A 267,562-nucleotide genomic window follows, 5' to 3' on the forward strand; every position below is an offset into this window, starting at 1 on the left:
TGAGGCAAAGTAATTATTCAACATGTCCGCCATTTCCTTATTATCATTGATAATATCACCACTTTCAGTTTTTAAGGGCCCAACGTTACTCCTGACTACCCTCTTTTTCCTAATATAATTGTAAAAAAAGTGTTGATTTTGATTTCCCTTGCAAGTTTCCTTTCATGCTCCCTTTCTGTAGCTCTTACTATCTGTTTTGTGACCCTTTGCTGTTCTTTGTATCTTTCCCATTCGCCAGGATCTGTGCTATTTTTTGCATTTTTGTATGCCTTTTTCTTTTAGTTTTATGCTGTTCCTTACCTCTTTAATCATCCATGGCTTTTTTTTTGGCAAGTAGATCTCTTGCCCCTCAGGGGTATAACCTGCTTCTGTATCACCGTAAATTATTTTTTGAACATCTCCCACTGATCTTCTGTCGTTTTACACATTAACAGATTTGCCCAGTTTACTGTGGACAATCTTTGTCTCATCCTGCTGAAGTCGGCCTTACCCAAATCTAGAATCGTAGGGAGAAATTTTTCGGGGGCTCAGCAGACACATTTGATGGTGGGTCGGGTTGGAAAATTTTGTTTTTTGACAGCAGGTAGGAAAACCGCTGTCAACCCGCTGCCACGCTAGTTTCCCAGATGTCGGGTCTGTCATCGCTGAACAGACCCGACACCAAGCAGCGGGGGAGGCAATTTTGATGATTAAGAACTTGTTAACAGGCACTTAAAAACCATTTTAAGCTCACCTTTAAATGTTCTGAGTTCGCCCATAGGTTCTCCGCTACTCGGGGATCACGTCAGGTAAGCAGGTCGGGAGTTGTGTCACCAAGGTATCATTTCTTTACTTGACAGCTGCAAATGTGCTATAGAAGTTTCCATCTCACAGCTGTTCACTTTCCCAGGTCAGACGCTGTTGCTTTCTGTATTTGGAAAACAGATTGAGCTTTATGCAGGTTGCAAGAGTTTGGAGCAAACTCTCTATCCAGCATCACCTCATTGGAACAACCTCTCTCACCATTGACAGGTCACTTCTGTCATCTCAACTTCACCTGCCATCTATTACGTCAGCATCTGTGCCCTTGAGACTATCTCATCTTGGTCCGCACGAGCCCACCATGATCATCCCCAACACCAGAAGCACCAGGCACACCAGCAGCACCAACAACAATACTAGCCTTCTCCGCAATCAACTGATGCTGCACAGGACACAGGGCATCAGCACCCGGCCACATTGCTGCCCGGGATGCCAGGGATGGCCTCACCATAGCCAGTTTTAATTCACTTGACACTGTACACCCATATGGCTGCCACATGATGTGCCAGGTTGGCACCACCCCACACCAACACCATAAAGCATCCCTACAATGCCCAAGCCATTCCTTTCTCAATCATCACTATTGCGGGGGGTACCGTCATGTTTCACCATTCACTGCAACTCACTAAGCCACTTCCAAAGGTGCACACAAATCTGTCCAAGAATGCAAAGTGCTGAAAATAAAGATTTCAATGTTTGACAGCACATTAACAGAAATTTCACATGAACATTGGCTAAAACACACAAGTGCCTACCCTTGTGTGTTGTTAGTTGGTATGATTGGACTAGGATGAGGGTGAATGTGAGGGGTGGCTAGTGAGATGGGGAAGTGATAATGTAGATAGAGAGGGATGGGTGGAGGTGCAAGGTAAGTTGGTGTGAGTAAGGATGTGCAGGAGTAGGGTAGGGAAGGCAGAGTGATGGGGATGTGATAAGTGCTACAGCAGGATGAGGTTGAGTGTGGCTTGGCAATAACGTTTCGTCATCTACTGAGATCATTGAAAGGTTTGCGCCACTGCAGCCTGATCCTCCTAATGACATCTTCTCTTATCATTGAAGTGATTTCATCCTTAATTACTAATTGTTAGCTCTTCCCCAATTTATTAATATCCTAAGGGAGGTGAATAACTACAGGTAAAACCTTTAATAAAAACAATCTCTGATATTTTTCAGTGCCTAGTGAAAATAATTTATTAATTCCAACATGGTTGAACCCATGGTGTTCTTTAGAGTATTTGATCATCTGTTTATACTTAGCTTTGTAAACACATTCTTAACCAGATTCAGTTCCTTTTAAAAGGGGGTAATTGACAAAACACTGGCTGCTTTTTGATGGTAGTCTTCCATATAACCATTACTCTGAGGGAAATTCTTTCTTGAGGTTTGCCAGTTTGGTATTTGGCTTCTCTAATTCTTCAATCATACTTTAAGTTAAATAGCCTGTTTATATCTGTGTTGAATTCTCTGCTACAAAAAGCTGTTGAAGCAGAGTCCATGAATTCTTTCCAAATGGAATAAGATAGTTACTTTAAAAAGTAGGAATATAGAAGGGTTTGGGGAGCAGGCAGGAGAGTGAGATCACACTAGATGGCTCAAATGGAGATTAACATTGGCAGTCTTGATTGGCCAAATGGCCTGCGTCTGTGCAGTAATGTTCTATGATTAAACAATGGCCCTGAATTTGCTGTCGGTGGCGAAGTTAAGGAGTATGCTGCTGACGTCCGAATGAAATCCACGCTTACCTCCTGCAAACCCCCCTTCGTGAAGTTGCTTTCAGACGCTGCAGAGTTGTGTGCAGTATAGTGGCCCACAGATCCCAGGGACGCACCGTTGTGCATATGTGACATTATCTCAGGTGTCCCCCAAGGATCTATCCTTGACCCCCTCCTATTTCTCATTTATATGCTGCCTCTTGGTGACATCATCTGAAAACACAGTGTCAGTTTCCACATGTATGCTGACGACACCCAGCTCTACCTCACCACCACTTCTTTCGACCCCTCCACAGTCTCTAAATTGTCATACTGATTGTCTGACATGGATGAGCAGAAATTTTCTTCAATCAAACATTGGCAAGACCGAAGCCACTGTTTTCGGTCCCCACCACAAACTCTGTTCCCTAGCCACCGACTCCATCCCTCTCCCTAACATCTGTCTGAGGCTGAACAACACTGTTCGCAACCTTGGTGTCATATTTGACTCTGAAATGAGCTACCGACTACATATCCGCGGCATAACTAAGACCACCTATTTCCATCTCTGTAACAATGCCCATCTCTGCTCTTGCCTCAGCTCATCCACTGCTGAAACCCTCATACATGCCTTTGTTACCTCTAGACTTGACTATTCCAACACACTCCAGGCTGGCCTCCCACGTTCTACTCTACGTAAACTTGAGATCATCCAAAACTCGGCTGCCCGTGTCCTAACTCGCATCAAGTCCCGTTCACCCATCACCCCTGTGCTCGCTGACCTACATTGGCTTCCGGTTAAGCAACGCCTTGATTTCAAAATTCTCATCCTTGTTTTCAAATCCCTCCATGGCCTCGCCCCTCCCTATCTCTGTAATCACCTCCAACCCCACAACCCCCCGAGATATCTGCGCTCCTCTAATTCTGCCCTCTTGAGCATCCCTGATTATAATCGCTCAGCCATTGGTGGCCGTGCCTTCTGTTGCCTGGGCCCGAAGCTCTGGAATTTCCTGCCTAAACCTCTCCGCCTCGCTCCCTCTCTTTCCTTCTTTAAGACGCTCCTTAAAACCTACCTCTTTGACCAAGCTTTTGGTCACCTGCCCTAATTTCTCCTTATGTGGCTCGGTGTCAAATTTTTTGGCTGGAATTTTGCCTGCCTCGGTGGGTCCGGTGCGGATGATGTCCATGGGGTGTTGTGACCCTGCTGCTGGCTCCATCCCACTGTTGAAAGTGAACTTACCTTAATGGGGCCTATTAAGCCCGCCCAGCGCATTGCCCAGCCCAATTAGATGAAACGGGTCTGGTGATGTCATTCATGACGCATTTTCAGCCTGGATATTTAAAGGGGCCATGGCCACATTAGATTTGAAGTTTAATCTAACATAGTGCTGTCAGTGAACTACAGCATTGGAGTGCGGCATACGCTGACAATGACTGCGCAGAGGCAGAGGGCTGCACCCAGGTTCTCCAATGACTCTCTCCATATGCTTATGGAGGGAGTCAGAGCACGCAGCAAGGTCCTCTTTCCTTCCAATGGGTGGAAGATTGCAGATTGCAGAGGAGGTCACAAGCAGGGATGTGGTCAGGAGGACCTGGGTGCAGTACCGTAAACATTTCAATGATCTCATTAGATCAGGAAACGTTAGTACAAAGCCACACTCAACCTCATCCTGCTGTGCCTCTCATCACATCCCCATCACTCTGCCTTCCCTACCCTACTCCTGCACATTCTTACTCACACCAACTTACCTTGCACCTCAACCCATCCCACTCTCTCTATCTACATTATCACTTCCCCATCTCACTAGCCAGGCCTCACACTCACCCTCATCATAGTGCTATCATACCAACTAACAACACACAAGGGTAGCTACTTGGGTGTCTTATCCAATGTTTATGTAAAGTTTCTGTTAATGTGGTGTCAAACTTAAAATTATTTATTTTCAACACTTTCCAGTCTTGGACAGATTTGTGTGCCCCTTTGGAAGTGGCTTAGTGAGTTGCAGTGAATGGCGAGACATAACGGTACCCCCCGCAATGGTGATGAGTGTGAAAGGAATGGCTTGGACATTATAGAGATGCTTTATGGTGTTGGTTTGGGGTGGTGCCAGCCTGGCGCATCATGTGGCAGCCATATGGGTGTACAGCATCAAGTAAAGTAAATCTGGACATGGTGATACCATCGCTGGCCTCCCAGGCAGCAATGTGGCCGGGTGCTGATGCCCTGTGTCCTGTGCAGCTTCATGTGATTGCGGAAAAGGTTGGTGTTGTTGTTGGTACTGTTGGTGTTGGGGCTCATCGTGGTCTGATTCTGAGGACCAAGGTGAGACAGTATAAACGGCGCCAATGTTGGTCGAATAGATGGCAGGTGAAGTAGAGATGACAGAAGCATTCTGTCAATGGTGAGAGAGTTCTTCCAATGAGGTGATACTGGATGGAGACTTTGCTGGAAACACTTGCAGCCTGCAGAATCTGTGCTGGAAATGGGCTGAGCAACAGCTTCTGCCTGAGGAAAGTGATCATCTGTCAGGTGGGAGCTATTACTGTACGTTTGATGCAGTCAAGTAATCAGCTGGAGCAATTGCCACAGAACTCCCGCCTCAGACGTGGTTCCCGAGCTGCATGAATTCCATGGCCATGCAGGGAAATTTAAAAAGTATGTAGAAAAAGGCTCTTAAGTGCCTGTAAACTACCTGATAATGATTTCAATTAGGTTGCCCACTGCTACCGGTCGGGTCGGCTCCGCGGTGACAGATGCACCTGGGGGAAAGGCGCGTGGGGGGTGGGCTGACAGCGGGTTCCCAACCCGCTGTCAAAAATAACAACTTTCCCACCCGACCTGCCACCGATTTCGCCCGCTACCACCCCAGAAAATTCTGGCCTTTGTCTTATAATACTCCTGTGAAGCGCCTTGGGACACTTTACTACGTTAAAGGCGCTATATAAATACAAGTTGTTGTTGTTGTTAGGATCACGTGGGGTGGTGCTCCTTTCACTTCCTGACTCATAGCCAATCATCAAACAGAAGTGATTGCTGTTGTAAATATCATTAAAAGCTAGTGCACAAGTACAAAAAGTAATCAAAAATCCTAATGGTCTCTAGAGGGTTGAAATAAAAGGGGAGGATGCTATGCTTCAGTTGTATAGAGCTTTGGTCTGACCCCATCTGGACTATTGAAATTTGCAAGACTGAGATAGATAGATTTTTGTTAGGTAAGGGTATCAAGACATATGGAGCAAAGGTGGATAAATGGAATTAAGGTACAGATCAGCCCTGGTCTAATTGAATGGCGGAACAGGCTTGAGAGGCTGAATGGTCTACTCCTGTTCCTATGTTCCTAACCTGGGGTTTTAAGTCTGCATCATTCTGGTATTCTTCTTCAAAACTTTTCCAATGCGCCAGCTTCACTTTGAAAGTAGAGTTCCCAAAACTACACATATATATGGCATTTCTATATTTATAAAGGGTAAAAATGAACATTTTCATCTTATCATCAAATGCTTTAGAGATGCATGCCCATTTCTTGATTTGTCTTGTGGCAGCTTTTCATTGACTGGATGCTGTCTGTGTGTGGTCAACAATCACACCCAAATTATTTCCAGTTCCATCAATGCAATGGGTATTAATGGTTGCACAGACATGTTTATGTTGACAGTGATGTGCCCCAGGGATCTAAGCTGCAACTTTTTAAATTTATATTCAGAATTTGTACATAGGCAGAAGAGGAATGATATTGAGCTTTGGTGATAATACCAAAATACGGGGCATAGCAAACTGTGAGGGAAAATACAGGCTGTTGGAGCACATAGATAAATAAGTTTGAAGAGTGGGCCAATAGATGACAGATGCAGTTCAATGTGAGGTAGCACATTTTGGGGGGGAAAGAGTGAAAGGAAATAGGCCCTAAACAGTGACATTCTTATCTGAGAGGAGGAACAGAGAGATCTATGAGTGCAGATACATAGATCTTTAAAGGTGGAAGTGCAGGTAGAATTGCCATTTAAAAAGGCAAAGGGAATTCTGGGTTTTTAATATATCGGCCATTGAATATAAAAGCAAGAATTTGTGCAACAAATTGGTTAGGCTACAGTTGGAGTATTGTATGCAATTCTGGACACCTCATTATAGGAAGGATATTAGAGCTGTGAAAAGGTAATAGTGTAAATTTACTAGAATTATACCATGGAGGTTATATTTATGAAGAATAGCTTGAAAATTGGCTTTTATCACTGAAGGTTAAGGGGAGGGGAAATCAAATAGCAGTTTGCAAAATTATGCAAGGTTTTGAATGTAAACAATTATAGATTGTTTTGAGTGGTTGGCGAATCAGTGACAAGGGGGCATGCACTCATGATTATCATTCAAAGAATGATAGTGGAATTTTACTGCAAGATTTTTTTTCACAGTGTTGTTAGAACCATGGGATATTTTACCACAAGTGACTTTTGAGGCAGTGACTATAACATCTTTCCAAAGGAAATTGATTATTTGAAAATGAAGAAGATAAAAGAATATGGGGAAAAGAAAGGGAAATAGATTTAGAGGAGATAGCTTCAGTTGAGGATCTAGCACGATCACAGATACAAAGCATCAAATTGTCTCCTTCTGTACTGTAGGCCAGGATTTTACTAACGTCGGCGGGTCCGTGGTGGGCGATATTGGTGGCGGGTCCCAACCCGGCTGCTGGCTCCATCCCACTGTGTAGAATGGCTTTCCGTTGATTGGGCTTGTTAAGTCCGCCCAGCGCATTTCCCCGCCAAATAGAGGAAATGGGTCTGGTGACATCATTTGATGACGCGTCATCAGCCGGCTTCCTTAAAGGGACCATGCCCAAATTTATTTTGACATTTGTGCTGTCAGTGCTCTACAGCATTAAGGTGCTGCAAACACTGACAATGACTGCACAAAGGCACAAGGCTGCACCCAGGCTCTCTCATGACTCCCTCCATATGCTTATGGAGGGAATCACAGCACACAGGGAGGTTCTCTTCCCTTCCCATGGGCAGAAGAGACCTCCCCAGGAGATCAACACAGCCTGGTTGCACATTGCAGAGGCGGGCACAAGTAGGGATGTGGTCAGGAGGACCTGGGTGTAGTGCTGCAAAGTTTCAATGATCTCAGTAGATCACGAAATAATAGTACAACTTCATCCTGCTGTACCTTTCATCACATCCCCATCATTCTGCCTTCCCTACCCTACACCAGCACAGCCTTCTCACACCAACTTACCTTATACCTCCACCCATCCCTCTCTATCTATATTATCACATCCCCATTTCACTAGCCAGGCCTCACCCTCACCCTCATCCTAGTCCAATCATACCAAATAACAACACACAAGGGTAGCCACTAGGGAGTTTTATGCAATGTTCAGGAACATTTTCTGTTAATGTGATGTCAAACATTGAAATCTTTATTTTCAGCAATTTGCGTTCTTGGACAGATTTGTGTGCACCTTTGGAAGTGGCTTAGTGAGTTGCAGTGAATGGTGAGACATAACGGTATCCCCCGCAATGGTGATGAGTGTGAAAGGAATGGCTTGGGCATTGCAGGGATGCTTTGTGGTGTTGGTGTGGGGTGGTGCCAACCTGGCGCATCAGGTGGCAGCCAGGGCGTACAGCGTCAAGTGAAGTAAATCGGCCATGGTGAGGCCATCCCTGGCCTCCTGGGCATCAATGTGGTTGGGTGCTGATGTCCTCTGTCCTGTGCAGCATCAGTTGATTGGGGGGAAGGTTGATGTTGTTGTTGTTGGTGCTGCTGATGTACCTGGTGCTGCTGGTGTTGGGGCTGATCGTGGTGGGATTGTGAGGCCCAAGGTGAGACAGTGTAAAGGACACCCATGCTGATGGAATATTTGGCAGTTGAAGTAGAGATGACAGAAGTGATCTGTCAATGGTGAGAGACATAATGAGGTCAGACTGGATGGCGACTTGTGTAAAGAGTTGCAGCATACTGAATCTGTTGTGGAAATGCAGTGAGGAAAAACTTGTGGCTGAGGGAAGATATCTCTGTAAGGTGGGAGCTTTTACTGTACATCTGAAGTTGTCAACTCAACAGCTGATTCACTGGCCGCTGAACTCCCGCCTCAGCTTGACAGACGTGGTCCACAACCAGCGTGGACCCTGTGGGCGAGCTGTCAAATGCAGAAGGTGAGCTGAAATTCATTCTTAAGTGACTGTAAACAAGCCACTAATTATGTGAATTGAGAACTCCGCTGTGAACCCGCCGCTGCGTGTCGGGTCTGCTCAACACTGATAGACATCGGGGAAAGGCGCGTTGTGGTGGGTTCACAGCGGGGTCCCGACCCGCTGGGGAAAAAAAACATTTTCCCACCCAACCCACCACCGATCGCACCCGCTGACCCCCCTGGAAAATCTCGGCCGTAATTTCTCTGATTCTAACCTGCCGAGGTTCGTAAAATACCGGCCTATGTTTTCTATACTATAAGTGTAGATTACTTTATATTTTTTGCATTAAATTCCATGTGCTACTCTTTCAGTATCCATCATCCAGATCCTTTTGAATGCTAACAATTTCCCTTGTATCATAACTATCTCCTTGTAGCTGTAATATGATTTTTAGGCAGATTCCATTGGCACTACTATAACAAAATCAAAGTAGCAAATAGGAAATGATCAAAAATGTTTGGGCATTTTCTTGGTTAAATGATGCTTCCATTGAAAAACCTGTCTGTTGAATAAAATGGTTATGGTTAACGGCCTGTGAACAGGTCCTTTGTGTATCATAGAGAGACCTAGAGAGCAGAGAAAATATAAATATCTTCTTGTATGTGCATCAGCATTAGGTCAAAGGTACATCAGAGATCAATGCTAAATTTGTGGTCTGTAATTAAATGGTTGCAATGCATCTAAGGAATATTTAGCTGTTATGGTTTGGAAATGCTCCTGCTTTGCTGAAACGAGGACCTCTGTTTATTGTAAAACATACACAATTTATAAAATGCCTTGCTTTGTCACAGCACTGTTTGTTTGCTGGGGAGGTTTTCCTATAATATCAAGACCTCAAAAATGATTTGTAGTTGGATCCCATTGGCAAAACTAAACACAATACAAAATTAGTAAATTATAAATCATCAAACAATATTTTGACATTTTATTAGTTAGATGATGCTTCAGTTAAAAAACAAGTCTATCGAAAAAAATGTGGTTGTAGTTAAGTGCCATTCCATCTTGTAACCCTTTTAATCACTGTTCTGGATACCCTCAGAACTCCTGACAAATGGTAGAATCAAGACTGATGCATTATAAAACCCGCAAACCATGAATGATTAAAATTTGAATTGTAAGGATTATTTTATTCCTATTATTTATTCATCTATTTACCTATTGTCTAACAGACAATAGAATACTAAAAAATCAATGGTAATAAGATATTAGATAACTTCTTTTTCAACCAATTTTTTACTAATATATTTTTTCTTTTTGCATTTTTTCTTTTCATTATTTCTACGTACATTTTTCTTTCTGTTGGTACTTTTAAATGATTTATTTAGCTTTTTGTGATTTATATATATATTGCATGTTGTGTCTGTATTTATTTATTTAACACACACATACAAAGAATAAAAGAGTCATAAAGCATACATTTTAAATAGAATACCAGAGAAATTGAGGTGAAAATACGAGATGAAATGCTAAAAGTAACGGTCGTGGTAACAGAACATCCTGTGTAAGAAATCTTGGGCCAGAATTTGCTGCCAACATAACGGCAAGGCTAATGGTGCTCGCTGTTATTTATGGGTACAGCAACTTCACGCAAGGAGCAGATGTGTGGTTAAATGTGAATATCCAAAAGTTGCTGCCTGAGTTGTGCTGCTCTGCCGTTAGCTTTACAAAGATTGCATCTCACCCTTAGCCTCCCCTTATTTTTAAGGAACTTACTGTATTTGCCCATTAAATTCGCCACAGAAAGTTAAGTCATGTCATTACAAGCGCAAGTACCCTTTTAATGATATGCTAAGTGTTAATGACTGCCAATTAACCTCTCTGGCACTGAAAATTAACTATTACAAGTGTGGAGTCTCATTCCTTCAGGTTTTGAATTTTTTGGGGAGATTTTAAAAGTGGAATTTTTTACTTTTTCTTTCTGTCCCTCTTTCCTCTCTTAATCCAATCTTTCCCTCTCTTTATTTCTATTTCCGTACCTTATTTGACATTGAATTCTCGCCTTTAATTCACCCTCCTTCTCAGTCCTTCCACTGTTTATTTCCCAATCCTTAAATCGCATTGGTTAAGGAGATACCCTGTTGGTTTCCCTGTTCACTCAGGTACACTATTCTTAGTTCACACTTTCAGTAAATTTGTGGACAAAAGTTTTTTTAACAAAGGGTGTAGGGGCAAGTAGGTGCCATTAAATGCCCTGCTACAGCAAATTCTGGCCCAATATATACTTATTTGGCTAGAGAAGATTGGAAAATAGGTGATGTGACTTAAATCTTTAAAAAAAAGTTATAGCTACAACCCTGTTGTTAACAAGGTCTGTTAGGGGACATACATTTATCTTCCTATTTCACAAATTAATAAAAAGAGGATAACATTTTTTTTCATCTGGGGGTGGGGTGAAGCTTTGTGCTTTTCAAAGTGTGGGATGTCTGTAACGTAAAATATTTTTCTATGATTTGAAACCATTGATAGTCTGAGTGATGCCTAGCAAGGACTGGGAGGAAACCAAAGCTACCTGCAGTCTGCTTCAGCAATGTACTCTAATCCAAGGATGTCCAAACTATGGCTCACAAGCCTTTGCAATGTGGCTCTTCATTTCAATGCAACTCCATCCTAATTTTATTTATATCTCTTATTTGTTGGTTTATCCTATTTGAATTTCATGGGCCTGGAAGTTTGGAAAGGGTAATTTTTAGCACTGTAACTTTATTCGTGGATAAATCCTAAAGAAGAAGACTGAGCTTATATTTAAATTTGTTTTGGGGATGTGGGTAACACTGGCTAAGCTGTATTTATTGTCCATCTCTAGTTTCCCCAAAGGGATTAGGAGTCATCCATGTAGTGCTGGACTGGAGTTACATCTAGGTAGACCAGGCAGGGGCAGCACGTCCCTTCCCTGAATGACATTAGTGAACCATTTGAGTTTTTGCAGCAATTTTCACATTTATTTTATCTGTTGCCAGTTCACAAATCACCAATTTATTGAATTCAGTTTCACAGCTTGCTATGGCATGGTCACTATTCAGTAGGCAACATTTGCACTAAGGCTGTGACAAAGCTTTTTCAAGCAAATTTACAATTTCTTGTTCTCCCAAATCAACTGCTCCAATCCATTTCTAGCACTCTGAATTGCTTTCTGCCCATCTTGAGCACTATCCACTCGTTTACACCTAACCACCTCTTACAAGATTACCAATTTTATATAATCATGTTCACATTTGTAACCATCTCTGGTATTCCTGTAACCCTCACACTGAATGCTTGTCTGTCCTTAGTGTTTCACACTGAGCAATTAAAGATGTTAGACCAGGAAGAACCCAGGTTTGTGTTGACTTAATTTATCTCACCGAGGATGGCAATAGGGAGGCTATAATTAGTGTCTACCCATGGGTTAGGGAGAACAAAAAAACAGCCAGAATTGGCTACTTGCAAGCCAGTGGTCTTCACTGACAGTACAGCAGATTGGGCAGAATTAGAAGTGTTTGATGCTGTCATGGCTAAATAGCCTGCTAAGATTCACTCATGGTCATTTTTTAGTTTGTGCTACTGTCAGTCACCCATATTGGGTAGCAGAAGTACGCCGACTATAATTTTCCAACCATTATAACAAATGGCTGAGAAATCGTGGAATGGAGGGGTTGGTGGCACAGCACAATTTCCCAATATTTGCGACCCATAGGCAGGACTCCCTGTAATGTGGACCTGAAAATTGGCCCCACTGACTAGATTCATCCATGAAGACTGGAGATGTGGACAAAAAGCTCTGATGGGTGGCACGTCAGCAGAAGTCAGCACCTTCTGAAGTGAAGGGAGGAAAAAAGCAGAAACATATACAAGATTTTAATTTTATTGTACTGCATGAATAAACATGCTGAAAACTTTGAACATTATGTCAGATGCAACTCTGATACACATTGCCTCTCTCTTGTGGTTCTGGTTGTTTATGTTCCATGACAGTACTATAATTCTGTCCCTCATGCCTCAGTCTCCTCATTAGGACTAGTAGTAATGCATCATTAAATATCAACTGTTGCTTGTGAATTAGAAATAGAATTTTTTTTAAACTGGTAGTGACATTGCAAGAATTTTGCTTAAGTGCTTGTGAATGAGCATTTACTGCCAGTTAGTTGTTGTTTATAGTGTGTTGATTGCAAATATATAAATGTTTTTAACAATTATCCATAGCTCAGTGTGACATAAATGAAAAGTTAAATGTTCCTGCTATAAGATCTGAAGGTACGACATGCTGTGATAGGTACTGTGCAATGAGTTTATTTTTCCTCATAGAAAATTACAAATGTACTGTCTGCTTGAAGACTACATTACAAAGCCTGTTTATCCTTCCGTGACCGGCGGGTACCGCAGGGTACAGAGTGTCCAATTGACACAAGCAACAATATTATGATTTAGAATGATAGGTTTCTTTAGTTAATGACACTTTATGTCTAAATCATATTAGTGGTGCCTCCTTAAGAGAGGGGACTTGCGGAGCTGTCTTTCGGCTGGTGACACCCAGTGTCACCTTTATAGGTTTATTAAAAATAGGCAAACGCCTGTTTATGGCGTTGTTCTGCACTGAGTCGAGATCGATTGTTATGTGAGAGAGAATTAAAAAAAAATCAATATAACAGTAATAATGTTGGGGGGGGGGGGACCCCAGTGAGTTAACGACGCTGCTCCGCTAAACCCCTGCAGCGCCGGCAGCAACAGCTCACGCGCTCCGGGCCGCCGGTCGCGCGCCTTGACGCTAACGTGCCGTTGACGTCAGTACGCCGTCCGGAGCCACAGCAGCAGCAGCAACATTAGCGGCGGCCGCCGGAGCAGGGTGATGCTGACACGGGGGCTGGGGTGGCTTGTTTTAAAATAATATCTGAATGGATAAAGTTGCAGCTTCGGGCTGTTGTGGGAGACGTCTTTGGGGAGGAGGCGGGGGTGATTGGTGCCGGTGCGGGGGGAAGCTGCGTCAGTCTTTGCAGCGGGGCATCGTGTCGAGTCCCATCACCACAGTCTCTCCATAAATTTAGTCCGTTTTTTTTTGGTGTGTGTGTGTCCAGCTCCCCTCCCCTCAGCGACCCCTCCTCCGGCCACATTTAAATGGAGCCGAAGGATGATATGAGCGGGAAGCCGGGGGTGTCGGAGATAACGGCCACAGTGAGTGACAGCGCCGGAGCGGCGAGCGTGGACGGGTCTGGGGGAGGCGGCGGCGTGTCTGCGGTGGGCGCTGGGAATGGCCCCGAGTGCGGTGATGGTGGAGAGGAGGAGGAGGAGGAGAAGAAGGATGGATCTGCAGCTCCCAGCAGCAGCAGCAACATGGACTCTGCTGCAGTGATGATGAAGAAGAGGCAGCGAGCTGCCCCCGGCGCGCTGAATCCGCTCGCCCGGGATCAGCCGCTCGTCACTCAGAGGTTTGTCCGGCGGATTGTGCCCCTCTTGGTGCCGCTGTCGGTGCCGCTCTCGGCGCCGGGTGACAGGCCGAGCCGGCTGCTGCAGAACGAGGCCGAGCCGGAGAAGCAGAGCGCCGAGGAGGCGAAAAGCGTGGTGTTGAGAGCCATGCAAGGGGAAGCCGCCGCCGCCGAAGGGTCCAGCACCGAGAGCCAAGCTGGCAAGAAAGGCAGCGCTACCGAGAGCGTCAGCGCCGACGAAGAGAAGGAAGGCAAAGCGGGCGAGAGCGCATCCAAAGAGCCGCCGGACAGCGCCAAAGACCTCTCCAAGTCCAAGAGTGAAGAGAACGAGGAGGAATCTGAGATCAAAGCGGTCGCCACTTCACCCGACGGTAGATTTCTCAAGTTTGATATTGAACTTGGCAGAGGCTCTTTCAAGACGGTCTACAAGGGTCTGGACACGGAGACATGGCTGGAGGTCGCCTGGTGTGAGCTTCAGGTAAGGTGCTTAACTGGTAGTCTGTGCGCTTGTAAAACAGGTTAAAACCTTCGCTCTCTGTGTTGTCGCTTATTGCAGTAAAATAAAACCCAATTCAGTTCATTTAGGGAGAGGTTCGGGATTGTTCGCAACTCCATGCACAGTATTTCTTGCTGTTCACTCGCTTGGTAATTGCATGGCACCTTACTACAGGACATTTCAAACTGCTGTGTAATCCAGAGCGGGTTGTACTATACATCGTAATCCGCTGAATATGCGAACAGATACTAAACGGACATTTTATATTCTAGTAACCATTGTTACTTGTATCATCTATCCTTCTGTCAATCTGGGCAATGCCATAAACATATCTCATCTGGTTTCAAAGATTGTCAAATATAGATGTGAATCATTATCGGCGGGTTTAAATGCAAGGAAGAGGGATAAACTCGCTGCCTATAACGTGTAGGGTTGAGGTTGGGCAGATCGTTTCTTCTGACCCAAGCAGTCAGCATAACACCCGTCAACCTGGGAAACTACGCATTGCCTGAGTTAATAGTATGCTTGCTTTCTTTGTACTGGTTTATGGAAAATACATACCGAAACAAGACCGACCGTCGCCCACTGACTTCATGTTAATAATTTTGTTCTCCCGTAAAACTTTTGCTGGAATTGATGGAGAAGTCTGAGAGTGAGGTGCTACCGTATTTGAAGTTTCTATATTGCCTCACTGGACAATTTAAATTGCCTTCAGTGCTTTGCTCTAAAGAACCGCATGTTATATCACAGTATTGAAATCATAGTTTAAAATTGGTCCAGTGTGTATGAATTAACATTCTATCTTTACTTTTGAAAGTCATTTCGGGTTGAGGTTACAGTTTTTTTGGTTTGATCGCCTTAAACGAAAAAGCGGAATGCACTACAGGCTGTCCAGTAGCGCTTAAATCGGACAGTAATTGGTTTTGTAAAATTGTCCATTCTCATTTCCTTAGGCTTAGAGAAAAATGACGTGATTAAAATTATGGGTGTTAAACATTTTCTTTGCAAAAAAACACTGTAGTAAAAACTTGGGTTTTCTTCCATTTTATTCCACGGTATTGGCCAAATTCTGAAAACATTACTGTACTTAAACATAATTAGATGGTGTGAGATGATTTCTGGAACATCGATTTACACATGATTCAATCCAGATTCTAATCAGCCATTACATAAAGTAATACACTCCAGTTTCTTAGGATTGCTATAAAATTTAAGCTTAAAGGAAATTCCATTTGAACTGTCCAAAAGATCAGTGTACTAGAGATCTCACTTTCAAGTGATTATAAAGAAATTTGCATTACTTGATTAGATTTTTTCCTGAAGTTATAATATTTACTTATCTCATGCAACAGAGGTACTGTCCAACATCAGGTAGTGATTATTGTGACATGTTCGCTCTGCCATGTGTCCATTTTAGAATTGAGAGCAATTATTTTTGACCTGTGGATAAAATGTCAAATCTTAAACGTCTTTTAATAGATCTCTTTACCACATAAAGAAGCTGTAATTGTCTCTGCAGAATTCCACTTTCACCATCCTAAGTATTACAGTACTTGCTTCTCTTTCATATGGGGTGAGCATCCTTACTCCAGCAATAGTAGGTACAAATGTAATCTCACTGCATGGTATGAACGATAGTTATGACACTGCTTTTATGTATATTTTGGCATGACATTGGGGCAAATTACTGTTGGTTTCTTGTGTAGGAAAAAAATTCAATTTTTCTGTAGGATATATTGGGTCTTCCTACAACCTCCTTTTGAGCAATATAGTTTTCCTTGGGTTTGAAATGGGGTTGAATGAGAACTGCAGTAGTACATTATTGGGTTCCGACCAGTCACAAGTGTTAGATATCGGCCTCGTTGGACAGATTCTCCCAGCTCTTGTGTGGGCTGCTGATTTATGAACTTTGTGGTGGTGGTTCTTGCAGAGCCCATATATCATGGGAAGGGTGGGGTGGGGGTTGCTGATTGGCCTGATATTGTACAGGCATCACAGAAACAGACATGTAGAACTGGTTCTTCTCCCACTTCCTCCTCAATGGATGCAGTGGCTTGTGGACAGTACTCATTTCCCAGATGAATTTTAGATTGTGAGGATGTTCCACACACTCAACCTTTCAAAGCTACCTCTGACTAACAGTTCAGAGCATGTAATGGGTGACTGACAAACACAAATAAATGTACAGCTATGTGTACTGTGTGCACCTTTTTAAGATGCCTAGGGTTATTGGACAGTTCAGTAGACTGTATGAAACCCTTAATTTGATGTCTTAGCACCTTGTTTAATTTAATTATGTGTGTGCTATCAGTTGCAATGCTCCTGTTGTTTGTTTAGTTCACAAAGGGGTCAGGCATCAATACAAACCCCCAGAAAATCTTCAACTGCAAATACATTTGACTGTATTGGTGCCAGGTCAGCAACACTTTAGTTTCTAAACATAAAGAATATTTAAGTTGGAGATTATAATGGTTACGGAATGCAAGAGGAAGCGCAATTGATATTGTACATGATCAGTCAATTTTTTTAAACTTGCTTTTCTGTGTATGTCCTTTTTAGTGTTGCAAAATTCCAGGAATTTTTAAAAGAGGAAACTTTCCATGGGAATTTATGGGAATTTTGAGTTTTTTTGCACACTGATGGTTTTTGCCTCTGACCCTTATATTATCTTTGTCATCAAAATAGACATCCTGTTCCATACAAATAAAAACAGGCTTTCAAAATTTTAGGTTATAATTTTGAATTTTATTGAACCCCCACAAAAAAGACCCATCTAAAATAAAATAAAATAAAATAGAGTGTCAGCTTATTTAGCCTGTAATTTGTCCTTATTTTGTCCCTTTGAGTCTTCTACTCAGCATTGCTCCTCCTGATTCTCTGACTCTGGCTCGGACATGTCCATTTCCTCCTCTGTGTCACTGTCTAGCTGTGTGGTGGACACCTGTATCTGGCTCAATAAGTTGTAGGTTTGCCCGGATAGCCACCAGTTTCTCCACTCTCTTGTTAGTCAGCCTGTTGCGCACCTTTGTATGCATATTCCCAAAAAGTGACCAGTTTCGTTCAGAGGCCGCTGATGAAGGTGGGATTTGGAGTATCACCGATGCAACGGGTGACAGGGCCTGAGATGCACAAAGTCCCTTCCATCAGGTATGTGCACTGATATGCTTGCATGATTCCCATATCTAGTCCCCATTCCAAAGACCTTGCTTGGTAGAGAACTTTGCCAGACTTCCCAGAACTTTGCCCACTTCCAGATTGAGGTGGCGTGAGGGTAGAAATTTCACTGTAAGCGCTGTTGATCTGTTCTCCAGAAAGTATTGGTCTCCCAGCATGTATGCTGCAGCATGAATCGACTTGACACAAATTCTTGACGTGTCTGTATGAATTGAACAATTGCCTTCTCTGCTTTGAGCAGCAGGGATGTGGGTAGGGCAATGCTGATTTGTTCTTTTTAATCAGCAAAAAGCTTGAGAACATCTGACAAGACAGCGTCATCTCCTTCAATCTGAGCAATTGCAGATGCTACTGGTGAGAGTAGTTTAAGGCTGCTAACCACTCTCTCCCAAAACACATCATCCAGCAGTATTTTCTTGATGGTGGTTTCCATATCCCCAGACTAGGATATTGCCATTTTTTGCAGTGACTCCTTACCCTCCAGAAGGCTATTGTACATTATGACAACGCCACCCCATCTAGTGTTGCTGGGCAGCTTCAGTGTGGTGTTCTTGTTCTTTGTCGTTTGCTTGGAGTTGTAGGTTGCTGCAACTACCTGTTTTCCCCTGACATACTTAACAACTTGCTTGGCTCTCTTGTACAGTGTTTCAATGGTTCTCAAACCCATGATGTCCTTGAGGAGCAGGTTGAGCCCATGAGCTGTGCACCCAATAGACGTAATATGAGGGTAGGCCTCCTCCACTTGAGCCCAAGCAGCCTTCATATTCGCAGCATTGTCAGTAACTACTGCAAAGACCTTTTGTGATCCAAGATCATTGATGACTGTTTTCAGCTCATCAGCAATGTATGTGCCTGTGTGTCTGTTTTCCTTCGTGTCTGTGCTCTTGAAGAACGCTGGGAGAGGAGTGGAGACGATGTCGTTTATGATGCCCTCCCCTCGTACATTTGACCACCCATCTGAGATAGCTGCAACACAGTCTGCCATCTCTATCATTTCTTTGAGCTTTCCTTGGACTCTGTTATACTCAGCCTCCAGCAAATAAGTAGACAAAGCATGTCTGGTGGGAGGACAGTATGCGGGGCGAATAACATTGAAAAATCTCTTCCAGTACACATTGGCTGTGAGCATGAGGGGTGAGCCTGTCGCATATACAGCTCGAGCAAGGCACTCGTCTGCATTCTTCTGGCTATGGTTATCCATTGTATCAAAGAACCTTCCAAGTGGGCCAGGAGTTGCTGATGATAAGGAGCCTGATGCTGAATATGAACCATCATCATCTTGAATGGAAGCAGAGGAACTCTGGGCTGACTGCTGTGAGCTTTGAGTGAAGTTGTTGCATTTGGATAAATGCTGCTGCATCTTTGTGGCATTCTTTACATATGGCTTTGTACAGTGTTTGCACATGTACACAGTCTTTCCATCTTTAATGCCTGGGGTAAAATGCTTCCACACATCCGACGGTAAATGTAGTATTGTTCTATGCAGAGAAATAAAGGGCATTAGTCTGTGTCGAACTGCGGTTGATCACAATTGCAATGGTGAGTAAATTTTTCCTGATGCTCCATGTGATGGAAGCATGACCTGTGCACGCACGATGCTACATCACCAATCGTTCATCCGCTCGTCCAACCAATCAGGACACATTTGTTCACAGTCACACACACAACTTGTAATTATTAAAACAAGCCAAGTAAGAAGATAAACATATATTGATTAAGAAATTCCGTAATAATTAAGATTCCATCTCTGTTAGTAATTTTAACAGAGAACCTGTGATAAATAAAGAAATACAAAAAAAACAATATTATGCTAGCATATGCTTTTTTGGGCAAAATTCCCAAGCTAAACTTCCCGTGGAAAATTTCCGGAAATTTACCAGAAACTTTCCACCCCTTCGCAACCCTCGTCCTTTTATTCTGAAACTTAATCGTAGCAACATGATTCCACCAGATTGGCAAACATTGGTTTAAGCTCGTTTTGAAAAGTTCTCACTTCAGTTGCATTATTACTGTATTCTAAAGCCATTGTTAATAGAATTATACAGCACCGAAAGAGACCATTTGGCCCATCATCATTCCATACTCTTTGAAAGAGCTATCCAAATAGTTTCACTTCCCTGCTCTTTCCCTATAGCCCTGCAAATTTTTCCTTTTCAATATTCCAGGAAAGGGCCTGCAGCACAGAGTCTAGCGGTGGCTGAACATTCATAACAGAGCTATCTATAGGAGGAGACAAAATGGTAAAAATGAGACATCAGTTTTGAACATAATAAGTACATGATCTGGAGTTGTAGTTTTGAATAATGGTAGGTACTGAGAAACTTGCAAATTACTAGCTTAGGTTTTGCATTGTCTATTTTTTAAAACCTTTCTGTTGAATAACTAATAATTCTAAACACTAGTGATTAGATTGGAAGATATTTTTGGCAGTGTTCTTGAAAACCAATTGAAATACACAAAGTAGCATAATTTGTAGTAACAAAATAATGCTGGCATTGTTCTGTGTTTGGCTAATAAAACCTTGCTTTAATGACTTGTCCTAGCAAACAGGTACTATTCCATCATGCCATCATGATGTTGAAGTGAAATACTATTTCATTAAGTGTTTTGAGTAGAAGAGAATTCACAGTTTTATATCAGGAGGAGCTTTTAACCAGCTAACTGATGCAAAAAAGCATTGGGTGATGGGGAAAACTGTTCAAATTAATTATAGTATATAAATGTTTCCACAATTTTGCTTGTCAACATGTCTGGTTATATTACACTTTTGCAGTCCAGATGCGCTCTTTCTTCATGACAATGTATTTACTTTGCATTTTGTTATGCCACTATTTCTGCATGGCTTATTTGGTAGGTTTTTTTTGCATCTGAAGTGCTTTGAGATGCTTTGTTACATTTAAAGGTTTTTTTTTAAAGTGCATATTTGTAAATAACTTTTGAACAATTGTTCCTGTTTACATTACATTATGGTTGAAGCCAACATTCTTGGTGCCAGCCACTGACTCATCTCTCCTAGGCCACTCGCTTGCATTGAACAAGACCATGTGAAACCTTGGTGTCTTTTTCAACTGTGAACTGAGCTCAAGACCCACATTCTATTGGCCACCAAGAATGCTTATCTTTATATCCTCAACATTTCATGCTTATGTTGGCTCTCTGTTGCTGAAACCCTTATGTGCTTTTGCAACCATCTGACTCTCTTATCTCAATGCTCTTATCCCTGGGCTTCCTTTGTCTACCCTCCATAAACTCCAACCGTTGCAAAATGCTGTGACTGTATGTTGTCCTTTTACTTACAAGCCCATCAGGCCCATTCTTGTGGATCTACACTGGCTCCCTACAACCCATTGCATTAAATTTAGAATTTGGATTTCTCCATGACTTCAGTCCATTCTACCCTGCAGCCTCCTCCAGACTTGTTTCTCCTTCTCACCCTTTGTTCTTTTGATTCCAGCTTCTTGCTTCCTTTACCTTACGAGTAGTAGCAGGTAATTTGCTGCACCCATAATATTTAGCTGAACACTCTCATTAAACCCTTCCACTTCACTACTTCTCTCCTCTTAAAACCTTTACAGAATCGGTCTTTTCTCCCATGTTTTCATTACCCTTCATAAACACTTTCCCCTGGTTCAGTATTCCATTCCTCTTCTAGTGCTTAGTACATTTTGTAGGATAAAGTACACATTCTTTATTTGATATTGTTGAGATTTGAATTAGTAGTGGAAAATGGAACATTCCCATGACTGGTGCAATGTAAAAGCTTTCTTCTAACCAAATTTATATTTGTTCCATAATTGAATTTTATCCTGTTTCTCCTTTCCCTATGTTTTGTAAATATTTTCCTTTCCGGTATCAACATTGTAGTTTATAATACAAAGGAAGCAACTATCCATCTGGGTGCCAGATAGATTGGGCGACTAATTTTGAAAGCTATTCATGTAGCTTCTTAACTGGTGATAAATAATTTTGTATTTGTCTCCACAAGTTGAGCTCTGGAATGAGGTTTTGTAGCCTTCATTTGTGGCTGAGGTAATTTGCTGCATCTATGATTATTACCTCGTTGACCGCTATCGGTAGATGCTAGTCATGTGACCGTGTATGATTGCTTGCCAGTCTTGGATATTTGCCCCTTCCAAATTGTGCTGCTGGGAATTGAGCAGAGTGTGCAAGAAAAAAAATCATCATTTTATCGAGACCAATAAACCATCTGTTGCTCTTTTTTCTGACCTCAAAAGTTAAGGTCCCATTTCCATTTAGTAAGCTCAATTACTCTTCAACAAAAAGGGCAGCACAGCCGAGTCCTTCCTTCACATCCACACTTGTGTAATTTCAGGCAAGCCTCACTGGAAAGCCTTCAGAAGCAAGAACCTTGGCTGATTGCTTTACTGCTTCTCCCCTCTTCTCCATTCCCCTCCCCTGACCCAGAGGTGCTGAGGCCACCTGTATTACTGCTTCTCTGTTCCCCTCCCCTGGACAGGAGTGCTGAGGCCACCTGTATTACTGCTTCTCTGTTCCCCTCCCCTGGACAGGAGTGCTGAGGCCACCTGTATTGCCCAGCTGCTGCTTTAGCTGAGATTGCTAACAAAGCACAGTCAGGAAATGAACCATGGACTTCCCGGAATGTATGCATATGCACCACACTGGGTGGTACATTTACCCATCAAGGGAGTTATTTTAAAAACTTGTAGGAGTGAAACTGTGGCAATAATACAATATGGGAGATTGTCTCAGCTTAGAAGAAAGCAAGGTGCCAAAACACAGCAGGCACTTTAAACAAATCGGCATTATTAATGCCCTAGCCCTGAACTCTCACCTTTCTCCAGTTTCTCTCCGATCTCCCCTCATGACCTCGCCGCGCTCATCTTGTCCATGAGACCCACGTCCTGCTCCCTCGACCCTATTCCCACCAAACTGCTGACCACCCAACTTCCTTTTCTGGCTCCCATGCTAGCTGACATTGTTAACGGTTCTCCTCAAGTAATGTCCCCCTCTCCCTCAAAAAACCAACCCTAGATCCCTCCATCCTTGCAAACTGCTACCCCATCTCCAGCCTCCCTTTCCTCTCCAGTCCTTGAACATGTTGTCGCCTTCCAAATCCGTGCCCATCTTTCCCACAATTTCATGTTTGAATCCCTCCAATCAGGTTTCCGCCCTTGCCACATTACCGAAACGGTTCTTATTAAAGTCACAAATGACATCCTTTGTGACTGTGACAAAGGTAAACTATCCCTCCTCGTCCTTCTTGACTTGTCTGCAGCCTTTGACACAGTTGACCACTCCATCCTTCTCCAACGCCCTAGCCCTGAACTCTCACCTTTCTCCAGTGTCTCTCCGATCTCCCCTCATGACCTCTCCCCGCTCATCTTGAGCTTCTCTTCCCGCTCTCGCATCGTTGCCTCTGGTGTCCCCCAAGGATCTATCCTTGGCCCCCTCCTATTTCTCATCTACATGTCGCCCCTTGGCGACATCCTCCGAAAACACAGCACCAGTTTCCACATGTATATTGACGACACCCAGCTCTACCTCACTTCCTTTTCTCTTGACCCCTCCACGGTCTCTAAATTGTCAGACTGCTTGTCCAACATCCAGTTCTGGATGAGCAAACGTTTTCTCCAAATAAATACTGGGAAAGACCGAAGCCATTGTTTTTGGTCCCTGCCACAAACTCCATTCCCTAACCACTGACTCCATCCCGCTCCCTAACATCTGTCTGAGGCTGAACCACACTGTTCACAACCTTGGTGTCATATTTGACTCTGAAGTGAGCTTCCGACGACATATCCATAGCATAACTAAGACCGCCTATTTCCACCTCTAACATTGCCCGTCTCCGCCCTTGCCTCAGCTCATCCGCTGCTGAAACTCTCATCCATGCCTTTGTTCCTTCTAGACTTGATCTCCAACGCACTCCTGGCTGGCCTCCCACGTTCTACGCTACGTAAACTTGAGGTGATCCAAAACTCTGCTGCCCGTGTCCTAACTCGCACCAAGTCCCGTTCGCCTGTCACCCCTGTGCTCGCTGACCTACATTGGCTTCCGGTTAAGCAGCGCTTCGATTTCAACATTCTCATACTTGTTTTCAAATCCCTCCATGGCCTCGCCCCATCCTATCTCTGTAATCTCCTACAGCCCCACCACAAACCCCCCCCCCCCCCCCCCGAGATATCTGCGCTCCTCTAATTCTGCCCTCTTGAGCATCCCTGATTATAATCGCTCAACCATTGGTGGCCGTGCCTTCCGTTGCCTAGGCCCTAAGCTCTGGAACTCCCTCCTGAAACCTCTCCGCCTCTCTACCTCGCTTTCCTCCTTTAAGACGCCCCCTAAAGCCTACCTCTTTGACCAAGTTTTTGGTCACCTGCCCTAATTTATTCTCATGTGGCTTGGTGTCAGTTTTTTTTGTCTTGCAATAGTCCTGTGCATTGCATAGGGACGTTTTACTTGTGTTAAAGGCACTATATAAATACAAGTTGTTATTGTTGGCAGTCATAGTAAGGGCAAGGCGATCATGATCAATGAGGATGGCATTCTGAAGAATGAGATTTATACTTATTGAGAAATCGAGATGAAGGCTTATCGTGTCCTACGCCACCAAAATTGAAATGAGTTTTGTTTTGAAAAATGGTAAATCAGGAAGTGCTGATGGGGATGAGGTGAATCCGTGAGTGGTAATTAGGTGATGTGAAACACTTAATCTTTTGGTCTTTCCTTCCTCCTATAACCTTTTAAAAGTCTAAAGGTTATAGGAGGAAGGAAAAACAGAGAGGTTAAGTGTTTCACAGTTTTGAAGTCAAAAAAGAACAAGTTAGAATTGGGAGACTGTATATGATCAGTTTTGATGGTGTCATCACAAAGACTCCAGCAGTTCAAGGAGAAGGCTCACCACCACTACTTCAGGGTCGCTAGGGATGGGCAATAAATGTGAATTTGACTGTCACCCACATCCAAAATATAAAAAATGTTAACAGTACAGGGATGTGGGAAAGAGGAAGAACACAGGTGTATATGGTGCTTGGGAGGGAAAAGTCTGTAAAGCCCTGACCATAGCCATATCCATAAAATGGAGCGATCAAAATGAATTAATTGTAGGCTAGAGGTGAACGGGTGAACCACCCGTCAGATGATGAGCTTACCCTGATTTAGATTATAGAGTAAATTATGGCCTGGATTTTCCGGGGCCTAGGACCGCTGCGTACGTGGTCGTAAGTGTCCTGCGGGTTCCGGGTTTCCGCTTGCAATGCACATGCGTGAAAGCCCAGAACTTGCGATCTGTCGAGTTTCAGTCAGCTTGACCGACCGTACGAATCTGCAGGAAATGGACATTCACTGGCGCAGAGTTGGGCTATTTGCCCAACTACTGCACAGCGAATGCCCACAAAACCCTTACGCCTGGTAAAAGCATGCCTTTTACCAACATAAGGGTCTAAATAAATATTACAATAACTTTTTTTTTTAATTTAACCATACAAAAACCTTTAATTAGTTTAGGTTATTTTGGCCCCTTGAAAAATGTTTAAATTTATTTTTCAAAAAATTAAATTTGTTTTAAATTTTATTTAAATTAATTTTGACCACGTGATGATTTATTTTTATTTCAGTATTGTGGTGGTGTGCTTTTTAGTGGATTCATTATGCTTATGGGGATTCCGTACGTAAATGGAATCCCCATAAGCATAATAGGCATCCCCCTTTGTGATTGGTTGGGCTGGCCCATGTGATCCCAGGGATGCTTGCGAACCGCCTGCACCCCGGGATACGTGGGCTTTTACGCAGGTGTATGCCTGCAGGCCCAGGAACACGAGTCTTCAAAGGTACAGAGGCACTAGGTAGGTGCAGAGATTACTTGCGGTTCGGAGCCATTCGGCCGTGGGAAGCCTCCGACCGCAATTTCCAGCCCATCATCTTGGTCTTTGGGCCTGTGAAACATGTAGAAGGTAGAAACTTAGCTGGATTTCTTTAACACATCTTACGCATACTCTTTAAAATATGTAAAGTATTCCATGAGCCAGTTTTGGGGATCAGACCTTGTGTTTTTCTAACCTACATGTGAAGCTTTTGTGGGAAAGCTGTTAAGGGTGTCGAGCTTAATGCGTACAGGAAACTTTGGTTTACCCGCAGGTTAACTGTCCGGAATGTTCGAGCCACCGGCAAAATTCAGGAGTCGGTTCAGTAAGTTTTTTTTTTCTTTTCGTTGCTTTTTTTTCACTACTCAGGCTCTGCAAGGTCTAGCTAAAGCTGTTGCTTAGCTACAGAGACGCTTGCAAGCTACGGCCGACTGTTTAGAAGCTGTTGCTAAGCAACAGGGTTTGTTGCTAGATACGGAGCTCAAAAGCTTCCATATGTTTTAACATTAGCGCTGGTTTGTCCGGCAGTTTTGATGGGACGGCAACAGCTCGGTCCCGTCGGTGCCGGATAGCACAAAGTTTCCTGTAATTGATTTTCTCTGTAAATCTAATGAGGAACTGAAACTACAAAATGATGCTTGGAACAAGAACATGGGAACTTATCTTGCTCCCAAGTGTCTACGTATCACATCTCATAAATTGTTGGACTGGCCAGTGATCCTTCTTTCAAAAAAAGGTTGAAGTTGTGAATGGAGACATTGAAGGGCGTGCTTGGCATGACGCTGAAAAATAGTGTATGGTTCTTTGGGAAAATTAGCAAAAAGATTATGACTAAATATAAAAAATACTTCTGGGAAATAAGTTCATGTTACTTGGATGGAAAAGTAATGGTCCCTTGAGCATTTAGCACTTGATGCAGTTTATTAAATAAGAGGGTAGAGCACCTGGTGTTCTGGGGTAATGCGCAAGATTCACAAACTGGAGTTTGTGAAGAAGTTTGTGTATTTATCCTATATGTTTAGTGACACTTTGAAGTGGTTTTCATTTCACACTGATAGTAAACTTGTGTAATGATCATCGTCCTTCCAGATTCTGAATTTAGGCTGCGCTTACACTAAAATTGCAGTGTCGGTGTGAAGTGAAACCGCTTTGCATTGACACTAAAGCTGTAATGTAAATTGAGACACCCTAAATTGCCTCAACCATTAGCTACAGGTTGACTGTTCTGTCCATGTTTAAAATAAGTACAAATTGTTCTTTTGGATTCAGTGGGCCAGATTTTCCGATTGGAGGCTTCCTGCGTGCCTATGAACTTACCTGCTGGCTCCGTAGGTCCCGACATCTCTATTCCTGGTCCGCGTGCGCAGAGGCCCAGGTATCCCAGGGGCGCCGGCGGTTCGCAAGTGTCCCTGGGATCACGTGGGCCATGGGGAACCAATCAAAGAAGGGAATCCCCTTCACACTTTTGACCAGTTTCTCCGCATAGACCTGTCAAAAGTATGAATGGGGATCACCCAAAAAACACACAACATTAAATACATTTTTTAAAATTACATTAAATTAAATATTTTAAACATTTAATTTTTTGAAAAAAATAATTTTTTTATGGGGCTAAAAATAAACTTACCTCTTTAAAAAGTATTTTAAATGAGTGGAATTTTTTTACTTTTTTAAACTCTTGCTGGTAAAAGCGCCTGCTTTTACCAGGCATAAGATTTTTAAAGGCTTTCAGCGGGCGGAGGTTGAGCAGAAAGCGGAACTCTCTGCCTGCGGAGGCCCTTCTCCCGGGCAGGCAGAGGACTCTTGACAGATCGGAAGTGCCGGGTTTCAGCGCATGTGCTTCGCATGCCTGAAACCGGCACTTGCGAGGCCCCGACGGGTGTGTATACACCTCATACACACCCGTGGGGTCAGAAAATACGGGCCAGTATCAAATGTTTCTTGTCCTGTCCAGCTACCTTTGTTGGGTTTCCTTTGTTAAACAGTTAATAGCTTTTTGGCAAATGTATGGTCTTCTACTAATATGACTTAAATGTTATAGGCCAAGACTTTACACGTTATCAAGTGAAATCAAGTCACGTACTGAGCAATAACTGAGAAGGATGTCATTGTGTCTAGTTTGTATATTATGTCTGGATTGGGAATTGCAGCAAATGAATGGAAGGCGATTTGGTATAATCCGGTGCTTAGTTCAGAATTAAGCTTGTGGTTTTCTGGAAGTAGTAACTCGGTCAGTTGGCCATATTATCACTTATAGTATTACCTTACAATAACCGTCATCTAACTTGAAATAATCTTCATTTTTTCAAATGTGTGTCACAATCATTTTTGTAAAGATAGCATATGGCTTCCCCTAAGAAAATGGCTTTCAAGATGAGGTAATGCAGTATTTATGTGAAAGTGATTCTATTCTAAAGCAGCATAAATTAAATTAGACTCTGAGCCAAGATGGAATAAATTTGAAGTTGTAGCAAGGAACAACTTTCAGTCTGTTTAACCACTAGTAGTGAGAGGTCAGAAATGAGTTACACCACATTCCTTGGGGTCGTGGGGTGCAGTGTGCAAAAATTCTAATTTAGGGGTTAGAGAGGGTCTTCTGGTTAATGGCTGACTTCTATGCTTTCAGATGTCAAGTTATATTTGCAAAATGTAATACTTAATCTGTGTTCTACAACTGTTTTGCGATCAGATGAATACTGAAGTCATCAGGAAGCAAACTATGGGATCGTAGAAATCAACACACAAAAAGGCCCTTTGGCGCATCGTACCTGTCCTGGTACTGGCTGCTTTTTTCACCTACCCTTTAATATCTATCTTCAAGTGTTTTAATTCCGTCTTAAACATTGTGATTGACTCATCTTCAGTAGTTATTTGTGATATTCAAGATCCTAATAACTCTGGTGGAGGGATTCCTTCTAAACGCCCCTCTTATACTGAGATGGGGGATTCCTTCTAATCTCCCCTCTTGTACTTGTGGTGCCAATCCTGAGTTTGTAGTCCCTTTGTTACTAATTTACAGAAATAATCTTTCATTATTTACCTTTGCAAAGTATTTCATTGGCCCAGATTTTGCGGTAATACTAACGATGAGGCTATCGGTGCTCACCATTATTATGGAGTAAATTGGACAGCATTTTCCGGTGTCCACGCATGTGCAGTAAAACGTGGAAAACAGGAAGTTTCTGTACGATTTATCCTGCTCCTTTCCCACTAGTTACCCACTAAACATGCTAGAAAAAGTTGGGGCTTGGCTTGTCCATTCAAGTGTATGTGAATTTTTAATGGCATGATAAGTCTTGATTACTGCCAAACAACCTCTCTGGCACTGAAAATTAACTTTGACAAGTCTGGCGTCTCATTCCTTCGATTTTAATTATTGTTGGAGATTTTATAACTTTTTTTTAAAAATTACTTTTTTCTGTTTCTCTTATCTCTCAATCCCATCTTTCTTTCCCTCTTATTTTGCTTTCTGTACATGATTTTACATTGAATTAAATATTATAACTTGCATTTCCTGGTTTAGATTCTGCGTGTCTGTGAGGACTCTTTAATCTGATTGGTTGAGGAGACACGCTGTTACATTCCTGTTCACACAGGCCCCAGATGTCCTGTAGAGGGCGCCGTGCGGTATCGGACTCCCGATGACAAAGTTGCCGCGCAAAAGCCCACAAAAAGTCTCTGGGCAGCCGTAATGAAAGGCGAGCGCTGTCACCGCTAACTGCACAATCCGGGCCTTCATTTTATACTGTTATTAAATCTCTCCCTTAACCTTTGTGATATGTATGGTACTTGCATCTTGTTAACTGAACACTAGATAATCCTGCTTTTAAAAAGTTATGCCAGCATCCTGGTGTCTCTGGTCGTCTTTTCAATGAAATTGTTGCCATTTAGGGCATACTTACAGTCTCAATTTTTTCCTGAAGTTTAGTATTGCAGTTTTTTATAAAACTTTGAACTGCATTCATCCTGTATCTGCTCATTCCCTGAACATATTTTCATAAGACTGACGAGAGGCAGCACACTGATCTACAGTAAACTGGATTATTCACACCACCTTTGTGCATTAATGATGTAAAATGAATCATCTTCCAATTCTTTGGTGTAATTTCCATTTCTAGAGGTTTATGTTAGTACCTCTGCTATTGCATCACTAATCTTCACTTGCATTCTGCAGTTTAGGGTATCCATGCAGTTTAATTTTCAACTTTAGGTTCTATTAACTGTTAATACCATATTAGTTGCATAATTACTTCATCAACTTCAATTGCTTATTTATTATAACATAAAACTATGGGTTGAGGTTCTTCCCTTTTTAATCACATTGAGGTTATAATTTGGATAAATCCATGTCTATTTATTTAGCATATTCCAAGCCGAACTGTGAGTCAGCAAGCATAGTTTACTCTTTCAGAGATGATGAAATAGATACCACTATCAAGATGAAAGGTATTGCAAAGGCAAATAGGGTATTAGGATATATAGCGTGGACAGTTCAGTATATAATTAAAAAACAAACTCTTGTGTCCTCCATTAAAGAGTCTAGTTAGGCCTCATCCGGAATACTGTGTTCGGTTTTGGTCCCATCACATGGAGGGTGATCTAGAGGCCCTGGAAAAGGTTCAAAGGAGGGCCACTAGAATGATCTCTAGTTTAAAAGCCCCTAGTTACCATAGGCTTAGGGAGCTAGGTCTTTTTATTCTAGAACAGCATGGGCTATGAGGAGATTTAATTGGTGTTTACACTGACTGAGGGACTGGACTGCGATTTGAATTAGATAAGTTAAGGAAACTGATGGGTGATGTAAGCATAATTACTAGGTTGGATGTCAGGAGCTTGTTGTTTATGCACAGGGTTCTCAACTTAGAACAACTTACTGGCTTATGTGGTGAGTGTTGATTCATAGCAACAGTTCAAAAAGGGGCTGGTTGTGTTTCTTGCTGTGGCTACTATTGGTACTAGGTGGGGTGTTTGATATATACCTCATGGGCATTGTGATCTCTTGGAACTTGTTTTGCCTTTGTGGGTCAGAGAGGAATTACACAGATTTTTCTTCCCCTCCTTAATTGCCTAAAGTTTGCTTCACTAGTTTCTTTTACCTTTCCCAGGAGATTCCATGACTGCTGGTGAGAGGTTACACTGGGAGTCATGATGCTTAGTCGCATCATGACTGTTTTGGACAAGCTTAATGAATTGGCCAGTTTTTTTTCCTGTCTGTCTTTTTGTATGTAGATGTCTCTGAATGTTTGCAGAGAGTGCACCATGTTAATAGTTATTCTAGAAGTGCAATAATTTGGATTATCCATGAATGTATCCAAGCAATTCAATAAATTGTCTTTCTGTCCTGCTAAATTTTGCAGGACTTTCAGTATCTCTGCTTTGCTTTCACCTTCAGTCTTTTCAGAAAAGTTAATTTGAATCTGTCAAAACAGATTAGTCTTGAGTCTTTCCATTGTTTCAGCCACCTGTTTGTGGGCCATCACTCCTCTATTGTAACATTTGCCACTCACTGGGGAGACTGCAGTGTTGCTGCTAGGCATCTGATTCAACTAGAATATCATGTAAACCACTATCTGCATATTTTCCCCAATTTACAATTCAAGGCCATGTGAAAGCCAAGATGAAGTAAAATGCCTTTCATTTTTTTGAGTTTGGCCACTCTACTTGCCATTTTTGCTAAATGGTTTCAACAAATGTGACTGAGTGTCTGGCCAAGTACCTCCATTATACCCTGTCTAGCTTTCATCACAGTATCTACAGTGAAAGACCCTGTTGTTGAGGTTGGAACCCTGGGGCAGGAACTTGGAGTTGTCAATTCTGGTGTGTTAGTCGCAATAGAAGCTGGAAACCTGCTCCAGGCAAATATACTTGCTTTTTTGGTTATCAACGTTGTCCTGACTTTGGACATATTACATCTTGCTTGGATGCGCCTCCAATATGTTGAGTGTGAGGAAAATTGTTGACAGAAGTTGTAACTAGTTGATTTCAGCTACAATATTCAGGCCAGGCCAGGCCAGCCATGACTGCTAAACTCAACAATTTTATGTATGCTTGCTGATCTCACCAAAGATCTATTACAAGATTCTGACTGGTGAAATCTGGTTTTAAAGGATACTGGCCATCTATCCCTTTCTGAAACAACACCAGGTTTATGGCATCAGTTTGTTTCCTTTTTTAAATTTCTTCCTCAATGCCATTATTGTCTGCAGCTCCTTGAACAATTCGCCAGGTTTAATTTTGATAAAATGACTACTTCCCATTTCTCTACTAAGTTTCAGCAATGATCAATTTTTCAAGCATAATATGTTTGGGAAATTTGGAGCATCAATGAGAAATGTTATGCACCCTCTTATGAAATTGCTATAATTTTATGGTGTATCATTTGGATAATCAGCATCATCCAGAAAATCAAATCTTGTTGCTTTTCCCATCCAACAGCAATCTTACAAATTTGTACAATGTGTCTGGTGCAATGTCATTAGTCCTGCCAGATATGTCACTGACTGACTTGAATGGCAACCTGTTACAATTTTTCATGTAATTTTGCAGGATTATAGGTGCATTTAACAGTTCTGACATAACAGATTAAAAACTTGATATTCTTGTCTATTCAATTTCTTTGGGAGTAGCTGTTCCAACTGCAACTTGGCCTAGTTGGTAGCATTCTTGCCTCTGAGGTAGAAGATTCGAGCCTCAATCGAAGAGTTTCACCTCGTAATCTAACACTCCAGTGCAGTACTGGGAAATGCTCTATCCCACAAGTCACTTAAAACTACACTTTCAAATTCCCAACTGGCTAGCCTTTAGCCCTCCATTTGCCACAATAATGCTACAGCTGATTTGCTCACTCCTTCGCCTCTACATTTGATGCCGATGGCTCCAGCAAAGCCTACACTATCTCCCATCTCACTATGTCCCCATTTTCACTCCTAGTCCAAGGGACACTTGGTTGAACATACCTTACAGAAACTGGCCAGATCCATCGCCAGACCGGGTCAGAGCACATCAAGCTCTACTTGGCCTCTTCTGTCAAAACCACCCATTCCTCAAGGATCATGGAGAGCAAAAATAATCCTTGGCTTCTTTATTCCACTACCAACCACTTCCTTTAAACCCACTCTCCTCTCCTACTCCCTCCCATCTCTAACAAGTGTGAGGAGCTCACGGGTTTCTTTGTCACGAAGAGGGAAACCATTCATTCAGTTGACGCTGTTGCTTCTCTCTCTTCCTGCCCCCCCTTCCCACCCCCGCACACCCTATCCCTGAACCCCTGTCTCTCTTTAGTTTCTCTTCCATGTCTCTCCATGCCCTCCCTGAGCTCATTTCAGCCATGTGACCCACCCCTGCTCCCTCAATCCCATTTCCACTAAACTGACCAACCAACTTCCTTTCCTGGCCCCATGCTAGCTGATATTTTAAATTGCTCTCTTAAAACTGTCACCATCACCCCTTCCCTAAGGGGAAAAAAAAGCCTCAACCCATCTATCCTTGCAATCTATCTTCTTCCTCCCTTCCTTTGAATTTTTGAATGTGCTGACTCCCAAATCCGTGTTTGTCACTCCAGCAACTCCCTCTTTAAATTCTTCCAATTGGATTTTAGCCTCTTCCCACAGCACTAAAATGGCCCCACCTGTCACAAAATGGCATTCTCTGACTGACTGGTACATCATCCCTTGTTCTCCTCCTTAACCTCTCTGCAGCTTTTTCACATGGTTTCTGACACAATCTTCATCCAATGCCTCTCCTGTGTCATCTCATCAGAGCATCTCCAGCCTGCTGCATTTCTTACGTATGCTACGAAATGTGGTATTACATTTTTTTTTAAATGTATGTGTTTTAGAGCAGGTTTCCAATGCTTTCTACACGAGTATCATCCATAGAAGCCACATGTACCAACTTGGAACAGTGATCTTCAAAAAGGGCACAAACACTCACACTTGCATTTATACACACACACACACATATATAAAGGTTTGTATGGACTGTTTTTTCTTGAGTTTTGAGAGATGATCTGAATAGAACGGAGTTAAACAGTTATTAAAGCACAGCCTTTAGGTACTATTGCAGAGACATTTGGTAATGAAAGAATTATGCAATTAGTTTATTTCTTAAGCTTTATATAATTCAGTCAGATTCAGTGGTAGCACACTGAGTAAGAAATTATTGGGTTCAAGTCCTACTCCAGGACTTGAGTACATACCAAGGCATACACGTCAGTGCAGTACTTAGTGAGTGCTGTGTTGTCAGATACTGAAGTGCCAGCCGGGATTATGTGCTCAACTCTCAACCTTCTGATTTGGGTGAGAGTGCTATTACTTAGCCATGTTTTAATACTTGACACAAAGATTGAGGAAGTAATAAAGACAGATAATCTAAGTTACAGGTTTTCAAACTGGGGTGGGCACCTGCAAGTCCAAGAGGGGTCCATGAGGTTATTAGATGTTTTGTCAGTGTGTGGCAGGGCATACAGCATGCCATGATGGTTTTGGAAATTCATGTGTTTTTGAGTATTTGTTGACTTATTGGCCCAGAAATTCGGGTCGGGGGCTTCCTGCGGGTGCAAGCCCCCGACCTGCACTTACCTTGCGCGCCGGCTGTTGAACTGTGGGCCCGCGTGGGATTCCGATCCTGGGCCTCCTCCAACTGCCGGCGCGCAGTGTTTGCAAATCCCAGGGGCGCAGTTAGTTCGATGCGTCCCCTAGGATTACGTGGGCCATGGAGAGCCAATGACAGCAGGGAATGCTTCATTCATAAGTTTGAATGTCAAACCTATAAATACTACAAGCCCCAAAACATCACTAAATCTTCAAATAAATAGAAAAAAAACCATCACATTTTTAAAAATAAACTATAAATTACATGAAATAACTATTTTAAACAATTTAAATTTTTGAAAAAATGAATTACATTTTCTAACGGGGCTAAAAAATAACCTTCCCATTAAAGTATTTAAAAATAATAAACCTGTGGAAAAAATGTTTTAATTTTAATTAATTCACCACTTACCTTGTTAAAAAGCAGGCCTTGCGACTGCTTTTTATATGTCTAACTTCTGGAGACTTACCCTCCCGGGAAAACCTGCAAAAAAACGTAAGTTTGATGCACACGCGCTGCCTCTCCTGCGCACGCGTTCGACTTCTGAACCCCTTTCAGGGGAACGGAAGTGCCGGTTTCCCGCGCATGCGCAGTGCATGCAGGAAACCGGCACTTCCATTGGGCTTACGGGTGAGTACCCCGTGCGTACTCACCCGTGGAGACCTGAATTTCTGGGCCATTATCATGTTATTTCTGTTGATCTATACAGACAAAAGTATACTGCAATTAAAGGACAGTTTTCATTTTAGGTAGCTGATAATTCATGAGCCCTTGGGCTTTGTCAATATTTACAGCCCCCATTCCTCCCCCCATATAAAAATTTGAAGATCACTGTTCTAAATTGGTACATGTGGCTTCTAAGGTCGTATTTGTGCAGAGCTAGAGAATATATTGAAAACCTACTCTAAAATACATTTTTTAACATGTAATAATATTGCCTCTCATAGCATATGGAACATTTTTTTGACAGCTATACTCGTGAGAGGCTACAAGCTGGTAGATGGCTTCTAATCGCGGCGCTCCGTAAAAAGCTGCAGAACATACCCTTGCAATCATTAGAATGTAATGCTTGCTGAGTTGTACGTTTATTTAAAAAAAAAAAAATAAATCTGTTTTAACTGACCATGTTGGGATGAAGGTACAGTAGAAGTCTTTTAATTGCGATGCCTGTGATGGCCCTCTTATTCTGTAGTTCCATTTTCCCTATTCAGTATCTGGGAAATGTCTAAGAACTAATGGTAAGTTATCTCATTTCATTAAGTGTGAAGAGGGTGAGAAGTTTACCCTAGAGCATTTTAGGAGTATGCTTATTGCATGACAATAAAAAGTGGTGTACAGACTCCCCTGAATCAAGCAGCATGATAAATGGTACACATTTGAGGCCTGTACCTTTTCAGTATAATAACATGATAACCAAATTAGTAACAATACTGTGGAGGAGGAATTCCTGGAGTGTATATGGGATGGTTTCCTGGACCAATATGTCGAAGATCCAACTAGAGATCAGGCCATCTTAGACTGTATTATGTAATGAGAGGATTAATTAGCAATGTTGTTGTGCGAGGCCCTTTGGGGAGGAGCGATCATAATATGATAGAATTCTTCATTAAGATGGAGAGTGAAGTAGTTGACTCGGAGACTAGGGTCCTGAATTTAAATAAAGGAGACTACGATGGTATGAGGCGCGAGTTGGGTAGGATGGATTTAACGGGGGAACGTTACTTAAAGGGTTGACGGTGGATAGGCAATGGCAAACGTTTAAAGATCGCATGGATGAACTACAGAATTTGTTCATCCCTGTTTGGCATAAAAATAAAACAAAAAAGGTGACTCGGCTGTGGCTAACAAGGGAAATTAGGGATAGCATAAGATGCAAGGAGAGGACATATAAATTGGCCAGAAAAAGCAGCAAACCTGAGGATTAGGAGCAGTTTACGATTCAGCAAAGGAGGACAAAGGGATTAAATAAGAGGGGGAAAATAGAATATAAGAGTAAGCTTTCAGGGAACATAAAAACTGACTGTAAAAGCTTCTATAGATATGTGAAGAGAAAAAGATTGGTGAAGTGAAGCGTAGGTCCTTTGCAGTCAGAATCAGGGGATTTTATAATGGGGAACAAAGAAATGGCAGACCAATTAAATACATACTTTGGTTCTGTCTTCACAAAGGAGGGGAACATAGGGTCTAATGAGAGGGAGGAACTGAATGAAACCAGTATTTGTAGGGAAATGGTGTTAGGGAAATTGATGGGATTGAAGGCCGATAAATCCCCAGGGCCTGATGATCTACATCCTAGGGTACTTCAGGAAGTGGCCCTAGAAATAGTAGATGCATTGCTGGTCATCTTCCAAAATTCTATAAACTCTGGAACAGTTCCCATGGATTGGAGGGTAGCTAATGTTACCCCACTATTCAAAAAAGGTGGTAGAGAGAAAACGGGGAATTGTAGAGCGGTAAGCCTGACATCGGTAGTGGGGAAAATGCTAGAGTCCATTATAAAAGATGTAATAGCAGAGCACTTGGAAAACAGTGACAGGATCGGACAAAGTCAACATGGATTTACAAAAGGTAAATCGTGCTTGACTAATCTACTGGACTCTTTTGAGGATGTAACTGGTAGAATAGATAAGGGAGAACCAGTGGATGTGGTGTATTTGGACTTTCAGAAGGCTTTCGATAAGGTCCCGCATAAGAGATTAGCGTGTAAAGTTAAAGCACAAGGGATTGGGGGCAAGGTACTGACTTGGATAGAGAACTGGTTGGCAGACAGGAAGCAAAGAGTTGGAATAAACGGGTCTTTTTCCGAGTGGCAGGCAGTGACGTGGGGTATCGCAGGGATCGGTGCTAGGACTCCAGCTATTCACAATATATATTAATGATCTAGACGAGGGAACTAGATGTAATATCTTCAAGTTTGGGTGGGCGTGTGTGCTGTGAGGAGGATGCCGAGAAACTCCAGTATGATTTGGACAGGTTGGGTGATTGGGCAGATGCAGTATAATGTGGATAAATGCGAGATTATCCACTTTGGTGGCAAAAACAGGAAGGCAGATTATTATCTGAATGGCAATAGATTGGGAGAAGGGGAAGTGCACTGAGACCTGGGTGTCCTTGTGCGCCAGTCGCTGAAGGTAAGTAGGCAGGTGCAGCAGGCGGTTAAGAAGGCAAATGGTATGTTGGCCTTTGTAGCGAGAGGGTTTGAGTACAGGAACAAGGATGTCTTGCTGCAGTTGTACAGGGCCTTGGTGAGACCACACCTTGAGTATTGTGTGCAGTTTTGGTCGCCTTATCTGAGGAAGGATGTTCTTGCCATGGAGGGAGTGCAGCGAAGATTCACCAGACTGATACCTGGGATGGCAGGAATGACGTATGAGGAGAGATTGGGTCGATTGAGCTTATACTCGCTGGAGTTTAGAAGAATGAGAGGGGATCTCATTGAAACTTAAAATTCTAACGGAACTAGACAAACTAGATGCAGGAAGGATGTTTCCGATGGCGGTGGAGTCCAGAACCAGGGGTCACAGTCTAAGGATAAGGGGTAAGCCATTTAGGACAGAGATGAGGAGGAATTTCTTCACCCAGAGAGTGGTGAACCTGTGGAAATCTCTACCACAGAAGGCAGTTGAGGCCAATTCATTAAATATATTCAAGAAGGAGTTAGATATATTTCTTAAGGCTAAAGGGATCAAGGGCTATGGGGAGAAGGCAGGGACAGGGTACTTTGGATGACCAGCCATGATCTCATTGAATGGCGGAGCAGGCTCGAGGGGCCGAATGGCCTACTCCTGCTCCTATCTTCTATGTTTCTATGAAATATTTTTACCTTGTTAGTCATATGGTACGTTGCTTCAGTAAAATGACTGACTCACTTACCATGTAACGCAGTCATATTTAGGCTGCCATGGGACTGCAGTAAGCATCAGAAACTGCTGCATATCTCAGACTGCAATGCCATGGGAAATTTATTAGAATATGTAGAGAACAAGTTTGTGTGAAAGAGTGAAATTTGGATTTGTGCATCAATGTTATTTGAGTTGCTACCCTTTTGTTGAATTCCATGTAAAATAATAGAATGGATTATCAGGAGTAGAAATTATTAGCTGTACAATAATTTAGTAGACAGCAGTTAACATACTGTTAAGTGGGGAAAATCCTGCTTGACCAACCTCTCGGATTTTTTTAGGGTTGTGTTAACCCAAATTGACTGTAGTAAACTCTGCGAAGTTGTGTGCTTAGACTTCCAGAAGGCATTTGATAAAGTTCCACACAAAGGGCTACTAATTATGCTCAAAGCTGTTCGGGTTCATGGCAAAACTTGGGTAAAGATGAAAAATAACTGCCTGAACTATAGAAAGCAATTGGTACTGGTTAAGGCAGTAACGTCATAACGGAAGGGCAGTACTTAATGGGGTGCCCCAGGACTCCGTGTTGTGACCACTGTTGTTTCTAATTTACATTCATGACTTGGATTCAGAAACTCTGCAAACTGGTCAAATTTGCAGATGATTCCAAACTCGAAGGGGCAGTTGAATCAAAGGAGGCAGCCCAGAAATTGTAGAATGAGCTAAACCAATACATGAACGGGCGGAACAATGGCAGATGAAATTTAAGGTGAGCAATGCAAGTATTCCATTCAAATTAGTAGAAGGTAAATTTAGGACTTGGAACCAGTTCTTCACACAATTGAGCAACATTTGGAATGGACTTCTGGGCAGAGTTGTGCAGGCAAAAACCTTGGAATCATTCAAGAAACACCCTGGGGTGGGGGGAATTGTAGAGTTCTGGGTGAATGAATTAGGATGGGCTGACTGGTCTTTCTTATCCATAAGGATCTTGTAACTAACTGGTAAGAGGGAAGAAGCTGAATAAAATATGATGTGTGCGTGTGTATCTCCCTCTCTTTCAAATAAACGAATTGCCTGTGGTATTGCACACGGGGAGTCAAGACTAAGTGTAGTCTTGATAAGAACCTAGTAATTGCTAGTCGAAAAAAGACCCAAGGTCCATCTAGTTTGCCTGGTAGTCGCCTGATGCAACAATAATAGAGTTGTTGACGAATCATGCCAATCTCTCAATTTGTCTTCATTTAAACTAGATATTTAAATTTCATGGATGAAATATCCATAACTGGAGTACTACAAGTAGTGTACATTGTATTATACTATGTAATTCATTCTCAATTAGTTGTATTTGTTATAAAGATTTAAAAAAATTGCCTTTTGGTCCTAATCTTTAGGAGCAATTATCAAAGCAGTTGTTCCTGACTGGTATTCATGCCATCTCGTTTGATTATTGTAGTCAGATGCTATTGAGCTGGGGAGATGGATTACAGCTTCTCCCCTTCATGTTTTTAATTTTGCATAAATTACCTGAATTCAGATGCTCGATGCAAATTGGTCCGACTCGCAGATGATACTATGAGGCGGGTGGGGATGGAAGGTTGCAGATGAGCCTGATGAAGCAGCCAAGGAACCATGGAAAAAATTGCAACTGAGCAGAACTATGCAGATGAGATCCACTACAAATAAGTGTTGCACTTAGGAAGGAAAAAAATAAGGACTTTATATAATCAGCACACTTTGTCATACTAGCCGGAGGATCGAGTGAAAATAATTTTGAGCATGATGAACTCTACGTTCACCATAAGGTTGCCAACCTGCCTGGAGTCCCCAGGAATTGAAGCTTAAGCTCCTGCTGCAAGCAACCTGGAAGGAAAATCATTGGGGCATTAAAAAATAATTTTTTTAAATTTTCTTTAAACACTTCATTTATTGGTTGTGAAAATATTGGCGATGGGCAAAAAGGCTGTTTAAGTAACGCCCATGAATCATCCAATCGGATAACAGTCTGTTCACTTTCCAATTGGCATGGGAAGGCAGTGAGCCACGCGAATGTATGTGTCGGGCAACCGATGGCGGGCGTGTGGGATGAGACGGTTGAAGTTCATGTAATGAAACCTCTGGGAATATATCCCACCAGTGTTAGCAATTCTAATTCGCTCTGGCCTGTCATTTCAGAGAATAAGTCAAAACAAATCAGTCGTTGAGCTATACTGCCTAACCGTAGAATAAAAATCTGGGGTTGTCAAGTTGAAGTTATGTAGCACTGTGGTTGGGCTACCTGAGTCAGGTGTTTAGCTCCAGTCACCAAGTTAGAGCACTATTTCAATTTGAGACATTACTGCAGGACAAGGGATATAAATACAATCAGGTGAAAACCAAGTTCAGGACTGATTTCAGAAAGCACTTCGCATAAAAAATGATGAATAATTGGGATGGTCTGCTGGAAATAAATCTCTGGAGCCATTGAAGAGGCAGTTGCATGCAGGCATGAGGGTGGTACTGTGGTTTCTATGGAACAATCAGGGATAGCTTCCCTCTTCTGTACTATGAGTTGAAGTAAATAGCAACGAATGTTACAAATGGCAAATCATTCAAAATCCTGGTAAGTAACAGATCTCTTTCTAAAACCTATGAAATGCAAAGCTTCAACATCCAGAACTTCACGTTTAGTATTTCCCCCCCAACATTTATGTTGCCTTTTCCTGTGGCTAATGGATTTTTTAATTAACTGTTTGAATTGTCTTGACATTAGTGGTTTTACTTGCAGTTTCTGTCGTGGAAGAGTTCCTGGTGGAAAGTGGGAGAAGTAAAATTCTGTATTTGGGATTTGAATTGTCCTACCCTGGGCTTTCATGGCCTTATTAGCTGTTAGCATTGATAAATTAATCCTTTTGGAATAGAAATTTAATGGTCAGACTTTGTCTATGCTAACCTTGGTGATACCATATACATAATTTATAACTTTGCACTTCCAGCCGGGAGCCTTACCTGCCAGCAAAGTATGGCAAAAATTTAGGCATGTGGTTTGAAAATCATGCGAGTCAGAATTTTAGATACATAATGCAGTCAGACAGGCTCCCTGTCGGCAGCACAAAGTTGGAAAATCGCCCTCTTCTATTCGTGCACGATCTGTCAAAAGGGGAAACCAATTTTTGAGAATTTGACTGAAAAGCAAACCAGTAGTTTTAAGTGGGGTATGTTTAAAATGTGTAGTTAAAATGGGATAGATTGCACTAATTGAGTAACCCAAAGAGCCTTCAACGACTGAAGTTATCTTTTCAGTTGAATATAAAGCTTCTCACACACGGTTATAGTCAGTTATATAATCATTGACCCGGATTTTGTGGTGAACGAACATCAGCTGTTCATTACACTTGCGCTTGCCCACAAAGTTTCTGGGGGAGTTTTGCACTGGAACTTGCTGGGATTAGAAATCCATTTCGGTGCAGCACCCATCTGTGTATCTCCTTAACCAATCAGATTGCAGAATTTTTACTGAGCAGCGCAAAGTCTAAACCAGGAAGTGTACATCAGAATATTTAATTCGATGCCAAATCATGTATAGAAACCAAAATAGAGGGAAAGAAAGATGGGATTAAGAGCGAGAGATAAGAGGCAGAAAGAAAAAGGAAATCTCCAAACATAATTAAAATGTGAAGGAATGCAACTGCACACTTGTAAAAGTAAATTTTCAGTGACAGGTTGTTTAGCAGTAATTAAGACTTAACATGCAGTTAAAAACTCATTTACATTTGAATGGACAAGCCCAAACTTTTTCTGGCGCGTCTAGTGGGTAAGTACCACAAATTCACGCCCTTGTATGCATTTCAATGCCAAGTATCTCGGTGAGGTACCAGTGTAGTGAAACTTGAGGAGCAGGACAAATCGGACAGCAACTTACGGATTTCCGCTGATGGCCTCGCCATTATTCATACTGCAAAATCCAGGCCCATATGTTTGAATTATTTATTTGACTGGCAAGGCTGGGTTCAGCCACTGCAACTGCTAAACATAAACCAGTTTTTAACAAAAGAGAAGTTCCAGTACTAGAGTTATTCACCTGTCCTGTCAAAAAGCTGGAATTTTGGTTAATTTTGAGCCTAAAACCCATTTCTGATTTTCATAAGAGTAAGAAAAGGAGAAATGACTGCTTTATGTACAGTGTTGTATAAACAAAACTGTTTCTTTACCCATAAACTTTTGGAGGTGAGCAAAAGAAGATTGGTACACTCCCAATGCCTATTCTGTGTGGTCCCTTATTGATAATGCAGCTTTGCTTTTGTCCCAGTAACTTTCTGAAGGCAATTTCACTTTTCTCCCCCCAGAATAACTGGTACTGAATGTAAATTTGAGCAAAAGATGAATCTTGGTGTTCACTTGAATGGTGGGGTCATTCTAATAAGCTGGGTGTGGGGGGGGGGGGGGTCATGATACGTGATACAATTTTTTCTCTCAACATTTCTGCATTTACAGGTTTCTTAGGAAATTTTTATACCAAGTTTATTTGGATTTTCCTTCCATTTCTAACATAAGAGTCTCCCTTGACTAGTTGTACCACCAGTTGGAGGTGCAAAACTTCAACTGCTGCTTGTCTCTTTGTAACCCAATCATGGTAGGTGTGATCTCCTACATGGCTGTCAGATAAAATCATCCAATAACCGTTGTCTCAAGGCCCGTTTTCTTTATTAGCTTCAGCATGCTAGCCACGTTGATATTATAGTTGTCCAAGTCCAGTTACTTATTGCTAAGTGCTTATTGAGATTATCAAGCGAGAGGCTTTGGCAGAGGTATACCTGCTGTGAGGCCAAGTACCCCTCCAGGGTACAGGTTGACCAGTTGATGTAGGCCAGAGCCGACCCTCCTCTCTTTCCTTCCCCCCCCCCCCCCCCAAACACCCCAAACAACCGCTTCCATTGTGTGTTGCAAATCTACATTACAGCTTGGTCCAGGATCTTGTACATCAACTGGAGGAAACCCTTCTATTGCAGGCTTAGGAGTTCGGAGCTATGAAGGAGAATTGTTTCGACTGTCTTGTACACTACAAGCTTAACTGGCATAAGGACCTTGTTGCTGTCATTGAAGAAAGATGAGAGCGACCTAGATTCTTATTGCCCTGGAAAGTACATCTTCTAACCAACTGAGACCAAATTATAAACACAGACATGTTTTGATGGTCTGCTGCAGTGGTTTTGTACCCTTTTTTGTGTGTAGGTGACCTATCATAGCTAAGCTGCTCTGGGGTAAAGAGATTTGTATACACAGAGTACATAGATCCTATTTGGTGGAATAGTTTGTTTAGTTTGCTTTCATTTGGCTTGAGGAGGAAGAGGTGTGGAGTGGAGAAGCATTTGTACATGAGTCACAAATTGACCCTCCATAATAGTTTGTTCCAATAGCGATGTTTATTGTAGATCATTCGCAATAACATACCTTGTTGGCTATTGGCAGTAACTGAGAACTGTTTAATTTTGAATGCTCCATACCATGAGCGCAAAAGCCAGCTTGATGGGATCTGGGGAAAATACCTGCTGTGCACAATATGAAAATATTGCCATGGCAATGTAAATAAGTAGTGTGTATGTGGCTTCCTACTTCCATGTGAAGTGCTCGGGTCTGCGTTATTGAGCCAGTTGATTTTTCTACAGCTCTGCGTGTTGGATCTCGTAATGGACAAGTTTGATACAAAATCTGCAGTCTCTCTTTATAGAAGTAAGGAATATAGAGGCAGATTTGAATATCAGATATTTGTTATCTAAATTGGACAATCTGGGATTTTGTTTTGTACAGGTTCTTTGGGACCTGCTGTCCAATTTCTGGAAAAGCATGCTAAAGGAAAAAAAGTTGTGGTCTTTGGTTGCTAATGTGACTATGACCTAATCAAATGCTACTTGGACAAATCAGGAGCAAATAAAGCAGGAATAAAGATTTGTGCACAAGGGACTAAGGAACAAATTAATATTTGTTATAGTCAGCAGAGGACAGCCTTAAACACATGACATCCAAACTGCACTGGCAGTCACACAACACCCTGATTTTGAGGTACATTGTTGTTCCTTTATCGTTGCTGGGTCAAAATCTTGGAATTTGCTACATACCATCATGGCGGGAGCAACGGCAGCTCAAGAAGGCACATCACCAGCTTCTCAGGGCAGCTAGGGATAGGCAATAAATGAAGTCTTGCCAGCATCACCCATATCCTGAGGGAAAAATACCCAGGAATTAGGGTTGCAAAATTCTGGGAATTTTTAAAAGAGGAAACTTTCCATGGGAATTTATGGGAATTTGGGGAATTTAGAGGTTTTTTTGCACACTGATGGTTTTTGTCTCTGACCCTTATATTATCTTTGTCGTCAAAATAGACATACTGTTCCATACAAATAAAAACAGGCTTTCAAAACTTTATTTAGGTTATAATTTTGAACTTTATTGAACCCCCACAAAAAAGACCCATCTAAAATAAAATAAAAAGAGCGTCAGCTTATTTAGCCTGTAATTTGTCCTTATTTTGTCCCTTTGAGTCTTCTCAGGAGTCTTCTGAGTCTTCTACTCCTCATTGCTCCTCCTGATTCTCTGACTCTGGCTCTGACGTGTCCATTTCCTCCTCTGTGTCAGTGTCTAGCTGTGTGGTGGACACTTCTGTATCTGGCTCAATAAGTTGTAGGTTCGCCCGGATAGCCACCAGTTTCTCCACTCTCTTGTTAGTCAGCCTGTTGCGCACCTTCGTATGCGTATTCCCAAAAAGTGACCAGTTTCGTTCAGAGGCCGCTGATGAAGGTGGGATTTGGAGTATCACCGATGCAATAGGTGACAGGGCCTCAGATGCACAAAGTCCCTTCCACCAGGTATGTGCACTGATATGCTTGCATGATTCCCATCCCCATTCCAAAGACCTTGCTTGGTAGGGAACTTTGCCAGACTTCCCAGAACTTTGCCCACATCCAGACTGAGATGGTGTGAGAGGGTAGAAATCACACTAAGTGCTGTTGATCTGTTCGCCAGAAAGTTTTGGTCTCCCAGCATGCTTTGGGTCCAGCATGTATGCTGCAGCATGAATCGGCTTGACACAAAATTCTTGACGCGTCTGTATGAATTGAACAATTGCCTTCTCCTCTGCTTTGAGCAGCAGGGATGTGGGTAGGGCAATGCTGATTTGTTCCTTTTAAATCAGTAAAAAGCCTGAGAACATCTGACAAGACAGCGTCATCTCCTTCAATCTGAGCAATTGCAGATGCTACTGGTGAGAGTAGTTTAAGGCTGCTAATCACTCTCTCCCAAAACACATCATCCAGCAGTATTTTCTTGATGGTGGTTTCCATATCCCCAGACTGGGATATTGCCATTTCTTGCAGCGACTCCTTACCCTCCAGAAGGCTGTTGTACATTATGACAACACCACCCCACCTAGTGTTGTTGGGCAGCTTCAGTGTGGTGTTCTTGTTCTTTGTCATTTGCTTGGAGTTGTAGGTTGCTGCAACTACCTGTTTTCCCCTGACATACTTAACAACTTGCTTGGCTCTCTTGTACAGTGTTTCCATGGTTCTCAAACCCATGATGTCCTTGAGGAGCAGGTTAAGCCCATGAGCTGCGCACCCAATAGACGTAATATGAGGGTAGGCCTCCTCCACTTGAGCCCAAGCAGCCTTCATATTCGCAGCATTGTCAGTAACTACTGCAAAGACCTTTTGTGATCCAAGATCGTTGGATAAATGCTGCTGCATCTTTGTGGCATTCTTTACATATGGCTTTCTACAGTGTTTGCACATGTACAGTCTTTCCATCTTTAATGCCTGGGGTAAAATGCTTCCACACATCTGACGGTAAACGTGGCATTGTTCTATGCAGAGAAATAAAGGGCATTCATCTCTGTGTCGAACTGCGGTCGATCAGCACGATTGCAACAGGGTGAGTACATTTTTGCTGATGCTCCATGTGATGGAAGCATGACCTGTACACACACGATGCTACATCACCAATAGTGTATTATTTTGTATATTTTAAATTGAAGGACAACAGAGTTCAACAAGTAACTGGTTTATTTGGTATAAAGTCTGATTTACTTACTGCATCATCACAACATCAGCAGAAAACAAAATGACTTCCCTCAGGACCCCTAACCTGGATCTTAAAAAAACTATAGCAGTCTTACAGATGCCTGCAGGCCAATCACAATTCGATATTCAAATATTACAAATAGAGGGAGCTAATCGCTCATCCACTCACCCAACCAATCAGGACACATTTGTTCACAGTCACACACAAAACTTGTAATTATTAAAACAAGCCAAGTAAGAAGATAAACCTATATTGATTAAGAAATTCCTTAATAATTAAGATTCCATCTCTGTTAGTAATTTTAAGAGAGGACCTGTGGGGGGGGAAAAAAAAAGAAAGAAATACAAAAAAAACAATATTATGCTAGCATGTGCTTTTTTGGGCAAAATTCCCAAGCTAAACTTCCCGTGGAAAATTTCCAGAAATTTACCGGAAACTTTCCACCCCTTTGCAACCCTACCAGGAATACACCTGCATCAGAATAAACCAGTGTTTCAATGGGTGAGCCAGCACACCTGCACCAAACCAATATTCGCCATACTGTTGAAAATACCACGATCTATTCATGAAGTTCAGTCCAAACACACACACATTGGGCCAGAAATTGGTGAACGGGGCTTGCCGCGCGTGCAAGCCCCGTATATGCACTTACCCCGCGCTACTGCCGATCAGCTCCAGGGACGCCTGGACTTGGTGTTTGAAAAAGAAGAATCCCGGGCAGCGTATGACGTCACGCCGCCCAGGAGTGCAGCCAGCGCGAAGCCAGGAGCGTGCAGTGCAAGTGAGACACGCCCCTTGAGGTCTCAGTTTCACTGGACACGCCCCCAATGTTTCTGTCAAGCTGCTAAGCATTTTTACATGCAAAGCAGCAGTTTAAATAGGTTTTTGGAAGTTTTTTGAAGATTTTGGTAACTTTTATAAACTTTTTAAAATGTTTACATTATTTTGAGTAATCTGAAGTAGTTTTAAAGAGAATTAAAGCAATTTAAAGACTTTTAAAAGCCCTAAAAGAATTTTTTTTAATTCCATTTATTTATTTAGCAATGTCGTCATCATACGTGTCTTCACACTGTTCCCTTTGGGGAACTGTATGAAGTGGTGGAAGGATTTATGGCCATGATTAACGCTCATTCTGTGACCGTAACCATCTTTGAACCAGCCATTAGGGCGGTTAGTCCTATGGCGGGAGGGTTTTACGGGCTCCCACAAGCTATACAAGGAGGGGGGGCCACCCACACCCACGGACGCAAATATCCCACTGGATGTCAACCCAGAATTTAGAGCCGGAGCTCCGACTCCACTTGCCTGGACTGTCTGGAGCGGGGTTCGAAACCCTACCCTGATCTGGCCCAGCGGCGGGGATCCTACCGCTATGACAAAGGCCCAATCCGATTAGCAACGTGAAATGGCAGCATAGGGCTCCAGTCACGGAGGGAAAAGGCGCAGGAAACGTATGGGTGTCACCTTTTGTGCGGAGTGGGCCTTTTGCGTAGCAGTAAGCATCCCCGCTGCTGGGCCAGAAGGAGTAGGGTTTTGAACCCCACTCCAGACAGCCCCGGCAAGTGGAGTCGGAGCTCCAACTTTAAATTCTGGGTGGACATCCAGCGGGATACTTGCGTCCGTGGGTGTTGGTGGGCCCCCCCCCTCAGATGGGTTGTGGGAGCCCGTAAAACCCTCCCGCCATAGGACTAACCACCCTAATGGCTGGTTCAAAGACGGTTACGGTCACGGAATGAGCGTTAATCACGGCCATAAATCCTTCCACCACTTCATACAGTTCCCCAAAGGGAACAGTGTGAGGATACGTACGATGATGACCTCTTGCGCAATGCACCTCCTTGGACCCTCAGTCGCAGATGCGAGGGGGCAAGTCGTGCAATTGTTAAATTTTTCATTTTATTGACATGTAAAATGTTGGCCCAGTAATTCCCTTCCAAATGCGCGAGTACGGTCGGGGTACTTACGCATCTGGCCGGATGAAATGCCGGTTTTCAGCATGCACAGTGCATGTGGGGAAAACCGGCATTTCCTGTCCTCTGAACGAAGGGGTTCAGAGGCAGAACGCGTGCGACTGCACAGGCAGCGCGTGCGCAGTATAATTCGCCGCTTTCATTAATGCTTTCAGTGAGGTCAAGTCATTACAACTTACACATGAAAAAAGCATGGGTACAGTTGCTCCAGAGGCTGCGGAGGAAGATATTTATTATCGTGGAGCTTCTGAAAGTATGTATGTCTGCATATATTCCTTTGCGTGTTATGTATATATTCCTTTACTTATGTGTATGAATGTATTATTTAATTATGACTTTCAGAGAAAGTAACTTATTGGAAAATCATAATTAAAAACATACATTCATACACATTAGTAAAGGAATATAAAACATACATACATATACGTAAAGGAATATATGTGGACATACATACATAACTCATTCTCACATTCCATTCACACAGCCACAATTGCTCCTTCTACCTACCGTTCTGAAAACCCTTTTTTAAAAAAAAATAAAAAAAAAATAAAAAAATTTTAACTTTAAAACTTACTTAAAATTTCTTAAAATAACTTCCCTCCCTTTCCCAAACAAAAATATTGCATTTCAGAAGCTCCACGATAAAATATATCTTCCTCCGCAGCCAATGAACAACTTTACACTTGCTTTTTTCAAGTGTAACTTCTAAGGACTTACCCTCACTGAATCCATCATTGAAATCCACAAAGTTCACTGCGCAAGCGCTGCCTGTGCAGTCGCACGCGCTGTGAATAGACCTCGGGTCTGGAAATGCCGGCGTTCCCCGCATGCGCTGTTCCTGCTGAACGCCGGCATTTCCAACGGCCAGATGCGTGAGTACCCCGACCGTACTCACGCTTCTGGCCGCGAATTTCTGGCCCAATGTTGCAACTAGCCATACTTGTCTTGACTTCAAAAGATGTACCCATAATGAATGGTTGGCACTGAATTCTCTGTGAACTGTGGGTTGCTTATATCTTAAAGTAGATAAATATGGTTCCTGTAATGCCCATGAAAGCAAGCTTTTTATAACCAGCCCTGTATACTCTTCAAATTCTACTCTGGAGTAGTCAAAACAACGTACAGTACAAGTGTTCCTCTATGGAAGTAAGGATTCTCAGCTCCCCAACTGTTGAGGATAGGTAATCTATCTCTACCTATACATGTATGCTCCCATTGTCCGTAGTTTTCGTTGGGGGCTTCTCCCTTTGAGACATCAACGATTTCTATCTGGAGAGGAGGACTTGAGCCAACAATATGGCATCCTTTTCATGAATGTGCTGATAATTACAAGACATTTCAGATCATGGCATTTTCCACAGTAAGTTGTTGCCATTGGAGGAGCAAATTGGGCTGCTCCATTGCAGTGTGCCTTGGACTTGTGATGGATCTGACTTTATGCTTGCTTCTTGGCAGACTGGCAAGGCTGTGTTTAGCTTCACTCTCTGGGGAGCTGCAGCTAGTTAATGAGCAAGCTGTTTGTGGAAATTGGAAAGAGAAACTGTTGGAATCTTTTAAAAGAAAATTAGAACATGCATGCTATGATAGATATATATGACTATGAAAGAAGGATCCATTTTAAGAGCCCCTCCCATAATCACGGCAAAGCTTGGCTCAGCAATAGCCAGAGTCCATGTAAGTTGGTGTCGGTGAACACAGAAGTGGTGGATAGGTCGAGAGAGGTGGTGGTGAGGCAGAGCTGGGTGTTGTCAGTGTACACGTAGAACCTAACGACATGTCTTGGCTGATGTTGCTGAGGGGCAGCATGCATATGAGAAATAGGTGGGGATGGATAGCTCCTTGGACTCCAGAGATGAGCAGAGAAGCCATTGCAAAAGATCCTCTGGCTACAACTGGATAAGTAAGAGTGTAATTAGGCAAGGGCAGTCCCACTCAGCTGGACAACGGAGGAGACGCAATGAAGGAGCATGGTGTGGTCAATCATGTCAAAAGCTGCAGACCGGTCAAGAAGGATGAGGAGGGATAGTGCACCAGTCTCGGAGGATGTTATTTGTGACTTTGACTCTGGCTGTTTCAATGCTGTGGCAGGGGCGGAAACCTGATTGGAGAGGTTGAAACTGAAGTTGTGGGAACGATGGGCACGGATTTAGGGAGGTGACAACTGTTCAAGGACTTTGGAGAGGAAAGGGAGGTAGATGAGTGGTAGTTTTTAAGAACATAGGAGTCAAGGGTAGATTTATTTTTTTTTGAAGGATGTGGTGATGACAGCAGATTTGAAAGGGTGGAGAACACTACCCAAGGCAGGGATCATTTACACTAACATGGGGGCCAGGAAAGCAAGTTGGGTGGTCAGCATTTTAGTGGGAGTAGGGTCAAGAGAGCAGGTGGTGTTGTCTCATGGACCAGTTGAGCTTGGAGAGGGCATGATGTGAGCAAAGCTAGAAAAAGATGCAAGTTGAGGGCTAGGATTGGAGGTGGTGATGGGAAACCGTAAGGGAAGCTTGGCTTGGTGGGCAATGGGAAGGGAGGGATGCAGCTGAATGGATGGTCTTAATCTTAGTGACAAAGAAATCCATGAGCTCTTGTAACTTGTTCCAGGAGCGAGGGGTTTAAGGAGATGGTTGGTAGTGGAGAAAAGAAGCTGGGGGTTATCTTTGCATTCCAGGACAATCCTGGAGTAGTGAGCAGTTTTGGCAGAGGAGAGCAGGACCTTGGATTTAGGAGAGTGAAGAAGGGGGACTGTACTGGGGGAACAACCATGGTGGGAGATCGTAAGCGCTTTACTGGGGACAAGGGTAATTCATTGCAAAGTGCTTTGAGACATCTTGAGAACATGGAAAGAGCTATCTAAATGCAAGTTTTTTTTTTGTTCCATTTATTCTGTTTTTATTCTTTACGTTCCTTTCTAAAACTCAACCCGTACATCCTAATTGAGATGAAGAACAAAAACTGATTAAATAAGACTAGTGTTGATGAAACATGTCCATAATGCCACAAAATACGTATGGTATATGTCACTCTGTGGTCACAAACAAGAAAATGTATTGCCTTTGTGTACCAAAGATAAATGGACTCTATATCCTCTAAGAAATATCTGTTAGGTTACATGTGGCATCAGATTTCCTCTGTATAAAAATTACATTAAAAAAAAAATTACAATGCCATAACTGCATATCAACATTTTGTGTTTCTTTTATGAACTTACCATATCCAGTTCAGGAAAGGTCCTCTGAATTGAATGAGTACGATATGATATACTGGAATTAGACAAAAATGCTTTGTCAAGTATCCCATTTTGAAGACTATTCTGAATATATTGATTGAATTTTATGAAGTTAACTTAAAGTTTGAAGTTTCAAAAAGATGTCAATTTTTCACATTTTACAATCTAGTAATGTCACTGAATCTGCTTGAAAAATGTCTAACCAAAAACACCCTATAATCTTGGATTAAAACTGTTTCTAAATGTTCCAAGAATTCTATAAGTAACCTTACAGTAGAAGGGTGATTTTTATTTGGAGGAACCATATCTAAACAACCATGGAAAACAAACCACTAAATATTGTTTAATAGGGTTGAAGACCTGGGCAGAAAAGTTGGACAATAGGTCGCGAGACCACATAAATCTTCAAATACGAGATAAAAGCTGATAGTAAGCTAATCATGAGCAATATAGAGAGTATGCTAATCATGAGCAATATAGAGAGTATATTAAGAAGCTAAAAGGAAATATGAAAGAAAGCTAGCAGATACGGGGGCAGCACGGTGGCATAGTGGTTAGCACTGTTGCCTCACAGCGCCAGGGACCCGGGTTCGAATCCGGCCTCGGGCGACTGTCTGTGTGGAGTTTGCACATTCTCCCCGTGTTTGCGTGGGTTTCCTCCGGGTGCTCCGGTTTCCTCCCACAGTCCAAAGATGTGTGAGTTAGGTTGATTGGCTATGATAAATTGACCCTTAGTGTTAGGGGGATTAAATACGTGGGGTTACGGGGATAGGGTGGGATATGTGTTGGTGTAGGGGTTACGGGGATCGGGTGGGATATGTGTCGGTGCAGGCTCGATGGGCCGAAATGGCCTCCATCTGCACTGTGGGGTTTCTGTGATTCTGTGATTTCTGTAATATAAAATAGCAAAATACTGTGGATGCTGGATATCTGAAATAACAAAAGTTCTGACAAAGGGTCCTTGACCCGAAACATTGACTCTTTCTCTCTCCTCGATGCTGTCTGACCGGCTGAGTGTTTCCAGCATTTTCTGTTATTTCAGGTAATATAAAAGCCCCTTTTAAGAATAATTTCAGGGCAGGACAGCGTTGGGGTGAAGGAGTGATCACTGTCTGGCAACGACATTAAATATTTGGATTTTTTAAAACAAATTATTGTGGAAGTGTAAAGTAAGGTGTACTCGAGGTTATGGAACAACTGTTAGGCTACAGAAATATAATTAGTTCTGAAAAAAATTAAACTCAAGGTGGCTAAGACTCCCTAGGCTGTTGAAAAAAGTAGGTAGCAGAGGCTCTGGCCATAATTTTCAATCTTCATTAAATATGCAAATTGTGCAATTTGATCGAGTAGCTGATGTAACAGTTGTTGAAGGGGAGGGAAGGATAAACTAGGTAACGATAGATCATTTAGACTAACGTCTGTTGGAAAGCGCTTGGGATCTATCGTTGTAGATAAAGTTATTAAGCACTTGGAAATGCACGGGTTAATGGACAGTCAGCACAGTTTTGCTAAAGGCAAGTTGTGTTTGACAAATTCAAGTTTTTTTTTGAAGAAGTGAAGTGAGTGGGTAGGAATGCAGTATAGATAGTGTATCTGGATTCTGAGGTGTTCAATAAGGTGTCTTGAACATTAGAAAAATTCAGGCATATGGTATAAGAGGAAATGTAGCAGTTGATTGGCTCTGGCTCCCTCTCTCACACTCTCTGACTTCCTCTGCGGTCTTGCGCTTTTTAAAGAAAGCAATGACCCAAAATTTGCAGTCAGAGGCTTCCTGCTGGCGGTTGCCTCCGACCTGCAAAAAATCTACGAATTTACCTGGTGGTCTGGGAGGTTTGTAGATCCTAGGCCTCTCCGGGTATCTGCAGGTAGAGGTCCACGTATCCCAGGGGTGCACGTGGTTCTCACGTGGACTGGTCCAACTAATGAAAGAAGGGGAATCCCCATTCATACTTATGGGGATTCTGTATGTACGGAACTCCCATATGTATGAATGGGGATCACTTAAAAAAAAAAAAAAAAAAAAAAAAAAATTAAAAAAATACACAAACGGTGAAATTAATTTTAAATACGTGATTTAAAAAATTTATTAAAATGCCATTTGATAAAATTAAATTTTTGTTAAAACAATTTTTTTCAATAAATATTTTAAACGGGGCTAAAAATAAACTGACTGGACAGGGTTTTTAATGTATAAATGAGAATTTTATTTTTCTATTTTAACTCGATGCTGGTAAAAGCAGGCCGTACGAATTTCAAGGGCATTCACTGGGCAAATAGCGCAACTCCGCCTGCGGGAGGCCCTTTTCACAGGGATGCGGATCATCTGTCAAGAGAATTCTTGACCGATCGCAAGTTCTGGGTTTTCGCACATGCGCTTCGCATGCCTAAACCCGGAACTTGCCCGGCACGTAGGCACCCATAGGGGTCGCAAATTACAGCGCTGTTAGGGAGGGAGTTCCAGGATTTTGACCCAGTGACAATGAAGGAATGGTGATATATTTCCAAGTTCGTATGGTGTGTGACTTGGGGAATTTGGAGGTGATTGTGTTCCCATGCACCTGCTACCCTTGTCCTTCTAGGTGGTAGAATTCGCGGGTTTGGGAGGTGTTGTCGAAGAAACCTTGGTAAGTTGCTGCAGTGCATCTTGTAGATGGTACACACTGCAGCCACGGTGCGCCGGTGGTGGAGGGAGTGAATGTTTAAGGTGGTGGATGGGGTACCAATCAAGCGGGCTGCTTTGTCCAATATGTAAACCATACCTGTATAAAGCTTTAGGAATCTGTGTTCCACTTTTTTTCATCTAATTTTGAAAACGGGCAAGCATATCATTTTGGAGGCTAAAGAGAAAAAATCTAGTTGGGGAGGACTAAATGCCTCCTGGGAATTGGGCACACTCCACATGCTCAGATCGCAGGATCTGCCTTCAGCTAATTGGAGTCACTGTTCTGTGCAAAAATATTAAGTCCACATCCAAGTTTTTGGGAGAGGCTGAGGTTTTCATGTAAAAACTTTAATAAAGGTACTTACAGACACAAGACAGTTTTATAGTTGAGTTTAATCACTCTATTGTGAAAAATGTTTTTAATGCCCTTTTATGGGAATTTTTGAGAATAAAGATTAATTGCATAGAATTATGAAACTTTCAATGTATGTCCCTTTAATCCACTAATGTTCCCTGAAGCTTGCAACTAAACTCGTGTTCCAATTTAATTTCCTTCAATGTCGCTGCTCAGTGATCACTTGTTAACTAGTTCTTCTATTTTGTGTATGCTTTTTCTTCCAGCTGTGTAAAAGTACTTAAACAGTGATAACTTTCTTTTTACATTGTTTTTTTGTCTACTCCTGTTTGTCTAAACAGGCTTCAAAATTAAGTATCTACAATGTACATTTTAGTTGGTGTACATTTTAGTTGGTGTTTAATAGCTCTGCTTTAATACGACATGTTCCCAGAATTCTTTTCAAAACTGCAAATAGCCTTGTGTTTCTGTTTTTGCTGTGCTTTGAACAAAGATTATTGCAACTAAAAGGTTGTGGTGAAGTGCCCCACTGAGTTGAATTGTTTGACACTGTAACTGAACACAAATGGAACTAATACTGCTTTTAACTTGGACAATTACTGTCACTAATCAGGCAATTACCGTTGTTGACGCCGACCTTAGAGTTGTGCTTTGCAGAGGAAAACCATAAATAATAAACCAGATAAAAGATAGTATAGCATCACATGACTTCAGAAATAGAACAAGGATGTAAGAGCTTTCATTAATGTTTTCAGGATTGGTAGTGTTGAATTTGTTAAATTTGCAATGAAGGCTTCGGTTGCATTTGTTAGAAAATGACGAAGTACAAATGATAGCACTTGGATCACTTTGTATTGATTTTCCTCTACAGAGTTTTAAAAATTCATTATCGGGATGTGGGCGTTGCTGGCAAGGCCAGCATTTATTGCCCATCCCTAATTGCCCTTGGGAAGGGGGTGATGAACTGCCTTCTCAAACCGCTGCAGTCCGTGTGGTGAAGGTGCTTCCACAGTGCTGTTAGGGAGGGAGTTCCAGGATTTTGACCCAGTGACGATGAAGGAATGGTGATATATTTCCAAGTCAGGATGGTGTGTGACTTGGGGAACTTGGAGGTGATTGTGTTCCCATGCACCTGCTACCCTTGTCCTTCTAGGCGGTAGAATTTGCGGGTTTGGGAGGTGTTGTCGAAGAAGCCTTGGTAAGTTGCTGCAGTGCATCTTGTAGATGGTACACACTGTAGCCACGGTGCGATGGTGGTGGTGGGAGTGAATGTTTAAGGTGGTGGGTGGGGTGTCAATCAAGCGGGCTGCTTTGTCCTGGATGGTATTGAGCTGCTTTTGTTGTTGGAGCTGCACTCATCCAGGCAAGTGGAAAGTATTCCATCGCTCTCCTGACTTGCGCCTTGTAGATGGTGGAAAGGCTTTGGGGAATCAAGAGATGAGACACTCGCCACAGAATACCGAGCCTCTGACCTGCTCTTGTAGCCACAGTATTTATGTGGCTGGTCCAGTTAAGTTTCTGGTCAATGGTAACCCCCCCCCCCCCCCCCCCTCCCCCCAGGATGTTGATGGTGGGATATTCGACGATGGTATTGTCCTGACATTGAATGCCAAGGGGAGGTGGTTAGACTCTCTTGTTGGGGATAGTCATTGCCTTGCACTTGTGTGGTGCGAATGTTACTTGCTACAGGCCTGAATGTTGTCTAGGTCTTGCTGCATGCGGGCATGGGCTGCTTCATTATCTGAGAAATTGCGAATGGAACAGAACACTCTGCAATCTTCAGCAAACATCCCCACTTCTGACATGATGGAGGGAAGGTCATTGATGAAGCAGCTGAAGATAGTTGGGCCTAGGACACTGCCCTGAGGAACTCCTGCAGCGATGTCCTGGGAATGCGATGATTGGCCTCCAACCACCACAATCATCTTCCTTTCTGCTAGGTATGACTTCAGCTAGTGGAGAGTTTTCCCCCTGATTTCCATTGACTTCATATTTATCAGGACTCCTCGATGCCACACTCCGTGAAATGCTGCCTTGATGTTAAGGGCAGTCACTCTCGCCTCGCCTTGGAATTCAGCTCTTTTGTCCACGTTTGGACCAAGGTTGTAATGAGGTTTGGAGCCGAGTGGTCTTAGCGGAACCCAGACTGAGCATCGGTAAGCAGGTTATTGGTGAGTAAGTGCCTCTTGATAGCAGTGTCAGTGACCCCCTTCCATCACTTTGCTGATGATTGAGAGTAGGCTGATGGGGTGGTAATTGGCTGAATTGGATTTGTCCTGCTTTTTGTGGACAGGACATATCTGGGCAATTTTCCACTTTGTTGGGTAGATGCCAGAGTTGTAGCTGTACTGGAATAACTTGGCTAGGGGTGCAGCTAGTTCTGGAGCACAAGGCTTCAGCATGACAGCCAGGATATTGTCAGGGCCCATAGCCTTTGCTGTATGCAGTGTGCTCAGCCGTTTCTTGATATCGCATGGAATGAATCGAATTGGCAGAAGACTGGATTCTGTGATGGTGGGGTCCTCGGGAGTAGACCGAGATGGATCATCCACTCCTAGTGAGCACGTGGAACTTGCTGCCACATGAAGTGGTTAAAAACAGATAGAATTGGCACGTTTAAGCGGAGCCTTGTGTGTATTATATACATAAGGGAGAAAGTAATACAGGCATGCAGGGTGGGGAGAGGTAATTAGAGTGGAAACAGGCTATAATGTATTCAGGGAAGGGGGGGAAAAGGAGGAAGTGGCAGTATTGATCAAAGACACTTGCAGCACTAGAAAGGGATGATGTCAAAGACAGAATCTAGTTGATTAGAATTAAGGAACAATAGGGGAGCTATCATGCTGCTGGGTGTATATTACAGGCCACTAAATAGTGGGAAGGAGATAGAGGAGCAAATTTGCAGGCAAATTGCAGAAAGATGCAAGAACTACAAAGTACAGGAAACTCTCTCTCTTTACTGGCACCTAAATAACCGGAAATCTCTCTTAACTGGCAAAATTCAGGAGTAGGTTCAGGTAAGTTTTACTTCATATTAGTGGCCGTGTAGCCGGGGTTCCTGGATCTGTGGCCGTGTAGCTGGGGTTCCTGGATCTGTGGCCGTGTAGCCGGGGTTCCTGGATCTGTGGCTGTGTAAGCGGGGTTCCTGCACCACAGGGACGCCTGGATCTGTGGTCGTGTAACCGGGGTTCCTGCACTTGTTGCCATGCAACAGGGATGCCTGGATCTGTGACCGTGTATGGGGCTCTCGTACCTTAGTAAGTATACCTCTCTGTAATCCGGACTTTTTGATCAACCGGCAGCACGCCGGTCCAGTTGGTGCCGGATAAAGAGTTTCCTCTTTGAAGTTGGGGAACTTCAATTATGCTAACATAGACTAGGAAAATAACAGTGCAAAGGGGGGAGGAATTCCTGAAATGTGTACAAGAGAATTTTCTTGATCAGTATGTTTCCAGGCGCAAAGAGAGGAAAGAAGCCATGCTGGATCTAGTTCTGGGGAATGAAGTGGGCCAAGTGGAGCATGTTCCAGTGGGGGAGCATTTGGGAAACCGTGATCATAATATCATTAGGTTTAGAATAGTTATGGAAAAGGACAAGGAAAAATCAAATGTGAAAATACTCAACTGGAGGAGGACTAACATCAGTGAGTTGAAACGGGATCTGGCCCAGGTGGATTGGAATCAAAGATTGGCAGGTAAAACAGTAAATGAGCAATGGGAGACCTTCAGAGAGGAGAGGGGGAAAGGAAGGGCATCCAGAGCTAAAGCCCCCAGATGACTAAAGATAGAGATGAAAAAGAAACAGGGAAAAGGAGGCTTGTGATAAATGTCAGGTTCATAATTCAGTAGAGAACCAAGCTGATTGCAAAAAGTACAGGGGAGAACTGGAAAAGGAAATGAGGGGCAAAGAGAGTGTATGAGAATAGATTAGCATGCAACATAAAAGGAACACAAACATGTAAATAGTAAAAGGGTAGTCAAAGGAAGGGTGAGGCTGATTAGGGACCAAAAAAGATCATCTTGTGGAGGCAGAGGGCATGGATGAGATATTAAATGAATACTTGCATCAGTCTTCACTAAAGAAGATGATGTTGCCAATGTCACAGTAAAGGAGGAGGTACAGGTAGACTACCTTTTATCCGAACTTCCGAAAACCGAAACCCTCTAAAAACTGAATGTTTTTTCGTTCAGCGTAAGTCGTGCGCACGACATGACCAGAGTGGCGCACGACTTACGCTGAGCAGAGGGTCAGCGTAAGTCGTGCGCACGACCCCGACCCCCCGCCGACCCCGACTCCCGCCGACCCACCCCCGACAAATTTCCCAGTCTTATAAAATACCTTCCGAAATCCAAAATTTTCCGAAAACCGAAACACGGCTGGTCCCGAGGTTTTCGGATAAAGGATAGTCTACCTGTAGTATAGAAATAGGAAAGGATAAAAATAGATAGAGGAGGTACTTAAAAGGTTGGCAGCACTCAAAGTAGAAAAGCCATCCCGGTCTGGATGGGATGCATCCTAGGTTGCTGAGGGAAGTAAGGGTGGAAATTGCAATATCCTAATCCTCCTTAGATATGGAAGTGGTGCCAGAGAACTGGAGGATTGCAAATGCTACACCCCTGCTCAAAAAAGGAGAGCAGGATAAACCCGGCAACTACAAGCCAGTCAGCCTAGTGTTGATACTGGAGAATCGTTTAGAGACAATAATCAGAGACAAAATGAATTGGCAGTTGGAAAAATGTTAATAAATGGAAGCCAGCACGGATTTGTTAAATCGTGTTTGACTAACCTGATTGATTTACGAAAGGGTTGATGAGGGTAGTGTAGTTGATGTTGTGTATAAGGACTATCAAAAAGCGTTTGATAAAGTACCATTGATGGCCTGGATTTTGCGGTCCGCGGCGATTTATACTTGGTTTCCTGCAGACTTTCTATAGGCTTTTGCTCTGAAAGTTGTGAAGATTAGAAATTATTTTCAGCATTGCACACTACAGGGGATCTGGGACCTCTGTGAACAGGGCAAGCAACTGTGTATCTCCTTAACCTTCTTTGATTGCACCTCCCAAACTTGCGACGTCTACCACCTAGAAAGACAAGGGCATCAGGTGCTTGGGAACACCACCACCTGCAAGTTTCCCTCCAAGTCACACACCATCCTGACTTGGAAATATATCATCGTCCTTCATTGTCGCTGGGTCAAAATCTTGGAACTCCCTATCTAATGGCACTGTGGGAGTACCTTCACCACACGGACTGCAGCGGTTCAAAGCGGTGGCTCACCACCACCTTCTCGAGGGCAATTGGGGATTAGCAGTAAGTGCTGGTCTTGCCAGCAACATCCCATGAATGAATTAAAGACTTGCATTTATTGTTGCGTCCGTGTATAATAAGACACAGACTGCGGAGAACGGTACAACAGGTGTTTACTCAACGTGGCTCACACTGCAACTGATCTGTACAGATAACTACTCAGTGCTATATACAGGTGTGGTCACTGCCGGTACTGCAGTATACATGAGCTGTAAAACATAGTTCCCCCCTTATAAAGGTATATACATTACAATTCCTCCCCTTTTTAGATTAACAGTACCATAACACTCATTTAACAATTAAATATCAAACTAATTACAATTAACACTTTTAACATGCAACATTAGCTGAAAATAGTCTATTTATATATTCAGTCTTTGGGGAGGCTTCCTGATCCTTTCTGGATAGCGCCTTTCCCGAGTGTCTTGCTCTTGGTGCGGAGGCGATTCTGGCCCCCTGTCGTCGGTTGGTTCATCAGCTTCCGATGCTACTGTTTCTGGGGTAGATGCGACCTGTATGTCGGGTTCATCACCGGGTACGTATGGGCGAGGCATGGGGTTGACTTGTTCCTGTAACTCTAGGATCTGGTCAGCATGGCGTCTCACGATGCTCTCCCCAACGTCCACTGTGTACATTAGTGGCCCCTGCCGTGTGCATATCGTTCCTGGCTGCCATTTTTCTGTTCGGTAGTCTGAGATCTCTGCGCTCCTCTAATTCTGGCCTCTTGAGCAGCCCTGATTTTAATCGCTCCATCATTGGTGGCTTTGCCTTCAGCTGCCCAGGTCCTAAGCTCTGGAATTCCCTCCCTAAACCTCTCTACCTCTCTTTCCTCCTTTAAGACATTCCTTCAAGCCTGCCTCTTTGACCAAGCTCTCTATCGTCTGCCCTAGTTTCTCTTATGTGGCTCGGTGTCAGATGTTGTATAATGTTTCTGTGAAGCGCCATGGGATATTTTACTACATTAAGGGCGCTATATAAATAAGTTGTTTCAGGAACAGAGAAACTGGGGTTGTAGCGCACAAGTCTTTGTAGGTGGCAGGACAAGTTGAGAAGACTGTTCAAAAAGGCATGCGGTCCTTATTTTATAAATATAGGCAGAGTACAAAAGCAAAGAATTTTGCTAAACAGTTATAAAACACTGGTTAGGCCCCAGCTGGAGTATTGTGGCCAATCCTGGGCACCACACTTCAAGACAGATGTCAAGACCTTAGTGAGGGTGCAGAGGAGATTTACTAGAATGGTTCCAGGGATGAAAGACTTTAGTTATGTGGAGAGACTAGAAAACCTGGGGTTGTTCTCCTTGGAGCAGGAAGGTTAAGGGAGATTTGATGGGTAGAGGTGAATTTTTTTGATAGAATAAATATGGAGAAACTATTTCCTGTGGTACAAAGGTCGGTAACCAGAGGACACAGATTTAAGGTGATTGGCAAAAGAACCAGAGGCGACCTGCGGGGAAAAAATTTACGTGGCGTGTTATGATCTGGAATGCACTGTCTGAAAGGAAGCAGATTCAATAATAAATTTCAAAAGGGAATTTGAAAAATACTTGAAGGAGAAAATAATTGCAGGGCTACGGGGAAAAGAGCAGGGGAGTGGGACTAAAGAGCCGGCAAAGGCATGAGGGGCTGAATGGCCTCCTTCTGTGCTGTATGATTCTATATGTGGGGTATGAAAACTTGCATAGACCAGTTGAGCTGAATGACCTGTTTCTGTGCTGTAGATTTTCTGTAATTCTATACAATAATCTGTGGCTGACTTAACTTCACCTTTTTAAAAATTGGCCTGAATAGGTTTATAGCTATATCTTTCTAAAGTAAGCTTCTTAAGAATGTCACTGACTTCCATGGTGATTAATATTTGGAAGCTATGATGGATACATTAATGAGCTTGTTGTGGATTCTCAGTGCAGCCTGATCTGGTTTCCATGGGAAGGGATATGTAGCAACTGCTTCTAAGGCTGGTAACAACCAAAAATAGTTGGGCTACAGTGAGACTGTATTTTTCACTTTGCATTATCTTTACCTTTATTTTTGAAAATTACAGTACAGTTGGAAGTTGAAATAGGTAAAGGGAATATCTAAGATACTAAAGTTTCTGCACACACTTTCTATCGACAAAACCTTATATTCTGTTGGCTTGTTTTCATCTTTTTCATTATAAATTCTTAAGTCCCCATTTATATGGAAACTAAATGTATCATGCTTCCAGTGGTGGTGCAGTAGCAGCTCAGGTTTTCGTCTCCCAGCTCCTTGGCCTGCACTGCAAAGATGCTGGTATGCTCCAACAAACGTTATTTCTCTGCTTCCCAAGTTGTCATACGTTTCACTATTTAACTACAAATAATATTAATATAGCACTTTGGTTTTAAAAGGACCAAATGTATGAATTTAAAATGGGGACTGAATTACATCTGCATGCCCTGGTCCAGTTATCCCCTGCCCTCTGTTTCACCTGAAGATTGCATTTGATGTTGTCTCTCTCTGAAGAATGCCATGGGAGATCAACTAGTTGCATTATAAAAGCTAAATTATTCTCGTAATGTTCCTTTTTCCACCTGCTTGAATAATACCATAATCTGTGGATAAATAGATTCAAACTAAACAAACTTCAAATGGAGCTGTATGATTTAAAATTAGGACTAACCATACTTATGATGAGGAATATTGAAAATGTAGTAGAGGTAAGGGAATTTGAAAGACTAAAATAGATTATGTAAAACGACTAGTACATAATCTGAAACAGCAAATTTAATAGAATTAAAGACATACAGGCAAATAAACAGGAAAAGCAGACAAAATATAAAGGAAAAAATAATTAAAATCTCACACCAGATTGGCAAATCTGTAAAGAGAACCAAGAAACTGAGGGAGGCCTGAGCACTGGATTCAATATCGCCCCTCTTTCATTACTGGTGTACTGCAGCTGCAACATGTATAGTCTACAGGATACACTGGAGGAACTCATCAGTCATTTCAGCAGCACCTCTCCTCAGTGTTAGAAGTCACCAAGAAAAGAACAGGAGCAGCAATGTTGTGAGAACATCCTTGCCTTTAAATTCCCCTCCACGTGTCTCATATTCTGACTTGATCATATATCGCCATGCCTTCATTGTTGCTGAATCAATATCCTGGAATTCACTACCTAACGCTCTTGCGGGCGCATCATTACCACAAGGACTGCGGTGGTTCAAGAAGGTAGCCCACCACCATCGCCTTACAGTAGCTAGGGATGGGCAGTAAATTTGGCCTTGCCAATGTCATTCACATCCAGAGAAGAAAAAATAGTATGGGTGTTTTTTAACATCTAAAAAGTAAAAGGATTGTTAGTGAGGGTAAGACCACTCAAATGAAGGAGGGAGTCCAATTGCCCTGTATACCCGGGTCCAGGTCATTAATGTATATCAAAAAGAGCAGTGGTCCTAATACCGACCCCTGGGGAACACCACTGTATACTTCCCACCAGTCTGGAAAAACAACTCGGCACCACTACTCTCTGCTTTCTGTCCTTTAGCCAATTTTGTATCCATGCTGCCACAGTCCCCATAATCCCATGGACTTTAATTTTGCTAACAAGTCTTCTTTGACCTCTGCAGCTACAGCTAATGATTACAAATATTCCTCTATATCCATAGACACATTTCACTCTTCTCCAAGTAACCAAAGTTAAGTAACAAAAGCTGTCTTGACGTAACAAAATGCTTCTAGATCCGTCTATCCTCCAGACTATAATTCTTCTCTACGTTTGCACTTTTGACAGTGGAGAGAAATCCACTGGATAATTTGGTGTTTAATAGAATAACAAAAGATTTTGTATTGCTTACTTTTCACTCCGTTCTAGTACATTGTGAGCTCATTCAACAGTAAAATATTTCCTTTCCCTGCCTGATGTGGTTTAAGACCCAGTGTGTATGGCGTACATGTAGTGTCCGCGTATCAATAACACACGGACTGCAGGAGAACGGTAATAACAGGTGTTTACTGAACAGAGGGTATGCTGGAACTGAAAGTACAGAAGCCTGCTACGGCTTTATATACAGGTGTGGTCACTGCCGGTACTACAGTATAAAAGGCAGTTCTCTCTTAAAGGTACATACACAACAATTCCTCCCCTTTTAGATAAACAGTACATAACATTCATTTAACAATTAAATAATAACTCATTACAATTACTATTTTCTTTGTACTATATACATCAGCTGAAAGTAATCATTTATAAATTCAGTCTTTGAGGAGGCTTCCTGATCCTGTCTGGATAGCGCCTTTCTCGAGTATCCTGTTGCGGCGGAGTCGATTCTGGCTCATTGTCATTGGTTGGTTCGTCAGCTTCCAATACCACTGATTCTGAGGTAGACGCATCACCAGGTGCGCATGCTCGTGGTATGGGTTTGACTTGTTCCTGTGACTCTAGAATCTGGTCAGCATGGCGTCTCGCGATGCTCTCTCCAACGTCCACTGTGTACATTAGTGGTCCCTGCCATGTGCATATCGTTCCTGGCTGCCATTTTTCTGTTCGGTAGTTGCGGGCCAAGACTGGTTGCCCTATCTTGAAGCTCCTGGTTGGCTTCTCATTGATGTGCTGGAATTGCTTATTCTCAACATCTCATCTTATGTTTGGTTTGAGCAAATCCAGGCGACATCTTAACCTTCGGTTAAAGAACATCATGGCTGGAGCTTGGTTGGTGACTGCATGTGTCGCATTCCGGTAAGCAAACAAGAAATTATCCACCTTGTGTTGCAGTGGTATGTTGTCGTTATACATCGCCTTTATTGCTTTTTTAAAGGTTTGTACAAACCTCTCAGCCAATCCATTTGTGGCTGGATGATATGGGGCGGATGTGTAATGCTTTACCCCATTATTCCTCAAAAACCTCCGGAAATCCTCGGACACAAACTGTGGTCCATTGTCGGAGCAAATCTGTTCTGGCAAGCCATTCCTGGCGAAGATGGTCCCTAGGACTGCAATAGTTTTCTCCGTGGTGGTGGAGGACATTTTGATGACCTCTGGCCATTTCGAATGTGCATCCACGCCGATTAAAAACATTGATTTTGCTGGTCCATTTATGGACTCAATGTGTACCTGTTGCCATGGAGATGAGGGCCACTCCCATGGGTGTAGCGGGGCCTGTGGTGGAGCGTTTTGGACTTTCTGGCATCCTGTGCATCTCTTGGTCATTTCCTCGATTTCTTTATCGATTCCTGGCCATCACACAAACGCCCTGGCTAGGCTCTTCATTTTTACCCCTCCCAGATGACCTTCATGAAGCTCATTGAGCACTCTATCTCTCAACTTGGGTGGAATTACCACTCAGGATCCACACATCAAGGTCCCCCGGCACACTGACAGCTGTTCTCTCCTTGGCGAGAATGCTGGCAACAGTGAGTCGCCATGTGCTGGCCATCCCTTCACCGTCAAATCATAGACCCGAGAGAGTGTCGGGTCATTTCCGGTTTCCTTCTCTATACTTGAGTTTGTAACAGGTAGACATTCGACTGGTCGAATGGAATATCTCAACAGGGTCCACTGCAGGTGCTTCCTCCACCGTAGGCAGTGGCAGGTGCGACAGCCCATCAGCGTTTCCATGCTGTTTCGTGCCCTTATACTCTGTCGTATTGATGTACCCCTAGAAAAAGTGACCATCTTTGCAGCCGTTGCGCCGTCATCACCGGAACGCCCTTTGGGTTAAAAATGGAGACAAGAGGCTGGTGATCAGTCAGTAAGGTGAATTTCTGCCCGTGCAGATAGTGATTGAACTTCTTCACCCCCCACACCAGGCTGAGGGCCTCCCTGTCAATCTGGGCGTAGTTACGCTCGGCTGAGGTTAATGAGCGTGACGCAAAGGCTATTCGCCTCTCTGAACCGTCAAGGAATTTGTGCGACAGCACCGCTCCAATGCCGTAGGGAGACGCATCACATGCCAACCGAATCGGTCGTGTTGGATTGTAGTGGGCCAATACTTCTTTTGACGTGATTAGGCATTTACATTTCTGAAAGGCACGCTTACACTCATCACTCCATTTCCATGCTACTCCAGTTTGCAGCAGGGCGTTCATGGGTGCAGAATTGTAGACAAATTTGGCAAGAACTTATGGTAGTAGTTCACCAACCCGAGGAACGACCTCAGTTGCGACACATTTTCCGGTGCTGGAGCCTTGACTACTGCCTCAATCTTGTCTGGGGACTTATGTAACCCCTCTTCATCAATCACGTGGCCACAATAGGAGATTTGTTTCCTGAAAAACTCGCATTTGGGGCGGTTGGCTCGTAGCCCATATTCTTGTAATCTAGTGAGCACCTGCTCCAGGTTGACAAGGTGTTCACTGTCATTTCCGCCCATAACCAGGATGTCGTCCAAATAACACTGGGTCCCCGGGATCCCTTGCAGGATTTGTTCCATCGCCCGCTGCCAAATAGCCGGAGCTGATGCTACCCCGAATACCAGTCGGTTGTACTGGTAAAGACCTTTGTGAGTGTTTATCGTGAGGTATTTTCTAGATGCTTCTTCTACCTCCATTTGTAGATACGCTTGGGCCAGATCAATCTTCGTGAAGCGTTTACCTCCAGATAGTGAGGCGAAAATATCTTCTATCCGCGGAAGTGGATATTGTACTGTGAAGGACTGGGTTCACAGTTACCTTGAAGTCCCCACAGATGTGAACCTTCTTCGGTTCCCCAGGCGTGCTGCTCAATGATTTCTTCATTACAGGAACGATGGGTGTGGCCCACTCGCTCCAGTCCACCTTGGACAGCACACCCGAACGCTCCAGACTCTCCAGCTCTGCTTCGACGGCTGGGCGGATCGCATACGGTACCGGTCTGAGCTTAAAAAATTTTGGGTTTGCGTTATCTTCAACTTTTATCGTTGCCGTTAGACCTTTTCGAGTCCCAAGCCCTTGCTGGAACACCTCTTTCGCGTCAGTTAGAATTTTTGACAGTCGTCCAGGTGTGACGTCGTCATCCTTTCTGTCGGTCACAGTTAGCGCCTGAATGGAATGCCAATCCAATTGTATTTTTCGGATCCATTCGCGTCCCAATAATGGTGGTCCTCCATCTTGTAGTATATATAGATACAGTTTCTGTGTTTCCTTGCCGTTGTATTTAACGGGCACCCTTATTTTTCCACTGGGGTAGACTTTTTGCCCCGTATATGTCTTCAAGACAATGGACGTGTCCTTCAAGGGTATGTGTGAGAATAGCCGCTCGTAGTCTCGTCGATTCATGACTATTAGGGCTGATCCTGTGTCCAATTCCATCTTTACTTGGGACCCTGCTATCATCAGGGTGACCCAAATGGTTCGGTGATCCTCCTTTGCGATCACGCTGTGTAACTTTAGACAACTTAGTCTCCTGCTCCCGGAGTCATTATCACTCTTCTGAACTACTGTCCGTCATCTTTTGTACTTTCTTGTACTTTTCCTTAGTTCTTGTAGTGTTGGTTTTCTTTCCCGACCTGCAGACTTGTGCTATGTGTCCCACTTTTCCACATTGCCTTCGTACTTTGTCCTTAAACCAGCAATCCTTCTGGTCATGGGTTGTTCTGCCGCAGCGATAGCACTTTTCTGCTCCATATGCCATTTCATTGGTGCTATATTCTTGCGGTTTCTGTTGTATTTCCGCAGCTCCCCGTGCTGCTACTTCGTAGGATACTGCAACGCTGAAAGCCTTTTCTAGCGTAAGGTCCTTTTCCGAAAGTAGTCGTTTCTGGGTTCCTTCACTCTGGAGCCCGCAGACAAACTTATCCCTTAAGGTATCTGCCAGTCCTGCTCCGAACTGGCAGTGTTTCGATAACTTGCGTAGTTCTGTAAGATAGTCAGCATTACTCTCGTCTTTGTGCTGGTTTCTTTTATGGAACTTGAATCTTTCTGCTATCAGCAGCAGTGTAGGGTTTAGATGTTCCTGTAAGATATTGACAATCTCTTCAAAGCTTTTCTCCATTGGTTTAGCTGGGGTAATTAAATTCCGCAATAGGCCGTACGTTCTCGCGCCCGTCAAATTCAATAATACCGACGCCGCCTTTTCATTGGCCACCTCCTTTGCCTTGCAGTACACTTCAATTCTTTCCACATACGTGGTCCAGTCTTCTATTTTGTTGTCGAAAGCAGTGATGCTGCCACTCTTCGGCATCTTGGGTGGTTTAAAATGGCGCCTCCCGCGCTTTTCCTTCTTCCCCCCTCCCCAATGGATTAAAATGGCGCCTCCCGCGCTTTTCCTTCTTCCCCCCTGCTGCCAATGCTGCTCCTAGCGTTCTAACTAGTAATGGCGGCGCCCCGCGGCTTTCTGCGCGTCTCTCTTTTGTTAATTAATTTTCTTAGTTTTATTTTTCTTCGCTGTCCACTGCGCGTCTCTTTTCCTTCCCCTTTTTTATTTTCTTTAACGCTGCCTGACTCTTGAGCACCGGCCACGCCCTGTGCGCTCCACCCTCTCTCTCTTTCTTCCCGACGACGCTGCTTGGCCCCCTTGCAGAGCCGCTCGATCGAGCTCTAGCTCGCCGCAGTCCGGGAAGGGTCAGCGCACTACCTGCTACCAGCCCGATTTGCTGGGACACCTTGACTGGAGAACCAAGCCCAGCTCTCCACAGCTTCCCCTGCGATTCTCTGAACTCCGATGGATCACTGGGCGGTTGCCCACGGTCGACGCCCGTTGCTCTGGCTTCGACCGCCAAGAAGCTTCTTTTCAGGAATGGATCCCCGTGAGGTGATGCAGTACTGCAGGTGAGTTTGAACCTGCTCGTCGCCACTGTAGTGTCCGCGTATCAATAACACACGGACTGCAGGAGAACGGTAATAACAGGTGTTTACTGAACAGAGGGTATGCTGGAACTGAAAGTACAGAAGCCTGCTACGGCTTTATATACAGGTGTGGTCATTGCCGGTACTACAGTATTAAAGAAGTTCTCTCTTAAAGATACATACACAACAGTACAGACTTGTGGAATTGGATGGTAATCATGTGGAGTTACAATTCAGATAAATGTAACCCTGTCCTTAAATGAGCAACAACATCTTGGATCTACCATATGTGTTCATTCCTGAAATTAAACCCTCCAAAACCACCATCATGAGCTCTCTTTCATTCTATTTAGTTTTGTGGATATCCCTCTGGATGGGTAATGAAGCAGTGAACTTAAGAGAATAGATTGTGATAAACATGGAACGCCTCAGTTTTGGATTTCCCAGCTCCTCAGCCTGTACTGAAAGAAACTTCTATGCTTCAACCCACTCTACTTTTCTGCTTCTCAAACTGTTGTATGTTTTCTATTTAACTACAAAATAATATAAAATCAAAGTATCAAATAAAGATAAGAACAGAATACATGACTTAAAATGGTGGCAGAATTTCATCCGTGCATCCTGGTCCAATTGTTCTGTCCTCCAACCCCACTTCAGCTGACGACTACACTTGGTCTTGACTCCGTGTGAAACTCCATCGGAGATCTATCAGTATATATTACAGAGATGGATACATTGACGAGGACAATGTAAAAAGACAGACATGTCGCTAAATGGTCATAGTAATAGGATTCGAGGTGTTAAGTTTGTGAGACCTTACTGTGCACAATTTGCTTCCTCCATTACATCAGTGACTACATTTCAAAAGTACTTCGGGACACTTTGGAACATCCTGAGGTCGTGAAAGACACTATATAAATGCAAGTTCTTTCTGTCCTGCCTGTCCCTGCCTCTGTCTGTTAAAGAACAATCACCAGGCAAATAACTCCTTGTTGGTTAGACATTCATCAATATTACTCACACCACCTAAAGATAAATACAAAATGTGTACATGTATACTGAAGAGATATCTTCCATGCCCTCATTAACTCTGTAGAAAGAAAAATTTGTAGGTCACTTGTAAACTTAAAATGAAGCCTCCAGGACCAAAAGTTCATTGTGATTCAGTAGGTTTAGTTACATCAGGAAAGCGTCATTGTCATAAGATCCCTCTTACAAACATCTACAGTTAATTGGTCTCTGTCAAAGAATGAGTACAAACAATGTGAATTTTGAAGAGCAGCACTTCTCGTACAATGTAATTAAGTAGGCTACTGATGCATCTATATTGGAAAGCATTCTTTTTGCTTGCAAATTTTCCAACAAAAAGTAGGCATTTTGTTTAGAAGCTGGAGGTCATATTGAAGAGCTTTGTGCTCTACTGTGGAACACATCTCTTTAGTGTATAAATAATGCAAGCAAATACTTCATTGGTAATGCAATACATTGTTTCAAAAAGCTCAGTTGGACAGTATTTTAGCATCTAGCTTTTTATTAACCTGAGGACTATCATGGCATTGCTGCATCAAAAACATATAATAGAAATTTAATGCTGTTCTAGTAGAATCCAACGCTCCAAATTATTTATCAACATGTTTGATTTTTTAAAGAATTTCAACTTAGTTGCATGGCAGGATACGAATTCCTCACTAAATTCCAGATCAAACTAGATTCAATAACTTTCTTTTATCCACTCTTTCTGTTACTGTCCACCAAACCTTTTTTTATGGGAAGAGGAAAACTTTCTGCCACTGAGTTATGTTTAAATTTTAATCCAACAAAATTTTAACTTTACATGAAGAGCACCATTTTAGAACCTCAGTGAGGAAGTATTCAGCAAATAACTTTAAATATTGAAAGTATCATATATCACAACATAAAAGATTTTCAACAAATGGCATTAATTTAGGGCATTAAAGATTTTCTGAAACAGCAAAAATATAAACTGAAAATAGCCTGTGGTTATAACAAATATGAAAGTAACATAACTACCTCAGGTTAAAAAAAATGCACATTAAATTAATAGCCTGTGAAATTAATCCCTTGCACATAGCAGCATTGTAGGAGCACGCCTTCATTAAAGATAGGCCCCAATTTACAACACTGAGTGTACTGGCATGTTTACAGTACTAACCATGTGAAACTGCTCATGCATTTTGAATTTTTAGGAACATTTTCTTTTATAGAACGGGCAGATTAAAGCAATAACAATGGCTTCTCATACAACAAACAGCACCAACTACAGCTACATCGAGATAGTGAATACAGTTCTTGAAATGTTAGCTTTCAAGTGGAAGAGTGTAATTGCAGAGTTTATAGAGGCAATTTCCATTATGAATGTGGACATAGGAATTTATAATGGTAGAAGTTGACAGGAAGTACTCATGTACAAGATTTTTAATATTGTAGATATATATTTCTGTTTCTCATACACATTTCCAGTTGGGATTTAGTAATGCGTTTGTGACTGACTATGGTAACACCTGCTTCTATAACTTTTAATAGGTAGCGCTAATGTCTACTATTCAATCCTAACGCCACTGTTAAGACTGTAGCGCAAGTTGTCCAGGTCCGCCCGCCTGCCATTTTGACAAACAGCTAAAAGATGTGCTGTTTCCTCTGACGAACCATGAACAAGGCCCTGGGAGATTAACCAGTATTGATGTTACAAGTATGAAAGACTGGCACAAGTGTGTTTTATGGCCTGTGGGCATAGGTAGTGCTTGATGGAACATTAAAATAAGATTAATAATATTTAATATTGGCTTTAAAACCTGGATGTCCGACTCTGCTCAGTCTCGCCTCCGATTCAGAAGATTGTGGGTTCAAGTCCCACTCCAGAGACTTAAGCACGTAATCTAGGCTGACAATTCAGTGCAGTCCTGAGGGAGTCAGGCCAACAAAATGTCAGTAGTCTTAACATCTTGGTCAACGATGAGATAATGGCCTGTAACTGTTAATTTTCTCTCAACAGCCTGCTTATTTTAATGCATGACAATAATTGGAAACTACATTGTCATCTTTGCCCAGGAGGGATCTGTGTAATAGTTTATCAGAGCTTTCCAGCTGTGAGTCGACCATTTTAGTTTTTAATAAAGCACTTGGTAACCATTTTAGAACTGCATTACCTCCACTTTTAAAAGACACAAGTACAAGATTCTCATGCCAATTGAATTGGAAATTCTATTTTGATGTACTTTGCTCAATGAAGGAAAAAATGTCTACTGGGCTTGACGAGGTGCAAAAATTTGAGACTCATTTTGTTTTGGGGGTGGTGGGAGGCGGTAGAATGCATAAGATAGAGGGAGGATCATCTGATGGGAAGGCATAATGTGTAGATATGCTGAAAGCTTTGTTTTCTCTTGAGCCACTGGACTTTCATGGCTTTGCATTACAGTCTCTTACTGGATGAGAATGCAATATATAAATATTTAATAAATATTTGAAAAATGAAATTTTTAAAGAATATGGGGGAGCAACCAGGAGAATGGGATTTAAGAAGATAACTTTGAGGATTGGTGCAGGTGTAATGTGCCTAATGGTCCTGTCCTTTTTATATATTTAAAAAAAAAAATTTTTAATTCTTCTTTGGGTGTAGGTGCCACTTGCACACTTAATTTCCATTCCTAATTGCCCCATGATGGTGCTGGTGGGCCATCTTGAAACACAAGATATTTTGATTCTGTTCTGTAAAGATTGTTTTCAACTATGTGGGTTACGAGGCCACTTCAGAAATGTTAAGAGTCAACCACATGTGGATTGGACTCATTTGTAGGCCGGACCAGGTAGGGATGGTAGATTCCCTTCCCTGAAGGTTGTGAGCCAGTTGGGTTTTTATAACTATCTAAATGGTTTTGTGCTGTATAATCATACAGTTCTCTAACAAAGCACCATTATACAGCAATGATGGATGAGGATGTTTGCAGCATTTTGGAAGACCACATAAAGTCTGGTTCACAGCCTGGGCAAAACATCTCAACATTTAAATTAATTGTTGGAGGTTAGGAGAGAAGTCAAAAAAACAATTAGGAAGGCAAAGAGGAACTATGAAATGAAATTATCAAGGAACATAAAACAAAATAGTAAAATATTTTACAGGTACATCAATAAAAAGGAAGGTTGGGATGGGAATAGGGCCATTAAGGGATAGACAGGATAATACTGTACCACGGGTAACGATAGCGAGATGGCAGAAATATTAAATAATTTTGCTTCAGTATTTACCAGGGAGATAGAACAGGTGGACATGACATTGGATGATGAGATTAGTAATGAGCTAAGTGCATTTAAAATAAAGAGGTGTTGTACCCGTGTGTTAATAGAGACACGGAAGGCAGGAGTTGGTTTCACAGGTGTTTACTGAACAAAGTCTGGAGGTGAACTAACTGATACAACACAATATACAGGCTTATATAGCCCGAGTGGCCATTACCGGCATTACAGTACACAGGCACATAGACTACAATTCCTCCCCTTTTAGCCAACCAGTACATAATATTTTAAGTAATCATTAATTACATGTTACAAGAACAATAATCTACACATTGCTGCAGTTAATCAATTATAAGTCAGTCTCTCTGGAGGCTTCATGACTCGGTCCGGATAACGCCTCGGTGGTGTAGTAGTTTCTGGTGGTGTAGTAGGTTCTTTTGGCAAGGCTGATTTGGCTTGAATGCCAGTGTCGGGTTCATCTGGTTCCAGTATCACCGGATCGGAGGTAGATACAATGGGTATCTCTACTTCATCATTAGGCGTATAGAGTTGTGGTGTAGGTTGTCCCTTTTCGGATGACTCTATGATCTGGTCAGCATGGCGCCTTATTATGCTTTCTCCAATGTCCACGATATACATCAGCGGTCCTAGTCGTGTGCAAATAGTTCCAGGCTGCCATTCCTCGGTACGGTAGTCCCGGGCCAAAACTTGTTGACCTATCTGGAAGGTTCTAGTTGGCCTTTCATTCATGCCTTGAAATTGCCGGTTCTCCACGTCCCTTCTGATGTTTGGCTTGATCAAATCCAGCTGGCATCTTAGGCTTCTATTGAAGAACATCATGGCGGGAGTTTGGTTTGTAACCACATGTGTTGCATTCCTGTACGCCAACAAGAAGTTATCTACCTTATGTTGTAGATTTATGTCTTCATTACCCATGGCCTTTATGGCCTTCTTGAAGGTCTGGACAAACCTTTCAGCTAATCCATTGGTGGCGGGATGGTATGGGGCGGATGTGTAGTGCTTAACCCCATTGTTTTTTAAGAACTTCCTGAATTCTTCGGACACAAATTGCGGTCCATTATCAGAACAGATCTGTTCAGGCAGCCCATTCCTGGCAAATTTGGTCCTTAATACTGTGATGGTTTTTTCCGTGGTGGTGGAGGACATCTTTATTACCTCCGGCCACTTGGAGTGTGCATCAATCGCGATTAAGAACATTGAGTCCACAAATGGACCAGCAAAGTCGATGTGTACCCTTTGCCAGGGAGATGAGGGCCACTCCCATGGATGTAGAGGGGCTTGTGGTGGAGCGTTTTGGACCTTCTGGCATCCTCGGCAGCTCTTGGTCATTTCTTCGATGTCTCCATCGATACCTGGCCACCATACAAACGCTCTGGCTAGGTTCTTCATTTTCACTCCACCCAGATGCCCCTCGTGAAGCTCCTTTAGCACTTTATCCTGGAGTTTGGGTGGAATCACCACTCTGGATCCACACATCAAGGTTCCTCGGCACACTGACAGCTGTTCTCTTCTTTGCGAGAATGCTGGCAACAGTGGTTCGCCATGTGCTGGCCATCCCTTCACTGTTAAATCGGAGACTCGTGAGAGAGTCGGGTCATTTCTCGTTTCCTTTTCAATGGCAGAATTTGTTACTGGTAGACATTCCACTATGGTAGAGTGAAACATCTCCACTGGGTCTACTGTAGGTGCCTCTTCTACCATTGGCAACGGTAGGCGCGATAAACGTCAGCATTCCCATGCTGTTTTGATCCTTTATATTCTATGTCATATTGGTGCCCCTAGAAAAAGGGACCACCTCTGTAGCCTTTGCGCTGTCATAATGGGAACACCCTTTTTAGGGTTGAATATGGAGACGAGGGGTTGATGGTCAGTCAAAAAGGTAAATTTTTGTCCGTGTAGGGAATGGTTGAATTTCTTCACTCCCCATACCAGGCTGAGTGCTTCCCTGTCGATCTGGGCATAGTTACGCTCAGCTGAGTTCAATAAGCGTGACGCAAAAGCTATCGGCCGCTCCGAGCCATCAGGGAATCTATGCGATAATACCGCTCCTACGCCGTAAGGGGATGCATCGCACGCCAGTCTGATTGGCAGTGATGGGTTGTAATGAGCCAAAACTTCCTTGGACGTGATTAAGTCTTTGCATTTATGGAAGGCAAGTTTACAGTCTTCGTTCCATTTCCAAATTACTCCTGTTTGTAGCAGTTCATTAAGCGGGTGCAGAACAGTTGACAAGTTCGGTAAAAATTTATGATAGTAATTTATCAATCCCAGGAACGACCTTAATTGAGACATTTTCAGGTGCTGGGGCTTTTATGACCGCTTCAGTTTTTTCAGGTGACTTATGCAACCCTTCCTTGTTAATTATGTGGCCATAATATGATATTTGTTTCTGGAAAAATTCGCACTTGGGGCGATTAGCTTGTAGGCCCCGTTCTCTCAGCCTAGTGAGCACCTGCTCCAAATTGGCAAGGTGCTCGTTGTCGTTTTCTCCTGTTACAAGGATGTCGTCCAGGTAGCATTGAGTCCCCGGAATCCCTTGGAGGACTTGCTCCATAGCTCTTTGCCAGATAGCTGGAGCTGATGCTACTCCAAAAACCAGTCGATTGTACTGGTACAGGCCTTTGTGTGTATTTATCGTGAGATACTTTTTAGAGGCCTCTTCAACCTCCATTTGTAAATATGCCTGTGCCAAGTCAATTTTGGTGAAACGTTTCCCTCCGGATAGTGAGGCGAAAATATCTTCTATCCTCTGAAGAGGATACTGTACCATGTGAAGGACCGGGTTTACAGTCGCCTTGAAGTCTCCACAGATGCGAATTTTTCTCTGTTCTTCAGATTTATCATTATTCAACGTTTTCTTCATGACCGGGACGATGGGTGTTGCCCACTCGCTCCAATCTATCTTGGATAATACGCCTGCCTTTTCCAAATTCTCCAGCTCTGCCTCAACTGCTGGACGAATTGCGTATGGCACCGGCCTTGCCTTAAAAAACTTGGGAATTGCCGCATCTTCCACTTTTATTGAGGCGGTGATGCCTTTCAAGGTTCCCAGTTTCTCTTGAAACACTTCCTTGGTGTTGGCCAAGATGTCTTTCAATCGTTCAGGTATGACATCATTATTTTTTTCCTTACTGGTCACCGTCAGTGCCTGAATGGAGTGCCAGTCTAAACGTATCTTCCTGATCCATTCACGTCCCAACAGCGGTGGACCACCATCTTGTAGAACGTATAAATACAACTTCTGTATTTCCTTGCCGTTGTATACAACAGGCACCCTTATTTTTCCTTTGGGGTATACTTTCTGCCCCGTATATGTTTTTAAGATAATGGATGTGTCTTTTAAAGGTATATGCGGAAATAGCCGCTCGTAATCCCGTCGATTTATGATGGTCAGAGCTGATCCTGTATTGAGCTCCATTTTAACTGGGGACCCCGCTATCGTGAGGGTAACCCAAATGGTCTGGTAATCTTCTTTGGCAATTACATTATGTAATTTGAGACAGCTTAGTCTCTTGTTTCCGGAGTCGCTATCGCTCTTCTGGTCTTCAGAGCTACTGTCCGTCATCATTTGTACCTTTTCTGTACTTTTCCTTATTGATTTTTTTTTTCCTGTCCGTGGATATTTTTTGTCCAGATCGGCATACACGTGCAATGTGTCCAATCTTTCCGCATTGCCTGCATGCTTTGTCCTTGAACCAGCAGTCCCTCTGGTCATGGGCGGATCTGCCGCAGCGATAACCTCTCTCGAAACCCTGTGTCATTTCATGGGTGCCGAAGTCCTGTGTCTTTTGCTGTATCTCTGCAGCTCCTCTTGTGGCTGCTTCGTATGATACAGCCATACTGAACGCCTTGTCCAGTGTCAAATCTTTCTCAGAAAGCAGCCTTTTCTGTGTTCCTTCACTTAGGAGACCGCAGACGAATTTGTCTCGAAGAGAATCTGCCAGTCCTGCCCCGAATTGGCAGCTTTCTTAATTCGGTGAGGTAATCAGCGTTACTTTCATTCTTGTGCTGATTCCTCTTGAAGAATTTGAATCATTCTGCTATCAGCAGCGGTGTTGGGTTTAAGTGCTCCTGTAGGGTATCAACAATCTGCTTTAAAATTCTTGTCCTTTGGTTTGGCTGGAGTGATTAAGTTTCGTAACAGCCTGTATGTCTTTGCGCCCATTAGATTTAGAAGTACTGACGCCTTTTTATCATTTTCTATTCCATTTGCTGTGCAATATACCTCCACTCTTTCCACATATGTGGTCCAATCCTCTATCGTTATCGAAAGCATCAATATTGCCAGCCTTAGGCATCCTGGGAAAAAAATGACGCTTCCCGCGCTTTCCTTTCTTCCCTGCAGAAAAAAAAATGGCAGTTCCCGCGCTTTCCCGCCGCTGCTGCTGCTGACGACGCTGTTTTCCGCGTTTTTTTTTTTAATTTACAGGTGGAGACTCGTTCCCGCCAGACTCGCTGGGACTTTCCCCCCTTCTGCTTGGTCCGAACGCCGACCTGCTTTGCAGCGCCGGCCGTCTCCCGAGTGCTCCCCCCCTCTGTCTCTGTTTGCCTCCGCCTTCGCTGCTCGGCCCCGCTGCAGAGCCAGCCGATGGAGCCCCAGCCCGCCGCCCAGGAAGGATTATTGCAGTACCTGCCACCAGCTCGGCTAGCTGGTGAAACCACAGTTTTTTTTTTCTTTCTTGCTTTTCTTCGACTTTGGACGTCTGAGGAATCGATGTCCTTGAGGTGCTGCCGAATTGCAGGTAAGTCCGTTTCCAATTCGTCGCCACTGTTGTATCCGTGTGTTAATAGAGACACGGAAGGCAGGAGTTGGTTTCACAGGTGTTTACTGAACAAAGTCTGGAGGTGAACTAACTGATACAACACAATATACAGGCTTATATAGCCCGAGTGGCCATTACCGGCATTACAGTACACGGGGCTCTTAAAGGCACATACACTACAAGAGGGGATATATATTAAATAAACTAATCAAACTCAGAGGATAAAACCCCTGGTCTGGGCATTTTAAAAGAATCTAGGGAAGAGATAGCAAAAGCATTACTACACATTTAATAATTCGTTAGAAAAAGGTGTAGTGTCCGAGGACTAGTGGCTAGCTAACGTAATACCTGTGTTTAAGAAGGGGGATAGAACATGTCCAGGGAATTATAGACCAGTCAGCTTAACATTGGTGGTAGGTATAATAATGGAATCCCTACTAAAGGAGAAAACAGAAGAACATTTAGAAACCAAAAACATAGTAATGAATAGTTAGCATAGATTTCAAAAGGTCTTGCTTGACCAACCTCATTGAATTTTTTGAATAGGTAACAGAGTAGACAATGGTAATGCCGTAGATGTAATTTATCTAAATTTTCAAAAGGCCTTCGATAAGGTACCCAATAATAGACTAATGAACAAGATCAGTGAATGTGGAGTCAGGGTCAAGTAGCAGAATGGATAACTAGCTGGCTTCAAGACAGAAAGCAGAGAGTAGGGGTAAAAGGTAGCTATTCATAGTGGCAGAAGGTGGGTAGTGGTGGTCTACAAGGATCAGTGCTAGGACCACTGCTGTTCACAATTTAAATTTGCGGATGACACCAAAATGGGGGGATAGTCGATACTGAAGAGGACTGCAACAAATTACAGGAGGACATTAATAAACTTGCAGAATAGGCATATAATTGGCAAATGAAGTTCAACACAGATAAATGTGTGCGGTATTACATTTTGGTAGGAAGAATAGGGAGGTCACTTATTACTTGGAGGGTGCGAGTCTAAGTGGAGAACAAATACACATCACTAAAAGTTGCAACACAGGTTAGCAAGGCCATAAAAAAAATAAGCAAACCAAGCACTAGGGTTTATTTCTAGAGGGATAGAATTGACAAGTAAGGAAGTTATGCTAAACCTGTATTGAACCTTGGTTAAACCACACTGGAGTACTGCGTACAGTTCTGGTTGCCATATTATAAAAAGGATATAGAGGCACTGGAGAGGGTGCAGAGAAGATTTACAAAGATGATACCAGAAATGCGAGGGTATACATATCTGGAAAGGATGAACAGGCTGGGTCTCTTTTCTCTTGAAAAAAGAAGGCTTGGGGTGACCTAATAGAGGTCTTTAAAATTATGTAAGGTTTTGATAGAGTGGAATAACAACAGAAAATGCTGGAAATACTCAGCAGGCCAGGCAGCATCCGTGGAGAGAGAAACAGAGTTAACGTTTCAGGTTTGGGACCCTTCATCAGAACTGGAAAAAGCTGGAGATGTAACATATTAAGCAGGTGCAGAGACAGGGGTGGGGGAGGGTAGGAGGGGAGGAAGGAATAGAAAGAATACCCTGTGCTTTTGTAAGAGGCAGGAAAGATAAAATGTTGCAAATGGAATGGCAAAAATCATACTGCATGAAAAATGGGGGCAGGGATAATTATCTGAAATTGTTGAACTCAATGTTGAGTCCGGCAGGCTGCAAAGTGCCCAATCGAAAGATGAGGTGCTGTTCCTCGAGCTTATATTGAGCTTCATTGGAACAATGCAATAGCCCGAGGACAGAGAGATCAGAGTGGGAGTGAAGCGGTGAATTAAAGTGACAGGCGACCGGAAGCTCAGGGTCACCCTTACGGACTGAACGGAGATGTTCCGCAAAGCGGTCACCCAATCACCGTTTGGTCTCCCCAATGTAGAGGAGACTGCATCGTGAGCAGCGAATACAGTATATTAAATTGCAAGAAGTACACGTAAATCGCTGTTTCACCTGGAAGGGGTGATTGGGGCCCTGGACAGTGGGAAGGGAGGAGGTAAAAGGGCATGTGTTTCATCTCCTGCGCTTGCACGGGAAGGTGCCAGGTGAAGGAGAAGGGCTGTTGGGGGTGATTGAGGAGTGGACCAGGGTGTCACGGAGTGAGCAGTCCCTTCGGAATGCTGAAAGGGGAGGTGAGGGGAAGATGTGTTTGGTGGTGGGATCACGTTGGAGGTGACGGAAATGGCGGAGGATGATCCGTTGAATGTGGAGGCTGGTGGGGTGAAAGGTGAGGACAAGGGGAACTCTATCGTGGTTCCGGGAGGGAGGGGCAGGGGTGAGGGCAGAAGTGCGGGAAATAGAACGGACATGGTCAAGGGCCGTGTCAACCACGGTAGAGGGGAATCCTCGGTTGAGGAAAAAGGAAGACACGTCGGAAGCACTAGTATGGAAGGTGGCATCGTCAGAACAGACGCGACGGAGAAACTGGGAGAATGGATTAGAGTCCTTGCAGGAAGCGGGGTGGGAGGAAGTGTAGTCCAAGTAGCTGTGGGAGTCGGTGGGCTTGTAGTGGATGTTTGTTGAAAGCCGATCGCCAGAAATGGAGACGGAGAAGTCAAGGAAGGGAAGAGTCGGAGATGGACCATGTGAAGGTGAGGGAAGGGTGGAAATTGGAAGTAAAGTGAATGAACTTATCTAGTTCAGGGCGAGAGCAGGAAACGGCACCAATACAGTCATCGATGTACCGGAAAAAGAGGTGAGGGAGGGGACCCGAGTAGGACTGGAACAAAGAATGTTCCACATATCCCATGAACAGGCAGGCATAGCTAGGGCCCATGCGGGTTCCCATAGCAACACCTTTAATTTGGAGGAAGTGAGTGGAGTCAAAGGAGAAGTTGTTCAATGTGAGAACAAGTTCAGCCAGGCGGAGGAGGGTGGTGGTGGATGGGGACTGGTTGGGCCTCTGTTCAAGGAAGAAACGGAGCGCCCGAAGGCCATCCTGGTGGGGGATGGAGGTGTAGAGGGATTGGACGTCCATGGTGAAAAGGAGACGGTTGGGGCCAGGAAACTGGAAACTGTTAAAGTGACGGAGGGCATCAGAAGAGTCGCGAATGTAGGTGGGAAGAGACTGGACAAGGAGAGAAAATAGAGTCGAGATAGGAAGAGATAAGTTCCGTGGGGCAAGAACAGGCTGAAACGATGGATCTACCAGGGCAGTCCTGTTTGTGGATCTTGGGAAGGAGGTAGAAGCGGGCTGTGCGGGGTTGGGGGACTATGAGGTTGGCGGCCATGGAGGGAAGATCTCCAGTGGATACATTTGTGGGGAAGAGTGGATACATTTGTGGGGAAGAGCAAAACTAGAGGCCATCAATATAAGATAGTCACCAAGAAATCCAATAGGGAATTCAGAAGAAACTTCTTTACCCAGAGAGTGGTGAGAATGTGGAACTCGCTACCACAGGGAGTGGTTGAAGTGAATAGTATAGATGCATTTAAGGGGAGGCTAGACAAGCATATGAGGGAGAAGGGAATAGAGGGTTATGCTGATAGATGTAGATGAGGAAAGACGGGAGGAGGCTCGTGTGGAACATAAACACTGGCATGGACTGGTTTCTGTGCTGTATATCCTATGTAATTAGCCATACTGATCTGCAGGGGCAGAAAGGAAAATGTAGAGAAGAAATTAGAGAATTGAAGCTGCCTCTAGGTGGCGAGAGGAAGGAAGACGTGGGGGATGGGGGAGGGAATGCTCATTTAAAGGAACTAAGCGCACACAACATTCTGCTCGTGCAAAGAGACTGTAAGGAAGTATCCCTGAAAATGCCCTACTGAAGCCTAGGAAAACAGTGTTAAGGTTAAGAACCATTGGTATCTGGTTTCAATTAGCCCCATGGCTAAGCACGTCCAGGATTGTTGAGATTGAATGGAGGACTGTATTCTTGCACTAAGACAAGTTTACGTGAATCACTTATAAGGCATTCTTATCTTGTCTGTCTCTGCTCTTATTTAAGACTGAAGAAATTAGTTTTTGCTACTGACGAGCAGATCTAACTTCCATCAAACAATTAGAATTTATTCATTATAAATTCTTGACATGTCTAAGAGCTCCTTGCAATAAAATCAATCACATGATCAATCAGCCATTTGAATATATGGGAAAAGGTTTAAAAAAAATATATAAAAAATGGTGTTTTTGACTCAAAACCAGAATGATGATTTTGAGTGAGAAATAATTTTATAGGCGTTAAGAGGCTTGGATAAATCTGAAGAGTTCAAAAGATTTAAAAAAAGCGAGTGACGCATAGCCTCTTAAGTTATGAATGTTACAGGAAGATTGCAATGTTTGAGGTCTAGCTAGATATAGGCAAATAGTGCATCAATTATAGGTAAGGGTTAAGTTTCTGAGCACAGAAGGCAAGTTAGCTCCCCCTGAAAGAACAGCCATTGAAAGAAGGAAGGCATAGCATGACTACAGACTGAGATTCACCACCCTGATGTCCAGTCTGAGGGCTAAATTATAAAACTGCAGGAAAGCATGAAGCACTAGTGTTTCTTTCTAATAGTAAATGCAAATTTAATGTTAAATATGTCTGATAATCTTCTAAACTAAGAGGTGTGTGTGTGTGTGTGTGTATTTTGGCGTTGTACCTTCAGATCTCTTGTGTTATCTGGCTGCACACCCACAATAAGGGCAGATTCTCAGAAAGGCAGTTTCCAGATTGTGGGTCACAGGCCTATTCAAGCCATTGAGGGTGCATTTACTACACAACTTTAACATTGATGCAGAGTGGTTTCCTGCTCTTGCTGACAAATGGAGTGTAAACCCATGCACACAACTCCTGCCTGATTAGTGGAATTTAAATTTCAGCCAGGAAATGTGAGCAAACCTAGCTGAAACCCGAACTGCAGCTACTGATCTCGGAGTGGCAGCTGCAGTGTGAATGCAAGCTGAGTGAGAATGAGAGATAAAATAGTTCTATTAAAACAGCAAAACTGTGTGTGTGCATGCGTTCGTGCAATCCATTTCACGGGCTTGGCATAATTGGTACATGTACTGCAAAATGATTTAGTTGTATTTTTTAAACAAATGAACTGCAGTCATGTTAAACCATTAATTGTACATGCCTCAATTTATGATTAGATGTTTAACCTGTTCTTCTGTTGTAACTTTCAATATAGGACAGAAAACTCGCAAAGGCAGAGCGCCAACGATTTCGAGAGGAAGCAGAAATGCTTAAAGGATTGCAGCATCCCAATATTGTTCGATTTTATGACTCTTGGGAAAGTACTCTGAAAGGGAAAAAATGCATTGTACTAGTTACTGAATTAATGACCTCAGGAACTTTGAAAACGTAAGTATTTCTTCTAAAATATTTTAATTTGTTTTGGTGGCAAGAAAGGAACTACAGTAATTGTAGTTGCTTTTTTAATAAATTTATATTATTGGGAAACAAGTGATCATCTTGCGTGAAGGGAATGAAGCTGATTAGACTTAAATGGTTATATGCATTATACCATGCTGATAAATGGAACAAAAATCTATTCCACATTAAAATATTGAGTTGTATTGTACCTGCAGGAGGTGCTGTAAACTTAGTTATGACTGTTTAATTACAATGGTGCAGCTCCTGATGTATCGTAATAGTCCCTCAAAACAAACCTCTAAAATCCCATCTACCAAAAAAGAAATCCCATTTATGGGCCCCCAAGATTATATTCAATTATACAAAACAAAAATGTAAAATATAAAAGTGATCAAAAAGTGTCTACCATTGCAAGGAATGAAAATTGAGATCAGAAAAGCAAATAATAACCAATAAACTGAGTTGGCTGATCTCACAGATAAGCTGACCAGCCTGGAGAAGATGAGAGCAACTTGAGCAAAAATCGTAAAACTGTGGAACGAATTACATATTACACAAACCCTCCCACCCAACAAGTCTTGACAACCCCACCCCCACAGAACTGAAACCTGCAACCTGTGCATCCAGAACAGAAATCCAGCAAATAAGCCCCCCCATCCCTTCATTCTGCAGAAATTCAGCTGAACCCCACACACTGAGGACAAATTTGGCCTTCCTCATCCCCTACTAAGGACAAAGCGGTCTTGTCATACCACACTGCCAGTGAGGACAGAGGGAAAACTTGGCCTCCTGTCTCATCCCCACCAAGGACAAAGGCGACCTTTCCCCACGAGGAAAAACTTTTCCTTGAGAGAATCCCCCCCCCCCCCCCCCCACCAAAGCACAAATTTATCCCTGGCCTTCGTAAGCTAAAACTTGCAGCAAACAGCGATTTGCATTTATGTAGTGCTTTTAACATAGAAAAATATCCCAATGCACTTCACACAGGCATAATTGTGGGTGTGGGGATGGGGGTGGTGCAGAGAAGGATTTTGAGCCAAAGGAGGAGTTATTAAGAGATGTGGCTAAAAGCTTGAAGAGAGGGATGGGTTTTAAGGGTCTTAAAGGCGAAGAGGAGAGGTGGTGAAGGTGTTTAGGGAGGGAATTCCAGAGCATGGGGGCCTAGGTGACTGAAAGCATGGCCGTCAATGGTGGGGCAATGCACAAGAGACCAGTGTCCGAGGAATGGAGAGTGTGGGGGTTGGTGGTCGGAGGTATGGGGGTTGTCGGGCTCGAGGAGGCTACAGCGATGGGAGGGGAAAGGCCATAAAGAGATTTAAACATGTGGATGAGAATTTTAAATGCAAGTCATCGAGGAACCTGGAGCCAGTGTATATTAACAAGGACCGGGATGATGGGTGAGCAGAACCTGGTGTGGGATATAATACAGGCAGCAGAGTTTTGGATGAGCTGAAGTTTATGGAGCAAGGAGGCTGGGAGCCTGGCCAAGAGAGCATTGGAACAGTTAGGTCTGGAGGCAACAAAGGCATGGATGAAAGTTTCAGCATCAGATTGACTGAGGTAACAGTTGAGGTGGGTGATGTTACTAAGGTGGAAATAGGTGGTCTTTGTCATGGACAGGATATGGGGCTGGAAGGTCAGCTCACGGTCGTGAGGTTGTAAACAGTCTGGTTCAGCCTGAGATGGTGGCTGGGGAGGGGGATGGAATTGGTGGCAAGGGTTTGAAGTTTGTGATCGGGATTGAAGACAATGGCATTGATCTTACCAATGTTTAACTGAAGGCAATCTCAAAAGACAGAATATTGGACAAGTAGTCTTGCAACATGAGCAGTAGAAGGGTCAAGAGAGATGGCAGAGAAGTAGAACTGGGTGTTGTCAGTGTTCATGTAGAAGCTGACCTCGTCTGCAAATGATGTTGCCAATGAGATGCAATACCACACGCGCAACCCTTGCTGAGAAACAACTTGTGCCTCTTCTAGTCCCTCACAGAAGCAATTCAGCACCGACCCTACTCTGAGCTGAAAACCAACCCTTTGTGATGCCCTCTCCCACTTTCTTTCTTTCCATCCACCTTCCCCCTTCTACTGAGAGGAAACTTGGCCCTGGCCCAGTGTCACTCAACTCTTTCCCCCATCCACATTTGCCCCTCTCCTCCAGCCCTGTCTCTCCATATCTTCCTGACCCCTTCCAGCAGCTGGTTCTCCCACTCTTTTTTTTCTAACTTGCTTGACCTGAATACTACATTTGGTCTTCATTCCCTGTATGCAATGCTATGCGAGATCCATTAGTAGTTCATTGAAAATAGAGGAATTGAAGAGGTTGATTTTTTTTTTTTGACTGGAGTTGATAATTGGGTTTGACTCTGGAAATCTAACGGCAAACTTTTTTAAAATTTAAAACTCCTGTGAGGGCCTTTTCCCTCCAAGTTTTCCAGAATGACCTAATTCAAGCAGTGGTGGAAATCACAATACAAAAAGAAAATACTGCAGATGCTGGAAATCTGAAATAAAAACTGAAAATGCTGGAGAAACTCAGCAGGTCAGGCAGCATCTGTGAAGAGAGGGAAATACAATGCCTGATTGTGCCATAATTTCTGCTTCTGAGTTGCAGGCTGTTTCCCTATCTTGCTCTTGCTGACCAACAAAAGAAGGAAAGGGAAAAAGTGATGGATACCTGCGAATCCTGCACCCAGGCAGGATAGAAGCAAAAATTGGTCAATATTATCTCTGCATTTGGACTGATTTAGGAAGGTTGAAAATTTTCATTTTTCAGAATGAATTCTATTGTTTTGAACATATGACAAAATTCTTACTGAAGGCAATATTATCATTAATTATTTAATTAACCAAATGTGATGCAAAAGGTGTTTGTACAAGAAGTGGCTTTGGTTGTTCTGAATTTTGCTTTGAATGCTCCAGTAATTGTGGGCAGTCATTTTGCTAAATTTTACATTTCATTAACAGGAGGTCATTCAAGTGTGACATTTTACTGTTCAAATTAAAAAAAAAAAAAGTCACTTCAACTGAAATGGAAAATAATGCCATCTGGAATGCAGTTTGTTTAAAATCTAAATAAAGGTCTGTGTGGGGAAAAATAGAGGCTGCACGTCGGGCCAATTGCATATGTTCGTTATGAATGGGCAGCTGCAACTGAAGAATGCGTGAGGGACGTACTATCCAGTGGGTCCTCAAACTCTGTTCTCAATGAAGTGTTACAATATATGTTAGATAAAGTAATCAATCAACCATACTGGTACTTGGAATGCAGGTGCTGAAACTTGTAATTTTCAGTGATTGCAGGGGAGCATTTGTTGGCATTTACTGTTGTATGGGTGAAAGGAAGTTGGTGATTAGATTTCAAATGGTGGACGCATTTTACTCTGCTCATATATGCAACAAAAATATTATAGCTTGTGGGCTTAACAATGAAGCCTTTGGTGTAAAATATTGGCCTGAATTTTGTGGTGGTAATGACGGCAAAACTGTCAGCCAGCTTGATGACATCACTATTGCTGGGCACTGGTGATTCGCTTGATTTGCCCCCAGATTCAAACTAAGGTCGGGAGAGCTGAAATTGACGCCACAGAGATCAGCTTTCTTCGAGGTCAGTGGCGAAGTGAATTCTGGGCCATTATTCCTGTTTTCTTGACCGTAAAATACTGACTTAAGCTAAAATCATACAACACAGAAGGAGGCCACTTGGCTCACTGTGCCAATGTATGTAGGTTTAAAAAAAAAATCAAAAACTCTTAAATAACTGAAATGTGGAATTGGTATTTTTTTTCCAGTTTCTCCCTCCTCCTCTTAAGGTATTGACTCATTTACTGGGGTACATGGGTGATGGTGATCCATCTCTGGTATCTCTTCCCTAACCCAAAACTGCTAAGGCTTGTTGTAGCACACCTACTGCTGCCCCAGGTGTGATCAGCTGACTTGATGGAAGCTCAGAATCAAACTGGTCTGTGGCTATTCAGTGACGAAGATGTTACCTTTTGAAGCATTGGGATGACTGGTTTATTAAATCTTTTTTTCTCTGTGACCTCTTGCACTTGGCTATGTATAGGATCGGTAATGATACAATGTGCAACATTTAATGAAGTGACACTATGCTGTATCAATTTGCATTTTGGCTTTATAAAGAACAGATTTACTGGTGAAATTCACTGGCAGGTTCCAATTATTTTAGGCACTGCAAAAAGTTTCACATGAAGTAAATGAATTTATCTCCTAGTTCTGTAGTTATATTTGATTTGACATGCTTAAGATTGGAATTGAGTATTTCTGAGGTATTCAGAATTGCTAATTTAATCTTGGTGTTGCTGTTGCTATAAACCTGTGTAAAGTACTTTTTATTTATTTGCAGATATTTAAAAAGATTTAAAGTGATGAAAACGAAAGTTATGCGAAGCTGGTGCCGGCAGATATTGAAAGGATTACATTTTCTACACACAAGAACACCACCAATTATTCACCGGGATTTAAAGTGTGATAATATTTTTATTACTGGACCTACTGGATCAGTGAAGATAGGAGATTTGGGGCTTGCAACTCTAAAGCGTGCCTCTTTTGCCAAAAGTGTTATAGGTAAATACCTGACATTCCTTCAGATTTATTGTTATCCTGCTGTTTGTCATTTTGGTTGGGGGGAGATAGTGGATCGAAGATTTTTGTGTCAGTTATGGAATCTGATCAAATTTACAGAATAAACTTTATACTTCATTACTTATAGTTAATGTTTAGTGGCACACCAGGCTGCAGGTGGAAAAGATGGCCCTGGGAGCACAGAACGGCTTGAATAATTGTACTTGAAATTACAGGTTTCCCATTGCTTAATATATGCTTTTGCAGCCCACTTAAGTAAGAGATGGTAACTACTCTCTAACTTTAACTTTTACGTAGAATGCATTGGTTCCAGAGGATGGCACCCTCTAGGACCATTCCACAGGCAAGAGAAGTGAAGTGAAAATTTGTTGCTATTAGTCTGCATGCACATTTTGGAAGGATACAGAATGATTCAATGTAGTTTGCAGTGAACATTGTGTTTCTGACAAAAATAGGAAACTCTTTTGCTGGTGAAGTCGTGCTGTATGCTGAGAGCTAACCATCTGACCACATCTCTCTCCTGTTGGAGGACACTCGCATGGACTAAGTCATCCTCATTGAGTCCACTGTTCTGCATGGCTTTAGACTCTACTGAGTGCAGGAGGAATTTTTTTGAAGCTTGACTATTTGTTTATATATAGAAACTACATAAGCAATGAACGTTCAGTGTTTAATGAGGTATTTTTTGTTTATTGAAGACTAAGTTGTCAAACTCACTAACCATGCACGCCTAGCGCGTATCTGGAAATCATGCACCTCCAGCCTATGATTTTCTGTGAGAACTTTTTATTGTCAGTTAAGATGTTAGAATGTTAAATTTGCTTTTAACTGTCTTCAGGTACTCCAGAGTTCATGGCCCCAGAAATGTATGAGGAACACTATGATGAATCTGTGGATGTATACGCTTTTGGAATGTGTATGTTAGAAATGGCTACCTCAGAATACCCATACTCGGAATGTCAGAATGCTGCCCAGATCTATCGGAAAGTTACAAGTGTAAGTGTTCATTATCCAAATTAATGGCCCTTCATGCCTTTTTCATGTAGCAAACTGATTTATGGCTAGTTTACAAGCTGGCTTAGTAATAGAAACAAACATGCCGTAATCACATGGTGAGCTTTTTGTTTTGTGCACTAAAATTTTATGCGCATCACAATTGCTTTCCAAATCCATTTGATTTATACTAAAAAGGGAATAGAACAATTCCAGGAATTCTTGTGTAAGCTTTTTTGCTCAGTCTTGTGTGTGCTGCCTTCATATATACAATTTCAGTATGATTATTTCAGATTGCATATTGTACTAATGGATTTGGCACCAAATTTTTGACAGTTCAATTTGTTATATCTTTGAAGCTCAAAGGACATAACTTTGCTTTAATGTGAGAACTTATTAAATGTACAGTGCTGCATATTCTTTTTACACCAATTAAATTTAATTCCCTCATCTGTGTCCCTACCCTTTTTACAATTTTTTGTATGTTTCAAGAAATACTTTCTAATGTATTAACAGACACTAGATGTTGCATACAACACAGCTGCACAGGAAAAGAACCAATGTAATGTAAACCATGACATGTTGGCGATCTTTCCAAAATATATACCATTTATTTCAACGCACATTTTGCGGAAGAAAAGCATTTACCTTGCCTCAATATAATTACTGAATAATATTCACTGGAAACTACTTTTGTAGCTATCCAAATTCGAGTCCCTCAAACTGAAGAAGTCAGAGTCCCGTGTGCTCGCTGCACTACACTTCGGGAAGCATTGATCTTGGAGTGGGTGCAGCACAGAGTCACCAGAACGATGCCAGAGCTTAAAGGATTAAATTATGAGGACAGGTTGCACAAACCTGGCTTGTATTCCCTTGAGTTTAGAAGGTTGAGGAGTGATCTAATTGTGGTGTTTAAAATGGTAAAGGGATTCAATAGCGTAGATACAGAGAAACTATTTTTGTCTGGTGGGGGAATCCAAAACACGGGGGCACAGTCTTGCAATGAGAGCTAGGCCATTTAGGAGTGAAACCAGGAAGCACTTTTCCCCACAAAGGATAGTGGAAATTGGAAACTCTCATCCCTCAAAAGACTTTGGATGCTAGGTCAAATGAAATATTTGACTCAGAGCAACAGAGTTTTGTTGGGCCAGGGATATGAATCAGAGGTGGGTAAATAAAGTTGAGGTATAGATCAGCCATGGTCTGATTTGAATGGCAGAACAGGCTCGAGGGGCTGAATAGCCTATTCCTGTTCCTAATAAGCAAACACATTTCTTGTCTGAGCAGAAGCCTAACTTTTTTCCTTTGAAAATTGGATACTGCAGGAGAAGTTGGTAGCTCCAGTAATAGTATGTTGGCCACTAATTTGAAGATTGAGGAGGCAAATAGAGAAGAAATTTAAAATTAAATTGGACAGCTCATGTTACAGAATCTGATTCTGTTTCTTTGGTTTACAATATTTGCTGCTTAAGCCTTTAGGGTGTGGTTGAATAAAGAATTTTTTTAAAATAGCAACTAGAAAAGATAGAATTTGATGACGTGTTGTCAGCTCCTGCTTCTTTGGTGTGAGCTTGATGGTAACCAAAAAATAGTGGTCTGTCATAATATAACTGGTGTAGTTCATCCTTGCAGTTTTCAAAGGGACAAAATATCCTTTTAGTTTAAGGTGAGTAACAAGGGTTTAGCTTGTGGTAAAGCTCTTCATTTTTTTCTTGAACTATGGCACAAAGGGTAAGAGATTTGAATGAATTTATTAGTGGTATATCTTGTAAAAAGAAAATACATACAGTGCAGATGACATTGCAGACTGTTGGAAAGTTTTCACTGTCCTACAGATGAGCATGCAGGTCAGAGATGATGACCAAGTTTTGTAAAGCTCACCAACCAGGATTACAATTAAAACTCTCTTGCTTCCCCCCCCCCCACCCACCACTTACTCAGATTTTTTTTTTATTTTTTTATAGCTCATCGTTATGAAAGCAGAATTCAGTTGATCGCAAAGGCTGCAATTCTGAAAAAATAAGTAAATGTTGATAAAATAGTGCTAAAAGTTGACGATTGCTACCAATTAAATATATTGCTGTCCAACATTTGGAAAGTAGCGTATCGGTTGAACAGTGCTTTTCTCACTAAATTCAATAATAACAAATACATTTTAAAAGCTATCCTTAGTGAGGAGTGACATGAGCTTCTGAAAACGTGTGTAATTTTTCACTGCTTCAGTAATGGAAGGCTTCTTCCTGATGATGAGACAATATCTTGAAGGACACAACTGCTGCCAAAGAAGTTGAAGTAGTTGCTCGTGCAGTCTCAGTGGGTTTTTGGTTGTTTGCTTTGCGACTCGGGCTCTGGGGGGGGAAAGCCGGGGAGGGAGCTGGCTCCCTGAAAAAATGCCGGGGAGGGAGCGGGCTCTGGGGGGGGGAGAAACTCTGTTTGGGGGGGGGTGGTGAGGAAAGCCAGGAGTGATTGGGCTCCTTGGAAAAAATGCTGGGGAGGGAGCAGGTTCGTGTATATAAAAAAAACAAAAAAAAAAACAAACGCCATGCTTCCAGTTCCAGATTAATGTGCAGTACGCTTCTGCGCAGCTTCCCGTCGTTGGTAGCAGTCACTCCGTATCTGGAATTAAGAGCTATTGTGATTTCACATGCAACTAGAATTCTCCATAATAAGCATTGGAATCTCGCCGAAAAATCTTTCTGGAGTGAACATTGAGAGCTATTCTGTAGTTGAAGGATAACCAATGGGGAGGTGAGGCATTCATCTGTGTCTGGCATACCCATTTTTGAATCTGATTTATGGCTATGAGCAAAGCCATTGGAAATCAGTGAAAATATGCCTTAATCCATAAATTTTACCAAAATCTGCAGAAAAGCTCGGATGCTGTCAGTGGGCTAGAACCAGCCTGACTTCCTGGTTCCAGAATATTGCACCCTGTCATGTACAGGAAACTCTTTTATCCGGCACCGATGGGACTGGCGTGGTGCCGGTTTATCAAAGTCCGGATTACAGAGAGGTATAGTTAAAAGTTATGAGAGCTCTGTACACAGCAACAAATCCAGGCTTCCCTGTTGCTTAGCAACATGTGCAGGAACCCCGGCCACAGACCCAGCGTCCCTGTTGCTTAGCAACATGTGCAGGAACCCCGATTGCACAGCCACAGATCGAGGAACGTCCACTAATATGAAGTAAAACTTACCTGAACCTACTCCTGAATTTTGCCAGTTAACTCAGATTTCTGGGTATTTGGGTGCCGGTAAATCGAGAGTTTCCTGTACTACACTTGGGTGCTGTTTATTTTTGTCCAAATTCTGCTATCAATTGGTAACTGAATCATGTTGGACTTTAGTACAGATGGCTTTTTTGGGTTCTTTTTTATGTTGTAGGCAGCCTGTTAATTTGAAATTCCCATGCTATCTCTAAGATCATCATTATCAGTATCACTTTGTATCCGCAGTCAAGTAGAGGAAATTCCCAGACTGTTTCCTCCGACTTGAAAAGGTTGTAAAATTGACCAACTGCATAAGATTATTTAAAATGGCTGAGCAATAAAGCGCATTTGTTTCGAAGCTCTGAAGTTTTTCCTTGTTACTAACTGAACTAATAAATTTTACATCGTAGGAGAATTGGAAGTTACTCACTCAAAGTACCAAAATGTTAAAGTAGATTTGGAAGAGGAAAACATTGAAGTCAGAAAAACCATTTTCTTACAGCTGTGTTTGCTTTCAGCTAAGTACTCTAAACTGCTCCAATACAAATTCTGCACTATTTTTGTTTGAATGTATCCTGCTGTTTGACTATTGACAAAAGAGTAATTTAAAACAGAAAATTAAAATGTTAAGTACTGGCAGTGTAGTTAGTCACTTTACAGTTCGGTGAATCTATTACTCAATGTACAATTTGTAGTGAAAACCTGAGGTTGGGGGGTGGTATTATCTAGCCAGCAATTGGAAAATCATGGAGATTTTGGAACAATTGAGATTGTATCGTGTCTAACCAAAAGATGTTGGAACTGCTACACTAATTATCGGTATGGACAGAGAAGCATTGAAAATACTTGATGGTCTTCACTTTGAAACAGATAAAGATGACCGATATAGAGATTGTTCTTCATTGGATGGAATAATTTTGTAATGGAGAGACTAAAGAAACCAGTGAATCCTATAGTCAACAATCGGGCCAAAATCCAGGCAATACAAGTTATATTTAGAAATTCTCCACATCTTAGTTGGAAAATTTAATCAGAGGTAGAATAGTTACTGTAATATACAGTAGAATGACTTACTGGGAAGAGACTTTTACAAGAACCATAACTGACATTGAAAGCTTGCACTGAACTATGTAAATCTTGAGGGGGTAAAATTCAGGAACGCCCACATGGGCGCACCCCCGGCGTAGCGTTATTTCTCCACGCACAAATGACGAGGTTCAAGTAGCCCCAGATATTCGGCCTTGGACCTCATCATAATGGAGACAGCGCTGCGGGAGGCGATAGGTGCTCAAGTTTGCTTAAGCTCGAACGGTGGAGAGATGGAGTCAGGATCGGGGCTTCAACTATGGATCAGAGCCAGCATAGGGGTCCAGGCAGAGAATCCGTACCTCTGGGTTGATCTCGGGGACCAGAGGGGAGTGATCAGGTTGCCTGAGCCAGGGCTCAAAGATCGAGGATCTTGGAACTGGGAACGGTGGCGATTGGGATGATAAGTAATGACCACTTTTTTTTAGGGCAAACCAATGTTGCAGCAGGGATCTGAAGCAGATGTTAGGCCCCTTCTCTTAACAACTACTTCAGGCAATGGTAAAGGATGTCTCTTGTTTGTAAGTGGGTGGCGCACTTTCAGTCGGAAGTGTACGCCGCTTCCTGCCCACTATTTTGGGGCCTTGGGAGACTGCATAGCACCTGAAAAACGGACGCTGCGTGGTCCAATTTAACCCCCAGCAAAGCAGCTGAAACAAAAAAAAGTACCCAGGAGGAAGTGAAAAAAGGAGAAAATGCCAAGCCCAAAATTGTTTGGAAAGCTCCTGAAATAGACAGTAAATTCTGCAGAATAGGTCATGTCAAAGAAAGAAGTCTATCCTGCTTGGGGTTGCAAGTGCAATATGTATAGCGAACTGAATCATTTCTCCGCCAAGTGGCCAAAGTCCAGGAAGTGGAACGAAGGCAAACGGTTATTATGTACTGTAGATAAAGTTGCTTATGACACGGAAGAAGGTTACATTCTGTCGCTTGAATTTGGACCTGAACGTGATTGGTATGCCAGCAAATTATATACATTCTGCTCATAAAAAGTAAATCCGATTTCAGCTAGACTGTGGTGCAGCATTCAATGTTCAACTTGAGAATGAAGACAAGACTATTTGATCCAAGTAGCAGAGCACTTCAGAATTTTGACACTTCACAGCTCATTCAAGAAGAAATGAAGCCATTGAGGAAAAGTCAGTATTTATAAATCCAAAGAACAACCAGAATTACAAACTAAGTTTAAAATAGTGCCAAGTACATGCAGACCTGTTTTAGGTGCTAGCACTATTCAAAGTACGCAACCTGTGACCATTGAGAGCATTACAATAATGAATTATTTATCAAAGCTCTCAAAATATGATGTATTGCCAAGTACCAGAATGTCTTCGAAGAAGGGTGTCTTGAGAATGATTACAAGATTCCCACCTGCACAGTTGTCAGCTGGAGAACTATTACTAGCTGTAAAGGAACTTGTGAAGAAGCACATTAAGCAAGAAGCTTGCTAATGGGAAAATTCTTGCACCATTCAGTGTCCCAACTGATCTCTTCATTGTGGTAATTAAAAGGAATGATGGGCCTGAACTCGTGAAAGCGAAACAACTCATCGTTGTGGATACAAAGCATAGGTTTTAGTATGTTGTTTTAGATGGTCAGATCTGCTGACTACCTTTTCAACGCTGTTTGGAAGATACAGATGGTTGTGCATACCTTTTGGAATCTCTGCAGCTCCTGAAGAATTTCAAAGGGTTCGTGAAGCACTTGAAAATCTGGATGGAGTTGCTATTGTGGTGAATAATGTTTTAAATATATGGTAGAGATAAACAAGATCATGAACTTAGGAGCCCTTTTGGCAGCAATGCCAACAAAAAGGCATCAAATTGAACAAGGAGCAAATCCACAACAACTTGTATTTATAAAGCACCTTTAGAAAGAAAGACTTGCATTTTTACGTAGTAAAACGTCCCGAGGCGCTTCACAGGAGTATTAAAAGACAAAAAAATTTGACACCAAGCCACATAAGGAGAAATTAAGGCAGGTGACCAAAAGCTTGGTCAAAGAGGTAGGTTTTAAGGAGTGTCTTAAAGGAGGAAAGAGGTAGTGAGGCAGAGGGGTTTAGGCAGGGAATTACAGAGCTTAGGGCCTAGGCAACAGAAGGTACGGCCACCAATGGTTGAGCAATTATAATCGGGGATGCTCGAGGGCAGAATTAGAGGAGCGCAGATATCTCTGGGTGGGGGGTTGTGGGGCTGAAGGAGATTAGAGATGGGAAGTTCAAAGAAGTGAAATATTTGGGCCATAGACACTGTGAAGGTGGACTAGATTCTACTGAAATTGAAGTAGTGTTTAAGATGTCTTCTCCCACTGACAAACAAAATTACCAGAGAATTTTTGAAATGATGAACTATCTGCATCAGTTTGCTCCAATGTTATCAGAGGCAACTGCTCTCCTTTCTGACTTGCTGAGGGAAGGAGTTTACTTTACATGGGATTGTTACCATGAGCAATGTCTGGTTGACGTCAAGTGATCCTAAAGTACTTTGACATACAGGGAGTGCTTTCACAGTGTAGCACATCTGAAAGAGGGCTTGGTGCGTGTCTTGTACAATGTCAGCCTGTGGCTTATGCCTCGTCTCAAACTGCAAGAGATGAATTACTAAAACAAATTCAACTTTTGTTTATGGTTTGGAGACATTTAGGGGGCAGGGAAATGCTTGAAACCACTTTTTTTTTTTTAAAGGAAGTGAGTGCACCCAAACAGCTCCAAGGAATGGTTTGATGTCTTCTGAGAGGCAAGGAGATGTTTCTTGTTAACATGCTAAGCATTGTGCATCTACTTCATGACCAGGAAGGTGGCGAATGAGGAATTTGTGTCAATTGATGCAGAAAAAAAGATCAAAGCCATCAATATTTATCCCTAATATGTAGATGGGATGAGCAAGATTCAACAAGCTTCTGGAAGAGAAAGATCTGAAATGGTTGACTGACTAAGCAAAGAATGTGGTTGATTGTCAAAGAATGGCCTTGCACAAGAGAAATGTGCCATTCCAAATTGCTGTGTGTCAACATTAGAGATCAACTCCATATACAGGATGAATTGATATTTGAGGAAAGTCAGTATTTGTACTGAGAATAGATGAAGTGTACAGTCCATTTCAACCACCTTGGAATCCAAGGCTACCATTGGAGAGTTACCATGCACCAAGTGAGATACGGTAGCACAGCAGCTCAAAGCCTATTTGGCAGATGAGATAATCCTTCCTACAGCAAGTTAACTTCTGAGAACAAGGCTAGTTAAATGACATAGAAGGGAGGTTCTTTCTCAGAAAAGCCACCAGGTTATAAAATAAAGGCACCAAACCGCTTGATAAGTTTTAGAGAACGAGAAGTTGTCTGTTTAGCCATAAGGAACGGGAACTTAATGCCAGTACAAGTGCAAGTAAACATTCAATCTTACAATTGAAAGACTGGAAAAGGAAGGATCTTTAGGAGAGATCATGCACACATGTAGGAAACGCAACCATCATTTGTGAAGAGACGGTGGCTGACAATCCAACTAAATGGTGAATCAGCACAGCAGGGCTTAAAGGCTTAAATTCTGAGGACAGTTTGGATAAACTTGGATTGTATTCCCTTGCATTTAGAAGGTTGAGGGGTGATCTAATCGAGGTCTTTAACATGATAAGGATTCTATAGGGTAGATACAGAGAAACTATTTTGTCTGGTGGGGGAATCCAGAACAAAGAGGCTCAATCTTAAAATTAGAGCTAGACCTTTTTAGGAGTGAAATCAGGAAGCACTTTACATGCGATGGGTAGTGGAAATCTGTAAGTCTCTCTCCCAAAAGGCTGTTGATAAGACAGTTGAAATTTTCTAGACTGAGATCCCAGGTAACTCTATCAAGGGATATGGATCAAAGGCAGGTAAATGTAATTCAGGTACACGTCACACATTATCTAATTCAATGGTGCATCAGGCTTCAGGGACTGTTCTTATGTTCCCATCAACACTATGATTAACAAGTTCCATGCTCTAACAACAAGGTATGGTAGAGTTGTGCAAAAACTATGACAATAATTATTTCAGTAACTTTGGAGAAACTGTTAATGCGTTTGAACTTTATAATTGATATAGATTTTGTCATTGTTATTTAAAAGTTTGTTTTAATTTTAAGTAGGGAGATGTATTGATCATGGTGTAACTTTGTGTCCAAAGTCAAGTAAAAGGAAGTTCCCTGACTCTTGTCATCTGATCTGGAATGTCTGTATGATTGTCAGTTGCATGTGGTTAGTTAAAATGGCTGAACAATAAAAAGTATGTTTTTAAGTTCTGAAGTCTTTTCTCATCTGTTGCTGACTGAAATTAATAACAAATGCTACAATAATATAACTTCCATTGTAATAATGATGGTTTCAGGGCTACAGAATTGCCTGAGTCGTTCAGTTGAGTATTTTCAAGACAGATCGATAGATTTTTGGATATTAAAGCAATCAAAGGATATGGAGATAGTGTGGGGAGGTAGAAGATCAGCCATGATCTTATTGAATAGTGGAGCAGGCTTGAAGGGCCAAATGGCCTACTCCTCCTATTTCTTATATAGTGCCAGTCAACCATTTGTATCCGGCATTTACCATCTTCTTACAACCTCCTTGGAGTGCAATGCAGCAACTGAGCAGCGAGCAAGTTTTGTAAACATAGGTCAGGGAGAGGCTTGCATAGGCTGCAGTCTGCACTGTGTAGATGAAAATAAAAATGGATTGGTGTCTTCTATACTGCACAGGAACTGAAGATGCCCAGAATTTTAGCCAGAATGAAAGTGAGTTTGATATCACAGCCATAAAATATGGTTTACATATTTAAATAAAAATTCTCAAAGACATGGGACATCCATGCCTGAAAATTGCTAATGGCCTTGATGAAGTTGTTACTGTCTCATATTGCATATCCCACTCTTTTTCTATAAAACAATTATCCAGAGCAGCACTAGACTGTGGTGAGGCACATGTAACACAGCCTTACTTTCTAGTTTCCTGTGCTAAAGCCATATGGAGCTACCAAAATTGGCGAGATAAGACTTGCAGCCACATCAGTGCTCATCCACCCACTAGATAGGGAAACCTTGTGCAGCATACTTCACAACTGCTAGTACAGGTAGTACTAACCCCTCTAGGAAGCTGAGCACCGGATGAAAAAGGCTCTGGCCAATTTCAGCAAAAGATCTGGAAAATTTCTCCCTCTACCATAAGGCAGTCAAGTAAGCTTCAGGAGACCATGGTGGCCCATCACTAGATGAGCTTAACTAATGCCAACCATCTCTCCCTCCTCAAATGCTGCAATGCTACAATTCTTAACTCGCTGTAGTACTCATACCTGGCACCGCCTTCATTAAGTTTTTTTTGTACTGTCAGGACAATTGGCTTGAGAGCAAAAACATCTGTAGTGCTGAATTTACATCTGAGTAAATCCCAGTTGCAGCTGCTTCTCAAGTTTTGATCTCGAGATCTAAAGTTTGTAATTTCATTATTTCATTAATAAACATCTAATCAGTTTCATTGATTCTTTCTGTAGGACACATGGAACAGCCCAAAGGCCTAAGTTGGAAAATCTCTTAATTTCACATTTTTAAAACTACCAATCTCAGCTTTATTTAAAGTTAGAACTGTTTGGTGTAACACTACTGTACATATTATTTCATGTACCCAAGATACAAATCAATTAGTTCAGTGAAGTATAACAAAACAGGAAAAGAACAAATCGGAGAGGTCTGTGATGGGGTGGAGAGCAGGAATGATTTCATGAAAAAGATTGAGGTGATAATGAGACAAGTAGTGAAACAAAAGATGGGTCTGGAGGAGGTCAAAATGGTTACAGCAGAAGAGAAGGAAAGCATACAAAATCTGGGAGAGGAGGCTCCCGGGCCCAGGAATGTGGTGGAAGAAAGGCAGGTAGACCCCAGGGGTGTGGACCACCCCGCCGGCTGTGTACTGATGGGGGAAGTCTCCACCTCAAGCACCAGCCCACACCACCTCCACTTCCAGTGGCTCTGGTGCAGCCATTCTCCATTACCAGTACTTGCTGTTTGAGGGAAAATGGGAGCGGTGGTTAAGGCCTAAAGTTATAAAACTCCATGTTATGGCCGGAACGCTGTAAAGTGTCTAGTAGAAAAATTAGGTGCTGTTCCTCGAGCTTGCATTGAGCTTCATTGGAACAGTGCAGGAGGCCAAGAACAGAGATCAGAGTGGATGGAGAATTAAAGTGGCAAGCTACTGGAAGCTTGGGGTCACACTTGCGGCCCAAACTGAGGTGTTCAGCATAGCAGTAACCTATTTTGTGAAGACCAGCAACATGGATTGAAGGGAAATTATGGCTCTTGTGTAACTGTATTTATAGTGCCAACACGGTTTCATAACAGTATGTAAAGCACACCGACAGGGGTGTTTACTTTTAATTTGTTTTGGAAAAGCACTACATTGTGTGTTTCCTCTAGGCTGTTAAAGCTAAATTAAGTTCACTCTACCAAGAGTTGTATTGTAAATTGGTAGCTGTAGGTGCAAATGTCTCGTGCAGTGACTTGGCAATAATGTCTCTCGTTTACTTTATCTCCCTCTCGTCCTCCCCTCCCGTTTCTGACCACCAGCTTTCAAAGAATTTTCTGTTTTTTTTAGCTTTTTTCTATCCATATGATTTCTCTTAATACTTCGAATAAACTCAATTGTGGTGAAATCCTAAGGTTTAGTTGCCCTTGAAGCATTTAGCTGGGGTTAGATGATTAATCTCATCAGTGACCTCTGGTTAACGCCATTCCTAAACGTTAAAATTTGCTTTGGATGCCATGGATCTTTTCTGCCAAATGATCCATAACACCTGTTCATGCTGTCTTCCAATGTAATGAATTTCAGAAATGTGGGACTTTCTACAAACTCTGAAAGGACTGGCCATGATGTTTTTTAAATTGGAACGCTATCCTGGTGGCAAGGTTACCCAATTTCCATTTCCTCCAGGCACACGGTTCTGCGTCTGACCGGAAGCACACTTAAAGTTCTAAGTCAAAAAAGGAAATGTGTGTTGGAAGGGAATACTTTCACCAACATTTCAGGAAACATGCACTAACTAAGCAATGTTCTGTCCTGACTTTTATGGCTGAAGAGATGGCATTGGGCTCTTCCTGTGGCACATCCATCCTCTGGTATTAGTCATAAGCGTGCCCGACAACTGGTCAAGTGTCACTTGACACTGGGTCACAGTAAGTCGCTGTAGAATTGTTTTTTGACTTCTGTGAAGGCTTTGGTGCAGCTTTAGGCAGTTGCCATGGAATCACCATTGACTTCCCCTCAATGGTAAGCCATTTAGGACTGAGATAAGGAATTTCTTCACCCAGAGAGTGGTGAACCTGTGGAATTCTCTACCACAGAAGACAGGTCAGGTGAGGCCAATTCATTAAATATATTCAAGAAGGAGTTAGATATATTTCTTAAGGCTAAGGGGATCAAGGGATATGTGGAGAAAGCAGGGACAAGGTACTGAATTTGGATGATCAGCCATGATCGCATTGAATGGCGGAGCAGGCTTGAGGGGCCGAATGGCCTACTCCTGCTCCTATTTTCTATGTTTCTATGTTTAATTGATATGAAGTAGGAGAAAGATGGTCCATTTGCTAGACCACCTTCTTCTAAATGAAAGTGAGGTTTCAACAGTTTTTTTAAAGAAAAAATTGAGACTCTGAAGGATACTTTTGTGTTGTCTTTTGTCTATAGAAAGTCTTTAATAATGCCATGCCTTGGTAGGTGTGTCTGCCAGCCAGACAGTCCCTGGATTTCAGCTCCCTCCTCCCATGTCAGCAATCACAACAATTGAGAAATTGTCGGGCAGTTCTGGTAGCTTTTTGCCCAGATAAAGTATACTGTGTATCAATAGTGATGGCAACCGTTAGCAGAGTTCCCAATACTTTTTCATGGTCAGACAAGATATGGGAAATCTACTAAAGCAGGCAAAGTTCCCAATCTCTTAAAAGTAAAACAGTTGGATGATTGTGAAAGAAATGGTTTGCATAAAGATTATTCTGACTACCACTTGTATCCTTTGAGAATCAAGGCAAGAGAAAATGGCTAACACTGCCTTAGGTAGCTTTGGTGCTGCAATTGTTCTGTGGATACCCTTGAGATTGGTACTAGAACAGTGGTCCAAGATATCAAATCGCACAGATGTGTATAGTTGAAGATGTTTGGTTTTCTTGTCGATCTCCAGAAATTACCCTTTGTTGGGTAAAGAGACTCAGCCTTGTGCTACTTCCTATCCAAGCAAAAAATTTCCCCGCTCGGCTTGTGCAGTGGTTATTTTTTGGACGGGGCCAATATACAGAGTATTCTTCTTTGGGTTTTCTGTAGGGCAACTACCTCAATCGGGTTTCATTGTTTTATAGCTTTGCTGTATTGATTTTATAACTCATGACACTAATATTTTGGCATTGCAATTCTCAAAGCTGTACTGAACATATAGGTCTTGTAAGTCCCATTTCCAGTTTCTGCACCAATTTGGTGTACTATGTTATGTTGAGGTTAAATGAGCAACAAAGAAACCTACTATAGGTTCCTTTTCTTTCTGACTTAATATTGGGTGGGTTAGGAAGTACATCAATGTAAATACGTTCAGTTGAATCATATTCCTGATATTCCATTTTTATCCATTTGTCTTTTAACCTTTGCCGTCCTAGTGAAGTTTTGCCTGTTTGTGCAATACACTGCAGTAGTATTTTGGGACCGTACAATGTGCAGATCCTAATTTTTCTGTGCGCACAAACTATTTGCTGGTACATCAGTTGCTTCAGTGACAGTCTGTGCATAATGATGCAGAGTCTGATGATTAAATCTATAACCACTTGTCCCAAGTTTTGATTTATGACCAAAACAAATGGCTTGGATCTGAGCCCACATGCTTGAGTATGCATTTGAAGCAGTCAATATGCTGTGTGCTGCAGGATATATATATATATATTGGGAATTATTATCTGCAATATTTAAGCACATGTTCTGCGAGGGGAAGGGCAACAGCCAGAAACCATGGTCCATGATGGAAGCGATGACATAAGTAGAAAGTGTTGAGGTCCTTCAGGCAGAGTTTCAGGAGCTAGGAAAAATATTTTTTTTAAAGAAGGACCTGAAAGGATTACTCCCAGTCCCACGTGTTAGTCAGTATACAAATAGGAAGATAGTGCAGGTAAATGCATGGCTGGAGAAGTGTTGCAGGAGGGAACATTTCAGATTCTTGGGGCATTGTGACCGGTTCTGGAGGAAGGTTCACCTGTACAAGATGGACAGATTGTACCAGAAAAGAGCAATGTTTACGCTGAGAGGCTAACTAGTACTGTTGGGGAGTGTTTAAACTAATTTGGCAGGGGGATGGGCACCAGAAAGGAGCAGTAATGACATTACAGGAAAGAGATATATATAAACAGTAAAATTAGAAATATCCTCAAAATTGCAGGGACCAAATTGAGTAAAATAGCAAAAGTGACAAAGGAGGTATTAAATTGTATGTACGTCAACGTCCATGGTGTAACTAAAGGTTGGTGAGCTGTAGGCACAAGTTGCCACATGGGATTATGACGTGATTGCATTAACAGAGACATGGCTCAAACAAGGCCAGGAATGGGTTCCTATTGTTCCTGGTTACCAAGTATTGAGGAATGATAGAGAAGGGAAAAGGAGAGGGTGTGGCAGTATTGATTAAGGATGATACCGCTCTAAATAGAAATGCTATACTAGATGGTTCTAGGACCAAATCTATACGGCTTGAGTTAAGGAACAGAGGGGGATGAGGAGATAGATGAGTAAATTTGTTGACAAATTTCAAAGGCATGTAACAAAAATATAGTAATAGGAAATTTTAATTACCTTAATGTAGACTGGGGAAAAACTTAGTGCTAAGGGGTAGGGAAGGAAAGGAATTTCTGATGTGTACAGGAGAACTTTCTCGATTTAATATGTCTCTAGTCCAACAAGGAAGGAAGCCGTGATGGATCTGGTTCTGGGAAATTTAAGTAGGGCAACTGGAGTGTTCCAGTCGGAGATCATCTAGCTAACAGTGACCACAATATAATTCGGTTTAGAGTAATTATGGAAAGACACCAGGAAATATTGAAGGTAAAAATGCTCAACTGGGGAAGAGCTAATTTCAGTGATTTAAGAAGGGACCTAGCGCAGTTAAATTGGAATAGGCAATTGCAGGGTAAAACAGTAATGGAGCAATCAAAGGCATTCAGGGAAGAGATAGTTCAGGTACAAACTAGACACATTACTTAGAAGGGAAAAGGTAGAGCATCCAAAGCTAATGCGCCCTGGATGACAAAGGAAATAAAAGTTAAAATAAAACAGAAAAAAGAGGCCTATCACAAATGTCATGAGCAAGATTCAGTTCATAACCAGGAATATTATGGAAAGTATAGGAGGGAATTGAAAAAGTTAATATGGGAGGCAAAGAGGGGTTACGAGAAAAGATTACAAAAGCAAAATACTGCGGATGCTGGAAAGCTGAAATAAAAACAGGAAATGCTGTAAATATTCAGCAGGTCAGGCAGCATCTGTGGAGAGAGAAACGGTTAACGTTTCAGGTCAATGACCTTTCGTCAGAAAAGATTAGCAGGCAACATTAAATTGAACACTCACATTTTATGTTTAGAAAATGTTGAGGTTATGTGGTGAAAACGTTGGGCCTATTAAGGACCCAAAGGGAAATCTTCATTTAGAGGCAGAGGACATGGCTAAAGTATTAAATGAGTACTTTGCAACTGTTTTCACAAAGGAAGCAGACGATGTGAATTATACACTAAAAGAGGGGAAGGAAGTTATGGACAGGATAGTAATAGATAGAGAAGATGTACTAAAATGATTAGCATTACTGAAAGTTGGTAAGTCACCTGGTCTGGATGGAATGTATCCTAGGCTGCTGAAAGAAGCAAAGGTAGAAATAGCAGAGGCATTGGTCACAATCTTTCAGCCCTCATTGGATGCAGTAGTAGTGCCGGATGACTGGAGGGTTGCTACTGTTATACAGTTTTTCAAGAAAGGGGAGAGGAATAAACCAGGAAACTGCAGGCCAGCCAGCTTAACATTGTTGGTGGGGAAGTTATTGGAAACCATTATCGGGGACAAAATAAACTTTCATTTGGAACGGCATAGGTTAATCAAAGGGAGCCAGCATGGATTTGTTAAAGGCAAATAGTGTCTGATTAACTTGATTGAATTCTTTGTTGTGGTAACAGAGAAGGTTGATCAAGGTAATGCAGTAGATGTATATATGGACTTTCAGAAGCCATTCGACACTGACAACAACTTGCATTTATATAGCACATTTAATGTAGCAAAAGTCCCAAGGTGCTTAACAAAAGTGATATCAATAAAAACATTTTTGACACTGAGCCACAGAAGGAGATATCAGGACAGATGACCAAAAGCTTGGTCAGAGGTAGGTTTTAAGGAGCATCTTAAAGGAGGGGAGAAAGGTAGAGAGGCGGAGCAGTCTAGATAGGGAATTCCAAAGTTTAGGGCCAAGGCAGCTGAAAGCACGGCCGCCAATGATGGAGTGATTAAAATTGGGGATGTGCAGCGTTGGAGGAGTGCAGAGATCTCAAAGGCTTGTAGGGCTGGAGGAGGTTACTGAGATAGGGAGGGGCGAGACCATGGAGGGATTTGAACATAAGGGTGAGAATTTTAAAATTGAGGCCTTGTTGGACCGGGAGCCAGTGTAGGTCAGCAAGCACAGGGGTGATGGGTGAACGAGACTTGGTGTGAGTTAAGATACAGGCAGCAGAGTTTTGGATGAGCACAAGTTTATGTAGGGTGGAAGATGGGAGGCCGGCCAGGAGTGCATTGGAATAGTCAAGTCTAGAGGTAGTAAAGGCATGGATGAAGATTTCAGCAGCAGATGAGCTGAGGCAGGGTCTGAGTCGGGCGATGTTAAAGGTGGAAGTAGGCTGTCTTGGTGATGGAGTGCATATGTGGCTGGAAGCTCACCTCTGGGTCAGACACAACACCAAGGTCTGGCTCAGCTTCAGACAGTTGCTAGGGTGCAAACGGTGGCCAGGGAATGGAGTTGTGGCAGGGATCAAAGACAATGGCTTCAATCTTCCCAATATTTAATTGGAGGAAATTTCTGCTCATCCAATATTGGATGTCGGGCAAGCAGTGTGACAAATCAGGCAGTGCCACACAGGAGGCGTGTTCAGAAGATGGAAGCCCAGTGAATTAAAGGGAAAGTGAAGGTATGGATACGGAATTGGCTCGACAAGACACATTTGATATTTTCCTTTGATAGCAATTGCTTTTCCAGGTAATTCGTTCTGTGAACTTTATCTGGCTCTTTTTGAGGAAGTGAGATAATTCAGTCGGGCGAAAAACTGATTATTTTAGGAGCTACTTTGTCTCAAAGTGGGTCCAGTGGGACCAAAGAATACTGCCTGAAGGTCATCAAAGTGGAATAAAAATAGAAAATGTTGTATTTTTATTTTGAGTAAAAATGATTTAAATAGTTTCTCCCTTTCTGCTTTCCTTGTACCCAACATGGCTGTACGAGAGCAGAAAGGTAACTTGTGCCGTAACTTCGGCCAGTGCCTCCCCCACAGGCCATTGTCACTCAGCACTATTTATGTATTTGACAATGTTAAATGATGGCTGTCGTTTTAAATTTATAAAATGCTTCGGGGTCTGCATTTTTATTGGGGGTAAATATCTTCATGTCAGCCAGTTGGAATGTGGGAAACATGCTGCTTATCAATGATATGAAAACAATTTGACAGATTAATGCTTGTATGGGGGAAATAATGCAAGTACTGTAAATGTATTTTTTGCTGATTTCATGGCATGAAGCCATCAACCTAATTTTTTTTAATCAAATACCAGCCTGGACACAATTAAAATCTATCCACTTGTGGGGTACAAACCCAGACATTTTCATTTGAATTATCTTGTCAGTCTGCATGAAGTCTTATTGTATGTCCTGGCTGGCTGTGGCTATTTTATAATGGCATCTGTCATAAGTTTTCCATTACATATTAAAAAGTGTTTACACATTTAAAAGTACATTTATAATTTAATTTATAATTGAGCAGCTCTTTGACTCAGTGAAAATGCCAAGCCTCCAAGGCTTTGGCAAGGCAGTTCTAAGTTGAATATCTCCAACCTTTCGATATGCTAAGTAGAATAGAGAAATAGTACTTCACGTGGAAATTCCTCCTCCTGTATGTTACTATTGAATCTGCTTCCACCATTCTTTCAGACATTGCATTCTAGATCATAACAACTTACAGGAAACTTTCGATTTACCGGCACCTAAATAACCGGAAATCTCGGTTAACCGGCAAAATTCAGGAGTAGGTTCAGGTAAGTTTTACTTCATATTGTACTTGCCTTCTTCGGTCTGTTGCTGTGCAAGGGTGTGGCTGCAGCTGTTGCTAAGCTACAGAGACGCTTGGAACTTGTGGCCATTGTTCTGAACCTGTTGCTAAGCAACAGGGTTTGTTGCTTTATACGGAGCTCTCATCTCTCCGTATCTTTTACTATAGCTTTCGGTTATCCGGAATTTTTGATGAACCGGCACCACGTCGGTCCTGTCGGTGCCGGATAAAAAAAAGTTTCCTGTACTATGTTTTAAAAAAAAAAAAAAAAAAAAGTTTCCTCTGGTTACTGGCCCTTCTGCCACTGGAAACTGGTTTTGGTAAACAAGGAGAAACTTTCATAATTGCGAACACTTCTATCAAATCTCCACTTAACCTTCTCTGCTCTAAGGAGAACACCCCTAGCTTCTCCAATCTCTCCACATAACTGAAGTCCCTCATCCCTGGTACCATTCTAGTAAATCTCCTCTGCACCCTCTCCAAGGCCTTGACATCCTTCCTAAAGTGTGGTGCCCAGAATTGGACACAATACTCCAGCTGAGGCCTAACCAGTGTTTTATACATGTTTAGCATAATTTGCATGCTTTTGTACTCTCTTCCTCTATATTAATAAAACCAAGGATCCTATATGCTTTATTAACAGCCTTCTCAACTTGTCCTGCCACCTTCAAAGATTTGTGTACATGCACCCCCAGGTGTCTCTGTTCCTGCACCCTCTTTAAAATTGAACCATTTAGTTCATATTGCCTCTCCTCTACCAAAATGTATCACTTCAAACTTCTTTGCGTTCAATTTCATCTGCCATGTGCCTCCATTTCACCAGTCTGTCTCTGTCTTCCTGAAGTCTGTTGCTATCCCCCTCATTGTTTACTACATTCGAGTTTTGTTTCATCTGCAAACTTTGAAATTATGCCTTGTATACCCACGTCCAAGTCATTAATGTATATCAAAATTCCCCTACATTCACCTTTTTTCTTTTGCCCCATTGTTGGTGGCAGAGCTTTCAGTCCCTCTGCCCTCCCTAAAGCCTTCTGCCACCCTACTTCTCTGTCCTTCATTAAAACCCTCTTTGACCTTGCCTTCAGTCACTTCTCTTAACCTCACTTCCATTTCTTGACATCCACTCCTCACTACTAGGGCCTTGGGACACCTTGTATGTTAAAAGTGGGCTTTAAATGTTGTTTCAGTTTCAGTTCTCTGCTAACACTGACATGATTCAAAGGTACGTCTATATAAGGTGCATGGGAATTTTACCTCCATCTGGGTGCAAAGCCAAGTTTATAATCTACATCTAATGCACAGGCTAAACAGTATAATACTTGTAGAGGTGATCTTGCGCACCTCGTGGCTTCAGTATGCCTGAGTTCCACAGCCGGAAACCACTTGAATTGATGCAAAAGTTGTAACATGATGGCACTAAATTGAATCCTCATCTTCACTCTCCTAGAAGGGGCATTTTTGTTTAGAACCCAGGTGAAAAAATGGTGGGAGTCACTTTCTAAAACTATTTAAGTATGTTTCTTGGTCAATAAGGAAGTACTTCAGGTCTTCATGAGCTTAATTTTGGTAGCCTCTATCTTGAAAATAGGTTATCAGTTGATGCAGGAGACGATATTGGCTTGAGATGGAAAGTAACTTTGCATTATCAAAGCTATAAATAAAAGCAAATTAAAGTTCATATCCATGCCAAAGGACTTGATTGCAAAATCGCATAACGTGCAAACAAGTGCCAAGTAGAATGCCAGTGCAATTATTGGACTTGAGCAGTCTGATGGTGAGCTCCCAAAGTATAAACTGTGGATATGCTCAAGGCAATGAAATAAAATGTAAACGAAAGTACTTCACTATACCAAATGTTACAAAGATAACAAGTTAAAAGAGGAAAACTAGCAAATATTTAACAATCAATGGTCAATTAATAAGCAAAGAGAAGAATCTTGCACTGTTTTGTGTGCTGATATAGCTATATACTGTATAGCAATATGTACTCAACAGCATTTACAGGCAGGTATATTGACTGCATAGTTGTGCAGATTTGTACAGTAATTTAACAAGTTTCAGGTCTAGGGGAGGCACTGATGGGAGCAACTCGGCCAGACAAAGATTATCCTGTCTTTAGTGTTTTTGAATTGGGTTATTTATCCTGTACACCTGGAGATCAATAGTGTTCTGACTGGCAAGAATCCATTCCTCCCTCTGTAGGGGTGTGTTGTTGAGTTTGTGAGATGGGGTCAGGGGACCTACAATAGGTGACCTATTGTACTTTTCTCCATAAAGTGAGCCAGACAGCTTGCAATACAGCCTCTTCCTGGATCTGAGAAAAGATCACTTGGTGTCGCTGACGTCCCAGAGGTGCTTAATTCACATGTTAGTGACGGGAGGATTAAAGTTTTGTTACAGTGAATGAAGTATGTTTTCATTCAAAATAATATAATATATATATGCTTTGAGTTTCTGCTGGAAAATTGATAGCTAACCAATAAGCATATTTTGCAGTTGTCACATTTTCTAGGGCACCAATGTGCGAGATATAGCACATGGTTTTTTATGTAGTAATTTGTGTTTTGGCTTTTTAAATTTATTTTTCCACGTTTAGTTTTTTTTTACTTATTCAACTTTTTGCCAACAAAATATTCATTTGAAGTTCCATCTCGTCTACGCGCATCTAAAAATGGAAAGTGTTATTGTAAAGAAGTATTCCCTTTGAAACAAGATCATTTTAGTGAATTACTAATTTTACTGTAGTAATACTAAAATAATGGAGTTCAATGCAATTTGAGGATACCAACAATTATGGAGAATCCACACTTAAGAAACTATACTCTACTGTTTGAAATTTCTGTTGATTTTGGTAGTTGATCTTGAATGCTTTGGATAATATTTCTCTGAGATTAAATAGTAAAAGTCACTAAGTTTGTGCAACTTTGTTCTAAATTTTCAGGGTGTAAAACCAGCAAGTTTTGGCAAGGTCACAGATCCAGAAATAAAAGAGATCATTGGAGAATGCATCTGCCAAAATAAAGAAGAAAGGTTTGTAACAAAATCATGAACAAGAGTATAATTGCAAAATACTTTGTCAGACCTGATAACTGATTACTATATATTAACAAGGCATTTGCAGTAAATGTTCTTTAGCCAGTTATCAGTGGGTCCTTGACTTAGTTTACAAAGTGTTTTTTTTGCCTTTAATATTTATTATTAAAGAACAATATACTGTATTCAACATGGAATGGTGCAATGCAACATTTATGTCCCGTATTAATCATGTGTATGAATACTCTGATTTAACAAATTTGGGAGTACTTTTTGGTTATTTGTGTTGAATTTAGTCAAGTAGTTCATCCACAAAGCATTAAACATACTTTTCCCCAATAAACTCAGTTGTTTTGCTTGTATAATAACATTTTTAACTGGTTTTATAGCTTCTGTAAAGTCAGAATTTTTTTTAAAGTTTAACTCTTGACAAGAATGTAAAGGTTTTAGCACATCTGAAATCTGAAGTACAGCTGCAAAGAGAATAAACATAAGGGGGTGGAGTTTCCACTCGTTTTTTCAGTGCAATTCGCATGAAATTGACATAACCCATGCAAAAGATGGTGGAATTTTAAGTGCAAATTATGTCCAGCGCAAATAGTTTCTGCGTTTTTTTTTTTCCCGCTAGTCTTTTTAAAGTCGCGCTAGAAGCCGGCCCCGTCCATAAAACTGGCCATGCCCCCAGCTTCAATTCTCTAATTTCTTCACTACATTTTCCTTTCTGCCCCTGCAGTAGATCAGTATGGCTAATTATATAGGATATACGGCACAGAAACAGGCCATTCGACCCAACCAGTTTATGCTCCACACGAGCCTCCTCCAGTCTTTCCACATCTAAATCTATCAGCATAACCCTTGATTTCCTTCTCCCTCAAATGCTTATCTAGCCTCCCCTTAAATGCCTCTATACTATTTGCTTCAGCCACTCCCTGCGGTAGCGAGTTCCACATTCTCACCACTCTTTGGGTAAAGAAGTTTCTTCTGAATTCCCTATTGGATTTCTTGGTGACTATCTTATATTGATGGCCTCTAGTTATGCTCTTCCCCGCAAGTGGAAACATTCTCTCTCTATCCACTCTCAACATTTGTCATAATTTTAAAGACCTCTATTAGGTCACCCCTCAGCTTTTTTTTCCCCAAGAGAAAAGAGACCCAGCCTGTTCATCCTTTCCTGATATGTATACCCACACCTTTCTGGTATCATCCTTGTAAATCTTCTCTCTATCCTTTTTATAATATAGCGACCAGAACTGTATGCAGTACTCTAAGTGTGGTCTAACCAAGGTTCGATACAGGTTTAGCATAACTTCCCTACTTTTCAATTCTATCCCTCTAGAAATAAACCCTAGTGTTTGGTTTGCTTTTTTTATGGCCTTGCTAACCTGTGTTGCAACTTTTAGTGATTTGTGTATTTGTACTTCTAGATCCCTTTGTTCCTTAACCCCACCTAGACTCGAACCCCACCTAGACTCGCACCCTCCAAGTGATGTGACCTCCCTATTCTTCCTACCAAAATGTAATACCTCACATTTATGTGTTGAATTTCATTTGCCAATTATATGCTCATTCTGCAAATTTATTAATGTCCCTCTGTCCCTCTGTAACTTGTTGCAGTCCTCCTCAGTATTGACTATCCCCTGCAATTTGGTGTCATCCGCAAATTTAGAAATTGTGTTTTTGATTCCTAAGTCTAAATCGTTAATGTAAATTGTGAACAGCAATGGTCCCAGCACTGATCCTTGTTGAACACCATTACCCACCTTCTGCCACTATGAATAGCTACCCTTTACTCCTACTTCTCTGCTTTCTGTCCTGAAGCCAGCCAGCAATCCATTCTACCACTTGTCCCCTGACTCTGCATTCTCTGACCTTGTTCATCAGTCTATTATGGGGTACCTTATTGAAGGCCTTTTGAAAATCCAGATAAATTACATCTACTGCATTACCCTTGTTGGATTGACACCAATGTTCCCTGTAAGCTGCGCGGCGCTCCAGGGAACACGTGCAGTCGGCTTTTCGAAGTAAAAACCATGCATGCGCAGTATTTTGAATGACCTGTGCAGAGCCAAAAAAAATTACAAGGAACATTCATTGACACGGTGATTAAAAACGCTGATTTTTTTGTGATGGAACCATTTTCAGCTGTATTAATCAAACTGCACCAAATTAACACACTTAAATATATCGAGGAATGTTTTTTTAAAGCAAAATTAAAAAAGAAATACGTTCCAAATCACTATCTGATTGCACTGGTTCATGGCAGATTTTGCATTTGGCGATATGCAAATGAGTTTGAGCAGAAACTCAGGTGGGGGGGAGCACTTCTCAAAACTGACGCAATTTGCGCCCCGATTGCCGATTGTGCTCAAAGCAGAAACTCTACCTCAAGCTGAATAATTGACTGTTGCATTGTTTTCCAGATATGCTATAAAGGATCTATTAAATCATGCATTCTTTGCGGAGGGCACTGGGGTAAGGGTTGAACTTGCTGAAGAAGATGATGGGAAAAAAAGTTCAATAGCAATGAGACTCTGGGTTGAAGATCCTAAGAAGCTGAAGGGCAAGCCCAAAGACAATGGGGCTATTGAGTTCAGTTTTGACTTGAATAAAGACAATCCTGATGATGTTGCACAAGAAATGGTAAGATTCATATACTAATATTAATGCAAGGTAAAGCTTGGTTAGAAATGGAAAAAATAACTTGAATTTATATAGTGCCTCGTCACATTCATGGAACATCCCAAAGCATTTTACAAGGACTGGATTACTTTTGAAATGCAATCACTATTGTTATGCAGGCAAATGCACCAGATCCCACAATTAGAAAATGAATGAATGGTTGATCTGTTTTTGGTGGTGGTTAAGGGAGGAATGTGGGTTAAGACACCAGAAGAACTCTTTACTATTCTTTGAATAGGCAGTTCTTGTCTCCTCCAGAAAAGGGAGTCTCCAACAATGCAGCACCCCCTTCAGCACTGCACTAAAATGTCAGCCTGGATTATGTACTCAAGTCCATAATGGGGCTTGAATTCGCAACCTTCTGACAGAGACAGGAGTATTACCAATAGAGCCAACCTGATACCTAATACACCCTGAGTAACAAAGGTATGTGGTTTAAAAAGCTCTATCCCGAATTAACAAGTTGTTTTTATAGTCTGCCAAGATGATGCATGGATTGCTTGCGTCTTCACTTTCTTATCCCTTTTGAATGTTCCAACCGTCCACACACACAGTTCCTGTGCTTAGCCAAGATGCTGATGGGGATGTTTCTCTGCAGGGCAAGAGAGTTTGCTCTCTCACTTCAAGCAGTTTTAATAGAGACGTTTGAGGAGGTTATCTGCTTGGATCTGTGGGCATCGATGGCCTACAGAGTGAAAAGGTGTGGTGAAGAAAAATGCCCTGTCAAGGGGGAGATCACCAACCTTAAACAATCAGTTTGTATCTGTTTAAAATTGAATTGTTCAACACTGCATTTGCTGGAAAAGAATCTGAAATCCAAGCTTCCTTTAAAGCACAGCAGTCCAGTTTGCTGGATCAAGGTCTGGTGCAAGTAAAAGCTTGATTTGGGAAAAGCTACATTCTCTAGCATGGAGAGCTAGGATTCCCAAAGCCCTGTCTATTAAACTAGCCACTTCTATATCTTTGGAGCTAGTGTACTATGGCTTAGCTATTTCAGTTAGATCTGGCTTAGCTATTTCAGTTAGCTCTAACAGTCAGTGGCAATCACATTGGAGCAGAAAGCAGCAAGTGTCTCCACAAAAAGGGTCACTAACAAACCCTGCTAGCTACACATCAGTACTCTCACTGTCAACTGTGTCAAAGCTAATGGAAATCATAGACAGTGAATGAGAAGCTCTTTAAATGTCTCATAGCATTGTTAGAGGATGGTTTTTATTTATAATTAGCTCTTGTATCTACTCCTCAAATCAATAAGGTTCTTGCACGTTGAGGTCGGTGTTCATAGTTTATTAAGTATAGATTACTAAGCATGCAGTACATGCAGTCATACTTAACCTACTCTTAGCAGATAGTACTTAAAACTAATGTTCCCTGTAATTATTTTTCGGTGCACGGCCCATTTAAATTTTGCACGTGTGGTTTTTACAATGCAAAAGCCGGTGCGCGGTCTGTGTGGGGCCTCAGACACTGTATCTGCGTAGTTGCACAGCTTCGAGGGAACATTGCTTACAGCCACACCAGGACATGGATAGGTGGAGACTTAAACGTGTCACAATTCTGAGCTCTGCAAACAGGTTGGCCAGGTCAAACCTTTTTCAAATCCAAGTTTTCTGAACAAACTGCCACCTTTTTATATATTTCTCTCACAACCCCCCCACCCCGGCCAGGTGACAAGCCACACGTTTCTGCACTACATTTTTATACAAAGTTAAAATACAACTCCGTATATGAAGTATTTAATTGAACTTGTCCTTATCAATAACTTCTGTTGATAAACGAGTTTCCTTACTTAATGAGCTGTTTTTCCATTGGGCAAACGAGATTGCTATCATTCCCTTACTTTGTTATTTCATCAATATATAATTGCTATGCCACCAAGTGAAACCTTTAATTCTAATTTTGTCTTTGATTCTATATCATATCCCATTCACAGCTCATTGATGCATTCGGACACTTTGTTCATCTTTATTTTTCAAATTAAGATCAAAACACAGCATACAGAGATCCTGCCAAATTATAACGGCAGGACCTCATTATAACTTTTTCTTCCACATCCTGCCCGGCAGCCAGCCAAAATGACAGGCTGGCTGGCTGCTGGGTGGTAAAACCTGCGGCAGGACCCCACGGCCCAGAGCCGTGGACCCTTGGGAGGGTGGTCCCCGGCAATCTGGAGAAGGGAGGGAACAAGAGATTGGGGCTTGGGGGTGGGAGGGGGCAGGGCAAGGAGGTCACCGATTGCGTGAGGTAGGGAACGAGAGTTGGGGTGGTCTGCGATAGGCAGAGGGGAGGCCGAAGGCTTCATTTGAGGGGGAGCACTGCTGCTCCTTCTGGCCCACTGTAAAAGGCACTTTCCTTCTTGAGCTGGCAGCTCCTGCCTCCTATTTGCTGCCAAGCCCTGGGAAACCCACGTGGCAGTTGTTAAATTGGGCTCCCAATTGCAACACAGGAGCCTAATTTCAATATGTTAATGAAGTACCCCGCCTCTCTAGGCAGCGGGCGCATACGCGATGGGCTGGGAATGCATTCCATGTTTTAAAATTTTTAAACAGTGCCCGTCGTGGAGGAGTGAGTAAAATAATTACAGTGTAGCTTTTTGTTATAATAACCTATCCTTTTAAGTGCTTGGTAGTAAACTGTGTCATAACAAGTGTCTGCTAGAAAAGAAACCACAGAGATTGACTTTATGCTGTGGATCGAAAAGTGCATATTTTCACATTTCTGTAATGGCGCCATTGAAGCTCTCAATTTAATGAGTAGCAGGAGCCACAGTTAGTGCACAATTGTGAAACAACCAGCTAATTTCCCTCCATTTCCACACTGCATCCTCAGATATCCGCAGTTTGTTTTGCTATTAGTAGAGGTCCTGCAATTTGATTATATTTGGTCACTTAAGCAAGCCAAATTGGTGTATTCAGTTGTGGCACAAGCAGTGCTAGACAAGTGTGCATTTATATTTTTTTAAAAAACTCTACAGAGTTTGCAAATCTCGAAGAGACATGATGCACCTGAAGTCAGGTTGCATTTGGACAAGTACAGGGAATCTATTCAGTTAGGTGCAGTTGGTTAGCACTGCACAAGCATGGGAGTGAGTCTTGATTGTTGGCAGGTGATTATAAACAGGAAGTGTCAGGAAGGAGTGGGGCACATTATTTGCTGGGTGCACACAATGTTCTCTTGAGGTCGTTGCCCTAATGGGTTGGTCAAGAGACTAGTTAAGAAACTAATGATGTGAGCACTTAAGGGAGCCCAGACACTGTGCTAGATGTGCCGTTCCAGATGCAGCCTGTGGAATATCTGATTTGGCAAGCAGATGTCCTACAGGTATTTTGCCCACATTTTTATTTGGGGGAGGGCGAGAGCGGATTTTACCACAGCTGATCTTGTTGCTCACTGGGCAGCAGACTGAAGTTAATGCAGCTGGTCATAGCTTGTGTGGCCTCCAGGCTTTCTGTGCAGAATAGCCGAAGGTGGGTGTAGGACTGGAACTTGTGCACCTGTTAGGCCACAGCTGTCCAGGCAAGCTGGATTTGTTGAGTATCTGCGGGGTAAGGCCTGCCTTCATTGCTACAGGTGGAGATAGTGATGGTTAACCTTCATGCTTCTTTTCAGTTCACGATTTTACCTTTACTGATATTTAACACTGCCTTTTCACATTGTCAAGCTCAATAACTCCTTTTAATCACTATCCTCAATATACTCAGCACTCCGTTCAAATTTTGAAAAGTATTTAAGGTGGGAATGAAAGATTGTTTAAATTTTTTAAGGATATTAATGGTAGCAGCAGGTCTTTAAGTTGCTTACTTTTCAATTTTAGCCCTATCAAATGTGGAATCGTAAACTCTTCAGTTTTATATCCATGGTACGTTTTTGAACATTGTTCTATTTTGTAGTACAGGTATTATTAAAATGAATGAGCGAGATAAGTTGAGTTTGAAAGTTGAGAGCATTGGCTAAACCTGAAATTTGCAGTAATCTTGAATTGTTTTATTAATATTGTCCATCAGACACTCATGTAATTGGGAGAACATTTTTGTATATTATAACATTGAATTCAATATTGACGTTTTGGTTGCAGATTGACTCTGGCCTCTTTCAAGAATGTGATTCCAAGATTGTTGCCAAGTCAATACGAGACAGAGTAGCCTTAATTAAGTGGCGACGGGAAAGGAGTCAGCAAGTAAATGAGACTAATGCACAAAGAGAAAAAGAGGACCTGGAAAAACAGAAAAATTGTTGTCATCAAGTTGTTGGCACTCCCCAGCCAGGCCAGCAAATCCCCTCGGAACTGGAAGAGTCTGAAGTTGACCAACACGTGCGTCCGAGTCTGCTCGTCAGTGTCACATCTATTATGTGTAAGTGTAGTTATTTGATTTTGACTTTCTTTGTGTTTGAGAATGCAAATATAATAGAATCAGTCTGGGATGAATTTAATTAAGATAACCATGTTTAATAAAAGCTGACTAGATTTGCTGTTATCTAGCATTTGAGATTTATATTTGGTCATCTCCACAGAAATTCTGAAATCAGAAAGTAGTGATGTGAATTAAGTATTTTTTTCTTCCCTCCCTCTACCCCCTTTTTTATAAATAAAATAAAAATAAAGCTGCTTTAGGGACCTTAACAAGAATAATCTTGGAGAGTATAATTTGCTTCAGTTCCAACAAAACCTGACTAAATGTTAGAGTCCCTCTAACTTGCTGAGAATGCCTGTCTTCACTCAGCCTGTCATAAAGTCCCCAGTGGTTTTCATTTTAAGATTGTGATCTTTTCCATACATGACAACGTTATCTCCTTCTCCCAGAAAAGGTGTTTACTAGATACATACATATAGGCAGGGTATCTTCAAATGAGACTGACATTTCATTCGGCCCATTTCGTCAAGTTCATTCATTAATAAGATGCCAACATTAGCATTACTGTTGCTGTTTCTCAAATCTCTGTCATTCAGAGATGGTTCTCAGGTTAGTGTGGATAATATTATTCAGGCAGCTAAAAAAGCTGTAGCAGTCCATTAGATATAGAACTGTGATCCGCTGCCAAGGTGTTCAGTTTGGGCTATGCTATCTAGCTCCTCTATTGACGAGAGACAAGCTTCACTGAGAATCATCATATTTATAACCTAGTTTTAAAAACTGCTTTGGAAAGCTTCAAACTTATAACATTGGTCTCAAGATGAGTGTACTGAATAAACTGCTCAAACACACATGTACAGGACTTCTGGCCATCAATCTTCAATTCCTCCTGCCACTCCTGCATCTTCCAGGTAGTACAAATAAGGCAGTACGACTACATTCTCTACTTTTATGACTCTTCACCAATACTTACAATATATAGCTCCAACATGACATTATACCTGATTATTGGTTTATTTATCCAAAGGCACTTTTTTATGTGCTTCACATCAAGTATGAATGTTTTCAACTGGTTTGAAGTCCATTCCGTATGATTGACCCAAATTCTGTTCCTCTAAACTCTCTCCTAATTCATCAAAATAAATGTATCATTGTGCCACACTGTTGTCGTCTTCTTAGGCAGTCCCTCGGAACCGAGGTTGACTTGCTTCCACATTAAAAATGAGTTCTCGGGTGACTGATGAGTCCAACGCGGGACCTACCGTCTCTGTCACAGGTGGGGCAGATGGTGGTTGAAGGGGCGGGTGGGTGGGGTGCTTGGTTTGACGTGCGCCCTTTGTGCTGCCTGCGCTTCGCTTCCGCTTGCTTCCGGCGAAGAGACTCTAGGTGTTTGTCGTCTTCCCGGATGCTTCTCCTCCACTTTGTGCGGTCTTGGGCCAGGGATTCCCAGCTGTCGGTGGGAATGTTACACTTTTTCAAGGAGGCTTTGAGGGTGTCCTTGAAGCATTTCCTTGGCTCACCTGGGGCTCTCTTGCCGTGCTGGAGCTCAGAGTAGAGCGTTGTTTTGGGAGTCTCTTATCGGGCAATGTGACCCGTCCATCGGAGCTGATCGAGCGTGGTCAAAGCTTCGATGCTGGGGATGTTGGCCTGAGCGAGAACACGGACGTTGGTGTGCCTGTCCTGCCAATGGATTTGCAGGATCTTGTGGAGGCAGCATTGGTGGTACCTCTCCAGTGCTTTGAGGTGCCTGCTGTACATGGTCCATGTCTCTGAGGCATACAGCAGGGCGGGTATCACTGCTGCTCTGTAGACCATGAGTTTAGTGCCGGGTTTGAGGTCCTGGTCTTCAAACACACTCTTCCTCAGGCAACCGAAGGCTGCACTGGCACACTGAAGGTGGTGTTGGACTTCATCATCGACGTCTGCCCTTGTTGACAGTAGGCTCCCAACGTACGGAAAGTGGTCCACGTTGTCTAAGGCCTTGTCATGGATTTTGATCATCGGGGGGCAGTACTGTGGCGAGGGCAGGTTGGTAGAGGACCTTTGTCTTACGGATGTTTACTGTAAGGCCCATGCTCTCGTACGCTTCAGTGAAGGTGTTGACGATGGTTTGGAGTTCGACCTCTGAGTGAGCGCAGATGCAAGCATCGTCTGCATACTGTAATTCGACGACAGAGGATGGGACGACCTTGGATCTGGACTGGAGGCGACGGAGGTTGAACAGTTTCCTGTTTGTTCTGTAAATTAGCTCCAATCCAGCGGGGAGCTTACTGAGGGTGAGATGGAGCATTGAAGCAAGGAAGATCGAGAAGAGTGTTGGTGTGATGAGACAGCCTTGCTTGACCCAGGTTTGTACGTGAATTGGGTCTGTGGTGAAACCGTTGGTCAGGATCATGGCTTGCATGTCGTCGTGAAGCAGGTGGAGGATGGTGACAAACTTTTGAGGGCAGCCAAATTTGAGGAGGACACTCCATAATCCCTCATGGTTGACAGTGTTGAAGGCCTTTGTGAGATCAAAGAAGGCCATATACAGCGGTTGGTGCTGTTCCCTGCATTTCTCTTGTAATTGACGTGCGGTGAAGATCATGTCCATTGTGCCCCTTGGTGGGCGGAATCCGCATTGCGACTCTGGGAGGAGCTCTTCGGCCACTGGGAGAAGGCGATTGAGGAGGATTCTTGCGATGATTTTCCCTGTGGCAGACAGCAGGGAAACTCCTCTGTAATTGCCATACTGTACTACTCCTTCCACTAAGTAACCAAGTGAACTATTGCACAACATACTAAACATTAAGGCAATCTGTTGAATTAAAAGCAAATAAGGGGGCAAAAGCTTAGAAAAAGAATTGTATAGAGAAAAAAGGAAGCCAAAAAGAGTGTGCGAAGGATTAGATATAATAAAAGTTAGCCATAAGAGAGAGCACAGTGGATTAGAGCTTGAAAAGGATGTGGTCAAGAACAGATGGAGCGAAAATTAACTGGAAAGAGGAACAGAGTATGGATTTGAAAAGAAAATTTAGACTTGTATATTAATATGGCCATATCCCTTCTTCCTCAAAGTCAATCTCATGCAGTCAGAATTTGCTGGTGTCCATAATTCCAGACCCACAGCAATGCGGTTGACTCTTAACTGCCCTCTGCAATGGCCTAGCAAGCCACTCGGTCGTATACAACTGCTACGACAAAGTCAGCACTGTGGGAGTACCTTCACCACGCGGACGGCAGCGGTTCAAGAAGACGGCTCACCACCACCTTCTCGAGGGCAATTAGGGGTGGGCAATAAATGCTGGCCTCGCCAGTGATGCCCACACCCTGTGAACGAATAAATAAAAAATTGGCCTTTGTTTTGATTTTGAGATGGTTATAATGAAATGTTAACCCACATTTGGAGCCAGTTCACCCTTCCAGAAATGGCTGCTCACAATTGCCAGCATTCCCTAAATACGGAATTGGTTTTGGTCACGCATGTAACTTGAGTCAGGGATTATTCAAAGAGCATGAACATAAATAATAATTAGAAAATGGCTTTGAAATGAATGAAAATGCTGTCTATACTTCTCAACGGAATGCGAACTTAGCTGATGGGGAGGCTCCTTCAAGAACTTGCTGGCAGACGCTGCGTAGTAGAGGTCAGCGTAGTGGCCCACCAATCCCAGGGGCGCAACGTGTGTGGAAGCGTACCTGGGTCATGTGGGCCGGTGCTGCAAACAGAAGAGGGGTCTCATTATAGTAGATGTTTATGCACATTAAATCCCGCAAGGCTCCAATAATGAGGGTTTTTTTCCCCCCTTTCCTCCAAAAACCCTCAATGTAGCAACTGCTTCCTCCAAACTTTTCATGGACAAAATCCTAAAATGCTTCCATTTCCGGCCTCTCATAGCTTTTTAAATTACTTGGATTTGTCCGAAGGTATCCCCTTATGCTGTGCAAACAGGCCCTGCACCTGTTTGCATCAAGCACAGATGGAACTTGACAGATCGCAAGGTGGGGATTTAGCTGCGGTTCATTTCAAAGGTGGTATGACGGCGTACTCAGTACATCGTAATACTAACCGCAAAATACAGGTCATTGTGTTGTGTCCTGCCCCATAGTATCCCCTTCCCCAATGATGCTACTTTTTTTTAAGTTGGTGCCACGATATCCAAGCCTATTATATTCTGATGGTCACAAAGCTAATTCGTGCTACTGTGATTAATAAGTGGGGCAATATATGAAAAGAAAAATGGGCAGCCGCAAGGTTGCAGCCCAATTGAAGAGCAGAGGACAGCTTAAATTCCAAAAATGGATTTTGAGTTGCATGTGAGCCCTAAGACTTAATTACATTCTTTGATTTTCTCCCTTGTTTGTTCAAGTATTAGTCTCACTCTTTATAAATAGTTCTGTTTATAATTTCTGAATATATTTCTTGCCAGCTGGTTGCAACTTTCAATAAAAATACAACCATCTAGATTAGTAATAATGGAAAAAGGTTGATAATACCTGCAGTAATTTTAAAAAGTGCTCTTTCTTAGAAATCAGCTATAGTTTTAAATTACCTCCTTCATCCCATGCATGTTCTTCTTGTGATCATATCACAAAAAGAGAAAGTGTGTCCAATAAAAGTAACATATTACTTTTTATTTAAACCAACACTTTACCACCAATTTTTGAGTGGTAACTTGCTGTCCGTACCAAGTTAGATCTGTCTCTTGCTCTTGTACGGTTATTTCTCCAACAAGAGAAAATCTAACCACCTCCCCATGGCATTCAATGAGATTAGCATCGCCAAACCCCCCACCATCAACATCCTGGGGGTCACCATTGACCAGAAACTTCACTGGACCAGCCACACACATACTTTGGCTACAAGAGCAGGTCAGATGCTGGGTATTCTGCAGCGAGTGACTCACCACCTGACTCCCCAAAGCCTTTCCACCATCTACAAGGCACAAGTCAGGAGTGTGATAGAATGCGCTTCACTTGCCTGGATGAGTGCAGCTCCAACAACACTCAAGCTCGACACCATCCAGGACAAAGCCGCGTCATTGGCACGTCATCCACCACCTTAAACATTCACTCCCTCCACCACCGGCGGACCGTGGCTGCAGTGTGTACCATCTACAAGATACACTGCAGCAACTCGCCAAGGCTTCTTCGACAGTACCTCCCAAACCCACTGTCATGAATCTTATCATGACTCATGAAGTAACACTGGGCTGGTGGTGCCGTCCAAGGAGTATAAATACTCGGGCGTGGGCCCAGCTTGCTCAGGATGTTTCTGTAACCAGGAACTAGTGATGTAACTAGAAATCTCATGGTTTTGAAACAGTTGATTAAAGCCTTGTTTTATACTCAAACCAAGCGCTCAGTTGTCTTTTTACATCACCCACAACCTCTGCTACCTAGAAGGACAAGACAGCAGGCGCATGGGAACACCATCTGCAAGTTCTCTGCCAAGTCGCACACATCCTGACTTGGCAATATAGCGCCGTTCCTTCATTGTTGCAGGGTCAAAATCCTGGAACTCCCTCCCTAACAGCACTGTGGGAGTACCTTCACCTCACAGACTGCAGCAGTTCAAGAAGGTGGCTCACCACCACCTTCTCAAGGGCAATTAGGGATGGGCAATAAGTACTGGCTTCTACCTCCTAGGGAACAGTGGTGCTTGTTGTGGACAGTTATCTTAATACTTAGTGGTGCAGGGTACTGTGTCATCTATCATTTGGATTATCAGAATTGACATGTCCAGTTTATATTGTGCTATTTGTGTTTTTACAAATACGTTGTAAAGACTTGTAAACAAATGTTGCTATTTATCAACTGTGTATTTTAAAGCTGACAGCACTTGTGACAGCGGGCAAGGATCAACACTTTACTCTGACTCCCAAGGCAGCCAACAGAGTGTAGTTTACTCATCTGTTCATGAGCCGATGCCCCTTGGAGTACAGCAGATCTGCAGTCCACCTCAGAGTGAGATTCAACCACCTTCCATTAGCTCACAGCAACTGTTGGCTCACTACCAGCACACATCTACGGTAAGTTTACCATTTTCACATGCTACTTCAATTTTTGTTTTTGTGAAAAGAAAATGTCTGCATTGCTTTAAAACCAAGTTCTTCATTTTTTCAGTTGAGGTGACCGCCTACTGAAAGTTGCATGTCTGGACCAATAGCTATCAACAAAAATAATATAATTGAATTTCATGCCAAAGCTGATTATGGTTGTATGAATTTATCTGACTCAGAATGGAGACACTAAGTATAACGAGCTGTTGTGCGCACATGTCATCAAAGTAACTAGGTTTAATGCCTCTAAATCGTAATGTTTAACATCTCTACAAAATAGTTAATTTCATTAACAAGTCCCTAATAATAGTATTATTCACTGGTAAGTTTCAAAATTCACGAAGGATATTGTGACTATTTCAGGATATAGTTCTACAGTGGTCTTGAGCTGGAATATCTGGAGGGAAAGTGGGAAGAAAAAACTTTTTTTTTGAACTTGCTAATTTTACTGTACTGTGGCTGGGCTGGTCATATTTGTTCTAAATATCTTAACTTCTCAGATTGGAATGCTGAAACCTATTGTCTTGACTTGTAACTTGTGGCTTACTGCTTTTTTGGAGTTTTGGGGTTCTCAGACAACATGTAGTTGGCATCATGTTTTAGCCTTGGAAAAGTTGAGATGAAGGCCACCCACCACATATTGAATCTTTTAAAGTTTTAAATGTGTTGTGAGAGGTGTTTTTTCCCCTATGTGTAGTTAAAGGTAATAATTTTATATCTGTACCTTTTTAACTGAAATTATCTGACGTTGCAAATAAGCAATTTGTTCCCTAGTAATTTATATAAAACTACAATTGTATTCCGTTTGATTAGTTTGAATTATGAAATTGCTTAGGTTGATTAGTTCTGGAAACTTTATGATGTACGATGGATCTCAGCAGAAAACGTGTAATTGAGTAGATCTATTTTTTCCATAGTTGATGAACATAGAAAAATAGAAACATAGAAGATAGGAGCAGGAGTAGGCCATTCAGCCCCTCGAACCTGCTCCGCCATTCAATGCGATCATGGCTGATCATCCAAACTCAGTACCCTGTCCCTGCTTTCTCCCCATACCCCTTGATCCCTTTAGCCTGAAGAAATATATCCAACTCCTTGAATATATTTAATGTATCGACATCTACTACCTTCTGTGGTAGAGAATTCCACAGGTTCACCACTCTCTGGGTGAAGAAATTCCTCCTCATTTCTGTCCTAAATGGCCTACCCCTTATCCTTAGACTGTGACCCCTGGTTCTGGACTCCCCGACCATCGGGAACATCCTTCCAGCATCTAGTCTGTCCAGTCCTGTCAGAATTTTATAAGTTTCAATGAGATCCCCTCTCATTCTTCTAAACTCCAGCAAGTACAAGCCCAATCGCTCCTCATACGTCATTCCTGCCATCCCAGGTATCAGCCTGGTGAATCTTCACTGAACTCCTTCCATGGCAAGAACATCCTTCCTCAGATAAGGTGACCAAAACTGCACACAATACTCAAGATGTGGTCTCACCAAGGCCCTGTATAACACTAGCAAGACATCCTTGTTCCTGTACTCGAACCCTCTCGCTACGAAGGCCAACATACCGCTTTCCTTCTTAACTGCCTGCTGCACCTGCAGCGACTGGTGCACAAGGACACCCAGGTCTCGTTGCACTTCCCCTTCTCCCAATCTATTGCCATTCAGATAATAATCTGCCTTCCTGTTTTTGCCACCAAAGTGGATAACCTCACATTTATCCACGTTATATTGCATCTACCATGCTTCTGCCCAATCACCCAACCTGTCCAAATCATCCTGTAGTTTCTCGGCATCCTCCTCACAGCACACACGCCCACCCAGCTTTGTGTCATCTGCAAACTTGGAGATATTACATCTAGTTCCCTTGTCTAGATCATTAATATATATTGTGAATAGCTGGGGTCCCCCACTAGTCACTGCCTGCCACTCGGAAAAAGACCCGTTTATTCCAACTCTTTGCTTTCTGTCTGCCAACCAGTTCTCTATCCAAGTCAATACCTTGCCCCCAATCCCAGGTGCCTTAACTTTACACGCTAATCTCTTATGCGGACCCTTATCGAAAGCCTTCTGAAAGTCCAAATACACCACATCCACTGGTTCTCCCTTATCTATTTTACCAATTACATCCTCAAAAAATTCCAGTAGATTAGTCAAGCACGATTTACCTTTTGTAAATCCATGTTGACTTTGTCCGATTCTGTCACTGTTTTCCAAGTGCTCTGCTATTACATCTTTTATAATGGACTCCAGCATTTTCCCCACCACCGATGTCAGGCTTACCGGTCTGTAATTCCCCATTTTCTCTCTACCACCTTTTTTGAATAGTGGGGTAACATTAGCTACCCTCCAATCCATGGGTACTGTTCCAGATTCCATCGAATGTTGGAAGATGATCAGCAATGCATCTACTATTTTTAGGGCCACTTCCTTAAGTACCCTAGGATGTAGATTATCAGGCCCTGGGATTTTATCGGCCTTCAATCCCATCAATTTCCCTAACACCATTTCCCTACAAATACTGATTTCTTTCAGTTCCTCCCTTTCATCAGACCCTATGTTCCCCGACATCTCTGGGAGGTTATTTGTGTCCTCCTTTGGGAAGACAGAATCAAAATATGTATTTAATTAATTTGTCTGCCATTTCTTTGTTCCCCATTATAAATTCCCCTGATTCTGACTGCAAGGGACCTACGCTTGACTTCACCAATCTTTTTCTCTTCACATATCTATAAAAGCTTTTACAGTCAGTTTTTATGTTCCCTGCAAGCTTACTCTCATATTCTATTTTCCCTTTCTTAATTAATCCCTTTGTCCTCCTTTGTTGAATCCTAAACTGCTCCCAATCCTCAGGTGTACTGCTTTTTCTGGCCAATTTATATGTCCTCTCCTTGGATCTTATGCTATCCCTAATTTGCCTTGTTAGCCACGGTTGAGTCACCTTTTTTGTTTTATTTTTATGCCAAACTGGGATGAACAAATTCTGTAGTTCATCCATGCGGCCTTTGAATGTTTGCCATTGCCTGTCCACCGTCAACCCTTTGAGTGACATTCCCCAATCCATCCTACCCAACTCGTGCCTCAGACCATCGTAGTTTTCCTTTTTTTAAAAATTTAGGACCCTAGTCTCTGAGTCGACTACTTCATCCTCCATCTTAATGAAGAATTTGATCATATTATGATCGCTCCGACCCAAGGGGCTTCGTACAACAAGATTGCTAATTAATCCTTTCTCGTTACATAATACCCAGTCTAAGATGGTCTGATATCTGGTTGGTTCTTCAAAATACTGGTCCAGGAAACCATCCCGTAAACACTCAAGGAATTCCTCCTCCACAGCATTGTTACTAATTTGGTTAGCCCAATCTATATGTAGATTAAAGTCACCCATGATGATTGCTGTGCCCTTATTGCAGGCTTCTCTAATATCCCTTTTAATGCCATCCCCAACCTCCGCATTACTATTTGGAGGTCTATATACCACTCCCACTAACGTTTTCTGCCCCTTGGTATTTCTCAGTTCTACCCATACAGATTCCACATCATCAGAGCTAATATCCTTCCTTACAATTGTGTTAATCCCTTCTTTAACCAGCAATGCTACCCCACCTCCCTTTCCTTTTTGCCTATCTTTCCTGAATATTGAATACCCCTGGATGTTGAGTTGTCAGCCTTGGCCACCCTGGAGCCATGTTTCCGTAATCCCAATCAAATCATATTCGTTTACCTCTATTTGCGCAGCTAATTCATCCACCTTATTACGAATGCTCCTCGCATTAAGGCACAAAGCCTTCAGGCTTGTTTTTTTAACGTTCTTAGACCTATTAGAATAATTATTTACTGTGGCCATGTTTGATTTAAACTGTTGATTTCTCTGACTGCCACTTTTGTTTTTCTCCTTCCTATCTTTTGCTTTTATCCTTGTTTCCCTTTCCTCTGTCACCCTGCTCAGGTTCCCAACCCCCTGCCATTTTAGTTTAAACCCTTCCCCAGAGCACCAGCAAACACTCCCCCTAGGACATCTGTCCCAGCCCTGCTCAGGTGCAAACCGTCCGGTTTGAACTGGTCCCACCTCCCGCAGAACCGGTTCCAATGTCCCAGGAATTTGGATCCCTTACCCTTGCACCATTCCTCTAGCCATGTATTCATCTGAAATATCCTTCTATTTCTACCCTGACTAGCACGTGGCACTGGTAGCAGTCCTGAGATTACTACCTTTTTGAGGTCCTATTTTTAAATTTACCTCCTAACTCCCTATATTCAGTTTTTAGGACCTCATCCCGCTTTTTACCTATATCGTTGGTACCTATATGCACCATGACAACTGGCTGTTTACCCTCCCCTTCCAAGATGTTCTGCAGCCGCTCTGAGACATCCTTGAACCTTGCACCAGGGAGGCAACACACCATCCTGGAGTCTCGTTTGCGGCCGCAGAAACGCCTATCTATTCCCCTTACAATAGAATCCCCTATTACTATAGCTCTACCCCTCTTTTTCCTCCCGTCCTGTGCAGCAGAACCACCCATGGTGCCAGGAAGTTGGCTGTTGCTGCCTTCGTCTGATAAGCCATCCCCCCCCAACAGTACTCAGTGGTGTATCTGTTTGAGAGGGGGATGTCCACAGGGGACCCCTGCCTGTGCCTAGTGCTCTGTCTGTTGGTCACCCATTCCCTTTCTGCCTCGCGAATGGTCCAGTATGTATCCAATCGCAGCTCCAGCGCTGCAATGCGGTCTGCCAGTAGCTGCAGCTGGATACACTTCCTGCACACACAGTTATCAGGGACACAGGAAGTGTCCCTGAGTTCCCACATAGCGCAAGAGGAGCATACCACGGCACCGGGCTGTCCTGCCATGACTTACCCTTTAATTAATTGCAATTAAATTAAATTAAATCAAATCAATCCCACCAATTACACTACAGTTAAATGGTATATTTAAGGGCCCTGGTTTATAAACAGTCCCCGCTACACCACAGAGACCCTAGAAACTATAAACCACAGAGTTTAAGTTTATAAAGAGAGAAATACTCACCAACCAATCACTTACCTGCTTTCTGGTGACATCATACTTTGATTACTTTTTACTTCTCTCCCTCTGAGATTGGAGATTAGTACGCTCTGAGGCCTACCTGGTCTCTGGGGGCCTTTTTTATATCGCCGCCGCCGAGATTCCTCCCGCTGCCGCTCTGAGGCCTACCTGGTCTCTGGCGCCTTTTTATATCACCGCCGCTGCCGAGATTCCTCCCGCGCCGCCGCTGACGCTCTGAACTTAAGGCATCATTATTACTGAAGTATTGTTTCTCTGTTAGGACCATGGAGCAGTGGGGTATGAATTTGTCTGCATTTCCCCAATGGTAGGTTCTTGCTGTCAGCTGTGGGGCCAAGAGGAACAGCCAAGTTAAGGTTCACTACTTCCCTATAACAGATTAGGTAAAATTGGGAGATGAGTCACGCCAGGCCATACTTGAGGCATCTTAGTGGCCAGCTCAAGAACAGCATTTGAAGAAGCCTGGGAACTGGCCTCCCAGGTGTTCTGTAAGCTGGAGAATGATACATGGCATAGGAAATCAAATCATTGGAACAAAAAGCAAGCTATTCTAGTTCACATTTCATTTTTTTCAGGCCTGCTGTTTTTACCATCTACAGTATAATGGATTTTAAAAAATCTTGCATTTTACATCAAATTTATTTCCAAATTCTCAAGTATTTTTAGTTAAAATATTGGGCTGTTTTTAATTATTGGAGTAGAAATCAAAGTAGGAACAGTTGCTGCGATGGTGAGCTGACCTCTGGTTTCTATGTTGTGGGATGGACTGCACGGATAAAGGAGGACTGAGTAAGGAGGTTATTAAAACAACAACAACTTGCATTTATATAGTATCTTTAAAGTAGTAAAACGTTCCAAGGCGCTTCACAGGAGTGTAATCAGTCAAAAATTGACAGAGCCAAGAAGGAAATATTAAGAGTAGTGACAAAGCTTGGTCAAAGAGGTAGGTTTTAAGGAGGATCTGAAAATGACGAGAGAGGCGGAGAAGTTTATGGAGGGAATTCTAGAGCTTGGGGTCTAGATGGCTCAAGGCATGGCTGCCAGTGGTGGGGCAAGGGGTGTGGGGGTCCGCAAGAGTCCAGAGTTGGAGGAATGCAGAGTTCTTGGGGTGTTGTAAGGCTGGAGGAGGTTACATAAGGCTGAGGCCATGGAGGGACTTGGAACGCAAGGATGAGAATTTTAAAATCAAGACGTTGGTGGACCGGGGTCCAGTCCAGGTTAGCAAGCACAGGGGTGATGGATGAGTAGGACTTGATGCAGGTTCGGATACGGGCAGCAGAGTTTTGGATGAACTCCAGTTTATTGAAGGTGGAAGATGGGAGGCCGACCAAAAAGCATTGGAGTAATCAACTCTGGAGGTAGCAAAAGCGTGGATGAGTGTTTGGGCAACAGATAAGCTGAGGGAGGGGTGGAGACGGGCAATGTTAGAGGCGGAAGTAGGTGGTCTTTGTGATGGAGTGGATGTAGCTCACCTTGGGGTCAACTAGGAAGCCAAAGGTGCAAACAGTCTTTTTGAGCTTGAGACAGTGGCAGGGAGGTGGTGATTTAACGGAGTTTGTGGCAAGGGCCAAAGGTGATGGCTTTAGTTGTCACAATGTTTAATTTTAGGTATTTACTGCTCATTCAAGACAGACAGACGGTGGAGGGGTCGGGAGAGGACAGACAGTGGAGGGGCCGGGAGAGGTGGTGATGAGGTTGAGCTGGTGTCGTCGGTGTACATGTGGTACCTGACGTGTTTTTGGATGATGTTGCTGAGGAGCAGCATGTAGATGAGAAATAAGGAGGCGAAGGATTGATCCTTGGGGGATTCCAGAGGTAATGGTGCGGGCGCAGGAAGAGAAGCCATTTGTAGGAGATTCTCTGGCTACGATTGGATAGGTAAGAGTGCAACCAGGCGAGAGCAATCCCACTCTACTGGACAAGAGAGAAGAGGCATTTGAGGAGGATGCTATGGTCCACTGTTCAAGGCTGCAGAGAAGTCAAATAAAATGAGGAGGGATAGTGCACCGCAGTCACAGAGGATGTCATATTAGAGTAAAGCAGGGAAACCGAGGGAACATCAAAACAAAAGATCAAATGAAAGATGATTTAAAAAGAAACAATTAGGATAGAGAAGTAGAATTAAAGATCACGAAAAGAATTGGGAAAAAATAAGGAAGTAGTAAAAGAGGGGGTCAATGAGGGACAACTAATGGCAGGTGGACATCTACATGCTGAGACTGGTTCAGATAACTTGTTCTATGTTTCCCTTCCAAAGTCAAATATAGTGTGCTCTAGCACTGAATTTGGTTCTTAAGACTCCCACACCATGCTCTGATCTTTAGAATTAAAAAAAATGCAACTTCCAAGAAACTCTTTGTTAATCATTGTCCATAGCTGTTATTTTTAGGTTTAACATTACCTCATGCGCAAATTGATTGATAGAAAGTTATATTCTTGCAAGTTTAATATTCAGCAGTGCTATTTGGGTTTACTTGTACATTCATTTGTTTCTCAAACAATCTTAGGGACATAGAGTGAAAAGGAAGCAAACTGTTTCCAAGAAAGTTAAGGCCTAAAATTTTAATTGTGCCCTGGGCAGAAATGTGGCAGATTGCTGATCGGAGTAGCAGATAATGAGAGGGGACCTGCTTCCACTAAGACTCCATCCTATTCAGCAAAGCCTGCAAAATTTGAGTGTGGTGAGGGGGGAGGGGGTAATGTGGGGTGGTGATGGAGACCCAAGGAGAGAAATAATGAACTTGATAACTTAGTCAGGAAGAAACTGGGCAGCACGGTGGCATAGTGGTTAGCACTGTTGCCTCACAGCGCCAGGGACCCGGGTTCGAATCCGGCCTCGGGCGACTGTCTGTGTGGAGTTTGCACATTCTCCCCGTGTTTGCGTGGGTTTCCTCCGGGTGCTCCGGTTTCCTCCCACAGTCCAAAGATGTGCGGGTTAGGTTGATTGGCTATGATAAAATTGACCCTTAGTGTTCGGGGGATTAAATACGTGAGGTTACGGGGATAGGGGTGGGATATGTGTTGGTGTAGGGGTTACGGGGATCGGGTGGGCTATGTGTCGGTGCAGGCTCGATGGGCCGAAATGGCCTCTATCTGCACTGTGGGGTTTCTGTGAAACTGCTATTGAGATTTCCCAACTACATGATGGATATAATGGGACAAAATCACAACGTGAAAAAGCTGAGCAACGGCTTCCAGCTGCACAGCGCAGCATATATGATCAAACTGTTTTATATTTTAAAAAAAAACACTATTTTGGTAGGTTTGAATGAGTCATGTCTAAAGCCTCTGCATATTCAGTACTGACCTAGTGGCCGAGTCTAGCCTCACCATTCTGCATCTTGTGTTTAAAATGTTCTTTTTACCATGAGAACTTGGCCTGTTCTGAATTACTGTATAAACTAAGTTGTCTCATTAGATGGGGTTGACTATGAGAAAAGCTTTGAAGATTGTATTCATGACCCTTGAACCTTTCCATGACTGAAACAAATAGTAATGTGCCAAGTGTTCCTTGTATCATCCTGTCAAGTTTTGTAATAAAAAAAACCCATTTTGGTCATTAAGAATCCACCGTAGGTCCTTGCTCCATGTACGCAACCACTGATTATCAATGACAATAATTCAAAAGGGACTAAGTGTCGAGCATGCTCGCAATGTGCAGGCTGTTAAAATTGCCGAACACCGACACTGCATGGAATCTAAAGTACTATAACTTCATGGCTATATTTCAAATCTACTGCTTTGTAGAATGTTTGTATTTTGCAAGGAATATTATTCCATTGTGTTGTCTTAGTATAATTTTGCACTTGCTTTGAATCTTTTAATGTACAGCACTTCAGTTATTTAAATATTCCTTTTCTTTTTGTAACGATCTTGAATCCTTTATGATTGCTGAAAACATTTTGTTCATTATTTTCATTAGTTTAAATATTAAAATTATTTAAATTTCAGAGCATTGGCAATAAGAAACTGTTAATACTTGTCAACATTTGATGCACAAATAATTTTTATAAACATAATTCATTATCATCTGAGCTTCGCAAGTGTCGGCTGTACTCTTTCAAATATTGGCAACAGTTTGACAGCATGTGCTACTTCCTTTGGTTCATTCCTGCTTTTACAGCATAATGCTCATAATTAAAATATTAAATGGATAAAATTCAACTTCAAGGGCACAGAACTTCAATGGAAAATCGGATGGGATGTATTATGGGCAACCAATCACCTTGCCTTTGAAATTAAATTTTACACTCTACGTTCTTAGAGCTTTTTGAAAATAAAGTAGAATGCTTTGAACAGGTAGTTGAATCTTTGCGTAAGGTAGAAATTAAAAACTTGAGTGATGACTGGTAGCAGATGAAAATAATCTGTCTTGAAAATGCCTAATAATGCAGCAGTGTAAAGTTTCAATTTCCCATACCAGCCTGAATTAGATAACCATGCATATGTATTTTTGTGCTGTAGTTTGGAGTCCACAGGACACTTCATCAACTGCTTTCACTCTGAACGAAAGCAGCCACATGGCAAATAGAATTAAAACACTGTAGAGCAATTTACAAAAACAAGGAAATGTCATTGATTTTGTTTCTCTTTTATAGCCCAACCCCATGATGCATGCCCCATCTGTTGCTTTGCCTCTACAACCTCATCAATTTGGGCCCCAGCAACATTACCAGCAACCAGCAGCATTTGCTACAATGCAGATAGGACAACCACAACAGGTGAGCACCACCCCACTTTCTTGTCAGTCAAATTGTTGTTACACTAAGGTTCCTTTTACAAATGAACTGCATTGTTGTGCTGTTTGTGAACCTTTCTAATTTTCTTACCTTACCTATATGTTCTGATTTCTCATAGTTGGACCCTTATTTCTGCACTGCAACATTCCATTTTCAGGTAGCTATTGCATTCTGATTGCACATTTTGTTCTCATTGGTTTGTTCTTCATGAGATGGCAAGATCTTAGTTTAAACTTAGTGGACACTATTTTCAGAATCACTTGCATTTTTGCCACTTTTTGTTCTGTTTCTCACACATCATCTTATGTAAGAATAATGCCTAACAATAACTAATTTCTCAGGGTGATTTATGTTGCCAGTAGATGAAAAAGGACAGATGACAATATAGCTTTGAAGTCTGTGTGCTGTCAGCAATTATTTTTGTGTTGAAGCCTGTGGTAAACCACTGTTATACCTGCCTGTGTGTGTGTGTTTGTATTCCACTGTGTACATGCCTCGGCTGACTCCTCCCACGAGTCCAGGTATAAAGGTGACTGCTCCACAGTCCCTCTGTATTCTGGACTGGTCGACCACTCGAGGCACATCTTCATTCTCTTGTTAATAAAAGCCTGTTAGTTACTCGCTTAACCTCAGTCTTTTGAGTAATTGAAAGCGCATCAATTTTATTAACAAGATTTTTTTATAATGGAGAAAATCCTCACACCAGCATGCCTGGACTTAGACCATCGGGAGGCGGACGCATCCACCAAGTTTGCTCACTGGCTTAAGTGCTTTGAAAGATTCCTGATCGCCTCCGCTGCAACGGTCAAATCGGATGAGGACAAACTGGATGTCCTGACCTCCAAAGTGAACCACCGAGCGTACTCGGTCATCCAGGACGCGACCTCGTACACGGCTGCTCTCGAGCTCCTCAAGGACCAGTACACGCGCCCAGTGAACGAGGTGTACGCCAGGCACCTCCTGGGGAGTCGTAAACAACAACCGGGGGAATCGACCGAGGAATACCTTCAGGCACTGTCTGTGCTTGGCCGGGCCTGTGGTTGTAAGGATGTAAAGGCCGCCGTGTACACAGAGGAACTTATCCGGGACGCTTTTGTAGCGGGCCACAGGTCCAATTACACCCGACAGCGACTGTTGGAGCAGAGTGACCTCGACCTCAACAAGGCCTCTGAACTCGCACTATCATTGGACACAGCCTACCGGGGCATGGATGCCTACTCCTCTGCACCGTGGACGCCGCGGGGAACGACAGCCTGGGACACGGTAGGACCGTCTCATAGCGCCGTGCCACCCCAGCCACATCCCAGCAACGGCCCAACTACTGCAGCAGTGTCCCAAGGCCAGAAATGCTACTTCTGTGGCCAGGCCAAACACACCAGAGCGCGCTGCCCGGCGAAAAATGCGATCTACTCGGGCAGCGTCTGCAGGGCCAAAGCCACCCCGAACCCCAGCAGCGCCGCGTGTGGGCCGTGCGGGCCGCCATCTTGGGCCTCCCCAGCCATGTGCGAACCACCGGAACAGCAGCCATTTTGGACGCCTCCAGCCACATGGGGATCATGGATGCCGCCATCTTGGACGCCAGCCGGGACGCAGCAGGCCCCCAACACCGCCTCATCTGATACCCGCAGCGACACACCGACCCCTACGCTGGCCTCCGTTACGCTGGACCAAGCGAGACCGCACCAACTGGCCTGGTCCACAATGGACATTAAGGTAAATGGTCACAAAACAACCTGCCTTTTTGACTCTGGGAGCACGGAGAGCTTCATCCACCCCAACACGGTGTGGCGTTGCTCTCTCCCAGTCCTGCCTGCGCACCAGCGGATTTCTATGGCCTCCGAGTCCCAGTCGGCGGACATTGGCGGCTACTGCGTGGTGACACTCTTAGTAGACGGGACTGTGTACGATAATTTTAAACTTATGGTGCTGCCCCACCTCTGCGCTGCCGTTCTACTGGGGTTAGATTTTCAGTGCCACCTTAAAAGTGTTACGATGGCGTACGGTGGACCCCTTCCCCCACTCACAGTCCGCAGCCAGCAGCTTCCAAATTGCCCGCCGCGCACCAGGTGCAACCTCTCCACACTCAGAGTCACCACCCCCCCACTGTTTGCTAACCTCACCCCGACTGTAAGCCCATCGCCACAAAGAGCAGGCAATACAGTGCCGGGGACAGGGTTTTCATTAAAACCGAAGTGGAGCGGCTCCTGAAGGAGGGGATTATTGAGGGCAGCACCAGCCCCTGGCGAGCCCAGGTTGTGGTCGTTAAGACCGGCGAGAAGCAGCGCCTGGTCATCGACTACAGCCAGACAATAAATTGCTACACCCTGCTGGACGCTTACCCACTCCCCCGCATAGCTGATATGGTCAACCAGATCGCGCAGTACCGCGTCTTCTCGACCATTGACCTGAAATCAGCGTACCACCAGCTCCCTATCCGCCCTGAGGACCGCCAGTATACTGCCTTTGAGGCAAACGGCCGCCTCTATCACTTCCTTAGGGTTCCCTTTGGCGTCACCAACGGGGTTTCCGTCTTCCAAAGGGAGATGGACCGGATGGTCGATCAAAATGCGTTGCAGGCCACTTTCCCATATCTGGACAATGTGACCATCTGCGGCCATGACTTGCAGGACCATGACGCAAACCTCGAAAAATTCCTCTGCACCGCCCAACTCCTGAACCTGACGTATAACAAGGAGAAGTGCATATTCCGCACAAGCCGCCTCGCCATCCTTGGCTGTGTTGTGGAACACGGAGTCATCGGTCCCGACCCCGACCGGATGCGTCCCCTTATGGAACTCCCACTGCCGCACTGCCTCAAGGCCCTGAAGAGGTGCCTAGGGTTTTTCTCCTATTATGCCCAGTGGGTCCCCTACTATGCGGACAAGGCCCGTCCGCTGATCAAGTCCACCTCTTTTCCCTTGACGGCAGAGGCCCGCTTAACCTTCCACCGTATCAAGGAAGACATTGCCAAAGCCACCATGCACGCAGTGGACGAATCCATCCTCTTCCAGGTGGAAAGCGATGCGTCCGACTTTGCCCTGGCCGCTACCCTTAATCAGGCGGGGAGACCTGTGGCCTTCTTTTCACGAACCCTCCAGGGCCCGGAGACCAGACACTCCGCTGTTGAGAAGGAGGCCCAGGCTATTGTGGAGGCTGTGCGTCATTGGAGGCGCTACCTGGCCGGAAAATGATTTACCCTGCTCACTGACCAGCGTTCAGTTGCTTTTATGTTTAACAACAAGCAGAGGGGCAAAATCAAAAACGACAAGATCTTGGAGGTGGAGAATCGAACTTTCCACCTACAATTACGAGATCTTGTACCGGCCCGGGAAGCTCAATGAACCCCCGGGTGCTCTATCGCGTGGCACCTGCGCCAGCGCGCAGATCGATAGACTGCGGGCCCTCCACAACGACCTCTGCCACCCGGGGGTCACCAGGTTCTTCCATTTTATCAAGGCCCGCAACCTGCCTTACTCCATTGAGGAGGTCAGGACCATGACCAGGAACTGCCAAGTCTGCGCTGAGTGCAAACCGCACTTTTATAGACCAGACAGGGCTCACTTGATAAAAGCCACTCGCCCCTTCGAGCGCCTGAGCGTTGATTTTAAAGGGCCTCTTCCCCTCCTCCGACTGCAATGTGTACTTCCTCAACATTATTGACGAGTACTCCTGTTTCCCGTTCGCCATCCCCTGCCCGGACATGACCAGTGGCACGGTCATTAAATGTCTGAACGACCTCTTCACCCTGTTCGGTTTCCCCAGCTATATCCATAGCGACCGGGGCTCATCGTTTATGAGCGAACTCCGTCAGTACCTACTCGCTAGGGGTATTGCCACAAGCAGGACCACCAGTTACAACCCCCGGGGGAACGGACAGGTGGAAAGAGAGAATGCGACAGTTTGGAAGGCCGCCCTGCTAGCCTTAAAGTCTAGGGGCCTTCCGACCTCCCGCTGGCAGGATGTGCTCCCCCAAGATGGCGGCGTCCATGATCCCCATGTGGCTGGAGGCATCCAAAATGGCTGCTGTTCCGGTGGTTCGCACATGGCTGGGGAGGCCCAAGATGGCGGCCTGCACGGCCCACACGCGGCGCTGCTGGGGTTCGGGGTGGCTTTGGCCCTGCAGACGCTGGCGTAGTGTCCCTTCTTCCCGCAGCCCGAGCAGATCGCATTTTTCGCCGGGCAGCGCGCTCTGGGGTGTTTGGCCTGGCCACAGAAGTAGCATTTCTGGCCTTGGGACACTGCTGCGGTAGTTGGGCCGTTGCTGGGATGTGGCTGGGGTGACACGGCGCTATGAGACGGTCCTACTGTGTCCCAGGCTGTCGTTCCCCGCGGCGTCCACGGTGCAGAGGAGTAGGCATCCATGCCCCGGTAGGCTGCGTCCAATGATAGTGCGAGTTCAGAGGCCTTGTTGAGGTCGAGGTCACTCTGCTCCAACAGTCGCAGCGCATCAAAGCCATTTTACTTGAAATTTTGATGGAAATCATGCATAGATACAGGTAAGTAAACAAATTGTGTGCAGGTTCTGCAAATGCTTTTAGGCTGTGCAATGAATTCTTGTGGTATGCTTTTTTTTAATCCAGCAACAGGTGCCAGCAGTGCAGCCACATGTCCAGCCTGCATTTCAGCCACTGCCACAGTATCAGATTCAACAGCCTACAACGCCAGCACAGCCATCCCAACCTCCCACGCAGTTGAAACCATTACAGATTTCTTCAGTACCACTTCAACTTAACCAAGCAACTCCAACTCTGGTATATCCCTTATCTTAATAAATACAATATATTTAATTATTGCTGTTGCTAGAGCATAAGAAATCAATAACCTGGTCATTAAGCACTATTTATACACCAGGAGTAAAACCGTTCTATGCTTGCACTCTCACACTCAACCCTACATTGTTTACTAGTGGAAAAATCCTCCAAGCATTGCTGACAGAGTTTTTAGGACTTGAGAATTATGGAAGGACCAGGACCCATACTTAATCCAAATTTGGAGCCTAATTTAACTGGGAATCCATTGATGTTATATTCTGTAGCTTTATTCTGGATTGATGTTTTGCATATTTTTTTTTACTACCATGGTATATTGCGCACAGAGCTTCTGTTTTGCATTTATATGCAATACCAGCTCAATTTAAAAAAAAAAAAGTGATTATTTGCTTTCATTCATAATGAGCACTGTTCATTCTAACAAACTGTAAACAACTCCAAGTTGCAGTTATTCTTTTACAATGTGCTTTAAATCCTTTTTGAATGCAGTGTTTATAATTAAATGTCAACAAGTTCCTTTGACAGTATTTGAATTAAGTTAACTAGTTAACATTTAATGCTACAAATTATGCAATTAATAAGAAAGAACTTGCATTTATGTAGCGCCTGTCACAACCTCAGGACATCCCAAAGAACTTCACAGCCAATGAGGTAATTTTGAAGTGTAGTCATTGTTGTAATGTAGGGAAACATGGCAGCCAATTTGTGCACAGCTAGGTCCCACAAAGCACCAGTGAGACAAATGACCAGATAATCTGTGTTTAGTGATGTTGGTTGAGGGATAAATGTTGGCCAGTACACTGGGAGAGCTCACCTTCTCTTAATTGAGTAGTGCCATGGGATTTTTTTTTACCCATCCGAGAGTGCAGATTTGGTTTAACGTCTCATCAGAAAGATTCCACCTCCAACAGTGCAGTGTTCCCTCTACTGCACTGAAATGCAAGCCTAAATGATGTGGTAAAGTCCTGGAGTGGGGCTTGAACCCATGATCATCTGATTCAGAGCTTCGTAACAGCTCTACTCTTGAATCTGATTGCAACTTACACGATTGTGAAGTAGCAGTTGAAAAAAACAATTTTGTTTTGCTATTAAGCTTTTCATCCACATTAGTTTTCGTAATGTAGACAAGTTCGTTTTTTCCTTGTATCCTGTTGCTTCTGATAAATTAAAAGTGTAGTGTATGTGCCTTTAAGTCAGAACTACTTTTACAGCTCCTGTATACTGTAGCACCGGCAGTGACCACACCGGTATATAAGCTTTGCGCATGCCTCTGTACCCCCAGTCCTGAGATGACCCTCCTCCAGTAAAGACCTGTTTATTGTTGATGTACAGTGTGATAAAAATGCTAACTTCCGGGAAGTTATGTCATCACTTCCTGTGAACTATGAACTGTGAACTATGAACTGTGTACATACCTCACTTCCTGTCATATGTCACTTCCTGTTGGACTGGTATAAATACTGGTCTGTTCAGTATTGTAAGAGGCTTCTACCAGAGGCATGGTAAAGACCTCTCTTGTATATAGTGTGTTTATAAGTTACTTAAAGCTTACTTTAAAGTTACTTGATGGTAAGTCTCCTTTTTCTTACATCAATTTAAGTAACTTAGTATTTACACTGACAAATACTAGACCTTCAGACAAACTCGGAAGTTAAGGATCCAGGGAACCACCCATCATGGAGAAAATCCTTAGACCTATTCGTCTGGACTTGGACCCGAATACACCAGCAGCTGGCAGGGTATGGAAGCATTGGTATCGTACTTTTGAGAATTTTCTGGATGAATGTAAAGCGGATGCTCCTGCTAAATTGAAGATACTTGTCAATTATGTGACCCCAAAAGTGTTCGAATATGTTGATGACTGGGATAATTACGAAGAGGTGATTCGGGCACTTAAGAAACTGTATGCGAAGACCCCAAATGAGGTCTATGCTAGACATCTACTGGCCACAGCCCGACAAGGGCCAGGGGAATCAATTGACGAATTCCTGCAAGAACTTCGCAGGCTCAGCGTAGATTGTAACTTTCAGGCAGCCTCAGCTGAGCTGTACCGCCAAGAAATGATTCGTGATGCTTTCATCTGCGGGATTGCCTCTCCATTTATACGCCAGCGTCTACTAGAAAGTAAAACACTTGAGCTACAAAAAGCTTTTGACCTAGCTTGTTCACTGGATTTGGCAAAGAGAAATGCAGACCTCTATCAGCTGCCCAGATCTCGATCTGCTGCTGTAGCTGCAACCAGACAATTCAAGCGGTCTCAGGTGAACCCTATCATGGGGGAATCTAATTCTGATAATTCTGATGAAGAAGAGGAGGACGACCCCACTTTAGCAGCCTCTTGGCAATCTAGGAAGGAATGCTTCTTTTGTGGAGATGCTTTTCACCCTAGGAAAACCTGCCCTGCTCGCAATGCAATCTGCAGTTATTGCGGGAAAAAAGGACACTTTGCTAAAGTTTGCCTATCAAGGGCCTCTACGAGGGCCAATCCAGCTAAGACCTACCGAACTGCCCCAATTAGGGCCTATCAAGATGCTCCAGCTAGGACCTATCAAGCTTCCTCTCGAGCTCTCTCCCGAAGAAGCACACCGAGAGTTTTAGCCACTCTCTGTGCAACGACACCAATTACAGCTGCTTGCCCACAGAACCTGTCTCAGGCAGCCACAAAAATTTCAATTAAAGGGCATACCTTAGATGCCTTAATTGACTCAGGAAGTACTGATAGTTTCATTAAGGAACAGATTGTTGCGAAATTGAAACTACATGTCTTCCCATCGGACCAGGCAATTGCGATGGCCCAGTCATCACTTAATACCAGAATCTCCGGCTTTTGTGTTGTTGATATGACACTTCATGGTCGTATGTATCCCTCCACCCGACTTTCGGTGCTCAAAGACTTATGTAGTGATCTCCTCTTAGGGCTGGACTTCCAAAAACAGCATAAGAAACTCACCATTGAGTTTGGTGGATCCAAACCCGGACTTACTATTTCTAATATACCATCTAAATTACCTTTTTGTGCATTATCAGCAGCTTCACTTGATGAACCCTCATTATTTGCCAGTATTCCGCCTCAATGCCAACCGATAATAACGAAATCGCGGCGCTTTAATCAGGAAGACCAATCTTTTATTGCGGCTGAAATCTCTCGACTTCTAGCAGAGGATATCATTGAACCATGTTCGTCGCCCTGGCGGGCTCAAGTCGTCATTGTCAAGAACCCTCTAAAACCTCACAAACAGCGACTATGCATCGATTATTCGCAAACCATCAATCAATATACCGACTTGGACGCCTACCCATTGCCACGCATTGATGATATGGTTAATAAACTGGCCGAATACAAAGTGTTCTCAACTTACGATTTAAAAAGTGCCTATCATCAGTTACCCTTGAAGGTCTCAGATAAGCAGTACACAGCCTTTGAGGCTAATGGACGGCTGTACCAATTTCGTCGCCTCCCATTCGGGGTTACTAATGGAGTGGCTGCCTTTCAACGGGCAATGGATGGCCTGGTTAAGCAGGAAAACCTAAGGGACACTTTTCCCTATCTTGATAACATTACCATTGCAGGTCACGATCAACAGGAACACGACTCCAACCTCCAAAAATTTCGGGATGCCCTCCATCGCCGTAATTTGACCCTGAATGAATCCAAATCTGTTGAGTCGCAACCGACCATCAACATCCTTGGCTACTGCGTAGGCAATGGTATCATTAAGCCAGACCCAGAAAGACTTCGCCCGCTCCAAGAGCTCCCGTCACCTAAGAATCCGGCTTCTTTACGTCGGGCTCTCGGTCTGTTTGCATACTACGCTAAATGGATTCCTCATTTTTCGGACAAAATCCAACCCTTGCTGCATGCTAGATCATTTCCACTGGGAACAGCGGCTGTTGCAGCCTTTAACCTTCTCAAAAAACAGTTGGAGAAAGCGGCTCTTCACTCCATCGATGAGAATCTCCCTTTCGTGGTTGAATGTGATGCCTCGGAGGTGGCGATCTCGGCTACTCTGAATCAGGAAGGTCGTCCTGTAGCATTTATGTCCAGGACCTTACAAGGTGCCGAGCTACATTATCCTCCGGTTGAGAAAGAAGCCACAGCCATCATAGAGGCAGTACGGAAGTGGAACCATTTTCTAGCTCGCCAACACTTTACATTGATCACGGACCAACGATCAGTCGCCTTCATGCTCGATAATCGAAAACGAACCAAAATTAAGAATAATAAAATACAACTTTGGAGGATGGAACTGGCCTCTTTTGGTTATACCATTCTCTATCGGCCTGGCAAGGAGAATGTGGCCCCGGACACCCTCACACGGGCATTCTGCTCCACTATGTCATCCTCCACTCTCATGGATGTCCACAATGGTTTGTGTCATCCTGGCGTTACGCGCATGCTACATTTCGTACGATCACGGAATCTCCCTTTTTCCACTGGAGATGTAAAGAAAATATGCTCAGAATGCCGGCTTTGTGCGGAATTAAAACCTCAGTTCTTCCGCCCCTCAGCTGGTATACTCATACATGCAACCCAACCGATGCAACGACTTAGCATCGATTTTAAGGGCCCAGTGCCCTCTTCAACTCGGAACACATATTTGCTCACCATGATCGACGAATATTCACGTTTTCCGTTTGCCTTCCCCTGCTCCAATATGCTGGCGTCCACAGTAATCTGCTGCCTTGAGCAGGTATTTTCTCTCTGTGGCATGCCGGCTTATATTCACTCAGATCGGGGTCCATCCTTTATGTCAAGGGAACTCAAGGACTACCTCTCAGAACGGGGAATTGCTACAAGCAAAACAACACCATACCATCCCATCGGAAATGGGCAGGTAGAGAGGTATAACGGTATCATCTGGAATTCCGTACGTCTCGCTTTAAGATCTCGGGGCCTACCAGACCAGCAATGGGAAACAGTGCTTCCGGATGCATTGCACTCTATACGGTCCCTGCTTTCTACAGCCACAAATACTACACCTCATGAGCGGTTCTTTGGATTCCAGCGTCGCTCATCTCATGGGACATGACTCCCGTCATGGCTAACTACTCCTGGACCTGTATTACTCCGAAGATACGTTCGGACGTCTAAAAATGACCCTCTCGTAGACGAGGTTGAACTAACCGATGCCAACCCCACCTATGCAAACATACGATATTCCGACGGCCGAGAATCTACCGTATCATTACGGGATCTGGCTCCCTGCCCACCAGGACCTAGTGGGACATCGGGTGATGGCATTTCACCAGGAAACTCTTGGGACCTATCGGGTACCCCTCTCCAGGATCCTGATCGGACACCAACTAGCTTGGTGCCGGTAGAACCCCGTGCTCAAGGTTGCGACCCTCCCAGTACCGCGCATGAAAGTACTGATCCGCCACAGACCAGCTCTGCACCTCCCTCTGAACAGAGGCAGTCCGACTTTGAACCTATTGGGGCTCGTACTCGAAGCCATGATCTCCCCGACCCTTCACAGGGCAATCCAGGCCACACAGACTCTGACCAATGGCCAACCGCATGTAAGCGGACCAGCGACCCTCTACGACGGGAATCCAAACGGGTGCGACTCTTCCTTGTTCGGCGGCTGCGGACCAAAAGGTAGACCACAGCCTTCTAATCCTGCAGGAGGGAAGAATGTGATAAAAATGCTAACTTCCGGGAAGTTATGTCATCACTTCCTGTGAACTATGAACTGTGAACTATGAACTGTGTACATACCTCACTTCCTGTCATATGTCACTTCCTGTTGGACTGGTATAAATACTGGTCTGTTCAGTATTGTAAGAGGCTTCTACCAGAGGCATGGTAAAGACCTCTCTTGTATATAGTGTGTTTATAAGTTACTTAAAGCTTACTTTAAAGTTACTTGATGGTAAGTCTCCTTTTTCTTACATCATACAGCATCCGTGTGATTATTTAATAACAACATATCCGCTGAATCACGGATCCAACAGTGGCGACGAGTGTCGATTCGAATCTACCTGCAACATAAAAAAAATAAAAAATAAAAAAAATAGTCGAGGCCAGGAACACGGGCGTCGACCACGAGCAACCGCCCAGCAGTCAGGCAGAGATTCAACTTCGCTGGGGAGGCTGTGGAGAGCCGGGCTTGGTTCCCCAGCCACGACGAGCAGTAAGAGACCGACGGCAGGTCCAGCGCAGACCCTTCCCGAGCAGCGGCGGCTGGAGCCGACCGACGGCGGAGAGAAAGCCGAGCAGCGTCGACGGGGTAAGACAGAGGGTGAAGAGCGCAGGGCGCAGCCGGGGGTTGAACACCGAGCGGCGTCGAGAAAAAGAAAACAAACCGGAGAGAGAGAGGGTAAAGAAACAGCCGGGTTCTAGACTGAGCGGCGTCGAAAAATATAAAAAGAAGAACGCGCAGAGCACAGCCAGGGCTCACGGGTTGAACAGGGTCCGCGGGGCGAAGAAAGGGGAGACAACATTGAGCCGCGGAGAAGAAGGAAGAGCGCGGGAGGCGCCATTTTTAGAAGCTGCAGCGGAGAAGAAGGGCGAGCGCGGGAAGGAAGGAAAGCGCGGGAGACGCCATTTTGTGCCAGCGGAGAAGAAGGGGAAGCGCGGGAGGCGCCATTTGTGACAGTTAACTCACACCCAAGGATGCCGAAGAGTGGCAGTATCTCTACGTTCGACAATGAAGTTGAAGATTGGGCGACATATGTGGAATGTATTGAGGTGTACTGCAGGGCGAATGAAGTGCCAGATGCTAATAAAGCACTGGTTCTGTTAAATTCCATGGGTGCAAAAACTTATAGGTTACTGCAAAATCTAATAACCCCAGAGAAGCCGGTAAACAAGAATTTTGAAAGCATAGTAGAAATCCTACAGGACCACTTAAACCCCACGCCACTGCTGATAGCAGAACGATTTAAGTTTCATAAAAGGAACCAACACAAAGACGAAAGCAATGCTGAGTACCTAATGGAACTGCGCAAGCTATCGAAACACTGCCAGTTTGGAGCGGGACTAGCAGATACGTTAAGGGACAAGTTTGTGTGTGGGCTACAAAGTGAAGGAACCCAGAAACGGCTTCTATCAGAAAAGGACCTTGCGCTGGACAAAGCTTTCAGTATGGCAGTATCACACGAAGCAGCCGCAAGGGCCGCTGCAGAGCTACAACGGAGACCGCAAGAATATGGCACCAATGAAATGTCCTATAGAACAGGGAAGTGCTATCGCTGCGGCAGAACAACACATGACCAGAAGGATTGTTGGTTCAAGGACCAAGTGTGCAGACAGTGTGGGAAAGCAGGACACATAGCAAGAGTCTGCAGGTCTGGGAAGAAAACCAACAGTAAGAAATCTCCACAGGAGATGTACAAAAAGGTACACCAGGTGATGGACAGTGGTTCAGACGAACAGAAAAGTGACACAGACTCCGGAAGCAAGGCGCTGGGTTGTCTGAAACTACATAAGGTAACAGAAATGGAGGATCATCAGACTACCTGGGTTACACTCAAGATAGACGGAGTCCAAGTGAAAATGGAATTGGACACAGGGTCAGCTCTAACAGTCATAAATCAAAGAGACTACAAGTGGCTATTTTCACACATACCCTTGAAAGCTACAGAGATTGTCTTGAAGACGTATACGGGGCAAAAAGTCTACCCCAAAGGAAAAATAAGGGTGAAAGTGACATAAAGGCCAGGAAATACCTAAAATGGATATATATGTATTGCCAAATGGAGGACCACCACTGCTAGGACGTGAATCCGGAAGATACAATTAGATTGGCATTCCATACAGGTACTGAAGGTTGAGGCCAAAAAGGATGACGACGTCACACCTGGACGACTGTCAAAAATGCTAACTGACGCAAAAGAAGTGTTCCAGGAGGGACTCGGAACACTAAAAGGAATAACCGCAACGATTAAAATAGAGGAAAATGCAAGCCCAAAGTTTCTGAAGGCCAGACCAGTGCCTTATGCGATCAGACCAGCTGTTGAAGCAGAGCTGGAAGGGTTGGAACGTTCAGGAGTGCTGTCCAAAGTGGACTGGAGCGAGTGGGCTACACCCATCGTTCCTGTAATGAAGAGGTCGTTGAGTAATACGCCTGGGGAACCAAAGAAGGTCCGCATCTGTGGGGATTTTAAGGTGACAGTGAACCCAGTCCTTCACACGGTGCAATATCCGCTTCCACGAATTGAGGATATTTTCGCCTTGCTATCTGGAGGTAAACGCTTCACCAAAATTGATCTAGCCCAGGTGTACTTGCAAATGGAGGTAGAAGAAGCTTCGAAACATTACCTTATGATCAACACTCATAAAGGTCTCTATCAATACAACCGGCTGGTGTTTGGAGTAGCCTCGGCTCCGGCTATCTGGCAAAGGGTGATGGATCAGGGCCTGCAAGGGATTCCAGGGACCCAGTGTTATTTGGACGACATCTTGGTCACGGGCGAAAATGACGGTGATCACCTCGCCAACTTGGAGAAGGTGCTCACCAGATTAAAGGAGTATGGGCTACGAGCTAATCGCCACAAGTGCGAGTTTTTCCAGAAACAGACCTCTTATTGTGGCCACGTCATCGATGAAGAGGGGTTACATAAGTTCCCTGACAAGATTGAGGCAGTAGTCAAAGCTCCAGCACCGGAAAATGTGTCACAACTGAGGTCGTTCCTCGGGCTGGTAAACTATTACCACAAGTTCTTACCAAATTTGTCTACGGTATTACACCTGCTGAAAACCCTACTGCAAACAGGGGTACCATGGAAGTGGGATGACGAACGTAGACGAGCTTTCCAAAAGTGCAAAGAATTGATCACATCAAAAGAGGTGTTGGCCCATTTCAACCCAGCACTACCAATTTGTTTGGCATGTGATGCATCACCCTATGGTATTGGAGCGGTGCTGTCGCACAAATTCCCAGACGGGTTGGAGAGGCCAGTAGCCTTTGTGTCTCGGTCACTAACCTCAGCCGAGCGCAACTACGCCCAGATTGACAGGGAGGCCCTCAGCCTAGTATGGGGAGTAAAAAAATTCAACCACTATCTGCATGGGCAGAAGTTCACCTTGCTGACTGACCACCAACCACTTGTCTCCATCTTTAATCCTAAGAAGGGCGTTGCAGTGATGACTGCACAGCGGTTACAAAGATGGTCCCTGTTTCTAGGGGCGAATCAATATGAAATAGAATATAAAGGCACGAAACAGCATGGGAACGCTGATGGGCTATCGCGCCAGCCACTGCCTACTGTGGAGGAAGCACCAGCAGTGGACCCTATCGAGATATTTTATTCGTCAATAATTGAACGATTGCCAGTAACAAACGCGGATATAGAGAAGGAGACCCGCAATGATCCGACGCTGTCGCGGGTATATGAATTGACGGTGAGGGGATGGCCAACACATGGCGACTCACTGTTGCCAGCATTCTCATCCAGAAGAGAACAGCTGTCAGTATGCCAGGGGACAGTGATGTGTGGATCCAGAGTGGTGATTCCACCCAAGTTAAGGGAGAGAGTGCTAAATGAGCTGCATGAAGGTCATCTGGGGGGAGTGAAAATGAAAAGCCTTGCTAGGGCTTGTGTGGTGGCCGGGAATCGATCAAAAAATCGAAGACCTAACTAAGAGCTGCTTAGGATGCCAGAAGGTCCAAAATGCACCACCACATGCCCCTCTACACCCATGGGAGTGGCCCTCCTCTCCATGGCAACGGGTGCATATTGATTTCGCTGGTCCATTCATGGATTCAATGTTCTTAATAGCAGTGGATGCTCATTCAAAGTGGCCTGAGGTGATAAAAATGTCTTCAACCACTACAGAGAAAACGATTGCAGTCCTACGGACCGTATTTGCCAGAAACGGTTTGCCAGAGCAGATTTGCTCTGATAATGGACCACAGTTTGTGTCCGACGAGTTCCAAAAATTTATGAAAAGGAATGGGGTAAGGCATTACACATCCGCCCCGTATCATCCAGCCACAAATGGATTGGCTGAGAGGTTCGTACAAACCTTTAAGAAGGCGATAAAGGCCATGTGCGACGATGAAATTCCACTACAGCATAAGATGGACAATTTCTTATTAGCCTACCGAAACGCGACACATGCAGTTACCAACCAGACCCCGGCCATGATGTTCTTTAACCGAAGGTTGAGATCTCGTCTGGACTTGCTCAGACCAAATGTGCGAAGAAATGTTGAGGACAAACAATTCCAGCACATCAATGAGAAGCCGACAAGGAGCTTCAATGTAGGGCAACCAGTCTTGGCCCGTGACTGTCGAACAGAGAAATGGCAACCCGGAACGATATGTACAAGGCAGGGGCCATTAATGTACACAGTGGATGTCGGGGAGAACATTGTGAGACGCCACGTCGATCAGATCTTAGCGTCACAGGAAGGCGTCAACCCCATGTCTCGAGTACCTGGGGATGAACCCGACATACCGGTAGCATCTACTTCAGACCCAGTACAGCTATAGCAGTGGAACCCGATGAACTACCCGATGAAAAGGGGTCAGAATCGCCTCTGCACCAAGAACAAGAACCTCCGGAAAGGCGCTATCCCGAAAGGGTCAGGAAGCCGCCCCAAAGACTGAATCTATAAATGGACTTTTGTTGTTTAATGTACATGTTGAAATGTTAATTGTTATTTGAATATTAGGGGTATTACACTACAATTCCTCCCCTTTTAGATTAGTATGTGCCTTTAAGACAGAACTACTTTTACAGCTCCTGTATACTGTAGTACCGGCAGTGACCACACCGGTATATAAGCTTTGCGCATGCCTCTGTACCCCCAGTCCTGAGACTACCCTCCTCCAGTAAAGACCTGTTTATTGTTGATGTACAGCATCCGTGTGATTATTTAATAACAACATATCCTCTGAATCATGGATCCAACAAAAAGTATAGGTATTTTTTAATATAACTTATTGAAATGTCATCATACACTTAAATTTACCATTATTTTGAGGCAGTTTTGGGTATTGAGGAGAGATAACGGTTTGGATGGATATGTTGAGTGTATTTCGATTTCGCGCATTGATTTATTCTGTTTTGGGGCAATTAAAGCAAGTTGTCTTTTTTTAATTGCATCAGTTTGAAAAAGTGTGGGGCTTTTAATTTATTGAAAAGCAATCTGAAAGAGCAAGGGCAGAGGTAAATAAATTACAGTTGGCCCTGGAGGACTAATGTTAATTTGTGATAAGTGCATTTATTTAGAAAATACAGTTATGAAGGAAAATGTCAATAAAGCTTTTTTCTTAGCTTCAAATTTGTGGTTGAGGTGCTGCTGTGGACATGTTCCTCTAACTGTATTTTGAGGCAACGCCAATAATGTGAGGCCTTTATATAAATATGATGATTATATAACATACAAGGATTAGACACATTTTAAAAAATCAAGTGGAAATCACTTTGCTTGTTTGGGGAAAGCATCTTTCGTAGTAAATTTGTTAGGTGAACTTTAATCCAAAAAACTAAAATGTACACATGCTAGTTGATGTGCTAGTTAATGCAATGTTCAGAAAAAAATAACTGACAACCAAGTTGTAAGAATCCTACTGAGCACTGGAGATGTGTGAATTGAGGGGGTGAAATAGGGCATTATTGTGCTTATTCTCCTTGTACAGGAATTAAAATGTCAGAACTCCATGGGACCATGTGGAGCATGTGCACTTTCCTTTCACTTCTGGGATATGGCTTCAAATCTAGTCCAATCTGTCAGAATAGTCTCTTAAAATGCATCCTAAGCTAAATGAATGTAGGCAACTGTAACCCAGTTCCCAGCAGACATGAAACTGCTCATAAATGATTAATATTACCGTGGTCCAGTTGCAATCAGCGCACACTGTTGGGCAAAGCAGAGAACACTTCCATCTGCATCTAGTTTTGCTGTGCCTGACCTGGAAGTGTTCAGTGGTGACATTGGGTACCAAATCTGGAGGATTGTTCCAGGCGCTAGCACTGATTATTTTGCAATTTCATAAGCACAAGGCTTCGCCAAAAAACAGTGGTTAAAAGCTATTGAAACTTAAATGTGTACAATAATATATCTTTTCCATTTCCTTTGATCGTCATATAATGGTGTAAGCTTGAATGTAAACATATTTCCATCTAGTTTACAAATAGGCTTATCTTGTTACAGTAAGTTAAAATATTTTATATCTTGAATATTCTATTTTTTTAAGGGGTAAATAGCCCTATAAAAGACTAGAAACAGTGCCTCTAAGATTCTCTTTTAGTGTGAAACTGAGAATTTGTAGGAAGTGGAGTTTCAAATTGTATCAAAGAAACTAACACTATTATGGCAAACTTACGATTGCTGAGACACATTCTGTACTGGTACATTGATAGGGTATAAGCTGGAGAATTCTAAGAATTAGAATAGTGTTACTTGCCAAGTGATTTGATGATGAGAACTAAGTACTTTATTGTGATTCATTTTGCCTTTAATGCAGTAATTTTCTGTGGTGGATCACCTAGGAGCTTGTTTCAGAAAAATGACAAATACAATGTAACAAGTTGTTCCAGTGAAAGACAACATTTGGAAGCAACTCAAAACTTTATTGTTACTTTTTACTTGACAGATTTCCCTTGCATTTAAAACTTAATTTGCCATGTCTAGAATTTGCTTTTTATTTTTTTCATAAAACAAAGGTGATTCAAGCTGTGTTTACTTGGCTGCTCAGTGATGTCCGTATACCTTTGCATTACTGCCTTTTAGTTTGTGGTTTTTATGGAACAAATGGTTTTTTGAGAAAGATACACTCCTGGACATGATTTTCAGGAGCAATCTATTGCCATATAATATGCTAATTATATAGAGTCTTGTAGGATTGGTAGATCTTGGGTTGTATGAGGAATTGGCTGGTTTCTCGTAGGTGGAAGGTTGTTAATGGTAGTGGTTCTGCATCAGGACCAGTTAGTACTGGAGCCGCACAGGGGTCGGTGTTGGGACTGTTGCTCTTCACTGTTTATTAATGATCTGGTCAAAGATGTTGCAGGAACTGTCTGCAAGTTCATGAATGATACCAAGATTTGTGCAAGTGATAAAACCTTAGTTAGAAATAAGAATCCAATCTAGATGCAGTGGAGGAATGAATGTGGGAGGAGTGACAGATGCAAGTTAAAATAGATAAATGTAGTGTTATGCAAGTCGGTCTGGTTAACACCAAGCATGCGTATGCCATGCAGGATTCCGAACTAAAGACTGAGCGGGCAAAAGTGCTAGGTGTTACTGTACATGAATCTCTAAAGGTTCAAAACCAGTGCTGTGAGGCGATACCAAAAGCAACAAAAGTATTGGCATATATTGCTAGGACAATCTAATACAAAACCGAAAGCACTATACTGTCCTTGTATAAGACCGTGGTTAGGCTTCATTGAGAGTACTGTATCTAATTTTGGTCCCCTCACATGGTGGGTGATGCCGAGGTCCTGGGAAAAGTTCAGAAGAGGACCATTAGATTGATGCCTAGCTGAATGGCCCTTTGTTACCATGATAGGCTTGGAGAGTTGGGTATTTCTACTCCAGGAAAGTGTAGACTTTGGGGTATCTTGATTGTGGTCTTTAAGATAATGAAGTGACTAGACTCTGTTCATATGGATAGACTATTCAAGTTAGATAGGTTAGGAAGGAACTTGGGAAATGCGTACAAGTTACCAAAGCATAGAACTAAGTTAGATGTCAGGAGGTTTTTCTTTTCGCAGAAGATAATTGACCTTTAGAACAAGTTGTCGGCTCATGCTGTCAGTGCGGATTCGCTGCAAGCATTCCAAAGGAAACTGGAGGTGTTTCTAGTTGTGGCTGATATTGCCATGTACAAAAGGTAGGTGAGGTCTTGAGTGATGTGTCTCATGGTCACTGTGGTCTCCCTGAACTTGGTTTGATCGCCTTTGGGAGCTGAAGAGGAGTTTCCCCTCAATTAGCATAGGGTAGCAATGAACATCTAATATTGAACTTGGCTTTGAATTAAATACAGTTAGAATCTGTACATCAGCTTCTCTCATTTAGAAGCTAAATTCAATCCAAGATTTGAAACCCGTATTCCTCCAGTGCATTCAAGACAACAAAGGGGGAGAACTATAAAATCTTACAGCCAATTGCAAAGGGAACTTGCAGGCAGCATGAAATTGCCTATCAAAAGTTTTTGCTGCTTATTGTATTCTGTTCAGTTCTACTTCATTTTGTTTAATGATGAATTCTGATTAGATCATTGGGAGCACTAGCTTAAAACACTTCCTAAAGCTAGTAAAGAAAGAAAAAAATTGCATTTATATAGCACATTTCATCAGCTCAGGATGTCCAAAAGTGCTTCACAGCCAGTGAACTATTTTTGAAGTATAGTTTCTGTTGTAATGTACGGAAGCATGGCAGCCAATTTGTGCAGAGCAATGCCCTATAAACAGCAATGAAATAACTCATTAGATAATCTGTTTTTTTAGTGATGTTAGTTGAGGGATAACTATTGACCAGGACACAGGAGAACTGCCCTACTCTTCTTTAAATAGTGCCATGTGGCCTTTTATGTTTACTTGAGGGCGCAAATGAAGCCTTGGTTTAATATATATCTGAAATACAGCACCTGCAACAGTGCAGCATGCACTCAGTCCTGCACTGAAGTGTCAGCTTGGATCAGTCAAAATGGAGATTAACCCAAGTTTCCTAAAGCCCAAAATGTGCTTTTGAATTTAGTTCCATCATGGTGTCAGACACAGCGAGTTTTCAAATCCAGTATCTCTGTTGGTCATCAGGATTTATTGTTTAATCAAGATTCAAAAACTGGTAGCCATGGGCATTTATATTGAAATCATCTGATGCAACTGTAGAACATTTTTTTCTGAAAGCTAGACTGAAATGGTATTTTAATTGGAAAATAAATGAACCTCCAATAGAAATTGCAACTGAATTTTCAATTAGTTGCTTCATATTTGCAGGAAATAAATGACTAAACTTGGTCCTTTTTAGCCCTGTGAAATTGTAATCCTTTAAAAGGAGAATGGCACCTTCACAGGAATATTTGTAACTGTTAACTGCTATTACCTGGCTAGGTTTAATGTGAAGTATATTTTTTAGTACATATTTTTTATATTTAGTGTTTAGCATATTTAAATGTTAACAAACTCTGTAACTGATGTAGAGTGCTTTGCTGCATTATATAAAATAACCATAGGCTGATGTTTTTTGATTAATTACATTGAGACATAATTGGTTAGAATTTTCGTTGCCTGTCTGACAGCAATAACAATGTTCCAAGCATGCATTATAATACCAAAAAAGGCAACACAACTGCATACAATAGCTTCCATATTTATACGCTATTTTTTAAATATAAGATGGCTCTCCTAATGGCTCAGTTGATTAAAGCAGTAAGTAGCTGAGCTATACAGACCAAGAAGGTTGATCCTGGTCTGTGCTTGCTTAGCTGATCTCAGCCATTTTGGTGTTCAGGGTGCCATAGTTAACCTCAGTGCCCAGGTTAGAGAAGAGAAAATAAGGGTGGTGGGGGTCTGGAACTCACTGCTTGAAAGGATGATAGAGGCAGAGACCCCCATCACATTTAAAAAGTACTTGGATATGCACTTGAAGTACCATAACCGACAAGGCTATGGACCAAGTGCTGGACAGTGGGATTAGGGTGATAGCTCTTTGTTGGCCGGCGTGGACAAGATGGGCTGAACGGCCTCCTCCTGTGCTGTAAATTTCTATGAAGCCACACTTCTCGTTCCTGATAATTATCCAACAACCCTGATTGAAATCCATGGGGTGAGTTGGGGTTGAGTGGGAGGTTAAAGAGTAAAAAAAAAACTGAAACCTGACCCCCAACCCGCCCACTTCCGGTTTTAACGGAGGTGGGACGCGGGGCGGGCAGCCAACCTGCTCCCAGGAGACGGATCATCCATAAAATGAGGCTGGCGTGCATCATGGTGGTCTGCTATTACAAATTTAACTCTGGTTGGTCGCGTTTCCTAGGCCTCGGGGAACACACCAGCTAAAAGAAGGCGAGGTCTGCTGGATCGAGGAAGTAAGTGCCTTTACACTTAGCTCCTGGGTCCAGTGTCCCTGTCTCACCCAACCTCTGCAATCGGGACACCCCCTCCCGAGGCCTCCGATTTTGCCCCCTCCCCTGAGGCTGCCGATTGCCTTCCCGGCCTACCCCCTCAAGCCCTGATTCTTCCCCCAACCACTCCTCCTGATGCTCCTCCGGCCCCCGATATTTCTCTTTCTCTCTTTCCCCTCCACCCCGGATCCCTCCCTCCTCTCTGCGGCCTAGTGCCGCAGACCTACACGCCCACAGCCAGCCAGCCTCTCCGCCTGTCTGGCTGTGGGTGGGAATTGGTATTTTGAAATGCCGTTAAATTCAGCAGGGCCTGCAGGAAACCCGTTCTCCCAGGTTTCCCAAGCACTTTCACCCCCCCCCCCCCCCCCCCCCCCCCAACTGCCTCCAGATTAAAATTCCGGCACATGTATGTGACCATCAGGAGGCTGAGCTTATGATGTTTACTATGGTCCAGTACCCTCCCACTGGTTAGGCTCATATGAATAATGGCCACTTGTGCTAGGTATTGGACATCAAGTGGTGCCTGCGGTACTGTACCCCAGGAAATGGGTTGTTGTCTTTAGGACAGTTAAAGAGAAGAGAAAATTGGCAGAAAAGTGTGTGGGGGGACGGAGGCATTCCCCTGCAAAGGTGGTTTCTTTTCTTGTATACTGCATTAGTAAACCATCTATAGTATAAATAGATGGCCTAGAAATTCGAGCACTGTTCAAAAACAGGGGCACAGAGAATGGTTCCTCTGCCTGAATGGATAGGCACATAATATTGAGCCTGATTGTCAGTGAGCTGGCGGGTTGCAGACACCGCATGGGCATCCCCAGGCAGCTCACCAGAGAAGAGTAAAGAGTACTCGAAGATTGGGCCGTTGCAAAGCCAGCAGCGGCTGGTAGGTAAGTCCTTAAATGTGAGGGGGGGGTGGGGAACGGGTGATGGGGAGGGAGGGTAGAGGTCAGCAGCATTCATGAAGAGTGAGTAATGGTTGCGATCGGGAGGGTAGTGGCCGCGATCGGGAGGATAGCGGCAGCAATTGGGTGGGGGTGGGGTACCCTGTTCATGATCCAGGGTTGGGGATGTGGTAGTCAGCATGGACTGCGGAGTTTGAATGTGGAACCAGGAAGAGCACCCCTGGAAAACAGGCACTGTGGGGTCAAATTGCTAGGCTGATATGTGAATAACCTTTGTTTGTGCACCAAATTCCTGGATATATTCACTTAGAGTGGGGTAGAGAAAATAAAATACTTGTTTTTGTTCAAGCTTCTCCTCCCCCTCCCTCCCACACCTCTCATCCCCACATGCCACCGTGACTTTCAAGGTTTACTGTTATGGTGTAGGTCATTTACACTTATGTGGAGTTATTTGCTTTCAAAATAAATTTGATAGTTCTTTTGACATCAAGATGTGGTAGATGTGGATTTTCTTCCCTTGTTCCCCTACTGGTGTTCCTCATTGTGACCATCCTATCTGCCCCAGGGGAAAAATTGGTGAGTGTGTGACTCCAGAAGACTCCAGACTTCTTGGCACTCTGTTGTATAGTGGCACTGTAGAGGCCACCTATCTACTCTATTACTGCTCACAGCAGAAGGAAACCAAAAGGAGAGTAAAGTTAAAGTGGAGGAAGTGAGAACATTTCGTTTACCACGATTATAGATTTTAAATAAACAAATTTATTCTCTCTTTTTGCAAGTAGTTATAATTTAAATTTAAAGGGTTTTTGTCTGACTCTTTAAAATGTAGCCATAATTTCAAGAACTTTTCACTAACTTGGTAAGTGACATCCCCGCCAACACTCATTATCTAGGCTCGCATAAAGAATAGCAATTGGGCTAAGTTGCAAGCACCAATGGAACCAGACCTCAACAAGATTTAGAATTTGAGACGACAATGAAAGAAAATATAAATGTGTGGGGAAGGGAGTATTATCAACATGAGGTACTTTCCTCTTCCCCCTCCCCGCAACCAACCCCCACTTGCAGAAGATCTTAAGACCTGAAGTTGCAGATCATTACTAGCCTTAGAAAACATTTTCCTCCTCACTAGATGGTAAATTGGTCTCAATAGGTTTTTTCCTTTGTAGTGACCTTTGCACTTCATTACATTTGAGCTACTTAATAAATTGCATCAATAAAATGTGTTGCAAGGAGCTCAGATCTCTGGACTGAACAGACACGCATACAACAATTTAACGCAAGTTTTTGAAGAAAACCATTGCCTACTTATGATAGAAAATCCTGTTGGAATTTAGCTGTGAACATGTGCAAATTCTACACGTCGTCCTTGCATAGATATTTTTCTTCTTTCAATTCTTGCTCAAACTGGCAGGCAACGTCTGGTAACTATTATGCTGGTGTTGCCCTGTAAGGTGCTGCTGAAAATGTTCAAACACGATAAGACGTTATCAAAAAATCCATGTAAGACTACTTTGCAGAAATGTGTAATAATCTGAAACTAGACCTTTTTAAATTTAAAGGTTACAACTTAGTAAAGTGAAAGAATTGCAGTAGCATAAATATGTTTACTGAGGCTTGAGTAAATCCATTCTGAGGTTATTAATGTACAAGAATGAATTTAGATTCTAAATTCTGTTTTTTGGGTTCTATAACAATTCCACTAAAGAACAAACTTAATGAAATATATCTACTTCAGATCAAATATACTGTTTTTGAAATACACTGACTAATTAAAAATGACACTTATTTGCAGATGGTCATTTCACAAGTTTCAGTTCACTTCGGTTGAAATAGAAATTCTGCCTCAAACACATCAGATACCAATTATGCCAGTGCAGCCTTTAGTTTTGCCACCACATCTGCAAATTCAGGCTGAAACTGCTGCAGCAACTGGTACCTTCTACACTGAACGACGAATACAAGTGCAATCCAGTGGTCTCCCACATTCAGTGCAACAGACTGTGCCAATGCAAGACAATATTCCTCAGTCGTTAAGCCAACAGAACAAAGATACTCCCTTGTCAGCTATGCAGATCTCTACTGATGTTTGTCAAAGTGTACGTCTAAATTTTGTTATTGGAGAAACCAATTTGAATCCTGTAGTTCACAATTAGTAATTTCTGGGTGATGCAGTGATACAAATAAGCCAAGATGCTTTATTCTGTTCCATTTGGTACCAACGGTTCTGCTGGGAGCAGTGAATGCTTACATTTCTCCATTCTTGCCCCTCATGGCTTGCATCATTACTTGACCAAGAAAGGAAGTAACTGGTCTGTTGCTTGGAGGCATAAGTGAGTGCTGAAGTTTCCCATTTTTCAGATCCTCTCCTCCCATGGTGAAGCATCTTGCTAATACTCGTGGCCTTCCTGATGAAAATTACTACCTGTACTTGATGGAAATTAGGAATTTTTGTCAGGAATTACTGGAACAATTCTGCATCCTACCACTTGAGTCAGCATGCTAAATCAGTCTGCTTTTCCAATAGTTTTTTAAATTAAACACCTAATTTATAAAAAAAATTATGTACACTAATTTTTATGGAAGTAAATACATGTAGAATCCAATCTATGATGGTCTAAGGGAGGAACTGGGTGGTGCACCGAGTTAGTCTCCTATTTATGTTTTCTTTGTTTGGACTTTGACTGCATTGTTGTGGAAACATAACCAATTACAAAGTATTAAAGTTACCAAAAACTGAACCCTTGAATGATCCTTTCTCTGCATATTTTAATTGTACTAGAGTTTGTAGAATTACTGAGGCTCTAAAGTAAAACTTAATGTTTGAGATCTTAAATGACCTTGAATTGTTGCATTAAAAGGCTATTATTTCTATAAACAGGAGATTCATCCTCAGCAAGATAAACAGCAGACAGCAACATGTGGTGGCTGTTGTGATAAGTAAGTAATGTGACAGGTGTAATATTGTTAACTCTTTCAAACTCTTGAGGTAGTCTAGGGGAGTTATTTTATTCAAGCTACTCTTAGATTGAAAAAAGATAAACAAGGTAAAAATTCTGTTGACCTTTAAAAGTAAGTTTTCTTCAAGAATTTCGCATCTTTAATTGCCACTGGGTAATGTCCTTGTGTGCATCCATGACAAGCTATAGAGCTGCAACTACAGGCTGCCTGAGACTTGAATCAGAGTTCCATGACCATGAAAAACCATGCACTCTGCCAAGTACTATGCAACTCCAACTGGCAACATGGTTTTTTTTTGTTACACGTATGCAGATCAACTCTTAGTTGGGTCTGAAGTTCTTGTTAGTATTGTGCCCAATGCGGGTTATCCCTGTTGATGTCAGAGAGTAGCCTAACAAAAATACAGCAAGCATCTCACGTTTCCCTGCAGATAAGGAAACCAATATATTTATCTACAGCATATAGCTTTTAACCATAAAATGCGGTAGTAGAGGTATCCAAACTTCCCTTTTAAGGAATCCTAGCAAAGAGGCTTTGTGGTAAGCAAAATACAAATAAAATAAGAATGGCGAAAACTAGGATTAGTTTCATGTTCCTGCAGTGCACATGGCCTTAACATATTACATTTTTTGATTATTTTCCTCCAGTGTATATTCTGATGCTGCTTCAGGAAAAGAGATGAGTGATGGATACGAAGGAATTCAAACCAGTGGGAAGCAGGAGAGCAAAAGTTCGAGGAAGCATCACAGGAGGTCTACACGCACTCGTTCACGTCAAGAAAAGGCCAATAAGCCAAAGCTGACTATTCTTAATGTGAGTATTTGAAAACTTTTTATGTAAAAAAGCATGACCTGACAATTAGTAGACTGAATTATCTTAAATGCACAACTGATATTCACTTCCTTACAGGTGTCGAATGTTGGAGATAAGATGGTAGAATGCCAACTGGAAACTCATAATCACAAAATGGTAACCTTTAAATTTGATTTGGATGGTGATGCTCCAGATGAAATAGCAAATTACATGGTAAGTTTTATAATTTAAAGAAATATGTGAAAATGTAACAATTGGATTTGATTTACTGAAGTAAACACATTTCATCAAAATTAAAAATGGAACCAGCAATTTTAAAAATATATTATTTTGTAATTCTTTAATAGGTGGATAATGATTTTATACTGGAAATTGAGAAGGAGATTTTCATAGAACAGATGAAAGATATAATGGATAAAGCAGAGGATATGCTTACTGAAGAAACAGAGGGAGAAAGAGGCTCTACTCATAGTACAGGTTTTCAACAAGTTGCTGGCAAGCCTGAGAGTGAGGGTCAGGTATGTAACTTATTTTGTTACCCTCTTGATGTTTCACTATATTCTAAATAATCAAGCCATACCACTTGACTTCTCTGAAGATTCATCTCTGATAGTAAATGGGTAACTGGTAATTGATAATTTTTTTTACTTGATATGAATTTAAAAATCATGTTTTGATCTAGCATGCTCGTTGCTGGAAGAAAAAGTCAGTATTGGTATATGCTGCTGTTTTCCCAATTTGTTTTAAAATTCCAAGCATAGTATTACCAAAGTATCACCTATGTACATTTGGACTTGGTATGTTCCAATGTTCCCTCTAATTTTTTTTTTGTGCGCAGCCCCTTTAATTGGCTGTGTGGCCCATTCAAATTTCTGTACACACGCAGTTTCTCCCATGTAAAAGCTGGTGAGTGGCCTGCGCGGGGCCTCCAGACCACCGCACGGTTACGTGGCCACGCAGCGTAGCAGGGATGTTATGTTCATGTGTTCTCAGAGCTATTAGTTTAAAACTCCATTCAAGTATATTTTAATTATAGTGGCAAACTAGGACTATTGCGGTTCAATTCAGCATCACAAATTTGGAATGAATTACAACTGTTTTAAATCTAAGATTCTAAGCAACAAAAAAACACAATTTTACTCTGTCATAGTAAGTTATTTGGTAAGACAGTGGTACAAAAAAATAACTGATTTAATCAATGTAAATTTAGTTGTAAGTGATCATTGCAGTGAACATTTTAGGTTTCTTTTGGTTTGTGTTCCCTGTCTGGCGCCTGAAATGAAATAATTCTAGTGATTTTCCATCTCTTGGATTTTGGGAGGCATTCAGAAAATGCAAATAATCTGTTGGCAGTGATCTTTTTGTAAATAAGATTTTGGTGTTTTACACATCACGTTGTTTGCTCCAGGAAGTTGTTTGTATGAAGATGAGTCCGGCATTAGAAAGATAAATAGCTTGAGCACCTATTACTTTATGTTCCTGTAGGTTCTAGTCTAATGCTTGTACCATTTTCCCTGTCACTTTGCAGATGCCAGCTTCTCAACAGTGCCAACAGAATGGTGAGCAATGTACATATTTTCTCCTATTGAAAAACTAAACATATAGGCCTAGAAATTCAGTGGGCTGTGCCACCCGTTAGCGCCTTAAGAGTGCACTTAGTGGGTTGGACGCTACTGGCCACGCCTCCCGCTAAATTTAGCGGTACGCTAATGGCGGTGCTAGCCATTAGTGCTGCGCTGCCACCGATGACGTCATCGGTGTGCGCAGCGCACCACTACCGCCCCGATTGCGAAATTTAGTTGCGCCCCCTGCTTTAACGCCAGTCGCTATTTGCGACCGGTTCAGGGGGGCCTACCTGCGGCGGTTGAGGTGCGGGGCGGCCATTTTTTTTGCTGGCCACCTGCCAGCACTTCTCCGCGCGGCCGTCCCCGGCCTCCTGAGCCCCCCCCCCCCTTCCTCGCGGAGTGCCGGCGGGCGGCCGCAACTACTTCCGGGGTGCTACTTTTAGCGCCCTGGCGAGGCTGGCGCCCCAAACGGGGCGTCACTGAATTTCTGGGCCATAGTTTATTATGTGTTTTGTTATTTATTTTGAGTGGGATCAGTATGTTTCAGAAATGCTGCGCGTCTGTGCAATCAAGTAACTTTGGTGGTGGTGGGTGATTTCTAATCACAATGTCATGAATTTGATTTCACTTCAACTTCCTTGTCTTAGTTGGGCTTGTTTTGTGAATTTGTTAATTGATAAATAACTGCTGATCACAGTGCTGAAGATCGCAAATTATATGATCACCAGTGTAAATGGAAGAGGCATCCAAATAAAGGCCAGTAATTAATTATATTTATGAGAATAATTCATTATCTGAGGAATTGAGAATGGAATTGAAAAGTCTGTAATCATCAGCGAACATCCCCACTTCTGACCTTATGATGGAAGGAAGTTCATTGATGAAGCAGCTGAACATGACTGCGCCTTGGACACTGCCCTGAGGAACTCCTGCAGTGATGTTTTGGATAATGAAGTGACAATGCTTGGAAAAAATTCACATTGACCAACTACAGCGCAGAACTCTGCCAACAGTGGATTTTCTTTCCTCCTCGGGTGTTTCTGGTTGGAATCATGGCTAGTCCTGCGTGACAATCTTTCGGATTTGCTTTGGAACAGCTTCCTGTTGTGTTTCTAACTAACATCAGTGGAGTGACACTCTCGTGTGAAGAGACACTAGGAATTAGGGGGGAATCAATAATGAAAATATTTCAACCACGTAGTAGAGTCTGACAATTATTTTGTTGTGATTGCAGAAGTACTTTTCTTTACCCATTTCTCCTCCTCCCCCACACCTCCCTCCCTCCCCCCCCCCGCCCCCAGCCCCCGCCACACAAAACTGCAGTCCTGAGGTAAACAATTTTGTTGTAGACCATAGAATGTCATAGAGAAACAGGCCATTTGACCATCAAGTCTATGCTGGTATTTCTGCAAAAGCCCAAGATTGCCCCAGAGCATACACTCATTTATGTTTTTTGCAGAATAATTAACAGAATCCTCTAATTTGATTTCCAAAGCACCAGTAAAAATCTCAATGGCTGAATTAGTCAAATTCAGTGTGTAATGTAAATCAGTGGTCCTGCTGTTATTCCCTACATGGCATAAGCACCCCTATTGATATAAAACTCTGCCTCCCAGCTCGCTGTAGGAACGTAGGAGGAACAATGCCAAAGAAGATCTGCTAGTAAGATGTTAAAGATCTTGAGTATAGTGTACTTCCTGTAAGTACTCCCTGTCGTACTTCAGCAATCACATTTGGTTGATTTGGGTGAAAATGAAACGGAAGCAAATTGGAATTCAAGAAGTAGGGAACCATACAAATGAAAAGCAAGGCGAGTGACTAGAAAAATCAGTGGCCCTAATAGTGCATTGTGTGGCATAACATTCCTTTTGTTCTAAAACAGCATTCCTCCACAGGAAATCTTTGCAGTACCAGATGACTGTGACTAATGTAGTGAACAGCCTCTCTAAGGTGGTAGAGGAACGCCTCAAAATAAAATAGAGCTGGAGTACTTAGTTAAAACTAATATTGTTTTGATATTACAGTTCATGTAGTGTAGTTTAAAGTGATGAACATCTAAATTCTAATGCACTGTTTAATTGTTTTAGTATTGCATACTGGCCGAAGATGGTTTATTATATGTCCAGTTGTGGAGAATCTTGCAACAAAACTGTCAGAATCTGCACTAGACATTCCTTCAACTCGACCACAGTCAACTTCTGCTCTGGGTATGATTTAATTTTTTGTAACTGTTGAGGTTGTACGGTTTGAAACAGAAGTAGAGAAACAAATTTTGGCTATTTTATCAAGATGAGGAATTGGTCTCCTAAAATAAATGATAACTGTTCCTCTCAAAATGTGACACAGAAATTACTTGCATACAAATCCCTTAAATAATTCAACATTTGACATCTCATTTAGATTATTGTGGTCTTCAATATTAACATTGATAGTATTTTAGTATTTACTATTAATATTGATTATACATTGTACGTTTAAGATTAGCTTGACTGAATAGATGTGGAATGAGTCAATAAATTAGGTTTTAGGAACAGGTGTTCTAATTTAACAGTTCATCTAAATTTGCAAAAAACATTCTTCATCAGTAACACCTTTTATATTCACTTTTTCAGAAGCAGAAATTGGAATTGATGACGAGCAAGTGGATTCTATAGCAACGCAGACATCCGCTGCAATGACTTCACTCGCTGCTAATGATACCACCTCTGGACATCACATTGCATCTCCACCTTTGGTACCACTGCTGTCTAATATTACTCATCCAACAAATTTGCCAGTTCAAGTAATGATGCCCCATGTTATTCCTACACTACCAATTCAGACAGAGGATCAGACTGGAAATGAAGCACAACAGAACAGTCAGCAGATTCATGCAGCTGTTTCTAATGGATCAAATACTTCACTTCAAAGTCAGCTTGCAGCTCATGACCATTTAGAACTTCAATCTAAAACTGTCTGTCCGCTGCAGTCAGTAGAAGAACAATCCAATATGGTTTTTAGCCCCCCTACAGTTGTTGACATGCCATGTTGTCCAGTTGTTCAGCCTCTTCCCATCCAGTCAATATCTATCCAAACAGAACTTTCACTTCCTACTCAATCTGCTGAACCTAGTCCTATTCACAGCCTCGTCTTGGAGCACCAGCCTATTCCGCAAGCCTATGTGCCTGATGTTATCCCACAACCTGTTGTACTGCAGCAACCTTTTACAAACCAGATGCAATCAACCATGGGCATTTCTGGAACAGTAAGTAATACAGCAATAGGTTCTCAGCCCCAAAGTCCTGCACAAGTAGTTCCAGGTGTTAACCAACAGTACCCAGCACAAGCACAGTCTCAGTCGATTACTATGACTGGTATTAGCAGTCAGCAACAGCTTTCACTTGTGGTTGAATCAGATGGTGAAGGTCCACGTAAAATTGATTTTGTAGATAATACAATAAAGAAGCTGGATGAAAAATTACGTACTTTATTTCAAGAACCTGGAGGGATTCTCCCAGTTTATCCTGCTGCAGAGTCCTCTGAAACTGCTCCTATAGGAGAGGTGGGTTGCACAGAAGAGCTTTATTCTGAACCCCTTGGTGAAGTCCTTAATGCTGCACTTTCTGTGGCTGTTTCTGTACATGATGTAAAGAATATAGATGCACCTATCCATTCTGTTTTACCAATTACCCAAGTTCCTGTTATGGGGTCACCACCAAGCTTGCCCACTCTACCTGCAGATTTACCAGAAGAAACTTCTTGTCAAGCTGCTGTTCTTAGAGAGGTTCTGTATCAGCATGTGACAACACCAGTATTACCTGTGGTGAGAGACTCCATTTCGGCTTCTAAAACTGCAGAGACTGGATCCACTGAGATTAATGTAAGTCCTGTTTACTTTCTACTATGCCAGAAATGTTTTTGCAAGTTGATTTGCTGTTGAACTTTAAAAAATTATCATTTCTAAAATGATAGCTACATACATAAATCTACTTTTATTTTGTATAATGAATCCCAGTAGATTGTTAAAGTTGGTATAGAATCAAATTTTCAACTAGGCTTTGCGTGCATTTGGGGCTGAGGGAGAAACACTACCTCCCAGTTGCTTTCCTTCCATTTGTATAATAACCTATTCATTTGTATGTGGATGAAGGGCAACATTGAAAGAATCAGGAAGACCATATATAAAGTAGGTAATCAATCATTCCGGTTCTTGTTCTGACCGCACAATCAAATACAAGTAATCTTCTTTTGTTTTAACTGGTCATAAATTTTGAAATTCCATTCCTGTGAAAACAACACATGATTAAAAAAAATTAAAACTGACATTTGTTGTCCCAGTATGGATAATCATGTGAAAACCTGGGTTTAAAATTGATTATACTGATGAATATTTTGGTTGCCTGGAGTAGCTGGGCCATTTGAGAATTGCAATCCCTGGTTTGAATGAAATGAATAATCCCTATTTAGACTTTTCTACTTGTGGGTCTTTGGCTTATGGTCTCTCTGTCCTCCCCCACCCCAATTCACAAATTGCATAAAGATCTCTTTCTGTAGTTTATTGTGTACGGATGAAGAATGGGAAGTCACTGATCTACAGGAAAAATAACCCTAGCACTGTCCTTTCCTGAAAGAAGCCACACACTTGGCCGTGAATGGTGTAAGGATAACTATACATAAGCATATTTGCCAGTGGTTGACATTGTCTAGATGGAGTTGCTGTCTAGTTGGGAATACATTCTGTTTTATGGGGCATCCTGTTCAGCAAAGCTACTCCGAGTCAGCATAGTTGACCTGGCTGATCTCCACCATAGCCATTGGTCTGTGCCAGGTCACGGCTTTAAAATTTGTGTGGAAGACCTCCGATCCTATCCTGTAACCATCTTCCACAATAGCAATCTTCACTGTCTTTGACTGTTGCACGATTTCCCCAAATGTGAAGTCTATTTTGAACTCAAAGCACAGCATCGCTGGTTCAGCTACCTGTTCTGGCTGCCAGGACGTCCAAACTTAAATTGTCCTGATGTATAGACATTTGAATTTGGAAAACGATGCTTGTTCGACCCCAGGCTCAACGGGGAATCAAGTATGAGGAGGAAATGTTCGTTAGGTTGCTTTCTTAGAGATGCATTGCAAAATGATTCCCTGCAGTGCCCTCTAGCATTAGACACAGGCTGACATTTCAGTACTGCAATTCTGGCCATAGAGCTGACCTTAAGTCAGTTCAGGGACAGTCTGGAAAAGGACAATGAAAATGTGGACTGACATGAGTGGTCCATTACATCACCAAGCCAAGCAAGATGAACAGTCTTTTCCAGTCCTATACTTTTCGCAAACCCATTCCCTGGTGCCCTGTAACAATGCTGCATAGATATGGCAATAGTGCCTATGGTCTCTGCATTTGTTAGTCTGTATGCATGGACCCTTCACTTGGAGGAACATTATCTGGAGATAGACTGTTAGCTGTGTTCCAGAACAGGAAGCTACTGGAACTCTGCTTAGGTCCTTGGACAACAGAGCAGTAACCCTTGGTAGTTTGTCAATCCTCTGTCTGGGGGTGGAGGGGGGTGCGGGTTGGTTCCTATATACATTGCCTAATCGCCAGTTCACCTTTATAGTATGGGTCATCCTGAAGATTTGGCTAGAGGAAGCACAATAACACCTACTGCCTGAGAAAGGCTTAGCTGTTGGAAAACTAAGGGGGCGATTTTGCCAGCCCTGGGGAGGTGGGTATGGAGGTGGGACTGCTGGGAAAATGGCAGAATTTGGGGACTGGTGCCCAACCCACCTCCGTGCCATTTTCCTAGGAGGCGGGTAGTCGTCCCGCGCCAGGTCCTGTCTCCTTGGAGGCGGGAAGGGATTAAAGCCTATTAACTGCCTGTTAACAACATGCCAGCTCAGCGAGGCGAGTACTGGGTCTGCGGGGGTCGGGGGGGGGTGCAAAAGTGTGGTGTGAAGGTAAGTGATGGGCGCAAGAGTGGAGAGGTGAGTATCTGAGGTAAGTGCAACTTGTTTTTAAAAGTGTACTTACCTTTGTTTCTTCTTGCAGGCTTCAGTCGGTTTGTATGCGGAGAGTCTCGGACCTCCATGTTGCAGATGAGAGATGGCCGTTGCATTCTCATATGCAACAATCATCTCATTTCTGTCATTTCTGTAAAAGAAAGAAGGTTAATGAGGTCTTGCAAGACCTCATCAAACTACAGAGAATGTCACTGTTTGACAGTTTCACAGATTTTTGACAGATGAATAGTCATACATTGCCGTTCTCTGCAATCGGCTTTCCCTTAATTGGCCTGCTAAGCCCACTGGGCGGGCTTAACAAGGTCAATCAAGGGAAAATAGCGTGGGTTGGCCACAAATCGATGGAGTGGGGGACTATAACCCGGCAAGCAGCAGTCCCGCCTCCACTGCACCCCCATTAATAAAATCGCCCCCAGAGTCTCAGTATTACCCTGTTCAATATCCTCAAGTGATTATATATCTGTCACCAGTTTCTTTCTAATTCATGATTCCCGAGAGCCGAGCAAGAGGAAATTGGTTTCCAAAAGTCACTTGCAGCAATGTTGCTAGCTTTGAGGAGAATCTTAATCGTGAATGTTTACAACTAAATGGTTTGTCCACTCTAGCTACAACCACCACTCCATCTGATGAAGTGCAAGGTACCAGCAATCATCATGTAGTTTGACTTTTCTGGACACAGAGCTATTTCCAAACTCACTGAAATTTCATACTGCTGTCATCTCTGGTTATCTGTCGCTATCATCTAATTTACTTACATTTCCTGCATTTTACCTCAAGAAATTGTGATGCAGAAAGTGTATCTACCATCCCCTTGAAGATGAAACACATTTCACCGTTTTAGGTATTTAAAATATGCATATTCTATCCAGGCATTTTAGGATCTGCATGCTCTTTTTGCATTATTATAGTAATAAAGCTTTAAGTGAATCCATTTTAAAAGGATTTCTGTAATATATTTTTGTCATGTTGCTTACCTCTGGGCCAAAAAAGCACCAGATAAACCCTCAGTTGAAATGTACTGATGATTGATCTGTACTTGCAGTATTTAATCAGTATGGAAGCAAGGGAGGTTTGCATGACACAAAATTACAAAAATCAAAGCTGTTACAGGGCCACCGCCTTGATTTATTTTTAAACCTATTTGTTGATTAACCTATCTTAATGTATGTGGCAAATAATCTTCAAAGAATGAAGACCACCAAACTAAGGAAAGTAAGCTAACTTTTTTTCCTGTGGCACATAATAAAAACCAACAACACTTTATTTTATTTCAGGCAGAATTAAGCTTAATTGAAAGAAGAAAAAATATGCCTAATTTCATCCTCAGGATATCCGAAAGAATTTTGCAACCATGGGGTTAATTTTGAAGTGCAGTCGATGTTGTTCTATGGGCAGACACACCAGCAAATTTGTGCATAGCAAGGTCCCACAAACAGCAAATGAACAATTGGCCAGATATTGGCCTGGATTTTGCATTAAGAATAACGGTGAGGCTATCAGCACTCGCAGTTAAGGTGTAAATCGAACAGCAACTTCTGGCACTTCTACATGCGCAGTAAAACATGGAAATCTGGAAGTTGCTGTCCAATTTACCCTGCTCCTCCACAAGCTTCACTACACCAATACTTTGCCGAGAGACTCGGCATTGAAATACAAGTAAATCCATGAAGTTTCTGTACGTACCCACTAGTTACCCACTAAACACCCCAGAAAAAGTTAGGGCTTATCCATTCAAGTGTAAGTGAATTTTTAATGATGTGATCAGTCTTAATTACTGCCAAACAACATCTGTGTCACTGAAAATTAACATTTACAAATGTGGAGTCTCATTCCTTTAGATTTTAATTATTGTTGGAGATTTTATAAAAATTAATATAACTTTTTAACTTTTTCTCTGTCTCATCTCTCTCTCTTAATCCCATCTTTCTTTCCCTCTCTATTTCACTATCTGTACATGATTTTACATTGAATTAAATATTCTAACTTGCACTTCCTGGTTTAGGCTCTGCATGTTTCAGTGAGGATTCTTCAATCTGATTGCTTAACTTGTTCACACAGGTCCCAGATGCCCTGTAGAGGGCGCGGCGCTGTTTCAGACGCCTGATGACCGTACGCTGCTGCTCAAAAGCCCATGAAAAGTCTGTGGGCCGCTGTAAGCGTAATGAACGGCAAGCGTCGTTTGTTTGCCGCTGATCGCAAAATCCGGGCCATTGTTTTTGGTGGTAGGGGTTGAAGGAAGAATGCTGTTCAGTACACCAGGGGAGCGCCCTGCTGTTCTTGGAATGATGCCATAGGATCTTTTACGCCCACCTGAGCAATGCAGATGACCCTGGTATATAACATCCCATACAAAAGGCAGCACCTCCAAAAATGCAGCATTCCCTCAATACATAGTAGGTTTAAACCCACAGCCGCCTTACTGAGAGGTAGGAGTGCTACCAAATGAGAGAAACTGACATTTAATTCATACTAACTGCTCTCGTATAAGAAACAAAATTAACTTGTACCATTTGTTAAAATACCTCTACAAAATTTAATCTGACCCAGAATGCTCATCGAATCACAATTTATGCATTACAGAATGTCAATTTCTCACAATTTTAATTTAGCTATTTGATATTCCATCAAAACTGACTGCTCAGTCTCTTTTGTAACCCTGCAGTTATTTCGGAAACCCACTGCACAAGTGATCACTGGGGGACTCTTGGGCTCGTGTGACCTTGGATAGCTTACTTACTGTTTGAATTCAGAACTGCTAATCAATGATCTGTGTAATTCAGGTTATTTAATTTTATATATTGGCCACATGATGAGTAAAGTCAATAGTTTTGCCTTTTAGCCATTGATGTTCTATATTAGAATAGTTTAATAGTCCTGTGTCTTTTGTGTTTATATTTTTATTAAAGAAAACTGGCTATGATTTATATTTCATAATTTTGCACTTAATTTACACTCTTGACACATTTGCGGTTAAAATGAATTTCAGACAAAAAGATGATCACAACATTCTTGTAACCACAAGAGAATTTTAGATAGATATAGCAAGATCTTAAATTCACATACAATAGGATTATTTTACACTAAAAAACAATGTTGAAAACCTGTGTCTGGGAATGCTCGAAGTTAGAGTGCCATCAGTCCTTGCTGATCACATGACTGATAATACCACAAAAAAGGAAAGACTTGCATTTATATAGCACCTTTCTAAACCTCAGGATGTCCCAAAGCGCTCTACAGCCAATGAACTACTTTTGAAGTGTAGTCACTGTTGTAATGTAGGAAAGCTTAGCATAGACCAATCTTGTTCCAAAAGCAGAATGCTGCCATGACATCTCTACCCACATTACCTTCAGCCCCTACAGCTAGCCCACAATATATGTCGGTAACCCCATGACTCTACCCACCTGACTCTTCCTAATTCCTCTGACCCAGCCTCATCTCCGTTCCCTTATGCCTGCTAACAGAGACCGTTAAATGTTCACCAATGTATCTTTCCATCTCTAGAGTGGGAATGAAAGTTATAAGTGCTTGAATAGGCTGATTGTGGAGATCAGATCATTTTCAAGCTAATTTCGCTGCTTCTATATGTTAAAAAGTGATATTTAAAAGTAGCAAGAGCTTGGGCCAGATTTTGCTGCAGTAGGGCATCTAACAGCATCTGCCGTTAGTTAGGCTTGCCCCTGCACCCTTTTGAAAACATTTTTGCCCACTAAGTTGCTGAAAGTGTGAGCTGATAATGGCGCAGCGAGGGAAACAAGGCATCTGGGACCTGAGTGAACAGGGCAACCAACTGTGTATCTCCTGAACCACTCAGATTGAAGGACTGAGAAATAAACAGCGGAAGGACTGAGAAGGAAGTGTAACTTAGAGTGAGAAATTCAATGCCAAATCAGGTACAGAAAGAGAAATAGAGAGAGGGAAAGAAAGATTGGATTAAGAGAGAGGGGAAAAAAAATCAAAGGAAAAGTAAATTTAAAAAAATACATTGAACATTTCTTAAATCTCCAACAACAATTCATACCTGAAGGAATGCGACTCCACACTTGTAATAGATCATTTTCAGTGCCAGAGGCAGTAATTAACAATAATCACTTTGTTAAAAGGGCACTTGTAATGAGATGACTTAACTTTCATAGTTACTGTGCAAATACAGCAACTTCACGACATTCAATGCATGTCGATGGTGAGGCAGACAACAAAATGTCGACTTTGCGAAGCTAACGGCAGAGCGGCGCAACTTGGGCAGCAAATTTTGGACATTGACCTTTAACTGCGCATCTGCTCCTTGCCAAGTAGCTGGACCACTTAAACATATAACAGCGAGCGCCATTAGCTGTACCATTATTTTTACAGCAAAGTCTGGCCCCATAGAATGTCATAGTACAGGCTATTTGGCCCATCAAGTTTGTGCTGGTGATTTTTTTTCCACGAGTCACCTGATCTAGTCCAACTCTTCACTCCCCATACCCTTTAATATTCCTATTTTACAAGTAACCATCTCATTCTTTTTTAAAATAATTTATTGTCTCTCCTTCAACTATCATTTGTGGCAGGGAATTCAATATTCTAACCACCCTCTGTAAAGAATTTTTTCTTACCTCCCTGTTAATTCTCTTTGTGTTAACCTTATATTTGTGCACTTCTGCTACCATCTCGCTAACCAGTGGAAACAATGTCACCATTTACCGTATCAAACACTTCATAATTTTGAAGAGCTCCATTTATAGGAACATTGGAATACGAGTAGGTCACTCAGCCCCTTGAGCATGTTGTGCCATACAATTAGACCATGACTGATCTGTACCTCGATTCCATTTACCCACTTTTGATCCATGTCCCTTGATACCCTTGCCTACATTACAACCGTGGCTATACTTTAAAAGTACTTCCTTGGCTGTAAAGCACTTTGGGATGTCCTGAGGTCTTGAAAGGTGCTATAAATGCAACTCTTTCTTCTTGCCTAATAAAAATCTGTCGATCTCGGTCTTGAAAATTTCAATTGACCCAGCATCCGCAGCCTTTTGGGGGAAAGAATTCCACATTTCCACTGCCCTTTGTGTGAAAAAGCACTTCCTGATTTCACCCCTGAATGGTCTAGCTCTAATTTTAAGATTGTGCCCCCTTGTTATGAATTCCCTGCTCCAGGTCGTCCCTTAACCTTCTCAACTCTAGTGAAGAAGACCCATCTTCTCAAGCCTCTGCTCATAGCTGGTAACACATTTTCCATTGCTTTTATAGCCTTTCTATAATGGTGTTCCCAAAGCTGTAGATGATGGTGATCTACAGTTCAGGTGACGTGCCTGTCTTCTCACTGAGCAAGCATTTTCAGCCATGTAAAAGTCCTAGTTCATACTCCCCTGATGGCAGATCACAAAAAACACTGAGGTTCCCCAGTGTGTTTTTTTTTTGTAATTTGTAGTTATGTTTATTGTTGTAAACATTTTACTTAGCTGCTAATGTACAAACCTGATGATGCCAGTGGTGGAAAGTAAGTTCACATCTATAAATTGCTGAATTCAAATGCTCATCGAGGGGGAATACAATGGACAGAAAGAGAACGGGTTTCATGTATAAAGCACCTTGCACCGCCTCAGGACATCCCAAAGTGCTTTGGAAGTGCAGTCGCTGTTATTTTGTAGGCAAACATGACTGCCAATTTGCACAAAGCCGACATAAAGCAATGAGATAAATCATCAGTTAATCTGTTTGGTAGTGTTTGAGGGTTAAATGTTGGCTAGGGCACCAAAAGCACTCCCTTCTCTCTCGAATAGTGCCAGGGAGAGGCAATTAATTCTCTGACGAGACAGGGAAAAATTACAAGGTTAAGTTAATTGATAGTGATTCTGCAAATCTTCTGGTACCTGATTGCAAATGCTATTGATAGAGGCCTGGTGCATGCCCCAAAGTAGTGGCCGGAAAAGCAAAACACTTTGGGTGGCGGTGAGAATTAGGGAAGACGTACAGTAATGTATCTAAGAATCAGTGGTGTCATAAAATGCAGAAAAGGCAAATAAGCCTGTGGAGTGACTTGTAGATTTATGCATCTTTTGTTTGAAGTCAAGACATTTCAGTTGAAATAGAAATGTTTAAATTGTCTTCATTAGCATTATGCTTATCTACCAATTCATGATACTTGCACATTTTTGTTTCTTGCTCAGCAGAATCAAAAGCTAGAGGTAAACGAGTGTATTCAAAGCTATACACAACCACAAACCACAGCATTGTCCACCGGAACATCAATAATAAACCGTCAAGGTGTGTTAACTAAACTGTTACTTGTGTTCTTTAAATAAAAATGGACATCGTGTACAAAATAATCGAATGGATCACAAAACAAATTAAGTCTTCGAGCAACACTTTGGTGCATGTATAGTCTAAAATGCTGTGCTGTAATGTCCATGGGTTAATACTGAATCTATTTCAGTCCTGTGTTTTAAAATATATCAAATATAATTAGAGCGATGTAGGCAGTAATAAAAACTTGCATTTTAATTGGCGCTTTTTTTACATAAAAGATGCTAAGTGCTTTCTTAGAGGTGTGAGGAAAAAACTGACGCCATGCCAAAGGAGGAGTGATTAGGAGGAGTGATCAAAAGCTTGGTGAAAAGGTGGGTTTTAAGGCGGATCCTAAAGAAGGAAAGAAAGATGCAGAAATGGAGGGGATTCCAGAGAGTGGGACCAAAAGCACAGCTATTAATGGTGGGGTGGGGTGAGGGGCGGAAGGATAGGAGGGATTCACAAGATTGCAGGGGCTCTGACACTAATTTTCAGAACCTATCTGGCCACAGGGGAGGTGCCAGAGGACTGGAGAACAGCTAACGTAGTACCATTGTTCAAGAAGGGTAGTAGGGATAAACCAGGAAATTACAGGCCAGTGAGCCTAACATCAGTGGTAGGGAAATTATTGGAAAAAATTCTGAGGGACAGAATTAGTCTCCACTTGGAGAGGCAAGGATTAATCAAGGATAGTCAGCATGGCTTTGTCAGGGGGGAGATCATGTCTGACCAATTGGATTGAATATTTCAAGGGGGTGACTATTTGTGTGGATGAGGGTAGTGCAGTTGATGTAGTCTACATGGATTTCAGTAAGGCTTTTGACAAAGTCCCACATGGGAGACTGGTCAAGAAGGTAAGAGCACATTGGATCCAAAATTGGCTTAGTGGCAGGAGGCAGAGGGTGATGGTCGAAGGTTGTTTTTGTGACTGGAAGCCTGTGTCCAGTGGTGTACCGCAGGGATCGGTGCTGGGTCCTTTGCTGTTTGTAGTGTACATTAATGATTTAGATATGAATGTAGGAGGTATGATCAGTAAGTTCGCAGATGACACGAAAATTGGTGGAGTGGTAAATAGTGAGGAGGGAAGCCTCAGGCTACAGGACGATATAGACAGGATGGTTAGATGGGCAGAACAGTGGCAAATGGAACTTAACCCTGAAAAATGTGAGGTGATGCATTTTGGGAGGACTAACAAGGCAAGGGAATACACAATGAATGGTAGGACCCTAGGAAGGACAGAGGATCAGAGGGACCTTGGTGTGCATGTACATAGATCCCTGAAGGCAGCAGGACAGGTAGATAAGGTGGTTAAAAAGGCATATGGGATACTTGCCTTCATTAGCCGAGGCATAGAATATAAGAGCAGGGAGGTTATGATGGAGCTGTACAAAACGCTAGTTAGGCCACAGCTGGAATGTTGTGTGCAGTTCTGGTCGCCACACTATAGGAGGGATGTGATTGCATTGGAGAGGGTGCAGTGGAGATTCACCAGGGTGTTACCTGGGCTGGAGCGCTTCAGCTATGAAGAGAGACGGACAGGCTGGGGTTGTTTTCCTTAGAGCAGTGAAGGCTGAAGGGGGGACCTGATTGAGGTGTACAAAATTATGAGGGGCATAAATAGGGTAGGTAGAAAGGAACTTTTCCCCTTAGTAGAGGGGTCAATAACCAGGGGGCATAGTTTCAAGGTAAGAGGCAGGAGGTTTAGAGGGGATTTGAGGAAAAACATTTTCACACAGAGGGTGGTTGGAATCTGGAACTCACTGCCTGAAAGGGTGGTAGAGGCAGGAACCCTCAACATTCAAGAAGCATTTAGATGAGCATTTGAAACGCCATAGCATACAAGGCTACGGACCAAGTGCTGGAAAATGGGATTAGAATAGACAGGGCTTGATGGCCGGCACGGACACAATGGGCCGAAGGGCCTCTTTCTGTGCTGTATAACTCTGACGAGGTGCCAGAGCAACTGAGTTTGGCGGTGGGTTGGGGGGAAGGGCTGGGGGAGTTTAGTGGAGCTGGAGGAGGTTTTAGAGATGGAGTGGCAGGATCACAAAGGGATTTAAACACACGGATAAGAATTTTAATTTGGGCATTGTGGGACCAGGAGCCAAAGAGGTCAAGGAGGACAGGAGACTTGATGCAGGATTGGATGAGGGCAGCAGAGTTTTGGATGAGCTGAGGTTTACAGCGGGTGGAGACGGTGGGTTTTCCAGGAAAGCATTGGAATAATCAAGTCGAAAGGTGACGGGCGTGGCTGAAGATCTCAGCAGCAAATGGGCTGAGGTAGGCTTGGATGCGTTTGATATTATGGAAGTGGAACCACGTGGCCTTTGAAAAGACATTCCCTCATAGGTCTGAAGTTTGTATCCAAGTTTGCTGTCAAATTTGGAGAAATATGAAATTCTCCACTTTGGTAGGAAGAATAGAAAAGCAGAATATTTTTTTTAAAGTTCGAGATTCGTAAATGTTTGTATTCACAAGGATTTGGGTGTCCTTGTACATGAATCACAGAGAGTTAACATGCCCGTACAGTAAACAGTTGGGAAAGCAAATGGTATGTTAGCTTTTATTGCAAGGGGGTTGGAGTACAAGAGTAACATAGAAACTAGGAGCAGGAGTAGGCCATTCGGCCCCTCGAGCCTGCTCTGCCATTCAATGTGATCATGGCTGATCATCCAAATTCAATACCCTGTCCCTGCTTTCTCCCCATACCCCTTGATCCCTTTAGCCTTAAGAAATATATCCAACTCCTTCTTGAATATATTTAATGAATTGGCCTCTACTGCCTTCTGTGGTAGAGAATTCCACAGGTTCACCACTCTCTGGGTGAAGAAATTCCTCCTCATCTCAATCCTAAATGGCTTACCCCTTATCCTTAGACTGTGACCCCTGGTTCTGGACTCCCCAACCATCGGGAACATCCTTCCTGCATCTAGTCTGTCCAGTCCTGTCAGAATTTTATAAGTTTCAATGAGATCCCCTCTCATTCTTCTAAACTCCAGTGAGTACAAGCCCAATCGACCCAATCTCTCCTCGTACGTCATACCTGCCATCCCAGGTATCAGCCTGGTGAATCTTCGCTGAACTCCTTCCTCGGCAAGAACATCCTTCCTCAGATAAGGCGACCAAAACTGCACACAATACCAAGGCCCTGTACAACTGCAGCAAGACATCCTTGCTCCTGTACTCGAATCCTCTCGCTATAAAGGCCAACATACCATTTGTCTTCTTAACCGCCTGCTGCACCTGCATGCTTACCTTCAGCGACTGGTGCACAAGGACACCCAGGTCTCGTTGCACTTCCCCTTCACCCAATCTATTGCCATTCAGATAATCTGCCTTCCTGTTTTTGCCACCAAAGTGGATAACCTCACATTTATCCATGTTAATATTGCATCTGCCATGCTTCTGCCCAATCACCCAACCTGTCCAAATCATACTGGAGTTTCTCGGCATCACAGAATCACAGAAACCCCACAGTGCAGATAGAGGCCATTTCGGCCCATCGAGCCTGCACCGACACATATCCCACCCTATCCCCGTAACCCCACGTATTTAATCGCCCTAACACTAAGGGTCAATTTATCATAGCCAATCATCCTAACCCGCACATCTTTTGGACTGTGGGAGGAAACCGGAGCACCCGGAGGAAACCCACGCAAACACGGGGAGAATGTCTGTGCGGAGTTTGCACAGTCACCCGAGGCCGGATTCGAACCCGGGTCCCTGGCGCTGAGAGGCAACAGTGCTAACCACTATGCCACCGTGCATCCTCCTCACAGCACACATGCCCACCCAGCTTTGTGTCGTCTGCAAATTTGGAGATACTACATCTAGTTCCCTCGTCTAGATCATTAATATATATTGTGAATAGCTGGGGTCCAAGGACCGATCCCTGCAGTACCCCACTAGTCACTGCCTGCCACTCGGAAAAAGACCCGTTTATTCCAACTCTTTGCTTTCTGTCTGCCAACCAGTTTTCTATCCAAGTCAATACCTTGTCCCCAATCCCATGTGCCTTAACTTTACACGCTAACCTCTTATGCGGGACCTTATCGAAAGCCTTCTGAAAGTCCAAATACACCACATCCACTGGTTCTCCCTTATCTATTTTACCAGTTACATCCTCAAAAACTTCCAGTAGATTAGTCGAGCACGATTTACCTTTTGTAAATCCATGTTGACTTTGTCCGATCCTGTCACTGTTTTCCAAGTGCTCAGCTATTACATCCTTTATAATGGAGTCTAGCATTTTCCCCACTACCGATGTCAGTCTGTAATTCCCCGTTTTCTCCCTACCACCTTTTTTGAATAGTGGGGTAACATTAGCTACCCTCCAATCCATGGGTACAGTTCCAGATTCCATCGAATGATGGAAGATGACCAGCAATGCATCTACTATTTCTAGGGCCACTTCCTTAAGTACCCTAGGATGTAGATTATCAGGCCCTGGGGATTTATCGGCCTTCAGGAGGGCTTTGGTGAGACCACACCTGGAGTACTGTACAGTTTTGGTCTCTTTGCCTAACGAAAGATATACTTGCCTTGGAGGGGGTGCAACTAAGGCTCACTAGATTGATTCCTGGGATGAGAGTGTTGTTCTCTGAGGAGAGATTGAGTAGAATGGGCCTATATTCTCTGGAGTTTAGAAGAATGAGAGCTGATTTTATTGCAACATTTAAAATTCTTAGAGGGCTTAACCACGTAGATGTGGAGAGGCTGTTTTCCCAGGCTGGCAGAGTCTAGAACTAGGGGGGTCATAGTTTCAGGATGAGGCCATTTAGGACTGAGATGAGGAGAAATTTCTTCACTGAGGGTTCTGAGTCTTTGGAATTCTCTACCCTAGAGGGCTGTGGATGCTCAGCCATTGAGTATATTTAAGACAGATCAATAGATTTTTGGACACTAAGGGAATCAAGGGATTTGAGGATAGGGTGGGAAGTGGAGTTGAGGTAGAAGATCAACCATGATCTTATTGTGCAGGCTGGAGGGACCATATGGCCCACTCCTCCTATTCTTGCATTCTTATGTTCTTAAACCTGTAGTTTTATCATTCCAAACTTCAGTGTTACATGCATAACCATGACTGATTCAACTTGGATTAATATACTGTCGTTTAAATGTCTTCATCCTTCATATTTACTCTAGTTTTCTACATTTTCAAATATCTGTTACTCGAGGAATCCCACAATATCACTGGCTGGCCATACAAAGCATAAGAAATATGCAGCGAGTTTGAAGGGGAAGCTTAGAAGTCTAACCATATGGTTACTGTCAGCATGACTAACAAACTTGATCACTGCAGTTGGCATTGAAGTTGCATACATTTAGATGGGATAATGCACCTTCAAGGTTGGCTGCAGTGATCCAGTTTTCCATTTGTGCTAGCTAAATGTGCAGGTGTGTTCTTCAAATTCTCCAAGTCAAAATCCTCAAATGCAATGAGTTGATCATTTATGGTTCATAATTTTGAAATGTTGACAATGCCAGAAACCTAATAATTTTTCTATTGTATTTCAGTTACTATTACTGACATCAGTGGGGCAGGATCATCCGAAACAATGTTTGTTGTGTCGTCTACAACGGATCTTCTTCCTCTGGCAATAAACCGGTTTCAGGTATGTCTCAAAGGATTTTAAAATGTTCCGTGTATTTTTGTGTCATTTGTCATATTTATGTTTCTGCTTCATGTTTTCTGTGATTTTTGTTTTCCCTTTGTTGCACCTGTAGTTTTTAGAGTCGTGAGAGTGCTTATACTGACATTTCTCTGCAGCAAACATGTAGCTTCAGATTTGAGCTATGTTTTTGTGTAGTTTATGTGCAATCATTCCATCTGCTTGCATTTGCAGTGTTCTTTCATTTGTAGCAACTGTTGTTGCTGCTGTTATTTTCTTTTTCATGCATCCTCTTGAGCTGTTTAATAAAACCTGTTAATTTGCTGCCAAAAATTGATAGTAATTGAATAGGCATGGATAACATTTTTCACTTTGAGCAGTGACGAGAGTACACGATGCATAGTATTTTGTGCTCCAACAGAATGCAACTGGAATCAAGTTTAACGAGGACAGATGTCTTAAAATTAAAATAACAACAGAAAATACTGGCAAAACTCAGCAGGCCAGGCAACACCTGTGGAGAGAGAAATAGAGTCAACGTTTCCGGTCAAAACCCTTCGTCAAGACTGAAAAAGCACAGGAAATGAAACCGATTAAAAGGCCAGTTTGGGGGCTGGGAAATGGGGATGAGAGAACAGAAGAGAAGTGAAGAGACATTAAGAGGTATTCAAAATGAGACGAGATGGTGATAGGACTAGTGGAGACAAAAGACGGCTCTAGATTAGGTGTGAAATGCGCTGGCAGAATGAGAGACAGCTGCCATGTGGGAGAGAAAAAAAAGGGGAAGGGCCAAAACAAAGGTGTGGATAAAAAATATATGTAAAAATGTAATAGGGGCCGAGGTTATGATCTGAAATTGTTGAACTCGATATTGAGTCCGGAAGGCTGTAAAGTGCCTAATCGGAAGATGAGGTGCTGTTCCTTGAGCTTATGCTGGATTTCCGTGGAACAATGCAAGAGCCCGAGTACAGTGAGGTCTGAGTGGGAATGGGGCGGTGAATTAAAATGACAGGCGACCGGAAGCTCGGGGTCACCCTTGCAGACTGAGCGGAGGTGTTCCGCAAAGCAGTCACCCAATCTGCGTTTGGTCTCCCCAATGTAGAGGAGACCAAATCGTGAGCAGCGAATACAGTATACTAAATTGCACGAAGTACAAGTAACTCGCTGTTTCACCTGGAAGGGGTGTTTGGGGCCCTGGACAGTGGGAAGGGGGAGGTATAAGGGCAAGTGTTGCATCTCCTGCGCTTGCACGGGAAGGTGCCAGGGGAAGGGGTGCTGGGGGTGATAGAGGAGTGGACTATGGTGTCTCGGAGGGAGCGGTCCCTACGGAATGCTGAAAGGGGAGGGGAAGATGCGTTTGGTGGTGGGATCACGGAGGTGGCGGAGGATGAGCCGTTGATTGTGGAGGCTGGTGGGGTGAAAGGTGAGGACAAGGGGAACCCTATCATGGTTCCGGGAGGGGCAGGGGTGAGGGCAGAAGTGCGGGAGATAGAACGGACACGGTCGAGGGCCGTGTCAACCACGGTAGAGGGGAATCCTCGGTTGAGGGAAAAGGAAAACATGTCGGAAGCACTGGTATGGAAGGTGGCATCGTCAGAGCAGATGCAACGGAGACGGAGAAACTAGGAGAATGGAATAGAGTCCTTTATAGGAGGCAGGGTGGGAGGAAGTGTAGTCCAGGTAGCTGTGGGAGTCAGTGGGCTTGTAGTGAATGTTGGTCAATAACCTATCCCCAGAGATGGAGATGGAGAAGTCGAGGAAGGGAAGGGAAGAGTCGGAGATGGACCATGTGAAGGTGAGGGAAGGGTGGAAATTGGAGGCAAAGTGAATGAAATTGTCTAGTTCAGGGTGAGAGCAGGAAACAGCACCGATACAGTCATCAATGTACCGGAAAAAGAGGTGAGGGAGGGGACCCGAATAGGACTGGAACAAAGAGTGTTCCACATATCCCACGAAAAGACAGGCATTACCATGTGGGTACCCATAGCAACACCTTTGATTTGGAGGAAATGAGTGGAGTCAAAGGAGAAGCTGTTAAATGTGAGAACAAGTTCAGCCAGGCGGAGGAGGGTGGTGGTGGTTGGGCCTCTGTTCAAGGAAGAAGCGGAACGCCCTCAGGCCATCCTGGTGGGGGATGGAGGTGTAGAGGGATTGTACGTCCATGGTGAAAAGGAGGCGGTTGGGGCCAGGAAACTGGCAACTGTTAAAGTGCTGGAGGGTGTCAGAAGAGTCGCGTAGGTGGGAAGAGACTGGACAAGGGGAGAAAAGATAGTGTCGAGATAGGAAGAGATAAGTTCTGTGGGGCAAGAACAAGCTGAAACAATGGGTCTACCAGGGCTGTCCTGTTAGTGGATCTTGGGAAGGAGGTAGAAGCGGGCTGTGTGGGGTTGGGAGAGTGTGAGGTTTGTGGCCGCGGGGGGAAGACCTCCAGACGAGTTGACTCTATTTCTCTCTCCACGGATGTTGCCTGGCCTGCTGAGTTTTTCCAGCATTTTCTGTTGTTATTTCGGATTTCCAGCATCCGCAGTATTTTGCTATCTTACAAAATTAACCCTGGTGGTTTCTGTGTTGTATAGAATTATGCTGAGGTGCCAACAGAAAATTCAGATCATTAAGGCCTAGAAATTCGGAGGGCTGCGCCACCAGTTAGCGCCTAAAGAGGGCACTCAGTGGCTTTAGCGCCACTGGCCACGCCTCCCGCGAAATTTAGCGGGTCGCTAATGGCGGCGTTAGCCTGTAGCGCTGCGCTGCCATCGATGATGTCATCGGTGTGCGCAGCGCCCTGCTATCGCCCCGAACGCGATATTGGGTCGCGCCCCCCCTGTAGTGCCGGTCGCAAATCGCGACCGGTTCAGGGGGGCCTACCTGTGGCGGTAGTGGCGCAAATTAAAGGGGAGGTGCGGGGCGGCCATTTTTTTCGGTGGTCGCCTGCCAGCACCACCTCGCGCCGGCCTCCTGATCTCTCCCCCCACACCCCCCCCGGCAGTGCCGGCTGTGTTCTGAGAGCCCGGCCCTCTCCTCGGTGCCAAGCTCTTTTGCCGGCACTCGCGATTGGAGATCGCGCTGGTGCAGGCCTCTCCCCTTTAAGGGGAGGAAGGCCTGCAGTACCACAGCGCGCCGTGCTGCAGTGTGTGGCGCTGCGGCACGTTGCGCTGCGATATTCAGTTTCAGCGCCCCAAGACGGACGCGGGGCGCCTCGAGCAGCGCCCCGCTTCCGTTTGGGGCGCTCAAACTGAATATCCCGCTGGTGCTCCTGGCTCCTTCCGGGGCGGGACTTCCGGCGCCCAGGCGAGCGGGCCGCCACTGAATTTTTAGGCCTAACAATTTAATTTGTGAATGATCTGTAACAGGATATCTAACAGTTATGTATATGCTGGTGACCTGAAGCTCTGTGGGTAGGTGATGAGTGGAAAGGTGACTATCTTAAGAGACTTAACCAATTGGGCTGAAATATGGCGCATGGATTTTAGTGTGGTTAAATGTAGGATAATGCATATTCGAAGAAGTAACAGTCACGAGCCATAACGTGAAAATGTACCCAATGTCAGAGGCTGCAAAGGATTTGGAAGTGATTAGTGGTTGTACCTGAAAGCATTGGGTCAGTGTGAAGCAACTATCAGTAAGACAAACCAGACGACTCTAAAGAGCATTGAATTGCAAGTTTTGCTGACACTACAGATCAGTGGTGAGTATGGCGAGCAATTTTGGTACCCTATAAAGAAGAATATAGTTGCAACAGCGAAGATTCAAAATAAGAGTGAATAGGATATGGTTCAGGAAACTAAATTATGACTTTTTTGCAGGAGAAAGGAATACTATGGGGCGATGTGGTATAACTCTTTTTATAAAAAAAAAAAAAAATACTCGCCCCCTCTTTCTCTTGCCCCTCGCACTTCTATCTCCGGTGCCCCGCACCCCCAACCCCACCTTCCTTCCTACCTCCACCTCTCTTTCCGCCACCACTCTTAACCCTTCCGCCCCCCACGCCCCTCTCCCCCTTCCGCCCCGCCCCGCCGCGCCTCTCCCCCTACAGTAGAAAACACTAAGAATATCCCAACACTGGACAAACAGGGGGCTAAAGGGGGGGGGAGGAGCTAAACACGATCAAAATCACTAAGGAAGTGGTACTCGGTAAAATAATGGGACTCGAGGCGGATAAATCACCTGGACCTGATGGCTTACATCCTAGGGTCTTGAGGGAAGTGGCGGTAGGGATTGTGGATGCATTGGTAATTTTCTAAAACTCCCTGGACTCAGCAAAGGTCCCGGCAGACTGGAAAACTGCTAATGTAACACCCTTATTTAAAAAGGGCAGTAGACAGAAGGCTGGAAACTATAGACCGGTTAGCCTAACATCTGTGGTAGGTAAAATTTTGGAGTCCATTATTAAGGAGACAGTAACAGGACATTTGGATCATAATTTAATAGGACAAAGTCAGCATGGTTTTATGAAGGGGAAGTCATGTTTGACAAATTTGCTGGAGTTCTTTGAGGAAGTAACATACAGGGTGGATAAAGGGGAACCAGTGGACATAGTGTATTTAGACTTCCAAAAGGCATTTGACAAGGTGCCACACAAGATTATTGCTTAAGATAAAAAAATCACGGGATTGGGGGTAATATTCTGGCATGGCTAGAGGATTGGCTATCTAACAGAAGGCAGAGAGTTGGGATAAATGGTTCATTCTCAGACTGGCAATCAGTAACAAGTGGTGTTCTGCAGGGGTCAGTGCTGGGTCCCCAACTCTTTACAATCTATATTAACGATTTGGAGGAGGGGACCGAGTGTAACATATCAAAGTTTGCAGATGATACTAAGATGGGAGGGAAAGTAGTGGGTGAGGAGGACATAAAAAACCTGCAAGGGGACATAGACAGGCTAAGTAAGTGGGCAGAGATTTGGCAGATGGAATACAATACTGTGCAGGAAAAATCGTAGAGCAAGTTATTATCTTAATGGCAAGAAACTGGGAAGTACTGTAGTACAAAGGGATCTGGGGGTCCTGGTGCACGAAACTCAAAAGGTTAGTATGCAGGTGCAGCAAGTGATTAAGAAGGCCAATGGAATGTTGGCTTTCATTGCTAGGGGGATAGAATATAAAAATAGGGAGGTATTGCTTCAGTTGTACAAGGTATTGGTGAGACCGCACCTGGGATACTGCATACTTAAGAAAGGACATACTTGCTCTCGAGTCAGTACAAAGAGGTTCACTCGGTTAATCCCGGGGATGAGGGGATGGACATATGAGGAGAGGTTGAGTAGATTGGGACTCTACTCATTGGAGTTCAGAAGAATGAGGGGCGATCTTATTGAAACATACAAGATTGTGAAGGGGTTGAATCGGGTGGATGCGGGGAGGATGTTCCCGATGATGGGTGAAACTAGAACTAGGGGGCATAGTCTTAGAATAAGGGGCTGCTCTTTCAAAACTGAGATGAGGAGGAACTACTTCAGTCAGAGGGTGGTAGGTTCATGGAATATGCTGCCCCAAAAAGCTGTAGAAGCTACATCATTACATGAATTTAAAACAGAAATAGACAGTTTCCTAGAAGTAAAGGGAATTAAGGGCTACGGGGAGCGGGCAGGAATTTGGACATGAGTCTAGGTTCGGATCGGTCATGGCCCTGTGGGTAGCGGAGCGGGCCCAGGGGCCGTGTAGCCTGATCCCGATCCTATTTCGTGTGTCTAATTCTGTTAGATTCAGGAGATGGTTCTGTGATAGTAGATTGGCAGTTAGGATCAGATCAGCCATGATCTTATTGAATGGCGGAGCAGGCTCGAGGGGCTGATTGGCCTACTCCTGCTCCTATTTCTTATGTTCTTATGTTCCGCCCCGCCGCCTCGCTCCCCCTTCCGCCCCGCCGCCTCGCTCCCCCTTCCGCCCCGCCGCCTCGCTCCCCCTTCCGCCCCGCCGCCTCGCTCCCCCTTCCGCCCCGCCGCCTCGCTCCCCCTTCCGCCCCGCCGCCTCGCTCCCCCTTCCGCCCCGCCGCCTCGCTCCCCCTTCCGCCCCGCCGCCTCGCTCCCCCTTCCGCCCCGCCGCCTCGCTCCCCCTTCCGCCCCGCCGCCTCGCTCCCCCTTCCGCCCCGCCGCCTCGCTCCCCCTTCCGCCCCGCCGCCTCGCTCCCCCTTCCGCCCCGCCGCCTCGCTCCCCCTTCCGCCCCGCCGCCTCGCTCCCCCTTCCGCCCCGCCGCCACGCTCCCCCTTCCGCCCCGCTCCCCCTTCCGCCCCGCTCCCCCTTCCGCCCCGCCCCCCCTTTCTCACTCCCGCTATTTCGGCCCGCCCCCTTTTTCAGGTAAATTGTAAGTGGGGTTTTTTCTGTCTAGGAAATGATCAGTGAATGACAGACCGCAGCTTCAGGATTCCTGAAGTTGCGGTCCGTTTCAAAGGCGGAATGGCCGCGAACGCTGCCAATTCACCATCATCCAGACCGCAAATTCTGGCCCATTGTTCTAGCTAGTCAGTTGGATATATAGTTCACATCAAAAGCAAATGAAAGATTGCAGGTGCTGTCTTTCAGCCATTTGGAAGAGAATTACTGGAGAGAAAATGGACTGACTTCAACAGAAAAAAATCAAACAATGTACTGGTTTCCCTTATTTTAAAGGTCACAATGAAAATATTTAGGATATGGATTTGTTTCTTCCTGTAAACTAAACTTAATCCATTCTGAGAGATTTATTTCAGAACAACAGAAAGGGTTCCTCAACTTCCAAATAAATTTGACTATTGACCAGCTTGTTTAATGCAATGAGGCCTAAGTGAAGTAATATATGGGCTCTCCAGTATTCCTGGCAGGAACAGAATGTCTGATAACCAGTAGCTTGTAGAGGAAAAGGGGAAACTGTTGTATATAAAATGGGCTAGCAAGAGTTGCATGCTGTCTTGTATTTTCTCAGAAAATTGCATGAAGCTAGCATAGTTTTAGTAAAACATGTTGGTGTCTCAGAGACCCACTCTCTAAGGAATGATGTTGACTTTGTGAGTAACGTTCTTCACTAATTTATTTCAGGTTGTTCCAACATCTCAGGACATTGTTAATAAAATTGAGCATTATGCAAAAAGTGAAATGAAGCCAAATGAAGCACCAGATCCACCAGGAGGAAATTTATTATGTCCATCATTAGCAAATGAAGAAAGTGACCCAAAGAAGGAAAAAATGGAAAATAAGCTGCTGCCCATTACAAGAATCAACACAATTGGCCGATTTTCAGTTATTAGTACAAAAGATGAAGTGACTTTAAAATATCCTCGTCTCAATAGATACTCTGCACCTCCTGAGCTTTATATAAATGAATCTCCTACTAGCCCTGATTTAAAGCCTTTGGTTACTCGAGCTCAAACCTCTGTTCCTGTGGACGTTATGCTTCATAGTCATCTATCTTCAGATTCTGATGAACCATTCAGTACAAAACCGAAGGTTATTCAAACATCAGTTATTTGCGATCAGACAAGCACAGCTGGCGAGTTCCCTTTACCAAGAAAATTAACTGCTTTGTTGAAGACTGGTGACAGACAGAGACCTGAACCTGCAAATGGCCAAGCAGCAGCTCCTCCAACTATAACTATTAATTCTGCATCTCCTCCCCAGTCATCTTACATGAGCAGTGACAATGATTCTGAATTTGAAGATGCTGACATGAAAAAAGAACTACAGACACTACGAGAAAAGTGTGTTCATACTTGGGTTCAAGTATACATTGTCTCTGCTTTGATAAATTATTAGTCTGTATGTTATTTTGGATGTTACAATAAAAACCCTTTTAGTCAATCAATACAACAAATGGAAAAAAAATACTGGTTTGTGATGAGTACAGAGTAGATTAACATGCTATTGTGTTGTTGGCAACAAGCGCACACATTAACTTATGCGAGTTAATTTGCACCGATGTACAATTAATTTCCCTTAAGTCTTTGTGTTGATTTATGCACTCAAATTCTGATGTTCAAGTTGAATTAGCAAAGCTTTCTTTATAGTTAAGCAGTGTAGCAATAATTCATGTAACTTTTCTGTGTTAACTTTAAAACATGATGTATGTTAATTTCTCTCTCCTAGACACATGAAAGAGATCTCAGAACTTCAAGTTCATCAAAGACATGAGATCGAGGACTTGTACAGACGTTTAGGGAAACCTTTACCAACAGCTTTAGGATTCTTGCAAGCTGTGCCACCTACAGGCCGACGACGGAGAGCAAGCAAGAGCAAACTAAAAGCTTGCAGGCTACTTAATCCGTTAGTGCAATCACTGAAGAATGCAGCCTCCAATACAAGTGAGTGCACATATTTGATTGAACAGTTCATCAGTCAAAATTCAGAATGATTCATCATGCAAAATCATGAATATGCCATTAACTTGTGCAAAGAATGGTACAGCTTATGCCCTGATGAACATGGGATGGTATCAAAACTTGTCTCTTGTAGTAAACCCAGTTGTTTCTTAAAGCGCTATCTATAATGGATCACCAAGTGGAATAAAGGCCTTTCTGGTGCAGAAGTTCAGCTTAATATAGTTCAAGTACTTAGAATGTACTCTCTTTCCTGTTACAGGTCTTCAAACAGACAATTACACAGTTTCTACAGCTCAAGATGCCCCATGTAGTTGTGATATACCAGAACCTGCTCAATCTCAGGCTGTGCAGACACAACAGCCCTGCTCTATCAAGTCCTCCTTATCCTCTGACGATGTTTATTCAGGCTTTGTTAGTGATATGGCTGGTGCTGCACAAGGAGGCATTGGCCAAGGTAACTGTATAAACACTTTATTAAATATATGGTACCATAATGAGCAGGTTTTGGTTACTGAAAATCTATTAGATTTTAACATGGTATGCAAAATTAAATACCAGTTTTGACCAAATTTCATTTTCAAAGATGTCAGGAAACATTCCTTGAGAAATACAAATATAATTGATCCTTGCTGCAAATATGTCAGTGGCCAGGTCAGTGGCAGATGAAATTTAATATGGCCAGATACTGCACATAAGAAAATAGGCACCGTAAGTACTTCATGAATGATGTTGAAATGGTTAAGTATGAATTTGAAAGATCTGGGTGTTTTAGTAGCCTTAATGCTCAACACGTTCAGTTGCTAAGGAGCAGCAATCAATATAGCAAATTGAATACTGAACGATATAACCAAAAAATGCATTGGAACCCTGGAGGAAATTCAGAGAAGAGCCAGAAGATTGATCCATAATATCAGAGAATTGAATTATGATGAATTGCTTGAAAAACGGGCTTTTCTGCCTTGAAAGAAGGTGATGGAGCGGTAAATAAGATAGTAAAGGCTATGCAAAAGGTCTATCCCGAGCAAACAAAAAGATTACTGTACAACAAGGGGACATGGTTTTAATTAGTAAAAGGAAAATTTAGCTCATGTCAGGAAGTTCTCAACACATGGAATGGACTTCCAGGTAGAGTACTGGAGGTGAAAACCCTAGAATAATTTAATAAACAATTGGATGCTGCGATTGGAGAGGAATTGAAAGGTCTTTCTGGATGGATCAGTTAAAATAGTTCATACGGTCTTCCTCATCTGTATCTATCCTGAGAACTTTCTTAATAGCAGTATCTTTCAGAAAGTTGGGTAGATTTTAACTATAGCGCAGCCAAGCAGCAAGTGTGTGCCAGCCAACCACCCAATAGTGCCAGTGGGAGGCCCGGTCCATTTCGAGGACTGGGCCTGATTCGCACATACATGGCGAGCTGTACTGCAGAAACTGGTGTCCTGATGCAGCTTGTCAGCTCCAGCCTGACACACTATTGGTCAACCCAGCCAGGAAAATGTTAGGTCATGGATGGAGTGAGTTGCGATTGCAGAGGGAGGAGAGTCCGGGGTGGCAACGGCCAACATTATTATTGTCAAGCATGAAGGAGCACTTTTGCTCTTCCTGGCCCCAAAAAAAGAATTTTAGCATTTTTTTAGGCCTCTTCTGCTGTACTGGCAAGTTTTACTGATGGGAGCATCCACAACTGACGTTCTGCCCAGTCGCCCGTTAAAATGGCATTGGGGACTTCATTTGCATAGATTAGCGTGGTTCCTGCCTGATTCAGGCAGGCGCCTAGATCGCCCAGCAGAAAGATGGCGGCGGAGAGGAAACGGTAAGTCTATCACCTTCATATTAATTCCGCTACCATCCCGTTTCCAATGGGCGGAGGGCGTTAAAATCTCCTCGTTTGTGTTGTCTGATTTTTAAAATTAGGAACTCCTGGTGTTTTAAATACAGGGAGATTTTAGTGTCTGTTCCAGCTTACAGTTTCTTTAATGCTACATTTTCTCACCCTAGCTGGCATGGTGATTTTTACATGGAGAAAATTGAAACAGTTCAGCTCATGGTTAGTCCCAGAAATGCCATCCTGTTTCTTGGTCATTCTAGCAGTTGGCCTATTTGACTGACTTGCAAACAGTCCTTGCAGTTTCCTTTCCATCCATGAGATGTGTCGAAAACTAGCAACCTCTGTGCTCTCTGGGGAGTTTTACTGTGAGTTTCAGTCGAGAATGGAATTTTGAATTTTCTTTGGAATTGAGCTGTCAATGAATGCAGCTATGGAGATGCTCAGTACTTCATTTTACTTGAATTTGAAACTGGTGATTAAAATATTATGGTACTCTAGTATTAAAATGTATGTTTTACTCTCTCTTCTAATTCTGTAACTGCAATCTATAAGTTATTATACCAGAACATGCAGATCAACTTTTGTACTCCTTGAGTCTGATATCCATTGTACTATTGCACATATGATATAACATTTTTCTTCATTACACACTATTAACTCACCTCACAACCATTTTTCATAAAGCAAGACAAAAACAGAATGTGACTACTGATAAGGGACTTTGCTTTACTGCTGTCCAAAATTTTTTTTAAACTGTAGACACGTGTAATTCACCCCAGCCGTTCATTCTGTATAATCATGCTACTGAAGCAGTATAGGTATGGCAAATTATCAGCAAAATGCTGCATTCGGAAATAGTATCAGCAAACTATTTCTATTGATGCTTAATACAGAATATATTACAATTACCATCCTCCTTTCAGTCCAGGAACTGAAGTACTATTAAATCACTTTTATTTTTATTTTTAAAATGTCTCAAGTTTCTGATCTGAAAAAAATTGCACACACATTAAGTTCTGAATCAAAGCTACATTTAAAAATGTGGAAAACTCATTTATGAAATTTAATGCATTACTTCACCATTTTAAAAGGGAAGCACTTAAAACTTATGGCTGCAAATAACCTTTAATAATCATTCAACAACCTAACCGTACTACTAAACTGTTACACGTAGTCTTTATTTTCTCCTCCTCTCCCCCCCCCCCCCCCCCCCACCCCCCCCCCTGCCAACAAAAAAAGTCACATGCCCAAGGCGCACAACCTGTTTCTCAAGCTGCAGTTATATCATTGTGGACTCCCTGAGCACTTTTCAAATACTTACTCACACTGGCTGGAGTTATACTGCACTCGGTGCAAACTCAAACTGTTATGAGATGACCTCCTTGGCTTTAATGTGCTCAGGAATCAGATCAGAACTATACCCCTGAGTTACTTGTCACTTCCGTGTAGATACACATTCAAAAGCACTTTGCATCAATGCAAAATTGGCCATCTAACTGCAGCATTAACTTGAATTCCGCTTGACCTTGGGGAAATCTCTGGCTCACTGACTGCTGTTTTCTGCTGACATAAATACAAATATAAAGAATGTGCTAAGTATAGACAGAAGCATAAATTCTGGAGAAATAAGAACTTAATTCTGCTTGTGGAAGTTAATTGTAAACACGTTAAGGCACATCATATTAAATGACAGACTATTTAGAATGTTATGTGAAAATAATAGGATGTGGGTTCCCAACTGCAGTTTTCCCATACTGAGTTTAGAACCTTGGCTGTGGTATCTGGTGTAAACGCAGAGTGGGATATGCAATTCTGTTCAAGGAGGTCGGAGGAAAAATCTGACTGGGTCATACGTACCCTTCCAAAAAAAAAAAAAAAAAACTTGACAGCAAATTGACAGGGGTAGAAGAGGTCTCTAAATCTAAATGGTGACTGTAAGAAGTATGGTACCTTATACTTAATTAGAGAAGCAACACAAATGATTAATTTGCTACAGTTTGTACCTAACTACAATACACTATTGGACCAATTGTCATTAGTGCTTTATATGAGGGTCTGCTATTAAATTTTGCATATCTGTGCATGCACGTAGCTGTTCAAAAAAAAAATCTGCTTTGTTTTGTAGACATTGCATCAGTGTGTTTACTTTGAGCATTGTGACTTTTTTTGCTTGAAATTGCATTGCCTTTTATTTTTTAAAATGCTAGATTTTCCTGCTGCGATGATCAAAATCTCTAAGCCTATAACTGCTGGGCAACAGCAGGGCAAATATGCATCGGGTTGAACCAAGAACATGGCTAGTCCAATGGGAGCTCTTCTCGTCTCCAGGACTTCTGTCCAGAAGGGCTGGAGGCTGGTACTTGATCAGAATGTGTGCAGGAGTGTACCCTTGTGTCAACAATTCTCCAGCACTTCACTTCATTGGCTATAAAGCCCTTTGGAAAGTCCTGAGTCATGAAAGGTGTTATATAAAATTGTCCAGGGTGAAGTACGTGCAGTGGAGGATTCTTCTACAGATGAATGTTGTAAGGGTTAATCTCTGAGCCTTCTTTCAGTCTTCCCCCGAGAGTGAGTGAATTCCCCTGTTGTGCAATATCACAACACCCCTCATCACAATGTGGACAAAATATCAGTGAGATATCTGCCAATCAGAGCCAGGACTGCATATGAGGCTAGGAAACATAAGAAAATATGGGTACCTTTACTGTGGATAGATGATGCATTCAGACCTGGGCTGACAGCTAAAGAGACAGGCTCCAGGTTCCACTCAACACTTGTAGTCAACTGCTACTGTCTTAGTGCCTGGTGAAACCCCCTCCCACGTTGTGTATCCCTAGCCTAGGAATATCCTTGGCCTTGTCATTAAGTATTCCCAAACAAACGAATAGAACTGTGTAACTATAAACGACCCTCAATGTAGGCATCTGAGACTATCATGGAATCTATAATGTGGAGTGTAAAGTAATGTAATTAACTGAGAAAACATGCAAACATTTTGAGATACACAATAAGTTGGGGGAAAGGATTTAAAATGTGACAATCTAATTTCATAATTAATCTGTACACTGCTGTCGGATCCAAGGAAATTGGATTCTTCATTTTTCATTGGCCAAGCACATTTTTAAGTTTCTACCTTGATCTTGCACAATAAACCTTCTCGAGCGTAATATGGCCCTAAACTACAAAAATAAAACTTTTAACTGAAAAATTTAAAACACACATTCTGCTTGCCCTTCTGTCCTTTTCTTTCCATTCTCTGTTCAATTTTTACCTTTCTCCTACTTAATCTAACCGATCCTTTTTTACTTGTGTTCTACAAAACTTTTAAACTTTCTGCTTAGCTCTTTTCTTTCGTCGTCTGACTACCATTCTCCGTTTTGCAGATGGGAGAGAGTCTGTCTTTACATGTGAAAATGGAAAGGGACTGCCAATAGGCAAATAAATTCGCTGTTTACCCAAACTGGATGACCGAACTTGCCTGACTCACTAAGGGGTAGTGCATTCTGGCTCAGTTAAAATTGAAAATTTCCCAATCCTTCACTTCCCTGGTCTCTCCAGAATAAAATGTATCTTTTTCAAAGACTTCAGATGCTTGCCAGCATTTTAAAAATACACATATTTAAAACCAGAAAGTTTGAAAATATATAAGCATCCTAAAATATACTTGTGATATTATCTGCTGGTTGTAAAGTTGTGAATGTATTAAAATATTGATTTTGAATGCAGCTTTAACAGTTTAAGGTGATTTATAATTAGCAAAACACTTAAATTGCAAAAATGAACCTGTTTATTTCCGTATTATAGAAGAACAGTTGATAGTAAATTATGACGGTAACCATGTTTATCTCCAGCTGTTCTGTTTCAAATGCAAATTAAACTGGCAATGTTTTTTTTCAGCAAAATATAACAAATGACATTATGCCTGACTTTTGAGTAAATAGTTTTAATCTTATCCTGCAATAAATTTGCTAACTTTTATATCAGTAACAGATAAACAAATTTCTCACAAGCCTTGGGGAATATTTTCTTCTCTCTCCACTGGATGCAAGTTCTACTGTGGTAGATGTGGTAAAAATAGCCACTGTTACCTGAAGTAGTTCTAGCATTCAGATCCAGGGGAATCACAGTTATTAGACCATCATGCTAACATTTTCACCAACTTTAAGTTTAATTACATAAAAGCTTCTTTGCTAGTTTTTCAGGACAAAAATGTTCTCTAAAGCTTGTTTTGAAAAATCCAAACGTCAAGGTTCAGTAGGTTTTGAGGTAGAAGCCTATGGACCATAGCAATCCAGGCTTTGAAGCATTATGCTTTGGGTTTTAATGTTTCCATCCTTGGTTATACCTAGTTTTTAATGGGCAAACAAGGTTGCTGTTTTGACAAGTACAGTTTAATGGCTATAGTTGCAGTTTGTGCTAATTAAAATATTGTCATGCTACCTAACACTAATGTGGTATCATTTTATAATCTCCACAGTGATTTATTAGCTCTGATGTCCTAGAGGATATTATAAATACTCGAGCAAAGCAATATTGAGCCAGTTTTGAAGTGACGTTTAGTGTACATTTCCAATTTACTGAAATAATTAAAATAAAATACTGATTTACCTGTTCATAGCACTGAATATTGTGTATAGTACCATTCAGTACCTTGTTACAATCATAAATGTCTGATATGATCTAGTGCCTAATGTTGAATAAAGCTGTAGTCTCCGAACAGATATTGCTATAACTCTAACAATGCAGTAGTTCAGCAATACAGTGCATTGGTGTATGAACACAAGGCACCACAGAACTGCAAGATATAGATTTGCAGCTGATATTTCCCACATGGCAAGTTTCTGATATTGGAGTTTTCAGATTTTCCAGGCATAAGTGAGATACTGTGCACAAAATAACCATCAATTTGGGCTACTCTTGGTTGCTTTTGACCATTTGGAGTCTCATCGACCAAAGGTGTTTGTCTGCTTGTGTCCTAAGGCAGGAAATGGTGCATAGCGTTGGGAGAGGTGAGGAACAACTTCTAAAACATATTCCAAAACCATGCTAACTGCTAGGAATAATGTGACTACTAAAATTATACAATAATATTTTAGTAAAGCTATAAATATTGCCAGTTGATAAATGTTTGGGATCATGTAGTGTAATAAATATTGATTAAGAAGTGTTTACAAATGAGTTGAATAATTCACCATTATGGGTGCAGGGTCTGGGCAATGTAGAAAGAAAGGCATCATATGACAGAAAGGAGATGCTCGGGACAAGTTACTAAAAATGCATCTTTTTCCAATATTTTCAAAGAAATAAAAAACTTGCATTTATATAGTGCCTTTCATGACATCCCAAAGCAATTCACAACCAATGAATTACTTTTGAACTATAGTCACTGTTGTTTTGTAGGCAAATGTGGCAGCCAGCAAGGTCCCACAAACTGCAATGAGGCAGATGACCAGGTAATCTCTATTAGTGGTGTTGGTTGAGGGATAAATGTTGGCCAGGACACCAGGAGAATTCCCATGCCTTAGGATCTTTTATGTATGTTTGAACAGGCACACAGCATCTTGGTTTAATGCCTCATTTGAAAGCTGGCACCTCTGACAATGCAGCACTCTCGCCGATCTAGAGTAGGGCTTTAATCCAGAACCTTCTGAGTCAGCCTCAGCATGATACCACTGAACCACACTGACAATTTCACAACCCGTATGTTAATTCAGTGTGCATTGGACAATAAAATGTGTCTTCAAACTATTGCAGAAGGAAAGCAACAAATGTGTAATTCTTTTTCAGAATAACCTGAGAATTATTCTGTTCAAGGAAAGAATGGGCATTAGATGAAGGAACCAAATACAGTACAAATGTGTTTCTAAATGTTTCAAATCCTGTTTTGTGACATTGATGGAATGAAACATTTACAAACTAGTTCTGTATTTACAAGTTCACTAAAATCTTTGTAATCATACAGTGGTATAAAAGCTTTTCATTTTAACTAATGTAAGTATTGCTTATATTCTGAAATAGCTCTATGTTTAGTTGTATATGAGGGAGCAGATTCCAGACTTATTAAACATGAAGCACTGATTTACAGCAGACCTTTAAGGGAAGTTATGTGTTCAGTAAGTTTTCGGTAATCATTTTCCTCAGTGAAAACTTTGTTGATATGAAAATTAAATTTGTTGCTGATTTTTTTTTTCTTCCCTCCATTACATCTGTTTGCACATGATCAATTTTCTTTTAACTAAAATTCTTTCATAGTTGTATTAGTAGTAAAAAAGCTGTGGATGCTATATCCACCCAGCTAAATTATTTACGATTTCGAGTCACTGCTGTATGTACTTTACTAGTGTCTTGTTTTTTTCCCCTTTATATTCATTCGCAGGCTGGACGGTTTTCCACCAAACGTCTGAGAGAGTGACCTATAAATCTAGTAGCAAACCTCGTACCAGATTCCTCAGTGGACCTGTGTCTTTGTCCATCTGTTTGTATTTGTTCTTTTGTATTTAAACTAATCATCCCATCTTCTTCTCTTGCTATCTCTCTCCATTTTATATTTCTGCAGGAAGCCTGCTTTTTAGCCTTTTTTTTAATTTATTGGTTATCATAATTGCACATTTTCATTTCACATACAAATGCTTTAGTGCACTGCTTTTGGCTCATCACTAAATACTAAAGACATATGTGGAAGAGCTCATCTTCTGTATATTAAAAAAAAATGCTATCATGTAAAGTTTACACAGAAAATTTACTGAGTGTACCAAAGCTTTTGTATTTTAGTGTAATTTGTTTTTAAGTAATTTTTTAATTTTCTCAAAATATGACAAATATACAAGTCTACTCCCCTAGCGTCTCATTTCACCAAAAATGGGGAACTCAGAGCTCCTGTAGAAGACTGGTCTCTTTCACACATGTTTCGACAATGAAGACTTGCATGTAACAAGCTGGATACTTAGCAGTATATCTCCTTGATGCAATACTAGGAAGGTCACTGGAGGTTACAACTCCTATTTAAGGACTGTGTTGAATATTTTAATATTTTTACACCGTTGTATCTTTGAGATGTCTGCATGTGAATAATGCTGATAGATCAGTGCTCCAGTTAGTGTTCAGTAGAATTGTCTAACATGGTTTTCAATAAGCTTTGTGCAGCTACATTCATTTGAATATTTTCTACTCTCATTTATCACATTTGTAACCACTCCTCCATTTTCCTACTAGTTTATTAACTGTTAAGTAACAGATATTTAGGATGCTCTAATTGGTGTTTTCTGGGTTATAATCATTTTTGTACCAGATATACTTTACTATGAAAATCCTGGCTGGAGCACTAGAATTGATCCATTCTGTTATGCTGTTGTGTAAATTGCCGCAGTATTTGTGATGTAGTTTGTTTAAACACTGCCTTAAAAAACCCTAGTATCCTCCTACATAAAATCTGCTTTTAATTTTTAAGGTGACTTTATTTAGAACAAAACTTTGTGCTCTCAGTGATGCTTGAAAGCCAAGACTTTGGAAAAATGTTTCTATTCTACTCTGAAACATCACTAGTATGTAAAGACTTGTGCAGATATATCGCAAGGGTTATTGTTTTATTCTGCAGAGGCTACAGCCAGGGGTATCCACCCTGTGGCTCCCAACACCAACCCTGGCCAACAATTACAGGGTGAGGAGCAGAGACTACATGCCATCACCTCCTGAACTCTCACTGGCAGATGAGCTGACACTGCAGCAGTTGATCAGTTGGCTGTTTTTTGCCAGCGCTCTCATGCTTAAACACCCACCTGATTTTTCTGCAACCCTGCTGGCTGCATATCAAATTATTTGTTGGAAGTCCCATCTGTGAAATTGTCGAGTAGAATTTATACAAAGGGCTGATTGGTCTTCGTCAGCCACTTAACAGGAAGCCATCGCAAGTAATTAAGAGCTGCAGTTTAACAATCTTCACAAGTAGAGTACCTTTCTTCTCAGATTGGCAAATTATTTAGATTGGGGAATATCTCTTCCAATTAATTTATTGAGCAGTTGCAAAGTATTCATGCACAAAGCTCCTACAGAAGAGTAAGCCTGTAATTCCTCAAGGAGACGGTAACCATATATATTTGTCTGGCTATATCCCTGCTAGCATTCTTTCCAGCCTTGTAATTATTTTTCCATATTTACTGATTTGACAATTGGCTAAATGTATCTAGAATTTTGTACAAGATATAAATGGCAATCCATAAGCTGCACTCTGAGCACATAAGTTTTATACCCCATTTTGTGCACCACAATTTGTACAGACTTTTTTATTCTTAAAAAAAAAAAAATCTTTCTTTCATGAATTTCTTTCAAAAAATGCAGTCTATCTGTGTGCTGGTTTTGAAATATATAAAGATATATTGTCCTGATCAGGTACTGAAGGCCATTGAGGTTTTTTTTAAGGAAGAAATGTCCAGGAAATATTTTGGAATTACTAAGTTAGACCAGAAGTCGACTTTCTTAAACTAATCCTATTTTGGATTTTAGTAAAGAAGGCTTTGCATGGTGTGTGTTTATGAATTATGGTTTTCATTGTGGATTTTTCTTGCCAATGTAAGTACTTTTATTTAGATCAAGAGTGCATGAGGAATATTTTTTCTAAAGAAATCCTGTAATAAAACATCCACTTCAGAGCAGTTACAACTTAGTATGTGAAATTCTGCTGTGATATTGGTAATTAATGCACGAATGCATTTATATTAAATTCCTTTATTATTTTAGAGAATATGTTAATTTATTTAAACAATACTTATTAATTTTACACAGTATATGTTCAACCCATCAGTGTTGCAAGATTGTTACCATCAAAACTGAGCTAGTGAAGGTAATATGCCTGGACACTGCAACCTGATTAGTGTCACTATTATCTTATGAGGTAACAGATGAAAAGAGACCATTTAATACACTAAAAGCAAAATACTGCAGATGCAGGAAATCTCAAATAAAACTGGAAATGCTGGTAACATTCTGGTCAGGCAGCATAGCTGGAGAGAGGAATATAGGGTTAACGTTTTAGGTTTTATGACCTTTTATTAGAACCCTCATGACACTTCTGTCATTCTGACAGTGTCATAACACCTGAAATGTTAACCCTACCTTCCTCTCCACAGATGCTGCCTGATCTACTGAATGTTTCCTGCATTTTTTTGTTTTTATTTGTTTATCTTGATTGCATAATTTCACCTCCGTATCTTAACTGTAATCTTTGCATTGTTTTTCATTTGTTTCTGTTTCATGTGAAGAAAAATGTAAATATACTAACCGCTAGGAGGGTGGTGTACTGTTATTAAAAACAAATGATTTGCACTGTCTGGTTCATCACTGAAGTCCAGGGGTGTTGGATATTGAATCCAGCACATCTGCATTGTCATATCATTTTTAGGCACCAAAGCACTCTAAGCCTGAGTGCAAGAGTCTGTGATAGCCCCATCCATCTTGGGACAGCTATTGGAAAATAATTAACTGACACAGGTAAGCTTTTTAAATTAATTTTCAGTGTCAGATAATTGCAGTTACAAGAGGAATGTTCCTATTTGTATGAACCTTTATTGAAATATTCCCTTAAGGTTGAATAATTTAAAACAATCCTCTTTAAAACATTAGTTCAACCAGTAGTTTGGCTGTGTGCACAATAGATATGAAAGATGCACACTTCCCAGAAAGATGTATATCATTACTTTGCAGTATGCTGATACTACCAGTTAAAAGTAAGAGTGTTTTCCTTCAGGATTTCTACCGGCCACACACTGTTTTGTGATGGTACTGTATTTCAGCTATCCATAACTATGCCTATGTTGGTATTTGGCTAGCTTAATTGAACAGAAATCTGCCTTAAGATGGTCATTGGTGTGTACTAGTGAAATGCTCCAAATCATATTTGATATTCCTTCAGGATCTTTTATTCATAGTAGCCAGATGAGACCAGGCTAGGTCTCTCTCTACATACACCTATATACTCACCATCTGGAGACCAACAGGGATTTTCATCGTAGACTACTGTCTGCAAGAAATTGAAATACTCCAACTCCCCATAGTAATGTTAGACCAGCGTGTGAAGTGCATGATGTTCAGCTGAATCTCGTACAATTTTTCCTGATGCCCAGTCACTTTGGTTTCCTGCAAAACTCAACAGAAGAACAGTAGGGAATGAAAATTATCTTTGACTCTAATGTTAATCACTCTATTCGGATAGAGTATAGGCTGAGATGATTACTTTGGGGTTTCATTTGATCTGTGCATTGGAACTAGCACATGTGATAAATATGTATTAAAGAGCAGTAATTTTGTGCATTCGCATTAACCAAGTATTGACAAATTTACTCTGGATTAACTTCATTCCCACATTGTTAAATGCTCTCATGTAAAGCTGACAAAGCATCAACTTTATCTGATACAGTTACAATGGTAAGCAGAATGCGTGATTTTATCCAAGGGATTTTACCACCCTCTTCTAATAGTTAACTGAACTTACCTGGCATTGCTAAATACATAGGGCATTGAAGAGCAACAGTAGATCATGGCAATGGAACCTCCGTTGTAGGTGGCAGATGCAGGACTTGCTACTAGCCAGTGCAGAGTGCATGTCATAGCAGGTCACCTACCTGGACCACAGCTAGAAGCAGTATGTTGGGATGTAATTCCTTGACCGGGATTTGATGTCGGACCACTGTCAGCTGATGGAACAAGATCTTCAGCTACAGAGTAATTTCTAGATGGCACTCTTGAGTGAAAGTGATCCCACTTTGCTTCTATGCCGCAGGTGCCAACAAGAGACATCACTTGGATCAGCAAGTTTGCAGTCCACTGTTACGTCACTAAAATGTCAGATTCCCTTTTCTGATACAAAGCAGCATGCTTCAAATTCAGTAATGGCATGTAACACTAGCTGGTGAGAAGAACCCAATTTTATGAATCGTGTAGCATCCCTTGAGTAAAATACACCATTTGGGTATGTGCAGGCAGTGCCCTTTTTTTTCAACAAATGGTTATTGTTCCTTCAAAATTCACATACTGTATGACAACCAACAAAACATTTAAATGAATGCTCATTTTCCTGGGAGTGTTAATGGCATCACAAGGAAATCATGGATTCCATTTGTGTCTGGAAAGGAAGACAGAATGCAAAGTTAGTTTCCAAGAGACTCTAAATGTGACTGACATTTCTGTCAAACCCTCAGATCTCATCTCTTCTCTTCTCTTTCCCCGCCCCCCCCACCCCCAAGAAAAGGCCTACAATGCAAGGCAGGAATATAATAGAGAAAACCTTTAGCCACTGACAACAGTATTTTCAGTGTTTTTTACTGTACTTTACTGCCTTGTAGTATGAGCTGGAGTGAATTGACTAAATTATTGTACAGTAGTGTGTTGCAAGTTGTACAATGTTGCCATTGAAAGAGGCAATATGATTGCGTAGGAAGAGCTGTAGCAAAGCAAGCTGCAGGAAAAGAATGAGGACACCATGGATCCCTGCAGCACTCGAGTGCGTACCCTGAGCAGCACAGGTGTGATTAGCACTGAAGAGTTATTTTGTTCCCTGGAGATCTGCAAACAGGACATGATGCATAACTTTCACATTTTAAATTAAATTGCCTGTTTTTTTTGGAGGGTGGACAAATTACTGAGTGTTCCTCATTGTTACGTGTAAACATTTTTTACATTACAAAATACTGACTCTTTTAATATTTGCTATTAATGTAAAAGTGCAACATGTGCAATATGATTAAAGTGATGTGGCACTGTGCTGTCCCTTTGTCCTTCGTGAATGCTTTCCCCATATTCTTTCTCATGCTACTCCTAAATGATGCCCTATTGAAAAGATTAAGTGTGGAGATTCTAGGAGAGGTTTTCTGAGGACCTGCTTGCAGTTCTACTGGCTGTCTACCTAGAAAGCCAATCCTATTCTGAGTGGAAACCTGCATTCTTTGGGTTGTTTCTCTTGTCGCTTGCCCAGAAGGAAAGGACAGACCGTGATTTGAGAACCACTTGGTTGTTCTCATACAGTTGTTGACTGTAGAAGTGAATATGCATGTGCAGAAACTATTGCACTGCTATGAGGTCTCGGAATGCCTCCTTATGACTGTCCATGGTGTGTTTCTGGGCACATCTAATCTTGCCATCATGTCTTGGACTGTGGATTTCCATGCTTTGGCATTATCAGCAGCAGTATTTCTGAAAGATGCTCCAAATGTGCTGCTCATCTGTGTGTCAGATGTCTTCGTTACAGAAGCTACTGATACTTTATGCTGCTCAATGATAGTCTGCAGAATAGACAACCATTGCTGCACAACGCTGTCCAACTGGTGGGAGAATCTACAACTGTCCAGACCAGCTTGCATTGTCTTCTGCAGTGAGGCAAGTTGCTCGCTAGCCTGTTCATGCTTATAAAGGAATCTTGCATTTAGTCGATGGCTCCATGAGGTTGAAACTGCAAAGTGACTTGGGGTTCATAGCCATATTGTACTTCTACATAACAGCAAGCCCTTCTTCATCTGCCACCTCTTTGCCTTCTCACCTATGATCAGTGACTCATCTTGTATTCCCTTCTACAAACCCACACTTCCAAAATTTGTCTGAGTAGATGGCAACTTCAAGTGGATACTGTGGCATGCTGAGCTAAGCATAATGGTCCCCATCATACTGGCTTCCTCCTTTGCAAGATTTCTGTAACAAAAGAAAAAAAGTTGCTGGGTGAACATATGGACATTGTTGCAGTGATAGTTCATGCTATGTGTTATGGTGGAACACAAACCATGCTTTGAATCTGGTGAAATAAAAATCATTGCCACATTAAACGTAAGATAGGCATTTCTACCAACGTGGACTACCCAGAGTGGTTCCTGCTCAAAGCTTTCTTCAAAGGAAACCGTATTAATTCCAGGAGGTGTAATTCTGCAGACAGAAACAAAATGTACAATAATGTACTTCTGGTGTAGTGGAAGGTCATGTAAACTGGCTTGCTAGCTGAAAATGGAATAGCAAAGTTCTGTCTGTGCACAAGGATACCTAGAACAGCTGTATGTACTTTAAGGTATACTAGAAATAAATATAAAATAGCTTGCTAGTTGAAGATGGTTAAAGGAAAGCAAGTAATTATTTTACATTAGTTCTGCCTAAGCATAGCTTATCTGGAACAGTCTTCCTTGATTGTTAGTAAGCACATCTGCCTTTTCTAGACTGTTGTAATCGTTCGGAAATATCCCTATTACCTCTATGCTTCACTTCCAGCTAAATTTGGGTTAACAATTTTGTGTGAAACTATGGCTGATACCTGTAGCCTCCTTGGTTAGATGTTTACCAAGGTAGAATAATTGAGAATCATACCCATATATAGCAACACCGAAGGTCATACCTGTATGTAGCAATGTGACACTGCATTTTCAATTCAATTTTATTTGCCATATGTAACCAGTACAAGTACAATGGAATGCTTACTCCCCGTAGGGACACATCAGCTATTCTTACAGCGCTGTGTTCAGAAAGTCAGTTCAATGGCTTCCAGTGGCAGTGGGAGCACGATGTCCATCAGCTGCTCCGTCCTCCTCGTCACCGCGGCCTCCTCCTCACTGTTGCCGGCTCCTCGTGTGGTGGCCTGCTTCTCCTGCTCACGATCCGACCTCTGGCTGCCATGCCCGGCTCCCCTCCTCCCAGTCGGACTGCGAGCTTCCCGCCATGGAGCTGCTGGCCGACGTGCTGCAGCGGGTCGTCGTGGCTGCTGCTGCTACTCGCTGCGCTGCCTCCGCCCGACTCGCCGAACACATTGTCGGGATGTGAATGCTCCGGTCACCGTGGCCGCCTCCTCACCATCACCGGCTCCACGGTCCAACAGCCTGGGGCCTGCTTCTCCTGCTCACGGTCCGGCCTCTCTCTGTCTCTGAGAGTGAGGAGTTATTGAGACCTCCTATGATTGCCTTCCATGTTGGCTGGACTCTGCTTCATCATTGGCTGTGCTTCTGATGCATAGAGGGCATTTTCCTGGTCCTTCACACCATTCACTATAATCTGCATGGCCTCGCCACTAAAGTGAGCCCTTATTCCATTCATTTGTGGTCACAGTTGTGCATTTCAGAGCTGGAATGTTGCATTATTTGTAGCACTTGCATGTCCATTAAGAAGTCACTTTTATATAGTATTTTATCACATCCTTTGGACTGCCCAAAGCAATTTACAGCCAATGGAATGCTTGTGAGGTGCAGTCATTGCTCTGTGAACAAATGTGGCAGCTAGTTTGCACACAGCAAGATCCCACAAATAAGAAATTAATTAATGACCAGATAACCTGTTTTTAGTGGTGGTTGAGGGAGGAATATTGGCCAGGACTGTGGAAGAATGCCCTGCTCTTCTAATGGTGCCATAGGATATTTTATATCCACCTAAGCAGGCAGACTGGGTCTCAGTTTAACATCTCATCTGAAAATTGGCACCTCTTGACAATGCACCACAACATTTTCACTGAAAGACAAGAGTGCTACCAACTAAGCAAGTTAACAAATGATTCAGCAACATTTCAACTGCAGTTTTTTCCTGATTAGCAGATCAGTTGTACAGTCGTTGGAACACATCCGAGATCCAAAAATGCATCATGAGTAAACCTGTGCAATCTGATGAATGCAGTAGCAAAACTTGAGAAAATATTAACACTCATTTAACAGTGTGCTGAAAGATAATTGAAGACTATGGATGGTCACTTTGGATGGGCAACTGGTAAGAGTTGTTGCCTGCTTGTTTTAGAAATTATGCCAGAGCTTGGCTCCCTGCTGCTTCAAGCATCTCCAGTGAAATCAAGCCATAGGAATATTATGTCAAATCACTCCATGTTTTTTTAAAATTAAATGTGGCTTGTGTAGTGTATGTGCCTTTAAGAGCCCCAGGTGTGCTGTAATGCCGGTAATGGCCACTCGGGTTATATAAGCCTGTACATTGTGTATATCTGTTAGAACCCCCCCCCCCCCCCCCAGACCTTGCTTATTAAACACCTATGAACCAACTCCTGTCTTCAGTGTCTTTATCAACACACGGACACTACAGTGGCGACGAAGTGGAAACGGACTTACCTGCAATTCGGCAGCACCTCAAGGACATCGATTCCTCGGGTGTCCAGAAGACTCAAGAAAGTGAAAGAAGCTGTGGTTTCACCAGCTGGCCAAGCTGGTGGCAGGTACTGCGCTAATCCTTCCTGGGCGTCAGGCTGGGGCTCCAGCGGCTGGCTCTACAGCTGAAACAAGCAGCGAAATCGGAGACAAGCAATAACAGACGGGGAGGGAGCACTCGGGAGACGGCCGGCGCTGCAAGCAGGTCGGCGTTCAGACCGAGAGAGAAAGTCCGGCGGGAACGAGTCTCCAACGGTAAATAAATTTTAAAAACGGAAATCGCGGGAAACAGCGTTGTCATCGGCAGCAGCGCGGGAAGCGCCATACCTTTGCAGGAAAGAAAGAAAAGCGCGGGAAGCGCCATATCTTTTCTAAGATGCCTAAGTCTGGCAATATTGATGCTTTTGATAGCGAAATAGAGGATTGGCCCACATATGTGGAAAGAGTAGAGGTATATTGCACTGCAAATGGAATAGAAGATGAAAAAAAAGCTTCAGTACTGCTGAACCTAATGGGCGCAAAGGCATACGGGCTGTTACGAAATTTAATCACTCCAGCCAAACCAAAGGACAAGAATTTTAAAGAAATTGTTGATACCCTGCAGGAGCACTTAAACCCAACACCGCTGCTGATAGCGGAACGATTCAAATTCTTCAAAAGAAATCAACACAAGAATGAAACTAATGCTGATTACCTCACCGAATTAAGAAAGCTATCAAAGTACTGCCAATTCGGGGCAGGACTAGCGGATTATCTTCGAGACAAATTCGTCTGCGGTCTCTTAAGTGAAGGAACACAAAAAAGGTTGCTTTCTGAAAAAGATTTAACACTGGACAAGGCTTTCAGTATGGCTGTATCATACGAAGCAGCAGCAAGAGGAGCTGCAGAGATACAACAAAAGACACAGGACTTCGGCACCCATGAAATGACACAGGGTTTCGAAAGATGTTATCGCTGCGGCAGATCCACCCATAACCAGAAGGACTGCTGGTTCAAGGACAAAGCATGCAGGCAATGCGGAAAGATTGGACACATTGCACGGGTATGCCGATCTGGACAAGATAAATCCACAGACAGGAAAAAAAAATCAATAAAGAAAAGTACAGAAAGGTACAAATGATGACTGACAGTAGCTCCGAAGACCAGAAGAGCGATAGCGACTCCGAAAACAAGAGACTAAGCTGTCTCAAATTACATAATGTACTTGCCAAAGATGATTACCAAACCATTTGGGTTACCCTCACGATAGCAGGGTCCCCAGTTAAAATGGAGCTAGATACAGGATCAGCTCTAACCGTCATAAATCGACGGGATTACGAGAGGCTATTTCCGCATATACCTTTTAAAAGACACATCCATTATCTTAAAAACATATACGGGGCAGAAAGTATACCCCAAAGGAAAAATAAGGGTGCCTGTTGTATACAACGGCAAAGAAATACAAAAGTTGTATTTATACATTCTACAAGATGGTGGTCCACCGTTGTTGGGACGTGAATGGATAAGGAAGATACGTTTAGACTGGCACTCCATTCAGGCACTGACGGTGACCAGTAAGGAAAAAAACGATGATGACATCATACCTGAACGATTAAAAGACATCTTGGCCAACGCCAAAGAAGTGTTTCAAGAGAAACTAGGAACCTTGAAAGGCATCACCGCCTCAATAAAAGTGGAAGATGCGGCAATTCCCAAGTTTTTTAAGGCAAGACCGGTGCCATACGCAGTTCGTCCAGCAGTCGAGGCAGAGCTGGAGAATTTGGAAAAGGCAGGCGTATTATCCAAAATAGATTGGAGCGAGTGGGCAACACCCATCGTTCCAGTCATGAAGAAAGCATTGAATAATGATAAATCTGAAGAACAGAGAAAAATTCGCATCTGTGGAGACTTCAAGGTGACTGTAAACCCGGTCCTTCACACTACAGTATCCTCTTCCGAGGATAGAAGATATTTTCGCCTCACTATCCGGAGGGAAACGTATCACCAAAATTGACTTGGCACAGGCATATCTACAGATGGAGGTTGAAGAGGCCTCTTTTTATTTTAAAAAAAATTAAAAAAAAATATCTCACGATAAATACACAAAGGCCTATACCAGTACAATCGACTGGTTTTCGGAGTAGCATCCACTCCAGCTATCTGGCAAAGAGCTATGGAGCAAGTCCTCCAAGGGATTCCGGGTACTCAATGCTACCTAGACGACATCCTTGTAACAGGAGAAAATGACAACGAGCACCTTGCCAATTTGGAGCAGGTGCTCACTAGGCTGAGAGAACAGGGCCTACGAGCAAATCGCCCCAAGTGCAAATTTTTCCAAAATCAAATATATTGTGGCCACATAATTAATAAGGAAGGGTTGCATAAGTCACCTCAAAAAATTGAAGCGGTCATAAAAGCCCCAGCACCTGAAAATGTTTCACAATTACGGTCGTTCCTGGGATTAATAAATTACTATCATAAATTTTTACCGAACTTATCAACTATTCTACACCCTCTTAATGAACTGCTACAAACAGGAGTAATTTGGAAATGGAACGAAGACTGTAAACGTGCCTTCCATAAATGCAAAGACTTAATCACATCCGAAGAAGTTTTGGCTCATTACAACCCATCACTGCCAATCAGACTGGCATGCGATGCATCCCCTTACGGCATAGGAGCGGTATTATCGCATAAATTCCCTGATGGCTCAGAACGACCGATAGCTTTTGCGTCACGCTCATTAAACTCAGCTGAGCGTAACTATGCCCAAATTGACAGGGAAGCACTCAGCCTGGTATAGGGAGTGAAGAAATTCAACCATTACCGACACGGACAAAAATTTACCTTGTTGACTGACCATCAACCCCTCATCTCCATATTCAACCCTAAAAAGGGTGTTCCCATTATGACAGCGCAAAGGCTACAGAGGTGGTCCCTTTTTCTAGGGGCACCAATATGACATAGAATACAAAGGATCAAAACAGCATGGGAATGCTGACGGTTTATCACGCCTACCGTTGCCAACGGTAGAAGAGGCACCTACAGTAGACCCAGTGGAGATATTCCACTCTACCATAGTGGAATGTCTACCAGTAACACATTCTGCCATTGAAAGGGAGACGAGAAATGACCCGACTCTCTCTCGGGTCTACAATTTAACAGTGAAGGGATGGCCAGCACATGGCGAACCACTGTTGCCAGCATTCTCGCAAAGAAGAGAACAGCTGTCAGTGTGCCGAGGAACCTTGATGTGTGGATCCAGAGTGGTGATTCCACCCAAACTCCAGGATAAACTGCTAAAGGAGCTTCACGAGGGGCATCTGGGTGGAGTGAAAATGAAGAACCTAGCCAGGGCGTTTGTATGGTGGCCAGGTATCGTTGGAGACATCGAAGAAATGACCAAGAGCTGCCTAGGATGCCAGAAGGTCCAAAACGCTCAACCACAAGCCCCTCTACATCCATGGGAGTGGCCCTCATCTCCCTGGCAAAGGGTACACATCGACTTTGCTGGTCCATTTATGGACTCAATGTTCTTAATCACAGTTGATGCACACTCCAAGTGGCCGGAGGTAATAAAGATGTCCTCCACCACCACGGAAAAAACCATCACAGTATTAAGGACCATATTTGCCAGGAATGGGCTGCCGGAACAGATCTGTTCTGATAATGGACCGCAATTTGTGTCCGAAGAATTCAGAAAGTTCTTAAAAAAACAATGGGGTTAAGCACTAAACGTCCGCCCCATACCATCCCGCCACCAATGGATTAGCTGAAAGGTTTGTCCAGACCTTCAAGAAGGCCATAAAGGCCATGGGTAATGAAGACATAAAACTTCAGCACAAGGTGGATAACTTCTTATTTGCATACAGGAATGCAACACATATGGTTACCAACCAAACTCCCGCCATGATGTTCTTCAATAGCAACCTAAGATGCCAGCTGGATTTGGTCAAGCCCAACATCAGAAGGGACGTGGAGAACCGGCAGTTTCAAGGCATGAATGAAAGGCCAACTAGAACCTTCCAGATAGGTCAACAAGTTTTGGCCCGGGACTACCGTACCAAGAAATGGCAGCCTGGAACTATCTGCACACGACTAGGACCACTGATGTATACCGTGGACATCGGAGAAAGCATAATAAGGCGCCATGCTGACCAAATCATAAAGTCATCCGAAAAGGGACAACCGACACCACAACTCTATACGCCTAACGATGAAGTAGAGATACCCATATCTACCTCCGATCCGGTGATACTGGAACCCGATGAACCCGACACTGGCATTCAAGCCGAATCAGCCTTGCCAAAAGAACCTACTACACCACCAGAAACTACTACACCACCGAGGCGTTATCCGGACCGAGTCAGGAAGCCTCCTGAGAGACTGACTTATAATTAATTAACTACAGCAATGTGTATATTATTATTCTTATAACATGTAATTAATAATTACTTAAAATATGATGTACTGGTTGGCTAAAAGGGGGAGGAATTGTTGTGTATGTGCCTTTAAGAGCCCCAGGTGTGCTGTAATGGCCACTCGGGCTATATAAGCCTGTACATTGTGTATATCCGTTAGAACCACCCCCCCCCCCCCCCCCCCAGACCTTGCTTATTAAACACCTATGAACCAACTCCTGTCTTCAGTGTCTTTATCAACACACGGACACTACAGCTTGCACCAAATTTACAACTTTATTCGTGTGGCTTAGTACGGAAATTTGAATATTTGCAGATAAAACTTTCAGATGAAATCTTTGTAGTTTTTCAAGTGAGCATAACCAGTAAGAGGATGAACTTGACAGATTAACTGCTCTCTTTCAGACTTATAACTAGCAAATACCCTCACCAGTTGTGCAGTTGATCACAGGTACCTTTTTTCAGTCCATTCTTTTCCACCAATACAATAATACTGTGAGAAACTAGGGAAAGTCCGAGCAGTACTTGAGTATTACTATACTGGCCAAATCAGGACTGGTTCTCAGAGTTATTAACCTTAGTGGAAGAAGCTTGTGGATTTCATAGAATTTACAGCACAGAAACAGGACATTCAGCCAAACAGGTCTTTTTTTTATTCATTGATGGGATGTGGGCATCGCTGGCTAGGCCTGCATTTAGTGCCCATCCCTAATTGCCCTTGAGAAGATGGTGGTGAGCCGCCTTCTTGAACCGCTGCAGTCCATATGGTGTAGGTACACCCACAATGCTGTTAGGAAGGGAGTTCCAGGATTTTGGCCCAGCGATAGTGAAGGAACGGCGATACAGGTCCAAGTCAGGATGGTGTGTGGCTTGGAGGGGAACTTGTAGGTGGTGATGTTCCCATGCGTCTGCTGCCCTCGTCCTTCTAAGTGGTAGAGGTCGCGGGTTTGGAAGGTGCTGTTGAAGGAGCTTTGGCGAGTTGCTGCAGTGCATCTTGTAGATGGTACACACTGCAGCCACAGTGCGCCGGTGGTGGAGGAAGTGAATGTTGAAGGTGGTGGATGGAGTGCCAATCAAGTGGGCTGCTTTATCCTAAATGGTGTCGAGCTTCTTGAGTGTTGTTGGAGCTGCACTCATCCAGGCAAGTGGAGAGTAGTCCATCACACTCCTGACTGCCTTGTAGATGGTGGAAAGGCTTTGGGGAGTCAGGAGGTGAGACACTCGCCGCAGAATTCCCAGCCTCTGGCCTGCTCTTGTAGCCACAGTATTTATATGGCTGGTCCAGTTCAGTTTCTGATCAATGGTAACCCCCCAGGATGTTGATAGTGGGGGATTCAGCGATGGTAATGCCATTGAATGTCATGGGGAGATGGTTAGAGTCTCGCTTGTTGGAGATGGTCATTGCCTGGCACTTGTGTGGTGCGAATGTTACTTGCCACTTGTCAGCCCAAGTCTGAATGTTGTCCAGGTCTTGCTGCATATGGACACGGACTGCATCAGTATCTGACGAGTCTCGAATGGTGCTGAACAGTGTGCAATCATCAGCGAACATCCCCACTTCTGACCTTATGATGGAGGGAAGGTCATTGATGAAACAGCTGAAGATGGTTGGGCCTAGGACACTGCCCTGAGGAACTCCTGCAGTGATGTCATGTGATTGCGATGAATGACCTCCAACAACCACAGCCAACTTCCTTTGTGCTAGGTATGATTCCAACCAATGGAGAGTTTTCCCCATGATTCCCATTGATTTCAGTTTTGCTAGGGCTCCTTGATGCCACACTCGATCAAATGCTGCCTTGATGTCAAGGGCAGTCACTCTCACCTCACTTCTCGAGTTCAGCTCTTTTGTCCATGTTTGGACCAAGGCTGTAATGAGGTCAGGAGCTGAGTGGCCCTGGCGGAACCCAAACTGGGCGTCAGTGAGCAGGTTATTGCTGAGTAAGTGCCGCTTGATAGCACTGTCGACCAATGTGTGCTTGACATGAGACATGAAGCTCTGTTTACAAGAAATATCAAATATGCCTTACATGCAAGATTTTCATTCAAATATGTTAATTATCCGCATCATAATAGCTTCAAGAACATGAAATATGTATTGAGAAAAAGTAATTTATCCCTTCTGCCCATTCCTTCCAATAGACAATTAAAGATTGCCATAATGTGTTTCTTCTTAACAGATGCTTTTGAGGTACACCCAGTACTTTATTAGCTATATTTATTAAAGCATCACATTGACTGTATATTTAGTGTATGAATACCCAATTATTTCCCCATCTCCATCTTTGTCAATGGGCACTAATCCATTGCACAACCCTTTCATATTTCCTGTACCAGTGTGTGTTAAATTTATCCACACACAATCTATTTGTATTTCCTTAGTCTATCCATTCAATTACATAAGAAATAGGAGCAGAAGTAGGCCATTTGGCCCCTCGAGCCTGCTCTGCCATTTAATGAGATCATGGCTGATATGATCTTGGGCTCAGCTCCATTTCCCTGCCTGCTCCCCATAACCCATCACTGCCTTATTGTTCAAAAATCTGTCTATCTCCACCTTAAATATATTCAATGACCCAGCTTCCACAGCTCTCTGGGGCAGAGAATTTTAGATTTACAACCCTCTGAGAAGAAATTCCTCCTCATCTCAGTTTTAAATGGGCAACCCCTTATTCTGAAACTATGTTCCCCCCCCCCCCCCTAGTTCTAGATTTCCCCCATGAGGGGAAACATCTTCTCTGCATCTACCTTGTCGAGCCCCCTCAGTATCTTATGTTTCAATAAGATCACCTCTCGGTCTTGTAAACTCCAATGAATATAGGCTCAACCTTTCTTAATAAGTCAACCCCTTCATCTCCGGAATCAACCTCGTGAACCTTCTCTGAACTGCCTCCAATGCAAGTATATCCCTCCTTAAATAAGGAGACCAAAACTGTCTGCAGTACTCCAGTTGTGGTCTCGCCAATATCCTGTACAGTTGCAGCAGGACTTCCCTGCTTTTATACTCCAGCCCCCTTGCAATAAAGGCCATCATTCCATTTGCCTTCCTGATTACTTGCTGTACCTGCATGCTAACTTTGTGTTTCATGCACAAGGAACCCCAGGTCCCTCTGTACTGCAGCATTTTGTAATCTCTTTCCATTTAAATAATTTGCTTTTTTCTTTTTCTTACCTAACCTCACACTTTCCCACATTATACTCCATCTGCCAAATGTTTTCCCACTCACTTAGCCTGTCTATATCCCTTTGCAGATTCTTTGTGTCCTCTTCACAACTTGCTTTCCCACCTATCTTTGTATCATCAGCAAATTTGGCTACATTACACTCGGTCCCTTCATCCAAGTCATTAATATAGATTGTAAATAGTTGAGGCCCCAGCACTGATCCCTGTGGCACCCCACTAGTTACCGTTTGCCAACCGGAAAATTACCCATTTATCCCGACTCTGTTTTCTGTTCGTTAGCCAATCCTCTATCCATGCTAATATATTGCCCCCAACCCCGTGAGCTCTTATCTTGTGCAGTAACCTTTTATGTGGCACCTTATCGAATGCCTTCTGGAAATCCAAATTGGTCCAGATCTTTCTGGATGATATCAATCTCCTTTATCCTTGTCATGTGGTTACAAAGTTTGTTAGCAAATTCTGTAATTTTACAAAAAGTGGTCACTTCCATGTGTTTATTCAGTGCCAACAACATGGAATCCAAAGCAACTCCTATAGATATCCACAGACTACTGCTCCTTTTCCCCATTACCCCTCTCCTAGCTGGAGTTTTTTTCCTCCCTTGTGTTCATCACTATGGTTACAATAAGGGTTTTCTCCCGACCTGTGTTCACAGTGAAATGTGGTTTTCATAGGTGGACCTAAATCACCTATGATCTGAAATTTTCACTTTTAAGAATATTGTGAATGGGAATAGTGCATCATTAGATAAAGAATGACCCTTTTTCCATGATAATGCATACTGGGAGTTCGCAAGGATTGCTCACCATGTCCTGTCCGCTCCAAATGCACCATGTCTTCAAACCACATAATTCAGGCTAAAACTAGTAACCAATTTTATATACAAGTGTTACAATTGCACAGAAGCAAAAGAAATAAAGCTGATAATTGACAATATAATGCTTAACAGCTCAATACTTTAAATGGCCTCAGAAATAAGTGTTTAAAAAAATTGAGTCCTTTTCATCTTTTAACTTGAAAATTGTGATCGACGTAAGAAACGTATGTTTCTTAACCCCCGAGTCCTATGTCAACATTGCAAGGGAACTGGAGATAATTGGTGGCACTTACACTTCTTATACTATACCTAGCAGGTTGACTGTACCCCAACTAAAGTGGATTTTATCCGCTGGACAAGAAATAGTGTTATTAATCAATTTTATCATTTAGACAGATTTCAGACTTCCAATCTTCTATGGGTTGATATGCTTTCAACAACTGATTTATATATCCTATAGTTTGGCAGTCCTCAAACCAATGTGAGGCTGCAAGCTTTAACATCTGCAAACCATAATAGAAACTTGTTTATAGGTAATTGACAACACTATAGGAAACTTCCCACACCCCAAAGCTTAAAACAATCTCTAGACAGATTGTGTATTGTCTCACTTCCCCACAGAAAAGTAAAATAACTCTTCAGAAGACAGCTAACAGAGTTAATTTTAATTTCCCCACATGTTGGCCTATTTAAAATTGCATACAACAGCAACAAGAACTTGTATTTATATAGCGCCTTTGATACAGTAAAACATCCCATGACATATTACAGGAGAATTATAAAACAAAATTTGACACCGAGCCACATGAGATACTAGGGCAAATGACGAGATAGATTTTAAGGAGCATCTTAAAGGAGGAAAGAGAGGTTGAGAGAGAGAATTCTAGAGTCTAGGGCCTTGGTAGCTAAAGGCACGGCCACCAATGCTTGAGTGATTAAAAATCAGAATGTTCGAGGGCAGAGTTAGAGGAGCGCAGATATCTCGGAGGGTTGTGGGGCTGGAGGAAATTAGAAGCGGAGGGATTTTAAAACCAGGATGAGAATTTTGAAATCAAGGCGCTGCTTAACTGGGAGCCAATGTAGGTCAGCAAATATAGGGGTGATGGGTGAATGGGACTTGGTATGAGTTAAGACACGGGCAGCAGAGTTTTGAATGGCCTCAAGTTTACGGAGGGTAGATCGTGGGAGGCCAGCCAGGAGTGTGATGGAATAGTCAAGTCTAGAGGTAACAAAGGCATGGGTGAGGATTTCAGCAGATGAGCTGAGGCGGGGTGGAGTTGGGCGATGTTAGAGAGGTGGAAATAGACGGTCTTAGTGATGGCGCAGATATGTGGTCGGAAGCTCATCTCGGGGTCAAATATGACACCAAGATTCCGAACAGTCTGGTTCAGCCTCAGACAGATACTGGAGAAAGGAATGGAGTCGGTGTCTAGGGAACGGAGATTGTGGCGGGGACCGAAGACAATGGCTTCAGTCTTCCCAATATTTAATTGGAGGAAATTTCTGCTCATCCAGTACTGGATGTCAGACAGGCAATCTGACAATTTAGAGATGGTGGAGGGGTCGAGAGAAGTGGCGGTGAGGTAGAGCTGGGTGTCATCAACGTACATGTGGAAACTGATGCTGTGTTTTCGAATGATGTTGCCGAGGGGCAGCATGTGGATGAGAAATAGGGGGTCAAGGGTAGATACAAAGCAAACATTTTAAAATGTAATGCAGTTACCCACCTTTTCGTGTCAACCTAGTTTTCACTTACTAATTTACCTGGAAATATGAGCTCCTTGTTTAAAAAATCTGGTGTGCTGAACTTCACCAGATCCCTTATAAAAATCTGTGTGAATTAAATTGCCTTGGTGGTTTTATCCATTGATTTGGTCACCACCACACAATTCCAGTAATTTATTAGCCATTGCCATTCATATTGTAACTGCTGACTGCTGGTTATAACATTTCTGTTCTTCAGATGAACATTGATCGCATCCTGCAAAATGCTGCCAACACTTTTATTAGTCAGATTTAAACCCAATTTGTGTTAAGAATACAAACAAGTAAGTTCAGTGAAGCTAGCATAAAGAGGCAATGGAGGACACAATATGAATGTGCAACCAAAGGAAAATTCAAATAAAAATTAAAATGAGAGAGATTCCGGAGTGATGTCCCCAGCAGCCACCATTACTGCTCATCTCATCTTTGCTTGGAACTCAGGCTGAAGTAGAATTGGAATCATTTTGAAATGTGTGATGTCACCTATTCAAACTTTTTCTAGAAAAGAAAAGACTGAGGGGTGACCTGATGGAGGTCTTTAAGATTATGAAAGGATTTGATAGGGTAGACGTAGAGATGTTTCCACTTACGGGGGAGACCAGTGCTAGGAGCCATAAATATAAGGTAGTCACTAATGAATCCAGTAGGGAATTCAGGAGAAACTTCTTTACCCAGAGTGTGGTTAGAATGTGGAACTCGCTACAACAAGGAGTAGTTGAGGCAACGAGCATAGATCCATTTAAGGGGAAGCTATATAAATACATGAAGGAGAAAGGAATAGAAGGATCTGTTGATGGGGTTCGAAGAAGGGTGGGAGGAGGCTCGTGTGGAGCATAATCACCAGCATGGACCTGTTGAGCCGAATGGCCTGTTTCTGTGCTGTTAATACTTTGTAATGTACCTGTTACTCGTGCACTTTGGCGGTCAAGTTTGGACAATTTGTCTAATTCTTTTTGAGCAGTGTGGCTTCAGTTGGCTGAGTGAATGTCTTGGATTTCACACTGTAGAGATTGTTTTTCACTGATGTGACTATATGGCGAACAGGAAAGTGTTTTGCTGCTGTATGGAAATCGGTGTTCCATCGTCTTCAGATAACATTTCACATTGTGAAGCAAGCCATAATGTGACGACATAATTTTCCTCCAAGTTTATATTATTTATGCAAGGGTCCTGCAGTTTTATCTTTCCACTTGTTTTTCATTTGTGTACACCAAGGTGTGTGATATCAGCACTGAGAACTATTGATACCCTTTTGTCTTGGCACCTGCTGTCAGCATTGAGCGCTACTTGACAAGACTGCACAACCAGGTAGAGAGCAAAGCTCTCTATACCCACTCCAGCAATGTGCTATGTCATAAAAGTCGTGCCAGTGCATTTCCCACCCAGTTGAGCTCAGGGCCTGAAGTGAAACTATTATTTAATGGTAAAGTTGGGGGGAGGGTGCAGCTGGACTCTGACTCAAAATCATTTCACAAAAGAAGTCTTCCAGGCAGCAAAGGAAACTTTCATTGGCCTGAGCTGGGTTCAGACCCAGGTATGAACGGTGAAAGAAGTAATCCAGTTCTTCATCAGGTCCCCCCCCTGCCTTTTCTGTTATGATATTTTATCTTGTTTTAAATCAGCAGTATTTCTTTGCCACCGTAACATGTTTTGTTATATTGAACCCATGTGAGAGGGAAAAAAATGAACATTTTCAGAGGGAGGAGGGGAGGAGGCTATAATAGAAAAAAAAATCCCCATAATTTAGCTATTTGTATTATTAATTTGAATGAAGGCAGCTTGGTGACTGAATTTCAGAGTAGTGGTTATAACTTAAATCCTCAGCATTTGTGTGTCGTACAAATTTAGTTGAAGTTTTAAAGGTTGCAAGCAATGTGTTGCGCTTTTCGTCCATTGATATATAATGGCCACAGACCTGCAGAACAATGTATCTTTATAAGAATAACGAGTGTTAGAGTTTACGTGCAGCCAGACCAATTGGATTATTCTTGATTCTGACAGCATAAATTAGCTGCTATCGTTTGTGGCATTTTATCTACTCCCCATTCCCTGTCTAATTAGTTAGCATTATTTTTCCACTCTGCTGGGAAATAACAATCATTTTGTTTTAATTTGGGAAATGTTGCTTATTTTAATGTAATATATTTTTGAAATTAATGATTTCCTGCATAATACATTTATAAATTAATTTCAAGGCTGTGTTCTTAAAAAATTATAGAATTTCAGTTTTAGAAAAAAATGTCTTTTTCTAAGATACAACATGTAACTTTATATGACAAACATTCATTTGGAAAGAAAATGTTAAAACCTTTTTTTTCCCCCAACAATACTAAAATGCCACGTTTAATACCTTTTGTTAATGGGGGAGAAAAGAGGAGGGAACATCTCATTATGTAACATGTACAAATTTTTAACACATCCTACTATCAAAAGAAAAAGAAAACCTGATCATCACGCGTCTCTCTTCCAGAGGTCACAGATGTGAACTACCTGTATACTGGTGTGGCTGCACAATGACTTTTATTAGATTTTTTTTTAATGGGCAGCAGGATTAGCCTGTTAATTTCTTAACATTTGAACCACTGATTTCTTAAAAAATGATCAAATTAATGGCTTTGTACTGCATCAGCAGAGCTTTTCCATCAGAGTTGTTGTAAATATTTTAAGGCCTAACTGTGTTTGTCTTGTATCATTTTACTTTGTAGGGTCTACCCTGAAACGGCTATGTCTAGGCAAAGATCGCAGTAGTAACTATCCAATTTTCTTTCTCTGTATTATACTGTACATAGCATGAGCTGTATAATTTTTGAATAGAAATTAACTGCTTCTGTAATTACCATGGAGCTTGTATACTTTTTAGGTTAGGTGACACATCACTGGTGAATGGTTTTGCTTTACTAGCAATACAAATGCATGTGCCTCTGGTTATGTTTGTTTATGTACTGTGGATTTGTTATTTAATTTTTATTAACATTTTGATTTCTTGTTTTAGTGGCTGAATATTTATTTGCAGTTGCATTTTTTTTTTAATGAACAGGTTAAAATGCTTCCCTGCAACAATCAATACTTTTTATTTTCAGGGTCTTCAAGTAGCAGTAGTACAAATCACTCAGTGCAGCAGATCCAGCCCCAGCACCAGCCCCAGCACCAACATCAGACTCCTCAACAGCAAACTCAAACCAACAACAGTAACAACAAGAAGGGAACTTTTACAGACGACCTGCACAAGCTTGTAGATGATTGGACTAAGGAAACAGTCGGAGCTGCACAGTTCAAGCCTTCTTTAAACCAATTAAAGCAGAACCAACATAGATTCGATATGGAAACCAGGCAAAAACCGTCCCAACCTGATGTGAGTGATAAGGGACTTGTGCCTTGAACTCGTGCTGTGTGATGACATTAAATATTTTAACACGTTCGCCTGAAATTTCAGACATAAGACACCAAAATAGACAAGCATTTTATTTAAACTTAATACACTTGTTACTACGGTAATATTGTACAACACAATTTTACGGCATTAATTCTGAGAAACCATTGAACGTATTTGTCGACGCCATAGTATGTTGGAGGTTACTTACTCCCTTATTTACATTCTCTCCTTTAGGTTCCCAACACCACACGTAATTCAATTGCTCAGATTGTGGGTAGACAACCTCCAGATCATGCAATGCCTAGTCTTTATAGGTTCTTTCCTTATTTGCACAATTAGCAAAACGGTTGTAATAGTAAAACATAGGAGCAGTTGCCAGAGTAATTAAGAACATACATCTCAGAACAGTGTTTTGGATCCAATGCTGTTTAACAGTGGACTTGAAGCTGCATTGTGGCGAGCAACTGGGACATAACAAACAAATCTATTAATTTTATTTTCCCCTTATGTTTGACAAGTTTTTTTTTTTAGGAAGGATTTCCAAAATGTGGTTACACAAGTGTATTATTTCAGACCTCATTTCAGAAAGCTGTTCCATACATTATCTGCATTGTACCATCATGCCTGTTTATCAACCAGATTTATAAAACATTGTTCTCTTCATTTTAGGGAATAGCTGCACCAGGGATGACGAGAAAGTTCTCTGCTCCAGCGACAAGCCCTAAGTCAGCTGCTTTAGCACCAGGAAAATCAACAGTACCAGCAGGAATGTCAGCTACTCCTATCCCTGGTACAGTACCTGCTTACATGCTGCCTCTGTGTCAGTATGGTGGCGTGATCCCAGCACCGCTATATGGTGTACAATGGCCAGGTGTCTCAGGTCCAACTTCACAGCCTGGGGTATTAAATACTCAAGGAATATCCTCATTTCCATCTCTTAACAAAGGAGGCTTACAGATGTTTCCAGTACCACTCCAAAAACCTATTATAAACCCATCTGGGTCCAACATGAGGACTACCTAGCTTTATTGTGAAGAATCTGAGATAATAAGGGCATAGGGGAAAACATTTTTGAGAACAGTTTCATTTAACTGCTTTCTTTATAAAGACAAAATTAAATATACTTGATTGTAGCTGAATACAATTGGCAGCCAGAGTGGGCTTGCTAGTGCACATAGCCATACATTGCAATGAGCAATCACTGTGAAATATTTTCACAAAGCATTGCTGAAAGCTAGATAGTTCTTGGGTGATAGTTGCATTTGTCTTGCAATTCAGACACTTTATATTTTGCTTTGTACATTTAACACTAGTAACCTTAAACTAAGTTTAACTTACTTGAATGGATATTGAGAAATTTAATAACCCTGCAGGAGTACAGTGCCTTGAATTATGCTTTTCAGTCTTTGCTGGAAAGAAATATTTAGAAGGTTTTTATTTAAGTTTCTGCTGTGGTCTGTTGGACATGTTTTAATTTAGTTATGAAAGGCCTGAAGGTTTACAAGATGTCTGTTACTGGTAATTTAGTTACATGCACATGAACAATGAATATTTATATCTGTTGCTTTACTGTTTGTCACATGAAAGTAACTAAATTAATGCTGCTAGAATTGTCTCCCTTTACCCAGGGGCTTAATATCACATGCATACAAAATGATTTAGCTGCTGTTCAATCCACTTGCTTCTGTAGGGATAACTCAAGAGTAATTCTGATTCTAAATTTGTTTAGGAGAAAAATAAAAATGTGACCTTTTATCTGCTACGTTTAAATATCTGCACATAAGTTCACCCAGGTTGTGGTATTGTTTTAGAGAAGCATTGAACTTTGTTTGAATTGCTGATATACCAACCGACAGTATTAACACTACACAGCAATCTGTCATGTCTTTCATATTATCTTTTGCTTTTCAAATATATGAACACTTTTTATTTATGTATACTTAACCATGAACGGATTTGGCTGAAATGAATATTTATCAGAAAGTTTGTTTGTAACTGGGGTAGCACTGGGTGACTTTTGTCTGTTTAGTTAAACTGTAACTTATCCAGCATATAGGTTGCATTATTTTTGAACATAATCTGTGTTGGCATGGGGGAACAAATCTTACTGTTGTATTGTTGAGCCTCGTGCAGAACTTGAATAGATAAAACACCAAGTGGAACACTTTGGGGGCAGAAAGGCAGCTGAGAGGTAAGCAAGGTAGATACGATGCTTTACAAAGTCAGCCTTGAAGGTATACTGCTCTGATTTCTTTCCTGCAATATTTTATACTACACGCTGAAAGGCAGAGATGTCTTGTGCTGCCGAGCTGTGAAGAATTGTATTGTTACTGTACTTCTGATTGTTACTGTCTAAATTATTTTTGTTTTGTTTATACCCTTTAATATTCCATCAATTCAGTTAGAATTGGAATTTTATAGAACATTGTGCAGAGTCTTCTGCCTTGGCAAAATACTTCCCGTAGTAAGAGATTTCTGTTCTCTGTTATTTGTATCTTGCATTTATTTGTTTATATTTATGTCTGTATGCTTCATGAGCAAAAATGGAAAATCTAACCTAAAATCAGACATCTAATGCTTGCACTACGAACAATTGGATTGCTTTGCCTGTTAAATAGTCGACTTTTTTGTTTTACTGACATGGTCAGTGGCACTCAAATCACAGAGATTGTAACTGTTTAAAGATATAAATAAAACATATTTTGTGCTTGACTTTGTATACTCAATTGTAACTTTTTTGGATGTTATTGTATATTATCCAATTTAATAATTTTCAACATCGAGGTAATGGAAGCCGAGCCCTATTATTTTTTATTTGCTTTATTTGAATTGTTCTTGGGATGTGGCTGATGATGGCAAGGCAGTTTTTAGTTCCCATCCCTAGTTGCCCTAAAGGTAATGAGTCAACCCCGCAGTTTGGGTCCCCAGTCACATGTAGGTCAGACTGAGTAGGGGTTCCCTTCCCTGACCCACGAGTGAATCAGTTGGATGTTTCCAACAATCCAGCAGTTTTCAAGGTCATTTTCTGGTACCATTCCACAAATTACCAGATTTATTTAATTAAATTTCACAACTTGCCATGGTGGGATTTGAACTCACGACCACTGGGTTGCTAGACCAGTACCATAACTATTGCACTACTGTACCCTAACCTATTATACTTCAAACATTTTAACATTTCTGTTTTATATCCTTTTATATGACTTTAAGATAAAAATGTGTATTAAAGTTGACTGAGATTAAGGAAAAAAATCTTCAACTAAATAGCACCTTATCATGTCCTTGGATGTTCCAAAGCACTTCACATACAATGAATTAGTCAACTTCATTATGTGGTAAACATTGTAGCTAATTTGTACACAGCAGGATCCCACAACAGCAAATGGGCTGAATGAATAGTTGGTCTCTTTTTGATGGTATTGCTTGAGGGGGAAATATTGGCCAGGGCATCTGAAGAGCACGCTGCTCTTCAAATATTACTGTGGAATCTTTTAAATCCATCTGAACAGGCTGATAAAGCTTCAATTTAATGTCTGATCTGAGGGATGGCAACTCCAACAATGTGGCACTTCCTCAGGACTATATTGAATTATCTGCCTAGACTATGTGTGAAGAACTGGATGGTGCATGAATCTTCAAACTACTGACTTAGAGGTGAGAGTGCCACTAATTGAGCTAAACTAAAGAGTTCTTTTGTCCTTGTCAGAGAAAGAAATTACACAATCTATCCAGGTATAATCTCAATGTCGATGTTTGTATTCATAAGTCAATTCCATTGGAATTTACCTTATACATGGAAACTTGCAGACATCTATTGGACACTGAGATTGTGCATGGAGCTAAACTGTCTACTTAAGAGATGGTTGGCTGTTTAAGATGTAAGGTAGATGTCCAAAGCAAACAAAAACACGAGAAGGGAAGACTGTTCATACTCTAATTGAATGGTAGAATTGACTATTAACATGTTTGCCTGCCGAGTGGGAAGTGATTCTTTGTTCTTGTGTGTTGTAATTGGACTCGGAAGAATTGCATAAGAGATGTAGGCTCCCTCTTTGCCTACCTGTTTCCATATTGTGGCAGCTGGAGGGGCTCTGTGGAGATGAACACCTGCATTATATTCATCAGATACTCCATTAAAAGATTCTAGACTCGTTTAGTTTCAGGGCAGTCAAAGTTATCTTGTAATGCTGCTTTATTCTTTTGCTTCTGTATAATTGAATTAGATTTTCTGAGTGCACTAGTGGTACAGGAAGGAGAGGGTCATAAAATTTCAAAAGTAGGCCTTCTTACCTACACCAGAGTTGTGCAACCACACTCTGCTGAGATAATTGGAGGCTCTTGCTGCCTTTAAGCCTTCACGAACCAGTAAATTAAGTTTGCATTTATCTACCTGGAATTTTACATAAATGTGGCTTAATTGCTGAAGGCATGAATAAATCAGACAGAATTTCAAATTCAATTGGCCTTCATGAATGAGTTTCTTAGAAATATGTTTAGGTCAGTTGTTAATGAGTGTGTGATGACCGTGACGGTAGATTTTTTTTTTTTTTGCTGGGGGCCTGCATTTAATTTGGTGTATTGCTTTATTTTGCATTTTTTCAATTTTTGGGTTTATTTTAATTGTTTCTTTTCACTATCTAGCAATGAAGTGAATTCATGTCTATTTACATAGTATTTACAGCACAGAATCAGGCCATTTGGCTCAACAGGTCAACGCCATTGTTTATGCTCCACACGAGCCTTCTCCCACCCTTCTTCTGACCCTATCAACATATCCTTCTATTCCTTTCTCCCTCGTGTGTTTATCTAGCTTCCCCTTAAATGCATCTATGCTGGTCGCCTCTACTACGCCTTGTGGTTCCACATTCTTACTACTCTCTAGGTAAAGAAGTTTCTCCTGAATTCCCCATTGGATTTATCTTATATTTATGGCCCCTAGTTCTGGTCTCCCCTGCAAGTGGAAACATCTCTACGTCTACCCTATCAAACCCTTTAATAATCTTAAAGATCTTTATCAGGTCACCTCATAGTCCTCTCTTATCTATAGAAAAGAGCCCCAGCCTGTTCATTCTTTCCTGACCGGTATAACCTCTCCGTTCTGCTATCATTTTAGTAAATCTTTTTTGCACCACCTTCAGTGCCCCATATCTTTTTTATAGTATGGAGACCAGAACTGTTTATAGTGCTCCAAGTGTGGTGTAACCATGGTTCTGTACAAGTTTAACATCTCTGCTTTTCAATTCTATCCCTCCAGAAATGGACCCCCATGCTTTGTTTGCTTTTTTTTTTATGGCCTTATTAACCTGCGTTACTACTTTTAGTGATTTGTGTATCTGGTCCTCTACCCCATTTAGACACTTATTTTCCACTGAGTATTTAAGCATCTTGAACAGATGGGCATTCCTGTGGGAATTATTCTTAGTGAAGGTCTAAAGGAATGTGCAGAGGCAGGACTGTCTGCAGCTGAAGTTGTTTGTACCAAGCGACCACTATCCATAAAGGTCGGTCAGTAGATTGCGCCAGACTTGTCTGAGGATATCTGCCTTAAATGTCTACATTTAGCTAGATAAACTGTTTCAGAGCTTTGCTTTGTCTCCTGCAGTCCAACCTGCAAATTTCATCTAGTATGGGAACAGCACTTTCCACAAATGACATGATCACTTTTTCCAATGGGAATCAGCCGGCAGCAGAAATGGATTTGCATTTCTCAGGATGACCAAGTTTCTAAGAGTGCAGGGAACCCATGGGTCCATACAGGCACCAATGCTGCGGCTATTATGAATATTCATATAATGGGTTACGGTTGTGTATGCCCATCCGTACCATTTTGTTCAGGTGAATGCCAAGTACCATAGCATCAGCCACTATGCACTTATCCTATTGTTCCAGGGAATATCTACAGAAGACCTTGAACTCTTTCCCTCTACTCCTCTGATACCTTCTCCTCCCTTGAACAGTTTACTGTATTCTACCCCCCTCGGCTCTCCTTTAAAATCTTTATTGTTTACCATCCGCCAAGCCCCACCATCATCGGCCCCCTTGCCCTCTCCTCTGAATTCATTGTCCGACTGTCCTCAATAAACCTTTCCCTCCAAATATCCCTCATCACCACATTCCCCTTACTCCCCTTCCAAATCCACTTCTTTCTGCATCTGCCCTGGGGGAAAAACTTTCTCCAAACTCACTTACAACTGTACTTTCAAACTCTCAACTGCCTAGCCTTTGGCCTTCCATTCACCACAATAATCTGCAGCCTTTGATTTGCTCAATCACTTTCTCGCTTCCACCATTGATGCCCTTAAAAAAAAAAAAAAAAAAACCTATATTCTCTTCCATTTTGATCATTCATCCTGAAATTATCCCCACTTTTGCTCACACAAGCCCACGGGGTGCAATTTGAGTGTAACTGCTGCACAATTGGTTCAGTCATCCCGGATCTTGAACAGATGGGCATTCCTGTGGGAATTTGTCTTATCAGAGGTCCAAAGGAATGTGCAGAGGCAGAACTGCCTGCAGCTGAGGTCATTTGCACTAAGCGACCACTATCCAGAAAGGTCGGTCCACATCAAGTGCTATTGGGCCACACACTCCTCTGCAAGTACTGCCCACTACTCCAGGATCATTCTGGAGAGAAAAGATGATGCCCAGCTTCCGTTTTCTACTACCAACTATCTCCCTAAACCCCTCTCCCAACCCCCTTCCCCCGCATTTCCAGCAAATGCTAGGAGCTCATAAATGTATTTGTCACCAAAGTTGAGACCTTCTGTTAAGCTGCTTCTCCCCCTTTCCCTTGTTCAGCAGGTCAAAGGTCACCCTGTCCTTGTCCTGAACCCATGTCTCTCCCATCTTCCCTCATGCCTTCTCCAAGCTCATCTCATCTGAGACCCACCTCCTTCTCCATTGATCACATTCCCAATAAGCTGCTCACCACCCAGCTTCACTTCCTGGCTCCCATGCTAGCTGACATTGTAAATGATTCCCTCTCTAGAAGTACTATTGCCCTGCCTTTCTGAACGGGTGCCATCACCCCCTTCCTAAAAAAAAAAAAACTTGACCCCTCTGCCCTTGCAAGCTACTTCCCCATCACCATCTCCCTTTCCTCTCAAGTCCTTGAACATGTCCCCTCCCAAATCTGTGCCCATCTTTCATGCAACTCCATGTTTGAATCTCTCCAATAAGGTTTCCGTCCCTGCCACCACACCAAAACGACCCTAACCAAAGTCACAAATGATATCCTCTGTGATTGTGACCAGCCCTCCTCTCCGAGCTCCCTGCACCCTTTGACACGCCTCTTCTCCATTGTCCAGCTCAATGGGACTGCTCGGTTTGCTTCCCCCCCTTGCCTATCTGATTTTGGACAGTGTGTTTCCAACAATGGCTTTTCTTTCCACAACAGCACCCTTATCTCTGGAGTCATCCAAAGATCAATCTTTGATCCTCACTACTTCCTAAACTACATGCTGCCTTTGGCTTTATATCTGCAGACATGGGATCAGCAGATGGCACCTGCTGTACCTCTCTTGGACCTGTCTCAACCCCTCCATTGTCTGACATCCAGTCCCAGGTGAGCTGTAATTTTGTCTAGTGAAACATTGGGAAGACTGAGGCCATTTTCGCTTTAAACTTTATGGGGGTTAAATTGGCTCACCCCTGAAAACGGGCATGGGGATCGCGGTGTGCAATTAACCCGTGCCTGTTCATGCGTTGCAGGCAGTACGAATTTAATGTGCTGCCTGCTGTTTTAAATGATCGCTGCATGCAGCCAGCGCTATCTGCGCTGTTCATTGGTTGCATGCATCAGCAGGGGACCCGACATAGTGAGTGGTTAGCGTTACTTAATGGCAGCCTGCACCTCTTAAAGGGGAGTTGTATTTTGGCTGCAAGAAATGGTGGGAGTTTTTTGCGAAGTGAATCTGTGCTGTGATACTTAAAGGAATGGCTGAACATGCGAAAGAGCGAGCACCAAGGTTTTCTGACAATGCCCTGGAGGACTTGGTGCAAGACGTGGAGAGCAGGCGAATCATCCTGTATCCGCATTGGGGGCAGAAGGCAGTGGGAAGTAGCGGTGGAGGTCAATGCCAGGAGTGTTGCTCCAAGAACATGGATGCAGTGCAAGAAGAAGTTTAATGATCTGACACGAGTCATCAAGGTGAGTTCATCTTCAAATGGCATATCCTACCGACTGCACCACTAGCCTCATCCACTGCTCAATCCACTACACCCCCATCACCCAGCTACCAACAATCTCTATCAATCAGTACTCAATCCTTCAATTCATATGCTTTACCTCACACACTTAGTACTGTTGCAAGCCTTGCACTCTCAGCTCACACACAGGCAGCTATTCAACCATCACAGCCACATCAGTGTGTTGCAGGACACTCACTGACACACTTCCCTCTTTCTTCCAGAAAAAGGTGACGCATAACAGGAGGCAGTAGGAAAGAATTGGAGGAGGACATGCGTGCATGCATGTTTTAATCCCAATGGAACAGACAGTGCTGGTCATCATGGGAAGAGGCATCATGAGGCCGTGGCCACTGGCGGGACTGGAGGGATTGATGATGAGGGTATTGGCATACCTAATCCTCCTCCTCATCCCACAATTTCTTCTGACTCACAAGCTTCAGATGGTCTAAGAGTCTTACTTTCTCCTCTACCCTCGCCACAACCCAATCCTTGTCCCTTTTTCATTTCAGATACTCAAGAACTGGAACCTTCCCGGTCAGAGGAGGAAGAGACACCATCACTCAATCTTACACTCGCAGCCACCAGCTCAGACTGACGCTGTGCATGCTTTAGAGGCCAGGATAGGGAAGGGATCTGCATGTGGTGAGACAATGGGCACAGGAGCCAGGGTGGGGGAATGGATAGCGCAGGTGCCAGCTCACCGGAGGGCGAGGTTGCACACTAGTTCTGCTGCAGAGGAGTCGGATGAGGACTTTGATGTTCCAGGCTACAGAAGAAGGCTGATAGGTGTACATAACCAAATGCTTGGTGCAAGGGAAAGCTTGCGCACAATGTCACGGAGCATGGAGGAGTCCATCACCAACTTGTCACACGGCTTTGCGCAGAGAATGGAGCCCATCCTTTCCAACATGAAACAGGTGGTCACCTCCATCAGCACAGGTATGGAACCCACCATGATGCAGCATCTGTTGGCCAATGTCCCAGCTTGCATGGTTCCCTCTCCTCAGGTACTGTTCCCCTCGCCTTCAAATCTGCCGTCACCACCTGCATCCTCAAAAAAAACCATTGTTGACTCCTCTGCCCTTGCAAACTACCACCCCATCTCCAACCTCCCTTTTTTCTCAAGTCCTTGAACATGTCGCCTCCCAAATCCGTGCCCAGCTTGCCTGGAACTCCATGTTTGAATCCCTCCAATCAGGTTTCCACCCCTGCTACAGTACTGAAATGGTCCTTATCAAAGTCACAAATTACATCCTATGTGACTATGACCGTGGTAGATTATCCCTCCTCGACCTGTCTGCAGCCTTTGACACAGTTGACAATACCATCCTCCTCCAACCCCTCTCCTCCGTCGTCCAGCTGGGTGGGACTGCATCACCTGGTTCCATTCTTATCTATCCAGTTGTAGCCAGAGAATCACCAAAATGGAGATCTATTGGTGGAGGCTGAGGCACTAAATGAGTACTTTGCATCAGTGTTTAGCAAGGAAGAGGAATTTGCCAAAGCTCTGGTAAATGAGGAGGTTGTCAGGATACTGGATGAAATAAAAATAGATAGAGGATGTGGTAAACCACTTTTATCGTTCACTATCGTTACACTATAGTTATCACTGTTATATCGTTACTCTATGGTTATCACTGTTCACACTGTTGTATCACTATACGAGGTCGCCTCTTGTCACGCTGCTATACCTGGGCTGACCACTGCTGACTCCGCCCATGACTCCACCTACCTGCCCAGGTATAAAGGTAGTCGACTGGCTGGCATTCCTCCTTGTATCCGATCACCCACGAGGGTGGGCTCTGTTATTTAGCCAATAAAATTGATATACCTATCAATTCATCCAATGAAAAGCGACGAGTTAAGAAAGTAACTATAGGTTTTTATTGGCTAAATAAGAGAGCCCACCCAATAGGTTTTTATTGGCTAAATTTTAAAATGTCGACACCTGAGCAGTCAAACGACCAGCCAAGCGACCAGCCAGACGCCCAGCTACAACAGCCACAGCAGCCGGCCTGGCTGCGAGCCCTCAGACCACCGTACCTGGATCTAAACCCACAGGCAGCAAACTCAGCCCTCGACTTCGAACACTGGCTGAGCTGCTTCGAAGCCTACCTGGGAGAATCCGGCGTGCCTCAGAAATCCATGCTAAGAGTTCTGAACGCCCAAGTGAGCCCTAAAGTATTCGCACTCATCCGGGACCTTAAAACATACGAGGACGCCATCAACCGGCTGAAAAGACAGTACCAAACCCCGGTAAATTCCATGTATGCCAGACACCTCCTAAGATCCCGCCCGCAACAGCCAGGAGAGCCCGTGGAGGAATTTTTACGGGTGCTACAAGCACTCGGCAGAGACTGTAACTTTAAAGCGGTAACGGCGGCAGAAAATACTGAAGACAATGTCCGCGATGCCTTCGTGAAAGGCCTGCGGTCCGACTACTCACGGCAAAGACTACTGGAAGCAAGGGACCTCGACCTGGACAAAGCTGCAGCCCTCGCTCTCTCCCTAGAGGTGGCCCATCGGGACCTCGAGGCATACTCAAGGTACTGTAACTCGCGACCCTGGGACTTGGGACCGACCCCGACCGCGATACCCCCCGCAGCAACCCCCCTGGGACCTACCTCAGCGTCGGCGTCCCGGACCCGATCGAGACCGCCACCCCCGGTACCGGCTCCAACATCGGACCCCCGCGATCGGGCTGCCGGCTGCTTCTTCTGCGGCCAGGCGAAACACCCGAGGTCGCGCTGCCCAGCCAGGAACTCTACCTGCTCAAACTGCATGAAGAAAGGCCACTTCGCTAAGGCCTGCAGAGGTGGATCATCAGAGGCCAGCAGTGCCTCATGTGAGCTGTGGGGGCGGCCATCTTCCATCAAGGCAACAGAGGCCAGCATCCCCACATGTGAGTCATGGGGCGGCCATCTTTGATACAGGCAACCGACACCAGCAGTGCCTCATGTGAGTTATGGGGGCAGCCATCTTCTCCGCCATTTTGTCCAACCTCGTGGGAGACGCCATTTTACCCACCACGCCCGACCGCCACCGTGCCTCTAGACCCGACTACCGCCTCGACCGCAGACTACAACAACTCGCTCAGCTATACACTAGCCTCCGTCACACTGGACCAGGCCCGCCCGCATCACCTGTCCAAGTCGATGATGGACATCAAAGTGAACGGCCACGCCACGACCTGCCTGTTCGACAGCGGAAGCACGGAGAGCTTCATCCACCCAGACACGGTGAGCCACTACTCCCTCCCTGTCCTGCCAACGCGCAACCGGATCTCGATGGCATCGAGGTCACACGCCACAGACATCAGCGGCTACTGTGTTGTGACCCTGTCGGTTAAGGGTACGGAGTATAAAAATTTTAAACTCCGCGTCCTGCCCCAGCTATGCGCTGCCGTCCTACTAGGCCTAGACTTCCAATCCCACCTCCAAAGTGTCACGCTAGCATACGGCGGACCCCTCCCCCCACTCAGTCGACAACCAGCAGATTTTAAACCGCCCACTGCGTAACACCTGCGGCCTATCCACCCTCAAGGTCCCGCCACCTTCCCTGTTCGCTAACCTCACCCCCGACTGCAAACCCGTCGCTACCAAGAGCAGGCGGTACAGCGCCGGGGACAGAGCTTTCATTAGCTCTGAGGTGCAGCGTCTCCTGAAGGAGGGTATCATCGAGGGGAGCACCAGCCCCTGGTGTGCCCAGGTCGTGGTCGTTAAGACCGGCAATAAAAACCGCCTGGTCATCGACTACAGCCAGACCATAAACAGGTACACCCAGCTGGACGCATACCCCCTTCCCCGCATATCTGATATGGTCAATCAGATTGCGCAGTACCGGGTATTCTCCACCATCGACCTTAAGTCGGCCTATCACCAACTCCCTATCCGCCCTGAGGACCGCCAGTATACAGCCTTCGAGGCGAACGGCCGCCTCTACCACTTCCTTAGGGTTCCCTTCAGCGTCACCAACGGGGTTTCGGTCTTCCAAAGGGAGATGGACCGGATGGTTGACCAGAACGGGCTGCACGCCACGTTCCCCTATCTAGATAACGTCACCATCTGCGGCCGCGACCGGCAGGACCACGATGTTAATCTGGAGAGATTCCTCCGTACGGCCCAACGGCTGAACCTCACCTACAATAAGGATAAATTTGTGTTTAACACCTCGCGCCTTGCCATCCTCGGCTGTGTAGTAGAGAACGGAGTCATCGGCCCCGACCCCGAAAGAATGCGACCCCTCATGGAGCTACCCCTCCCCCACTGTCCAAAGGCACTGAAGAGAACCCTGGGGCTCTTCGCCTACTATGCCCAATGGGTGCCCAATTATGCGGACAAAGCCAGACCCCTCATGAAGCCCACATCCTTCCCCCTTACGGAGGAAGCGTGCGCAGCCTTCTCCCTCATTAAGGGAGACATTGCCAAGGCCACTATGCACGCAGTGGATGAGTCCATCCCCTTCCAAGTCGAGAGCGATGCATCCGACTTCGCCCTAGCCGCCACCCTTAACCAGGAGGGGAGACCGGTGGCCTTCTTCTCAAGGACCCTACAGGGCCCTGAGATCCGACACTCGTCGGTCGAGAAGGAGGCCCAGGCGATTGTGGAGGCGGTACGACGCTGGAGGCACTACCTGGCAGGCAAACGATTTACCCACCTTACTGACCAACGTTCGGTCGCTTTTATGTTTAATAACAAGCTGAGGGGCAAAATCAAGAATGACAAGATCTTGAGGTGGAGAATCGAGCTCTCCACCTACGATTATGATATCTTGTACCGGCCAGGTAAGCTGAACGAACCCCTCGATGCTCTGTCACGAATTACATGCGCCAGCGCGCAAAGTGATAGACTTCAGACCCTCCACAACGACCTCTGCCACCCCGGGGTCACCAGACTTTACCACTTCATTAAGGCCCGCAACCTGCCCTACTCCATCGAGGAGGTCAGGACCATGACCAGGAACTGCCAGACCTGTGCCGAGTGCAAACCGCACTTCTTTAGGCCGGACAGAGCAAGCCTGATCAAGGCCACCCGCCCCTTCGAGCGCCTGAGCATCGACTTTAAGGGGCCCCTCCCGTCCTCTGACCGTAATGTGTACTTCCTCAACATTGTTGATGAGTACTCCCGTTTCCCCTTTGCCTTCCCCTGCCCAGACATGACCAGTACCACGGTCATTAAATGCCTGAACGACCTCTTCGCCTTGTTCGGGTTCCCAAACTATATACATAGTGACCGGGGCTCCTCCTTCATGAGCGAGGAACTCCGTCAGTTCCTACTAGCGAGAGGTATTGCTGCAAGCAGGACCACCAGCTACAAACCCCGAGGGAACGGCCAGGTAGAAAGAGAGAACGCGACGGTATGGAAGGCCGTCCTCTTAGCCTTAAAGTCTAAGGGCCTCCCAACCTCCCGCTGGCAGGAAGTCCTCCCGGCAGCGCTGCATTCCACCCGGTCACTACTTTGCACTGCCATCAACGCCACCCCCCATGAACGAATGTTTGCTTTCCCCAGGAAGTCGACTACGGGAACCACGCTACCAACCTGGCTGACCTCTCCGGGTCTTGCTGCGAAAGCACGTGAGGGCCCATAAAACGGACCCCCTGGTCGAGAGGGTGGACCTCCTGCACGCCAACCCCCAGTACGCCTATGTGGCATACCCAGATGGGCGGGAGGACACAGTCTCCTTACGAGACCTCGCACCCTCGGGCACTCCGGAGACACCACCTTCACCCCCACCACCCCCCCAATTCCAGACCAGGTAGACGGCATGCCGGAACCCCACGAGCCTTCGCCGACCACGCAGACACCAGCATTAACACCGGATAATGCAACACCGCCGCTGCGACGATCAGAAAGGCTTACGAGGCCTCCGGACAGACTGACATACCAGAACTGGTAGTACACTTCACCCCGCCGGACTCAAATCTAAACAAGGGGTGAATGTGGTAAACCACTTTTATCGTTCACTATCGTTACACTATAGTTATCACTGTTATATCGTTACTCTATGGTTATCACTGTTCACACTGTTGTATCACTATACGAGGTCGCCTCTTGTCACGCTGCTATACCTGGGCTGACCACTGCTGACTCCGCCCATGACTCCACCTACCTGCCCAGGTATAAAGGTAGTCGACTGGCTGGCATTCCTCCTTGTTGTATCCGATCACCCACGAGGGTGGGCTCTGTTATTTAGCCAATAAAAACCTATAGTTACTTTCTTAACTCGTCGCTTTTCATTGGATGAATTGATAGGTATATCAGAGGAGGTACTAGAAAGGCTACATCACCTGGTCTGGATGGGATGCATCCTAGGTTGCGGTTGCTGAGGGAAGTAAGGGTAGAAATTGCGGAGGTGCTGGCCACAATCTTCCAAACCGCCTTAGATACAGGGGTGGTGCCAGAGGAATGGAGGATTGTAAATGTTACAAAAGCAAAATACTGCAGATGCTGGAAATCTGAAATATAAACAGAAAATGCTAGAAATACTCAGCAGGTCAGGCAGCTTCTGTGGAGAGAGAAACTGAGTTAAGGTTTCAGGTCGATGACCTTTCATCAGTAGCACCTCATTGGAGCACTAGGATAGGCAAAGGCACACAGAAGATGGGCACTAAGGGAATGCACAAGGCTGATTAGATTATTTTTGTATGCATTATGTAATGATTCAATTTATATAATTGGATTAGAATGTGCATTTTCTGGTGGGTTTTATTTTTGTGTTATCAGAAAGAGGACGGCGTGACGACCAGTGATAGAGGAAAGGTAAGGAGTGTGGAACTATTGGTGAATGGGGAGGCATGGTTGAGGTTATTGGTATTGCTCGTGAATTATTTGATAATGTAGAGCCTGGGCAGAAAAGGTCAGTCTGTTGTAGCCTCCCTTCCTCTTCATGTTCCCCCACTTCCTGTTGCACTTCCTCCTCATGCTCCTGCTCCTCAGCTTCTCGCCTGATAGGTGGTGGTAAGGGCTGGCCCCTCATAATGGCGAAGTTGTGCAGCATGCAGCATACTACCACAAATCAGCTGAGTACTGCAGGGCTCCTCCAGAGTGGTCCAGGCAGAGGAAGCATTGCTTGAGGACGCCAATGGTGTGTTCTATAATGTTCCTTGTGACAGCATAGCTCTCATTGTAGGCCTGCTGTGTGCACATGTGTGGGTTCCAGACCAGAGCCATGTCATGAGTGGATAACTCTTATCATCCAGTAGCCAGCCTTTGATAAGGATAACGGGCATTCACCTGCATGGAACGCTGCCTGTGGTTGCACACCAGCTGCACATTGAGGAAGTGGAATCCCTTTCAGTTCATGAAAATGGCAGAGTTCACAAGGCAATGTGTGTGCTGTCAGTGGCACCCTGCACCATGGGAAAGCCTGTAATCCGTGGAAACCCTTTTGCTCGCTCTGCCTGCTTATCTGTGGTGAGAGAGAAGATTAAACTGTTTCTCTGTATGGAGAACCTCAGTGACCTCCCTTATACAGCAATCCAGTGCAAACTGCGAGATGTTGTTTACATCTCCAGTAGCAGCCTGGAAGGAGCCAGATGCATAAAAGTTAAGAGCCACGATCACCTTGACAGCCACAGGCAATGCGTTTCTTGCCATGCTTTGACGTTGCAGTTGTGGTCATGACGTCTTTTGTGGAGCGAAGATGTCTCCTGGATTGGTTCTCACTGAAGCCGAGGTAAGAGAATTGCTCCCTAAAGTCCCTTGGCAGATATTGCCTCCTGCTGACAGCCCTTCTCCCCCATCCTCCTCCCTCTTCTAGTAGCTTGTCCTGCTCTGTGTAGCCTCTCTTCATTCTCCCAGTCATGCTCAATTCCCAGAGGAAGCACTACCAGGCCATCCATGTCTGCAAGCAACTTGTTTCAGCACAAGCTTTTAAATGAACAAAAGTACTTCAGCACCAGCCAGACTGCTCCCTGTAGACTATTCAAACTTTAGCTAAGTATTGTAAAGCTCCAAAAGCATGTACAATTGCACTAGCAGTCAGAAGAAATAATCCAGCAACTAACCTACACGTAGTTCATGGTCCATTTAAATAGCGCTGGTGGGGGGGGGGGGGTCCTTCATTATGTTTAATTACGTGTTCAACTGTGCAAGGTTAAGACAGGGCATTCGCTGGAGTGGTGGAGTTTGAAAATGACAGCGCTGGCATCATCAGCGTTGCACACTGACTGACGTCATAATCTGCCTGCTCTGCATGCTGCCGGCAGTCGTTAGGTGCACGTAAACCTCTTTATCAAGATGGCGTCCTGCGCACTTCCCGTCAGAAGTTTGCCAGCACATCTCGGACCCCATTTTTGAGCATTAGGTGCCCACAAAGCACCTTAAAAAAAAAAAAAAAAAAAAAAAAAAAAACAGGTGCTCGACAGCCCAATTTAGCCCCCTATATGCCCTCACCACCCATTCCATCTCCATCCCTGGCCATCGTCTCAGTCTGAACCAGATTTGCAACCTCAGCATCCTAATTGACCCCAAGCTGAGCTAGCCTCCCCGAACTCTCCGTTCCTCTGACTCTAGCCTTTTGTGCATCATGCCCATGCCTTCGCTCCACCTTTGGCAGCCGTGCATGCAGCTACCTTGCCCCCGCACTCTGAAATTCCTTCCCTAAATCCCTCTGGTTCTCCAGCTCTTACCTCTCCTTTACAATCCTTATTTACAAACCAACCTCTTGAAGCAAGCTTTAGGTACCCTCTTCTCGTATCTCTTTTGGCCTTTTTTTCCCTACGCCTCTGATAACGGGTCTTAGAGTGTTAAATTATGAGGACAGTTTGCATAAACTTGGCTTGTATTCTCTTGAGCATAGAAGATTGAGCGGTGATCTGATCAAAATGTTTAAAATTTGATAGGGTAGATAGGGAGAAACAAGGAGACAAAATCTTAAAATTAGTGCCAAGCCATTCAGAAGAGGGAAATCAGGAAACCCATTTTCACACGAAGAGTAGTAGAAATCTGTAACACTCTGCCCCAAAAGGCTGTGGATGCTGGGACAATTGGAGCTTTCAAGACCAAGATCGCTAGATTTTTGTAAGGAAAGGGAATCCAGGGATATGGAGCAAAGGTGAGTAAATGAAGTTGAGTTGTGATTGGCCATGATCTCATTGAATGGCGGAGCAGGCTCGAGGGGTTGAATGGCCTACTCCTGTTCCTAATGTTCCAACGTTCCTATGCAGTGGATGGGAGAGAAGCGTCAGGCAAGCCTTGAAGAGCATAATAATGAGCTTGAGGCTGAAAAGCTATCTGCTGCACTAGAGCTGCGGCCAGAAGCAAATTTCTATAATACTTAATCTTGCGCTCCAAAGGGCTACTCCAATAGGAGGAAGGTGGTGGTTAACTGCTGGCTCTTGGGATGGTGGTGGCCCTGTATCTCCTTGTGCAGGCTTGTGCGATGACCCTCGAATTACAGGTGCCATGTCTGATCGTCTGGGCCTGCCTGCTTTCTGGTTCAGTTTGGATAATTTGAGCAGACTGGCATTGGATGTGAAATCTCCTTAAGGAAGCACTTCCTCATCCATGCCTACTCCTGCCATGCCACTGTTGCTGTGCACCTGCTCTGTTTATCCAGGAATTTGCATGGGAATGAACCTCTGGGCTTCATATGGTATTGCTGGCTCCATGAGGACACCTATGGAAACATGACAGGAACAAGTTTTACAGTTGTGTCAGCATCACACCCCTCCTAATATAGTTGATGTGGTATATGGTGTAATAAGGAGTAGTGCTGCATGCAATGTTTGGGAAGGAGAGATTGGCTTCATGTACAAGTGAGTAGGTGATTGAGCAGTCTCAAGTGACTGCTGGAGCCCAGTCATCTGCAAACGATAGTTCATGTATAACTTATCTTTGTCAATACTGAAGTTAAAGAGCTTTCCAAATGTGCAGAAGTGTATGTGGACCCACATTAGTTTTTTATTACCTTTTTTGCTATAGATAGTTTTGGCTTCTGTATTTCAAAAACACTCTTTTGAAGGAGTCGTTGCACCCTACATCCCCAAGAGTATTTACATTTGCCCTGGTCCAAGTATGTTTGATAATATCCCCAAAATAACACAGAAAACCCTTCTTTCGATTGGTTTTGTTCTGTGCCTTCATGGTGTCCTCCTCGTCATTGGAGGAACAGAATGACACTATAGTAGACTTTGTTTTTGGATTTAACTTTGGAAAGAATCTATTGAACATTAAATGAACAGGTAAATACATAGAAAGTTTATATGGTAGCCATTACAGAGACCTAGCTACAAGCGAGGCATGATTGAGAGCTAAATATTCAAAGCTATTGGAAAGGGTCTTCAGAAAGGATTGGAAAGGAGGAGAAGCAATATTGATAAGTGACAATTACAGCAATGGAAAGGACTTTAAGGGTGAACAGGTAATGGAAACTGTGAGTAGAACTAAGGAACAGCAAATGATGCAAATCTCTGGTGGGAGTTATTTACAGACTTCCCGACAGTGGTGATGTAGTGGGGGAATGTATAAATACGAGATCAGAGGCGTGTAGCAGAAAAGGTGTGGTTTTAATGAGATTTTCATTTTTGCAAATTAAAATTAATTTCTAGAATATATTCATGAGTGATTTCTGGAGCAATATGTTTTAAAACTGGCGAGATAAGGCTATGCGACATTTGATTATGAGTAACAAACCAGAATTTGTTAGCAAGGGAAGATCTTGTGAATTATGACTGTAATATGATTGAATTTGATGTTAGAGTTAGAGTTATACAGCACAGAAAAAGAGGCCCTTCGGCCCATCGTGTCTGCGCCGACCATCAATCCCTGTCCAGTCTAATCCCATTTTCCAGCATTTGGTCCATAGCCTTGTATGCAATGGCATTTCAAGTGCTCATCCAAATGCTTCTTGAATGTTGTGAGGGTTCCTGCCTCTACCACCCTTTCAGGCAGTGAGTTCCAGATTCCAACCACCCTCTGGGTGAAAAAGTTCCTCCTCAAATCCCCTCTAAACCTCCTGCCCCTTACCTTGAATCTATGCCCCCTTGTTATTGACCCCCCTACGAAGGGGAAAAGTTCCTCTTTATCTACCCTATCTATGCCCCTCATCATTTTGTACACCTCAATCAGGTCCCCCCTCAGCCTTCTTTGCTCCAAGGAAAACAACCCCAGCCTGTTTAGTCTTTCTTCATAGCTGAGGCGCTCCATCCCAGGTAACATCCTGGTGAATCTTCTCTGCACCCTCTCCAAAGCAATCACATCCTTCCTATAGTGAGGCGACCAGAACTGCACACAGTACTCCAGCTGTGGCCTCACCAGCGTTTTGTACAGCTCCATCATAACCTCCCTGCTCTTATATTCTATGCCTCGGCTAATGAAGGCAAGTATCCCATATGCCTTTTTAACCACCTTATCTACCTGTTCCGCTGCCTTCAGGGATCTATGTACATGTACACCAAGGTCCCTCTGACCCTCTGTACTTCCTAGGGTCCTACCACTCATTGTGTATTCCCTTGCCTTATTTGTCCGTCCAAAATGCATCACCTCGCACTTTTCAGGGTTAAATTCCATTTGCCACTTTTCCGCCCATCTGACCAACCCGTTTATATCGTCCTGTAGCCTGAGGCTTTCCTCCTCGCAATTTACCACCCCACCAATTTTCGTGTCATCTGCGAACTTACTGATCATACCTTTTACATTCTCATCCAAATCATTTATGTAGATCACAAACAGCAAGGGTCCCAGCACCGATCCCTGAGGTACCCCACTGGACACAGGCTTCCAGTCACAAAAGCAACCTTCGACCATCACCCTCTGCCTCCTGCCACTCAGCCAGTTTAGAATCCAACGCGCCAAGGCACCCTGGATCCCATGGGCTCTTACCTTCTTGACCAGTCTCCTATGTGGGACTTTGTCAAAAGCTTTACTGAAATCCATGTAAACCACATCCACAGCATTTCCCTCATCCACACAACTAGTCACCCCCTCGAAAAATTCAATCAGATTGGTCAGACATGATTTACCCTTGACAAAGCCATGCTGACTATCCCCGATTAATCCTTGCCTCTCCAAGTGGAGACTAATTTTGTCCCTCAGAATTTTTTCCAATAATTTCCCTACCACAGATGTTAGGCTCACTGGCCTGTAATTCCCTGGTTTATCCCTGCTACCCTTCTTGAATAATGGTACTACGTTAGCTGTTCTCCAGTCCTCTGGTACATCCCCTGTGGCCAGAGAGGTTCTGAAAATTTGTGTCAGAGCCCCTGCAATCTCCTCCTTTGCCTCACACAACAGCCTGGGATACATCTCGTCCGGGCCTGGAGATTTATCCACTTTTTGGCCTGCTAAAACCGCTAGTACCTCCTCCCTCTCGATGCTAATATGTTCAAGTATGTCACAGTCCCCTTGCCCGATTTCTATGTCTACATCGTCTTTCTCCATAGTGAACACAGATGCAAAAAATTCATTCAAAACCCCGCCTACATCATCTGGCTCTACACACAGATTGCCACTTTGGTCCCTAATGGGCCCTACCCTTTCCCTGGTTATCCTCTTGCCCTTAATATACTTATAAAACATCTTAGGATTTTCCTTTATTTTGCTCGCCAGTGTTATTTCATGGCCCCTCCTCACCCTCCTAATTTCTTTTTTAAGTATGCCCCTGCACTTTTTATACTCCTCTAGGGCTTCCTCCGTCTTTAGTAACTGCCAAAAGCCCCCCTTTTTTTCCTAATGCATTTTTGTATATCCCTTGTCATCCAAGGTTCCCTTTGCTTGTTGGTCCCACCCTTGACCTTTACAGGAACATGTTGGCGTTGTACTCTCTCTATTTCCCTTCTGAAAGTCTCCCACTGCTTTGATGTGGATTTTCCTATAAGTAGCTGCTCCCAGTCCACTTTGGCCAGATCCTGCCTTATCATATTAAAATCGGCCTTCCCCCAATTTAGAACCCTTATTTCCGGGCCGTCTTTGTCTTTTTCCATGACCACCTTAAATCTCACCGAATTATGGTCACTGTCGCCAAAATGCTCTCTTACTGACACTTCCACCACTTGCCCGGCTACATTCCCTAGAATTAGGTCCAGTCTCTTGTAGGACTTTCTACATGCTGGCTCAAAAAGCTCTCCTGGATACACTTTAAGAATTCTGCACCCTCTAAGCCTTTCACACTCTGACTATCCCAATTAATATTGGGGAAGTTGAAATCCCCCACTATTATTACCCTATTTTCGCACTTCTCTGAGATTTGCCTACATATCTGCTCCTCTATCTCCCCCTGACTGTTTGGGGGCCTATAGTACACTCCCAGCAAAGTGCTTGCCCCCTTTTTGTTTTAAGTTCTACCCATATGGCCTCATTAGAGGAACCCGCTAATATATCATCCCTCCTTACAGCAGTAATTGATTCCTTAATTAATATTGCAACACCCCCTCCCCTTTTACACCCCCCTCTGTCTCGCCTGAAGATTCTATACCCCGGAATATTGAGCTGCCAGTCCTGACCCTCCCTCAACCATGTCTCCGTGATAGCAACAGGTTTGAGAGGAAGAAGTGAAAGTCACAAACTAAAGTTTTGAATTTAAGTAAGGATAACAACAACTTGCATTTATATTTTGCCTTTAACCTCCAAGGGATGAGCCATAAATTGACTACAGTAAACTGGGCTGAGCTGCTAATGGATTAAACTAGTCATACAGTGAAAGGTGTTCAAAGAAGATTTTGGTACAATACAAAATCAGTGCATACCCCTAAAAGGCATAAGTTCCACTTGTGCAGTTAAGCAACCATGGTCAACAAGCAAGGTTAAGAGACAGTATCAAGCTAAGAGAAAAGGCTTACACAAATGCAAGAAAATGCAGAAATCCAAGAGACTAGGAAAGTTATAAAAAGATACAAAAAGTAATAAAATGTGCAAAATGGTGGTATGAAATAAACTTGCAAGTGATATTAAAGCTAACAGTAAAAGTTTTTGTAAATATGTTAAGAGAAAGAGAATGGTAAGGGGGAATGTTGGCCCATTAAACACAGATGCAGGTGATGCTATAATGGATGATAAATAAATGGCAGACTTTTTAAATGAGTGCACTGTATCTATTTTCAAATAGAGGAAGAGGGCAAAATACCAGCGGTATAAAGGAACCTAAGAGTAAATCAAGGGGAGGAGCTTATTGGATTTAATACAAGTAAAGAAAAATGGTAATGGAGAAAATAATGGGGCTTAAGCTAGACAAATCTCTAGGACCTGATGGTTTCCACCTTAGGGCATTAAAAGAAACAGGTGGGGAAAAGATGCATTAATCAGAATTCTCTAAAGCTCTCTAGATTTAGGAATTATGTCTTTGGATTGGAAAATTGTAAATGTCACTTCATTATTTAAGAACGGAGGCAGTGAGAAACCAGGAAACGACAGACCTGCCAGTTGTGGGGAAATTACTAGAATCTATCATCAGGGACTGAGTGACTGAGCACTTGAATAAGTATGAGCTGAACAAAGAAATGAATTTGTGTCTGACTAATCTAGTTGAATTTTTTGATGAGGTCACTAACACGTTGGACAGGGAAGTGTTTATGGATGTTGTCTATATGGACTTCCAGAAGGCATTTGATAAGGTTCCACACAAGAGATTATTAGCAAAAATGAGAGTGCACAGAATTAGAGGAGTCTTGTGACATAAGTTGTAATTGCTTGGGAGGTAGGAGAATAGGGATAAAGGGAATGTCCTCTGATAGATAGGCAAGATATGACAAGTGGTGTTCCCCAGAAATCTGTACAGGGCCTCAGTTTTTCACCATATATATCAATGACTTGGATGAAGGAATCGAGAGTTGTATATCCAAGTTTACTGATGACACTAAGTTAGAAAGCACAGTAAGTTGTGTATGTGGGAGTAGGAAGCTCCAAAAGGACATAGACAAAAACTGGCAGATAGTGATCAGTCTGGGGAAGCATGAGGTCATCCACTTTGGATCCAAGAATATTTTCTTAATGGTGAGAAACCCTAGGAATTGTGGAGGAGCAAAGGGATTTGGCTGTCCAGGCCACAAATAAATAAAATCTAGCGCACGAGTACAAAAAATCAGCAAAAAGGCTAATGGAATGTTTGCCGTTACCTCAAGTATAGGGGAGGAAGTTATGCTTCAGTTGTACAGAGCCTTGATCAGATCCTATCTGGAGTACTGCATTCAGTTTTAGGCACCAAACCTCAGGAAGGATTGGCCTTGGAGTGGGGACAGATTTACCAGAACAATACCAGAGCTTTAAAGGGTTAAACTATGAGGACAGGTTGCATAAACTTGATTTGTATTCCCTTGAGTTTAGAAGGTTCAGGGGTGATCTGATTGAAATGTTTAAAATTATAGAAGGATTCCATAGGATAGATACAGAGAATCTATTTCTTCTCGTGGGGGAATACAAAACATAACAACAGGAGTCGGCCATTCAGCCCCTCGAGCCCGTTCTGCCATTCAATGAGATTGTGGCTGATCTGCGTCCTAACTCCATATACCCGTCTTTGGCTCAGATCCCTTAATATCTTTGGTTAACAAAAAGCTATCAATCTCAGATTTAAAATTAACAATTGATCTAGCATCAATTGCTGTTTGCGGAAGAGAGTTCCAAACTTCTACCACCCTTTGTATGTAGAAGTGTTTCACTGAAAGGTCTGGCTCTAATTTTTAGACTCTGCCCCCTAGTCCTAGAATCCCCAACCAGCGGAAATAGTTTCTCTCTATCTACCCTCTATCTACCCTATCTGTTCCCCTTAATATCTTGAAAACTTCGATCAGATCACCACTTAATCTTCTAAATTCTGGGAAATACAACCCTAATTTGTGTAACAAGGGGGCACAATCCTAAAATTAGTTAGGCCATTTGGGACCGAAACCAGGAAACACTTTATCACACAAAGGGTAGTGGAAATGTGGAACACGCCCCCCCCCCCCCCCCCCCAAAAGCTATGGGTCAATTGAAATTTTCAAGACTGACATCAATATTTTTTTGTGAGGTGAGGGTATCAAGGGATATGGATCAAAGGCGGGTAAATGGAGTTGAGGTACAGATCAACCATGATATAATTGAATGGCGGAACAGGCTCAAGGGGCTGAATGGCCTACTCCTATTTCTATGTTTTGTGTGTGAAATAACTAGCTGGAGTGTGAATTGAGTAAGGAGTCATGAGAGGAGTTTCAGGTTCTGCAATTGACAGCAGGTGAGAAGAACATGCCGTTAGTGGTAGCAAGCAGCAGGGTTGTGTGTGCTAGGAGTGATAATGAGAGGTTGTGCAGTGTGCCATTGTGATTAGTGGTGAGGGGTGGTGATTACTCTGAATGCTGGAGGAGGGGGGACTGTGACCAGGAACAATGCAAGAGCTGGGAAGTGGAGTGGTTGTACTCACCTTTGCTGTCCTTGTGAGGTCATTGAATCTTTTGCGGAACTGTATCCAGATCCCTGGGGTGATGCTACTACTGCTGACCTGATCTGCCACCTCTAGCCATGCTATCTTTCACAAACTGTTGGGACATCCCACCTGACCCTCACTTCGAACAATAACACTTCCAGGGAGGCATATGAAAATCTGGGGGCTACCTTTTCCCTTTTTGGGGCCATCTGAAAGCTCCAGCAGATCCACCATTCGAAGTTGTCAAAAACTTGAAAGTAAGTGAATGCAACCTCCCTTTAATAAATTCATTCACCCGTTAAATATGATGGTCCGCAACATGTGTCGAAGCAGAGAATGACTGACTGCAACGTCAGAATTTCTGCGTTTAGATGCACATGCGCTACATCCTGAAGTTGCGGTCAGTTTCAAAGGGGTAATAATGGCGAACGCTGTTAGTTCGTCGTTATTGCCCCCTGCAAATTCCAGCCCATAATGTACAGTGATTGAATTAAAGGATCTAATACCTTGCTAAAACATAGACAAAAATGCTGTACTTTTTTCACACCATGCTTCGGCCTCCTGTTGCATTACTAAGCATTGACCCAGACTTTGCTGAAAAATTAGCAGCTGTGAACCACGCATAGCGTTATTAATGTACAAATCATCCAGAAACTTGTGAGGGAGAGCTACCCTGTGAATTGTAAATCATAGAAACATAGAAAAATAGAAGCAGTTTCTATGATTTACAATTCGTGGGGTAGCTCTCCTTCGCCACAAGTTTCTGGATGATTTGTACATTAATAATGCCGTGCGTAGTTCACAGCTGATATTTTTTCAGCAAAGTCTGGGCCAATGCTTAGTAATGCAACAGGAGGCCCAAGCATGGCGTGAAAAAAGTACCACAAATTGCTGGCTAATTTGCACCACTCCACTGTTAGCTTTGTGAAAACGGTATCTCGCCCTTCACCACCTTGTGATTTTTATGAAGTTGCTGCATTTGCACATTAACTGCCCATTAAACTCTCCACAGAAACTTAAACTTAGTAATTAACAGCGTAAGTACCCTTTTAATGATGTGGTAATTGTTAATGACTGCCAATCAGCCTCTCTTGCCCAGAAAGTGAACAATTAAAAGTGAAGTCTCATTCCTCCAGGTCATACCCTGTCAAATTTTTTAATTTATATTTTTTTCTTACTTTTTCTTTGTCTCCGCTCTCTCTCTCTCTCTCTCTCTCTCTCTCTCTCTCTCTCTCAATCCAAAATTTATTTCCCTCTCTTTATTTCTCTTTCTGTACCTGGTATGACATTGAATTCACGCACTCTAATTCATCCTCCTTCTCGAGACTTCCTCTGTGTATTTCTCAATCCTTTAATCTCATTGGTTAGAGAAATGCACTGTTTATCCCATTGTTCACCAGGGTCCCAGATGCCCTGTTGCCCATGGTGCACTGTTATCAGCTCGCACTTCCAGCAACTATGTGGGTGAACATATTTAAAACCTAAACGTGCATGAACAAGTCTAATTAACAGGTCACACTGTGAGATGCAAAATCTGGGCCACTGATTTGAAGTAGTGTCTAAACAGACTAGGTGGAAGCATAAGCTCTTGTTTGACTCCATTGCAATTGCAAAAGACTCAGACAGCAATATTAGCATTTACTCTACCAGGCATTCCTTCACAAAGATGACGTGTCATTTTGATTGGTCAAAAGAATTGAGGTTTCTTTAGAAATTAAGGATATATAAGATCGTGTTTTTCACGAACGTTCAGTCTTCAGTCCTTAGTTCAGTTGTAGTACTTTTAGTAGTCTTTGTATTAAAAATTGTAGCTGTTCCGTGTCTTGTATATTTAGAAGGGTAAAGTCTTTAAACTCAGAAAGTTCATCGAGAGAGAGAGAGAGTTACAGAAGTTATGATTGTATGGCTCTACCAACCAGGTACAGGCAGATACAAGTGTGTCACTTCGTACAGGTTTCCCTGAGTTCAACTGAATCCAGATACAGTTGCCAATGTGAAAGGTGAATTTTCTCTGAAACAGAGGGCCCAGGATTTCTACAGTGCGAGTTTCAGAACTCAAATGGCTCAGAAGGCTAACATCATCTTCCCAGAGGAAGGCAAGACAACCAACTAATTTATGTTTGCTCATATATTCAAGGTTGTATAAGTTCTGGGAACATTGCTAACTACAAGCATATAACCTTTAATCTATGCAATAGATTGGCTATAAAATGCTGTTAAGGAACATAATCCTAAATTAATCTCATCAATGTATATCAATCTCGGACACTAATCTCAACTGTAAATTTATAAAGAGCAAGCGGTTAATGCTGAATTATTGTAACATAACTGAATTGCCGTTGTAACCCTTTATTTATTTAATTAACTAATTAACCCTATGCTCTAATTATTCGAATACTATGATTCTAAAGTTAATAAACATTTGTTAGTTCATGACTTTGTTATCTGATTTCTTCTTTAATAATTGGCAAGGGACACCGACTCCATCCCTTTCCCTAGCATCCACCTGAGGCTGAACCAGACTGTTTGCAACCTTGGTGTCCTATTTGACCCTGAAATTAGCTTCCACATATCTGCGCCATCATGAAGACTGCCGATTTCCACCTCCGTCACATCGCCCATCTCCGCTCCTGCCGCAGCTCATCTGTTGCTGAAACGCTCATCCATGCCTTTGTTACCTCTAGACTTGTCTATTCCAATGCACTCCTGGCTGGCCTCCCATGTTCTACCATCTGTAAACTTGAGTTCATCCAAAACTCTGCTGCCTGTTCACCCATCACCCGTGTGTTCGCTGACCTACATTGGCTCCCGGTTAAGCAATGCCTCGATTTCAAAATTTTCATCCTTGTTTTCAAATCTCTCCATGGCCTCTGTAATCTCCTCCAGCCTGTGGAAGTGTAAATAAAATGGCCAACGAACTGGCTAACAAAATGGCTTCGCATAAGGAATTAATTGCATTTCGGAAAGGGAGCAAAGAGGAACTTCAGCTTCGCAAAATGCAAGCATAGCAGAATTGGCAGTTTTGCAAACTCAATAAGAAGGAAGAGGGACACCTCTTTGACCTGTGGTTTAGTATTAAAGAACAATAAAGGTCACGAGGGCTTGACTGCTAGATAGAAAATTGAATCATTGCAGGATATGGTTAACTAGCTATTGTACGGCATCCAATCGCGATTCGGCACCTCAGAAAGGCATACGCTGCAGTAAGACAAGACAGGAACTTGTGATTCAGATGGTCGGACTAAGTAGAGATAAGAAGCGGAATTGAAAGAATAGGCTTTGTTTAATGTAAGTTTTTTAGAAATTAGTGTTGCTAAACCAATGATGTAATATCCATGTGTTTATCTGGAACTTGTTTACTCCAATGTATAAATGAGCTTCTTGTAAGCTTTCGACGGAGTTGTAAGTATCAACCTTTGATTGTACTGCTCTCCCCTTGTGACAAGTAAATAAAAGTGTTGTTTGCCAGTTACCGTGCATCTGAGTCTTGCTCGAACTTCAACAAGGCCCACAACCTTGCGAGATATCTGCGCTCCACTAATTCTGGCCTCTTGAGCATCCCTGATTTTAATGGCTCAACCATTGTTGGCCATGCCTTCAGCTGCCAAGGCCCTAAGTTCTGGAATTCCCTCCCTAAACCTCTCTGCCTCTCTTTCCTCCTTTAAGAAGCTCCTTAAAACCTACCTCTTTGACCAAACTTTTGGTCATCTGCCCTAATGTCTCCTTATATATCAAATTTTGTTTTATAACACTCCTGTGAAGTGCTTTGGGATGTTTTACTAGGTTAAAGGTGCTATACAAGTTGTTGTTGATGAAAGGGCTAATTAATTTGCTCAGTAGCTTGTGCAGCTTCTGATGAGAGGTCGGTAGTGTAAGTGCTAATATAATCCAGTGTTTACGTAAGTCAGTTCAGTGAGCTAAATTTAGGCATCGTTAACCCGTGGGCATAAACTAGGTAGTAAACCTCAGACAGGGAGTTAAGGTGAAAGGGTAAGGATTTGCCCAGAGCACTTGATGAATATTCTTGTTGGGTATTAATCCCATTTTTTTTGTATCATCCCTAAAGGAGTGCTCGGAAAAAGTTTCAAAAAAGGTTTTTAAATTATATTTGTGGGGCCAGGAGGAGCATTAATGCTTCCATGGCCCTTCCCCAGGATCACCGCCCCCCACCCTCCATTCCAACTTATCTCACCTGGATCAGCTGAGTTCTGCAGTGGAGCCATCCCATATTTGACCCTCTCCGAATGGTGAGTTGTTGCAAATGCGCAAGCAGCTTATGACGGAATGCTACAACCTTCTGACTTAGCCAAGCACAGGTAAACATAATTGTTATTTTAATATGATCAAACATCACAAATGCAGTGTATATATTTGAAATGTTGAGATCCGATTTAATAAATAAATTGAATGAGACTATTTCTGTAGCAAGTTGTTATTTGGAGCATCCCACTGATGCTGTTTAGGTTGCTGACGTCCTGTGAGCATACTTATCATGTTTCTTACACTTTGGAAAATGAATGATTTTATTATATTTAATTTATCTCTGCAATAAATATGGTGCTCTCTTAAATCTTAGTACTTTGATGATTTTTGCCTATATCTTTAGTGCTTTTCCACAGATTACACGATAGAGGCCACTCTTTCATTCTCAGTGGGAAAATAACTTGTAGCCAATTGTTAAAATGGCTGAAACTCTTTGTGAAAATATTCTTAAACATTTGTTTACTTGTTTTTAGTCTCTTTGAATTAAGCGATGGACTTCGATATGCATTTAAATTGAAATGCAATGGTACAGTCAAAATGTTAAGAGTGGGGAGATTCATTTTTAGCTTAATGTGAACTGTAGTTAAATGCAACATACTAGTGTTTAATATTAAATTAACCATACTTTTTTTTTAGGTTTGTTTAATTTGAAAAGAATAAGGAATTACATAATTTACTGCTGATAAAGTACAATATATGTACTTTCCAGAGAAATGATGATATGACCCAATATTCTATCCTTCACTATGCATACTTGATATGGCAATTTGTTTACAAAGTTGTTTTTGAATATCTATAAACTGATTATTACAAAGAGGACATCTTGAAATGTGTCTGCATTATCATTAAATGGAGAAGCAGGTTTGAAAAAGAAACAGTTGAAAAGGTGTTACATTAAACATTTAAGTTTTATTTTTTAATTTGTTTATGGTTTTCTCATCCTCCCTACCATAGATTCTGATCTGCTACTAAATGATTTCCACATAGGAAGTATACAACTTGGCATTAGCAAGACAGTTGCCATTGGTAACTCAGTAACTGGAGGGTTACAGGTACAAGCTTATTTCTTGCCACTTCATGGCACCATGTGCTCATACTTCAGTGGGTTGCACGATCACACCACCTGTGGATTCCTCTCTCTTATCTGGTGAACATTATCTGAAGGAAAGAGCATATGTTCAAATAACCCATACAAAAAAATACATTGTGTTTTAAGCTGACTGAAAAACAAAATCATTTCCACAATAATAAAGGATGCAACTATTGTAATAGTTTACATTTTGATGATTCTATGGAAAAAAAAATCTTGCATGCATGACGGATTTTTTGATGGGTGCATGATAAATGACTGATGATTGAAAATGCTGGGCTTCAACCAGAACGAGTATGATACACAACAGTGGCTGATAATTTCTGCTCATATGAAGCTGAATCATTTAAAAATGAGCTAATAAAGACATAACTAGTAAATAGTTTATATATGGATCATTAGTGCTACTTTAATGAACTAATGAATAAGACTGGAACATTTGAATTCTATTATTTGATCTGAATTGTTAGTGTGGCTGTGTTTATTTAGGTTCCAGTACATGTCTCAGAGGGACGATGGCTCGTTTTCAATCATTCCATAAATAGAACTTTATCAGATATGAGCTCGTGGGTGCATGCATCAGAGTCTTAACATTATGTACTGAGGCATAACCTAGTTAGGGTCCAGTTTTTAACAATATTTTTTGTTTGCTTTGGAAACATAAAATAGAAGTGAATCCACAGGTGGTGTGATTGTGCAACCCACTGAAGTATGAGCAGATGGTGTCATGAAGTGCAAGAAATGAGCTTGTACCTGTAATCCTCCAGTTACTGAGTAACCAACCTCAATCTGTTGAGACCAGTGACTGATTCATACTGTGATTTTGTTCCTTTGACTTATTGGTGGGTTTCCAGATGTTGGAGGCACAATCCTGAATCCTATCTTCTTGTCATGGTTCACTTTTGGTATCTCTCTGACTCTTAAGCAAATGCAGCGGCTGCTACCAGCCTGATCGACAGAACAATGTCATCACTGTTCACCTGCAAAACCAACAGACGTTTAGATTTGTGTTTTTTGGCTCCAACAATTCCTGCATTTGCCAGGCATCTCCATGCAGGTGAGTGATGCGTGGGATTAAGACTACAGGTATAAACTAATTCCATGCACTAAGTGTCAGTGTTATAGGAAAGGCTATTCAGCCCCAAAAGCCTGTTCTGCTATTCAATCAGATCATGACTGATCTGTACCTCAACTCTATTTACCCACCTTTGATCCACATCTCTTGATATCCTTCACTAACAAAAATCTATCTATCAGTCTTTAAAATTTCAATTGACCCAGCATCCACAATCTGATATTTGCAAGGAATGTTTACCCACATACAGGACATCGGATCTCACATTGACCTAAGGACTGATTGTTCCTTCATTTGCTTTGGGCTCTGTTTTCTTTGGCTAGCTGGATACAACTTGCTTTGTTGTGTTAGTGAACCATCTTTTGCTACTTTTTCCTGTCACAAGCATCATGCTCCCATGTCAGTTGAAAGGCACATTTTTCTTTAGATTGGTCTTTAGGCAATCTTTAAATAATTTAAGCTAGCCACCACGAAAGCGTTTACCAAGCTTCAGCACACTGTAGAATACCTTCTTGGGTGGTCTAGTATCTGGTGTTCAGACTAAGTGACCAGCCTTCCTTAGCTGTGTCTTTATGGTCATTGCCTCTATGCTCTTCTGAGGACCTCGATGCTATTATCAAATTTTCATGGTGTTTCTGAAGCAACCTGGGTAGAAATGATTGAATGACTGGCTGACTGCAGAATGAATAAGAAAGAAGTTTGAGGGACAGCTGCAAACATAGAGGGAAAAAAGACCATGTGGAAACATGGGAATAGTGAGTCAGCAAGCTAGGCCTGGGGAGGAAGCCTAGCCTAACGAGGGAAAACTTCACTCATCTCAAGCCCAGACCAATTTCAGCTACAGCATAGGGTGATTTTGCAATGGCCCAGAAATAAAGTACCCCTGAATGGTTTTCTGAGGATAAGTATTTGCAGAATTCTCAAAATAAAATGCTGGAAATACACAACAGTTAAACAGCTTCTGAAAAAGATGAACATATTGACATTTAGACTGAAGCCCTTTCATTATAAGTTGCTTATTTGACAGCTGGGTGTTTGAAATCATAGTAACCCATATATTATATGCTGAAGTGTCTCCAAACCAAGCCACTGAGAAATATGCACTGGTAGTTTTTTTGCTGACCTGGAGTGCTCATAAGGACAGCCTAATTTATCTAAATTCGGAGAGCGTAGCCGCAGGTTGGCAGGAGCCAAGGTGAAAGAACCCTCAACTGTGTAAGCATACATTCTGGTGGAGTTTAAAAGAAAGAACTTGCATTAACGTAGCACCTTTTACAACGTCCAGGCAAGTGCCACAGAATCTGAGATTCAAGTCCACCTGAGAGAGCAGATGGGGCTTTAGAGTCAGAGAGTCATAACGGCACAGAAGGAGGCCATTTGGCCCATCGAGTCCGTGCCGGCTCTCTAGAGCAATCCAGTCAGTCCCATTCCCCCGCTCAATCCCCGTAGTCCTGCAAGTTTATTTCCCTCAAGTGCAGATCCAGTCTCCCCTTGAAAACATTGAGTGTGTTCGCTTCCACCACTTACGTTAGCAACGAGTTCCAGGTCCTCACCACTCGCTGCGTAAAGAAGTTTTTCCTCACCTCCCCCCTGTATATCGTGCCCAAAACCTTAAATCTGTGTCCCCTAGTCCTTGTGCCATCAACTAGTGAGAACAGCCTTTCCCCGTCTAGTCTATCCAAACCCGTCATAATCCTGTACACCTCTATCAAATCACCCCTCGAACCTCCTTTGCTCTAATGAAAACAAATCCAGCTTCTCCAACCTGTCCTTGTAGCTAACATCCCCCATCCCCAGAACCATTCTGGTAAATCTCCTCTGCACCCTCTCAAGGGCCTTCACATCCTTCCTAAAGTGTGGTGACCAGAACTGGACGCAATACTCCAGTTGTGGCCTGACCAGCACTTTATAAAGGTTCAGCATAACTTCTCTACTTTTGTATTCAATACCTCTATTTCTGAAGCTGTTTAACATCTGAAAGATGGCACCTCCGACAGTGCAACAATTCCTCAGTACTGCACTGGAGTGACATCCTAGATTATGTGCTCGTCTGGAGTGGGGCTTGAATCGATGACCACCTGACTCAGTGTGCTATCACTGAGCTAAGGTTAGAATCATAAAATGGTTACAGCACGGAAGAAGGCAATCGAGCCCGTGAGACTCTCAGCTAGTCCCACTCCCCTGCCCTTTCCCCGTAGCCCTGCAATTTTTTTCCTTCAGATACTTATCCAATTCCCTTTTGAAAGATAAGAATGAGTTTGCCGCCATCACCCTTTCAGGCAGTGCATTCCAGATCTTAACCACTCGCTGCGTAAAAAAGTTTTTTCTTACATCGCCTTTGGTTCTTTTGCCAATCACCTTGAATCTGTGTCCTCTGGTTCTCGACCCTCCTGCCAATGAGAACAGTTTATCTCTATCTACTCTGTTCAGACCCCTCATAATTTTGAACACCTCTATTAAATCTCCTCTCAATCTTCTCTGCTCCAAGGAGAACAACCCTAGCTTCACCAGTCTATCAACGTAACTGAAGCCCCTCATTCCTGGAATCATTCTCATAAATCTTTTCTGCATCTTCTCTAAGGCCTTCACATCCTTCCTAAAGTGTGGTGCGCAGAATTGGACACAGTACTCCAGTTGGGGCCGAACCAGTGTTTTATACAGGTTCATCATAATTTTCACACTTTTGTACTCTATACCTCTATTTATGAAGCCCAGGATCCCATAAGCCTTTTTAACTGCTTTCTCAACCTGCCCTGCCACCTTCAACGATTTCTGCACATATACCCTCGGTCTCTTTTTTTTGTGCACCCACTGTTGGATTGTACCATTTAGTTTATCTGTCCTCTCCTCATTCTTTCTACCAAAATGTATCACTTCACACTTTTCTGCGTTAAATTTCATCTGCCACGTGTCCACCCATTTCACCAGCCTGTTTGTCTTCCTGAAGTCTATCACTCTCCTCCTCACTTCATTATACTTCCAAGTTTTGTGTCATTTGCAAATTTTGAAATTGTGCCCTGTGCAACCACGTCCAAGTCATTAATATCTTCTTCTTAGGAACTGAGGATGACTTGCTTCCACATTGAAAATGAGTTCTCAGGTGACTGAGTCCAATGCGGGACCTACAGTCTCTGTCACAGGTGGGGCAGACGGTAGTTGAAGGGGTGGGTGGGTGGGGTGCTTAGGTTGACGTGCGCTGCTTGCACTTGGCTTCCGCTTGCTCCCAGCAAAGAGACTCGAGGTGTTCGGCACCTTCCCGGATGCTTCTCCTCCACTTTGTGCGGTCTTGGGCCAGGGATTCCCAGGTGTCGGTGGGGATGTTGCACTTTTTCAAGGCAGTTTTGAGGGTGTCCTTGAAGCATTTCCTCTACCCACCTGGGGCTCTCTTGTCATGTCGGAGCTCCGAGTAGAGCGCTTGTTTTGAGAGTATCGTATCGGGCATGAGAACGATGTGACCCGTCCATCGGAGCTGATCAAGCATGGTCAAAGCTTTGATGCTGGGGATGTTGGCCTGAGCGAGAACACTGACGGTGCGCCTATCCTGCCAATGGATTTGCAGGATCTTGCGGAGGCAGCGTTGGTGGTACCTCTCCAGTGCTTTGAGGTGCCTGCTGTGCATGGTCCATGTCTCTGAGGCATACAGCAGGGCGGGTATCACTGCTGCTCTGTAGACCATGAGCTCATTGCCGGGTTTGAGGTCCTGGTCTTCAAACACTCTCTTCCTCAGACAACCGAAGGCTGCACTGGCACACTGAAGGCGATGTTGGACTTTGTCATCGACGTCTGCCCTTGTTGACAGTAGGCTCCTGAGGTATGGAAAGTGGGCCACGTTGTCCAAGGCCTTGTCATGGATTTTGATAATCGGGGGGCAGTACTGTGTGGCGGGGGCAGGTTGGTAGAGGACCTTTGTCTTACGGATGTTTAGTGTAAGGCCCGTGCTCTTGTACGCTTTGGTGAAGGTGTTGACGATGGTTTGGAGTTTGAACTCTGAGTGTGCGCAGACGCAAGCGTCGTCTGCATACTGTAATTCGACAACAGAGGATGGGACGACCTTGGATCTGGATCAATTTTGAAATTGTGCCCTGTACACCCATGTCCACGACATTAATATATATCAAGAAAAGCAGCGGTCCTAGAACCGACCCCTGGGGAACACCACTGTATACGTTCCTCCAGTCCGAAAAAGAACCGTTCACCACTACTCTGTTTCCTGTCACTTAGCCAATTCCATATCCGTGCTGATACTATCCCTTTTATTCCATGGGCTTCAACTTTGCTGGCAAGCCTATTATGTGGCACTTTGTCGAACGCCTTTTGAAAATCCATGTACACTATGTCAACTGCATTCCCCTCATCAACCCACTCTGTTACCTCATCAAAAAACTCGATCAAGTTAGTTAAACACTATTTGCATTTAACAAATCCGTGCTGGCTTTCCTTAATTAATCTACGCCAATCCAAGTGACTGTTAATTTTGTCCCTGATTACTGTTTCTAAAAGCTTCCCCACGACCGAGGTTAAACTGACTGGCCTGTAGTTGCTGGGTTTATTTTTACACCCTTTTTTGAACAACGGTGTAACATTTGCAATTCCCCAGTCCTCTGGCACCACCCCCGTATCTATGGAGGATTGGAATATTACGGCCAGTACCTCTACGATTTATGCCCTCAATTCCCTCAGCATCCTAGGATGCATCCCATCTGCTCCTGGTGATTTATCTATGTTAAGTACAGCCAGTCTTTCTAATACCTCTATCAATTTTTATACTATCAAGTGTCTCCACTGCCTCCTCCTTCACTATGTCTATGGCAGCATTCTCTTCCTTGGTGAAGACAGATGCAAAGTACTCATTTAGTACCTCGGCCATACCCTCTGCCTCCATGCATAGGTCTCCCTTTTGGTCCCTAATTGGCTCCACCCTTCCTCTTACTACCCTTTTACTATTTATATGCTTATAGAAGACTTTTGGATTACCTTTTATGTTGGCTGCCATTCTATTCTCATACCCTTTCTTTGCCCCTCTTATTTTCTTTTTCACTTCTCCTCTGACCTTTCTATATATAGCCTGATTCTCAGATGTATTTGCAACCTGACATCTGTCATATGCGCTCATTTTCTGCTTCATCATATTGGCTATCTGTTTCTTCATCCAGGGAGCTCTGACTTTAGTTGCCCTACCTTGCCCCCTCATGGGAATGTACCCCGACTGTACCCAAACCATTTCCTCTTTAAAGGCAGCCCATTGTTCCACTACAGTTTTGCTTGCCAATCTTTGATTCCAGTTTACCCGAGCCAGATCCGTTCTCATCCCACTGAAATTGGCCTTCCCCCAGTTAAATATTCTTACTCTAGATTGCTCCCTGTCCTTTTCCTAATCTAAGATAGCTAATCTAAATCTTATGATACTATGATCACTGTTCCCTAAATGTTTACCAACTGACACTTGCTCCACTTGACCAATCTCATTCCCCAGAACCAGATCCAGCAATGCCTCCTCCCTCATCAGGCCAGAAACATACTGATCAAGAAAGTTCTCCTCAACATACTTCAGAAATTCTTCCCCTTCTCTGCCCTTTACATGATTACAATCCCAGTCTATATTAGGATAGTTGAAGTCCCCCATTATTACTACTCTATAGTTCTTGCACCTGTCTAATTTCTCTGCAAATTTGCTCCTCCATATCTTTCCCACTATTTGGTGGTCTATACAATACACCTAGTAGTGTAATAGCACCTCTATTATTTCTTATCTCTAGCCATATAGCTTCTGTCCTTGACCCCTCCAGTTCACCCTCCCTCTCCAGCACTGTAATATTCTCCTTAACCAATACTGCCATACCACTGCCTATCTTTCCTTCCCTATCTTCCCTGAAGACCTTATAACCAGGAATATTTAATACTCAATCCTGCCCTTTTTTGAGCTAGGTCTGTTATTGCCACATCATATTCCCACGTGGCTATTTGTGCCTGCAGCTCACTTACCTTGTTTACTACACTTCATGTGTTCACATACATATACTGTAAATCCATCTTAGACCATTCTGTATTCTGTCTTAGTTGGACCCTACCTAATACCTTACTCTTTCTTACTTTAGTGCTCTCTGCCTCTTCCAGTCCTTTGAGCACTTTATTTCTCCTTTCTAATGTTACATCCTGGTGCCCATCCCCCTGCCAAATTAGTTTAAACCCTCCCCAACAGCACTCGCAAACCTCCCCGCGAGGATATTGGTTCCGGCCCTGTTGAGGTGAAACCTGTCCGGCCTGCACAGGTCCCACCACCCCCAAAACCGGTCCCAATGCCCCAGGAATCTGAAGCCCTCCCTCCTGCACCATCTCACCAGCCACGCATTCATCTGCTCTATCCTCCTATTTCTGTACTCACTTGCGCGTGGTACCGGGAGTAATTGGAAATTACTATCTTTGAGGTCCTGCTTTTTAATCTCTTTCCTAGCTCCCTAAAATCTGCCTGCAGGACGTCATCCCTCTTTCTACCTATGTCGTTGGTACCAATATGGACCACGACCTCTGGCTGTTCACCCTTCCCCCTCAGAATGTTCTGCAGCCACTCAGTGACATCCTTGACCCTGGCACCAGGGAGGCAACATACCATCCTGGAGTCACGTCTGCAGCCGCAGAAACGCCTGTCTGCTCCCCTAACTATCGAATCTCCTACCACTATTGCTCTCCCACTCTTCTTCCTCCCCCCCCCCGTACAGCTGAGCCACCTGTGGTGCTGTGGACTTGGCTCTGGCTGTACTCCCCAGAGGAACCATCGCCCTCACCAGTACTGAGAACAAATACTGGTTGGAGAGCAAGATGCACTCGGACTCCTGCACTACCTGCCTGGTCCTCCTTTTCAGATTGACGGTCACCCATTCCCTGTCTGCCTGTGCTCTCCTTACCTGTGGGGTGACCACCTCTTGAAACGTACTATCCACGAAACTCTCAGCCTTGCGGATCCACCGTAGTAATGCCAGCTGCTGCTCAAACTCCGAAACCCGGAGCTCGCGCTCTTCCAGCTGACGACACCTCCTGCACACGTGGTTGTCCAGGACACGGGAAGTGTCCTGGATTTTCCATATGGCACAGGATGTGTATTCTGTGGGACTGAGCTGCCCTGCCATGCCTCTATTTAGCAGACTATTAACTAACTTATAGAAACTTAAGACTAAGATGTATCTGATTCAAGTTATTAGTATAATATAAGTTACTAATTTAATATAGGTTGAATCAGCTAAAGCCACAAAGTCACCAGTCGAAAGCTTGTCCAGCCAGGACTATGACAGAATTGGCTTGTAAGGTTATCTGGATTTGGATGGGAAGAATTGCAGTCCCTAGTGACAGATCTATCATTTCAGCTCCCATTAATTAGCTTGGTTGACTGATCAATCTCGAGTTGTTCCCTGGTGTAGTACAGTCCAAACTGGCTCCAGTATGCTCTACATTTGCAGCATTTTGCATTTTTATTCATTTCCAACATGCTATTTTTTTCTTTGCAAATTTTTAAATTGGAATCCATAATATTTTTAGCAATCTGGAAACAAGAACAAAATTGAAGAACTTGCATTTATATCGCACCTTTCACATACTCAATGTGCCAAGCTGCTTCACACCAATGACTTACTTTTGAAGTGTAGCTAAACATGGCTGTCAATTTGTGCATAGCAAGGTCCCACAACAGCAATGAAATAAATGACCATTTAATCTCTTTTTGGTGGTGCTGGTTGGGGAATAAATATTGGCCAGGACAGCAGGAGAACACCCTGCCTTCTTACATCGGATATACAGCACAGAAACAGGCCATTCAGCCCAACCAGTCCATGCTGGCGTTTATGCTTCACACGAGCCTCCTCCCGTCTTTCCTCATCTAAAACTATCAGCATAACCCTCTATTCCCTTTTCCCTCATATGGTTGTCCAGCCTCCCCTTAAATGCTTCCATACTATTCGTTTTAACCACTTCCTGTGGTAGCGAGTACCACATTCTCACCACTCTTTGGGTAAAGAAGTTTCTTCTGAATTCCCTACTGGATTTCTTGGTGACTATCTTATATTGATGGCCCCTAGTTATGCTCTCCCCCACAAGTGGAAACATTCTCTCTGTATCCACTCTATCAAAATTTTTCATAATTTTAAACGCCTCTATTAGGTCACCCCTCAGCCTTTTTTTCAAGAGAAAAGAGACCCAGTCTGTTCATCCTTTCCTGATATGTATACCCTCGCATTTCTGGTATCATCCTTGTAAATCTTCTCTGCACCCTGTCCAGTGCCTCTATATCCTTTTTATAATATGGCGACCAGAACTGTACGCAGTACTGTAAGTGTGGTCTAGCTAAGTTTCAATACAGGTTTAGCATAACTTCACAACTTTTCTATTCTATCCCTCTAGAAATAAACCCTAATGCTTGGTTTGCTTTGTTTATGGCCTTGCTAACCTGTGTCACAACTTTTAATGATTTGTGTATTTATACTCCTAGATTCCTTTGTTCCTCCACTCCACCCAGACTCGCACCCTTCAAGTGATAAGTGACCTCCCTATTCTTCCTACCAAAATGTAATACCTCACCATTTATCTGTGTTGAACTTAATTTGCCAATTATATGCTCATTCTGAAAGTTCATTAATGTCCTCCCTGTAACTTGTTACAGTCCTCCTCAGTATTGACTATCTCGCCCAATTTGGTGTCATCTGCAAATTTAGAAATTGTGTTTTTGATTCCTAAGTCTAAATCGTTAATGTAAATTGTGAACAGCAGCGGTCCCAGCACTGATCCTTGTGGAACACCTTCTGCCACTGTGAATAGCTACCCTTTACTGTGCTTTCTGTCCTGAATCCAGCCAGCAATCCATTCTGCTACTTGTCCCCTGACTCCGCATTCTCTGACCTTGTTCATCAGTCTATTATGGGGTACCTTATCGAAGGCCTTTTGAAAATCCAGATAAATTACATCTGCATTACCATTGTCTACTCTCTTTGTTACCTCTTAAAAAAATTCAATAAGGTTCGTCGAGCAAGACTTTCCCTTTTGAAATCCATGTTGACTATTCATTATTATATTTTTGGTTTCTAGGTGTTCTTCTATTTTCTCCTTTAGTAGGGATGCCATTATTTTTCCTACCACTGATGTTAAGCTGACTGGTCTATAATTCCCTGGACATGTTCTATCCCCCTTCTTAAATATCAGTATTACGTTAGCTATCCACCAGTCTTCTGGCACTATACCTTTTTCTAACTAATTATTAAATATGTGTAGTAATGCCTCTGCTATCTCTTCCCTAGATTCTTTTAAAATGCGTGGATGCAATCCATCCGGACCAGGGGATTTATCCTCTTTGAGTTTGATTAGTTTATTTAATATAACCCCTTTTTTATTTTAAATGCGCTTATCTTATTACTGATCTCATCATCCAATGTCATGTCCATCTGTTCTAACTCCCTGGTAAGTAGTGAAGCAAAATAATTATTTAATATTTCTGCCAGCTCTCTATCGTTACCTGTGGCATTATCCTGACTTTCCCTTAATGGTCCTATTCCCATCCCAACCTTTTTTTTTATTGATGTGCCTATAAAATATTTTACTATTTTGTTTTATGTTCCTTGATAATTTAATTTTATAATTCCTCTTTGCCTCCCTAATTGTTTTTTGGACTTCTCTCCTAATCTTTTCGTATTCTCTCTTACCATGCACTCCCCTGCTGTCTGTGTACTTAATGTATGCCTCTTTCCTTACCCTCAATTGTTCCCTTATGGCTTTATTCATCCATGGAGTCTCATTATTGTTTCGTTTGTTCTTTCCTTTTAGCAGAATATATTTTTCCTGCACTCTGTAGAAACATAGGAGCAGGAATAGGCCATTCGGCCCTTCGAGCCTGCTCCGCCATTCAATATGATCATGGCTGATCCTCTATCTCAATACCATATTCGCGCTCTCTCCCCATACCCCTTGATGCCTTTTGTGTCTAGAAATCTATCTCCTTCTTAAATATATTCGGTGACTTGGCCTCCACAGCCTTCTGTGGTAGAGAATTCCACAGGTTCACCACCCTCTGAGTGAAGACATTTCTCCTCATCTCAGTCCTTGAGCTTTTTGAGCCAGCATGTAGAAAGTCCTACAAGAGAGGGGGCGGTACTGGACCTAATTCTAGGGAATGTAGCCGGGCTAGTGGTTGAAGTGTCAGTAGGAGAGCATTTTGGTGATGGTGACCATAATTCGGTGAGATTTAAGGTAGTCATGGAAAAGGACAAAGATGGACCAGAAATAAAGGTTCTAAATTGGGGGAAGGCTGATTTTAATATGATAAGGCAGGATCTGGCCAAAGTGGACTGGGATCAGCTACTTGTAGGAAAATCCACATCAGAGCAGTGGGAGTCTTTCAGAAAGGAAATAGAGAGAGTACAACGCCAACGTGTTCCGGTAAAGGTCAAGGGTGGGACCAACAAGCCCAGGGAACCCTGAATGTCAAGGGATATACAAGAATGGATTAGGAAAAACAGGGAGGCTTTTGGCAGGTACAAAGGACTAAAAACAGTGGAAGCCCTAGAGGTGTATAGAAAGTGCAGGGGGGTACTTAAAAAGAAATTAGGAGAGCGAAGAGGGGGCATGAAAAAACACTGGCGGGCAAAATAAAGGAAAATCCCAAGGTGTTTTATAAGTATATTAAGGGCAAGAGGGAAACCAGGGAAAGAGTAGGGCCCATTAGGGACCAAAGTGGCAATCTGTGTGTAGAGCCAGAAGATGTGGGTGAGGTTTTAAATGAATATTTTGCCTCTGTGTTCACTATGGAGAAGGACGATATAGGCATAGAAATCAGGCAGGGGGATTGTGATATACTTGAACAAATTAGCATTGAGAGGGAGGCGGTACCAGCGGTTTTAGTGGGCTTAAAAGTGGATAACTCCCCAGGCCTAGACGAGATGTATCCCAGGCTGTTGTGTGAGGCAAGGGAGGAAATTGCAGGATCTGACGCACATTTTCAGAACCTTTCTGGCCACAGGGGAGGTGCCAGAAGACTGGATGACAGCTAACGTAGTACCATTATTCAAGAAGGGTAATAGGGATAAACCAGGGAATTACAGGCCAGTGAGCCTAACATCAGTGGTAGGGAAATTATTGGAAAAAATTCTGAGGGACAAAATTAGTCTCCACTTGGAGAGGCAAGGATTAATCAAGGATAGCATGGCTTTGTCAGGGGGAGATCATGTCTAACCAATTTGATTGAATTTTTCGAGGGGGTGACTAGGTATGTGGTTGAGGGTAGTGCAGTTGATGTAGTCTACATGGACTTCAGTAAGGCTTTTGACAAAGTCCCGCATGGGAGATTGGTCAAGAAGGCAAGAGCCCATGGGATCCAGGGCAATTTGGCACATTGGATCCAAAATTGGCTTAGTGGCAGGAGGCAGAGGGTGATGGTCGAAGGTTGTTTTTGTGACTGGAAGCCTGTGTCCAGTGATGTACCGCAGGGATCGGTGCTGTGTCCTTTTGTTGTTTGTAGTGTACATTAATGATTTAGATATGAATGTAGGAGGTATGATCAGTAAGTTCGCAGATGACATGAAAATTGGTGGAGTGGTAAATAGCAAGAAGGGAAGCCTCAGGCTACAGGACGATATAGATGGGTTGGTTAGATGGGCAGAACAGTGGCAAATGCAATTTAACCCTGAAAAGTGTGAGGTGATGTATTTTGGGAGGACTAACAAGGCAAGGAAATACACAATGAATGGTAGGACCCTAGGAAGGACAGAGGATCAGAGGGACCTTACTGTCCATGTACATAGATCCCTGAAAGCAGCAGGATAGGTAGATAAGGTGGTTAAAAAGGCATATGGGATACTTGCCTTCATTAGCCGAGGCATAGAATATAAGAGCAGGGAGGTTATGATGGAGCTGCACAATACGCTAGTTAGGCCACAGCTGGAATACTGTGTGCAGTTCTGGTCGCCACACTATAGGAGGGATGTAATTGCATTGGAGAGGGTGCAGAGGAGATTCACCAGGATGTTACCTGGGCTGGAGCGCTTCAGCTATGAAGAGAGACTGGACAGGCTGGGGTTGTTTTCCTTGGAGCAGAGAAGGCTGAGGGGGGACCTGATTGAGGTGTACAAAATTATGAGGGCATAGATAGGGTAGATAGAAAGGAACTTTTCCCCTTAGAGAGGTCAATAACCAGGGGGCATAGTTTCAAGCTAAGGGGCAGGAGGTTTAGAGGGGATTTGAGGAAAAACATTTTCACCCAGAGGGTGAACTCGCTGCCTGAAAGGGTGGTAGAGGCAGGAACCCTCACAACATTCAAGAAGCATTTAGATGAGCACTTGAAACGCCATAGCATACAAGGCTATGGACCAAGTGCTGGAAAATGGGATTAGAATAGACAGGGCTTGATGGCCGGCGCAGACACGATGGGCCGAAGGGCCTCTTTCTGTGCTGTATAACTCTGACTCTAAATGTCCTACCCCGTATCCTGAGACTGTGACCCCTGGCTGCAGTAAACAATAATTCAAAAGGTCTAAGAGTGTTCAAAAAACAAGCCTGAAGGCTTTGTGTCTTAATGCGAGGAGCATTCGTAATAAGGTGGATGAATTAGCTGCGGAAATAGATGTAAATGGATATGATATAATTGGGATTACGGAGACATGGCTCCAGGGGTGCCCAAGGCTAGGAATTCAACATCCAGGGGTATTCAATATTCAGGAAGGACAGGCAAAAAGGAAAAGGCGGTGAGGTAGCATTGCTGGTTAAAGAGGACATTAACACAATAGTAAGGAAGGCTATTAGCTCTGATGATGTGGAATCTGTATGGGTAGCGCCGAGAAATACCAAGGGCCAGAAAACATTAGTGGGAGTTGTATACAGACCCCCAAACAGTAATGCTGAGGGTTGGGGATGGCATTAAACGGGAAATTAGAGAAGCGTGCAATAAGAGCACAGCAGTTATCATGGGTGACTTTAATCTACATATAGATTGGTCTAACCAAATTAGTAACAATACTGTGGAAGAGGAATTCCTAGAGTGTATACGAGATGGTTTCCTGGACCAATATGTCGAGAAACCAACTAGAGATCAGGCCATCTTAGACTGGGTATTATGTAATGAGAAAGGATTCATTAGCAATCTTGTTGTGCGAGGCCCCTTGGGGAGGAGCGATCATAATATGATACAATTCTTCATTAAGATGGAGAGTGAAGTAGCTATTTCAGAGACTTGGGTACTGAATTTATATAAAGGAAACTACGATGGTATGAGGCGCGAGTTGGCTAGGATGGATTGGGGAATGTTACTTAAAGGGTTGATGGTGAATAGGCAATGGCAAACATTTAAAGATCGCATGGATGAATTACAGAATTTGTTCCTCCCTGTCTGGCATAAAAATAAAACAAAAAAAGGTGACTCAACATTGGCTAACAAGGGAAATTAGGGACAGCATAAGATCCAAGGAGAGGACATATAAATTGGCCAGAAAAAGGATTGGGAGCAGTTTAGGATTCAGCAAAGGAGGACAAAGGGACTAATTAAGAGGGGGAAAATAGAGTATGAGAGTAAGCTTGCAGGGAACATAAAAACTGACTCTAAAAGCTTCTATAGATATGTGAAGAGAAAAAGATTGGTGAAGTCAAGCGTAGGTTCCTTGCAGTCAGAATCAGGGGAATTTATAACAGGGAACAAAGACATGGCAGATCAATTAAATACATACATTGGTTCTGTCTTCACAAAGGAGGACACAAATAAACTCCCAGAGATGTCGGGGAACATAGGGTCTAATGAGAGGGAGGAACTGAATGAAATCAATATTTGTAGCTGAATGGTGTTAGGGAAATTGACGGGATTGAAGGCCGATAAATCCCCAGGGCCTGATAATCTACATCCTAGGGTACTTAAGGAAGTGGACCCAGAAATAGTAGATGCATTGATGGTCATCTTCCAAAATTCTATAGACTCTGGAACAGTTCCCATGGATTGGAGGGTAGCTAATGTAACCCCACTATTTAAAAAAGGTGGTAGAGAGAAAACTGGGAATTATAGACCGGTAAACCTGACATCGGTAGTGGGGAAAATGCTAGAGTCCATTATAAATGATGTAATAGCAGAGCACTTGGAAAACAGTGACAGGATCGGACAAAGTCAACATGGATTTACAAAAGGTAAATCATGCTTGACTAATCTACTGGAATTTTTTGAGGATGTAACTGGTAGAATAGATAAGGGAGAACAAGCGGATGTGGTGTATTTGGACTTTCAGAAGGCTTTCGATAAGGTCCCGCATAAGAGACTAGCGTGCAAAGTTAAAGCACATGGGATTGGGGGTAAGGTACTGACTTGGATAGAAAACTGGTTGGCAGACAGGAAGCAAAGAGTTGGAATAAACGGGTCTTTTTCCAAGTGGAAGGCAGTGACTAGTGGGGTACCGCAGGGATCGGTGCTAGGACCCCAGTTATTCACAATATATTAATGATCTAGACGAGGGAATTGGATGTAATATCTCCAAGTTTGCAGACGACACAAAGCTGGGTGGGCGTGTGTGCTGTGAGGATGATGCAGAGAAACTCCAGTACGATTTGGACAGGTTGGGCGAGATGGCAGATGCAGTATAATGTGGATAAATGCAAGGTTATCTGTAAAGTCTGTGGGTTGTACTGTTAATAACGACACAGACTTCAGGAGTAACAAACAAACAGGTCTTTACTATTCGAAGGTCAGGGCGAATCTGCCCCAGCAATCCTGCCACAACACTTATATACTGGTGTGGTCACTGTCGGTATTACAGTATACAGAAGCCAAACAAGTAGTGCCACACCTAAAGTAGTTCTCTTAAAGGTGAACGGTTACATACAATAGTTTCCTTAAAGGTAGATGGGTACATACACTACAATCCTCCCTTTTTAGCTTATTACTTAGAGTCCCATTAACATACATATCTTCAACTTCATATAAAACACTTTACAGATATAATCTCGGTGGGAAACAGTTCACAAAGTCAGTCTCTACGGGAACAGTTCACAGATTCAGTCTCCGATCTTGACTTGGTCCGAACAACATCTCTTTGGTGTAGCCGGTTCACATGGATAGTGTGACTCCTCCATAGCCTTTTCCTTGACGTAACAGCTTGAACTTTCGTCCTGTTGAACCGGCAGTGCCGACTTTTATAACCAACTGGCTGTCTTGATAATTTCCCACTTTTCAACTAATTTAGCTCCTTTCGTAGGTCCCCTCCTGAGCTGGTAGAAGTGATAATATTTTAGATAGTTATTGTCTTCTGCCTCTTCTTTTTCTTTTCTGCCTTTTTGAGACTCTCGGGGCTCCTTTCTCGGCTGCCAGCTGTAGCGCCACCAACTCTCTATGTTCCTTAGACCTTAAGTGTTTCATCCTGATTTCAGCACTTTGGGAGTTTTCCTCACAAACTGGGCAGACCAGATCCTCGTAATATTCAGTGTCACTCAACAGGCCATGGTAATATTCGGGGTCGTCCTGAGTTAGGCCAGCGAGAGGGCCTTCTACTTCCTCCTTACCCATCTGGACGTTAGCCGACTGTGGTTCCTTCCCTAGACATCTTTCATGAAAAGACTTCCTCATACATTCATATTCATCACGCTCTTCCTGGGTTGTCTGCCATTCCTTCACTACTGTCCTCATTTGTGAGTTCAATACCTTCCCTTCCATCGGGGATTGCGTTATCCGGCTATTTACTCCTTCTACTGGAGTAGCTGTTTCCCCATTCTTCTGTTCAATTTGACGTAATTCAGCGTCCTTTTGGCACCCTTGTAAAAGCTGTGTTGCCACCTCAGCTATCTCCATCCCTTTTGGAAGCTCCGAATTCCTTCCCTTTGAAGCCTGAAGCTCGTGTTCCCCTTGTGGAGTCTTGTCACTCCGCCTGTGAAGGAGTTGGCTGGTCGTTAACTCTTCCCCGGGGACACTGTGGATCAGCTTCTTCTCTATTTCATCCACCTTTCCCTCTGGTGCTTGGGTTTTAAGCGCTCGAAGAAGTTGCGTCTTGATGCTCTCTAGCTCCAGTTCAGGGGCCATTCTTCCAGTCTCTGTTTCTCTTCCAGTTGCCTTTCCTTCCACTGCCCGGATTCCCAGTTGACTATGTTCTTCAAGTTGTTGAACCCTGGTCATTTCCGCCTCATATTTGTCTTGGGTTTCCTTCAGTACTTTTATGAGTTCTTGAACCTCTTGGATTCCATGTTCTGCCATGTCTTCCACCTCCAATTTTTCATCGATGGATGGAATCTCTACCGATGAGTCTGTCTTGGCCTGGAGCTCCTCAAACATTTCCTGCATCCTTTGGACTTCTTGCTCATGTTCAACCTTTAGTTGCTCATATGCTTTCACTAAAACTAGCTTTTCGGAGGTTGCCGAATTAACCCCCTCCAGAATTGTAGCCTGGGCCTGTTCATACTGTTCTTTCAACTTCTTACACTCTGCTTGTAAGGAGTCGTAGAGAGGAACTGGGATAAAATCCTGGCTGCCTGAAGATTCCTCTTCATTTGTTTCGTTCTGCAAATATTCTAACTCTTGAACAGCATCAGGGAGATGTGATCGATACTTAGCCATGATGGCCCTATGGTCGCTCTCAGCTTGAGCTAGCTGCCTCTGTTGTCTTTCCAGGTTCTCCCATTCGGTGTCCCAGAATTGTTCCATTGTTTTCATCTCTTGTACGAGACGGTAACTCAACTGTTCTAATTGTTGTTGTATTTTGCGATATGTTTGAGTCCGGGCTCTGTGTTCTTCCGTCGTGGATAAGTCCTTAACTTGGACAGGCTCAGAATTCTCTGTCAACCTGGAGTTCTGCTCTGAAGCTTTATCCTTCTCGGTAGCATAAGCCTTTATGCCTGTCTTCGTTTTCTCCACCATAGTCGGCAAGTCCATTTCAGCCTTGTCTTCCATATTTGAGTTAGTCTTATCGTCATCCGTTCCAGAATCTGAGCTGATGGCTCGTACCGAGTCCTCACTCGTGATGGCTTTTAGATAGTGCCATTCCATGTCTATTTTCTTAATCCACTCCCGTCCTAGAAGTGGTGGTCCTCCCTCAGATAATACGTACAAGTTCATTCTTGGGTGTTCTTTACCCCTCTCTCTCACCTTGACTCTTATCTTCCCCATGGGGTATACTTTATGCCCCGTGTATGTCTGTAATACGAACTTGGTATTCCTTAAGGGTATGTGAGAGAATAGCCGGTGGTAGTCCCTTCGATTGATGACTGATAGAGCTGATCCAGTGTCCAACTCCATTCTTACTTGGACTCCAGCTATTCTTAGCATGACCCAGATAGTTTGTAGATCAGCTTCCCTCCCCACATTGTGAATTCTCAGACTACCCAGCTCCTGGTTGTTTGGGTCTGAGTCTGAATTCTGTTCGTCTGAACTCTTCTCAGCCACCTTGTGTACCTTGCTGTACTTTTCTTGTGGTGGCTTCCTTTGGTTGTTGGTCTTCTTCCCTGACCGGCATACCTTTGCGATGTGACCCAGTTTGCCACATTTCCTACATTCTTGGTTCTTAAACCAGCATTGATTCTGGTCGTGCGTTGTCTTCCCACAACGATAGCATTTTGTTGTATTCGAGGTAATTTGGTCCACCCCGAGTGCCGCCGCCTTCAGCTGCATTTCTGCCGTTCCTTTCGCTGCGGCTTCGTGCGATGCAGCTATAAGAACAGCCCTGTCTAGTGTGAGGTCGTTCTCTTCCAGTAGTCGCTTTTGCGTCCCTTCTTTGGACAATCCACATACGAACTTGTCTCGCAGTGCCTCTGTCAGATTCCCTCCGAACTGGCAGTATTTCGCCAGCCTATGCAGTTCGACCAAGTAATCCGCATTACTTTCGTCTTTCCTCTGCGTTCTTGCATAGAATTTGAAACGTTCAGCCAGCATCAACGGTGTGGGGTTCAAGTGGTCCTTCAGCACAGCCACAATCTCTTCGAAAGTCTGATCCGCCGGTTTATCTGGTGCTATTAGATGCTTCAAGAGCCCGTATGTTTTTGCCCCCATCGAGTTTAGCAATGTTATCGCCTTGTCGTCTTCCTCTATTTTGTTGGCTTCACAATAAATCTCTATGCGTTCCACGTACGTGGCCCAGTCTTCTATCTCAGAATTAAAATCGTTAATATTCCCTCGCTTAGGCATCTTCCTTTCCTTGGGAGCAGCACAAGTATTTCTTTAAGTATTCTTATTTATTTGTTTATTTCTAAGATGGCGGTTTTTCCCGCGAAAATGGCGGTTTCCCGCTCTTTCCTTCTCTCCCCGCCCACTTCAATGGCGGTTTCCCGCTTCTGTCGTCTTCTCCGCCTAATGGCGGCTTCCCGCGTTTCTTCCCTGGTGGAAGGGGTACGCTTTCCCCACAGTGGACAGGTTCAGCCGCTGGCTGGCTTCCGCACAGCTCCCCTTACTCGGCTCTGTCTTTCTCTCCCGCTCGCACGGCTCTACCGGCGCTGGGTACACCCCGTTCACGGATAACAGTTCAGCCGCTGGACTGGCTCTCGCGCAGTCTCTCTCCCCTTGCTCGGCTCTGTCTCTCTCTCCCGCTCGCACGGCACTACTGGCGCTGGGTACACCCCGTTCACGGATAACAGTTCAGCCGCTGGACTGGCTCTCGCGCAGTCTCTCTCCCCTTGCTCGGCTCTGTCTCTCTCTCCCACACGTTCGGCTCTACTGGCGCTGGGTACCCCGTTGGCGGAGAACAGTTCAGCCGCTGGACTGGCTCTCACGCAGTCCCTCTCCCCTTGCTCGGCTCCGTCTCTCTCCCACATGTTCGGCTCTACCGGCGCTGGGTACCCCGTTGGTGGAGAACAGTTCAGCCGCTGGACTGGCTCTCGCGCAGCCTCCTTTGGTCGGCTCTGCCTCTCCCACACGCTCGGCTCCCGTTCGCCTCCCAGCCCTCACGCAGTCCGGTGCTTCTCTCCCCGGCTGCGGCTGAGTTTCTCTCTTCCCGCGCCTGCTCCCGGTCTCAGCGCTTCGTGGCTTCGGTCGCTGCCCGGCTTTTCCCGCCGATCGCGGTCCGGCTATCTCACGACGCCGTTGGACCCGACTTCCTGACCAGCTCTGCTCCCCCTCGACCGTGGTCGAGTGCACAGCCCTTATCCTCCGGATTTCGTTACACTTTCCCCTGCTCACAGTCTCCACGGCCGCCTTGTTTCCTGCTGATCGGCTCACTCCGCACCGTGGTAGAAGGGTAGTCAGTGCCTGTTGCTGCTGGAAGCTTTTGTTGCTAAGTCTTCTTCCTTTCTATTGCTGCAGCCTCGTGTTTTCTCCCAGCATAACGACGAGGGCGGTTGCCTCTCTTCGACGCTCCTTAGTTGCTTTGGTAGTCTTGCCGCAGGGTACGATCGGACTCGTCGCCACTGTAAAGTCTGTGGGTTGTACTGTTAATAACGACACAGACTTCAGGAGTAACAAACAAACAGGTCTTTACTATTCGAAGGTCAGGGCGAATCTGCCCCAGCAATCCTGCCACAACACTTATATACTGGTGTGGTCACTGTCGGTATTACAGTATACAGAAGCCAAACAAGTAGTGCCACACCTAAAGTAGTTCTCTTAAAGGTGAACGGTTACATACAATAGTTTCCTTAAAGGTAGACGGGTACATACACTACATTATCCACTTTGGTGGCAAAAACAGGAAGGAAGAGTATTATCTGAACGGCAATAGATTGGGAAAAGGGGAAGTGCAACGAGACCTGGGTGTCCTTGTGCACCAGTCGCTGAAGGTAAGCATGCAGGTGCAGCAGGTGGTTAAGAAGGCAAATGGTATGATGGCCTTCATAGCGAGAAAATTCGAGTACAGGAGCAAGGATGTCTTGCTGCAGTTGTACAGGGCCTTGGTGAGACCACATCTTGAGTATTGTGTGCAGTTTTGGTCGCCTTATCTGAGGAAGGATGTTCTTGCCATGGAGGGAGTGCAGCGAAGATTCACCAGACTGATACCTGGGATGGCAGGAATGATGTATGAAGAGAGCTTGGGTCGATTAGGCTTATATTCACTAGAGTTTAGAAGAATGAGAGGGGATCTCATTGAAACTTATAAAATTCTAACAGGACAGCACGGTGGCATAGTGGTTAGCACTGCTGCCTCACAGCGCCAGGGACCCGGGTTCGAATCCAGCCTCGGGTGACTGTCTGTGTGGAGTTTGCACATTCTCCCCGTGTTTGCGTGGGTTTCCTCCGGGTGCTCCGGTTTCCTCCCACAGTCCAAAGATGTGCGGGTTAGGTTGATTGGCTATGATAAATTGACACTTAGTGTTAGGGGGATTAAATACGTGGGGTTACGGGGATAGGGTGGGATATGTGTTGGTGTAGGGGTTACGGGGATCGGGTGGGATATGTGTCGGTGCAGGCTCGATGGGCCGAAATGGCCTCTATCTGCATTGTGGGGTTTCTGTGATTCTGTGATTCTGTGACTAGACAGACTAGATGCAGGAAGGATGCTCCCGATGGCGGGGGAGTCCAGAACCAGGGGTCACAGTCTAAGGATAAGGAGTAAGCCATTTAGGACTGAGATGAGGAGGAATTTCTTCACCCAGAGAGTGGTGAACCTGTGGAATTCTCTACCACAGAAGGCAGTTGAGGCCAATTCATTAAATATATTCAAGAAGGAGTTAGATATATTTCTTAAGGCTAAGGGGATCAAGGGATATGGGGAGAAGGCAGGGATATGGGGAGAAGGCAGCGACAGGGTACTGAATTTGGATGATCAGCCATGATCTCATTGAATGGCGAAGCAGGCTCGAGGGGCCGAATGGCCTACTCCTGCTCCTATCTTCTATGTTTCTAGAACCCCCCCCCCCCGGCCAGGGGAAACATCCTCCATGCATGCAGTCTGTCTTGCTTTGTCAGAATTGTATACGTTTCAATGAGATCCTCTCACCGTTTTAAATGTTTCGCATTGCTGTTCTACATCGTTGTTCGAAGTGTGTACCTGGATGCTTTAAGTCAGGCTGAGTAGACAATTGGGTCTTGGTTTAACATTTTATTGGAAAGACAGCACCTCCAAACAATGCAGTACTTTTGTACTACATCGACCTGTCAGCCTAGAATTTGTGCTCTCGCCCTTGAGTGGAACTTAATCTTCTGGAGTTGGGTTAGACTTCTTCTAAGTGAGTAATGTTGATGCATTTTAAATAGTTGACTTCCTTAAAGAAGTTATTAAAATAAAAAATTGTACTAATTTAATATAA

The 267,562-nt window shown here is 43.1% G+C and overlaps 1 protein-coding gene across 7 annotated transcripts; it reads left to right on the forward strand.

Annotated features, from left to right (window-relative positions):
- Positions 1–13,353: 13,353 nt before the first annotated feature.
- LOC147111119 (serine/threonine-protein kinase WNK2-like) lies at positions 13,354–218,162 on the forward strand. 7 transcript variants are annotated; one of them, XM_086001680.1, is made up of 27 exons: positions 13,354–14,555; positions 82,493–82,665; positions 87,040–87,260; positions 88,117–88,274; positions 108,837–108,925; positions 111,349–111,568; positions 115,683–115,959; positions 121,771–121,970; positions 131,643–131,765; positions 131,902–131,940; positions 136,364–136,534; positions 156,358–156,416; positions 157,085–157,250; positions 157,347–157,463; positions 157,598–157,768; positions 158,779–158,809; positions 160,903–161,022; positions 161,428–162,674; positions 170,971–171,067; positions 176,606–176,703; positions 183,710–184,368; positions 184,754–184,968; positions 185,246–185,440; positions 193,191–193,289; positions 214,783–214,824; positions 215,158–215,429; positions 216,120–218,162. In XM_086001680.1, the coding sequence occupies exons 1-27, from the start codon at positions 13,770–13,772 to the stop codon at positions 216,471–216,473; spliced, it is 6,399 nt and encodes a 2,132-aa protein (XP_085857806.1). In that variant the 5' UTR covers positions 13,354–13,769; the 3' UTR covers positions 216,474–218,162. The 7 variants fall into 7 exon arrangements, with proteins under 7 accessions (XP_085857806.1, XP_085857807.1, XP_085857808.1 ...); XM_086001681.1 differs by having other exon boundaries at positions 170,974–171,067; XM_086001682.1 differs by lacking the exon at positions 193,191–193,289.
- Positions 218,163–267,562: the final 49,400 nt, after the last annotated feature.

The sequence above is a fragment of the Somniosus microcephalus genome, chromosome 11 (genome assembly GCF_052327205.1).
Source record: "Somniosus microcephalus isolate GS21.2 chromosome 11, FLI_Smic_1.0, whole genome shotgun sequence".
NCBI classification, from domain to species: domain Eukaryota; kingdom Metazoa; phylum Chordata; class Chondrichthyes; order Squaliformes; family Somniosidae; genus Somniosus; species Somniosus microcephalus.

Excerpts from the sequence above, each read along its gene's own strand:
- LOC147111119 (XM_086001680.1), top strand. The coding sequence starts at position 13,770 with ATGGAGCCGAAGGATGATATGAGCGGGAAGCCGGGGGTGTCGGAGATA. Across the intron at positions 131,766-131,901 it reads AGATAGGACAACCACAACAG|TTGGACCCTTATTTCTGCAC; the intron begins GTGAGCACCACC and ends GATTTCTCATAG. Across the intron at positions 184,969-185,245 it reads GAATGCAGCCTCCAATACAA|GTCTTCAAACAGACAATTAC; the intron begins GTGAGTGCACAT and ends TTCCTGTTACAG.